Below are 288,358 nucleotides of genomic sequence, written 5' to 3'. Positions count from 1 at the left end.
TTCATTTTTCGATTGAAATTGCTGTAATTTGGCCAAATCATTTTGAAGCGAATCCACGCTCAACTGTATATTTTGAACGCTGTCGTAAGAAGGTACGTCGACATAATTTTTTATGAGCGTTTTCAGTTCGGAATCGATTTTCAGAATGGGGTCGAGACATTGCGTTTGGAGCGTAGCGATTTCCGACTCTAAACTTTTGTTTAAGGTCTCCTGCAAAGCGATCAAATCGGTCTTCAACTTCTTAACACGAACGTCCAACATGAGAATCTCTTCTGCATGGTCTACACGCTTGGTGTTGCCGAAAATGTCGTTAGGCATTTTGGGTTAACGGTTATTTATAATAGGATAGACGATTCGTAATTCTACGAAGAGAGGAATGAGTTTGTCGTAATCTTCCAGGAGTTCCACGTACAGGTAATCTCCAGCGGAAACATCGTACGTAATGTTAGAAAGCATCTTGTCGTGCTTGATTCGAAAAATGTTCTTGCCGGTAGAAATTTTGATTTCGCCTGCGTTCTCCGGATTCACGGTGATTTCAAGTTTCCCACCGATCGGAATTTCGTAAAAATGTAAATTGTTTTTGAAGACGTAAAACATCTTGCCCACGTCCTCGTCCAATTTCGTCCAAATGCTGTTGAGGTGAATGATCAACAGACCGTTGAGTTTAGGTAACACGTAAGGTAAGACTTCATGATCTGGTATGGACGGTGCAGTTTCCATGATGATCTGTTTTTTGAAACCGAACAAGTTCATAGGCATGCTGGTTATTTATTTTTTGCACGTGCAAGATTTTTTGTCATTTTCAAATTTTTTGGTTCGATGTTAGGTATACTTTTTTTTCAAATTTTTGGTTTGATGTTAGGTTTACTTTTTTTTTTGTCATTTTCAATTTTTTTTTTTTTTAGTTTGATGTTAGGTTCACTTTTTTTTATGGACATTTGTAACATTTTTTTCCATCTCTCAAACGGTTGTGTCCCCATGGGAGTGTGTGGATTCCACATTGGAGAACGCACCTCTTGTCGTCGTTGGGATCCAGGGCAATCTTCCTCACCTCGTTGGTGGTCAACACATGGTCGACGCTCTGGATGCGCTGTTCTGCTCTTAGAACCGACGACCTGGTCTTGAGGCAATCGACGAAGTCCTCGAATGTGAGATGCTCCCGAACCACCTGTCTGCCGACACCCTTGGCCTTCTTGGTAACGCTGCCCTCGGCTTTGATGGCATAGGCCTTGGCGCGAAGACCTGCAAACTCGAGAATTACATCACCGTCCTTCTCGTCTTTGAGTTTGCCAGGCACCTTCTTGTTGCGGGCCAGGATACCATACTTGTTTTGCTGGGGATAGCCCGAGGTGTCGAAGAGGTTAACCAAAGATGGAACTGTGGCTATATCCCCGTACGCGTCGTCCGTGCGAACGTGGTACACCAAGCTGTCCGTGTCCGTGTAGAGTAGGCTGATATTGTCGTTATAGTGCTGGCATAGTTTCCCATAATATATTTGAAACATGTGCAGCTTGCTCAGGTCTAATACTGAGGCACCAACATAAATTGGCTTGTTGAGCATCACCTCGCTCTTCCTCATATGCACCAGAGCAAGCTGTTCATTATAAATGGTCCTCGATTTGAATAACGGGTTTGCTACGAGCCTGCGACATTGTGCTTTGTTTGATATTAGCCTCACATCTACACGATTCCGTACATTCTCCATGGTTTTCCCGAACACCGCATTGTTCATGAGCTTGAAGAAATCCTTATCAAGCTCGGACGTGGCTGCGGTGCGGTGTTCGGTATTGACTTTAATATATGGACGCAACCACGGAGAATGCTCGAACTTGAGGATGCGGTGAACTGCGCGGACCGTGACCCCTCGCTGCATCAACCACCGGAGATTCTGGTAGTGCAGGACGTAATTCTTCTTGGGCTCGAAATCCATGACGAGCTTCGTCTGGTTGGAATCGGGTGGACACTTGAACTCGGGTGCAGGGGGAAGATCGCAGAACAAATCCTGCAGCTTCTCGGAGAATTGCAGATCAACCTCGGCGAAGAACCCATGTTCCGAATCGTCGAAACCTTCAACGTCAAAGTTGGAGGGGTCAGCCCACTCGAAGCCTCTAAAGGGGAGTGGCTGCATCATGGAGTGTCCGTAGAGGTTATTGACGTCCGTGTACATGATGTAGCTGGACGGTTGTGAGGGGTCGTAGCCGGTGGCCATGTGGTGATTGTTGGCGCGCGAGTGTCGCTGCGACACCTGGACCATTCCACCCCGCACGGCACGTTCTACAAACAGCATCATGTCATAATCGGAAAGAAGCTCCAACTCGATCTTCGTCACCAGAAACATGGCTGACCACGCCAGTCCGGGGAGACTATAGAAGTAGGCAGGATCCAGCTGGTAGATGGTCTTCGCAGTTGCACGGAACGTCTGGAACACGTCGGCAAGGAGCGTCACATCAAGTCTGAGGTAGGCGTCGTGGTAGTCCCCGAGAGTTCGACAGCCCAGCTCGCGCCACATGGACTGGGCATGGTGATATTCTTCGTCGGTGATGTTAGAGCCTCGCAGCTGACTGTAGAAGTTTGCTCGAGGAGGTAGCGACGTCTCCGCGAACTTGGTAGGGTCTGTGACGTATTCGTAGGGGTAGACCCCCTTACGCTTGAAGAGACCGGCGTCCAAGTTCGGAAAGTTCGCGGAGGTGATGAGCATTTGCTCGTCGCTAAGCTTCCCTGCGAGAGCATCGAGGCTTGCTGGGAGGAACCTCAGGGAGTCGAGGAAGCGAAGCTCGACGGTAGAGCGTGATCCTGGGATTCGAACCCACTTGCTCAAGCTAATGTAACGCTCCTCGTTCTGCGCCAGGACGTTGATTCGCATGTCGTCGTACCCAAAGTGAGGCACCAGATGGTGGAAGTCGTATCCCGAGCCATTGTGAAAAAACACAGGGATGAAGCGCGGGTCCCGGGCCATGAGGTTGCATCCGTTGCACCAAGGACCAACATACCTACCGTTAAAGTGATCGTGGTGTTGGACTTTACGGTTGTTGGCGGTGTACTCCTTGACGCAGACAGGGCAAGCGATGGCCTCGTCGTGTCTACGTTGATCGTCGGGGGACAGTGGGAGCATAGACTTGGGGGCCAACAGTACCTTCCCTATCTCGATGGCCTCGACAACCATCCTCTCGAGAAAGTGTTTGGCTGCGTCGGGACCACGGTACACGTAGGGCTCGGGGGCGATGTGCTGGTCACGTCGCACCACAACGTATGCGAAACTGGATGCCTCGTGGAGTTGGTAAGGGGTGGTAGAGGAAACTTCGGGATCTGGATCGCAAGTGGACAGGGGTTTGAGGAAGGCCTCGAAATCCGCGATGATGATAGCGGGGTGCTCCACCATGGCACCGTGCATGTGGAAACGCTCCACGGTGCCAGGTTTGGGCAAGACTGCCACAGCCGGCTCGTTGGCATTACAATAAAGTTTGTGGCGAGCGAGCTTCTCGACAGCGATGTTGGGACCTCTGATGCGCTGATAATCCTGCTGTTCTCGATTATGATATATAGACAAGCACCTGCGACAAACTTCTATGTGGGTTTTGTTTTTGCTCCGTTGGCTCGAAACAAGCCGAGAGAGGGAACGGATAAGGGTGTAGTGGTGATGGGTCTCGTCCTTGATGAGCAGAAGGTGAATTTCTCGAGCACCATCGTCGTCTACGTCGCTCACCCTGATGGGGTACACCACATTTTTGTCAGTGAGGCCATAAACGTTGATGGCCAACCGCGCACGAGCCTCAAACTTTCGAATGTCCGGGACCTCCACGGGATAGTCGATCCCGACCATCGCATCTTCCAGCTCTGGCTCGTAGGGTAGGTAGTGGTTAACTCGGTGTGGTTGGTTTTTCCAGTCGACGGGGTGCAACGCTGCCAGCACCGACCAGACGAAGCACTTGGCGTCACTGTTCTGAATGTTCAGGACGGCCTTCTTTGCCGCAATAGTAGGTGGTAAGGGGACGTAGCTGGAGGCAGAGAGAGGCACAAACTTGCAAAGTTTGACGCACAGTTCGTGAGGCTCACCGCACAGCGAACCCCCCGAGCCCTTAGCTTGATGTTCCTCTTGTTTAACCAGCAGCTCCTCGGCAAACTGGTTGTAGATGACCTCGAGGTTGTCGACATCCGCCAGATGCAGCGTCTTCGCCTTGGTGTTGTGGCAGAAGCTGTAAATTTCATCAGACGGCTTCTTGTACTGGCAACGTAGCGATGCGTAGAATTTGGTGGAGTGCGTTGCAAGCGCATCGCCGAGGATGGAAATAATTTCGGCTTGCACGTTCTCCAAAAAACTACGCACGTCGCATGAGCCCTCCGAAGTGATGACAAAGTCCTCTAACAAACGCTGGAAAGCAGACTGGTTCGCTTTCGCCACAGGCTTGACGCGTCTGGCGGATGGTGGTGAGTCGGCTACCGCTTTCCTCTTGGTCGAGCTGGTCGACGGTTGTGGAACAGGTGCTCCGACGACGACTTTGCATGATGTTATATGCCTCTTCAAATTATTAATGGTAATATGTTTACCGCACCTGGGACATGGTTCGGTGGCAGCCAAATGCTTGCCTGGCACGCAGGTACGACAATGTCTTGCAAAATTTTGGCTTCATATGCTTCTTTTGCACACAGGGCAACTTTTCTCAGATTGCATCTTATTGAAAATATTTGTGGGTATGTTTCTAATTCGCAATAGTGAAAATATTTGTGGGGTATGTTATTTTATATATATAGTGGAGGAGTGTCACAAAATAAATGCTTTACAATAAAAAAATCTTGGAAGGCTAATTCGCTATAATAAAATATTTGTGGGGTATGTTATATATATATAGTGGAGTGCCACAAAATAAATACTGTGCAATAATTCACGATGGTGCTGGGTTTGGTGGGAGTGTGCTATTTATGTATATGCTACTTCTTGCTTCTTAATGAATCCTGTAAATAATTGGAAAAAAAATTAAGCTTGTGTATAGAAAACACAAAAATATTATGTGTACATAATTCTACCAAACAATATTTTTTTTCTAACCCTCAGCCCTCCTGGCGTATGAAGTATCAATCATAATTTCAGAAAAAAAAAGCATGCAACTTTATTTGTAACACACACATATTCTCCATCTTCATCAAAAAAATATTATAATAAACATAATTAGTAGGAGCATTTAGAGATTTCTGAGTCCTCATTTGGCGCTCGAATCATCATGTGGCGCTCGATCGCCTTAATGGATTTTTCTCGTAAGGCGCAGTGTTGCCAACTCCTTACCCGAAAAAATCACCAAGGTTGTGGCGCTCGTCGTAGTTTTTTATGATGTATATTTTGAGGGGTAGAGTTGGCAAGACTGTGGGTTTACTGTAGCCTTTTATGAGGGGGGGGGTTTATTGTTTTCTGTTTACATCTGGCAACACTACCGTAGATTTTTTGACAGTGTTGTTAACCTACTGGGTTTTTTTTCACTGTAAATTTTCATCAAAGGGCCTGAGGGGGTCCATGTATTTTTTATGTCTGGCAATACTGTTGGGGGGGCCTAGTGTTGGCGACACTGTGGGTTTACTGTAGCCTTTTATGAGGGGGGTTTATTACCCCCCTTTTTATATTTGGCAATTTTATTGGATGTTTTTTTTGAGGCTCGAAATTATTATTTGAGGCTTGAAATCATTATTTGAGGTTCGTCGGTGTTGCGTACCCACTCTACAAAAATTCTACTATATGATCTTTCACTGGCTAAGCTAACCTACAAATAGGAATTGGCAGCACTGACTTATAAACCCACTGGGTCTTCTTGGCATGTTTTTTCATGATGTGTTGCCAGGCTATTGGGCATCTTGGCGTATACAATGTATATATTTTGAGAGGGGGGTTATAGCTTTTTATGCTGTACGAATACTAAAAACTTGACAGTGACAACCAACAGAGTAAATAAACCTACATGCAGAAACTAACAACACTAGTTTCTGACAGTGAATTTGAAATAAAATATTAAACAAAATACATGAGTAAGCACTGTAATTACAAATAATACCAGTGTTGTGCCCCCCCCCCAACTCCAACTGGACAACTGGGGAAAATAATTGTACAACAATTTGTACCTAATTGTACAATACTTGTACCTAATTGTACAACATATACACAGACATAAAAAAGAGAGCCTTCCCGTAACTTACTTCATGCACAATTTATATGATTTTACAACTGTGAAAAGAAAGCATATGTGTTCTGTATGCACACATTCATTCTTATTTTTCGAAGTTGAATGGAAGCACGTGTTTTTACGTTCTCGTAATACTGACCTTGCTCCACTGATTTTAAATTGCTTTCATCCGGTTTTTTTTTCTGTGTTATTTCCACATGCACGCAACATTCGCTTTCAATAGACAGAAGGAGTGTTAGTATAGCAGGCTCCGAGTTTACAATTTATTAAATTAAACAATAATTTATGTAAGAATATACTTGTACTTACCGAACACAAAATAATAAAAGCACATGTGAATTTTTGCGTGTGTTCATGTTATATGACGACTGAGTAAAAAAATAATGTTGACTCCCCGAAAGATAAAAGTTCCTGGTTCGACATCAGATGCATGCAAATTTTATGTTTTGCTCTCCAAAATCTTGATTTTTATGTTTGTGCTATTTGTCATACAGCAGAGGAGAAGAGGGGAGAGGGGAGGGGAGGGGGTACTATTAGCGCCATCTATTAGCAAACAATAGAAATAAAAAAGTAGGGTCAAACTTTTTCAACACCCAAAAATTTTAAACGTCCTCGTTTAGTAATACGATCAGCAAAAGACGTTTGAAAGAGTACTCTTAGTCGATAAAGCTAATTGCTAGGGCCCATATATTGCTAAAACGTTCTTTAATTTACATACTTCTCATACCGCCATATGTTGTTCTAGTTGACTTCTTCCAAAAAAATGCTAATTAGCGAGAGTTAATTAAGCAAGGCAAGTAAAAGAAGCAAATAGGACAATATGTGGTGGCGTGGAAATATGTAAAAATTCGAATTAAAATTGGGGGATATTTTGCATTTTTTTTCCTATAATGTACAAAACATTTACCGTACATAATTTTTTCTATTTACAACAGTATAAAATAAGAGGAATGTGTGACAATATCCATATTAATTAGGAAGGTATGTTGTATGCTAGGTTAGCTAATTGTGTCTTCTACAGCTTCACTGTATAGAGGAAAGATGGAAAAAGAGAGCTCTACAAAAACTAACGCTCTTAACAATATTGTACGCCCCGTGAAAATTATATATAAATAAGGCATAAACGTATTATCTGCTTTCATGTCAGATTTCCCCCAACCTGTGAACTGTAGTGTTTACGTGACAAGCGGCCTGTTCAAATATGATACTCTTGATAATATTGTACGCCCGTGAAAATTATATATAAATAAGGCATAAGCGTATTATCTGCTTTCATGTCAGATTTTCCCAACCTGTGAGCTGTAGTGTTTACGTGACAAGCGGCCTGTTCAAATATGATACTCTTGATAATATTGTACGCTCGTGAAAATTATATATAAATAAGGCATAAGCGTATTATCTGCTTTCATGTCAGATTTTCCCAACCTGTGAGCTGTAGTGTTTACGTGACAAGCGGCCTGTTCAAATATGATACTCTTGATAATATTGTACGCCCGTGAAAATTATATATAAATAAGGCATAAGCGTATTATCTGCTTTCATGTCAGATTTTCCCAACCTGTGAGCTGTAGTGTTTACGTGACAAGCGGCCTGTTCAAATATGATACTCTTGATAATATTGTACGCCCGTGAAAATTATATATAAATAAGGCATAAGCGTATTATCTGCTTTCATGTCAGATTTTCCCAACCTGTGAGCTGTAGTGTTTACGTGACAAGCGGCCTGTTCAAATATGATACTCTTGATAATATTGTACGCCCCGTGAAAATTACATATAAATAAGGCATAAGCGTATTATCTGCATTCATGTCAGATTTTCCCAACCTGTAAACTGTAGTGTTTAGGTGACAAACGACCCGTTCAAATATGATACTGTTGATAATATTGTACGCCCGTAAAAATTATATATAAATAAGGCATAAACGTATTATCTGCATTCATGTCAGATTTTCCCAACCTGTAAACTGTAGTGTTTACGTGACAAACGACCTGTTCAAATATGATACTCTTGACAATATTGTACGCCCGTAAAAATTATATATAAATAAGGCATAAGCGTATTATCTACTTTCATGTCAGATTTTCCCCAACCTGTGAACTGTAGTGTTTACGTGACAAGCGGCCTGTTCAAATATGATACTCTTGATAATATTGTACGCCCCGTGAAAATTACATATAAATAAGGCATAAGCGTATTATCTGCTTTCATGTCAGATTTTCCCAACCTGTGAGCTGTAGTGTTTACGTGACAAACGACCTGCTCAAATATGATACTCTTGATAATATTGTACACCCGTGAAAATTATATATAAATAAGGCATAAACGTATTATCTGCTTTCATGTCAGATTTTACCAACCTGTGAGCTGTAGTGTTTACGTGACAAACGACCTACTCAAATATGATACTGTTGACAATATTGTACGTATATTGTATTGTATAGGAGACTAGAAACATATAATTTGTTAGAAAAACCCAAATAAGGTCATAGAAAATAGTTAAAAAAAAAAAAAAGTGAACAATTATATTTTGCATTGCACAACATTGGATATTAAATAACATACCCCCAAAAAATCTCTGCATTATGCGTTCTGTAAAAAATTGCCCTACGTTGACAATATTGTACGTATATTGTATTGTATAGGAGACTAGAAGCATATAATTTGGTAGAAAAACCCAAATAAGGTCATAGAAAATAGTTAAAAAAAAAGTGAACAATTATATTTTGCATTGCACAGCATTAGATATTAAATAACATACCCCCAAAAAATCTCTGCATTATGCGTTCTGTAAAAAATTGCCCTACGTGCCAAATTGCTATGTCAAGTGAACATTTTCAAAGGCACTGTCGTACTTGTGTGCCGGGAAAGCGAATATCTGCAACCAAATTGTGCTCTAAGTGTGGAAAAAATAAATCTATTGCCAACTTCAAGCGACACCAGCTTACTTGCAAGAGCATTGGAACATCTCTACCGCAACCTTCCAAGCGAAAGGTAGAAGTAACCTCCCTCGATGCATCGCCACCTGCCAAACGCGTCAAGCTGGCGAAGAAAGCAGACCGATTTGCGTTTGAGCATTTATTAGAAGACTTTAACATAACATCAGACAGCTTCTGCGATGTGCGTAGTTTTCTGGAGAGCGAGCGAGCTAAGATAATATCCATCCTCAACTATGCATTGGCTACATACTCCACTAAATTCTATGCTGTGCTATGCTGCAAGTATAAGAAACCGTCTGATGAAATATATAAATTCTTCCATGCCACAAAAGCAAAAACACTGCATCAGGCAGATGTCACTGACCTCGACAGCATTTACGACAAGTTTGTCGAGGAGTTTGTGGCAAAGCACGAGGAGCATCAGGCTAAAGGCTCGGGCGGTTCGCTGTGTGGCGACCCCCACGAACTTTGTCTGAAACTTAGCAAGTCCCTGCCACTGGCAGGGTCTAGCTATATTGCCCTGCCACCCGAGGTTGAAGCAAGGAAAGCTGTTCTCAATATTCAGAACAAAGACACCAAATGCTTCCTCTGGTCGGTGCTGGCAGCATTACACCCTATACCTAGGGAAAACAGTCCACGCCGTGTTGCACACTACAAGCAGTATGAGTCGGAACTGGAGGATGCAATGGCCGGGATTGCCTACCCTGTAGAAGTCTCGCATATTCGCAAGTTTGAGGTTCGTGCTCGTGACTTGTTGGGCCTACAATTAGCCATCAATGTTTACGGTCTCACCGAGAACAAACATGAGGTCCACCCCATCCGGGTGAGCAACGTCAGCAACAACAACGAGGTACGAGAAATCAACCTCCTGCTCATCAAGGACGAAACCCATCACCATTACACCCTTATCCGTTCCCTCTCTCGGCTTGTTTCAAATCAGAAAAATAGACATAATGGTCACATCGTGGTGTGTCGCAGGTGCCTGTCCACTTTCGACAACCAAAACCATTATAAATTCAAACACTCTCGAGGACCCAACATTGCTGCTGAGAAGCTAGCTCGCCACATGTTCTACTGTGGTACCAACAAGCCTGCACGAATTATCCTGCCCGAACCTAGTGCAGTAGAGTGCTTTCGCATGCACAGTGCTATGGTGAAGCATCCTGCCTATATTGTAGCAGACTTCGAGGCTTTTCTTCAACCTCTGTCTAACTGCGAGCCCAACCCCGAAACATCCTCTACCACTCCTTTCCAAATCCACGAGGCCTCGAGTTACTCCTATGTTGTGGTGTGGCGAGACCAACATATTGCCTCCGAGCCCTATGTGTATCGCGGTCCCGACCCGGTCAAACACTTCCTGGAGAGAATGCAACAGGAAGCCATCAAGATAGGGAAGGTGCTGTTGGCCCCCAAGCCCATGCTGCCTCTGTCTCCGGAAGACAAGCATCAGCACGAAATGGCTCTAAATTGTCCCGTTTGCAAGTCGGTCTTCACTGACGATAACAAAAAGGTCCACCACCATGACCATTATGGGACCGGAAGCTACATTGGCCCGTGGTGCAACAGATGTAACTTGAGAGCCAGGGACCCGCGCTTCATACCGGTCTTTTTTCACAATGGCTCGGGATATGATTTCCATCACTTGGTCACACATCTAGGGTACGACAATGCGAGAATCAATGTCCTGGCACAGAACGAGGAGCGTTATATTAGCATCAGCAAGTGGGTGCCGATCCCCAACTCAAGCAGCAGCATCGAGCTTCGGTTCCTCGACTCTCTGAGGTTCCTCCAGGCAAGCCTCGATGCTCTTGCTGGGAAGCTCAGAGACGACCAACTAGCCATTACTACATCAAGTTTCCCGAACTTAGATGTCGCACTCATCAGACGTAAAGGGGTCTACCCCTACGAATACGTCACAGATCCTTCCAAGTTCGAAGAAGAGTTGCTGCCTCCCCAGGATAAGTTCTACAGCCAGCTGAGAGGTTCTGGTATTACCGACGAGGAGTACAAGCATGCTCAGTCTATGTGGGTCGAGTTGGGTTGCCGAACTTTCGGTGATTACCACGATGCATACCTGAAGCTTGATGTGACGCTTCTTGCCGATGTGTTCCAGGCGTTTCGGGCGACTGCGATAGACATTTACAACCTGGACCCTGTATATTTTTACAGCCTTCCTGGACTGGCATGGTCGGCCATGCTCCTGCTGACTAAAGTTAAACTTTCACTTATCTCCGATGTTGATATCATGCTTTTCATCGAGAGAGCTATCCGGGGCGGCATGGTCCAAGTGTCGCAACGCTTCGCACACGCCAACAATCACCACATGGCCACTGGTTACGACCCCTCCCAACCATCAAGCTACATCATGTACACTGATGTGAATAATCTTTACGGGCACTCCATGATGCAGCCACTCCCAACAGGACAGTTTAAGTGGGTTGATCCTTTATACCACGACATCGAAAAAGAGTGCGACGAGTTTGGGTTTTTTGCCGAGGTGGACCTTGACTTCCCCGAGAAGCTGCAGGATACATTCTGTGACCTTTCGCCTGCTCCGGAATTGAAGTGCCCACCTGGCTCGGATCAACCGAAGCTCGTCATGGACTTGGAGCCCAAAAAGCATTATGTGCTACACTACCGGAACCTCCAGTGGTTAATGCAGCAAGGGGTCTCGGTCAAAGCAGTTTACCGCGTGCTCTTGTTCAGGCAGTCTCCATGGTTGAAGCCGTACATCGAACTGAACACCAAACATCGCACTGATGCCACTTCGGAACTTGATCGCGATTTTTTCAAATTAATGAACAATGCGGTATTTGGGAAGACCATGGAGAATGTGCGAAATCGCGTTGATGTGAGGTTGGTGACGAAGAAAACACAGTGTCGTCGACTTGTTCCAAGCACGCTGTTCAGATCTCGAACAATTTACAACGAACAGATGTCTCTGATTCACATGAACCGGGGCAAGGTGCTACTCAACAAGCCCATCTATGTGGGAGCTGCAGTTTTGGATCTGAGCAAGTTGTGCATGTTCGAGACATATTACGGCATACTACGTGCACACTACAACCACAATATCTCGCTCCTCTACACAGACACAGACAGCTTGGTGTACCATGTTCGCACGGCCGATGCGTATGGTGATATAGCCAAAGTTCCAGCTCTTGTCAAGCTCTTCGACACATCGGGCTATCCCCAGCTAAACCGGTATGGAATTCTACCCCGGAACAAAAAAATACCCGGCAAACTCAAGGACGAGAAAGACGGGGATGTGATTGTGGAGTTTGCTGGACTTCGTGCCAAAGCCTATGCGATCCGGGCTGAGGGTTCTGTAACAAAAAAGGCAAAGGGTGTAAGCAGGCAAGTGGTTCGGGAGCACCTCAAGTTTGAGGATTACCTCGAGTGCCTCAGAACAAAATCGCCCATTCTACAAAAAGAACATCGTATCCAAAGCGTCGATCATGTGCTTACAACTAATATTGTCAGGAAAGTTGCTCTGGATGCACACGACGACAAGAGGTGTATTCTTGAATGTGGGGTCCATACACTTCCGTGGGGCCACTATCGCCTCCAAACTAGTAAGACCTGCCCAGAGTGTAACAAAAAGTAATAGGCAATGCGAAAAAAAAAACAATTTTAATTTACTTCCACTTCCTCGATTACATGCATGCATGGCACAGCAAAATTAAACTTCTGGAAACTGCTAATTGCAATTTGTACTTATATATATAAAATTCCACATTTCTTATTGTGTGCTATTTTTTTTTTTATTTATTTAAAACTGTTCAGTTACTCTTTCATTCTTGACGTCATACACAAATGTTTTCTCTGCAATAAGAATGACACTGCACAGAGTATCTGCAGGCAAGGCATCGTGGAACTCGCATACAATCTTGATGTTGGTACGATCGTTGACCACCACTTGCTTTCTTTTTGTGGTGTTGATGACGGTCATGGGTCTCCGTGCTTTGAATTCGCTGGGCGTGTAGTACATGTCCACGCTTCCCTCGGTCACGCGTTTGTAAGCCGTGTAAGCTTCGTAAAGTTTGAGGTAATCGTCTTTGGTCACGTCGAGGTTGTAATTCTCGCGCGGGAACACTTCGTTGCGTCCATTTTTGAGGTAAACGTTCTTGATCTTGCAGTCGTCGAACTTGCTGGAATCTTTCTCCTGGTTGTTATCGCGCCCGGTCTGAAAAAGCACTACGACGAAATCTGGCATGTCGAACTGTATGTTGTTGAACTGCGTCGTCACGTCGAATTCCATGTGACTTCCCGCCGCCACCTTCTGCACGCACTGGTAACCGTGAAAGTGAATCGGCACCTGCGGACTTTTCAAGATCTCCGCTTTGTACTTGAGGGCGTAGTTCGTTTCGTATTCCACCACCGGCATTCTCAATTCCATGCTCCGGATGACGCATTTCGCTGCTTCGGGTAAAGTGTTGGCTATCGGCGTGGTGCCGTCCGGACCCAAAGTAGCGTATCGCATCAGTGCGTCGTTGTCGTTGGCCGCTCTTCGAAACGTAACGCGCAGTCCTCCCTTCCACGTGATCTCCTTGTAGTCCGAGAAGAAACCAGGCAGCAGACGCATGGGAAAGAGCACCGTGTGACTTTTCGTCGAAATTTTGGTACCGGCTTCGAATCCCCCGGCCTGGTAGTACGCTGCGTCCGTTTTGGATAATTTCAACGTTCCCACTGCCGTCGACGTGATGCCTGGATAATCTATTCTGTCGATGACGGTGTTGTGTTTCCTCACCTCCACCTGCGAGAACAGGTGAGGCACGAAGTTGTCCACGAGTATCAAGTTTGCTGCTGCGGGAAACGCGTCTCCGCTTTCCTTCTTCACCACGTCGAATTGAAGGTAGAGGTCCGCTCTGTGAGGATGAACGAACCCGTCCCCTACGTCCACGTCGTATTCGATCTCCCTGTTCGCTTCGTTCAGATTGGCGAACGTGCGACGGTTGGGAGGGAAAGACTGCAATTCGTAACTTTCGATTTGCTTCATTTTGCATGTATGGTTATTTATTATACGTTGATCTCCACGATGGCAGTGGTAGTGGCACCTGCGAAATCCACCACGTCTCCTTTCTCGTTCGTCACCACCAACTCTATGTCGTCTATGCGGTTGCGACATACTGGAAAATAGATCGGCGAAGAGGGCGTGTAGATGATCGGTTCCATGAACTCGGAACTTGGTTTGAAAGTGGCTATGATTCCCGTCTGCTTGTGACTTCCTAATAATCCGTCCGAAGATTTCGTGATCATGCCTTCTGCCACGTTGCAGTGTACGTTCAGAGTCTCTATGGCCAAGAATTTAGGAATGTTGGTTGCTACGTGCTTGATGCCAGCTTCGAGTTTGGTGTCGTTCTCGAAACCTAAAAGTTCTCCCATGGTGCCCAGGTCCACGGTCTCCGTAGCGGATAGGATTTCCACTCTGTGCGTGACCGAATTTTGAGAAAGGTATGTGCCTTTGGGTAATTGAGCTTGCAAAGTGGAAAGATTGTATTGTCCTGGCGTGACGACGATGTGTTCGCTTCCGACGCTAATTTTGTTGTTGTCATGCGTAACGTTAGGTATGAGGTACATGCTGTAGAATGCACGCAGAGCCACGGATTTAGGATAGACGATGTCGTCGTGCAGCGTGAGTTTCAAGATTGAAGATTCGCTCGTGAGATGGAACACGCCCATCCTAGTGATGCTGTTTGAGGTTCCACAATGCTTTCTGGAAATCCTCGATCGTAGGGTTATTTATTTTAGAGAGAAACGCGAGCACGGAGAGGCAGAGATGGCCGCAGTTCACGTCTCCGAAATTTTGAATGCGTTCGTCGTTGTAGTATATAGAGGTTTTGTTCGTTTTCAGATAATAAATTAAATTTGTAGGTGGAACACCTCCGAAAGAATCGAAAACGAATGCTTTATCATCATTTTTGTGGTAACATATCCAATGCGTGCCTGGATTTTCTTGACCGTCCAAGTTGACTACTCCGCATTCTCTTTTTTTAACGCTTGAAGGTAACGAGTCGGACATGAAAACTCCTCTGAAGTGTTTGATTTGTAACGGTTCGATCAGAGATTCAATATCTCGGTTGGTGAGTGCTTCTGTTTCTTTTTTTTAAACTTCTTCATCACGCCCTTCCCCTTCTTCTCCATGGCCAGGTTGTGACGTTTCTGTTCTTCCAACTCGGCCTTGTTCTTCTTCGAGTCGATGACGGTTTTCGCGATGGCGGCACTTCCGCCGGCCAAACTTCCAACGGCCCCCAATGCTGCCAGTATGGCCGGGATGCTGAATATGAAACCTCCGATCTTTTGCTGTTTCCGCGAACGCTGCAATCTTTTCAATTGAGGTGTGCTGAGAAGTAATTTCATTCCGTGTCCTTTCGACAAGCAAGAACGTTTCTTCTCGCGTTGTTTCTTGGTGAGTAACCCATCGAGGGCACCTAGATTTTTTAGATTGGAGTATGGTATCTGGTACACGACACCTTTGGGCTTCATGTTGATGCTCTATGTGTTATTTTCACGGTATGTTATTTATATATATATTCTGAGATTTTTTCTTGTGTAGTTTTTTTACGGTATGTTATTTATATATTTTCAAGGCCTCGCAGTCGTTACACAAATTCTATTACGTGCTTCGTTTTCTTGCCAAGAAGTTCCTTTGTCCCCTTGTACACGATTCGAGTTTTGTTCTCGATTAAAATAGATAGCTTCTCGTCGGATAACATGTTAGCGTATCGATCTGGTAAAAATAGACTGTATTGTGCGTTGAGCAACAGGCGTACCTTGGGACCATACTGGGTAGAAACGATTGAACCGGAAGTTATCGTGTAAGGTTTGTCGACTTCCAATTCCTGAATTTTTACATACTCGACTGACAAATTTAGCATTTGTTTTAATGCTTGGAGATCGCTCATTTTTTCAGTTGTCAGAGTGTTAGAGAGAAATTTAATTGCTTTTTTTTCACGATGTGTGTTATTTATATATACCGAAGATTATTTTTTTACGATGTGTGTTATTTATATATCAAGTTTTTTTTTACGGTATGTTATTTATATACCCCACCCCAATTTTTGTTTCGTGTTCATGGCGATGGTGGTACCCAGTGCGGCGACCCGTTCACCCAGCGATGCGTCTCTGCTCACGAACCTTTCGAAAGCTGCATGTTCCAATTTTTTGTCTGCTTCGTGACGTGCGTCCAGATCCGTCTGCGTGGTGTTGTAGGCGATGTCGTGATCTTTGCATGCCGCGTCCAACGGATTCACACCCTTGTCTCCTCTCTCCAATCTTTTCTCGAGTTTGGTACCCGGTCCGCAGTACTGGTAGCCAGGTAAATGCATCTCGAAAGGTAACTTGTTGATGATGTCGTTCACGAGTCCTTTTCCTTCGGCCACGTTCCAAAATTTCGGAGGCAGTGTGTTGATGATTTTGATCAGGTAACCTATGCCCTTGTCGTCGTTCACGATGAAGTTGGAAAGTTTCGTGCTGATCATGTCCACGATGCCAACCTTCTCGTTGTAGAAATTACGGTTACCTGCATTCTCTTCGCCGGCTATCACCAACAATCGGTCCACGAGTTTCCTAACGTCGTCCACCCAAACGAATTCTTTGGGTAACGTGTTGTAGCGTTTGACGCCGCTGCCTGTTTTGACCTGGTTCCAAATCGGTTTGATGAGATTCCTGTACTTCTCGCCGCTGCTCGATTTCACCCTATTCTGCGAGGCGTCGTTGTTCTGGTACAAGGCATCCGTCATGATCAGAATTTCCTTGTAACTTTGGTAATCTTCGTCGGTGTAATCTTTCGGCTGCTTTTTGGCGACGAGTTCCCACAGTCCCACCGTACCCGGATACCTGTTCCAACTATCCTTGTCGCCTAAATTAACTTTAATGTCGTTGCCTTCGAAGGTCACCTTCGATTTCCCAATCTTCCACACCACACCGCCGCCTTCGCTGGTTTCCATGCTGGGATACAATCCGAACACTTCATCCTTATCGAATTTCCCCGTACTCAGGTAGTCTCGTGCCAAAGGTCCCAACTCGATTTTATCCGAAGACGACGTGCTGCCTATGGCTCGACGTCGTGCCGGTGCATCCTTCAGTTCGAACGGCGTCGAAGGAATGCTCGAAATAGGCGTGGGTACGGCGTAACTTTTAGCTGCGAGCGGTACGAGTTCATTAATCAAATTTTTATTTTGTTCCGTGACACTTTTAATTTCTTTACCTAGACTGCTGATGGCATCGATCACGGGTTGATCCTGACGTTTCTTCTCTTCGTAGAATCCGCGATTCTCGGATTTCCAACCTTTGAAGCGTTTCGCGAGGTAATCGCGAAGCTTGAGATTTTCGTCTTCGATTTTTCGTTTCGTCATGACGTTATTTATATACGTCGTTTCTCACAACGTTGCAACGTTTAGAAAGTCGTTGATTTTGTTTCTGTATTTTCCGTCGTTGGGTTTCCTCGTCATGTCGATCGTCACAAATCCGAAATCGTCACCGTTCCAGCAAGTAGAGCAGCAGCCTTCCGAAAATTGATTGTAGTTCATGTCTCCGCCTACGTAGTCATCGTACGCGTGCTTGAGGTTGGTGTGATCTTGACGAAACAAACATATGAAATTAGCGTTGTCGCGTACTAACTGTTTTGGAATTTTGGAAAACGTTTGAGCTAGGTAAAAACAATCCATTCCTTTGTGACGACCTTGCGTGAAAAAGTTGCGAATTTCATTTTGATTTTCCAGGATGGCGTCGTCGAACACAACAACTGAATTTTCACGACAATCGTCGAGTGGTTTTATTTCCGAGGCGAACGTTGCAATGTCCAGACCATCGTACAGTTTCATCAGTTGCTGGTATTTGGATTGCTCCAAACTTTTCGAGAACACGTACAGGTGCCTGTTCTTCCAATCTAACCAATTCGGTGCGAGGAGAAAATTGTCCACAAGCAGTGTCGTTTTCCCACACCCCGAAGGACCTACGATCAGACAGCGGATGCTGTCGGGAAGCAACTCACCGTTCTTTTTCTTCGTTTGACTTTCCGGATCCGGTAGACGCTTCACCACGTTCCACGTACTTACAAGATCACTTCGTCCGCGTCGATCCAACTCTTTTCCGGAAGTCCCAGCCATTTGACCAAAAGTTTGTCACCTTTCCTACGCAATACTTTCTCGATGAGGTACGTGTCGGGGTGTTTCGTTTTAGAGAGTTCCTCTTCGTAAAATCTTCCTTTCAAAATCTCGCCGCTCCTATCTTTTATTATATACGTGTGTCGGTTTCCGGGTAGAACTCGAACCACCGTAAAGAGTTCCGTGCTCCAATTTTTTGTGAATCCCTTCTCGAAGGTGCGTTTGAATTTGCTGATCCTCACCTGGTCTCCAATTTTGTATTTAGCTTTTTTTGTCGTGGGTGTGTATTTTGGACAGTAAACGGTAGAAATTAAACGTTGCTCGTCGGATTTCGTAACGTCAACTGGCTTCATGCCTATTGTTCTGTGTACCGTTTCATTATAAATATCGACGAGTTCCGGCAGGATGTCGACCCATTTGTAATTTCCCCGAAGCGTGAATCGTTTCCACATGTGTGTTTTCAAGGTTTGATTGAATCTTTCCACGATGCTGGCTTTGATGTGACTGAAGCTCGAATAATGTCGAATCTTGTGTTTTTGAATAAACTTTTGGAATACGGCGTTGTAAAATTCTTTACCGTTGTCCGTTTGCAGAAACCGTGGTCGTCTGCCGCCGCTTTCGCGAAAAATTAATTTGAATGCTTCCGTGACGCATGTTCCCGTTTTGGCTTTCAAAGGTAGAGCCCATGCGAATTTCGAAAACGTGTCTATGACGGTGAGGAGGTACTTGTTACCCTTGTTCAATTTATGTATGTTTTTCAAATTGCCGCTACTCATCTCCACGAGGTCGCTTTGCCAGAGGTCGTCGATGCCCTTGGTTACCACAGCCAAACGTTCGTAGTTGCGGCGTGCAGGTTTATGCAATTCTTCGACGATGGCTTGCCTAGACATTTTTTGTTTAGAGATTACGTTTCAAGAGAAGCACCAGCGTGATGGGATTCAAAGAGGGTGGCACTTCGCTCGTGTTTTGAATGATCAGCTTATCGCCGGCACTCACGTCGAAAACGGTGAGATCTTCGTCTTCGTGTATTTCATATATGTTGCGCGTTTCGTTCCAACGTGCCAGAGGAATGTTTCCCGCTTTCTGAACACCACGATTCGATATCAAGGTCATGGTGGGAACGCTAGCTTTTCTGCCGTGAGACCAGTACGAAAATTCGTTTATCTGAATCGTGCCATCGAGGAGAAACTTGTAGTACGGATGATAAGGATGCAACATGTACAGTTTGTTACCTTCGACGAACGTGGAGATTCTCTGTTGATTGGGTACGCTGTTGATTTCGATGGCTTGCAGAGAATGCAGTTTAGCGAATTTAGTGTCGACGCCGAGCAGATTACTGTGAACTTGTCCGAGTTTATTTTCGATGGGCAGCAAATGCTCGACTATGGTATCCGTTACGGCAGAAAACGACGGTTTGATTTTCACTTCCACGTTCAACTGCTTGTAGTTTTCGTTGAGTTCTTGCAACTTGGCACCGAAAGAGGCCAGCGTCGATTCCTGCGTGGATTCCAGCACTCCGACTTGATCTCTGATGTTGACGACAATGTTCTGAAGGTTCTCGACTTGATTCAATTTCGAGCTCTTCTCGGTAAGATCGTTCACGATCCTTCGCATCTCTGTAAACTGCGTGTGAAGGTCGGCGACGCTCTGCGAAGAGGGCAGCGTCGACACCAGCGAACTAATTTCGTCTCGAATCTGTTCCACGTTCGCCGTTTCCGTTTCCAGTCGTTTCAGCATTCGAGATATGTTCCTTTTCAAAGCGTGCAATTCTTTGGAGGTGGGGAGATTCGCCACTTTACTCTCGAGATCGCTCAATGAGCTTTTGATGTCGCTCGAATCGGATAGTGCCGTCACCGCCGTTTTCAATTTTTCCAAATCTTCGCTCGAAGGCACGCTCGTCCGTAACGATTCCAAGTCACCCTGTATGTTGTCCAGTACGTGATGAAAATGAGCGAGATTCGTTTCGACGTTCAAATTTTCTAAATATTCGATCTTCTGCTGAACCGTGCTCAACGTGTCTTGAATGCTCGTCAACGCTCTCGCTTCGGCGTGAATATTTTTAATTTCTTCGTTGATCAATTCCAAGGACGCCTGAAGCGTGGCGATGGTGGTTTGAATGTGTTCGAAATCTCGATAGGCCTCCAATTGAATTTTTATGTTCGCGACGCTTTTACCGATGACCTGCAGTTCGTCCGACGATGGTAGGTTCGTCATTGTATCTTCCAAAGTCTGCAACTTGGATTTAATTTCTTCCAACGTGCCGGTGAATTCTTCTTGTAATTTGGAAACGACGACGTGCAAGCGTTCTGCGTCTATATCGTTCACGACGGTTTGAAGTTCAGAGAAATTCTTTTCGATTGCGGAAGTTCGTTCTTCGATTTCGAGTTTCAATTTTTCCAAATCTTCATTTTTCGATTGAAATTGCTGTAATTTGGCCAAATCATTTTGAAGCGAATCCACGCTCAACTGTATATTTTGAACGCTGTCGTAAGAAGGTACGTCGACATAATTTTTTATGAGCGTTTTCAGTTCGGAATCGATTTTCAGAATGGGGTCGAGACATTGCGTTTGGAGCGTAGCGATTTCCGACTCTAAACTTTTGTTTAAGGTCTCCTGCAAAGCGATCAAATCGGTCCTCAACTTCTTAACTCGAATGTCCAACATGAGAATCTCTTCTGCGTGGTCTACACGCTTGGTGTTGCCGAAAATGTCGTTAGGCATTTTTGGTTAACGGTTATTTATAATAGGATAGACGATTCGTAATTCTACAAAAAGAGGAATGAGTTTGTCGTAATCTCCGAGGAGTTCCACGTACAGGTAATCTCCTGCAGACACATCGTACGTAATGTTAGAAAGCATCTTGTCGTGCTTGATTCGAAAAATATTCTTGCCGGTAGAAATTTTGATTTCGCCTGCGTTTTCCGGATTCACGGTGATTTGAAGTTTCCCGTCGATCGGAATTTCGTAGAAATGTAAATTGTTATTAAAAACATAAAACATCTTGCCCACATCGTCATTCAGTTTCGTCCAAATGCTGTTGAGATGAACAATCAGTAAACCATTGAGTTTAGATAATACGGAAGGTAAGAGGTTATTGGAATTTGGCGGTGCAGTCTCCATGTTGATCTGTTTGCGGAAGCCAAAAAGATTCATTGTCCTTGTTAGTTATTTAAGAATACGGTCAAAGTTTTTTTTGTAATGACACGCAAAGTTTTTTTTTGTTTGCTTGCGTCACAATACAGGCACGCGCGCGCACGTGTGTGTGTGCGACACATTGTTCCCGAAAGAGGTTTACAAAAATCACGATATATAAACATTTGGTCCCACAGTTGGAAAATTACGATAAGTTGCATTCAAAAGTTTCAAAATATCATATAGTAGAATTTTTGTAGAGTGGGTAGGCAACACCGACGAGTCTTGAATTATCATTTGAGGCTCGTCGGTGTTGCCAATTCCTATTTGTAGGTTAGCTTAGCCAGTGAAAGATCATATAGTGGAATTTTCTTCGGATGGGTTGGCAAAACCCAAGCCTCAAAAAAAACATCCAATAAAATTGCCAAATATAAAAAGGGGGGTAAAAAACCCCCCTCATAAAAGGCTACAGTAAACCCACAGTGTCGCCAACACTAGGCCCCCCCAACAGTATTGCCAGACATAAAAAATACATGGACCCCCTCAGGCCCTTTGATGAAAATTTACAGTGAAAAAAAACCCAGTAGGTTAACAACACTGTCAAAAAATCTACGGTAGTGTTGCCAGATGTAAACAGAAAACAATAAACCCCCCCCTCATAAAAGGCTACAGTAAACCCACAGTCTTGCCAACTCTACCCCTCAAAATATACATCATAAAAAACTACGACGAGCGCCACAACCTTGGTGATTTTTTCGGGTAAGGAGTTGGCAACACTGCGCCTTACGAGAAAAATCCATTAAGGCGATCGAGCGCCACATGATGATTCGAGCGCCAAATGAGGACTCAGAAATCTCTAAATGCTCCTACTATAATTATTTTTATCTATATCTCACAATAAAACTCTATATCCAAAAATATTACAACATCAAAATAACACTAGAGTCGTTAGTACACGTTGCATGCATTACGGAGGTCCTCTGTAGAGTTTCATGGAAGTTTGAGAAAAAAAAAACACATGAAACTCTACAGAGGTGCGGTTGTAGATAACCGCAGCCGTTAGAAAACCTTTACTTTTTTTTGGTTGGGCACCACGCACCCTGGCGAAGTTATAGGGGCCAGGTATCCTAAAAAACAACAATTATTATTTTGTTTGTTTGTTTGCGTCACAATACGGAAATAATAAAAAGCACGCGCGCGCATGTGGCACATCGTTCCCCCGAGAGAGGTTTACAAAGGTCACGATATACAAACATTGGCCCCCCCCCGGGACTTGGAAAAAATTTACGATAAGGTGCATTCGCTCACCACTGTTGCCAGCTATAGGTCTCTCTCTCTCTCTCTTCATCTTACAGCAACGTTGGCATCTCTATTTTTTTAGTTGCAGGTGGTTTGCCAACACTCTCTAGTTAATAATGCTACATATTATACACACACACGCACACACATACTGTGTTGCCATCCATCCATCCCTCTCTCTCTTTTACGGCAGTGCCGGCTATCCTTGCCCAGTGTGTGTAGGTTGGCAAAAATTGCTTTATGCACTGTAAGGCAAGCCTCAAGCAAAGTTGCCAGCTCCTTGCTTTAGGTTAGGTTAGACCAAGAAAAAAAGGCTGTGGGTAGGCTGTCGGTTGTTTAACTCTTCCCTCTCTCTCCTCTCTCTTTTTTGTAAAAGGCCATGGTAAAAGTACCAGTAGGTTGGCAACCTTGCTTTATGCACTGTAAGGCAAGCCTCAAGCAAGGTTGCCAGCTCCTTGCTTTAGGTTAGGTTAGACCAAGAAAAAAAAGCTGTAGGTGGGCTGTCGGTTGTTTAACTCTTCCCTCTCTCTCCTCTCTCTTTTTTGTAAAAGGCCATGGTAAAAGTACCAGTAGGTTGGCAACCTTGCTTTATGCACTGTAAGGCAAGCCTCAAGCAAAGTTGCCAGCTCCTTGCTTTAGGTTAGGTTAGACCAAGAAAAAAAGGCTGCAGGTGGGCTGTCGGTTGTTTAACTCTTCCCTTTCTCTCCTCTCTCTTTTTTGTAAAAGGCCATGGTAAAAGTACCAGTAGGTTGGCAACGTTGCTTTATGCACTGTAAGGCAAGCCTCAAGCAAAGTTGCCAGCTCCTTGCTTTAGGTTAGGTTAGACCAAGAAAAAAAGGCTGTAGGTGGGCTGTCGGTTGTTTAACTCTTCCCTCTCTCTCCTCTCTCTTTTTTGTAAAAGGCCATGGTAAAAGTACCAGTAGGTTGGCAACCTTGCTTTATGCACTGTAAGGCAAGCCTCAAGCAAGGTTGCCAGCTCCTTGCTTTAGGTTAGGTTAGACCAAAAACCTTGGTGATTTTTTCGAGTAAGGTGTTGGTAATACTGCGAGAAAATGGGGGGGGGCTTATGCCTTACAAGAGCAAACCATTAAGGCGAGCCCCACCGAGCCCCACTTTCGGGCGCAGTGTTGGCAACACTGCGAGAAAAAGGTTGCCAGCTCCTTGCTTTAGGTTAGGTTAGACCAAAAACCTTGGTGATTTTTTCGAGTGAGGAGTAGGCAACACTGCGAGAAAAAGGTTGCCAGCTCCTTGCTTTAGGTTAGGTTAGACCAAAAACCTTGGTGATTTTTTCGAGTAAGGAGTTGGCAACACTGCGCCATCAAGTGAAGATCATGCCTTACGAGAGAAATCCAGTAAGGAGATCCTCACTTGATGTTGGTGAACCGGGCACCTGCACTACGAACACCCTTCCCAATCAAAAACCGGAGATTCTTGTAGTGAACGACGTATCTCTGTTTAGGGTCCAATGTTAGCAAAAGCTTGTCTTGAACCGAGTCGGGTGGACATTTGATTTCGTTAGTCGGAGGCAAATCCGAAAACGTGTCGTGCAGGTGGTCGGAGAATTGGAGATCTACCTCTGCGAAGAAACCACACTCGCTATCGTCGAAATGAATAATGTCTATCGAAGTGGGATCTAACCATTCGAATACCCCGTAAGGAAGTTTCTGAACCATGGCATGTCCGTAGAGATTATTAACGTCGGCGTAGAAGATGTAATTCGATGCTCGATTTGAATCGTAATCTTCTTTCATGTGTACGTTATTAGCTTTTGCATGTCTCTGTACGCATTGCACCATTCCACCTCGTATCCCTCTTTCGATAAATAGCAACATGTCAACGTCCGATATCAGTTCCAGCTTGACCTTTGTCTGGAATAACATTGCCGACCACGCTAATCCCGGTAGACTGTAGAAATACGCTGGATCTAATTTATAAATATTCGTTGCCGTTTTCCTGAACGCTTGAAAAACATCCGCGAATTTCGTGACGTCTAATTTTAAGTAGGCGTCGTGGTAGTCTCCGAGTGTCCTACATTCTAATTTCTCCCACATGTGTTGCGCGTGTTGGTATTCTTCGTCCGTGATTCCTTTCTCTCTGAGTCTGCTGTAAAATTCTCTTGGAGGTGGGAGAGCGTCGTCGTTAAATTTAGAATTATCACTAACATATTCGTAAGGATAAATCCCTTTACGTCTAACGAGTTCTATGTCTACGTTGGGAAAACTAGCTCTAGTTATTTTAAATTGATCGTCGGTGAGTTTGTTCGCTAAAGCATCCAGACTTGCAGAGAGAAATCTATACGAATCCAGGAAGCGCATCTCGATTGTATTTTTCGTTACCGGAATCGACACTTGCTTGCTGAGACTAATGTAGCGTTCTTCATTCTCGGCCAAGACACCTATACGTTTCGAATCGTAGCCAAGATGTCTCACCAGGTGGTGAAAATCATATCCGCTTCCGTTGTGAAAGAATATGGGGATGAATTTAGGTTTCTGGATTTTTAGATTGCACGTGTTGCAAATTCCACCTATGTAGTTTCCGCTGAAATGATCGTGGTGGAATATTTTTTTGTTCTCATCAGTGAAACTTTGATCACATACCGGACACACCTCAGTAGAATTGTAATTTTGAAGTTCATTTTCAGTTAAAGATGCCATCGGTTTTGATGTAAGCAGTACGCTACCAATTACCTCAACCTCCTCCACCATTTTTTCCAGGAAGTGTTCGATTACATTTGGCCCGCGGTATATATATGCTTCATTTATTTTATCACGTCGCACAACAACATAGCCGAAACTATTAGGTTGATGAAGCTGGTACGGCGTTGTGGAGGAAAGTTCGGGATCCGGTTCGCAGTAGGAGAGTGGTTTGAGGAACGCCTCGAAATCTGCGACGATGATTGCGGGATGTTCTAACAATGCCTTGTGCATTTTGAATTCTTCGACTTCGTTCGTTTCGGGCATCAACATTCTAGCCGGTCTGTTGTCACCGTAATATATTTTATGTTCGACAAGTTTATCGATAGCAATTTGACGACTATGAAGATTTTGATGATCATGTCGGTCACGATCGTCGAACGTGGTTAGGCATCTCGGGCAAACTTCGATGTAATGTTCATACTTGGTAGTTTGACTTCTGACCAAGCGTGATAGAGAATGAATAAGACAGTAATGGTGAACACTGTCGTTTGAAATTAGAAGAAGATTAATCACACGAGCATCGTCATCGTCGATATCGCTTATCCTGACGGGATGCACGAGATATTTACCTGACGTGAAGGAATATACATTAATAGCGATGCGTTTTCCTGCACGATTTTCGAACTTTGTTATATCCGACAATGTCACCGGGTATTCAATGTCAGACATTACACTTTGAAAGTCGGTCTCGTATTGTTTGTAATGTCCAACCCACTGTGGATTATTTTTGCAATAAACAGGATGCAGTGCAGCCAATATACACCAAAGGAAACACTTGTTATCGCTGTTCTGTATATTTAACACAGCCCTCTTGTGTTGAATGTTCGGTGGAAGAGGAACGTAGCTGGAAGCGCGAAGAGGCGAGAATTGGTTCACGTAAACAGTTAACGTGTGAGGACTTCCACACAGAGACCATCCCGACCCTTTAGCCTCGAAATCGTCATGTTTCTTAACCAACTCGTTGGAAACTTTATAATAGAAGTTGTCCAAATTTTCGACGTCAGCAAAATAAAGTTTCTGGTTTTTTGTACGATGATAAAAAATACTCGTTGTGCCATCAACTTTCTCGTATTCAGAAAACAGAACAACGTATACATTTATAGAGTTGTTTTCAAGTTTATCTTTCAAAATATTTAGTACAGATGTTTTTGTTTCGTCCAAGAAACTTAGAATGTCACGGCCTGGTTCTGACTTAATTGAAAAATCCTGGAGTTGGTCGTTGAATGCAGATCTAATTGGTTTGCGTTCATTAGATAATTTACTTAGTTTGGAAGTGGAAGCTTCGGTTCCTGGATCATCGATTTTTCTTTTCAATGATCCTTGTTCGGTCGATGGTTTGCAAATTTTCAGGTGTTTACTTAAATTTGTAATGCTAATCATCTTTCCGCATCGAGCACAAGACTTAGAAGGTGACGAACGATTAATTCTCGAACCTGTTTCGCTACATCTTGCCCTGTGTACCGATAAATTGTTCCTTGAGATTAGCTTCCCACAAGTAACACATTCAGTTTTATCATTTTTACGATTGAAACTGGTGGTGGATGCCATTGCTTTCTCCAAAATCACAGAAATCAAAAAGTCTAGTATATAGCGATACAATTTTCAGGTATGTTATTTATATAGAATTTCTTGAGGTGAAATAGAAAATGCACGATCACGTCAAAATTCAATCTGGTCGAAATTACTATGAAAAACCACGTGAAACACTTTTGAACTTGAAATAATAGATGGCATGTAGCTGCAAAGAAAGTTAAATACCTATTTTTTTTACAAAAAAACGAGGAGCGCTGCAACAGGACGTCTGTACTCTTCGGCTGCTCTCACGAGACTGACTGATCTGCAGTGTATGCCGTCTTATATAATAAAAGCGCGGACCGTATTGAAAACACCTGTAATAATTAACCAATCAGAAGACGCCACGTTAGATATGACTCATCACATTACGTCATAACTTGTTGCAACATGTTGTGTAATAGTTTACTCCCTTATAGTTAATACAACGAAGGGCATTAGATATGAGTCATCACAATGTTACGTAATAACTTGTTGCAAAAACGTTGTGCAATGGTATACTCTTATAAGTAATACAATTAAGGGGTGCTTAATATGAGTCATCACAATGTTAGTTACATGGTTCTAGTTAGGATGATGATTTTTTTGGTTTGTTGGATAGGGGTTGAAGAAGACTATTTGTTGTAGTGACCACAGTGTTGTTTTTTTTTTTTTTTGTGTGTTTTCTGTTCTCTTACGAGAATTAATATATGTTGCCATAGAACCCTCCAATTAATGACTTAGGAAAAATCTGTTTGCGGATTCATCACGTACGCCTATACGTGAGTAAAATGTGAATAGAACCTATGTTCGGAAATCCAAAATGGCGACCGGAAGTGGGATTACCTTGGAAACGGTAAGACTTAGGAGAAATCTGTTTGCGGATTCATCACGTACATCTATATGTGAGAAAAAGTATGAATAGAACCTATGATCGGAAATCCAAAATGGCGACCGGAAGTGGGGTTATCTTGGAAACGGTAAGACTTAGGAGAAATCTGTTTGCGGATTCATCACGTACACCTATATGTGAGAAAAAGTATGAATAGAACCTATGATCGGAAATCCAAAATGGCGACCGGAAGTGGGGTTATCTTGGAAACGGTATGACTTAGCAAGAATCTGTTTGAGGATTCATCATGTACGCCTATACGTGAGAAAAAGTGTGAATAGAACCTATGCTCGGAAATCCAAAATGGCGACCGGAAGTGGGGTTATCTTGGAAACGGTAAGACTTAGGAAAAATCTGTTTGCGGATTCATCATGTACGCCTATATGTGAGTAAAGTATGAATAGAACCTATGTTCGGAAATCCAAAATGGCGACCGGAAGTGGGGTTATCTTGGAAACGGTAAGACTTAGGAAAAATCTGTTTTGGGATTCATCATGTACACCTATACGTAAGAAAAAGTATGAATAGAACCACTAGTGTCCGGAAGTCATGCGGGTTTGGACGTGACGACGCAGTTCAATAACATAGGTTAGACCAAGGAAAAAACCTTGGTGATTTTATTTCGAGTAAGGTGTTGGCAACACTGCGAGAAAATAAGGCTTGTGTCTTACAAGAGCAAACCATTAAGTCGAGCCCCACTTTCGGTTGGTGAACTCTCTCCATTTGGGTCTACTACAGTTCGGTGTGCAAATAAAAAAATAAATGATAGGTCTCTGAAGATCGTAAAAAAAATCGTAAGATAGGTTAAGTTATATCACGTAAGATCGAGATCGAGTGAGTTGTTGGCAACACTGCGAGAAAATGAGGCTTATGCCTTACAAGAAAAAACCATTAAGGCGAGCATTTCGGTCTACTAAAGAAAAAACAATTATTATTTTTGTTTGTTTGCTTGCATCACAATACAGGCACGCGCGCATATGTGTGTGTGCGACAGAGAGGTTTACAAAGGTCACGATATATAAACATGATCCCGGACTTGCAAAATTACGATAAGGTGCATTCATCCTTCAAAGATGAAAAAGTGCATTTACTCATCACGCTGTGTCAGCGCAATAAATGAGGCGCGGAACGTGGGAAAAAAATAAGTTTTTTTTAAAGTTTTTTTATGCTGTTTTCATCGCTGTGAAACATCGTCAGCGCAATAAATGAGGCGCGGAACGTGGAGAGAAGGTGAGTTTTTTTTTGAGGTTTTTGGTGATCCCCAAATGAGTAAAGTGAGTTTTTGATGTTTTGGTGCTGTTTTCTTCGCTGCGAAACATCGTCAGCGCAATAAATGAGGCGCGGAACGTGGAGAGAAAGTGAGTTTTTGAGGGTTTTTTGATCCCCACTTGATGATCTTGAACCGGATTGATTGCACTACTCTAAAGTAGGTCAAAGCATGTAGAGGCTCTCGTGTAGTTTAGTACGTAATAAAAAAAAGGATAGGTTAAGTTATATCACGTAAGATCGTGATATACCTACCAAGTGTGAGTGGGAAAAAAGGGAAATTTTACTAAAACATCGCTAAGCGCTAAAACATCGACAAAAAATTGTCAAAATATGTCAAAAACTGATATTCAATTGATAAAAAAAAAGCTACAAATGCATACCTACCAAGTACGAGGTGGGAAAAAAGGAAAAAAGGGAAATTTTGCTAAAACATCGCTAAGCGCAAAAACATCGACAAAAAATTGTCAAAATATGTCAAAAACTGATATTCGATTGATAAAAAAAGAGGCTAAAAAAGCATACCTACTAAGTACTATTTTGAACCGCTCCAATTACACTACTGTTGCGGTCGTCGGGGAAAGCAACAGCCCCCTTTCTATATCTTTTTAGCCGGCCGTCTTTATTATAGTCCACGCTTGGTAAAAAACAAACCACCGCGAAATGCTTCACAGAATAAAGCACACACTGGTAAACTCACTATCGGTAACTCGCTCACGGTACGCAAGAAAGACAATGTCCACGGAGACAAAACAGTAGTCACGCGGGAGTGTAGCGCGGAGATGCTCTCTCTACAAAATCAGGATAAAACTGAGTGGTGAACTCGAAGGCCTGCAGATTTATATCAGATTCATAATTGTCCGTTGCAAAAGCGTTAGGATGGCTTGACTTGGGTTTCCGAAGAGATTGTTTGGCTTATTGTCTGGAAACGCGGTCATGGGGCGTGTCTTTGGTCCTCGCTAGCGTGGGCTCTAGCTGAGTTTCCTGGTCATCCGTGAAGCTCCGATGAAAAGTAGTTTACCCTCCAACGGCGAATCCTCTGTTGGTTATGAAGAAAATATATCTATCCTTTCTCCGTGACAAGCCGCTTCGGTACAAATATGCCATGTACTTTGCCGTGTTGACAGTTCGGCTGTCACTCAGAAAAACCAGTCTCCCAACTCCCGATGTCTGGCTCGGATACAAATTTTACCACATATGCATTCCAGATATTCAGATAACATAAACCAAACTTCACACTTTACATTTAACCATAATAGGATTTAATAAACAAATTGATTAATATCGAACGGTGATTTTTGACATGTTACTGGATACCGTGACACTCTTTCCCCGCTATTTTAGAAAAAGGAGGCAAACTTTAGCCTTATTTTCAAACAATGGTCCTTCTCAACCGAATGAAAGTCATTTCATGTTCCTGGGTGCATTACAATATCGAATATGTGAAAAAACTCCACATTTTTATGATTTTTTTCATTGAAAGTTGGGGGCCACGGCCCACCCAACCCCTCTTATTAGGTTTGGCGTTTTGATTCCTGCACGGTTGCATGCCCTGATGTTCTAGCTGCAAAACAATAGTTACTCGAAGCATATTGCTCAAATAGTCTCCGAGATGTAAGGTTTTTCTGAAATAAGTAAAAATTTAAAAATCGCGCGCAAAAGCGATGGTCAGTGAGGACTTCTAAAGGTTAAGTGCTTCCGTTTTCCCGTTTGTTCAACAGCAGGACAAACTTCATTTTCTTTTTGGGCAATGACTGAATCAAAATAAATTTCACTATTGAGTTTGGAAGCGCAGTCCATACACTAGTAACTTGCATGATTTTTTTTTTCTGTTACCTATTTTCCTAATTAATATTATGTGACGCTCAAAATGTAGGACATTTATGACATTTTTCAAATCCCTCCCGGACGCCGGACATTAGGCTAAAATGTAGGACATGTCCGAGAAAAACCGGACGTCTGGTAACCCTAATCACAAATAAATTCATTCCAGCTCGACGGTCAATGATGTCAAACGCGTTACGTATTCCACTTTGGATCCCGTCAGTGAAGTTCCCGAATTCGAATCACGTCGTGGGCATGGATATTCTTTGCGACAGCCCTTTCATCAATTCCATGTGATCATCGCTCATCGCCGCGATTAACCAAAAGTGGTAGAAAACTGATGTCCAATAACAAATACATAAACAACAGACCTGGCCTCGGTCTTCGTTTAGCAATGTGATTTGTTAATCACTATACGGTGGAGGCTGCACATGCTTCCACACGCACACGCACACACACACACATACGCACACAATATGTGCACATCCTGTACTGCATTTTTGCATACTTGCGAGTAGCGAGGCTCTGGCGTCTGGACTCGTGGCCAGTATAATCTTTGGCTGAGCTCGTATTGTGATGTCTTTACATGTTTATGATTGTACCTTGAACCACCTCAGTAATAAATAATGCGTAAATGCAAATATTGAAACGAAGAAAACGTCAATGCAAACCAAAAAGAATATGCGTAATGTGAACAAGTACTACAACTATTTTTCTATTTTTCAGGTGCTTCTAATTTTGTATTTGTGACTGAAAGGGACCATTAGTAAAAGATGGCGTCTTCAACCTCCACAAACAAGGCTAACCACACTGCGGTGAGTACCTCGCAAGAGATTTTACCACTGGAATGTATATTTCTCCACTAGTTTTTGAAATATTATATAAATCCAGAAAACAAAGAAACGAAAAAAGTAAATACAGAAATGAATATGCGTAATATAAACAAGTACTACAACTATGTTTCTATTTTTCAGGTGTTCTTATTTGTGTACCTGTGAGTGGAAGGATCTATTACTGGAAATAACGCCAACAAAGTAACCAACAAGGACATGAGTCAAATAATTGCATCATGTCCATGTTTTTCCAATTATATCTATAAGGACTGTGTGTTGGAGACTTTGAAGAGGTATACACCTGGCAAGTATATTATATGCTGGGGATGTTATTCTAATCAAGGCAACCAATTAGCCCACGATTGTGTAGTTAACCATTTCTACGAGTGTGAGTGCGTATGCTGTAAAGATGAAGATTTACTCTCTGAACGTTATTTTATTTGCCAAGGAGAACGCTGTTTGAATCAATGCCAACGATGTTTTAAGTGGATGTGCGAGAGAATCCAGTATTATTTACAGGACTTGGATAACACAAAACATATTTTTGATTTTTATATTACTAACCATGATTATGTTGCGGATGCTTTGACGGCACACGAGGTACAGACAGAATACAAAGCTTTTTATAGTGTATTATGTGAAATTTCAAACAATATCGAACTAGTGAAAACTCTTATAGATCCTATACGCTCAGCAGAGCTTACTTATGGTAGCACAGGATTTTTGTGAGAGTTGAATAGAGACTGACTAATAACACCGAAAATGGTGCAATACATTATTGATGTACAAGGATTTATTTATAACAGAAAATTTATATTGCGTGAGATTTGTGTGAGTTCTACAAATTTGGACACTGTGTATTATGCGCTTGTGAGTGTTCCCGATTATTTCAAAGAGAACAAAGAATCGCGCTGGGTTAAAGACAATCTCCATGCATTAATGTATGATATTCCTTGTGGATGTGAAATATACTATGTCCGGAGGGCAGTTAGGAACTTGAACTGTCAAGGTGGTACATTTTTCTGCAAAGGAAAATCCCAAATTATCAAAGATTTGTTTAATATTGATAACATTGTTGATTTACAAACTGTAAACTGTCCATCCCTTAAGAATTTGTATATGTTTCAAGGAGGATTGTGCAAGTATCATTCTGATACTTCTCCCCCAGCTGAACAAGGTTGCGCATTCAGAAATGTTCAAAGACTTGTATGTTGGTACAATAATAAAAATATTAATGTGTAATGTATTTAGTGCAAATAATAAAGATTTGTGAAAAAGAAATGTTTTCTATGTTGTTATTTAGTTTTAAAGCCTTTATTCAAGGTATTTTCAAGTATTACTGTTTTTTTGGCTGCATCAATACATGGGTTATTTCTATTTGGTTTATTATACGAGGCCACAATCACTATATGTCTATGAGGACTAAAATCCACTGATTGAACCTTAAAGCTTAGGTTTACTATGTATATTGATTAAACACAGGACAACACGAATCTTACAGAGGATTGTAGGAGGCATAGGCCCACACGCCAGAGCCTTATTAGCCTGCAAGAACAACTTGTATGTTGAATTGTGACTGTTTAGCAATAATATTTATAAAGTTTAAATCATTTTCATTAGATTACATATATATTTTGGATTCAAATAAAACACTCAAGTTAAGTTTTTTAAGTTTATTTTTATTTAATATACAAATATAGAATATATCAAATTTACATATATGAAAAGTACTCTACCAAAGAGCAAAAGTCACATAGGGATTACGATTTAGCCGATGCTGAAATTCTTCCATGAGGGATTTGTAGTAAGAGAGAAATTTTTGCCACTGTTTAAAGTTGAGCGTGACTCCACCAGAGATGCTGGTGATTTCCACTTTTATATTTTCTCCACTGCCCTCGAAGGTGAAGTAAGGTTCTCCTATAATGTCTATAGATCTGAATCTGTCTTTTTGTGTGGGGAATCTGTTTTTGTAAGTGTCGAAGATCACATCTGATTTGTAGACGCATGATGGGTACTCTTTTTTATTTAGGACAATGTATTTTTTTCATGTTTCAAAATCAATTCAGTGTCTGCGAAAGTACCTCGAATAATGATATCCATGTTGGCATCGATGATGAATCTGGTTTCTGGTTTTATGTTGTTCATTTGGTGTGTGCCTCTGATAGACTGCATTTTGGTTTGGTATCAATAAAAAGTTTTAAAAATATGCAACTAGTGCTACAAAAGGAACGGAAATTATCGACAATTTCTGGATTATAACTAAAATTCAGTTTGCCTTTTACATATCCAATATTTACATACCAACACTAAGTAGACTTCGATTTATATAAATGTAGCAGGAACTATATTTCTGAGAATCAAACTATATTAGGATTATATGTTAAACTTATACAAAACCAGATTATTCTATGTAAGTATATTTATATTGACTGGATTATTTAACAGATCAAACAGAAAGAAGGCAAATTCCACTAAACGTAGGTGATTGCATGAAAATAACTAGGTCAAGGAGTGACCAACAGTGAGCTGAGGTTATATATAGAGGGTCGCTCTTCATAATTCTTCCCTTCGCTGGATCGGCGAAGGAACGCACTTGTGGGTGGTAGAACCTGAATGGGCTCCACCAAGACATCGGAGACTCGAAGCAGATGTCTTGGTGGATGAACCCAAGTAGGGTCATAGGCGCTAGGGTCAATTTGGTTATTTCTTCTTGTATGAGGAACCAATTTGGCCAACTCCCCACATTAACTTACATTGCTTATAACTAATTAAATTTGAAGAAAAATTATAATCTCTTAGACTGTAAACATATTTTATATTTAGGCTGCACATGATTCAATGATAAAATTAAAAAATGGTAACCACCTAGACAGGGACTCGAACCCTGGACAGATAGGTTAAAACCCATCTGAGCACAAGGTATTCTTTTTTTGAAAAGTTAGTTATGTTAAGAAATATCGTTTGAGAACTCTTTTGGTCTGGGTCGACAGAGAAGGAGACAGCATTTCCAAAATTTTAGACTGGATGTATTTTAACACCACTATAGAGGTCTTTACTATATGTAATTCGAAACGCTAGAGTTCAGTTAGCTTTCAAAATTGAAGTTACATAGTACAATATATTGAAGTTTTTGTGTTTGGCACGCATAACAAGTTACACTATATCAAATTACGGACATATAATACTAAAACGTTGCTAGTAGTTGATGAGATGACAGTAAATTTGTGAGTTTTAGCATTATTTGTCCTGAAATGGATATAAGTGTAACTTGTTAAGTGTGCCAAACACAAAAACTTCAACATATTGTACTATGTAACTTCAATTTGAAAGCTAACTGAACGCTAGCGTTTCGAATTACATATAGTAAAGACCTCTATAGTGGTGGTAAAATACATCCAGTCTGTAAAATTTTGGAAATGCTGTCTCCTTCTCTGTCGACCCAGACCAAAAGAGTTCTCAAACGATATTTCTTAACATAACTAACTTTTCAAAAAAAGAATACCTTGTGCTCAGATGGGTTTTAACCTATCTGTCCAGGGTTCGAGTCCCTGTCTAGGTGGTTACCATTTTTTAATTTTATCATTGAATCATGTGCAGCCTAAATATAAAATATGTTTACAGTCTAAGAGATTATAATTTTTCTTCAAATTTAATTAGTTATAAGCAATGTAAGTTAATGTGGGGAGTTGGCCAAATTGGTTCCTCATACAAGAAGAAATAACCAAATTGACCCTAGCGCCTATGACCCTACTTGGGTTCATCCACCAAGACATCTGCTTCGAGTCTCCGATGTCTTGGTGGAGCCCATTCAGGTTCTACCACCCACAAGTGCGTTCCTTCGCCGATCCAGCGAAGGGAAGAATTATGAAGAGCGACCCTCTATATATAACCTCAGCTCACTGTTGGTCACTCCTTGACCTAGTTATTTTCATGCAATCACCTACGTTTAGTGGAATTTGCCTTCTTTCTGTTTGATCTGTTAAATAATCCAGTCAATATAAATATACTTACATAGAATAATCTGGTTTTGTATAAGTTTAACATATAATCCTAATATAGTTTGATTCTCAGAAATATAGTTCCTGCTACATTTATATAAATCAAAGTCTACTTAGTGTTGGTATGTAAATATTGGATATGTAAAAGGCAAACTGAATTTTAGTTATAATCCAGAAATTGTCGATAATTTCCGTTCCTTTTGTAGCACTAGTTGCATATTTTTAAAACTTTTTATTGATACCAAACCAAAATGCAGTCTATCAGAGGCACACACCAAATGAACAACATAAAACCAGAAACCAGATTCATCATCGATGCCAACATGGATATCATTATTCGAGGTACTTTCGCAGACACTGAATTGATTTTGAAACATGAAAAAAATACATTGTCCTAAATAAAAAAGAGTACCCATCATGCGTCTACAAATCAGATGTGATCTTCGACACTTACAAAAACAGATTCCCCACACAAAAAGACAGATTCAGATCTATAGACATTATAGGAGAACCTTACTTCACCTTCGAGGGCAGTGGAGAAAATATAAAAGTGGAAATCACCAGCATCTCTGGTGGAGTCACGCTCAACTTTAAACAGTGGCAAAAATTTCTCTCTTACTACAAATCCCTCATGGAAGAATTTCAGCATCGGCTAAATCGTAATCCCTATGTGACTTTTGCTCTTTGGTAGAGTACTTTTCATATATGTAAATTTGATATATTCTATATTTGTATATTAAATAAAAATAAACTTAAAAAACTTAACTTGAGTGTTTTATTTGAATCCAAAATATATATGTAATCTAATGAAAATGATTTAAACTTTATAAATATTATTGCTAAACAGTCACAATTCAACATACAAGTTGTTCTTGCAGGCTAATAAGGCTCTGGCGTGTGGGCCTATGCCTCCTACAATCCTCTGTAAGATTCGTGTTGTCCTGTGTTTAATCAATATACATAGTAAACCTAAGCTTTAAGGTTCAATCAGTGGATTTTAGTCCTCATAGACATATAGTGATTGTGGCCTCGTATAATAAACCAAATAGAAATAACCCATGTGTTGATGCAGCCAAAAAACAGTAATACTTGAAAATACCTTGAATAAAGGCTTTAAAACTAAATAACAACATAGAAAACATTTCTTTTTCACAAATCTTTATTATTTGCACTAAATACATTACACATTAATATTTTTATTATTGTACCAACATACAAGTCTTTGAACATTTCTGAATGCGCAACCTTGTTCAGCTGGGGGAGAAGTATCAGAATGATACTTGCACAATCCTCCTTGAAACATATACAAATTCTTAAGGGATGGACAGTTTACAGTTTGTAAATCAACAATGTTATCAATATTAAACAAATCTTTGATAATTTGGGATTTTCCTTTGCAGAAAAATGTACCACCTTGACAGTTCAAGTTCCTAACTGCCCTCCGGACATAGTATATTTCACATCCACAAGGAATATCATACATTAATGCATGGAGATTGTCTTTAACCCAGCGCGATTCTTTGTTCTCTTTGAAATAATCGGGAACACTCACAAGCGCATAATACACAGTGTCCAAATTTGTAGAACTCACACAAATCTCACGCAATATAAATTTTCTGTTATAAATAAATCCTTGTACATCAATAATGTATTGCACCATTTTCGGTGTTATTAGTCAGTCTCTATTCAACTCTCACAAAAATCCTGTGCTACCATAAGTAAGCTCTGCTGAGCGTATAGGATCTATAAGAGTTTTCACTAGTTCGATATTGTTTGAAATTTCACATAATACACTATAAAAAGCTTTGTATTCTGTCTGTACCTCGTGTGCCGTCAAAGCATCCGCAACATAATCATGGTTAGTAATATAAAAATCAAAAATATGTTTTGTGTTATCCAAGTCCTGTAAATAATACTGGATTCTCTCGCACATCCACTTAAAACATCGTTGGCATTGATTCAAACAGCGTTCTCCTTGGCAAATAAAATAACGTTCAGAGAGTAAATCTTCATCTTTACAGCATACGCACTCACACTCGTAGAAATGGTTAACTACACAATCGTGGGCTAATTGGTTGCCTTGATTAGAATAACATCCCCAGCATATAATATACTTGCCAGGTGTATACCTCTTCAAAGTCTCCAACACACAGTCCTTATAGATATAATTGGAAAAACATGGACATGATGCAATTATTTGACTCATGTCCTTGTTGGTTACTTTGTTGGCGTTATTTCCAGTAATAGATCCTTCCACTCACAGGTACACAAATAAGAACACCTGAAAAATAGAAACATAGTTGTAGTACTTGTTTATATTACGCATATTCATTTCTGTATTTACTTTTTTCGTTTCTTTGTTTTCTGGATTTATATAATATTTCAAAAACTAGTGGAGAAATATACATTCCAGTGGTAAAATCTCTTGCGAGGTACTCACCGCAGTGTGGTTAGCCTTGTTTGTGGAGGTTGAAGACGCCATCTTTTACTAATGGTCCCTTTCAGTCACAAATACAAAATTAGAAGCACCTGAAAAATAGAAAAATAGTTGTAGTACTTGTTCACATTACGCATATTCTTTTTGGTTTGCATTGACGTTTTCTTCGTTTCAATATTTGCATTTACGCATTATTTAAAAGCACCATACATATATGTAACAATTCACTTACCTTAATTATAGCTTCTTTTGAGTTCTTTGTCTTCAAATCTCAGACAATAATCACAACTTGATGTCTTCTCTGACGCAATGCTTCAGAAATACTTCTCAAAATAGCTTCTGCTTGCTTTTACGCAGTTTTTATACCTCATAAGCAAACTGACGCCTTCTCTGGTTGGTTGAAATAAAACCGACGCGTTTTCTGATTGGTTGAAATATTCTTAACATTAGTTCGTCCAAAAACCTAATAGTTATCATCCAAATGCATTAACAAATACACCCTGAAAATACTTTGAAATATTATACACACCTTAGAACTGTAATATCCTAATATAGAAATACAGAACCAAAAATAGCATTGTGGAAATCAGTAAACCCTAATAATAATAATAATGATAATAATAATATATTGTGTGGCTTACATTTTAGTTAAAAATACTTTTTCTTTAGTTTTTAGATAAAAATAAAAAGTAAAACTTTAAAAATTAGTGAATGTGAAATACAAAACGTAATAAATAGAAAATTTAATACAAAAATTTAAAAAATCTCTTTGTAAATCCAAATCGCAATAAAAAATGTTGCCTGAATAGTTAAAATTGTGTTATTAGAATAAAAAATTACATAAACTTGTGAAATAATACATTAAAAATTGAAAAATGTCTTTGTGAGTAAAATATAAGAAACAAAATGTTGCCTAAATAGATGAAATTGTGTTATTTGAGTAAAAATAAGCCTAAACTTGTAAAATAAAAGGGTAGAACTTGCCAAAACATACTTTTGCATCCAAAATATAATTCAAAACACATCTAAATTGTGTTATTTGAGTAAACTAGAGAATAATCCTGTAAACTTGGAAAAAATCTCTCTCTCTCTCTCTCTCTCTCTCTCTCTCTCTCTCTCTCTGTGTGTGTGTGTGTGTGTGTGTGTGTGTGTGTGTGTCTTTGAGAGTCCAAAATGTAATACAAATGGTGCCTGAATAATATAAATAGTGTCATTTGAGTAAATATTAGGCTAAACTTGTAAAATAAACAAATAAAAGTTGAGAACACACATTTTGTGTGTCGAAAATGTAACTAAAAATCTTTCCTGAACAGATAGAATTGTGTTATTTGAGTAATAATAAGCCTAAACTTGTGAAATAAACAGATAGAAGTTGAGAACACACACTTTGTGTGTCGAAAATGTAACTAAAAATCTTTCCTGAACAGATAGAATTGTGTTATTTGAGTAATAATAAGCCTAAACTTGTGAAATAAACAGATAGAAATTGAGATCACACACTCTGTGTGTCGAAAATGCGACTAAAAGTCTTTCCTGAACAGATTGAATTGTATTATTTTGGTAATAATAAGCCTAAACTTGGGAAATAAACAGATAGAAATTGAGATCACACACTCTGTGTGTCGAAAATGCGACTAAAAGTCTTTCCTGAACAGATTGAATTGTGTTATTTTGGTAATAATAAGCCTAAACTTGTGAAATAAACAGATAGAAGTTGAGAACACACACTTTGTGTGTCGAAAATGTAACTAAAAGTCTTTCCTGAACAGATAGAATTGTGTTATTTGAGTAAAAAATAGGCACAAACTTGTAAATAATAAATTAAAAGTTGAAAAATCTCTTTGTAAATACAAATTTTAATAAAAAATGTTGCCTGAATAGTACAAATAGTGTTATTTTGGTAAAAATTAACATAAAGTTGTAAAATAATAAGTTAAAAGTTGAAAAAATGTCTTTGTGAGTCCAAAATTTAATAAAAAAAGTTGCTTGAATAGTACAAATAGTGTTATTTTGGTAAAAAATTAACTTAAAGTTGTAAAATAATAAGTTAAACGTTGAAAAAAATGTCTTTGTGAGTCCAAAATTTAATAAAAAATGTTGCTGATTAGTACAAATAGTGTTATTTTGGTAAAAAATTAATATAAAGTTGTAAAATAATAAGTTAAAAGTTGAAAAAATGTCTTTGTGAGTCCAAAATTTAATAAAAAATGTTGCTGATTAGTACAAATAGTGTTATTTTGGTAAAAAATTAATATAAAGTTGTAAAATAATAAGTTAAACGTTGAAAAATGTCTTTGTGAGTCCAAAATTTAATAAAAGTGTTGCCTGAATAGTACAAATAGTGTTATTTTGGTAAAAAATTAATATATAGTTGTAAAATAATAAGTTAAAAAGTTGTAAAAATATCTTTGCGAGTCTAAAATTTAATAAAAAATGTTGCCTGAATAGTACAATAAGTGTTATTTTTGTAAAAATAAGAATAAGCTGTGAAAATGTTTGACATAAAGTCAAAGTTTGGTAAAAAATAAACTCAAAATTAAGTTAAATAGCACACAGTAACATACATTTACTACCTAAATCAATAATCAAAGGGTCCTAGGTTCGTTACCCCGTGCAAATGTTGAAAACTGTAGGCCCCGTCCCTAATAGCTCTCCCTTCTTCATAGTACAGATAAAAAAACCCTGCGCTAAAGCGTCCTGTGCCTTGGAGGCAAACCTGAGCGGAATATTAATTGGCGGCGGAAACCGGTTCTACAAGCAACGCATAGCTTCAGAGATTTGGCCCTTGCTGTGCATTCCAGACATCCTTTGTTGTCTGGTTGAATCCCTCCCCTGCCCTACAGTATTGCATAGCTTTCCCCTGTTCTTGCGTACTGGTTAACCTTGAAAAAACCGGTTCTGAAAACCTACCGACGCGTTCTCTGATTGGTCAATCAGGTTCGTTCTTTGTTGTGACGTTCTGACGTCATTTGACCTTGAACGCACACTCCCCAAATTCCTTTCTCGTCTACCTTCACCGCCGAGTCGAGATTCTGAGACAGTATTCTGTCTACCGTCTGAAACCATCGTGTTTCATACAATAATAACATACATTATTACATAGTACTAATTAATAATATTACGTATCGCGTGTTCGAGTACCGGGACCGTCCCCAATCGTAATTGGACCTGTACCTACACCCATTACCACCGTTCATAGCGGTTCATAAACCATAGAAAACTTATTTTCAATACTATAAACATTAATTATTATAGTTTCATACATTACATACTTTGTAGTAATGAATATGAAAACATATGCATAGCGTTTAGTACCTCTAATTACCTTTTATATACATATTTTTCATAAAATAAATAAATATATATTCATAAAAAGTTATAAACATGCAAATACATAAATGTAAAGTATTCTAAGTAGCTGCAAATGAATTCTAAGTACGTGCAAATTAGTTCTAAGTACGTGCAAATGAATTGCGAATATTAAATAGCGACCGGCCTTATCTAATTCCGATACTACTCACCTCTTTTTATCACCATTCATCCTCATTTTCACGATTTGTCAGAAGTAGCAGAAAAACGAACTAATAATAAACCAATATGTGTGTATGTATGTGTCCTTTATTTAAAAGCGAATTTCTACTTGTTGGGTTGATCGCTACGATCAGGATGAAAGATAATAAAATGAGGTGGTTGAAGGGACATTCATAAACATGTAAACAACATTGCTATATAGCTTAATATGTTTCGAACTGGTGCATCTGGCTTCCTAAAGCGTTATGCTGTCATGGAGACCGGTTATATATATTTTGCGGGACTTACTTAATCCTTCCGTCCAATCTTACTCTCTCTCTCTCGACCCTGTTGCACTTATATCCATCCATGGTATAATTAATTAAGTTAGTCATCTTCTTGCACGAAAATATGCCCACGAAACTCTATCTCCCCCCCTCCAGCACACACACACACATGCCTTTAAAATTTGTTTACTTTACGATATTTCGGGTGTTCTTTCGATTGTGCTGGTCTCAAGATTAGACCCTCATCTACGTAATAATCATTTAACTGAATTGCACATATTGCACACTCCATGGTGATGTTGTTAGCAAAGATCGCTAAGGCGCCAGGTGTCTGGGGTTTAAATCCTGGCCTAGACATTGGTGTCATTTCTTATTTCATCAGATCATCCTCATCTTCGCGATTAGCCAAAGGTGGCAGAAAAGCAAATTAAAATAAATCAAATCAATCGATCAATTATGGAGATATTTTAGAATGAGTAAATAATCTTGAATTTCAGTCTGCCCATTATTTGTCTTGGTCAGTTTATAAATACTGTCAATGCTTTTTACAACATCGCAAGTATCATTAATGTTTTGGATTTTGCTCAGCCAAGACTCCAAAGTTGTTGTTTTCAAGTCGTCTCTCTTAACGAGGAACGCTAGTGGCAACCCTGCCACGCGCCCCTGGTAGTTATGTCAGAGCAAGTGTTTGCTGTGTTGGGTTGCATACGTACAGGATAGATTTTAAGCGCTTATTGCGCAGAAATTAAGCGCTTTCGAGGTAAACTTTATAGGGAAAATTTACTTGCTTTTATGATATCTACCAGCACCCAAGCCTTGTTGATAGAGTTTTGCGACACCCTGTATATATTATTATTTTTCAATAATAAAGAAAACAAGTAAATACATATTACACAATTACACACATACACACATACATATATTATATTATCTAAATATTATATATATATATATATATATATATATATATATATATATATATGTGTGTGTGTGGGGGGGGTGCAATATGTATTTACTTGCTTTCTTTATTACTGAAAAATAATAATATATATATGCCAGAGGCGTATATTCGGGGCTATCTAGGCTATACAGAAAAAAATATCTGTGAGAAAATGTGCATAAAATTGTTCATTCCAATAAGAAGATGAATCTGATTTCTTAGAAGTTGGAAACATTGTCCACTTTGTTTGATTTCGCGAGATATTATTGCAGAATACCACGAAAGAGGCCGTATGCAAATATGGTGAATCGCAGGAATAGACTTTCATTCGCGAAAGACCACATCCACTAGGACCAGGAATTTTGGGAAAGTGTCATATTTTCAGACGAGTCCAAGATTAATATATACGAGTCAGATGGGATAAATAGGGTCTGGAGAAAATCAAATAAAGACAATGATCACATTAACACAGTTCCAACAGTTAAACACGATGGTGGGTCATTAATGATTTGGGGCTGTATGTCGTCCAAAGGAGTTGGTACCTTCCAGTTTATTGATGGTATCATGGATGCATATGTCTATTTGGACATATTGAAGAACAATGTAAAGCAGAGTGCACAAAAAATGGACATGCCGCCTATCTACAGATTCCAACAAGGCAATGACAGTAAGCATAAGGTGCGAGTTAACATGAATTGGCTAACATGGAATGTACCCAAAGTACTACAAACACCAGCTCAAAGTCCAGACTCATTGAGCATTTTTGGGTAATTTTGAAGAGACGAGTTCATAAAGCAGGCGTCAAGTCCAAACAAGAGTTGAAAACTATTGTGCAAGCCGAGTGGAATAAAATAAGCTCTGAAACATGTCGGAAACTGGTTAATTCTATGAAGAACAGGTGTTAAGCCGTAATTGAAGCCAAGGGATACGCATCAAAGTATTAGAACTGTCAGTCAATTTGCTCTGAATATACTTTTTTCTTTTATATTATTAAGCGTACGAATAGAAAAGTTGTACAAAAAATGGCACGTTTCTCTTTCAGTTTCATTTAATTTATTATTGTCATTGGTTAATTTGGGTAAGATATTATGTTCCTAATGATATTAGTTATTGAATTGAAAAGAAACAATTTCAAAAGAGTGTTATTCCTTGCAGATATTACAGCATTTTCTTTGAAAATCCGTGTATACGAATAAGAATGTTACATATTGTATGTATGACTATGTCAACATGAAATCAAGAATTTCACACAGCCACTGTAACGAAACATAGGACGTCAGCCCATCGTCAGGCACGCGGCACACTGGCTCGGTCGCCTCGAAAGACCAAGACGCTGCCTACCATTTCTCTTTTTGCTATATGCCTCGACTAGGCTCAGTACCTGCGGGTCATGAGAGTCCGCATCACAGAATTCGGGTAAGGGTCTGCCTTTGAATAATAAAATAAAAAAAATAAGCTTACTTACCTAAGAACTTTAACTCTAATGCAAGGTAACCATTCTTATGCTTAAATTCTCAACGTGACTTCACCCGTATCCCACTGACCAGTAAGGATACGCACGCCGGTCGCGTGCGAAATGAACATTTTGAAACTGACATCTTGTGAATCGACAAAGCCTCCGCCCCACAGACCAATGACTGCGGGACACATCATCAAACCAAAAGGATGCCAGTTAATATGTACTTATAATCCTAATTTACCCTTATGTAAATACCCATTAACAATTACAGCAGAATTTATTTACTTCTCAAATTTCAAATAAACATTCCTAGATTGTCATGAGAGAAAGTTTTCTGTTTAACCTTAATCAAAGTTCTCACAGTTTTCAACATAGTTAGAACAAAAGAAAATATACAAACCTCTGATCAAAAAAAAAAACCTACGACAATGCCAAAATAATTTTAAATCATAACGACTTCCGTAACATAGACTGAAACTTGCTATAGAACAACCATAAAACCAAGAGCACTCATTTCTATTACATGTGCAAATCCCATCAAAGACCTAATACAGCGGTAACCTGATTGCAATAAAGAGGTGACAAATTGTTCACTTTCTAACGGTCGACAAAATTACTATTAACCAAACCCAAATAAAATTTTTATAACAACCATCGCAGATTCCTATTCATGCTTTCGTCATCTTTTCACATCTACATTATGTTCTATATAATTCATGAGGTATACCACCAACTTCAGGGTCAACCTCTAAGAACATTCATAATAAAATATCAGGGAAACCTTTCTCTACCCTTTATCAACACCATATCTCGGCCACAAATTACAAATGTCCATGTGAAATTCCTTTAACATAATAGGGGAATCTATTTCTACCCTTATCAACACCGCTGGCTACTCACATCACAAAAGCAATACAATAGAATATTACGTAAATGATTTCTAGAAAAAAACATATATTCCACCTGTCACCTATTATGGCTCTTTCAAAATTACATCTAACATCAACCCAAATAAAATAAACCGTAAACTTTCCTCAACGTTCCGGATACTCGGACTTTAAACGGACATGTAAACTATATAGGCTATGAGATTTCCTGACCAGGAGAATTCCGAATGATTAAAAAAAAAAAAAAACTCGACGAGAAGGTTGTATATCTTTGATGAACCTAATATATTTATCTTGAATTATTATCGGAGTCACACTGACCAGTGCTAACTCCAACAGAATTTACAATTTATGAATGATTTCAAATTTTCAATGATTAACATTAAATATTTATATAAGAATCAATTATTTATAAGCCCACTAAATCCCCTTTAAGGACCATGCTGACCAACACTAATCCTCAAAGGTGGCTTTCGGAAAACCTCGGACATTGCCCACACAAATCCCTTATTCTCCCAGCCTTGGACCTCGACAAGCGATTTAATCACCTAAAAATTCCGGAATATACTGTCTTCTGCCAGCGAAACGGCTGGTACAGTAGAGCGTCGATTATCTGAAGTAATTGGGGGACATGGGTGTTCGGAAAACTGGTTTGTTCGGATAATCGAACTGTACATGTTTATTTGCCAAAAAGAAGTACTGTACAGTAAATTTATTCATAAAAACAGGCATCTCTTTAAGTATTACAAAGTAACGTACAAAGGCAACTTTAGTAGGAATATATAGTATGTGGTACAGTTTATTAAACAAAAATATGTACATATTACATACGCATTTTGCATGAACAATACATACACCGACAGAAGTGTGCTGATTGTTGAAACACAGCGAGTGGCGGCTTGGCCGGTCAGCAGCGCCTTATGAAGGCCCCATTAGAAGCAATGTTCCGCCAGCGGTGGCTCAGTGCGGCGGCTACTGTGGGAAACTTGGTTTGGGAGTGAGGGGGATGATGGACGGTAGGGTGGGAGAGTAACAGGTACGAGCGAGTACACAGTTCGGTTAAGCGGTCGTTCGGTTGACCGACGTTCGGATAATCGACGCTCTACTGTATTTATAATGGTGGAATTACGAAGTTCTTTTCCCTGAACAAAAGATTTGGACATACGGAAAGTTATTTTTAAACAATTACTCCTTCTAAAAGGGCATAGCAAGAAACACAATGCAGCAAAATTTACTGATAAAACGCGCAGCGCCGACCGGAAAAGAAAACATTTGTTGATAAGAAAGAAAAGAATGCAAGCTTCAACTTGCTTTGCGTTCTTTTTCGCTTGGCAGAAACTGCGTTACAATTTTAACTAACCATAAAATATACATTCAAAAAGGATTAGAACTTCTAAAATACTTATACGAGTTCTGTCTAAAATTAAATAGAAAATCACGAAAATTTACCAAATTTCTCAATCGCAACACCACACACACATTGTCTTTGGGAATATTTTTCGGGGGCCCCAAGATTTGTAGATCCGGCACTGTGTCTTTGGATAAAGTTTAGTGTTTGTAAGGAAAAACTAAACCACTTATCATTTTAAATAAAAAAGTTGAATTCAAGATGGCAGAACCAAGATTGCGCCCGTCCCCGTGACATACTCCAAAAGGTGTCCCCCTAGGCCTATTTTGTATCTCCCTTATCAAATTCCATGAAAATATACATCACTGCGGATTTTTCAAGGGGTGGTAAGGGACTTCTGGTACACCCTGTAGATAAATTAACATAAACCATTTCCAAATTTTACTAGTTACCAAATTATACATGATGTGTTGTGAATTGATTATTAGATCTTAGCATTTAAGACAATTGTAATATTTATTACTGATTTTTCCATGTTTTTAACTTCGGGCCATCGATTATTTGCATATTCTAGGTTAATGAAGCAGGCATGCGGTGTAGCGAGGCGATTCCTAATTTCGACTGTTCTGGTGTTCCAGAGCAGTTTTTCGTTATACTTTAACAAGAGTTGTCTTGTGCATATCGTGAAATGACAGGCACCGCACCGACGACATTCAATAGCGAGTCATCCTTGGTAGAGGCAGATCGTTGCCTTCCTGTGCAGAGCTGCCTATCTGGCACGCTCCAAGATAAGAATGCTGCATCTGCATTCTTGGTGTCAGCAGAGATTGCGACCGTCGAAAGTGCAGCGTCCGTCGAGGAATGTTGCTACGTTATGTTTCGCAGCTGTCGAGAATCTGACAGCCGAGAGCAGTGTTTTCTGTTTCCTTTATGGATGAAAAAATAAGGTGCGGAAGTGAAGTAACATTCTATCACGCCTGCTTCACTTTTCTGAAGTTGTGTGGGATAATCACCATTGTTTATTCACGATGTTCGGTGAATATCTTTTTCATCTTCGTTTGGTGGGATTAGTGTGTTATGAAAAGATGTAACAAAGATAACTTAGTAATTACTACAATATTACGTGACCATGTTTAACAGTAAAGAGAAGAGTCCATATGATACCGACACCAATTACGTTTTGTACAGGAGTACATGTAATAGATAAATAGAGGGAAAAATGTAATAATTATTGTTAAAGTTCTTATATGGGCTTAAAATTCGTATAGTTAGTTAAATTAAAGTCAAATGATATATTTAAAAATTAAGAATGAACTAGATTTGATGAAAATGTTTAATAAATTTAAAACAAATATTAAAATTTAGTTAAATGTTGATACCAAATTGGCATGAGAATTTTAACCTTATTCAAGCTCAACCTGAAGGGAGGTCACTGGTACCAAGCGGATGTCAATCTGTGATCTTATTATATAATTTATTTCCAGTCATAATACTTAACGAATGTATTCTTGTCTTTGATATAGTTTACGTGCCTTTCTCATGGCTTGTTTTAAGGTAGTATTTTTTTCTTGGAGCACGGTTTCCCGGGTCGATTTCCAGGTAGTAATAATTTCGGGGTTGAATGTTCGATATCATTTTTCAATTCTTTTGTTACAACGGTTGCCATTCATGGATATTTTTTGTGAGATTCACTTATGGGGGAAGATTTATTGCTTCCAAAATGAGTTGTTGGTTAGTTCTCCTACAGTCATAAGCAGTTTTGGCGCTGGCTGCGGTGTCGGTTGCGTTATTAAAGGTGATGATTAGGGCTAGGATTTTGATGAAATTGCATCTTTTTTTCTGGTGAATAAGAAACCCAAATCTTTTAATATTTATATGTTTCATGTCGTGCTGAAACTTTTAAGCACTATTTGTTGGGGCATTTTTTTGCATTTTTTGCCATTATGGGTTGTATAAATCATTTTTTGGCATTTTAAGTCATTTTTTGGTCATTTTTTTTATTTTCTTAGTTTTCCAGAGCACTTGTACGCTGCGAGTGCATGGGCAGCATTAAATATCCTATTTTTTCATATCTTCCCTAGACAATTTAAAATATATGAAACCGCAGCTACCTTCCATCCGTCTCAGAAGAAAATAAACAACACGAATATAACGATTTTCTTACAATGAAATTCAATTGTTAGAAGTTCAAAACAGCTCGCAATTTTGCCCCAGGAGAAGAAAGTCGTTGCCCTGCCTAATCTTATATTCTAATCTGGTCAGACCAATTGTTGTGTTCCTTGAAAGTGAATGGATGGAACGTGTGATCTGGCCATTGTCGAAGTTCCTGTTTATTGCGAGAATTTACTTTGGTGCAGTGTTCAGTAGAGAAGATTTTCGAAGCATTGGACAAGATGCCAAAAACCAAGCAAAGTACACAGTACAAATTAAAACAGTTTGTGTACCAGTATGGTGAAAATACGTTCAGTACGGAAGGATCAGTATTATTCTGTCAGCTTTGTGGTGTAAGAGTTGCTGCGGAAAAGAAATTCACGGTGGAGAAACATGTCAACCGCAAGAAACACAAGGCAGCTCTGAAGCAAATTCAAGATCAGGAGAGGACGGTGCAATTGTTAATGGGTGAATGTTCCTCGAAATCCTCTGTTATTTCTGAAGAACTGTGCGACGCTTTTATTTCTGCTGACATTCCTCTAAGTAAACTAAATAATCCTAAACTTCGAGCATTTTTGGAAAAACATACTGGGAAATCGATACCAGATTCTTCCACGCTAAGGAAAAATTATGTCAACAAATGCTACAACCAAACAATGGATCAAATTCGGCAGAAAATTCATGGTAAAAAAAATATGGGTGTCAATTGACGAAAGTACCGACTCAATCGGACGGTACATTGCAAATGTAGTGATTGGTACGATGCAGGAATCCGAGTCTACTCAAGTGTTTGTAATAAGTTGTGAATGTCTAGAAGAAGTGAATTATTCAACGATCAGCAAAGTTTTCAATAACGCGATGCAGTTATTGTGGCCCGACGGCATTCAATATGACAAGGTGTTGCTTTTCGTAACAGATGCGGCACCGTGCATGGTTAAAGCAGGGAATTCTCTCAAAGGTCTGTACTCGAAAATGGTACATGTAACATGTCTTGCACATGCGTGTCACCGTATTGCTGAAGAACTGCGAAGTCACTTTCCTGATGTAGACCAACTGATTGGAAACATTAAGAAGATTTTCCTCAAGTCCCCATCACGAGTGTTAGCTTTTAGGTCTCATGCACCTGATGTGCCTTTGCCACCAGCTCCTATTCTTACTAGATGGGGTACATGGTTAGAGGCTTGCGGTTACTATTGTGAAAATTATAAAGTTGTGAAAGAAGTTGTAATCTCGTTCGACAGCAGTGAAGCATTGTGTATAAGACAAGCACAGGAACTCTTGGCTGATCCCGAAATGGAGGGAAAATTATGCTATATAAAGTCCAACTTTGGCTTCTTACCTTCTGCCATAACTTCACTCGAGACATCTGGAGCTACATTGGTTGATCAAGTTAATGTCCTTAACAAAGTTCAGGATAATTTGGAAGTAGTTCCAGGTACTGTTGGAATACAAGTGAGAGAAAAGATGCAGAAAGTGCTAGGGAAAAATGCAGGATACACAATAATATGTTCTATTCGTGACGTATTGTGTGGGAAAACGTTTTCATTGCCAGACTCTGAAACCGAATTAGAACAAAGTGACATTGTATGTTTTAATATGCCCCTATTACCTCTGTTGATGTTGAAAGGAGCTTTCTATGTATAAAAGTGTGCTAGCTGACAATCGTCATTCATTTCTTTTTGAAAATTTACAGAAAATATTCGTTACACACTGCAACTCAAAACTGAACAGTAACCTCTCATAATTTGTCAAAAGTGCATACTAGAGTTGCTGTAATTTGAAGTGCAAATAAAATTTTACTTTGGAATTTTTAACGGTTTTTAGGTCATTTTTAAAGTCATTTTTTGGCAATTTTTAGGTCATAAATGCATCTTTTTAAGGGCATTTTTTACGAATTTTTAGGTCATCAAAATCCTAGCCCTAGTGATGATGTTATGATGGCTTGTGGTTTCCATATCGTGAACCTTCCATTCCTGTATTTTACCTATAGGAGATTGCGGTTTGTCAATGTTATGTCTATGTTACTGGTGGTCCCCACTCTTTCCCTGTATGTTGATGGTTTACAGTTACATCACCGTACCACCAAGGGGAGGAAGATACAGGACACAGAAAATCTAGAAATATCTTTGAAATACATACAGTTTATTTTCAATATCTCGTACGCACCTTCTTCCCACTCATAGCTGAAGCAGAGAGACAATATTCTAATTAATTTCTGCTACTTTGACTTCAGCTTGCAAATAAGTTGAACGAATGTTATATGTATTTGTTATTATATCTGTTATTTGTATTCTGTAAATTTATATGCGGAGAAAATGTGTTCAAGGCACTTGCCCTCCCCCCCCCCCCCACCGAAATGTTGGCTAAGGACATCATATAATTCTAATGGTGATATTGTAGCACCGCCAGGACGAGGGGAGCCATGTCAGATAGCAGACAGCAGTAGTTTCTGATACGTGGTGCTTCATAAGAATTTTTCTAACTGGGGAAAGCATCACTCCACTCCATGTCCCCCACTTTGAGCACCCCCCCCCACCATTTGAGAAAAAATTCTGCGAGGGGTGTTTGATCCATCATCTTCATGTGTTTAAGAACCACAAGGCAGCTGAAAGGGTGACAATTAAAAAATGGATTGCTGCAGAATCTTGTTTTACCATTGGCAAAAAATTGAATTGTTATTTAGTGTCGCTTTTCTTTCACCATTTGTTAATCGCAGCGATGAGGATGATTAGTGATATGATGAAATCGATGTAGGGACACTCACAAACAGCACCCAGGCCCAGGCCCGGAGATTAGAACCCGGAAACCCTGGCGTCGTTGCGCGCTGTGCTAACCACTCCGCGCCGAAGGTCGGCCCCACTGACGGAAAAAAAAATTGTGAAGCTTGCATGAAGTAGTTAGGTTTAACTGTTAAATTACTTTACAAATAAATATTTCTTCCACACATGAGAAAAAAAAGTACAGTCACCGCCAATAAAAATGGTACACTCAGATCCTGAAATATTCGCTTCCCTGCAACGCGTTCAGTGTGTTGCCTAACTCTACGGGGATGGCAGAACTTCTTCATGTGTGAAGAAAATAAAGCCAGCCATGTGTTTTAAACGTTTATAGCACGTTGTTTTAAACACATTTTGTTTTAAACATGCCAACCCTGGACAAAAGAGCCTGACAGTTGATGTTTGGCCAGCTCCTCCTGAGTACCGTTACATGCCATTACAGCATAGTGAGAAGAAAGAGAAAGTGAGAGGGCAAAGGTGAACTTTCATTCGGACTGGACTGAACTTTCATTCGGCGTAGCTTCTCAAAATAAGTTGGAGTTGCCATATTTTCCAACTAGTAAAAAACGGCCAAGTAGGCCCGGGGGAGAGAGAGGAAAAAAAAGAAAGTGTATTGTTAGACCACAGAGAAATGTAGTAGGTGCATATTTCTCTTCTCTGTGGTTGTACTTACTAGTAGGGGAAGGCGGGGCAAGGCGGGTTGACTAATTTTTGATCACATGTTTGAATTACAAAATAAATAAGATATGATTTTTTTTTATTTTTTATTTTTAATTATTGCTTCTTTGTTAATGAAAGAAAAATGTGAAAACTGAAAACACACGCTTAATATTTGGAATAAATTGTGATTTTTCAAAGAAGAAAAAAAATAGTTTTTGCCCCATCTTGCTCGGTGTTTCCTCTACATACTACTTTATTGTAACATTATTAAGTTATAATAATAAAATAAAACACAGTGGACGTTGTAATTGTAGAATTGTGTAAACTTACTCAATCAATTAAGTTTCACACAAACCACAAACATGAAAAGCGTCTTCTGCACAAATACGACACCTGATCCAACCTTCATCAGAAATATCCTGACAGTAGAGGCACTGATCATCCTCTTCAACACTTTCACTGTCACTGGATCCCTTATGTTGTGCAGAGGAAGATGAAGAATGAATATTGGACGTTTTCTTAGCTGAATATTCGGTGTATTCTTTACTGCTTTATTTGTGTTTCTTCTTGTTTTGCTCTGCACGGTGATTCTGTTAAGATAGCTGTCTTTCCACGTTGTTTTGAAGATCTTTTGTTCTTTAGATCTACGTTTGGAATAGGCACAATTAATTGAGGACTTGCAGCTTTAAAGGAGGATGGCACTGGTTCTCTAGTAGGCGTGGGCACGTGCGATTTCGAATGCTGAGCATAAAGGGTTGAAGCATTTCTGTTGCAGCATCGGGAGGGAGCCGAATGCTGAATGTCGGTTGTTGCGAAGTCAAGAAGTCTGCTTCACTAAACACAATATTGGTGTAAATGTTTATCTCAAGTCATAGGACTTTTAAATAATTCAACCTTCAAAAGTAACAAGCTGCGCATTAAGTGAATTATTTAAAGATAACGAAATAAGGGAAAAATTAATTAATCTGAGGATTTTAGGAATGTTACGTGAAAGAATAAATGTTTAATTGCTAATGCTAGGTAAAGTCAAAATTGAAGGAAGTAAATGGAAACAAATTTACTTTAAAACATGATGACTTAGTTAGGAATGTAAAAATCATCAAGAAAGTTTAGGATGGATTAGAGAAGACCTATAAGTCACAAACTCCGATGTTCTGTTCCTTTTATCTAAGTCGCAGTGAATCTATTATAAGAAAATATTATAAATATAATTTTATATTGGACATGTGTGATGATTCAAAGCTGTGTGGAACCAACGTGTATGTCATGTCTATAATGTTTGCTATTAAAGTAATGAACATAAATAACTGCTGTTAAATTGTATTTCTTGATGAAAATACTCTTTCCCGAACAGCCTAGAATTAGTGCCTTGAATAAAGAAATTAATAAAGTTCCTGACCTGTGGCTTGGTCCATATCTTTTTAACGATATTCAAAGTAAGTATGTGGAATTAACGTCATTGTGTGGGAAAGAATACATTAAATGCATAAAATTTATCAAATGTTAAAAAGTTCAATTTCAGTATGGAGGAAAGGAAGGGACTCTTGAGTTTAATATGAAGAGTGTGATTGCAATTCATTGTTGATTTCTTTTAAATGTGACAAAATTTATATATTATATCAGTAGGACTTACAGATGTTAATTAATTATCATTGAACAAACACTAAGTTACGTATTTGGTCTCTGGAAATAAATGTAAGAAACATTTGTTTTTATTACACAGTGTAAGATAAAGCTAATGGTTATTATGTGTTATGACTAGGGCTCGGAAGTTGAGGAAAAATCCATTTTTAATTAGTTTCCAAAGGCGAGGCCCAACATAATATATGTTCATTTTGGGTCATTGTAGGCCAGAAAATTGTGGCTTTATTTGTCCTTTTTTGCCTCTTTCGGCGTTTTTAGGCTTATTGGTTCTTTTTTAGCCTATGTTTTAGTATTTAACGGCTTTTTTTGCAACTTCACCTTCTTTCCACTACGTTTTTACTGTCCATTTTCAATTCGAATCATCATCAGTTCATCACCTCTTAAACATCCTTTCTGTAGTAAAGATATAAAATAAATAAATAAATAAATATATTTTTGGACGGTACAAGGTCCTTTAAGCGTAACTTGTCTGGAAGGTCGTGCTATAAGTGGCAACTTTCTCTTTTTTTGAATCTTTCAGTTTTTTTGCATTGTGTGTTCCTTACCACAAGAACTTTGTATTTTTTTATTAATTAAATATGTAATTAAAACTGAAGTTATTAATTAATTTGGATGACATTTATACGTCCTTTTTTCCGTTTTTAAGTCATTTTTTGTTGATATTTTTAGGTATTTTAATAGGTCTTTTTTTGGAAATTTATAGGTCTTCAACTTCCGAGTTCTAGTTATGACTTGCAAGAGTTAAAATTAACGTATTTAAATATTTAATGTTTCGTCGAGATGGATCAATTCTCTGATTTTTCCCTGTGAATTGTCATCATTCTTTAGAAAGAGATCATTAAGAAACATTTTAAACTTTCCCCCATTTATTTACTTTTCTTTCAGGGAAAGTGGGGAATTATTGTCACTGTCCATAATTCACGTTCACAATTATTATGAATTTATTTATTTCTGTTGTTCAAAAAGTTATTGATAAAACTTGAATATCGAGGTGTAGCTGACAAAAAAATAGTGCTATCTTAGTGAATGTAGAATAACTTATATACTCCAAATTTTGATGTGTTATTGTTTTTATTTGTGCAATCTGTGAACTTAACTAAAAGGGCATGTGGGACTAGGCAGAAAAAATAGCCTGACAAGAAAAAAACGATATAAGGTCTTGAAAACAATTCAATAAATGTTAATGAATACTTTCTTACAATAGAGCTTCCCCAACTGCTCCTCTCTTACTGTCCCAAGTCCCTTTCATGTGAATTATTCTATGTTCGCAAAGGGAAAATTAATTTATTGTTTTTATGGCAGAAAAACATGTTTCTCTTTCCACTAAAAAGATTCAAATGTTTAATATGAATTTCATTAATTTTAAATTTTTGGGCCTCCCGGATGGCGTGGAGGTAACGTCGTTTCCTTGTAATCACGGGGTCTCGGGTTCGATACCCGGTGGAGGCACACGGCACTGTGGTTTGGATCCCACTTTAAAATGTAAGTCCAGTCCCGATTAGGCTTCCTGTGCATAAAGTGGGCTTAAAACAGAAAATCAATCAATCAAATTTTACGTTATTCACTGAATGTCTTCCCTATAGATTTTTCGGCAAGAAAATAAATTCCCAATTCCTGAGTAGAGATATTTTTTTTTAATTCTTCTGTTCAATGTAAAGAAGAACATAAATTGTGCACACTGCCAAATCTATGACAAAAGCCGGTTGTAAGAGCAGCCCTAAAGGCCAAAACGCACCTGTTATAAAGGGACGATATCTTCTCATCAATCTGCCTTTTTTTCTGAGAAGTCTGGTAGCATTTTTTGTGCGTATAAATAAATTGCATGCAACAAGATGCCCTGATATATTTTAACTTTACAAATTTGCATACTTTCCTTGTTCCCTTTTGTATTTAACGGTGTCACTTTCCTTTTCCACATTACCTGTGTATTCTAAAACCAAATCACAGACCTGTCTTTTTCTCTCCCTTTCACTTTTCGATCCAACACGAGAATGAAAGTGTGTAACTCCATAGTGGCCTCTCCTCATATTATTTGTTTTCGACATGCTTTCACTGCTGCCTCAGTCTTTGTTGTAGGTTTTCCATGACCGGGTTACACTACTCATTCGTAGCTCCCAAAATTCCTCACGATCAAACCGCACAATACCGATGCGGATCTTACGTAAAATATATAACATTTTCCTTTTCTTTATATATATATAAAAAAATCATTTGAAAAATATTTTGCCCCTATGCATCAATACCAGTCACTGGCAAGTATATGATCATACCTGAAATATTCTAAAACTGTGATTCGAATCACACATTAGCATACAAAAATTACTTAGCAAACTTATTCTAATTTAAGAAAAGGGATATTACCTTTGCTATTAATGCACTTATTTCCTATGCAAATGATACTACTTAACTCATTAATATTAGGGCGAGCCTACCGATGACGATTTATCGGCATCGGAAAGTATCGGTTTGAAATTAATCACCAATACCAGCCGATACTTTTCCGGCAGTTTGGTCTTTCGTGGGTTCCGCAAAAATGCCACTCGGCACTTTCGCTGTCCAATTATCCTGGAAGTAATGGAAGTTGAAAGTATAAATATAATTTTCACCAGCTTTATTTGATGAAACTGAATTTTGTGATAACATAGCATGTAATTTAATATTCTCATGTAACTTTTTAATATTTTAAAGCAAAATTCTTTATAAATTTAAGTATAAAAGTAGACTGGAGTACTTACACAGTAATATTAATCAATATTTTGAACACCTTTTAATTATGACAATTTTGAAGCATCGGTATCAGTATTATTGGGAATTGGTAAGGGTATCAGCGTTCGTATTGGTAACGGTTCAAAGTGGCATTGGTACCGGTTCAAAGTGGTATGGTACAGGTACAAAGTGGTGTTGGTACCTGTTCAAAGTGGCATTGGTATCGGTTCAAAGTGGTATTGGTACCGGTTTAAAGTGGTATAGGTACCGGTTTAAAGTGGTATCGGTACCGGTTCAAAGTGGTATCAGTACCGGTTCAATGTGGTGTTGGTAACGGTTCAAAGTGGTATCGGCTCATCCCAAATAATATAATCATAAAGTTACAACAATATTTTTTTCATTCGTACTTTTATATTGCAGAGCCAGATTCAGGTGCAGAATGTCTTCAGAAGCAACCACTATGATGGTTCTTGAGTAGCAACCAACTATCATGAACGTCAAATCTGTGATGTGATGCTAAATTCCATGTACCTAGATGCAATTTGCTTCTTTCTGGACAAGGAGAAATGGATGGGTTCAAAGAGATGGCCGGCGCATGTTCAAAGGACCAGGGAGCATGTGTTGAAGACCAAGAAGTGGACGCAACTTTACCTGGAACTGGAGGAACGATTTGCATAAATGAACAGCTACACACTACATACAACAAAAAGCAAGAAACTTCAGGTGCTACTGGTGAGATTTACAAAATAGAGCTCTTGATGTATTTTTTGCTGCAAGGAACAAGGATGTGGGAAGGAAATAAGATAAAACACTTCCAACTAGCAACCAATATGCGGGAATTGTGTGAATTCAATGATGTTATTTTCAAATCTTGTTATGTAGACCAGAATGGAGAAGAGAAATCGAAGATCATTTTTCTACTAGCAGAGCTAATAGAAAATCCTGAAAAGCATAGCATTAGTTTTGAGAAATTAATTTCGCCAGACATTAAAGGGGACTGTTATCTGAACACATACTTCACTGCCTATCGTAACATAAAGGAGTGCTTTGTTCAGTTAAAGACAAATAACATAATATTTGGAAGTAATTTTGAAAACACCGAGTTTGTTGTGTGTACAAACAGCGTACCGCCTACTATCAGTGACATTTATCAAAATGTTGAAAAGGTTGAAGTTGGGAAAGAAGATATATTTAATATCGGAAAGGATAAATGTTACTATAAACCCAGCATTTGTGGAAAGAACCATGGAAAAATAGTAGAAATTCTGAAGGGTTCATCAAAGTGCATCAAGTTAGCCAAAGAGTTAGCTGAATGTATATCTTCTGGCAAGTGTTTAGATGTAGATAGTGACGTTTTGAAATTGTATCACAACATTCTTGCAAAAGATGTAATTGAAAAGGTAACACCCGGTAAAGGTGTATTCAGAAAGAGTTTCCTGAACATTGAAAATGACAGTCCCTTCAAACTCACATTTTTGGAAGAAATTCAAAGTAACGAAGAATTTAAAGGAATTTCGGTGGATGATTTAATGTTCAAACTGGCTAGAAAGAAAATAAATATCCCAATGAATTTCGATATGGTTGAAGAGGAAGATCCGAAACTAGCATTACCTAATGACTTGGTTAATGAAGATGAAATTATAGATTTTCTTAGTAGATTAAAGATGTACTTCAATCAGCCAAGTGAAATTCAATTTGGTGAAATTTTAAAGAAGGAAATACAGACAGCTTTCTCTGTACAAGACACTGACATAAACAGTGTGTGTTTTGATATAAGAAGTAAAGTTGAAAAATGGTGGAAAGAAGGAAATTATTTCCTTACTGAAGAGGATATTTTCCTTCAAGAATCAGCTAGAGTTTCTATCTTGTTTGATGTAAGGGACCCAGTAGAACTATTCACTGGAAGAGAAAGTGAACTAGCAAAATTGCATGATACTTTACTTACAAACCAAGCCAATGACACTATGACTGTTTTGTCTCAAATCACTACTGTTCATGGGTTAGGTGGTATTGGAAAGAGTGAGTTAGCAAGGAAGTATATTCATGAGTATTCTAAGTTTTACAATGGCAATATTGTGTGGATCAATGCTAAAAATTATGACACATTTTGCGAATCATTTTACAGATTTGCAAAAACCAAGTTAAGAATTTGCACAGAAACTCAGGAAGGAAACCCCAGGGACGCACGGTCTATAGTGAATGAAGTATATCAGTTAATTTTCAGAAGGAAGTTTCTCATTGTATTTGATAATGATGAATTATATGGAAACAAGAATGAGAAACATGATGGTTGGTCTATTAGTGAATTCATGCCACTAATGTCAACAAATGCTATAATGCCATATACTCTCATAATTTCTCATAACCAGGAATGGGAAAACACAGATGATCTATCTTTGAGCACCTTCAGTGAAAGCGAAGCAGTACAGTTTGTCAAGAAAGCTTTGAAGTTAACAGAGGACTTAGACGAAATTGAAATCAAGAAATTTGTTGACACTTTGCAGAATTTCCCCCTAGCTCTGCGGCACGCTGTTGCATACATTAAGGGATCAAGTGAGAAATTGCAAAGAAAGGGTTTAAAGTTTGATATCAATGATTATGTAGAGAAATATAAGAAAGAAACTGAAAAATTACATAGTTGCAAATTTCTTGAGGACAGTACTGATTCTTACACTAGAACTACATTTACAACTTGGAGAATCATAATCGATAAGATACAAGAAAATGTAGAATGTGGACAACAAGCAGTTACTCTTCTAGATATTATGGCATATTTATCACACAATAGTATTCCTGTTGATATGTTCACAGAGGTCAGACTCTTAGGTGTTGATAGTGACGTATTCTGCAATTCACTACAAATACTTAAACAGTACTCAATGATAGATGTAGAAGAAGGTATAGTAAGCGTTAACAAATTAGCTCAAGAAGTGACTAGGCTAAATGCAAGGAAAGAAGGGAAGGAAGGCGAAATTGTGAATAAAGCATTTGAGCTGCTTAAATTTAATTGGAAGTCATGTGTAGACACAGCTGATAACATTGTTAGGAGAAGACAGTTGTTTCCACACATGGAAACATTCCTTGGCCACATTGATAAATTGATTCACATAGAATCCCAACATAGAGAAAGCTTGGAGAAACATTATCTTGAGTTCCTCCTGACAACGATGGGTGATTGGTGTTTGGTTACAGGTAACGCCAAAAGGCAAAAGGTGCTACTCAGTCGTGCCTTAGATATTCAGGAGAAGTATCATGGAGTTTATTTTATAGCAAATGCAGAAACTCTGATGAAACTAGCAAATGCTTGTGGAAGTTTAAAAGAACCACAGAAAGAAAAGATTTTACTTGAGAAGGCTTTAAAAATAAAAGAGAAATATTATGGAGCATATCATGTTGAAGTTGCTGAGTGCCTTGAAACACTAGGAAATGTGTACAGAAATTTAATGGAATGGGAAAAGAGGAAGACTGTGCTTGAACGAGCCTTACAAATAAAAGAAGAACATTATGGACGTCATCATGTTGAAGTTGGTCGATGCTTGCTAAGTCTAGGGTATGCCTGCCGCTTTTTATGCAAACCTGAAGAACACAAGATTTTAGTGGAAAGGGCTTTAGAAATATATGAGAGACATTATGGAATTCATCATCATGAAGTTGCTCTATGTCTTGTAAGTCTTGGCCTGGCATACAGAGAATTAATTAATTATGAAAAACAAAAGATTGTTCTTGAAAGGGCGTTACAAATACGCGAGGTACATTACGGACCTCATCACACTGAAGTTGCCCAATGCCTGCTGCGTCTCGGTACAGCTTATGATTTTTAAAATGACCCACAGAAAGCAAAGCAATTAGTTGAAAGGGCTTTAGCAATATACGAGAACCAATATGAAGAGGATTCTCATGAAGTTTATTCATGTCTTCTAACCTTGGGTGGAGCCTACGGAAAGTTAGGTGAAACAGAAAGACAAAGTACATCAATACTAATGGCTCTATCTCAACGTTCCTACAAATCTTTAGTCCGATCTAAAAAAAAATACTCAAGGAACAAAACAAATGAAAGAGGAATGACATGATCCTATTGTTTTCAAGTTGCATGATGAGTGAAATAGAGTCTACAGAAATGTAGGTAGAACTAAGATACAATAAAATTGTTTCAATGTGGTTTCACAGGTATACAAAATTAGTTTTAAAGTTTCTTCAAATTGTAGGTAATGTGTACTGAAATTTTGTTAAACCACTAAACGGAGAGATATATTTGAGTTTGAGATTACGTAAGAAACAAGGTTGTGTGTAGCTTGTTAAGCCGGCTAACATTTACTGAGGTGTAGATTAAATTAAGATAGAAAACAAACTTAATCATTTCTATCCCTTTCTTTGAAAAATGTTTTGGATCTGATTCTTTCAAAAATTTCTCTCTAATAGAGGAAAGATACTGAAGGTGTACTTGTAAACATTTGAATGGTCTACATAAGGAAACATGTGCAGTTGTTGTCATTAAAGAAAACTTCATTTTTAGATCTAGTTATACAGGGTGTCATTTTAATGGTGCCCACGGACCACGGAAACGTATAGAGGACATCAAAACAAACAACGTTTCTCAGTAACATTTTTCTTGTTGGTGCATCATTTCGGCGCTACAGTCGTTCAAAAAAGCCCGTTTTTGCTCCTGAATGCTGGCAGCCACACACAATATTTGGTTGCATTTGTGACGTCATATCCCGTTGTGAAGCGATGCGTTCCAGGGTTGCCAGGAACACACATATTCTGTGAAAAATGACATAGCTGCAATCAGCTACATTATGTACCGTAAAACAAAACGAGAAAACACGTTCTGTAACCTAACAGGAAGTAAACAAACGATACGAAAAGTGGTAGAAAAAAAAATATCAAGTGGAAGTGGGTATATCGAATTTTGTCTCAGCTTACATGTCAAATATTTGCAAATGTAGTTATCAAGTTGGCATCTACAATTTAGTCTATCCACTTCGTCCTTCTGATACTAGTTGTCTGTGACACACTGAACAGTTGGCAAAATAGAAATGGAAGAACTCAAAATTCCAAAGGTAAGCAACACATAATATAATGTATATTCAGGGCATTATGAGGTAAGTGACAAGAATTGTTGAAAATACAGGGATATAAGCAGGCACGTATCCATGAATTCCCTTCGGGTGGGGGGGGGGCTCAACGCCATTTTTTTAAGGGGTATAGTAAGAACCTCACAATTGTATGTTTAAGACCAGTGGTGGCAATTGGGTTCCAAAACAGGTAGGGGGGGGGGAGGGCGGTGCAAGGAAAGTTTACTTTCTCTTGGTAAACAAGGCTTAACATTAAGAAGCCATAATGTTGAGGCAAAAAAATGGGGAGCAACTATCCCTTAAATCGTCGCCACTGTAAGGCTGTCATTTTAATCAGAACGTGAAATCGGGATATTTTTTACCACTCGACTCCTCTGTTTCCATGCATTTACGTTGTGTACCGGAACCATCTGAGTATGTGTGTTTGTCCATTTCTTCTCATCAGGCATAAAAAACATCTATGGTGTCTTTCAGTGTTTTACGAAGCTGTTACACATGCACGGGATGGACAATCCTCTCGACAACGTGAGATTCAAATTGCAGGCTGCGAATTGGACACAGACAGCTCTCGAATATTTCTCTCTGATTCGAGCCTGAACACCACTAACGTGTCTTGTCCTCCCATGTTTGAAGCTCTTATAAAAGCCGAAACCCACCAAATTGTTCAGATTCAGGCCTTAGTACTCACAAGGGTTCAAAAATGCCTGTCACAGCTTCCGCTGTCTTGTCATATATCGGAACGAAACAAAGGAAGTCTTCTCGAATATAGCTGGATCACGAAACAGTTAATGCAAAGTAAAAACCCTTCCGTTCCCAACACATCTAATGTTTCATCTCCCAGTATGATCAAATGCTTATTCATTTATCTCCAGTGAAATACAGGAAAAAATGGCAAAATCAGGACTGACCACCAAAAATAGTATGCGTAACCCCTCTCCCTTCCGAAAATCCCGGGCACGCCACTCTTTATCTCGGACACATTCTTTTAAAATCAACTCACCAGACGTTTTTATCATTCCGTATTGGAGATTGAAGTAAGATGCGTACTTCCTACAGGTTTGGATATGATCCTTTAGGGTGCTGTCGTCTGCCTAACCTTAACAAGGTCCTAATTTTCCATCCTTGTGACTTGGATTTTAAAGACTTACTAGGAAGGTTTCAGACCGAAAGGAACACGCGATACATGTCGATTGGAATGGGCCAATCAACAGCAACGTTTCACACCGTAGCGACACAAAAGGCCGCACAAACCTAATTTCGACTTGTGAAATCCTCAGGCGACACGGTGTGAAATCTCCCTTATTAGGTCACTGTCATTGTCACCTCGAAGTAGTAGCTCTTGATAACCAAAGAAGAAAAAATTCTCGTCAATAGGTGGGAATGCTCCTCAGTTTTCTTCTTTCTCCTATATTTTCTGTTCTTGTTCACTATACAGGCAACACCTTACGATTTGATATACGCAGGACAAGTACTATGTAGACATTTGAACGAGAAATCGGTTGAAGTAAAGGATGGCTAGGTGGCTCAGTTGGTAGAGCCCTGATTCGGGTCCTGGTAGAGCCTACAATTTCCGCCTAAAATGTCTACATATGGAACATCTTCTTGCTTTCTCTTCTCGACATTCATAACATTTTTGGCTGTCTCTTTATGGTAGTTAAGTGTTTGAATGTGTTTTGAACCCAGTAGGCTTAAACAAAAGTATTTTTTTATACCATGAAATTCTCGGACTTCATATACGAAATTTAGTTCTGGCAAAACTAAATCATCACTCAAAACTTTGATTTTCAGTTGATCTCTGCAGCTTATTTCTGTTTTAATAAACCACTCCAATATCCGGTACTGCTGAAATATTCACTTTAGAGAGAGAGAGAGAGAGAGGCGCCTTGATCTCTTCGGCCCTCGACCCGAACTAGCATTAAGACCCCGGAAGTTCTAATGTCGTCAATGTCTTCATTTTCGAATCACTATCGTTAATCGATTCTTTGTAGAAATGAACCGAAAAATTGAATCCGCGTATTTATATCCTAATTATATTCTAGAACGTTCCGCAGATAAAACGATTCGTTAATATTGCCAGTAATTGACTCCTTCTCTCATTGAAGAACGTAGCCTCTCCCGCCTTCCAGAGATTAGAAATTACAACGAATCGCCCTACGTGTTGGCGCTACCTTTGTTGTGCAGCTTCCAAATGCTGACAAGTTTCTACATAGTGCTCAATTGCTGCGACAACACCGAATGCGCAAGAAAAGTTTACGTGCAATATTATCAACAACAGGGTTAAAGAACATTCTCCGTCTTGCCTCGATAATTGTCTATCTCCTTAAATCATCGTCACATTATTCAAATAGCCAAAAACCTAATTTTATCTAGTGAAAAATTTAAAAAAATCTTGGGGGGGGGGCCCTCGAGCCACCTCAACCCCACCTTGGATACCAACGAGAAAAATGTTACTAAGAAAAGTTGCTTGTTTTGATATCCTCTATACGAATCTGTGGTCCGTGGGCACCATTAAAATGACACCCTGTATAAACATTGGTAAACTCACTATACATTTTAAACAATGTTAAAAATAGAAAAACTGTTAAATCTCTTGGTCATAGCTTAGAACATTGGTGGCAATATTTGAATCATTATTTTATATTGTGTCTTATTGAAGAGAGATCAAAATAAAAACAACCTTATTTATAGCACGAGAGTACTTTTATATCTAGTGTAATACATTTCACTAATATAAGAGTAGAAGCATACATTCCTGACATGTATATCACTCTTAAATCTAGATTCAGTGTGTTCATGCGTTCAGTGAATATATTATATGATTACTTTGCAAGCTAATAAGTGAGAAAAGGAAATCATATTCCAGCTCTGTATGATCGCCTATAATTAGAGCCCTGATTATTGTACATATACATGAATTTATTTATTTGTTGTGGTGATAAACATGTTGGAAAGGTATTTGATCACCAGGGTAGTAATTATGAATCATTATAATGCTGACTTAACATAGAATGTATTTTTTAATATTATCCCAGAACACTAGAATATTAGAAGAATATTTGGGTTTGCATACTTACACAGAATAACCAATAAATATGCAAACTAATGTGAAAGATAAAGTAAGATGAAACGGATCGCATACCAGGAGAATCACATTCAGTTTTTATAGCTTCCAAAAACGAATTAATCATATTCGTAACGGAAGTTAACTTTCAAAGATAGAATACGCATTTGTATTTTTGGTATTTGATATTTTCTATTGACCTGGAAGGTAACACGATCTATTCAGCTTAGTGGTAAGGAGAGTCACATTATAGTTTTTGAACATGAAAGAAATCTGTCTACAAATACATGAAACGATCTTCATAGAAAGATACATTAAATCAAGACACTTACATGACTGCTTCTCAGAATTATAAACCTCCATCCAGAATATATGGGATTCCATACTAGGAGTTATTCTCATATGATTTATTTGTACAAACTAGGTATGGGATCATACGGGTACAGATTAATACTTTTTTGCATAATTCTACATTTGTGGCAAGCACACATCAAATGTTTATTTCTTTGCTATATTATGACTCAGATATGAAGAATAGGTTGTGGATTGGTTGAAAGTATGACAGAAAGGAATACCACAATTTCAATGGTGAGTATGCAACAGAACATGCCTTAGATATTAGATATTCGTAATGGGTGTGACGTGATGAGGAGAGATGTGATTTCTGTGAGAAACAAATAGCAAAATATGTGCTTGGTATCAACATCTTATTTGATATAATGTGTGGTTGATTAAAAAAATGTTTCACCATATTAATTAGCTTGTTAAATGTTTTAAATATAGTATACTCTCCAAGGGAAGTGCAAATTGGATGTAAATATGAATCTCCCAAAACTATGTGTTTATTTCCTGTTGTCTTATATATATATTAATATTCATGTAAAGCTTTTTGTGAAAAGGAAAAACAAAATGTTGGGTTCTCGCAGTGCTGGAGCATGCTATCAACATAAGAGGCACAATGTGAAGTTTGGTTCAGTGTTTGTCCAAACCACAGAGTTGGATTAGCTTCGATTGTTCCAAGGAAAATGGTAAATTCAACATTACATGTCAATTTAAAGAAAACCATTTTAATATCTGTAATAATTTGTTAAGTCAATATTTCGTTTATACTTATTTGCAGTGGGTAAATGCTAAATTGTATGCATGTATCAATTGATAGTTATGAAATACATTGTATATTACATCAAGATTCAAATGGTCATTGATAATTTTTGTGCTTCTGTATTTACATATATGTACATCATAAATCATTGAAGCATTTCTTCATTTTTCCTGTAGTATCAAGAAGTACTAACAATGAAGGCGTCTGAAAGATGGATATTTCAGTTACTTTTGCAATTATCCAACAAATTATACCCTTTGTTTTGGTTATTCCTAACTCATAATTTAAAAGAAGAAATAAGTAAGTGAACTTTTAAAGTAGCATTATACCCCTCCATCTGAAAGGAATGTACCTATCATATTATAAATTACAAATATCAGTTATTTTACTTCGATATCTGACCTCGAGCACATACGTTGCTCTCATCATCAGGGAATATAGAAATGGATTCGTCGTCGTCGTCATTGTGGGGACCTGCTATCAGCAACACAGGAGAACGTCCCACTACAACAGTTTTACCTTTTATTGGGCACACTTCTGGGAAATGAAGCAGAATTCTCGCAAGACACGGAGTAAAGACCATCCACTGACCACCACTCAAGACCAAGGCTCTTCTCCGCTCAGTCAAGGATAACCTGGAGCTCCGGATTTCAGGATTCCATGCGAGTGTGGGACACCATACGTACGCAAAACATGACGCACCATTGAACAGCGACGTACTGAACATCCGTGCAGCATCAGATTATTCCAACCAGAAAAGTCAGGACTTGCAGAACACAGCATCACAGAGAGACACAGGGATGTATTTGCTGATATGAAAATAATACCTAAATGTGCCCGTTACTGGGACCGACGAGTAAAAGAAGCCATAGCCATATCACGGGAACGAACCAATCTCAACAGGGACGTGGGACTCCAGCTCAGTCACGCCTGGAACCCACTCCTCCGTATAAAAACAAAGCCAATAAGAAGACAGAATCCAAAATCCAGCCCATAATAGTGATTTATTTAAATCTACACTGGTCTCCATTTTTATTCTGTTTGCCATGCCTTCGCGACCTCCGTGTCCCCCATCGGAAGCAAAACCACAACCAGGGGTTTATCCAGGATTTTTTCCTTGGGGGGGGGGGGTTGGAAACTTTTGGGGGCTGTAAGTTTGGGGATGTTAAGTGCATATTTTGGACTGTTTTTAAAATGTTCGCCCTAATTCAATTTGTACATAGATGTTTCCAGAGATTAACCCCCCCCCTCCCTTCCCTTCACGTAACATTTCAGAAGAAAAAAAGATGTCAAATGCTGGAAAAGATGGAAAATAGATTTTTGTGGTAATGTTAACATTTCAGTCTAACTTTTCAAGTATTGCTATCCAATAATGTTCAATAATGTACTTGATTTAATCAATCGTTAGACAAACACAAGTCATGACATTGACAAATACAACATTTAAACATATTATTACCAGGGATTATTTTATGCAATTGTTAAGCTGGTTATAAAGAAATTAGGAACACTTGCGCAATCTTTTTTTACTGTATTTGTATGGTTCTTATCGTAGGTGTAATTCAAATATTATCTTGTGTTTGCCCAATTCACTGATGAAATATCGGTGAGAATGCATTGCATGGGTGCGTGCGCTCTTGCCTGTCTGAAGTAGTAGTAATAAGTACATGTATCTACAGATATAATATGACTCTGAAATAAATCACCACACTGCGAGCGAAGCGTTCAAGAAAATTTTTAGAACTAATTATTTGCAAACTGATAATGCATATTATTACTTGGGTGACACTAAAAGTTTTTAGATGAGGCAACACTGATTGCAGCAATACATTGTCTCTAGGATATGTTGAAGTTAGTAGTCTGTGAAGTGTGATAATGCTGCAGAATTTATAGTTGTTAATTGTTGTGTGCCAGAAATTAGTCAATTATTGTCGTGTGTGTACAGTAAAATGGATTTAACACGGGAGCACTTCAGAGCAATAATTTTTTACGATTTTCGAGCAGGTTTAACGCAGCAGCAATGTTATGAAAGGCTCTGAAATGCATTTCAGGAGGAAGCCCCATGCCGTACGACTGTGTTTAATTGGTTTTTAGAATTTCGAGGTGGACGTCAGAAACTCAGTGATGAATTACGTGATGGTCGTCCTGTGATAGCAACTTCTCAAGAAAACGTCGACAGAGTGCGTCGCATGATAGAGGAGGATAACCGGGTGACATATGCAGTTATTAGTGCAACACTGGGTATTGGTATGAGTCAGGTTCAAACGATCCTGCATGACCGCCTTGGTGTCAGGAAGCTCTGTGCCAGATGGATCCCACACCATCTTACTCAGGAGCAAAAGCAGGCACGGGTCACATGGTGCATGAAAATGCTGGACAAATTTAACCAAGGACAATCAAATGCAGTGTATGACATCGTAACAGGTGACGAAACTTGGGTGTACTGTTATGAACCCGAGAGCAAACGACAGTCGACGCAGTGGATCTTCCCGGATGAAGACCCACCAACAAAAGTCAGGAAGGGACGAAGTGTTGGCAAACAAATGGTTGCCACTTTCTTCAGTCGGACGGGCCATATTGCAACAGTGCCGCTACAGGGACGTCGGACCGTTAATGCTGAATGGTACACTACGGTTTGTTTACCGGAGATCGTACGGAAAGTTCGTGAAAAACGCCCACCAAGTCGCATTATTGTGCATCAAGACAATGCGCGCAGCCATACAGCAGTACGAACAATTGAATTCTTCAAAGCCTCCAACATCGAAGAAATGACTCATCCTCCTTACAGTCCCGACCTCGCCTCTTGTGATTTCTTCCTGTTCCCTAAAATCAAGGATACATTACGAGGTTCTTCATTTCCTACTCCCGAGGAGGCAGTCACCGCCTTCGTTCAGTGCATTCAAGAGGTGCCTGCAGATGTGTGATCCCAGTGCTTTCACACTTGGTTTGAGCGGATGAACAAGTGTATCAACTGTCATGGAGAATACTTTGAAAAATTATAGCATTCATACTTTTGGTCTCCAGTGTTTTACTTGCGCTTGTCTAAAAACTTTTAGTGTGACCTATCGTAATTAAGCATAGCGACAATACTTTTATTTCACAGTATGTTTACTCTTTAGAATCTTACTTTGCTCGTTCGGTGTCCTCTTTACCACAGCACATGCCCCCTGCCCCCTCTTGTTCTAGCTTCAGTTAGATTGATTGAGTTGGTGTTTTAAGTCCACTTTATGCACAGTAAGGCTAATCGAGACTGGGCCTACAGTTTAAAGTGGGATTCGAACCACTATGTGCCTCCACAGGCACAGCTTCAGTTAAAAAATATGAATATATAATAAAGAAATAATAATAATTCTATGTTGCGAGTGTGTTCCAGATTCTGCTGGTGTGTTCAAATCTCTGTTTAAACAATGATTCACAAAACTAAAATAAAGTAATGAAACTCTAGCACGGCCATGAAGACTTTAAAATATAGTGGGAAGTTTGGATGCACGTTTGATAGATACCTGGTATTGCTTTTGAATGGAATCGGTCAAGAAATTTGATATTGAAGTCTTATACCCTTACAAAACTTTGGAAAATACGCTTGGCGCTGTTGAGAGTTTATCTTTCAAATACTAAACGAGAGACTCTAGGGAATTGTGCCTCTTTGCCTTAAAAGATAACGAAATAACATTTGCAAATAAACGCATGGCATGTTAGCTGCGAGGGGAAGACAAGGAATTTTCACTTCTAATTTGATGTAATGCTTGTATTTTCAATTATTTAAAAACTGAATAGCATTTATTTTACTTTGAAAACACAAAGAGCACAATGAAACAAGCTATTTTTTTCTCTCCACGTTTTCCAGCAGGCAGTGTCAAGCACAGTCGTGCCCCCACTGGTGCGCCTGTGGTCTAATACAAATTTGGGACTTAATGTAAATAATTTGTTTATATATTTAATTCTTTATACTTCCTTTGTTCTTCTGCAAATTTGGAAAAAATATAATATGTCATTGTGTCAGGGAACAGACTAGATAAAAAGAGGAAGACAATTTTTACAATATCCTTGTAAACTGACAATAACTTTAATTCAATAGCTAACTAACTAACTAACTCCCTAGCCTTCTTAAACCCGAAGGTTCATGGCTGCAGCAACACAGGCCTTCCATCTTTCCCTATCTTGAGCAAGTTCTATATACTCTTTTCCATCCCCACCGATTTCCCTTAGGTCCATCTCAACGTTGTCCCTCCATCTTCGTCTTGGCCTTCCTACAGGTCTCTTACCATCAGGTTTCCCAACAAGAATCCTGTAAACTCCTCTTTCCTCTCCCATTCGTGCCACATGGCCTGCCCACCTAAGTCTTCTTGATTTAATTATTCTAATAATATCTGGACATGAATACAAATTATGTACTTCTAAATTACGTAACCTTCTCCACTCACCTGTCTCCTCATCCCTTTTAGGTCCAAAGATTTTCCTAAGGATCTTATTTTCAAATACTCTCAATTTATGTTCTTCTTTCAATGTAAGGGACCAAGTTTCACATCCATATAATACTACAGGCAAAATTACTGTTTTGTATATTTTAACTTTTAGTTTCTTAGATATTAAACGAGAAGACAAAAGTTTATGAAGAGAGAAGTAACATGCATTTCCTGAATTAAGCCTACTTTTTATTTCCTCTTTAATATAATTTTCATTTGTTAATATTACTCCTAAGTATTTGAATTTGGGAACTAGTTCAAACGAGTTGTTATCAATAATTAGATTTTGATTATTACCTAACACTTGGTTCCGGCCTGTAAGCATATATTTAGTTTTCTCTTTGTTAACTTCCAAACCTATCTCTTTAGCAGTTTTGAAAAATATTTTAGCATTATTCTTAATTGTATTCACATCATCCCCCAGTAAGTCTACATCATCTGCATATGCTAACAACTGACTCACACCATTTAATTTTAGTCCTTCTTTAGTTTCTTTTACCTTCCTTACAGCATATTCTAAGGCAAAAGTAAAGAGCAATGGAGATAATGCATCTCCTTGTTTTAACCCATCATGAATTGTAAATTTGTGAGACATATTAATACCCACTCGAATTTTACTTTCTGTTTCACTGGTGCATACTTTTATCATACTAACAAGCTTCTTAGGTATTCCAAACTCTACTAATATATTATATAATTTCTCTCTTTTGACCGAATCATATGCTTTTTTTAGATCAATGAATAGCTGATGGACATTTTGATTATATTCCCACTTTTTTTCAAGTGTCTGTCTGATGTGAAAAATCTGATTTGTAGTTGATCTGTTATGTTTAAATCCACATTGATAATCACCTATAATTTCATTAGCATATAGGGTTAGTCTTGTTAAAATAATGTTAGATAAAATTTTATATGTTGTTGAGAGTAGAGAAATTCCACGGTAATTATTGCAGTTCATTTTATCACCTTTTTTAAACACAGGAACAATTATGGATTCTTTCTACTGTTGAGGGATTTCTTCTTTATTCCATATTAAACAAATCAATTTATGAATTTGACATATTAATGAATTTCCACCATATTTAATTAACTCAGCTGGTATTAAATCAATGCCAGGTGCTTTGTTATTCTTTAGCCTTTTAATAGCATCTTTAACTTCAGTCAAGTTAGGTTCTGGAACTAAAGGTTCTGCTGTGTGGACTTCATTTACTTCTGATTTATCTAATACATGAACATTTAAAAGGTCATTAAAGTAGTTCTTCCATCTATTTAGAATATCGCTTGGGTCAGCTAGAAAATCACCGTCTTTATCTTTTATCAAGTTTACTTTAGGTTGCCACCCCTTTCTAAACTCATTTACACCTTTATATAAATCTCTAATATTTTTATTTTTGCTGTTTGTTTCAATTTCGTTAATTTTGCTTTTCAAGTAATCTCTTTTTTTACTTCTAAACGTGCGGTTAACTTCTCGCTTTATTCTATTATAATTGTTTAGATTTGTATCATCAGAGTTATTTAACCACCTAAGTCTAGCCTGATTTCTTATTTCTATTAGATTATGACATTCATTATCTAACCATGGCTTACTTTTTCTCGGTTTATGGTATCCTATACTTTCTTTACCTGCTGATTCTATTGCATTACGTATGTGTTCCCAATTCTTATTTACGTCTGCTTCATTTATATTTTCATCATCATTTAAATCCTGCAAAACATCAAATCTATTTGACAGTTTAATTTGGTAATCTTTCTTAATTCTTTCATCAGTAAACTTTCCTGTATCAAATTTTAGAACTTTTAGATTTTGTTGCTTATGATTTATCACTGAGAGTCTTTCTCTTAATTTAGCAATTACTAAATAATGGTCACTGGCACAGTCAGCACCTCTATGTGTACGAACGTCAATTATACTAGTATGCCTTCTCTTATCAATGAGAATATGATCTATCTGATTATGAGTTTTACCATCTGGAGAAGACCAGGTATATTTATGGATATCTCTATGTTTAAAAGTGGTACTTTTCACAATTAAATTCTTTGAGGTTGCAAAAGTAATCAATCTTATACCATTATCATTACTTAATTCATGAAGACTTTCTTTACCAATCGTGGGTTTAAATGTGTCTTCTTTGCCAATCTGTGCATTACAGTCACCTAACAGAATTTTCGTATCATACTGAGAAAATTTGTCAAAGACCTGTTCTAACTCTGTATAAAAATCATCTTTAGTATTATCATCTTTATCTTCCGTTGGTGCATGTATGTTTATTAAAATAATTTTACACCACCTACCCTGTAAAACTGCATATGATATCCTATCATTAATAAATTCTACTGTTTTAAGAGCAGAGATAATTCTATTATTTATGAAAAAGCCTGTTCCAAAATTATGATTTTCAGTACCACCATAGAAAAAAGTATAATTTTTAGTTTTACAATTCCCTTCTCCTGGCCACCTAACTTCCTGGACAGCTACTACATCTAATTTATACTTAACTATCTCATTAATTGTACACTGAAATGCCCCAGGCCGGTAAAGGCTCAGAACATTCCACTTGCCTAATTTAATATCCTTATTCCTAACGTAGATCTTATCCTTAGTCCAGGGACCTCCCAAAGTAGTCCCCACCCGTAGATCCGAACGGGGGACTATTTTACCTCCGGAATATTTTACCTTGGGAACATCCATGGCCTTATATTGCTGTTTCTTGACATTTTTTTTACAGTGCAGAGTTGTCAGCTCTACGCCTACGCCGTTGATCTTATAGTAATAGTGAAGAAAATTTTGAAATTACAAACAACTCTTCAAAATGAAATTATGAGCTGGTATCCTTTCTTTGGGGGAGGGAGTAGTTATGAATTTAATTTAATTCAATAGGGTGCCATTAATTTCACAGGGCACTACGCTTTTCTATTTATATCTGTTTTGTTTGTTCGGCAGCCCATTTGTCCTTTGCAACCAGGCAAACCCCGCGCGACCAACCCCACCCCCTTTTTACAACTATCTTTCTAATATACATATAATTTCTTTTACAAAGGTAAGAACTCTTAGAGCCACAAAAATGGTTACATACATCAACTATAGACGTGAATCAATCACTTACAACGTAGGTTCTTCATGAAATACTTGCCGTTTTATATCGAATACTCGGTCAGTACATTTTATATTCGTACTTTATGAATATCCGTTGAAAGAAATTGTACCTACATATAAGTGTCACTGCTTTTCTACTCACCACTTTCGGTTTCTTTCTATCTGGTTTCATTTTCTCTACTTTCTTCAGCCAGTTTTGTAGTAAAGTTTCAGACATTGTTACACTAAGCAGGACGACAACACACGAACTGACATGCTACACTAAGACTGACCTGTTCTAAGGCATTTGACCGTTCTCTTCCTTACCACTCCAAAATCATCCATCTCGCCCAAGTTACAGAAAATAGTGTTGCTAACCATAGTAACACAATTCACTACAAGGAGTCAAACCTTTATCTTTCAATTTCTTCCCTTACTTTTAGCGTACATTTTTCACATGACGGAATCGAAATGAAAATGCAACGAAATCTAAATTTAATTGACTCCGTGGTTCGATTTACAACTCTGTAACGTATTTAAGAAATATTTATTTAGGTATTCAAACGCTGAACTGTCAACACTGTGTGCGGTATGTCTCCCTGGAAGGAGGGCGAGAGGTCAGTTTGACATTTTCCAGATGGCAATGTCCTTTCCCTAAAGCTGACCGAAGCCTTGTCAAGGGAGCCTGGTGTTTCCAGGAAATGACCATGCTGAACATTCCACCCTCCTTCTTTGAATTGGACTTCGCTTCTTGTAGCTCTACAAATGGTTCCTTTATGTAGAGGTATTGTCCTTCTATTGTTCATATAAAAATCCGTATTTACAACCCCCCCCCCTCTGCGGGGGGGTCCATTTTTCTGCATGGAGGGGGTTCTTCAAAATTTGGGAGAGTGTTGGGGGGGGGGGTGTTAGAGGGGTGCGGATAAATCACTGACCACAACCATAATATTGGGGTGTAGTACGCACCGACAAAGAAAGGCTAGTTCAGAGTTGCCAAGCGTCCGACCACCCACTCTCCCCCCACCTTAAACGTGAAGGGAGGAGGGAGGCGGGCGTTCTTTCCTCGTCCGTTTAACTGTTTATTTTTTTTTCAAGGGTAGCAAAATACCCAGTCCAGTCCCTTCCATCAATACCAATGCCAGTAACAACTCGAACAAAGAACAATTTGTCAAATCTGGATGTTTTCGGCTTTCATTACGTCTATTAATTATAGTCATTACTATTATTATACATATTCAAACTCACATGCAAAAAAATGTAAACCAATAAGTAGTGTAATTTATACTACGACTGGAGCGATAAATGAGGAGGTGTTTTGACTGAATAGAAATACTTAAAACTAAGGCAAAACGTCTATAAAATTTTATTGTTACTGTGTAAAACCTACGATTTTTTTAAAAAAAAGCTTCCGAGAAAAGAGGACCCCCTCAAATTGATGTGACAAAACCTGAATTTGCTAAAATTGCTGTTTATAAATATGTTAAAAATATGGCTTTTCTCGATATTGTTTTAACTACACTGAAAACTAATCCAAGATGGTCACACACTGCCACACCTACATACACCCACACATACCTACCTACACTTATACCTATACCTACATATATTTACCTACACAAATTTACTTCCGGTCTACTTCCGGTCCACTTCCGGTTTACTTCCGGTCCACTTCCGGTTTACTTCCGGTCCACTTCCGGTTTACTTTCGGTCCACTTCTGGTTTACTTCCGGTCTACTTCCGGTCTACTTCCGGTCCACTTCCGGTCCACTTCCGGTCAACCTCCGGTCCACCTCCGGTTTACTTCTGGTTTATTATATCAGATTTCTTGGGTTTCAAATCAAAATTTTATACTTAATAAAATTATTCCACCTTCGTGCATGTAAGTTATATTAGTATTACAATTTGTCATAATTTTATTAAGTATAAAATTTCGATTTGAAACCCAAGAAATCTGATATAATAAACCTAGGATAAAAATTAATAATATTAACATATTAAATATATACAATAATTATACAAAGTACACTGCTGAACCCAACCCATATTTTATATTAAACATAGAGTTTTAATTTAAACCCCAAGAAATTTTATAACTAATAACAAAATGCCAAATCAAAAATATTGTGATCAATGCAATACGAATATTTCTAGCAACAATTGGGCTAGGCACCAAAAGAATTGTGATCCAGGCAAATATAGAACTCCTACAAAAATATGCCCAAAATGTCATAAAAATATAGTCTGGAATATTTCTTATATAAACATAAAAATAATTGTTCTGCACAGTTTTCTACTTTATCACATCCATCTACATCTTCATCTGGTCTAAAAAGAAAACTTGAAACCCCTATTAATTATAAACCAGCAAAGCAGGCACGCTACGCACCTATTCATAGTAGTTTTAATGGTCAACTAAGTGATTACCGTTTTATATCAGACCCAAAATGTGATATTAAGATTTTTTTGAACAATATAAATCCTGATGTGCAGGATATTTAAATAAACAAAATAGTTCTTATAAACTGTCTTTCAAATTATTTGTACAATATAAGAAACCGAATGGATCAAAATTTACACACCCCCACATAACAGAAACTGTAGTTATATATTCAAATAGAAATTTAGACAAAATAATAAACAGTTTGATAGAGCAATTCATTATTAAGCATTCTGAGTTTGCTGAAAAAGAATCAGGATGGAGTTTATGTGAAAGTCCACACAAGTTATATATTAATATTTCTAAATTTAACCCATTACAAGGTTCGACATATCTGCCATTACCTACCAATATTAAAAACAAAAAAGCCGTGGTTAACATAGAACATATTGATGAGAAATGTTTTCTGTGGTGTATTTTAGCTGCTTTGTATCCAGTTTTAAGGGATCCACAAAGAATAAGTTATTATAAACAACATGAACACGATTTTGATGACGCAATGGAGGGCTTAGAATATCCAATGTATGTTCAGAATATTGATAAATTTGAAAAAAGGCCAGAGATATCAATGGTAAACCATTATCTATTAATGTATTTATTTGTTCTACTGGTGCTGGGAATTGCTTGATAGAACCTCTCAGAATTAGTACAGTTGATGATGATTTTGCTGTTCCGATTGATTTGCTTTTAATTGAGGGGGATGGCACATACCATTATACTTTAATACATAATCTTGAAGCTTTAGTAAGAAAACAACTAGACAAATCTAAAACAATATTTAAGTTGTGCCGAAGATGTTTAACTGTATTTGATGGTCGAAAAATGGTGAATGGTGTTTGTCAAGAGAATTCAGAAATTGCTAAAAACAAGTTAGTTGAACATTTAAAATATTGTGGGAACCATAAACCTGTTCATATGCTTATGCCTAATCCAAGTGAAAATGCCAAATTCAAAAAATTTGAAGCTTTGTTGGAACACCCAGCATATATAGTTTGTGATTTTGAATCAAAGCTCAAACCTATTGCATTCTGCAACCCAGATCCTGATGAATCTTCAATTACATCATACCAGTTACATGAACCTTCTAGTTTTTGTTATATAGTTATACGGGATGGTGTAGCTAGTGAACCACAATTATATATGGGACCAAATTCTATCAAAGAATTTGCACATAGAATAGAAAATGAGTGCCATAATATAGCATCTAATATCTTATTAAAATCAAGACCTGTGATGTCTTTAACAGAAGAACAAATTGAAAATTTTAAAAATGCAAAAAAATGTCTGGTATGTGATTGTGAATTTTCAGATACAAATATCAAGGTAAAACACCATTCCCATACAAATGGTAAATTCTTAATGGCTCTGTGTAATAGTTGTAATATTAAGATCCAGAGACCAAAATTTGTCCCAATATTTTGCCATAGTGCATCTAATTATGATTTTCATCATCTGATCAGGTACGAGGGGTTTGACAAGCAGAATTTAAATATTTTAGCAGAAAATGATGAGAAATATATATCTATTAGCAAGATAATTAAAGTTAATGGTGTTCCTATTTACTTAAGATTTCTTGATTCATACAGAATTTTGTCAGCTAGCTTGGCTACTCTGGCCAGTCAATTATCTGATGATCAATTTAAAATTACTTGTGATATGTTTCCAAATCAGGACTTGAAATTAATTAGGCAAAAAGTGTATATCCATATGACTATGTTACAGATTTTTCTAAATTTGATGAGTGTTCTCTGCCACCAAAAAAATCATTTTACAGTTAACTCAGGGCGTCCGAAATTACTGATGAAGATTATCACCATGCTCAGTTGATGTGGGACAACTTAAAATGCCAGACATTTGGTGATTATCATAAAGCATATTTAAAACTTGATGTAACTCTTTTAGCCGATATACTTCAGGCATTTAGAAAATCTTCAATAGAAAATTATAAGCTAGATCCAATTTATTTCTATAGTGCTCCAGGCCTAGCATGGTCTGCAATGTTTTTTAAAACTAAAATGCAATTAAATTTAATCCAAGATCAAGATATGTATCTATTTATGGAACAGTGTATAAGAGGAGGGATGTGCAATGTGCTCAGGGCTAATAACAAATATATTTCTAATTATGATCCAGAATTGCCATCAAATTATATACTTTATGTGGATGCCAATAATTTGTATGGTCATGCTATGATGGGTAAATTGCCATATGCAGGAATTGAGTGGGTTGAAAATGTTAGTATTGGGAATCTTCAGGATTTTGATGACAGTCACTATAGCCTGTTCTTAGAAGTTGATCTGATAATTCCTGAAGATTTACACAATAAGTTTTCTGATTTGCCCCCAATTTCTGAGGTTGAGTGTTCACCAAATTCTAAACAAAAAAAGTTAATGATGACTTTGGATCCAAAACAGAATTATATAATATATTACAAAAATCTCCAGTTCCTAATACATCATGGTGTTCAAGTAACTAAGATTGGCAAAGTTTTGAAATTTAGGCACTCAAAATGGTTAAAACCATATATTGATACCAATACCGAGCTTCGAACATCTGCAGTAAGCCAATTTGATAAAACTTTGTTTAAATTAATGGTAAATTCAGTATATGGCAAAACAATAGAAAATGTTAGAAAGCATAGTAATGTTAAATTAGTTACCGACCCCAGCCGGAGCAAAAAATTAGTGGCAAAGCCGAATTTTAATTATAGAAGAATTTATGATGACAATATGGCACTTTTTAATATGAAGAAAACAAAAATTAAGTTTGATAAACCTAATTATGTAGGGGCGGTGATATTAGAATTGGCAAAATTACATATGTTAAAACTTTATTATGATGTGTTAAAACATTTTTATGGTGATCATATAAAATTAATGTACATGGACACAGATAGTTTTATTCTTGATATTCAAACAGAAGATGTTTATAAAGATATATCACATCCTGAATTAATTTAATATTTTGATACCAGTGAACATTCAAAAATTCAACCCCACAACAAAAAGGTGCCTGGCAAGTTAAAAGGTGAGACACTTGGCGATGTTATTGTAGGATTTGCTGGGTTAAGGGCCAAGATGTATAGTTTTAAAACATGTAGTGCTGTTGCTAAAAAAGCAAAGGGTATTGGTAGAGATACAGTAGGCAAAGAGCTTGAATTTGAAGATTACAAAAATTGTCTCAAGTCACAGAAGTTAATTAAAACATCAGAAAATAGAATTCAGAGTGTGGATCACTTGTTAACTAGCAATATTGTAAGAAAAGTAGCTCTAGACCCACATGATGATAAGAGATGTATTTTATCATGTGGTGTACATACTCTACCATGGGGACATTGGGATTTGAGAAGTGGTAATCAATGCCCAATTACAGAGCATGATTTGAAATAAATAAAACATGCCAATGAATTTATTTGGATTTAAAAAAAAAGCTATTATGGACTTGCCGACACCAGCACCCTCTCCTGATATAAACTAAGTGGTTTCTTAATTATTCATCTAAATAGCATACTTACAGATGTTGATGATAAAACAGGTAAAACATTATACATATTTAACAATAATTTAAATCATTACCAATTACCTATAGGTGGTCAATTACAATTTATTACAACTCCCGAGGGTGATGTCAAAATTTCAGTAGGGAGAAATATTTATAGAATTAAGCACTCAAACATGATTTCTGGTACTGTATATACCGTTTCTGCCGGTGATTGTTTATATATTGAGATCCCGGGATATTATGACAAACTTATACCTTTTTTATAGAATTAAGAATTAGATATTCAATAATAAATAACCACTAAAACAAAAATGCCTAATGATATATTTGGCCATAAAATACATGAAGATCACAGTGATGAGATTCTGATGCTTGACGTCAGAGTGAAAAAATTAAGAAGTGATTTACAAGTTTTACAAACCACACTCAATGCCAGTCTTCAACTAGAAATTACCAATTTACAATCACAATGCATGTACCCTCTTCTTAAAATTGATTCAGAACTTAAATTATTGCTTGAAAAATATACTGATTTGGCAACATTGGATAATTTTCAAAGTTTAGAGGAAGCTGTAGCAACTCTGCAAGCCAAATTAAAAACCCAGGCTACCAACTCTGAACAATTAAAACAGCAACTAGAAGAGCAGATTAGTAGTGTCCAGGTGCAACTCCAAACAATTGTCAAAAGCATAAAATCACAAGAAGATTCTGATCTAGTAATTTCCACTCTAAAAGAACAAATTCAATCACTACAAATACCTAATCTCGACCCCTTGAACAATGCCATAGCCGATGTTAAAGAAAAAATTGAGATACTTGAAAATTTTATGAACAACTTACCATCTTCTGATGCTCTGAGTGCTATAACTCGTAATGTTGCCAACATCAAGCTGCAACTTGAGACATATGAAGATTTTGGAAAAATTCAGAGTACCATAACCCACCTTGAGGGTACCATAGCAGCAGTACAAAGTGATCTGACAAATGTACAAGAAACTCTGGAATCTCGCTTGCCTGGTATTGTAGACACTCTTGTTAGTGTCCAGCAACAAATCACCAAACTTGAAAACCTCAACACCGAATCTGAGCTATTTCATTTTCATCACTTGATCGATGATATCCAAACAAAACTTGAAATTTTACAACAATCGACACCTACTCAGGCAGACATAACCCTGCTCCAAGATGCTATGCGTAGTGTGGCTGATGCTAGTGAATTAAATAGTGTGAAATTTTCACTTGAATCTTGGCAGAATACTGTATCTAATTTGCCTACATCACAGGAACTTAAAAATTTTAAAGAGCAGTAAATCGCATACTGAAATCAGAAGATATCAAGAATATCCAGACAGAGATCAAACAACTTACTCATACAGTGGCCACTCTACCAACCAATCAACATATAATTGAACTGCATGCTTTATTTGAGGATATCAGAAGACAAGTCCATGATCTTACTGCCCAAAATTCTAAATTGGCAGTTGTTGAAAATTTACAGCAAATTGTAGCAAACATCAAGCAACAACTAGGGACCATGGAATCCAACCAAGCTGTTTTTGCCATCCAGCTTCAAGAAATTGTGCAACAATACAAAAAACTTGCTGTTGACATAAGAATTAAACCAGGTCACGATGAAATTGTTAGGACTATCAACGAGCATCTTGAATCTGTAATAAATAGATTGCTTACAGCAGAAAAAGAAATAACTGGCCTAATCGAGAATCCTAAGCATACAGTAATTCTTGAATTAAACAGTATCCCTAACAATGAATATAATTCACCATTTACACCAGGTGGGAAACTGTATAAGCTGTCCCCTGCACAATTTTATTACCAGTTTTTTGTTGGAGGTACACTTAGACCAATCAAGATTAAATATTGGCTACAACCACAAGCACACCACTACCCTACCTTATCAATAACAAATGCTGACAACAAACCAAAAGTCACCAATATAGAATTAGAAGATATTACAGATCCCAATACATTAGAAACATCTTATGCTGAAGATGATGGATATCTGGAATTTAAAATACAAATAGGAGACAAATTATATTTAGAAAATCCTGTAGTATCGGCTGCTGAACACCCTATAGTTGCAATATTCTTGTTTACATATTATGTCTAGACAAATTATTGTTGATGAATTACACAAACCAGCCAGACATAATTTTAAGAGACTGCCAGTAGTTACAAAAGGCATAGATGATTTATGGCAGTCTGACTTGGTGGAAATGGCCCCTCATGGGGGACAGTTGAAAAATTTAGACAAGGTCAACAAAGGATACTAATATATACTTACTGTCATAGATACATTTTCAAAATTTGCCTGGGCATTGCCGCTAAAATCTAAGACTGGAAAATGTGTTACAGAAGCTTTCAGGACAATTATTAATCAGAGTGGAAGATCACCCCGCTATCTACAAACAGATAATGGCAAAGAATTCTATAATTTGGTGTTCCAACAATTTATTAAAAACCATTCAATAAAACATTACTCGAGTTACAGTGATCTTAAGGCCTCTATTGTGGAAAGATTCAACAGAACTCTAAAAAATCATATGTATAAACAATTTACCCTTCAAGGTAATTATAAATGGCTTACTATCCTACCAGAACTTTTAGATAGATATAATAATTCAGTTCACACTACAATCAACATGAAACCCTCTGAGGTAACTTCATCTGATGAGCAAAAATTGATCAGTACTGTTTACTATTCTAGATACCAACCAACAACAAAAAAAGCTAAATACAAAGTTGGTGATCAAGTAAGAATTAGTAAATATAAGCACTTATTTAAAAGAGGTTTTAAAAGAAATTGGAGTACTGAATTATTTACAGTGGATCAAGTTAAACCTGGGGCTCGCAATACATATACAATAAAAGATCACCGAGGAGAAATTCTCAAAGGCAGGTTTTATGAAGAAGAACTTAACAAAACTAAGCAGAGAGACACATATCTTATAGAAAAAGTTATTCGCAAAAAAGGCAACAAAATACTTGTCAAATGGCTAGGTCTCCCAGAACACAATTGGATCGAGGCAGACAAAGTAATATTATGAACACCTGGGATGTTATATAAAGACTACCAGATCCTGAACAGGAGAATAAGAGAAATGGCAAACTGTTGCCTGATAATATTAGATGTCTTATTGTTGGACCATCGGCTTGTGGTAAAATTACACTAATGATTGATAATTTTTTATTGGCACCTAACTGGTTAGACTGGAAAAATAGACACTTGTATGTCTTTTCTAAGAGTTTAGAACAATTAAAATATCAGCAACTGATGAATCTATATGATGGACTGGATATAGCCACCTTTGAATCAGATGTTAAACCACTTCATGAATGTCTCAATAACTCTGTTGTTGTATTTGATGATATTATATTGGAAAACCAAAACAAGGTTAGAAATTTTTTTACACAGGGCCGACACAAAAATATAGATTGCTTCTACCTGGTACAAACTTTTTCTAAAATACCAAAACAACTGATAAGAGACAACAGCAATTTTATATGTGTGTTTCATCAAGACCATACTAACCTCAAACACATACATGATGAATATGTAGGTGGGGACTTGAGCTACAATAATTTTTCTAAGTTTTGCAGTAGGCGCTGGAACCAGGACAGTTATGGGTTTGTCACAATTGATATGACAAGAAAACCTAATAGTGGTAAATATAGAAATAAAATTAACAATTTTCTAGACATTGAAACACATATAAATAACCATGAAAAGACCAATTATTGATGATCTTAAATTAGGAGGCTATCTTGTAAAAAGATTTAAGGGATGGAAAGTAGAGAACCGAGGAATCTATGAACAACACAAGCGCACAGAACAGCCGATTATTGATGCTATTACTGAACTAGGTAAAAATATTAAAACTGTTACAGAGCAAAATCAAAATTTGATTACAGAGCTTGTACTTGTAGCTGCTAGGAACATATTAGATTATCCAATCACCCCACTTTCTAGTATTCACACACCTAGTCCTGTTGCTCCTCGAAGAATTGAAGCTACTCAGGATCCTATTGAATTGGGTCTTCTTGCTCAGAAATATTTAAGCACACCTAAAGACAACAAAGATGAGGTTTTTGGTTTATATGCCGACACAGAACATGATGGTAGCATCATACATAGAATTGGCAATTTTAGGGTAACATTTATGGGAGATGATCTAATAGTATATTCAGAATCTCATCTTGGAGAATGAGGTGCTTTTGTTAAGTATCCTGGAACACCTGGATTGTGGGAATTGATGACTAGGAAGAGACCTGGCAACTATACAGATCAAGATTATGAGCACTACAAAGAAATATTAATAAAATCAGATGCTCTATACCAGAACAATGATCCCACACAAAAAAGAGTCAAGTCTAGCAGTGGAGCAAAATACAACAAGTTAATCAAGCCCATATGGTCACAGATCAAGACAGGTAGTGGGATCAAACAATACAACACCCTGTCTAAAGAATTTGTCTGGGTTGACGATGTCAGGAAACTTGTAGATACATTGCTGGTGATAGCTGATGAAGAAAATGCCGGTAACCACAATTTTTACAATGAAAAGGTTGGAATTATGGACATGATAAGCACCAAATTGTCTAATTTTATAGTAAATGACACTAAGGGGATTGGATATCTTATAAAAATTATTAATACTCTACCTCCTAAATTTTGGAATATCTCCGAGGGTCGAGGGCTAGTTAATGACATCATAAACAAGTTGCCATTTGAGCTACATATACCAGGCTATCAGTATTGTGGTCCCGGTACCAAACTAGACCATCGACTAAAGAGAGGTGACCCTGGTGTTAATCCTCTAGATGCTGCTTGCAGAGACCATGACATAGCATACAACACACATACCGACCTTGACAAGCGACATGTGGCAGACAAAAAATTAGAAGAGGCTGCATTTGGTAGATTTGTAAGCAAAAATGCTTCTTTGGGTGAAAAAATAGCAGCGTTGGGGACCACCATAGCTATGAACACTAAACAAAAACTGGGGTGGGGGTTGTAATATATTAAGTAAATTAGTTACAATTTAATTGATCTAGTTAATCCCAGAATATGTATATAATGAACCAAAAAAATGAAGGCCAATGGTGTTATGTATCAGATACCTTATGCAGGTCTTAAATTTCTTAAAACTATTGATAGTCTTCTAACCAAAAAACAGCGCAAGAAGAAAAATTCTTGTCTTGCCAACGGACATGGTATGAAATTATTACTTAGTACCCCACAATTAAAAAAATTACAGCAATCTAGAAAAAAAAACACATATAGGTGGATTCATATTTAGTATCCCAGCTATTTTAGCTGCATTGGGGGCCGTGGGGAGCTTGGCTGGGGGATCGGCTGCCATAGCGAAAACAGTAATAGATGCGAAGAAGAATAAGGCAGAATTAGATGAACAAAAGCGCCATAATCTGGCCATAGAAAAACAAGGCAAAGGTGTTAAGAAAGTTATGAATAAGTTAAAAAAAAACAAGAGCCGCTTACCAACCAAGATATCGAAGCTTTAATCAAACCACTGGGCATCAAAAATTTTAGAGGAGTATACATGTCCGATTCTTTACCAGAACAACCACTCAAAAAAGAGTGTGGCATAGTTAATTTGGATAAGTACAAAAATCAGGGCACTCACTGGATTTGTTATCTTAAATATTTAAACAATGAGGCATTTGTGTTTGATTCATTTGGAGGTGTTCCACCTGAGAATTTAGTAAAATATCTAAAATCAACTAATCTTTATTGTAATAATACCCGTGTTCAAAATTTCAAAGATATTAATTGTGGACATCTGTGTTTATCTATTCTTAGATATCTGTCTCAAATAAATAAACCATCAATTAAAAATTTTCAAAAAGCCTTGTGGTATCTGAAACATCATGGGGGTATTCCATCTCACCAGCCAAAATTCAATATTGAAACTCAGATTACATGATGATATAGTTTATCCCAAAACAATAGCTCTCAGAGCATTTTATGGCATGTATTTGATCCCTAATAGTACACACCACAACAACAAAATTGCAGTTGGTGACCAAAAAATTGTGATCACTCCAGGGCAGTATAATTTGTCTACTTTAAATGCTCAGTTACCCAGAGGTATATTGTTAACTCAAAATTCTGTCACTCACAGAGTAGAAATTGTGTCTGCTACAGAAAAAGTAGATCTGGGTACTATAGGAGATCTATTGGGATTCGAAAACAACACAAAACTTGAACAAGCTATTAAATATACTGCTATTAATATACCTAAATTCTTAGCTATAGAAACTCTAAATATTCACTGTAATGTGGCCGAGGGTATGATCACCAAATCAAATGGCATAGGCACTCACAAACAAACTGGCATTATTGCAACATTTAAACCTAACTCTGAAATTATGGAACCGATCATCTATACTCCATCACCAACATTATATTTTCCTGTGTGCCATAATAGAATAGATTATATTGAGTTGATGGTCACTAATGAAAAATAAGAATTAGTTGACTTTGCTGGAGCTACAACAACTGCTATCATAGAAATTAATATTTAAATAAAAATACATACAAATATAAAAAATAAAATAAATAAATAAATAAATAAATAAAATGGAAAATATTGAGAGTTATGAGCTACAATCATTCCCTCCAAACCGGAGGACTTTTGCAAATTTAAATCAAGCCAACACAGAGATTGAGGTTGACCTTGATGTAGGAGATGGATTTATACACCCTCACAGAGCAGATCTGTATATTAAATTTGATGTTGTCAAGCTCGATGGTACAGATTATCCGGCTAACTCAAATATAAGACTGGTAGACAATTTTGTGCCACATCTGTTCTCTGAAATTGAGATCAGTAAACATGGTGTTGTTATAAACAGAGTAGACTATCCTGGTATTACATCTACTGCTTTGGCCACACTAAAATTATCCAAGACCGAGGCCTCGTACTACAAAATAGGTGGATTTGAGGCTGGTGATAAAATAATATCTAAGAGCCACACAGTATTATTTCCTATGCGCTTGTTGCCAGGATTCTTCTCAGATTACAAAGAAATTATGTGGAAGGGTGGTTTAAGAATTATATTTAGAAGATCTGCCAATGATAATAATGCTTTGATGAGGTATAGTTCATTAAATTCTACTGGGTAAGCTCTGCCTAATACCCTACCTGATGATGGCAAATGTCTTATTCAGACTATGGAGCTAAGAATTCCAGTAGTTGAATATGAAGCTAGTTATGCTCTTAAATACAAAGCAGATATCCTACAAAATCCACAGGTGCCTTTACAATTTTATACATATCAATGTGTGTAGAAGCCTGCCACTGGTAGCTATTATGAATTTGATACTACAAACTCATTCTCCAGTATACAATATGACATGCCAGATTTTGTGGTGGTACTGTTTCAGACTGGAAGACACAATAATCAGGAAAAAAATTCAAGTAAGTTTGATAGCTGCAACATCAAGAACATATATCTTAAAAATGGCAGAAATGAGGTGTTCCCTAGAGAAAATTATAATTTAAACATGTCCAAGGATGATTTCCTCAAATTATATGAGGCATTTACAGCATACAAAAGGGTTACAATTGGGAATACTGACATGTATTACTCACCAGATGAATTCAAAGCACAGAGACCCATGTTTGGCATCAACACCTCAAAGAGAAAACAAGTTGTGGTTAATGACAGGACAAACATTAAAATTATCTGTGAATTCCATGATACACTTCCTGCCGACACCATATGTAGTGTTATTCTTATAGGAGAAAAATCATATATTTATGATGTAAGAAATGAGAGAGTTACAGAGCAATTTTAGAAAACCTCTGCATATTACATTGTCTTAGTATTAGATATATCAGTTGTGCCTGGTCTTGAATTAAAATATTCCAGGTTAACATATTAACATAATAATACAAAAATATTTTGAATAAGTATTTAAAATTATATTACAGTGTACTACTGTATAATCAAAAAAATTTTAAGAGCATCTTGGATTAGTTTTTAGTGTAGTTAAAACAATATCGAGAAAAGCCATATTTTTAACATATTTATAAACAGCAATTTTAGCAAATTCAGGTTTTGTCACATCAATTTGAGGGGGTCCTCTTTTCTCGCAAGCTTTTTTTGAAAAAAAATCGTAGGTTTTACACAGTAACAATAAAATTTTATAGACATTTTGCCTTAGTTTTAAGTATTTCTATTCAGTCAAAACACCTCCTCATTTATCGCTCCAGTATTACCACAAATTACACTACTCCAATATCAAGTTCAACGAAAGAGTGATCTTATAAAGTTCACTTTATGCCCAAAAAGGCTAATCAGGGTTGAACCCACAGCTTAAAGTGGGATACGAACCACACTGTGTCTCCACCGGGTAAGAAAATCTGCACCCCTTGATATCGACGACGATATCACTACTTCCTGGAGGAATCCCAGTTCAATGAGAGAGATTCCAAAAAAGAAAACCTTGATTTCTCAGTGGTAATTGATTGATTTGCTTCATTTTACTTCGTTTTTTGTTCCACTTTTGTCTAATTTGCGAAGTTGGGGATCAGTGATCATGTCTTGAAATTGATGGGACACTCACAAACATACAAACTTCCATGGTCAGGACAGGATTCGATCCCGGGACCCCTCGTGTCGTAGCGCGATATGCTAACAACTTCGCCACTGAGGTCGACTAATTTCTCAGTGGGTTAACACTTGTAACTGTGAAGAGTACAGAATGTAATCCCCTTGTAAATTGGGTCCCTAATTCGATATGCAGTGGAGATGAACTAGACGCTGGTTCATATATTATATGGTTTGATTGATTTGGTGTTTTAAAGTCCACATTATTACCAGTAAGAATGGTAATCGGGACTGGAGCTACAGTTTAAAGTGGGATCCGAACCACTATGTGCCTCCATTATATATCATATGTAATACAGTGGTGGCCAAAAGTCTGGAAAATAATCAAAATTTTCAATTATTCATACTTTTTAATTCTCTCACACTTAATACAATTGATGAAATTTTACATTTTATTTTTAAAATGTATACTATAAGATTAATTGAACAAATATAGATACAAATTATCATAATTATAAATGTTCCTGAACATTCAAGATATCCACTGTTTCGCAACAACAATCACTGGTATTTATCAAGCAAAAATGTGCTCACAGTAACACCAAATAAAACCAAAAATGTTGGAACAGAAACTTCAACAATGCACTCAATAATACCCTTATTATATTGTTCGCTACATCAGAATAAGCTTTGAGTCATTGATACAATTATATATAGTTCAAATGAGAAACCAACCTTTGCATAAGAAGAAGAAGAAAAATATAATATTATTTACAGAAACCATTGATAATTATACAGGAAGAGAAAATGTTAACAAGAATGATCAACAGACTTTGACCAAGGAAGGAACTGAAGAAAGTATGCAAGAGCAACCAAAGGAACCTGTGTCAAATGTTCAACTTACGCAACAAAGTGAAAATATTTCCCTGGATACTATGGAGCCGAAGAAGGGTGGATCACTAAGATGACAAGAAGACATAACTAAAGTGCAAGAGGAATCGAGTGATAAAGTGCTACAGAGCACAACAATACCAAGCAAAAGGACTTCCGACAAGAAGCTGAACAGAAAAAAGATTCGGAAACTGATAGTGAAAGTGGAAGTGCCCAAAGTATTTATTTATTTATTTCGTCTTCTTTTACATGGCGAACTTAAGGCTGTGGAGCCTTTTCTTCCACTTGACCATGTTTTTAAAAAAATTGAATGTGAAATATTTAAAATATTGAAAAAAAGAAAGAAAAAATATATAAAAATTACACAGAAATACAAAATACAAAGAAAAATTACATATAAGGATGATAATCTAACCTATACATATGGGCACACACACTCACACATACATATTTTTGCCCTTACACATACTCACGTACAAGTAAATACTTAACACTACACTTACTTAAGCTCAGTCCAACATTACACATACTTAAACATAGTCCAAAACGGTATACTTTGACTATAAATAATTCATCATAACTATTACGTTAAATCATTTTTGTGCCTTACGTCCTTCTATCATTCTCTGCACCCGCCATATCATTAGGGAAATAAAACATTTAATTTTCATTGTAAAATATGTGTAACTCTAACAATTTTTTGAACGTCACAATTGAGGAAGAGACATGAATTTCAGGAGGCAACTTGTTCCAAAGGGCTGCTGGGGTAACAGTAAAAGAATTCGCATAAAAGTTGGATTTGTGGAGTGGAATGGAGAGCAGATACCTTTCGCGCGATCTGGTGTTGCGGCTGTGAAAGTCGGAAAGATGTTGAAATCGGTTATAGAGATATTGCGAGTCTTTTATTTTGAGGATTTTGTACAGTAAAATTAACTTATGAAAATTACGTTTATCGCTTAATTTAAGCCACTCGACCTTCGCAAAGTACGATGTCAAATGCTCTGAATATTTTAGATAAAAAACGAAACGAATCCAGGCATTTTGAATTCGCTGCAGTCGTTTAGCTTGCTTGTGATTGACATCCAAGAAAGCAATGTCGCAATAGTCAACAATGGTAAATACAAGAGACTGGACCAGTTTAATTTTCTTGCGTTCAGGGAGGAAGTTTTTGATCCGATAGAGTGAATGCAATGCACCGAAAGCTCTTCTAGATACAGAGTTAAGTTGCTCTGCCCAGGTGAGATGGTGGTTGAGTAGTACGGGTCGTTCGGTTTCCGGCTCACAAAAACGACCGAAGAGTATAAGGAAAGAGTCAGGCAGCAATCGGACGAAAATACAATCATTGAGAAATGTAAAAACAAATATACAAGAAATAGTTATTGATAAGAATCCGATAGGCCATGAAAGTTTGTAAATACTGGGTATAGGTAATCACTTTAAGATTATAAAATAGTATTATTTGGAATGAACACTTTTATATGGACTGCAGTAAGTTAATGATAGTGAATTGTGTGGTGGTAGTTATTTGTGGATTAAGGTATATAAAGAGGGGGGGTATTTCCCCCAACACTAAAATAATATTGTTAGTGTGTTTTTTTAATTTTTGGTGTATAACATTAGGGGTATATGAAAATAGTGTAAGAAGTATTACTCTTAGATGGGGCAAAGGTGTATATATAAATATTAGGAATACCCAATCCCAAAAATTTTGATCATAGTATTTATGATGACGACCTTCGCTTTTGGACGATAAATATAAACAAAATAAGATCCCTCACAAAACAGGCGGCGTTAGAGGACTTTATTATACAAGCATCATTAGATGTTGTATTTCTCCAAAAATATGGAAAAACGAAATGCAATTTTCCCCCAACGACAAGAGTTTATAATAATCCGAATTTTTAATCGACAGGAACAGCTTTGTTAACACGTAATACGGTTCCCCTCACAAAAGTGGTATGTCATCCTAATAATAGAATCATATCAGCGAAAGTTGCAAATGTATGGATATATAATATATATGTCCCATCTCGGACACAGTGTAGGAAACAAAGGGATGGGATTTTTGCGCAGGAAGTTGCGGTTGAAATGCAGGGTAGGAGGGAACACATAAAATGTGGGGGAGATTTCAATTGTGTATTGTATCCGCAGGATCAAGGACCTGGATTTAACATGTCGAATTCATTGCAAAAATTAGTAACTGGCTTTAACTTCCCAGATGTCTGGAGTGATAGATATTTTGGACAGAGAGGTTTCACGCATATACGTGACAATTGTGCATCCCGATTAGATAGATTGTATGTAACACCCAAATTACGTCAGTATATAAAGTACATCAGTATAACACCTACATGTTTTTCAGGTCACAGTGCTATCATTATGATGATAAATGTGGACATTCCAATAGTCCCTAGAGGGTACGGTCGTTGAAAATTAAATGCTTCAATTCTTAATGAGGAAAAGTTCCAACAAGAATTTAGTGACCAATGATCGAGATGGAAAACACACCACACCGTCTGAGGCAGATGGATATAATCCACTGGTGGGAGGAGATTCTCAAACCGGGTATAAAAAGATTCTGTATCAGTTATTGTAAGAAACGGTCGCGAGATTGGACAAATAAATATAATTTTTACTACAGGGTGTTGCGTGAACAAATTCAGCAAGCAACCGACGGGAAAAAAGTGCAAACTGAAGTCAAACGTATACAAGCTGTACTGTTGAAAATGACTGCAGAAAGGCGTCAAGGGGTTAAAATTCGTAGTAGACTTCCTCATTTTGACAACAATGAGGTTACCAGTAGATGGGATAACACTTACCGTCTGTCGGTGTTTAATATTCATAAATTGTTTGCATGTACAGGGTGGGGCAGAGCAAATTGCTTATTTGAATTTGGCGCCCTGAAGCGATGATTGCTCCGAGGAGGGTAGGAGTTTGAGGGGGCGGGGCGTAAAGTTGTAGCTCCGCTCGGTTTAGTTAGCAGCATGGAGTGGACGAAGGTGGAGCGCGCGTTCGCTGTGGAGGCATACTTTTCTAAAGGTCGCTCAATCATCGCCACACAACGTGCATTCAGTACCCATTTCAATATTGCGCCCTGTGGTCGTGTTCCTGGCCGGCAGTCGATTGTTTCATGGATAAACAACTTCAGGGAAACTGGTGACGTGAAGACAAAAAAACCTGGGCTTCCACGAACAGCAAGGTCACCCCAAAACATTGACATGGTAAGGCGTTCTGTTTTGCGATCCCCTCAGCGCTCTGCCCGCAAACCTGCAGCTGCTGTTGGGTTGTCTGCTCTTTCTGTAAGGCGAATCCTTCATGAAGAACTAAACTTTCATCCCTACAAATTGGCTGTGGTGCAGGAACTTAATCCACGAGATTTTGTTGCTCGAAAAAATGCATGTGAGGCGCTTCTTGGCATGCCTTACGACACATTTGTTTTCTTCAGTGATGGGGCTCCCTTCCATCTTTCGGGACCTGTAAATAAGCAGAACATGCGCTATTGGAGCCCTGATAACCCCAGACAACTTCATCAGCGTCCCCTACAATGGTGTGTACTATCGCAAGTTGGAATAATTGGTCCATGGTTTTTTGAAGAAAACGAACGAGTAGTTTCAGTGACTTCTGACCGTTATGTAAACATGATTCAGAAGTGTTTCCTGCCAACACTCAACGAGATGGATGTGCGAGATGTATGGTTCCAGCAGGACGGTGCCACGGCAAACACAGCGCGTGTGTCAATGACTATTTTGCGGCAACACTTCCCAGGACGCCTCATCTCCTTGGGGGACGATCTGCGCTGGCCAGGACGGTCGCCTGATTTGACCCCTGCGACTATTTTTATGGGGCTATCTAAAAACACTTGTTTACAACGATCGTCCTAGGACCCTGGCTTACCTGAAGAACAACATTCGTCAAGCTGTCGCCAACATACCCGTCGATATATGCTGGAAAGAGTTAAACGAAACTTCCGAGTTTGATTAACGCAGAGTATTGAGAATAATGGACGCCATCTGCCTGATATCATCTTTAAAACTGTGTAAACATAAAATTTGATTATTGTACTTGATGCTGTTCAAAGAATTAAATATATATATCTGCATTACTTTTTTTAATAGACTTTCTAAATAATCAAGTTGCTCTACCCCACCCTGCATTTAGAATTCATTTGCCTGTACTTAGAATTAATTAGCATGTATTTAGAATACATTTGCATATCATTAAAACTAATTAACATTGGTGTATTTGCATGTTTATAATTTTTATGAATTTTTAATGATTTATTTTATGAAAAATATGTAAATAGTAGGTAATTAGAGGTACTAAACACTATGCATATGATTTTATGTTTATTACTGTAAAGTATGTAATGTATGAAACGATAATATTAATGTTTATAATATTGAAAAAATATGGTTTATGAAACACTATGAATGTTGGTAATGCACTCTAGTACTCACCTTTAGGGTATACTTCTGACATGGTCTGTCAGGGCATATTTATACACGTAAATCAAGGACGGTTTAAATCCTTATCAATCCACGTTCTGCAAACGTTTATACACTGCTTCACAAAACTTAAGCAACTCTGTACAACGTGGGATAGGTGAGATGTTTTCCCCATTCAACACTTGTAAGAGAGATGTACAAACAAACAAGCACAGGCAGTGCAGCACCTTGTAAACCAAGATTAACAGCTTGTACCTGTCAGCGCAAACCACAGCCTAGTATTGTCCCAGTCCTCAAGCAGTGAAGTGGTGGTTCGTGTGTGGGATATCAAGTGTAGACAACTTGAAATGAATCGTAGAGATCATATGAGTGACGTTGACGGAGGTCGAATAATAGGACGACTGGAAGTGGGTCGGTCCCAAGTGGGAGTGGAACGTGAATTCAATGTGAATAAAAGTGTTGTGGTTTGACTTCCAAAATGTTCCTGCTGTGAGTAGACATCATGGAGGAGACCGTCCGAGGATGACATCAGCAGGTGATGACGGGTTTCTCACAGTCACTGCCAGAAGTAACCGCCAAGAGTCCTGCTCTCAATTGGCAAATTATTTGTTTCAAGCTACGGGACGGTGTTTTATTTGTGGAACTGTTCATAGGTGGCTGAATAAAGCAGGACTGTGTGCCAGAAACCCTGTGATGTGTGTGCCATTGAAACAGGGAAACAGGAGCACAAACGTGTGGGATACACATGGTGTCAGGAAAATGGCGAATGGAGAGAAAACCAGTGGACACGACTAATGTTCTCTGATGAGTCTCGATACAGCTTGTCGTCGTCTGATTCTGGTAGGATATTAATGTAGAGAGCCAGGAACACGATATCACCCTAACTTCATTTTTGAAGGCCGTCCTTTGGAGGTTGCTCCATCATGGTGTGGGGTGGTATCTTGCTGGATGGGAAGACGGACCTCCATATTGTGGAACATGGAACTTTGACGACACAACGTTATGGGGATGAAATTCTCCATTCACATGTTCGAATTTCCGTGGATCATTTGTTCCGGACTTTCTTTTTATGGATGACAATGCCTTACACACCGTGCACATCTAGTGTCCGATTATCTGGAGACAGAAGATATTACTGTATTGAATGGCCTGCATACTCGTCGGACCTTAATCCAATCAAGCATGGTTGGGATGCTCTTGGGCGAAGACCAGCGGAGTCTAATGCACCACAATGAACAATTCCTGAGCTGCGGTCAACCCTCTTAGAGGAAAAGCTCCGTCTTCCTCAAGACTTGATAACCACTCTGATTTGCAGCATGGAGGCCAGATGTCGTGCCTGTGTGTCTGTTCGAGGTGGTCACACACCGTATTGATAGCCTGTGTGTGCCCTCTCAGATTCCAGCTTTTCATGTAGAGTTATAGTAGTACCGAACTTTCTGGCCACCCTGTACACCACATCTGCATTTTTGATGTTCATTTGTGTTGCATTGTGCATCTGTACCTTGCTTATGTTTATTAAACTTGGTGAATTGACATTTTCTTTTCATTTAGTATTACTTCGTTCGAGTTGCTTAAGTTTTGTAGAGCAGTGTATTAGGGATGAGCCGATACCGATACCGATGTATTGGTATCGGCCGATACCGGCGGTATCGGCATCGATGAGTATCGGTTCATTTTTTTTTACCGATACCATCCGATACCAAAGATTTTCAGTGGCTCGAAGAGCGGGCAAAGGCAACAGCTCGTCTCAACATTTGTCCTTTTTAAAAGTTTGTTCATCCTTCCTTGTGGCAGATTGGGAGACCAGCACAGGAAGTTCTATAGATTTACTTAGAAACATTGGATAAAACCCCAAATTGTGGGAAGCAGTTGGCAAGATCAAAGGCATGTGTAAGTGAAAGATGAACCCAAACGTGACTATGAAGGCATGCAACTGCTGTGGGAAATAAACCATTAATTGCCAATTCTTGCTTCAAGATCGTGGTCGTACGGAGGTCACTATTTATATTTTGAGCCTATCAATGAAAAAACAGGAATTTGGCATTGAAAACTGCTTTATTGTTTTTCGAAGTATTCTCCTTTATGGTCAATACACTTTTGCATTCGTTCGAACCATTTGTCAAAGCAGTTTTTCCAATCTTCTTGAGACACCTCCATAATATGGTTTTTGAATGCATCAACGGCGTCTTTCGCCGACGAAAATCGTTGTCCACGCAATTTATTCTTGACATTCGGGAACAAGAAGAAGTCATTGGCTGCCAAATCAGGACTGTACGGCTGATGACCCATCAATTCGATTTTTTGATTGTTCATAAAGTCGGTTATTAGACGAGATGTGTGACAGCTGGCATTGTCTTGATGAAGAATGATCCGACGGCGTTTGTTTGTTTTCCGTATTTGACCGAAGACCTCTGGCAAACAAATTGTTGTGTACCATTCAGAGTTGACCGTTCTACGTTCCTCTAAAGGCACAGTTGCCACATGACCAGTTTTCCCGAAAAAACAGGCGACCATTTGTTTCGATGTGTTTCGAGCGCGAACAACTTTTGTTGGATTGGGTTCATCTTGAAACACCCATACAGTCGACTGCTGTTTACGTTCCGGCTCATATGCATATATCCATGATTCGTCACCTGTTACAATCTTATATACGTCTTTTGAAGCACCACGATTGTATTTATTGAGCATTTGTTTGCACCAATTGATGCTAGCGTCTTTTTGAGTTTTTGTCAAATTGTGTGGGATCCAAGGAGATCATACCTTTCTCACAGCTAAATGATCATGTAATATTTTATATATGCTGGTGGAACTAATGCCTATGGTTGCCTCCATCTCACAGTATGTCACATGACGATCTTGCAGTATTAGATTTTGCACAGCATCAATGTTTTCTTGAACAACAACTGATTTTGGACCACCTTCGCGAATCTCGCCGGTGAGCGAATGGCGGCCACGATTACATTCGTTATACCAGCATTTCACAGTGGCAAAGTATGAGGCTCCATCGCCAAATGTGGAAGTAAGTTGATCGATGCACTCTTGTCTTGATAATCCACGTCGAAAATCGTAAAAAAATCATCGCACGAAAATGTTCAAGAGTTAATTCCATTTTATTGTTGTCGCGCAATCTCCAAGGCAACATAAACAACACAAATGAAGCTATTGACAAAACATTTGAAGTACGTTATGGTCAATAATGCCAGACGATTCCGTGCAAACGTCAAATCGCGCCTAACTTCAATCAGTGTTGCCAAGGCTCAAAAAATAAATAAATACCCTCGTAAAAAAAGGTAAAGTGTTCCCCTGTGTATAGCACCACGCCATGAAGGCGTATAGGGGGTGTGGGGGTAACGCCCGACACTTTCTTGATCCGGTCGTAAGTGAATGTGATGTGATCAGCATCACGCCCCTAACCGCCTTTACCCCCCAGGGTTTCCCCCAGGTACCCATGTTATTCGACGCTGGGTGGGCGCCGGAGCCGCTTCCACCGTTAGAAAAGTTCCCGGATTTGAACCGGCCGGGGATCGAACCCGGGACCTTTAGCATGGTAGTCAGACGCATTACCGACTTTTTTTTTTTTTTTTTTAAAAAAAAAAAAGGAAATACCCCCTACACGGAGGTATCCCCCACCATTCACTCTTTTTCTCACTTTTACACTTTTCAATTCTTACATTTATCTTTGTCTCTTATCAACTGGACGAACACAAATACCCATGCCTTACCCGGGACTCGAACCCAGAACCCCTGGCGTTATAGCGCGCTCTGCTAACCACTTCGCCACGGAGGTCGACACTGAGCCACCGCTGGGTGGGTATTTGAAACCCCCTTCACCACTGATACCGGGCCTGGTAGTTGCGGAGTTCTTGGAAAAGATAGATGAAGGTCACTTTGAAATTAGTTTTGTTTTATCTACGTTCAAGCCCGAAGGGAATTAACAATTTATACTTATCCTCTTCACTTCTGTCTTTCGTGTGACTGCCTGTATCGGCCAATGATGGCTATTTATTTCCGCCGAAAGCCGGCCCCCGTGGCGGAGTGGTTAGCACATAGCACTACGATGCCAGGGTTCGAAACCCGACCTGGGCATGGATGTTTGGGAGTGTCCATTCATCAATTTCATCACATCATCACTCATCCCCATCTTCACAAATTAGCCAAAGGTGGCACAAAAAGCGAAGTAAAATAAAGCAAATCAATAATTTCCGCCGAGATTAGATTGAGAACGTACGGCTTTGAATGACAGTACTAAGAAAGATAAATTATACGGAACTGGACCTAAATTTTAAAGTGGGACCCGAACCACTATGTGCCTCCACTGAGTATCGAACCCGCGATCTATTGATTACATGGCGACAACGACAGCATCGGAGAGGCCTCTCTAAAGATTATGTACACCACTACTTACAACTATTGTACATAAAATATTTATCAGGAACTTTACTTTTCATCAAATGGAACGTACCATCATTTTTTTTGGTATTCAATAAATATTCAATTTTTTTACTTCTTTAACATAAATTTTCTTGCCATGACTGTTGTTGTTACACAAATTTTAGCCGTCTTAACTACATGTAAGCTACAAAATGAATATTTGCTGTTTTGATTTTATAGCGTATTTTTACTATTTATGTAATAACAATATATTTTAGTCAAGATAGAAAGAACAAAATAAGTATTGACGTTGTCTTTTCTCCGTTTCTTAGTCTGTGGTTACATACAGCAATACTCCATACGCATCGGAGAAATTAGGTACTAATTAATTCATTTTCATATTATTACCAATAATTATATTAACGTCTAAATTAAAAACTATTTTATTATTTCATTTCTGAGACACTTAGCTCGGACTGGTTCCCAAAATTATATATTTCTAAATACGTACCTATAGCCTGACAGGTTAAGTCCCGATATGCGCAGATCGCTGCGGAGCACTTCCTATTACATCATCCTCCCAGTAGGGGTAATAAGACAGTTCTGCGCCAGAAAGTGGCGCGTTTTTTGCAGCCTTAACGGAAAATATCGTAAGGCAATCGCGAAAGTGGCGCGCTCAAGGTTGCCAACCTACTGGGCTCTTGCCATAGCCTTTTACGATGGGGGTTCACCAACATCAAGAGTAGAGGGGGCTGACCAGTTCTGGAACATCAAGTGAGGTTGTGTTGCCAACCCTCCCTAAGAAAATTTCACCATGTGATCTTTTACGGGCGAAGCTAACCTACAAATAGGAGTTGGCAACACTAACTATCAGCGTCTTGGAAAACGTCTTAAGACAAATATCTTAATCTTTAAGAAAGTCGACTTCCGGTTTGTCAATTCCGGCCTGTCAAGAAAATTTTCTTGAGACAAACATCTTGAGACGTTTTTCCAAGATATTGATTTTCTTGTCTCCTAATTGAGCTAGGATGACGATTTTAGGTTTGCTGGATAGGATTCGACGAGAACTATTCGACTGGCAAATAAAATCGATTCTACACCCTCCCCCTCTATTTTTTTCTAGCATACTGCTGACCAAACCTCTTGGGAGGCAGGGGCTCTTGTAACGCCACGTATGTATGTATGTAATGCGATTTGTGAGGGGGCTAAAATTTTAACCTTACGGCTAGAAATGTTTCTGTAAAATAACAATGCCTATGAACCTGTTTGGCTTCAGGAAGCAAGCTATGGAAATGCCCGCCAGCCTACGTCGTCGTCAAGCTTCAACGAACTGCTGCCTTCCATGCTATCTAAACTTAACGGTCTGTTAATTATACACTTGATAAGCATCCTGACCCAGTACGACGAGGATTTGGGCAAAACTTTCTACGTATTCAACAACAACTTGAATTATTACCGGTTCCCCATCTCCGGCAAATTTAAGTTCGACATGAATCCCGAGAACGAAGGGGAGGCCAAGGTTTCCTCAGGCAAGAACATCTATCGCATCAAGCACGATAGGATGGATGCGACTACAACGTACGATGTATCTGCTGGCGATCGCCTGTACGTGGAGCTCTTGGACGACTACGATAAACTCATCCCTCTTTTCATAGATTTGAAAATCACCTACCCTATAATAAATAACCACAGTGGCAACAATACCTAACGACATTTTCGGTCACACCAAACGCGACGAGCTTCTCATGCTCGACGTCATTGTCAAGAAGCTGCGAAGCGACCTGCAGGCCCTGCAGTCGACGCTCAACTCCAGCCTCCAGTCGGAGATAGCCAGCCTGCAGTCTCAGTGCCTGGACCCCGTACTCAAGATCGATGCAGAGCTCAAATCGCTGCTGCAAAAGTACACCGACCTCGCGTCGATAGACAACTTCGACAACTTGGCACTGAGCGTAGGCAAGCTCCAGAACGAACTTGTGAAACTACAGCAAGCGCAGACCTCCGACGTGGAACAGCTGAAGCGACATTTGCAGGACCAAACGAGCACCATCCAGACTGAAGTGCAAAACATTATCCAGAGTATAAGAACTCAAGATGACTACGATCGTGTGAATGCCAGTATTGCCAAATTGCACGAACACTTTCAATCGTTCGAAATTCCTACGTTGGAAAGCATCGAGGCTGAGCTTCAAACGGACGCTTTGCATGCAGCCATCAACGAAGTCAAAACTAAACTCCAAACGCTACAGGACTTTATCGATAATCTACCTTCGTCCAGCGAGCTGAATGCTATTGCCCGTAGCGTGGCCAACATAAAACTCCAACTTGAGACCTACGAAGAAATACGGAAGCTGCAAGGTACCATAGCCCATATTGAGCATGCTCTCGCCGTCATCAAAAATGATCTGGCAAACGTACACGAAGCACTGGAATCCAAACTGCCTGGCATCAGGGATACTCTGGCCAGCGTCCAACAGCAGATTACCAAGTTGGAAAATCTAAACACCGAATCAGAGTTGTCACATTTTCATCACTTGATCGACGACATACAGGCAAAGTTGGAAAATTTGCAACAATCCACCCCCACCCAGGACGACATAACACAATTACAAGAAGGCATACGTGCTGCTGCTGCTGCCTCGGAGTTGGAGTCGCTCCAAAACACGGTGGCCACCCTGCCTACCTTTCAGGAACTGAAAAGCGTGAAGAGGGCTCTCAACCGAATATTCAAATCCGACGACATCAAAAACATCCAAACCGAAATTGAATTGCTTCGGGAGTCTGTTGCAACCTTACCCACCAACCAGAACATAAGCGAGCTACATGCCTTTTTTGCGGAAATTAGAACCCAGGTCCACGACCTCGCAACCCAGAGCTCCAAGTTGACACTCGTGGAGAGCCTGCAGCAGATTATCGCCAATGTGAAAGAGCAAATTGGCAGCATCGAGGCGAGCCAGGAATCGGCCATAGCCAATTTCAGTACCCAACAACATGACTTAAACGAAAAATTCAAGAGGCTAATTGTCGATGTGAAGATCAAGTCCGATTACGACACTGTTGTCCGTGCTATCGAGGAACACCTGGAATCGGTGAACGGTAGATTGGAGGATGTGGAGAGCGAGGTTCGAACCAATGTAACCACCCTGAACGCCAGCATCGACAATCTCAAGTCCACTGTTGTCATCAAACTGTACAGCATTCCAAACAGGGAATTTTCCTCGCTCTTCCATCCGGGTGCCAAACTCTACATGCTGACTCCTGCCAAAGCCTATCACCAGTTTTTTTTTTATCGCTGGCACACTTCAGTTCGTCAAGGTTTCATACTGGTCTTTGCCTCACGCAACCCACTATAACCATGACCGTGACGAACATCAGTGACGAGCCTAAAATAAGAGGAGTAGAGTTGGTAGATTTCACACACCCCGATACTCGCGAGACTGCCTATGCCGAAGATGCCACTCAAATTATCGACATAGAAATAGGTGATAAGCTGTACATAGAAAACCCGGCATTGTCTGCGGCCAGAAATCCCATCCAAGCTATATTCTTATTTTCGCGCAATGTCTAGGCAGGCTATCGTGAACGAACTGCACAAACCTTCACGGCGAAACTACAAACGACTGGCTGTAGTGACCAAAGGCATAGACGACTTGTGGGAAGCTGACCTTGTGGAAATGAGCAGTGGCAATCTAAAGAATTTACATAGAATCAACAAGGGGTTCAAGTATTTTCTTACCGTTATAGACACATTTGCAAAATTTGCGTGGGCTTTACCCCTCAAGGCAAAAACAGGAACCTGCGTGGTGGAAGCATTCAAAACTATTTTCGATGAAAGTGGCAGGCGACCTCGATTTCTTCACACGAACAACGGAAAAGAATTCTACAACTCTGTCTTTCGGCAATTTATTCGAAAACAAAATATTCAACATTACTCAACCTTTAGTCACATCAAAGCCAGCATAGAGGAACGTTTCAACCGAACTCTCAAAACACGTATGTGGAAACAGTTCACGGGAATTACAAGTGGCTCGACATGCTTCCGGAACTCGTTAACAGCTATAAACACAGTTTGCATCGCACGATAAACATGAAACCAGCTGACGTCAACAAATCTGACGAGCGACGTTTAATTTCTACGGTCTATTGTCCAAAGTACAAATTTACAAGCAACAAACCGAAATACAAAATAGGAGACCAGGTGAGGATCAGCAAATTTAAGCGTACGTTCGAGAAGAATTGGAGCACGGAACTTTTCACTGTGGTTCGAGTCATGCCGGGGGCGAGGTACACGTATCTAATAAAGGATTCACGCGACGAAATTTTGAAAGGAAGATTTTACGACGAGGAACTTTCTAAAACAAAATACCCCGACACGTATCTTATTGAAAAAGTATTACGTAGAAAAGGTGACAAACTGTTGGTGAAATGGCTGGGACTCGAGGAAAAAAGTTGGATCGATGCAAACGAGGTTATTGTGTAATGGGTGCTTGGGATGTGGTACGGCGACTGCCAGATTTTCCATCGGAACGTCAGGATAGGAAAAATGTCGAGCTTCTACCCGACAACATTCGCTGCCTTATTGTTGGACCTTCTGGATGTGGAAAAACAACGTTACTTATTGATAATTTTCTTCTTGCACCCAACTGGTTAAACAGGAAGAACAGGCACCTGTATGTTTTCTCCAAAAGTTTGGAGCAATCTAAGTATCGCCAGCTGTCGAAACTGTACGAGGGACTAGGCATAGCTATATTTGCTTCTGAAGTGTTACCACTAGACTGCTGTCTCGAAAATTCGGTGGTGGTTTTTGACGATGTGATCCTGGAAAACCAGAACGAAATTCGCAATTTTTTTACTCAGGGTCGGCACAGAGGCATGGACTGCTTCTACCTTGCTCAGACTTTTTCCAAAATCCCCAAGCAGCTACTCCGAGACAATGCTAATGTCATTTGTTTGTTTCGTCAAGACTACACCAATTTAAAACACGCTTTCGATGATTATGTGGGTGGGGACATGAACTACAATCAGTTTTCCAAATTTTGCTCTTCATGCCGGAACCAAGATGATTTTGGATTTGTGACAATAGACATGACGAGGAAACCCAATAACGGAAAATACAGAAACAAAATTAATAATTTTCTGAACGTTGCAACGTTACAAGAAACGTCTTGACCTATTATAAATAACTACATACGAAAAAAAATGAAACGCAAACTTGCAGACGACAACCTGAAGCTGCGTAGCTACCTGGCAAAACGGTATAAGGGTTGGAAATCCGAGAATCGCGGAATTTACGAAGAGAAAAAGCGTCAGGACCAACCTATCATCGATGCCATCAGTGGATTTGGTAAAGAAATCAAAGATGTGACTGAGCAAATCAAAGAGTTAATCAACGAGCTTGTGCCACTTACTGCTCAAAATTATACCATAGCCACACCGATATCCAGTATTCACACTACTCCGTTCGAACTTGCTCCGGCTCCGAGACGTCAGACCCTAGGCAGTACCTCTTCGGACAAGCTAGTTGAGCTGGGTCCGTTGGCGAGGGATTACCTAAGCACCGGGAAATTCGAAAACGACGATGTATTCGGATTCTACCCGACCATGGAACCCAACGAGAGTGTGGTTTGGAAGATTGGAAAGTCAAAAGTCACGTTCGAGGGTGACGACGTGAAAGTTAATTTGGGTGAGAAGAACGGGTGGACCAGGTATCCTGGCACCGTGGGACTGTGGGAATTCATCACCAAAAAGCAACTTAAAGATTATACAGACGAGGATTACCAAAGTTACACAGAAATTTTAATCATGACGGACGCCCTGTACCAAAACAACGATGCAACACAGAATCGCGTCAAATCCAGCAGTGGCGAGAAATACAGGAACCTCATCAAGCCAATATGGACCCAGCTAAAGACTGGCAGCGGTGTCAAACTCTACAATACCCTACCTAAAGAGTTTGTTTGGGTAGACGACGTAAGGAAGCTTGTAGATCGATAGCTGGATATCGTAGGCGAAGAAAATGCAGGCAATCGCAACTTCCACAACGAGAAGGTGGGCATCATGGACATGATTAGCACCAAGCTTAGCAACTTCATTGTCAACGACAGCAAAGGCACCTCATCAAAATCATCAACACCCTGCCTCCCAAATTCTGGAATGTAGCCGAGGGTCGAGGTTTGGTGAACGATATTATCAACAAGATACCCTTCGAGATGCACCTGCCGGGTTACCAGTACTGCGGTCCGGGTACCAAACTCGAACAGCGACTAGAGAAAGGAGACAAGGGAGTGAACCCACTGGATGCAGCATGCAAGGATCACGATATTGCCTACAATACTCACACAGATCTCGATGCACGTCATGATGCTGACAGGAAGTTGGAGCATGCGGCTTTCGGGAGACTCGTCAGCAGAGATGCCTCTCTAGGTGAACGGGTTGCAGTATTGGGTACGACCATCGCTATGAACACAAAACGAAAATTGGGGTGGGGGCTGTAAATAAATAACCCTTGTGAAAAAAAGCAACTTGTATAACCAACCTATTAGGGGGCAAATCCTTACCTTTCACGATATATATAAATAACATACTATCACCATGAAGCCCAAAGGTATTGTTTACCAAATACCCTACGCAAACCTCAAGTCTCTCGGAGCTCTTGATGGATTGCTCACCAAAAAGCAGCGCGAGAAGAAACATTCCTGCTTGGGAAAAGGTCATGGAATGAAATTGCTGCTTAGCATTCCTCAGTTGAGGAGGTTACAAGGTTCGCGAAAGCAGCAGAAGACTGGAGGTTTCATATTCAGCATCCCGGCTATCTTGGCAGCATTGGGAGCTGTTGGCAGCTTGGCAGGAGGCAGCGTCGCCATTGCCAAGACGCTCAACGATGCAAAAAACAACAAGGCCGAATTGGAAGAGCAGAATTCCACAACCTGGCTATGGAGAAAAAGGGGAAAGGTGTGAGCAAAAAGCGAAAGAACAACCTCGAAGCTTTGAAAAGTTTGAAAAAAAGAAGAGCCCCTGTCCAACCTCGATTTTGAATCTCTGATCGAATCGTTGGGGGTCAAGCACTCAGGGGCGTTTTCATGTCTGATTCTCTACCTTCTGTTGTGAAGAAAAAAGAGTGTGGCGTGGTTAACCTAGACAGTTACGAAAATCCAGGTATACATTGGATATGCTACCTCAAAGCCAACAACAACAACAACAACAAAGCATTTGTTTTCGATTCATTAGGAGGCACGCCACCTGCTGGGTTGGTAAAGTATCTCTGTGTTGCCAACCTCTACTACAATGACGAGCGCATTCAGGGTTTCAGCAAAGTGAACTGTGGCCATCTCTGCGTTTCCATACTTGTCTTCCTCTCGCGATTAAATAACCCAACAATCGAGGATTTCCAGAAAGCATTGTGGCACCTAAAGTACAATGGGAGTATTGCATCTCACAAGCGAGACTTCGCTTCTGAAACTCACATTGCATGACGATATCATCTATCCTAAATCTATTGCTCTTCGCGCATTCTACAGCATGTACCTGATACCTAACGTGACGGTACACAACAATACCATCAAAATTGGCAGCGAAAAAATCAGAATCACCCCTGGCCAGTACAACCTGTCTACCTTGCCGGCTCAATTACCAAGAAGTGTCCTGCTGTCGCAAAATTCTGTAACGCACAGGGTGGAACTGGTGTCTGCCACGGAAACCGTAGACCTGGGTACAATCGGAGAGCTCTTGGGATTCGAGAACAATACAAAGCTCGAACCTGGCATCAAGCACATCGGTGCTAACATTCCTAAGTTTCTAGCCATCGAGACTCTGAATATACATTGCAATGTGGCAGAAGGTATGATCACCAAATCCTCGCACGGCATCCCAGGGAGTCACAAGCAGACAGGTATTATCGCTACGTTCAAACCAAACTCTGAGTTCATGGAGCCAATTATCTACACACCCTCCCCACCGATATACTTTCCTGTATCTCGTAATCGCATAGACAACATAGAATTGGCAATTACCAACGAGAAGGGAGAGGTGGTTGATTTCGCTGGAGCCACGACCACTGCCGTCGTGGACATTAACGTATAATAAATAACCATCATGGAGCAAATCGAAAGTTAGAAGTTGCAGTCCTTCCCTCCCAATCGTCGCACGTTTGCCAATCTTAACGAAGCGAATAGAGAGATAGAATACGACGTGGACGTCGGGGATAGATTCATTCACCCTCACAGAGTTGATTTGTATATCAAGTTTGATGTTGTGAAGAGAGACAACGGCGAAGCATTCCTTGCCAATGCAAATTTAAGACTTGTAGATAATTTTGTGCCGTACCTGTTCTCGCAGGTGGAAGTTAGAAAGCATGGAACCGTCATCGATAGGGTTGACTACCCCGGGATTACCTCTACAGCTATGGGAACACTGAAACTCTCCAAGACCGATGCAGCATACTACCAGGCAGGGGGATTCGAAGCAGGTACAAAAATCAAAACTCAAAGTCACACAGTACTGTTTCCCATGCGCCTGCTTCCTGGTTTCTTCTCCGACTACACAGAGATTATGTGGAAGGGTGGTTTGCGCGTCACTTTTCGCAGAAGCGTCAACGACAACAATGCGCTGATGCGTTACAGCACCTTGACTGCAGACGGTTCGGCAATTCCCAATACACTACCCGATCCTGCCAAGTACATCATCCAGTCCATGGAGCTGCGCATGCCCGTAGTGGAATACGAAACTAACTGCGCTCTCAAGTACAAAGCAGACATTTTGAAGAATCCCCAAGTACCCATTCAATTTTACGGTTACCAGTGCGTGCAGAAACCTGCTTCCGGCAACCATTTTGAATTTGACGTGACCACACAGTTTAACAGCATCCGGTACGATATGCCAGAGTTTGTGGTCGTGCTCTTCCAAACGGGGGAGGACAACAACCAAGAAAAAGATTCGAGCCAGGTCGACAATTGCAAGATCAAAAACATCTACCTGAAGAATGGCAGGAACGAGATATTCCCGCGTGAGAACTACAACCTGAACATTGCAAACAACGACTACCTGAAACTGTACAAGGTATACACAGCTTACAAGAGAGTGACCTCCGGCAACGTGGACGTGTACTACAACCCGAATGAGTTCATAGCCCGCAGACCCATGTTCGTCATTAACACATCGAAGAGACAGCAGGTGGTTGTTAACGATCGCACCAATATCAAAATTGTCTGTGAGTTCCACGACGCCTTGCCTACCGATACTCTATGCAGCGTCATTCTTATTGCAGAGAAAACTTTTGTGTATGATGTCAAGCATGAAAGAGTGACCGAACAATTTTACATATGCGTAGGAAATAAAAAGAAATTAAAAAAGCCATGCTTCAGCGCGCAGAGGAACTTCCCCTTTTGGCCCTGCACATGCCCCAAATTTTCGTCCCGTAGGACACGGCGGGTGTTAGTTCCGTTAAAAAAATATACATACTATCTATTTGCAGACATTGCTAATATTTTGTATTCTTTTGTGTACTTCAACAAAAAATTCTGTTGATTATATATATAGAGCATGTATTACAAAATAAAAACTGTGAAATTAATATTTTGAAAAAATATCCCACTTCCACCCCCTCGTTTTTGCATTTGAGGGCAAATTTCTTTTTTTTATTTTGAGCACACAGAGCAAGTTTTACCTGTTTTCAGGCGATAGTGGCCCCACGGCAGGGTATGAATCCCACATTCGAGAACACATCTCTTGTCGTCTCGTGCATCCAGAGCAATTTCCCTGACGGTGTTGATTGTAAGTATATGTTTAACACTCTGGATGCGATACTCTTTTCGCAGAATCGGCTTTTTGGTTTCGAGGCACTCGACGTAGTCTTCAAACTTGAGTTTTCTCTGAACCACCTGCTTGCCTATGCCTTTAGCTTTTTTGGTCACAGAACTCTCAGCTTGAATTGCATATGCTTTGGCACGAAGACCAGCAAACTCTAATATAATATCCCCATCTTTTTCGTCCTTTAGTTTGCCAGGTACTTTTTTGTTTCGAGCCAGGATTCCATATCGATTTGGTTGGGGATAGCTCGACGTGTCGAACAAGTTAACGAGGGCTGGAATCGTGGCTATATGTTTATATGCGTTAGCAGTGTGGGCGTGATATACCAGACTGTCCGTATCTGTGTAGAGAAGGTTGATGTTGTTACCATAGTGCAAGCGTAGTATATCATAATATATCTCGAACATTTGCAGCTTGCTTAACTCTAACACTGTGGCACCAACATAGACTGGTTTGTTGAGCTTTACCTCACCACGATTCGTGTGTACCAACGCAAGCTGTTCGTTGTAGATTGTTCGAGATTTAAACAGTGGGCTTGCAACAAGTTTGCGACAACGGTCGACGCCTGTAAGCAAAATTATGTCTTCACGATTTCGCGTGTTTTCCATTGCTTTACCAAATATTATATTATTCATGTCCCTAAAAAATTTGCGATCAAGTTCCGAGGTAGCAGCAGTACGATGTTTAGTATTGAGGTCGATGTATGGCTTCAACCAATTTGTATGGTTGAAAGTGAGGACTCGGTGAATTGCTGTAATCGTGACCCCTCGTTGCATCAACCACCGAAGATTTCGGTAGTGCAACCCGTAACGCTTTTTGGGTTCGAAATCCGTAATAAGTTTTTTCTGCTTCGACGTAGGTGGACACTTAAATTCCGATGCTGGTGGGAGGTCGCAGAACACATCCTGCAGCTTCTCGGAAAACTCGAGGTCCACCTCGACAAAGAAGCCTCTGAGTCGTCGAAACCTTCTACGTCGAATTTGGAAGGATCAGCCCACCCAAATCCTCCAAATGGAAGTTTTTTGCACCATGGAGTGCCCGTAAAGATTACTAGCATCCGTGTACATGATGTACCTGGGTGGTTGAGAAGGGTCGTACCCGGTCGACATGTGTTGGTTGTTGGCGCGAGCGTACCGTTGTGACACCTGGACCATGCCACCCCGAACAAGCTTTTCCACAAAAAGCATCATGTCCACATTGGAAATAAGCTCCAGCTTGACTTTTGTTAGAAGGAGCATGGCCGACATGCCAGCCCGGGGAGACCGTAGAAGTATGCAGGGTCCAGCTTGTAGATTTGCATTGCATTTGCGCGAAACGCTTGAAAGACGTCTGCGAGGAGTGTTACATAAAGTTTTAAGTAGGCATCGTGGTATTCTCCAACATTTCGACAACCCAGCTTGAGCCACATGGACTGAGCATGTTGATATTCTTCATCGCTGATGCCCGAACCTCGCAGCCGGCTGTGAAACTTAGCCTGGGGAGGCAACGACTACTCCTGGAACTTGGAAGGGTCGCTGACATACTCGTAGGGGTAGACCCCCTTACACCTGAGGAGACTAGCATCCAAGTTCGGGAAATTGGCTGAGGTAATAATTAGTTGATTGTTGTTGAGCATCCCAGCAAGAGCATCGAGGCCTGCCTGGAGAAACCTCAGGGAATCGAGAAAGTTCTATGCCTTGCACCCATTTAGAGATGGCAATGTAGCGCTCCTCATTTTGTGCAACAATATTAATGCGCGCATCGTCGTATCCGAGATGCCTGATAAGGTGGTGAAAATCGTACCCGGAGCCGTTATGGAAGAATACGGGGACGAAGCGCGGGTCCTTAGCCTTCAGGTTGCACCCGTTACACCAAGAATCAATATAGTTTCCGGTGAAGTGATCGTGGTGTCGAACTTTCATTTTTTCCTACTATCAATAAATTTTTATTTACAAACTTGACAGTGTGTAGCCTCTTCGTGTTTACGCTTTTCTTCGGGAGTTAAGTCTCGCATAGCTATAGGATCTAACAATACTTGTCGTATCTCGTTCACTTCTACAATCATTCTCTCCAGAAAATGTTTGGCTGCATCGGGACCGCGATATACATTAAGCTCAGGGGTAATTATTTGATTTCGTCGCACCACAACATAGGCAAAACTGGAGACCTCGTGAATTTGACAAGGCGTGGTAGAAGATACTTCTGAGTTGGATATACAGGTGGAAAGCGGTTCAAGGAAGGCCTCTAAATCTGCGATGATAATAGCAGAGTGCTCTCTCATAGCACTATGCGCCCGAAATTGCTCCACAGTACCAGGCTCGGGTAAGACTGCAACTCCAGGCCTGTTGTCGTTACAACAGCGCATGTGGTGTGCAAGCTTCTGGGCAGCAATGTCAGGACCTTGAATATGTTGGTAATCTTGTGGTTTTTGATTATCAAACGTGGACAAGCACCTGCGACAGACTTCTATACAACCATCATGCTTGCTTTTTTGATCTGAAACTAACCGGGAGAGAGAGCGAATAAGCGTGTAATGATGGCAAGTCTCGTTCTTGATAAGTAACAAATTGATTTCTTGTACAGTTTCACCTTCCATGTTGCTCACTCGAATAGGGTGTACAATATTTGTGTTCTTAGTAAGACCGTAAACATTGATAGCTAGTTGCAGGTTTAGTAAGTTGTGTGCACGGGTCTCGAATTTGTTTATGTCCGACAACTGAACTGGGTAGGTAATCCCAGCCATCGCATTTTCTAATTTTGATTCGTAGGGTATGTAGTGGGTAACACGATGCGGATGATCTTTCCGGTGGATACGATGCAGCGCTGCCAGCACCGACCAAAGAGAACATTTTGAATCGCTATTCTGGATGTTTAGAACAGCCTTCTTGACTGTAATTATTGCCGGCAGTGGAACATAACTAGACCTAGTCAGTGGAACAAACTTGTTAAGACTCAATTTAAGTTTATGCAGAGTACCACACAACGAACCACCCGAGCCTTCAGCCTGATGTTCTTCCTGTTTGGCAACCAGCTCCTCCAAGAATTTGTCGTAGATACTCTCGAGGTTGGCAACATCTGCCAAGTGCATTATTGTTGCCTTGGTATTATGGTGAAAGCTGTATTCCTCATCAGATGGTTTTTTGTATTGGCATCCCAGCGATGCATAAAATTTAGTAGAGTTTAAAGCCAGTACATCACTTAAGATAGAAATTATCTTGGGTCGCACACTCTCTAGGAAGCTACGTACATCGCATAAGCTATCTGAGGTAAACTCAAAATCCTCTAATATATGATCAAAAGCAAACCGGCTTGCTTTCGTTTTCGACTTGACGCGTTTGACAGATGGTAATATGCTAAAAAAAACAGCTTCAACCTTCCTTTTGACCGAGGTCGATGGTTGCAGCACAGGGTCTCCAGTACCCTTGCAATTAGATATATGCTTTTTGACATGTGCAATTGTAAAGTGTTTGTTACACTTAGGACACAATTCGGTTGCTGTTAAATGCTTGCCAGGCACACAGGTACGACTATGTCGTGCATAATGATCACTGGAAATATTTTTCTTACATGTAATACGAATCTTCGTAGGACGCATATTTTTGGGGGGTGTTTATTTGTATATGTAGATATGCTGATGTATGATTTTTTTAGATGTCGAATCCACACGTACTGTTGTACAATTAGGTACAAAATGTTGTACAATTAGGTATAAAGTGCAGTACAATTAGGTATAGAGTATTGTACAATTAGGTACTGAGTGTTGCACAAATCGATACCCCAAAAGAAAGCACTACAAGAAAAATAACTACTCTTCAATCAGTCTCACAAAAACTCAACTACTGTGTATACAATTTTTAAAAATCAAACAGAAAATATCACCATGTAAGGGCAAATCTACGAGGAACACTGCGACAGGACGTCAGTACTCTTCAAGCTGCTCTCGCAGACTATGACTGACTGCTCTGGCCCCTCTTGTATAACCTCCGTTTATTTATGACGTATTTTTCCTCCAATCAGAAAAGACCACGTTAAGTATGACGTATTTTTCCACCAATCAGAAGAGACCACGTTAGATATGAGTCATCATATTACGTCATAATTTGTTGCGCAATCAGAAGATATGAGCCATCACATTACGTATTTTTTAACTAATTAGAAAACACAATATCAAAAGCATTCGCCTCTAGCTCTCTCCGACTGGAGGCTGGAGTTGAGCGTGGACTGCAGGGCCTGCAGGTCGCTTCGCAGCTTCTTGACCCTGACGTCGAGCATGAGAAGCTCGTCGCCGTGGTCGTCGCGTTTGGTGTGACCAAAATTGTCGTTAGGCATTGCTGTCACTGTGGTTATTTATTATAGGGTAGGTGATTTTCAAATCTATGAAAAGAGGGATGAGTTTATCGTAGTCGTCCAAGAGCTCCACGTACAGGCGATCGCCAGCAGATACATCGTACGTTGTAGTCGCATCCATCCTATCGTGCTTGATGCGATAGATGTTCTTGCCTGAGGAAACCTTGGCCTCCCCTTCGTTCTCGGGATTCATGTCGAACTTAAGTTTGCCGGAGATGGGGAACCGGTAATAATTCAAGTTGTTGTTGAATACGTAGAAAGTTTTGCCCACATCCTCGTCGTACTGGGTCAGGATGCTATTCAAGTGTATAATTAACAGACCGTTAAGTTTAGATAGCATGGAAGGCAGCAGCCAAACATTTTCATAGGCATGGTTATTTTACAGAAACATTTCTAGCCGTAAGGTTAAAATGTTAGCCCCCTCACAAATCGCATTACATACATACATACGTGGCGTTACAAGAGCCCCTGCCTCCCAAGAGGTTTGGTCAGCAGTATGCTAGAAAAAAATAGAGGGGGAGGGTGTAGAATCGATTTTATTTGCCAGTCAAATAGTTCTCGTCGAATCCTATCCAGTAAACCTAAAATCGTCATCCTAGCTCAATTAGGAGCCAAGAAAATCAATATCTTGGAAAAACGTCTCAAGATGTTTGTCGCAAGAAAATTTTCTTGACAGGCCGGAATTGACAAACCGGAAGTCGACTTTCTTAAAGATTAAGATATTTGTCTTCAGACGTTTACCAAGACGCTGATAGTTAGTGTTGCCAACTCCTATTTGTAGGTTAGCTTCGCCCGTAAAAGATCACGTGGTGAAATTTTCTTAGGGAGGGTTGTAACGACCCTGCCTGGTCGCCATTTAATTATTATTAGACCTTGCGTGGTCACTATATTCTTTTTAATCTGATGAAAGAGTTAAGCGGAATGTCCCTGCGAGGCGTACGCTTTTAGTTTAAATGTGTTAACGGATCCACCTCTACGATAATTAGTTTCGCTTATTATTTGACCCTGCGTGGTCGCTGTATTCTGTAAACTCTAACGGATCCACCTCTATGTTTATTAGTTTCGCTTATTATTACACCCTGCGTGGTTGCTGTATTCAGTAAATGTTATTAATTATTGTCATTTACACTGTTCAACTCGTTGTTTAGAATTGCAGAGTCCTGCGAGGCTCATTATTAATTGTATTGTCTGAATGCACACAGTTTTACTTTATATTAACGCGTGCATCTAGTGATTTTCCCACTAGTGTTTTCTTAATGTCACTTCTTGGAAGTTTCTCAGTACGAAGGTTGCTATATGTAAAAAAATGAGTTAGCAACGCGTACTTGTAGTTAAAAGTTTCACCACCCATGCGCCACCGCGAGTATAAAACCCAGCGCAGCGAGACCGGAGCTCAGTTGGCTCCCTGATGTCAACAGGCAAACATCCAGGGTTAACTGGCCTCCCAGCCTGAGAACTAGAAGCCATCCCAGAAGGAAGGACGGAGAAAGAAGAAGAAGAGCCTAGCAGCAACCTACCTACCTGGTCCGCTCGCTTAGGCTGATAGGTGCCCAGGTTCTACCTGCCCGGCTTGTCTGGGAGCACCCGGACCTTCCTTTTCTAACCTACCGTCCCTTCATAGGAGACACCGGTTGGCTTGCCAACTCCCAGCTAACGCCGGGGTGTCGCGGCATCCTTTAATCCTTTACCCTGCGCCCGTTATTCGGGAGTACAGATTGGTTTCGGCCAATTCCCGGCTGTCGTTGGGGTACTACGCACAACCTACTCTCTTTTACAGGGGAACCCGTGACGTCAGCGGCGACCAAGGCCCTAAATAAAATTAGGTCCCCATACTCCCCCTGGCGCCTCACAGCGAGGAATAAATTGGATGTTCCCTGCCCCCCTTATCTCTTCGAGACCAAAGGTGGTACATGTAAAAGAACGTGCGTTGTACAGGTAAAAGCACGTGTGTGGTACAAGTAAATTGCACGCGTGTGGTAAGGGTTTCAGGTAAAGACACGTGTGTAAGTGTGCAAACGGACACCCTTGTGTTGAGACTATAATAAACATATATATTAAGCTGGTATAGTCTTTCCTTACACCCAGCAAGCCCTGAGATATTTCTGAGTCCATGTTCTACGGCTGACAAAAAGTTAGCGCATATGGGTAGACTTTTGCCGTCCTCCTAAGTGAAGTGTTTAGAGTGTGGTAATTGTGTGTAGGTGGGACGTTGCATAAAGTTTTTGGCGCCCAACGTGGGGCCCGACAGAACTGTGCAATTAAGCGAAGTAAACCGAACTGTGCATTAAAAGGACTGTCCAGTGAAAGTGAAAGTGTGGGCTGTATTAAACATGGATCAAGAATTTACTGGTATGAACCTGAGAAGTAGAGGGAGGAAGACCATGGATTCAGAGTCTGGATATGGTTGCTGTGAAGAACTGGGAGAAGAAGCAGCACATTTCCAGTGTTGCCAGTGCCAGCGCCAAATTCACTGGAGCTGTGATGGAAAAGATGTGGCTACCTTCCCCGCTGTAGGAGTTAAATGCCAGACGTGTGAATCTGGTGCGCAGACTCAAGTAGCGGAGACCGCAATACAAGAACCAAGTCCGCTGACCAATCCTCCATCAGACCATTGGTTATTGGAATGGCTGACGAAAGATAGGGAAGACAGAAAGAGGGAGAGACTTGAAGAAGAAATACGCCGAGAGAAAGAGAGACTTGAAGACGAAGAGCGCAGAAAGAAAGAGAAACAGGAGGAAGAGAAAGTGCGCAAAAGAGAGGCAGTTCAGGCTGAAAAGCTGAGAAAAAAGGAACTGATGGAACTTAGATCCCTAATAGAGTTTCATGAAGAGAAAAGAGAGCTAGAAAAACGAGAGATTGAAGAGAAAAGAGAGCTAGAGAAACGAGAGAGAGAGCTAGAAAGAAGAGAAAATGAAGAGAAAAGGGAAAAGGACTTTGAAACTCTCCGAGCTTTAATTGAGAGCCTAGAGGAAATAAGAAAGACAGAAAAAGAGGAAGAAGAAGAGAAGCGTAGGAATGAACTGCAAGCCCTCTTTGCCCAGCAGAGGACTGACATAGAAGATCTTAAAGCCGGAGTAGAAAGTATCCAACTTACTTCTCAGCAAGAGATAGCAAAGGTTGAGGAGAGAGTAAAAGAGGTACTTCAGGAAAGACTGGAACCATTATCTCAGTGGCGCGGACAAGTAGAGATTACAGTGGAGTCCATTGAGAAAGCTGTCCAAAACTTGGGTGACAAGACCGAATCCATCGAGAAAGTCGTGCAGGAACAGAAGGAAGTGATGGAGTCAATGACCTCAACTCTGCGGAAGGACGTAGAGCAGGCAGCTGAAGAGAAGGTGAATTCTCTTAGGGTAGAGACAAGGAAGCTCGAAGTATCTCTGCGAAGAGAAATGCAAGATCAGACAGGAACATTTGTCCAGATGGTAAGTGAACTTCAGATTCAGTTCCAAAGATTGAATGTTCAGCCAGAACCCACTCCAGATGTTCATTCCAGCCCTTTTACTCCGGATAGAGATCTGAATCCGGATGCTACTCCTTATGAGCCGCCCAGGTTAGCTGAGGAACCTCTATTCGCTGCCAACAGAATGAAGGCTGACGGAAGAAAGAGGCCTCGATACGATGATACTTCAGATGGATCGCCACCTAGAAGAAGGCCTGATTTTAAGATGCCTAGAATGGCGGATATTGCTCACATTCCTAAATTTAAAGGCGACATTGAGGCTCAGTCAGCTGAAAAATATCTTCGGGAGCTCAACGTCAGCTTTGAACTTATGCAGGTACCCGAACATTATAGGCTAGAGTTGCTTCCTAGAGTCTTCACTGATAAAGCTGAACACTGGCTTGCAGGAAATATTGATAGTTTCGTGAATTATGCTGACTTTTGCGCCAGGTTCAAAGAAGAATTCGCTTCTGAGAAGGCTAGACAACGGCAGCTAACAGCTGTGAGAAACAGGAGATATTCCAGACTTGTCCACGAAAGTATGGAGAGCTTTGCCTGGAGCGTTTATGCGGCCTATAGAAACCTGAGTGATAACTTTAATGAGGGAGAAGTACTTAATTTGATCATCGGACAACTTCCTTATAGAATGCGAAACCTTTGTTTAGCACATGCGCCCAGAACGGTAGATGACCCAACCCATTTCCTGAAGGATTTTGAAATCTATGAGGAGCCAGATGCATGGAGGAACAAAGATGAACCGAAGGGAAAAGAACATAATCCCTCAAGGAACTATAAAGTCCGGAACATAGAAACGAGGTCAGAAGGTAATTATCAGCGCCCTCAACGTTTCACTAATGAAAGAGGAGGCAGGCGTGATTTTAGAAGAAACTCTTTTCGACCTTACCAAAACCAAAGACGTAGATCTCCTGACCCAAGAAGGATCCGTGAGGGTAGAAGTAGCCCTAGTCCTCCGAGACGACGATTTACGGGTGAGCAGAATGAGATTCGCGGACCTCCATCTCCTAGACAAAACATTACATCGGAGCAGGGGGAGGCCGTAGAAAGAGCGCGGGAGTTTCATCAAAATCAAAGGTCCCAGTCTAGCCAGACAAACTAGGACCTTGTCTAAATGCTTCGTTCCTGTTTAGGCAAGGGACTTCGATGGAGCGGCCCAAATTAATAGATAAAGATGTCCAGGAGTTACTAGTAAATTTCCAGCTAACAGAAACTGAAGATACCATTTTACAAAAGGAATTGAAGTCTGCAAGGGAATCTAAAATTAGATACAGATCTCCGGTAGTGCAAGCTAAATTAATGGACTTTACAGTGACCTGTGTGATTGATACTGGAAGTGAATGCTCGATCCTTAATTATTCAATCTGGACTAAGTTAGTTGATAAGATACCTGGCATACAGATCCAGAAAGTTCCAGAGGTGCGATTGGTAAATTTCTCTGGAAGTCATAACAAGCGTGTCATCGGAAGTAGACGTGTGGGACTGGAGATCGGAACTGTGAAATATATTGTTACAGATCTTCTTTTAGTCATGAAATTCATCGAGCAGCACGATGTAGAGATGCGATTCAGAAGAAGCTCAGTGAAGTTATTTTTCGGGAGAACTCCTGATCATGAGGAAGGGAATCCTCTGAATATTGAAGCAGTGCGGTACATCCACATGGCCCAGGAAGAGGATGTTGAGATGTATAAATCCGCGGACCTACGACGGAAAGTAGAGTCAGTAGATATTTTGACTGGTTCCCAAACACAGGAGTCGAGAAGTGTGCTGGACTGTACTCTAAAAAGAATCTCTGAGAAGCTTGTGACAGTGAAGGAAGATAAGTGTGAGATGTTGCAGTGTAGCGAAACAGTTCTTTACCCGCCGTATTCTGTGCCACTTTTCGTGATGGAAGTTATGGAGAATGAACTATATCTGTGGAAGACTTGGAACATCATCCGACCATCACGGTATCTATTTGTGAGTGTATTGGTTATCAGCTGGCTAGTTACTTTGTTCTACATTCTGTGTCAGATATTACAATGTATTATTCTTGGGTCACTAATCCATGTATTCATGTCTAACGAAGTCCTTGATCATTTCAACTGGCCTATCAACGAAGTAGACCCGCAAATCTCCAACTGGAATCAAAAGCTGTTTCTAGCCAAGTCCAAAGAGCGCTCTAGAAATATCAAACGAAAATTTAAGACTAAAGGCCATGCGCTCGAGCTGCACGAAGACGACTTGGTTCTTGTTCGAAATCATAAGCTTAGTTCGAAGAAGAATAAAACAATAGCTAAGCTCTTCGAAGTGTATATTGGACCTTATTTAGCCACTGATCTTCGGAACAACACAGCAATGTTAGTTCACCCCAGGACCAGGCAACCCGTCGACCGAGTCAACTTCGACAACCTTCGCCTCTACAGGTGTTCATCGGAGCGAAGAAGAGAAGTGGTAGGGGAACAAGATGACTTAGTGACTAATATGTAGGAGAAACAGACTCTTATTACTGTCATTTTTCTATTGAATTTGAAATCAATGTTTCATGAAAATTTTTCATAAATTGTAAGATTTAAATTTCTTCAAAATTTTCGCCCGAGGAAGGGGCATATGTAACGACCCTGCCTGGTCGCCATTTAATTATTATTAGACCTTGCGTGGTCACTATATTCTTTTTAATCTGATGAAAGAGTTAAGCGGAATGTCCCTGCGAGGCGTACGCTTTTAGTTTAAATGTGTTAACGGATCCACCTCTACGATAATTAGTTTCGCTTATTATTTGACCCTGCGTGGTCGCTGTATTCTGTAAACGCTAACGGATCCACCTCTATGTTTATTAGTTTCGCTTATTATTAGACCCTGCATGGTTGCTGTATTCAGTAAATGTTATTAATTATTGTCATTTACACTGTTCAACTCGTTGTTTAGAATTGCAGAGTCCTGCGAGGCTCATTATTAATTGTATTGTCTGAATGCACACAGTTTTACTTTATATTAACGCGTGCATCTAGTGATTTTCCCACTAGTGTTTTCTTAATGTCACTTCTTGGAAGTTTCTCAGTACGAAGGTTACTATATGTAAAAAAATGAGTTAGCAACGCGTACTTGTAGTTAAAATTTTCACCACCCATGCGCCACCGCGAGTATAAAACCCAGCGCAGCGAGCCCGGAGCTCAGTTGGCTCCCTGATGTCAACAGGCAAACATCCAGGGTTAACTGGCCTCCCAGCCTGAGAACTAGAAGCCATCCCAGAAGGAAGGACGGAGAAAGAAGAAGAAGTGCCTAGCAGCAACCTACCTACCTGGTCCGCTCGCTTAGGCTGATAGGTGCCCAGGTTCTACCTGCCCGGCTTGTCTGGGAGCACCCGGACCTTCCTTTTCTAACCTGCCGTCCCTTCATAGGAGACACCGGTTGGCTTGCCAACTCCCAGCTAACGCCGGGGTGTCGCGGCATCCTTTAATCCTTTACCCTGCGCCTGTTATTCGGGAGTACAGATTGGTTTCGGCCAATTCCCGGCTGTCGTTGGGGTACTACGCACAACCTACTCTCTTTTACAGGGGAACCCGTGACGTCAGCGGCGACCAAGGCCCTAAATAAAATTAGGTCCCCATACTCCCCCTGGCGCCTCACAGCGAGGAATAAATTGGATGTTCCCTGCCCCCCCTTATCTCTTCGAGACCAAAGGTGGTACATGTAAAAGAACGTGCGTTGTACAGGTAAAAGCACGTGTGTGGTACAAGTAAATTGCACGCGTGTGGTAAGGGTTTCAGGTAAAGACACGTGTGTAAGTGTGCAAACGGACACCCTTGTGTTGAGACTATAATAAACATATATATTAAGCTGGTATAGTCTTTCCTTACACCCAGCAAGCCCTGAGATATTTCTGAGTCCATGTTCTACGGCTGACAAAAAGTTAGCGCATATGGGTAGACTTTTGCCGTCCTCCTAAGTGAAGTGTTTAGAGTGTGGTAATTGTGTGTAGGTGGGACGTTGCAGGGTTGGCAACACTGAACCTCACTTGATGTTCCAGAACTGGTCAGCCCCCTCTACTCTTGATGTTGGTGAACCCCCATCGTAAAAGGCTATGGCAAGAGCCCAGTAGGTTGGCAACCTTGAGCGCGCCACTTTCGCGATTGCCTTACGATATTTTCCGTTAAGGCTGCAAAAAACGCGCCACTTTCTGGCGCAGAACTGTCTTTTACCCCTACTCCTCCCCACCACTCTTCTACTCACTGGTCTGGCATTGAGAGTACCAGTGGTACCAACTCAGCGCAATTAAACTAAAACAAATATGACAAACGATTTTCACTGTTTAGCGTGACGGTGCATGCAGGCTCTTATTATATCAGTGGTTCATTTTATTTAATCCGGCCTTTGAAAATGCGTGAGGTGCGCCGATCGTAAACTGTAGTATTAAGCACGTGCGTTAAGGTTTATAACGAAGAGAAACTACAGGACGATTGATTTCATTTTTTGAACGCGACATCGAGCAGTGGCCGGGTTTTTTTTGTTTTTTTTGTTGTTTTTTTTACCGAGTTGGGTGGTGGTTCGTTTGTTTTCAACAATCACTACGAGAAGGCAATCTGATAACACGCTTGCCTGTGTTCTTTTCTAAAGTATTGAAATGTTCTTGCTCTTCTCTTGGCTGCATATTTTTTAAATACAAACTCCTCTTTTATATCTTATCGATATCAGTATGCGAACAATATTTCACCGTTGTTTAACCCAATCTTTCCTTATCTGACGTCACAACTACAGGCACTATTTTCACCCCCGTCTGACCCCATCATTCGTGTGGAAGAGGTTTTAGTTTTCGGATGCGTTTCTCTGCTGTTGAACTGGTGTGTTTCTTGTGTGTGTTTGCGTGTGAGAACAATGGTGAGTGCGTGAGGCGAATTATGTGACTGTTGTCTCTGAAAATCAAATCATGCCGGGTCCAACGAAATCCACAATCTGCTCTGGAAAGTCCCTTAGAGGACAGGCCAGAGAAATTGTTTACAATGTTGCAACATATTTGCGAAATCAGAAGAACTGAAATAAACTTAAGTATAATGTTGTCGAGTCCACAAGTGCCGCCACGGGAGTATCTAAATGGATGGTTTCTCAAGTTTTAAAAGAAGGAAAAGAGTCATTGGCGAAAGGTGAGCTGAATTTCTGTACTCCGACAGGTAGAAAACAGCCCAGGAAAAAGCGCATACAAGCAGATGATTTTGCTAAAGGTGCAATTAGGCAAAAAATCCACGAATTTTACACACTAAAGAAGATAGTTCCAACATTACGAAAACTCACTACAGCTCTAAGACAAGACGACATATTAGATTGCAGCATAGAATATTTACGCTGTCTTTTAAGGTATATATGGTTTAGATGGAGAATATGTTAGTCAAGGAGAAAGATTCTGATTGAAAATCCCAACATTGCTGAGTGGCGTGCAGAACAAGGTAGCCCAATTGTGTATGTTGATGAGACCTACATTCACGCATCACATCCAGTATCAGCATATTGGCAAAGTGAGTGTGAAATAGGGGTAACTGAAGCTATTGGAAAGGGGCCACGTCTTATTGTCGTCCACGCAGGAGAAGAACTTGGGTTTGTTGATAATGCTCTATTAGTGTTCAAATCGAAGCAAGAGAATGGAGATTATCATGATGACATGAATAACAGAAATTTTTCAAAATGGGTCGATGAAAAACTGTTACCTAATCTTCCCGAAAACAGCGTTGTTGTCGTTGATAATGCTAGTTATCACAATAAAAAAACATCTATGTCTTCACTTAAAAGCGACATGGTACAGTGGCTTTCAACGACAGACAAACCTGCAAACGAAACTGAAATTGATGCGAAGAATAGAGTGAAAGCATTGTGAACAATGAACAAAAGGCAATTGTACTTAAAAATTCAAAGTGGACCTTACGCGAAACAGTATGCGATTGACAACAAAATTTAGAAACGCGGGGCACACCATAATACGACTTCCGCCTTACCACGCAGACTTAAATCCCATTGAACTTGTCTGAGGGGAAATCAAGGGTAAGGCAAGGGAATTCATTTCGGATTCACTAGACGCAAAGAAAGAATTGCTGCGAAAATTATTTAGTGAATATTCTGTACAGAAATGGATTAAATGTTGTGAACACGTGAAAAAAATTGAAGATTCTTACTTTGAAAGAGATGGACTTATGGACGAGCGTGTAAATGAACTGATAATTAGACTTGGTGAAGCCGATTCAGACACGGACACAGATTCATCGGTAGACACAGACTCGGATGAAGAAAACATTTAGAAGGTGAGCTCAGTTCTATCGTTTATATATTTTTCATTTTTCTATCGTTTTATTTTATACATTTCTTATGTTGGTAAGAAATATCCCTAATATAACTTAATTCATTGAAGGTTTAAAGGGAAAATATCAGAATGTATTTAGAATTTAGCGTAATCAATAGGTAGCGTAGGTGAGGGATACTAATTCATGCCTTTGACATTCAAATTTCGTTGAAAATTCTCAGACAAATCCGCTCCCTCCAGGTTGCAACACTGCGAACCAAAGTCGCCGCAGACAATGGAGTGGGGAAATGTGATGTGAGGTGCGCAAACAATGGATTGCAGCGTCTTGTTTTTAAACTTGTCAAGTTATAGTGATGTGATGAGTTGGTATGACTCAGTAACTAGCCATTGTTATTTTATACTGGAATTATACAAGTATCGGTATCGGTGGGTATCGGTCATGGTATAGGTATCGGCTCAGCTCTAGTTTATATACTATATTGTAGTAGATAAAAGCCACGAAAATTCTTATAAAAACTTCGTAAATAGCATGTATGCACGTGTATGAAGGTTTATTAGATTTGCGTAGGGGATTTCCAGTTTCTTTATGGTGCGACAATTGAACAATTGTCATTTCTGCAATTTCGAAACAACTGCCTTTAGTTGACTTGAGAAGTAAATCAGATAAATTACAGTAATAGACTTGAAAGGGTTACCGAGAACTGTTTATGATAAGTTCCTGGTGTCTATTCCTCAATGCCAAGGAGAACATGGATGCTTGTGTTTGTCGAATAGAGAATAGTGAGAATACAGCGGAAATTGACACGTGGAAAATTTTAGAAAAACAGGGAATAATTAGGGGTATTCCTTTTTTTAAAAAAAAGGTCAGAATTGATTAAACACCATAATCCCGGGTTCGAATGCCGACTTGGACATGGACGTTTTCTGATTGTCTGACATGAAATAAATGAAATAGAGATTTGAGTAAAAATTGATATGAATGAACGGTTTGGTTGAGTGGTCCTCCCAAACAGGTTTCACCTTCTCATCCGAGAAATCCGTGTGTGTTCACTTTTGTCGTCAGCGTACATGTCATTTAGATCCTGACCTGTACATGGGGAAATCACCCCTGTGCTTCGGGAATGAGGTCCGCTTCCTGGGCCTCATTTCCGATAAGAAATTAACATGGCTACCTCACCTTCGCCAGTTAAAGTTCTCTTGTCTTCGAGTTCTCAACCTTTTACGTGTTTTATCTCATACTTCCTGGGGTGCTGATAGGACGGTACTGCTTCGCCTGTACCGTGCACTCATCAGGTCGAAGCTTGATTATGGATGTGTTGTGTATTCTTCTGCCCGCCCATCTAGACTTCGCATCCTAGACACCGTCCACCATGCCTTTCGGACCAGTCCAGTCGCCAGTTTGTACGTAGAGGCATCTGAGCCGTCTCTGTCTCTGCGAAGACAGCGGCTGGTAGTGAACTACTTCCTCCATCTTCGCTCGATGCCTTCCATCCTTCATTTGACACCATCTCAGACGAGAGTAGGCTGGCAACGTATCGGCTTCACCCTAGTGTCACTAGACCATTTGGTGTTCGTGCAGACGAGATCCAGTCAGCACTTGGTGTCGACAGTGATCTTCCTGGCGTCTCTCCACTCATTCATCCTCTCACGACCTTTGAGTTTCCTGCACCTTCTATCGATTTCTCTCCGTTTGACCTTCCAAAGGCAGAAACACCAATGGTTGTATACCAGCAAAGGTTTTTAGAACTTCGTGCGAAGCATCCCAATTTTAATGTGTTTTGCACGGATGGGTCCAAGACAGTTGAATCAGTTGGTTGCGCATTCGTCTTAGACTTCCAAAGTTCCAGTTACTCGCTACATCCTGCCTGTTCCATCTATACGGCAGAGTTGTACGCCATTCTAAAGGCACTGGACTTTGCAGATGTCAATGGTCTGAAGAAAGTCCTTGTGTGCAGTGCTTCGACCACCGTGTTGCAGACTCTGGATTCGCCGTATTCCCGGCATCCGGTAGCGCAACGCATATTCAGACGGCTTGTGTCCTTATCTGCCAGTGCGGATGTACACTTCTGTTGGGTCCCTAGCCAGGTGAGCATCCAGGGGAACGAAGCAGCTGATGCTGCCGCCAAGTCTGCTGATGCAAATGGCGACGTTCTCGTCCACCTTTTGCCAGCTAGCGACCTGCAGAATGTGTTCCGTTGTTGCGTTCTTGACACTTGGCAGGCCGAGTGGGATGCGGAAACGGGGAACAAGCTTCACGCTGTTAAGCCATCCATAGGTGCTTGGCGTTCCTCCTCCCGTCCCTCTCGGCGAGAAGAAGTTATTCTTACCCGCATGTAGTGTTGCCCACGGGACGAGACGGGACAGGCTTTTAAAAATTCGAGACGAGACGAGATTGACCATGTGTCATAAGATAAACGAATATTTTCGAGACGAGACAGCATTTCCACGAGACGAGACAGGCCAAACTCTCGTCTCGTGGGCAACACTACCCGCATGCTTCTAGGACACAGCCGTCTAACACATAGTCACTTGCTACAAGGGCTGGACCCTCCGTTGTGTTGTGCTTGTAATGCTCTTTTAAGCATTCGACACATTCTCGTTCAATGTGTCGATGTTGCTTACCTAAGGCAGGCTTTTAACCTTTCCGGCTGTTTGTCATCCCTCCTGGGTGATGACAGCAGTATTTTATCAAACGTTTTTAATTTTTTGCGAAGAGCTGGACTCTTCCACCGTCTGTAAGGAGGTTTTTAGTTTGTTTCTTCTGACTTTTTAATGTGTTGTGTTTGTCTCGTGCAGGTCTTTTTACAACCTTGCACTTTTAGTTTTTTTCCCAAGGGGCTATTTACACCACTTTTTAAGATTTAAGTCAGAATTTTAGATAAGGGGTATTTCCCCGTATACATGAAAGGGTGCAAAATGGCCTCAAGTGCCGACGCACCCAGCAATTTTAAATCAATCAATCAATCAATCAATGAAGTGTTATGGGATAAGCTACCGCTTAGGGGCTTTTCTTAAAAAAAATTAAAAAGTAGTTAATACGTCTGACTGCCATACGAGAGACCCGGGTTCGATCCCCGGCGGGAGAGAACCGGGATTTTTTCTACCTCTTCAAGCGACTACGGCGGCCACTCAACGTCGCATAAAGTGAGTACCGGATGAAAATCTGGGGGATGTGGGTAAAGGCGACCAGGGGCTTGGTGCTGATCACATCCTCCCCACCTTTAGCCGCGATCCAGAACGTGTGAGGGCCTCCTCGATGGTGAAGTAGCAGCGTCTTCGCCTTGTAATCAAGGAGTCCCTGGTTCAATACCCAGTGGAGGCACATAGTGGTTCGGATCCCACTTTAAACTGTAGGTCCAGTCCCGATTAGCCTTACTGTGCATAAAGTGGACTTAAAACAACAAATCAACCAACTAACCAGAACGTGTTAACTTCACACCCCCTTGTGACGATACCCTGGTGGTGGGGTAAAACCCAAACCACCAGAAGTTACAAAAATCCCCTAAACCAACCAAACTTCAAGTTTCCCTTCCTTTCTTTAGTTTCGTGTACGTCTCCCTCAATAGCCCTAGGAGCACCAACTGGAGGGTTATAGTTCTAAAAGGACATGCTAACTTTCAATTAGACTATATTCTCCCTCGGATAACTAAACAAATTATTTTAGGTGGACTTTATAATTTCAAAGATGACCAACAATTTTGAGAACATCCTGTTTATCCCATAGATGCGATTGAATGGAGCGAGTACCTTTCTCCCACTTCCCAAAGTTAGGATATTCGAAAGTAATCCAGAGAAATTCCCTTAACTGCAATTTTTACAAATTTTGTGGAACTGCTCCTTGTAGGGAATGCAAATAGTGAAGCTTTACTGCCTTTATTCATTTATGACCATTAAAGCCCAGGATATTCATGAAGATTCCCTGCTGCAAAGAACTCACAAATTAGTATATAGAAATCATCAACTGGAAAACACCACAGGTTGTAACAAATGAATTATGCAGTCGAATGTACAGAATACTATTGTTTATTATTATCCAACATAAACAAAAAGGAACAAGTGAAAATATTATGCTGAAATAGTACACTGGTTTACTCAGAATATAGCACATAACCGGTTTTGTAACCCTGACATGTATCCCAGAATATTATGCTCTTGAGTGTACATTGTACCAACAGTCACGTGACATTATACCCAAGTGTTATTTTATTTCAAATTGAAAGAACTTGACTTAAGAAATTAATTGAAAAGCAATTGCATTTGTTTACCATAAAATTAACGTTATAATGCACCGCTGAATTTCTTACTTTAATTTTAATTCAACGTTAATTCAGCTATTACAACCAGGGACTGCAGTTAAAACCTACTTTCAGTTTCAGTTTCAGTTCGGCCCGGAATGAAACATTAAGGTTCACTTTCAGTTCTCGAAATGAAACTGGAATGAAACAGACGTATATATGTCCAAACCAGAACTGGAATGATGTGATGTTTTACATCCAGTTCGGCAATGGAACTGGAATATATATGTCCGAACCGTAACTGGAATAATCTGAGGTTATAGTTTCAGTTCGGCCCGGAATGAAACCTTTCGGTTTACTTTCAGTACTCGAACTGAAACTGGAATGAAACCGGAGCATATCTATCCGAACCGTAACTAGAATGATCTGAGGTTGTACTTCTAGTTCGGCCCGGAATGAAACCCTTCTGTTCATTTTCAGTTCTCGAACTAAAATTGGAACGAAACCGGAGTATATCTATCCGAACTGTAATTGGATGGTCTGAACTTTCACTTCCAGTTTGGCCCGGAATGAAAGTTTTCAGTTCAGTTCTCGAATTTAAACCGTTTCCAGACCCAAATGTTAAGGATATGGGCGCGTTTTGTAGATTCCAACTATAACCTGCAAACAGATGGAACTTGTTACAGAAGTTTGGACAATTTCTTGGATCTTTATAACTTACATTCTACAATATTAACAACATTAAAAATCACAATAGTAGACCCCTAGATTTAATTCTAACAAATGTACATAACAATATCATCGTAAATAGGGATGAGATGCCTCTTGTCAAGGAAGATCTTCACCATCCGGCTTTAATATTAAATGTGCATTTTAAAGTATCAACACATGTGTTGAAACGAAATCCAGTCGAAATATTAGATTTTAAGAGGGCAAACGTTTTAACATTATACGAAATGTTACGAGACATAAACTGGGCTCTCATTACTAGCATGGGTGAAGTGGAAGAAACTGTAAACTATTTTTATGAAAATGTGAACTCTGTATTTCATAACACTGTACCAAAGAAGAAGGTTCACAGAAAATACAAATACCCTCAGTGGTTTACTGGAGAAATTATTAAAACTTTAAAACTTAAGGAATATCATAGAAAACGCATGAAATACGCTGACGATAGTAAAACAAAATATAGAGAAACTCGCAAAAAGGCAAAGGCAATTATAAATAAAGCATATCGTATGCACATTAAAGAAACCGAGGAAAGCATTAACAATAATATAAAATCGTTTTGGAACTATGTACATAATAACAAAGGTAGAAACGCGTATTCAAATCAAACTATGATACATGACAGCAAAACTTTACAAACAAATCAAAGTATAGCTGACAGCTTTGCTTCATACTTTCAATCTGTTTATGTTGAATATCCTAGCACATACGAAATTACCGATGAAGTTGAATTAAAGGTATTTAGTTCACTCACTAATGATGGGATCACTGACAAGGAATATTGGCATGCAGTAAAAAAAATTAAAACCGAAATGGAATTCCTCCATATGTAATTAAGGCTTGCGCCGAAGTGCTTCAGAAACCATTTTTTTTATTTATAATTTAATAATGAAGACACAATTTTTCCCCAAGATTTGGAAATTAACTAAAGTCTGCCCGATCTTAAAATCAGGTTAAAGTACAAGAATTGAAAATTATGGACCAATTGCTGTAATATGTGCACCTGCTAAATTGTTAAAACAAATTTTATATACAAGAATATTCAAACATGTCAAAAACTACATAAGCGAATGACGGGTTTTTTCCAGGTAGATCTACTACAACCAATTTAACAAATTTTGTGCAAGATGTATATAATGCATTCTATTGTAGATATGCTGTACACACAATCTATATTGACTGTGCAAAAGCTTTTGATAAAATCAACCATGATATTCTTCTGCATAAACTATCAGGCATTGGTTTGACAAATAATATGTTGAATTTACTGAAATCATATCTTCAGGGTAGGAGAAAATATGTAACTTTCAAAGAATCAAAATCATGTGAATATGCTGTAGACTCCAGTGTCCCACAAGGATCTAATCTAGGACCTCTCTTATTTTTTTTGTATGTAAACGATCTACCAACTTGTGTTGAGAACTCACAAATTATTTTTTATGCTGATGATATTAAATTGTACAAAGTAATTAATGATCTAGACGATACAATAGATCTCAAAGATGATATAGAGAAACTATATGATTGGAACTGCTTAAATGATCTCACATTTAATACAAATAAATGCTTCTTTATGCAACTAACGAATAAAAGAAATAATTTGAGGTGTACATATTCAATTTGTGGTAAATTACTTCCAGAGGTGAACCTAATCAAAGATCTTGGTGTTTTCATTGATTCTGCTTTGACCTTCAAAGAACACATATCATATATGGTAAATAAAGCCTACAGATCATTAGGTTTTGTTATAAGGAATTCTAGAGATTTTAAGAGTATTCTTTATATTACAACTCTATGTAACAGCATAGTAAGAAGTAGACTTGAATGCGCATCCGTTATTTGGTCACCAATGTATAGATCGTACGAAAATAGCATAGAAAGAATTCAGAAAAGGTCCCTAAGGTATCTGTTTTACAAAGAAATATGATATGTCCTCACGACATATACTAATAGAAGGAAATAGGAATAGTAGGAGGAAAATATTAGAACAGTTGTACTTGTATAAATAATTAATGGTGTTTTAGACAACAGCTCCTTTCTCGGTCAAATACAATTCAATATAAGAAAAAATAATCTGCGTAATATGGTAGAAATATTCTAACTTCTATAATTTCAAAAACTCAGAAATATAGAAACTCACAAATAAATAGAATGTGTCACAGTTACAATATCCTTGTTGCAATGTAGATTTTTCACTTCCATTTGACAGATATAAAAGAATAATAGATTCAGTGCTATAGAAAACGAAACTCTGATAGAATATAGATTGTGTAATATAAATGTTACCATTTAGTAATAGAAGGAAATAGGAATAGTAGGAGGAAAATATTAGAACAGTTGTACTTGTATAAATAATTAATGGTGTTTTAGACAACAGCTCCTTTCTCGGTCAAATACAATTCAATATAAGAAAAAATAATCTGCGTAATATGGTAGAAATATTCTAACTTCTATAATTTCAAAAACTCAGAAATATAGAAACTCACAAATAAATAGAATGTGTCACAGTTACAATATCCTTGTTGCAATGTAGATTTTTCACTTCCATTTGACAGATATAAAAGAATAATAGATTCAGTGCTATAGAAAACGAAACTCTGATAGAATATAGATTGTGTAATATAAATGTTACCATTTACAGTGTGCAATACATGTGAATTACGTATAAACCTCTTTCCTAAATGTATGTAGGTAAGTGTATATATATCTCATGCGTTACGTATGTTGTATGTCATATGTATTGTACGTGAATGAATGAATATGTGTTTGTATATTTCCATGTAATTTCTATTGTATTAATCAAACACAGTGTACGCCTTCTGTAATTGGAGGTTCAATCCTCTGTAGAAGTGCAAAGCATAAATAAATAAATAAATAAATAAAATGCTAATAATGTGTGCGAATGTGTGTATACAAGCCGTACCACCTCTCAGAAATGTTCTGTTGATTACAACGCCACCTCTCGGATATGTTCTGTTTTGTGAACAAAGACCAAACCTCGGACCACGCAAGGAGTAAAGCACTCGGTGTTTACAAAATACAATCAATGACGGCTTGTAACCACACATTCGCACACATTATTAGCAAGAATCACCTGATATCCGGTCACACGTGTTATTGTGGTTTTTGCCTTAACTTATTTGCACGCTAACTACACGTATGAGATAGAAGATCACGAACACCCAGGAGCAATACTGTTACATGTCAAGTGCAACGTGCACGTTATAATATCAGAAGACATAAGAATCCACCCAGTTTTTCCCTGTGGATTTGACAACTCCATACTTCACCACAGAATCCATATCCTACCCGCTGCGTGGACAAAAAAAACTTCAATTTCAACTTAACGTTACTGATAAAACTTTCCCTTTATTCAATGCTATCATGTTATTCCACCACGATTGGTCACTTGAAATTCCCCACCTTAACATAACAAAATTCCGTGTCGTCACCATTCCGCCCAATCTTGTTTTTCAGCACAAAGATTTTCCAGCAATAATACTATTCATATGGCTCGCCTGTCTAACTACTTTCACATTATATCAGCATAAAATATTTAATTTAATTCCGTTATTTTTATGCCCCAAGAAAGTTAATGCTCTCTCACCCCACGTTCTCCTTCAATCCCCAAGTCATGATGCGTCTTATTTATCCATTGCCTTATTTGTTCTCATCAGTATAATTCTCGTTTACTTATATTCAAAATCAGAACTTGTAGAAAACCCATTCGAAAGGTTAACGATTAAGAAATTCCAGCAATAAGTGCACCTATGCCATCACTATCTCGCCCATTAGCAAAGCCACCTCCGACCCACACAGTCTCCATGGCAGTCCTCAAACATCAAGCTCCCCAAGTCCCATCAGTAATACCCCAAACTCACACCCTCAAAGTGAAATGCACCTCCCCTCACAGTCTATTTACTCACAAGAATACATGTCCAATACTCTCCTTCTATAATCACCTCAAATCTCGGCTAAGGGACAGATGTCATTCTATCCGGAAGAAAGCCACAGGAACTCCAGCATCGCCGACAGGATATAAAATACAGTCCGTGCAACTAACACAGCAACACTACCAGTGAAAGGACACCGCACAATAAGCAATAATTTATTTAGTATGTATGGGCTACAGTTTGTTTCTCTCTCAACAGGTGAATGTACAATCAATTATGAAAAACTAAATATGCTGACCAAGGTAGAAAATTATTTTATTATATTTAATAAAACATAAATTAAACGTAACGTTTCAACCTTCTAGCAAGGTCTTCTTCAGACTATGTACCAAGTACAAAATGTAACAAGGTACAAGAACAGGACGATATATATACACAAGCATCTTAAGAATAGCGAAGAATGCTAACAAGAAAAAGGAAAACAGAGAAAAGGAAGAGGAAGAGGAAGGGATTATTCTACGAAGTGAAATGTAAAGAATGTCAGAGTGTGTACATTGGAGAAACGAAAAAGAGGCTGAAAGACAGGTTGAAACAACATGGGGATGATGTACGACTTAAGAGAGAGAGAAATGCGATATTTAAACACACGAGAGAAACAGGACATGACATAGAGTATGATGAGCCTAAGCAGATAGGAAGGGAGAAGAGAATGCTAGTGAGAAAATGGAAAGAGGCCAAGGAAATAGAGAAGAAAGGTGAAGAAGAGACAATGAACTGGAATGGGGGACTGATGATAAACAAAGAATGGAAGAAGATGTTAGAAAGAGTGGAAAGGACAAGAGAGAAAGAGGAGAGAAGAAGGAAGAAGAATGAAGGAAATAGAGCGTGAGATAAAGAGTCCAACCACATTCACTTTCAGGTGAAAGTAAAGTTGACAAGAGAAAGCCACCTGCTAGAATGTTCCAGAACAACTTTCTAATAGTCTGGAGAGCAGTATTTTTGTGTATATATATCGTCCTGTTCTTGTAAAGGGGAAACTAATAGGAAGAGACGAGACGACCCACCATTGGCAACCCGAACGTCCCCAGAAGCGAGGAAAAGGCATGTAAGTACACAGAGCTGGTATATTTTTTCTTATTAAGTGAAGTGATTCTGGAGAGCCATACTGAGAGGGAGAACTACGCAAGAATTAGTTGTGGCCCTTACAAGGGCTACAAAAAAGGAAGACTTCCACAAAGATAAATAATACAGGAAATCGGATTATGAGAAAGGAGCCAACAAAGAAGAAAGAAGAAACCAATATAAGGAATGTTCAAAGGGAGCAGATAAAATTGTTCATCAACAGAGAGGAGGCTAATATGGACGTACTACACAGAAGCTTAAACGAATCTATGATACCAGAAAGAGGAAATAAGAAGAGGCACAGAACGGCGAGTGAATACAGTCAAGAAGAAGAAGATCCAGAAAGAAGAACAAGTACTCCAATATACGAGCAAAATAACAAGAGGAATAAGATGGCAAGACAAAGAAATAACAATGAAAATAGAATCCCAACTAGTAACAGATATCAAAACCTACAGGCGATGTGGCGATGGACAATCAACTCTTCCCGGACCCAGCAATGTTAAGGAAAGCAGCAGAAAGACCCAACAAACATACGATCAAGAGAGAAACCTGAGGAAACCTCAACCAATATTCATATACAGAATTACTGAAAGATACAACTTCGTTAAATCAATAGGAAGAACGCTGAAAGAAAAACCGCAAGTTTTCCAAACCAAAGAATACTTGAGACTACAAACGAACTGCAATGAAGACTTAGAAAAAATAAGAGCATTTTGTGACCAAAATAAGTACGAATATGCACTGGGATTGCAAAGAAACAACAGACCCTTAAAAATTGTTATACGATTTCTACCAATCGACGCAATAAAAGACGACATTGTAGAAGCCTTACAGGATAAGGGTTTTACCGTAGAAGCAGTAAATCAAATGTACAGGAAAAACAAAGAAACGCAAGATAAAATATACCATCCATTATTCCAAGTATGGCTGAAAAGAACGGAAAATGTGGCAAAAATATACGAGGTCAGAAACATTTACGAATTTCCATGCAAAATAGAACAATACCGATCTATTGGTGCAATGCAATGCAGGAATTGCCAGAGAATCGGACATAATCAGGACAACTGCAATGCAGCAACTAGATGTGTAAAATGTGGAGACTACCATATTGCCGCAAACTGCCAGCTAAAAGAGGATGAATCTCCAAAATGTGCCAATTGCAATGAGAAACACCCAGCCAACTACAGGTGATGTGTATACTTCCAAAACTATCAAAAGAAAGAAAATCAGAAGAGAGATGCCCGGATCATAACAAACAAAGTACAGGACAGATTATCAAATACTGTCACAACCACAGGAAGTAGCACTTGTACTAGTGAAGAAGAAGAGGAATTTGAAGAAAATCTTGCTAGCAAAAATAAACTCTCTGTAAAAAACAAGCAAATAAAAGATAAAGTAGAAAAACAAAAAAGTACGAGACCTTCATACGCCAATAAAATCAAGAAAAATGGAAACCCATCCAATAAAAATAAGAAGAATGAAGAGGAAGAGGAAGGAAACTTCATGGAAGATATAAAGTCAGTCGTCAACTTTCTCAAAAGTGAACAATTCAAAAAGATACTAAATCTTCTGAAGAGAGGAATGAAAAAACTTAAAGATAAAAAATACAATATTTCTAAAATAACTGCAGCAATAGAAGTAATTTCTGAAATGATAGATGATGGGTGCTTTTGAAAAAGTAATCAGAAGACAACTGACAATAACGGCATGGAACGCAGAAGGAATTAAGGAGCAGAAATGAATTTTTACCAAATTCTTAACAGAAAATAAGATAGACATTGCATTAGTCAACGAATTCCACTTAAAACCCAAAATACCTTTTAATATAAGGAACTACGCAACTTTCAGAGATGACAGAATAAGTAGTGCAAAAGGAGGCACAATGATATTAATCAAGATAGAATTAAAGGCTGCAAAATAGACCTCCCTACTTTCCAAACTTTAGAAGCAACAGCAATAACTTTAAAAACAAAAGATAGAGAAATTATCCTTATAGCTGGTTATAGATCGCCAAGTAGAACGATGGAAGAAGGAGACATTAAAAAGATATTCGAATTGGGGAAAAATATAATTTTAGCAGGAGATATTAACGCAAAACACAAATATTGGAATTCTAAGAACCCCAATGAAGCAGGCAGAAAGCTTTACAATACCATATCTGAATTACCGGTCATAGCAATTGCACCAAAAGAACCTACCTTATATCCAAAAAGTGGCGGAGAACCGGACGTGATAGATATAATAGTGTCCAAAAACGAATATCTATGCAACGAACCACGAGTACTGCACGAACTAGATTCTGACCACCTACCAATCATATTTCGAATACCAGCTAGCCTAGAAAATAATAGTACAAATCGCCCAAAAATAATCCATACGGATTGGAAACAATATCAAAAAAGAATCCATGAAAGAACAGATTTAAAGAAAAATCTAGAAACACCAGAAGATATTGAAATTGCTATTGAATCTTTAACAAAAGAAATGAATACAGCCTTCAAACTCAGTTCTAAAGAAGAAAAAAGTCAAAAATCCACAGAAAACGAAGATCAAGTCCTAAGTATGCTGATTAAAATAAAAAATGGTACAGGAAGAAATGGAATAACTCCAGAAATAAAATGTACAAAACCTTATGGAATATTCTTAAGAAGAAGGTGAAAGAGAGAATAATGGAATCAAATGAAAAGCAATGGGAAGAGAAATTCAAAAGAGTTACACCAGTAGACAGCAATTTCTGGAAAATCCTTAAAGATTACCAGAATACGGACGAACTGACTTACGCAATTAAAGACAAGAATGGTCAAATCATGGAAGAAGACGAAATTGCAGAAAAATCAACGAAAAAACTAGAAGAACAATTTAAAATAAATGAAGAACTGGATAATACGGAAACAACTAAGGAAGCAGAAGAAAATTTAAGGACAATAAAAACTGAACAGTATAAGGAAAAACCATCTCTCACAACCCCACAAGAAGTCGCAAGAATCTTAAAAAAATTAAAAAGTAACAAAGCAGCAGGACAAGACAAAATCAAACCAGACATGCTGAAGAATATACCAAGAAGAACAATAGTACTTCTAACAAAAATCTTTAACGCAATCATGCTCTTAAGCTACTTCCCCAAAAGCTGGAAAAAGGCAAGAGTAACTATGATCCCGAAAGGAAAGAAAAATTCCACAAACCTGGAAAATTATAGACCTATAAGCCTTCTATCCCAGATCAGCAAAATTTTCGAAAGAATATTAATGAAAAGACTGCAAGACCACTGCAATGAACAGAAGATTATACCTAACACCCAATTTGGATTTAGTGAAAAACATAGTACGGAAGACCTTTTACTGAAAACCACAGATATCATCACGACCAACTTTAATAGAAGACATTATGCCCTGGGAATATTCCTAGACATCGAAAAAGCATTCGATAGGGTTTGGCACCAAGGACTCCTCCTTAAGATGAAGTATTTTAAATTTAACGACGCCTACATAAAACTTGTGGCAGACTACCTGGACGACAGAACTTTTCAAGTTCATTATAAGAAAGTTTTATCATCCACTATGACAATTAAGGCAGGAGTTCCGCAAGGCGCAGTAATCTCACCTCTTTTATACTCCATATACACCAGCAATATTCCTTCTTCAGAGCACTGCACAATCGTTTTTTATGCAGACGACACGGCACTCTTTGCCTCAAGTAGAAATCAAAAATTTACCTATAAATATATGGAAAGACTTCTCTTAAAATATGATGAATGGACAAACAAGTGGAAAATTAGAGTCAATGCAAATAAAAGCAGCGCAATTCTGTTTACTAAAGACTCCCATAGAAAAGAAGAGACTCTAACAATCCAAGGAAAAAAGATCGAAAGGAGAAATGAAGCTAAATATTTAGGTCTTATTTTGGATCACAAACTAACTTTTGGGAGGCAAATAGCTGACGCTGCAATTAGATCAAAGACCAAACTTCACGCAATGTACAGGCTACTTAAGACGAATGCGATATCGCAAGAAACTAAACTACATTTATATAAAATGATAATCCGACCCACAATGACCTATGGATGCACATCCTGGAAGCACGCAGCCAAAGACCACATAAATAAACTACAGAAAGTACAAAATGAAGCAACGAGAATCATCACTGGAATGAGCAGAAAAACAAGAATAAAGACCCTACATACCCAACTAGGTCTCGAAATATTCGAAGAATATATAGACAGAATTGGAAAAAAGAGATGGGAGAGGAATAAAGAACACGAGAATGAAATAATAAGAAACATAGGGAAAACAGTGACACATAAAACGATGTATAATAGGCCCAGACCTAAAAAAAAGCGTAATCGACGCTTTTAAAAATAATACAATACAACATAGAAAAGAAAAACAATGAAATTTCATTATATATAAAGAGACAAGATCCAGACCCGACACTCATCTATAATCAGAGTTAACGCAGACGCAGACGCAGACCTTGTTACATTTGTACTTGTTGCAGAGTCTGAAGAAGACCTTGCTAGAAGGTTGAAACGTTATGTTTAGTTTATGTTTTGTAATAAAATTAATTTCTGCAATGGTCAGCATATTTAGTTTTTCATATCATGGAAACAAGGCTTAATGGTGTTATAATTGGACATTTTCCGAGGCTGATGAGGAAAATTAACAACTGGAAGGACTTGAAGAGGAAAGAAATACACAAAGACGAACAGGAGAAGTTTCTGCGAAAATGTTTGGAGAGAGGCATAGCGCCTAAAAGATTGAAAGTAAGTAAGGAGGGAGTGGTTTGCAACACCAGGAGATGGGATGTTGGTTCAGAAAATGGAAAAATAACTGATATGGAATTAAATAAGGGCAAAAAGAAAGTAGATAAAAATAATAAAGGAGGATCGGACAAGAATTGAAAATCTATTGAAGATGGTCTCACCATTTTTACGAGAGAATATACTTTTTACGAAATGAAAATCTGGCAGGAGAAGTTTAAAGAGAAAATAAAAATAAAGTTGAAGAAGAAAGGAGAGGGACTAGGATGGAAAGAAGATAGGAAAGAAGATAAAGAAGAGGAGGATGCCAGAAGAAGAGTTGTGGTAATTGGGAATGTAGACCTATCAAAAGAAGAGGAAGCTGTTTTAAAACTAGGAAGAGGTTTCAAAGTTAAAGAAAGAAATGTAGATTATGAATAAGTCATATATGACATTGAAGAAGCCGTGCTCCATATAAAAGAAGAACCAGAAAGAGACAAGGTTAGAAGTAGAACAGCAGCCATACTGAAGAAAGAAATGGCAAAACAAGGAAAAGTAGATAATGTAAGTCATTAAGAAAGGGAAGGGAGGAAGAAAATCAAGACAAGAAGTGATGTGGTGATAGAGCAGGCAGATATAGGAGGAGCAATTGTGGTGATGCAAAGAGAATGGTACGAGAGGACGTATGAAGACCTAAAAGAGAACGGATATGAGGAGATTTGTGGAATAGAAGAAGAACAAACTACAAGAGAAAGGGTCATACAAAACAGTACGACCCCCTAGCGTTCACAATCACGATCCCCGTAGTTTATGCTATTGAAACCAGTGATATATATATATATATATATATATATATATATATATATATATATATATATATATATATTACGTAATAATTCTCGTATATACGAGAATTATTTTTGGACGGTCATACAGTATAAACTTTATTACTAAAAGTTCCCCCTAAACTTGAAAAGCTTTTCCTGAACGTGTGTTGTAAAAGTGAATAAAAAAATATAGCTATGCAATTTGTTATATAACAATTATCTTGCAGGCAGTAAATGCAAGAGGAGGGGAGGAAGAGATAATAGCTCTAACTCGGCCTTGGGTGTTTGTATAAATACGACCATTGAAAGCTGATGAATGCATAAGCTGAAAAGGTAAGTAGTCTTTAATACTCTCAAACAATACTTTTGTACCTAGGTAGTTGATATTTTAGGAAACTGCATGGAAATGGCCGAATTCCAACTGAGAAGGTCACACGATTTTCTAGAGAACAATGAAGTTCTTCATTCTGAATATCACTTATACAAGGTGTGTAGTGAATAACCACATAAAGAGAGAGATAGAAATATATATTATTAACGCTGAAGCACTTCCTCTTCGTCAGCGATTTCAGAGCGCCAAAGTAATTAAATAAGCAGTCATTAAGAAATAAGTCCTGCAGACGAGCAACTTTGTAGGTCATAAAAGCGGACGGTCAGGAAGGTACGACATATCTTATGAGCGTGTGAGACAGGACGCCAGAAACAGTCCTGTTGAAGGAGGGTGCTTAATTTACTGTACTTGGAGGGATACGTATATCCTGGTTGTATGTGTCAGTGACAAGGGTATGTGCAGAAAGTAGGTGCACGGTGAGTCTCTCTCCGCCTCTCTCTCTCACTCTCTTTTCTCTCTATCTCTCTCTCTCTCTCTCTCTCTCTCTCCTCTCTCTTTCTGTCTCAACCAATTTGCATGTTTTATTTAAGACGTTATTTGTTCACTGCTACATTCCTAATTGTGGTCATGTGCCAAGTACAGGGTGTGTGATATGTCACGCATTATTTTTAATTTTTTTAAACTTCTTTATCTGATAACTGATTCTGTTGCGACTAGGGCCATTATACATTCCATTCACTGAGGTGGTGTTTTACATTTCGAAAGATGATCAACATTAAGGACAGCCAGCAATGTTGTCATCCTTATTGATATGTTCTCAAGGAGTCCAGAGAAACGAATGTCGAGTGTGTCATGAAAATGGCCTCTCACATTAAGCAACTGCAATAGTTCTCATGAAAGATATTACATACGACAATTCAGGTCCGTACCCAAGAGGGGGCCAAGGGAGCAATGCCTCAAGCCATGAAATATCTTAATGCGAACCTATAAAAACATACAAAAATAACATTAACGATTTTTAAGATTTTGCAAGAATTTCCATTTTCTTCTTTCATGAATGAATGTGTTGTTTCTGAAGAGAGAAGTCTGCAGTCTATTATATTTAGTAATTTAGTAATCATGGCTGTTCAGTGGTGCAGGTGTAAGAAAATTGAAAACATTGTTAATTTTGGAATACTTTATTATTCGAATACTTTTGAGACTGGAATGTAAACAATAAGCACCAAGTTGTACACCGTGTGACAGCCTTTCTCTGCAAGCGACTCTATTGTTGAGTGTCGGGTCAGGGAGAGAGAGAGAGAGTAGCGGGGAGGGGGCTATTGCTGAGTGGATTTTTTCCCGGTACTTTGGTCTATATTATTGCAACACTGCAACTTTACGTCCAGCTTCAATATTACCATAGCGTTGGTGGTCACATCCAGGGTACGAATGCCCATGGCAGAAGAGAGATCTTCCTCTCACCTTTCCACCAACGATCTTGTTCTATTAAAATTTTCCCAGCATCAAAATTTTCCGAGTGGAAGAAATTGTGTTATAACAACAAAGATAATGGCCTCCCAGATAGCGCAGTGATAGCTTTGTAATCAAGGGCTCCCGGGTTCGATACGCGGTGGAGGCACATAGTGGTTCGGATTCCACTTTAAACTGTAGATCCAGACCCGATTAGCCTTACTGTGCGTAAAGTGGACTTAAAACGCCAAATCAACCAACAAAGATAAACAATTAGTTTTGACTTCAAACATACTTTACTAAGAATAATATCATAAACACATACAAAGAAGGAAGAACAGCAACAGGCTGAACCTAGCCCATCAATAAAGAATATTTGAATTTGAACAAAGGATGATGTCTGCCTGTGTGTGAATGTTGCATACATTTCTTGTTCTCTGTCTATCTCTTTCTTTAGGGCTGGTAACAGCCTGTAATCATAGATAAGATTTTAAAATTATATCAAATTGGACTAGTAAAGAATAGAGCCATAGCTGCGGAAGGGGTTTTCATTGTCACCCTAGGTCACTGGAATACAGAAATTATACCGACTTGTTATTTCTCCTCCATTTCTCACCTCCTTTCGTCGGAAATAAAATATAATATGAAACTAATGTCTTCCTAAAGTCTCTTATCTTTTGTCCATCCACCTAGTTATCTTTAATTTGCAAGCAAATATACAGAATTGAACAATACCACACACTGTTTGAATGAAGCTGATGAGGGATACACAATGGAACGGACTGTCCTTTTATTAGCCACATTTCTCGAATGTTAAGTTTTCTTTCCATGGAATTCAATGGGAAATAGCTATATAATATTTCTTCAATATCTAAAAATTCCAGTTACAACTAGGCAGAAAGGGGGGGGGGTGCGATAATCTATTCTCGTCCTGGGCGCTGAAATCTCTAGCTGCAGCTCTGATAAAGAAATATTTTCTTTCGAGAAACCATTAACAGATCTACAACGTTATAGAGACTCACGACTGTGACTGGAGGAAGGCGTGTGGAGAAAATTTTCTGACGTGGCATGTTGAAAGGTGGGGATTGTGTGAGGGTTTTCTTAATAGATATAAACTATTATTATTATTATTATTTATTATCTAAATAGGGTTACAATTAAGCCATACAACATTTCATTTAGAACAATATTAATACAAATAATGACTTGATGCTCTATGTTGTAAAAATAAAAAAATAAAGATATATGTGCAAATGCTAATCTAAGGAAGATGAGATGAATTTACATGAGCATGTAGAGTGTTACATAGTAGCAATGAAATAAGGGAAGTTTGAGAGTTATTTTAAAAAAGGAAGGTGTATGGAGTTGGCTATAAGTGTGTATGGAATTACTGTTTGATAAGGATAGTGATGAAAATTTAAATCATATGTGCGTGCGGGGGGTAAACACTGAAAATAATATTATTGTGAATTATAATTTATAGGCATGTGAACGTAGAAGACGACAGAACTGCGCTTTGCTGGTACTGAGTTTGATCTTCGTCGGGAGTGAATTCCAGGTTACCGCTGCTAAGTACGAGAAAGACTTCTGACCAAATCTGCTTTTGTTGGGTTTGAGGATTACTAAGTCTCTATGTAAGGACGATCTGGTGCTGAACTCAGAGCGGAGCTTAAGCCTATTATGCAATGGAGATAATTTGTTATGAATACTATGGAATACCTTATTCAGGTAGATGTAATGTATTCTCCAAGTGACTGTGGGTGTGTTGTAAAACTTGAGCAATTGTTGGGAATTATTTTGTTGGGGGTGCATGTGAAAGGTTCTTAAGCAATTGTTTTGGATAGTTTCAAGATTCTTCAGATGAGTTAAGTTACCGCCAAAAATAAGACTAGCACTATACTGGAATACGGGACAAATAAGGGAAAGTTAGAAATGCCTACTAAGATTTTTATTGAGATATTTACGAATTTTTCGAAATATGTAAATATGGTAATAGATTTTACGAATATAGTTATTTATTTGGAGGTTAAAATTCAGCTTGGGGTCGATAATGATTCCAAGATACTTTAAATGATTGCTCAAAGGTACTCTGGCGTCATTAAGGGTAATATCAATAGTGTTAGCCGAGATTCCCTTACCGGTGTGAAGCACAATGACCATCGTCTTTGCAACATTAAGCTTCAGGTGGTTGATGTTATACCAGTTTAGTACTTTGGGGAATGAGTTTTCCATTTTCTCCTTTACATCCTGGTACTCTTCCCCAACATGGAACGGAAGGCAGTCATCTGAGTACAGAGTAATCGATAAATCTAAATTTATTAGTGAAATATAGTCAATAAATAGGTTGAATAATTTTGGGCCAAGTATAGAGCCTTGTGGAATGCCGGAGGACACTGACTGCTCGGTAGAAAGTTAACATCCTACTTTCGTTGAAATGTTTCTACTCGAGAGAAAACTTTCCATCCAGAGAATTGCTTTGCTATGGAACCCAAATCTATCATTTAATTTTTGTAGTAGCAACTTGTGGTCAACAGTATCAAATGCTTTGCATACGTCCAGGGAAATTAATTCAACCAGGGGATTGTATTTTCGGTCCAGTGTCTCGTGCCATTCATTAACTAAACTAGTAACAATAATTCCGAGGACACATCGTTTCTGAGTCCAAATTGTCAATCAGACAAAAGATTTATTTGTTTCCAGGAAGGTAGTCAATTGTCTGTCTATTACCCTCTCTAAAACCCTGCTCAAAGTAGGGGTTAGAGAAATAGGCCTATAGTTAGACCCTAAGGTAGGAGATCCAGATTTGTGGATTGGTGTTATTATGGAGTGCTTCCAGCTTGTTGGAAACTGGCCACTTTGGAAGGACGTGTTTATTATGTCGGCAAGGTGCTTCGCTAACAGTGGGGCCAACACTACCAGAACGCTGTTGGGAATGCCATCCGAACCTCCCGCTTTTCTTACATTTAACGTATTAACAATTTACAAAACATCATCGACAGTGACAGATTTTAATATGAATTCTTCAATTTGCTTGGAAATAGTTGAATTGGGGTCTTCTCTTAGTATATTTACGCCTGAATTGTTGGGATTAACGTGCGTCGATGATTTGCAGACATTAGAAAAATGACTATTCAGTAATGAGCTGTATAGGGCGGGCTTGTTAGGCGAACATTGTCTACTAATAAGTGATTAATTGTTGTTTTTGATTCTCTACACGTGATCTTATTGATAACCTTCCATTTGCAGATGTTATTGCTAGTGCTCTGGTTCACCATATCTCTGTAGTAATTTACTTTTGCCTGCCTACTAATTGTTGTGCAATGATTCCTGAAAGATTTGTACTGCTCCCACGTATAGTCACACAAAGGGTCCACCGCTTTCTTGAACAACCGGTTCTTCTGTGATATTAATTTATCAATCAATATTTGGTACGTGACAGTCTTCACATTTGTGTTGGAAAGGCACACGAACGTCTGAATATAACAGTATGATGCAGTGTCAGATCTTCTGCAACTGCTGTTTCGGTTATATATTGAAAAAGTGTCGAAACTGTTAGGGTATATGTGGAGTTTGGAGTTATATCGAACAATGCCTCAAGGAGGGTTTGTATAACAACACTACTTGGAACATAATTGGTTAGCAAATATAAAAGTTTTAATATTCAAAAATACGGAGTAACTTATGAGATACCCTGTATATTTAGCGACCTAGACGATGTGTTCCCCACACGTATTTTGCTTCTTTTTTGCAAGAATATGCAGGTTAACAATATTGAGAGAGTTTTCATTTTCGATTCATTTTAGAAAGTTTCAGTTCTTGGAGAAACTTAACGAATTTTATCAACATTCTTCAATTCAAATAATTTTTCTACATCAGTGAGAGAAACATGGAACAAGTTCAGAGACCGTGTTTTAAAAGTATGAATTAAATTATTAAGAAAGTAGAGAAAAAATATAATTTCCTGATCAACGACCTAACTCTAACTCCACTACTTTCAAATATACTAGTTCAAAATATTCGTATGTGTTTTTTTATATTGAATTGAATGTTTGCCTTAAGTCCACTTTATGCATGGAAAGGCTAATCTGGTTTAAGGTAGGATCCGAACCACTATGCCATGTGCCTCCACCGGGTATCGAATCCAGGACCCCTTGATTACAAGGCGGCGACAATGTTTTTTATAGTTCGAAGTTTGTTGGAACTTTTATATTGAAGATCACCTTGAACAGTTCGGTATGAAAGGATTGAAAAGAATTATACCACCCAAAATTCTGTTATCTCGTGATTATTATCATTATTAATGATCTTATGTTTAAAGTCAGACATCAGGGCTACTCACATTAATGTGAAGTTATACAGCTTCAATTAAAATAAATTATATTTCTCTGGTGCGTCAACTGCACTAAACATATCTTCCAAGGTTTGGCTATACTAATTCCGCTGCATCGAAACGCAAATATCTTTGGAAGGTTACAAAGTTTTCAACACCCACGAATCTGGTGAAACTTAAACAGAATTTAATTTGACTTCTCGTCTTCCACCTAGAAAATCTCCGACCCTAGTCCCCGTAAAATAAGTTTTTTTTCTTTTTTTTTTTCAGAAGTCACAACAGTATTGGCACAATAATACCTCACCTTCCTCAACAACATTTTAAAGGTTCTATTGCCATTCGTCATGTTATAAAATTCGTGTAAAGTTCGTTTCCTAATCTCTAGAAATGTGCTCTACGCACCATTAAGTGAATCTCAAGAAGAATAGAGAAGTTACTTGCACACTCAAAAAAGTCTCCTTCCTGATGCCTGGGAATGAAGTCGAAGAACTTATAGGAATATTAATTATAGTCAAGATGCCTAAATATTATGTTTTTATAAGTTCTACCTTCTCTATTTACAGAGCTCCACTTCCGGAAGACATGGCGAACAAGGCTCTTTTCCTCATTCTCCTCATGGCTTTTGTTCTGATGACGGTAAGTAACAATTGCGTGTACGGTTACAAAGAATTGTGGTCGGTCTACTGTACGCCAGGATATCTGAATGGAGACTGGACGAGAAGTATAAAGTGTGATCGAACCTGGAACACATTATTACAAAGCGAAAGCCTAATCATTACGTCATCGGGAAGGCCTAAGTAAGGTTTTGCGAACTAAAGTATTTTCCAGCAAACACATTTATTCAGAGGGTGTAAACAATTAAGCTTACCGTTATAATCAAGTCATGGGTCTTATCATCGATACAGCCATTCTGAGGAGATGATCGTTCATTTAATCCAGCTAGAAATGTTTGCACGGCTTCCTTACAGTTCTGACTTGACCCCGTAGTCTCTTTACTCTACTATAAGAGTATTGATGGAGGCAGAGACTCTATAAGCCCTTGTCCAACACCATTGCTTTGAAGCTCAAAGAAATACATGGAGAAACAGCGCTAGTTTGGTGATCGTAGCACTTAACATTTTCAGTATAGAAGAAAAAGTCCAGGTCACTCTCTTATATGTGAACAGACACACATGCATACATAAATACATACGTGCACAGAGAGACACGTTAAATACAGTTTAAAAGATTTCAGAACGTTATCTGAAACGGACACATCCAATTTTCGTTTTTTTTTTTTTTTAACATTTACAGTTCACGGACAGGGAAACTTTACTTTGATTTGCTTTCCTTTATTTCACTACGCTTCTTGTGTCACTTTCTGATTATGGAGATGATGAATGATTTGATTAAATTGATGAATGGAGACTCACAAACATCCATGCCCAAGCCAGGATTCAAACCCGGGTCCTCTGGTGTCGTAACGCGATGTGCTAACCACTCCGCCACGGAGCCCGGCTACTGAACTGTATTTTAACGTATTTTCATTGGCGCTTTGATCGTCTCCATCTACTCCGTGCTCCATACAAACAATTAATGAAAAATTGTGGGAATGAAACAATATTACCTACCCTTTGGAACAAGGAACAGACTGACTCTACGTATACACATACGAAGAGTGTACGTCAATTTGCCCCCTTCAAAAGAGAAAAAAGAAAAATGAAAACAGCCCATTGAATATTGCGTCCTCTTCTGTGAAATTTCTGTAGTGGTTCATTGAAAATGGAAATGGGTTTATAAATTGAAATATTTCATATTCGACCAATATTCATCCACGAGGTCCTGTGCTGAGAGTAATCTAAATTTCTTCGTCTTTTCCAGAACTGCATGGACTTCAAAAATGCCGAGATGGGAAACGAAGATCCATTTGATAGAAGACGACGACGAGCAGCTAAAAGCGGGGTATAACCTTGACGATGGGGTAGATAGAGGCTTCCATTCCTACTAGTTTCCAGCATACGCAGGAATCCAAGTATCCTGAGTATTCAAATAGAGCACCTAGAAACATCCCATCGGCACATATAAGTTGCCCGACACCTGCACGAGAACTAAGGAGACCTCACATTCTGTACACTCAAGGCACCTATGCACTGTGCGAAGATATTGATCATAATGTCGCTCCTATGAGGAGATTCTTCTCTTTCTCTCTTGATTACCTATAAAAGGAAATAAATAAAATAGTAAAATTTAATTTAGAGGATTTTCCTTTGTATTGCTCTATAATGCAGTAATTGCAACCTGGATGTGCAATGTCTAATCTTTCAACAAACAGAGTTCCTTTTATTTTTCTCATTCTGTGTTCCTTGCTTTTAAGTCACGTGACAGGGACACAAATTTACATTCCCCACGTTTCTAAGCATACGGAAATGTGAGTAGGTACATGAAAAGCCGTTCCGAAGAACAGAATTGATAGTCTTGACCCGAAACAAGCCTTGTATATGCGAGAACACAAATGTGATCGTCATTATGTTCGAATCGCACGGTGTGAGGAGCGTTATGCAGACTTATGTTAATCACACGATGCACACGTTGGCTAGCCTATGTAACTCATTTATGTCACGTTGCAGTAGTAGTATTGTGCACTTTCGTGGTAAATATTCCGGGAATCACTTAGAGAGGAAAACGATTCCTACTTAGGCTTGATTCACATCTAGGCTCAAGTAACGCTCAGGTCACGACCCGCTCACGGTTGGGTAAAATATTGTTGAACGATTCTTAAATAGAAGCATTCAAACCTTACGGTCAGGTCAAGGTTTGCTCCGACCACACTCCGCCCACGGTCTGGTTACGATCAACTGGAAAGAAAATTTCACCTGAGCGTTAGCGGAGCTGAGCTTGACCAGACCGAAGCTTTATCGCTGATGTGAACGTGTAACACTGCACCCCAGTAAAAGTCTTCCGCCTTGTTTCAAAGGACACGCAGCACAGTTTTGTGCTAAGAAGATGAGCGTCCTGTTGGAACACAGAAAAAGATGACCAGAGATAAAATTATTGATGGGGTCAAATGAGCAAAAAATACTAAAATATGTTGTACTCATTTCTGTTTATTTGTTTTCATCTCTCGAATGTTGCAACCTCCTCAATTAGGGTGTTCTCTGGAGCAATTTCATTCTGTGCCAGGTATTCTTGCTTCTTGTCACGTTTCTCTTCGGTGAGGATGACATCGAAAGCTCCCAGGTTTTTCAAATAGCTTTAAGGCACCTGATACACAATACCCTTGGGTTTCATGATTGTTAGTTGCATGTCTCATTGAGGTAATTGTCGCCGAGTAGTGTTCTAACAACCCCCATCCCAGTTAACGTTTTGTGTTCATGGCGATGGTCGTGCTTAGGTCTGCCACTCTTTCACCCAGCGATGCGTCCCTACTAACGAGTCTTTCGAAAGCAGGATGCTCTAAATTTCGGTCTACATCGTGACGAGGGTCGAAATTCACGCTCGCATTTAAGAGATGCGTGCGTGCTCCTTGCATGCAGCGTCGAAGTATTGACGCCCCTATCTCCTTTTTTTTAACCGCTGATGGAGTTTTCTGCCGGGCCGCAATACTGGTATCCTGGTGTGGTATGTATATTTCGAATGGCAGCTTGTTGATTGTGATTCATCAGGTTCAAAATTCCGGATGCAGTGTATTTATGAGATTGCCTATGCCATTGCTATCGTTGGCTTGATAGCGGAATTCTCTTTACTTGCGATTACCAGTAAGCGATCCCAGAATTTTCTGACATCATACACTCACACGAATTCTTAAGGCAAGGTGCCATAGCCTTTGACGCCGCTACCGGTTTTGGGATGGGCTTGATAAGGTTTCTGCATTTCTTGTCGATGCTGAATTTTGCTCTGTTCTGAGTAACATCGTTGTTTTGGTACAGTGCATATGACCATTTCAAAATTTCCATGTAATGTTCATTATCTCTGTCAGTGTAAACTTTGGAGCCCATCTTCCTAAGGAGTTCCCACAATCCAGCAGTGCTGGTTACCTAAGCCACCCATCTTTCTCTCCTATGTTAATTACAACATCGGCCACAAAGGTGACTCTAAATTTGACAACTTTCAATCATAGCTCTCGTCAAGTTCTGGGATCGAGTACAAATCAAACATCTGATCCTTGTCAAATTTTCCGGTGCTCAAGTATTTCCCTGCTATGTGACCTAATTCAATCGGCTTCGATGAGGTGCTGGTGATGGCTTGCATTTTGGTGGTTGCTTGAGAAATATTGGAGTGTGGATGCTAGAGAGTGATGCAATCTGGAATGTTTCGAGCATCAAGCGGTACAAACTCCCTGATCAGATCCTTATTTTGCTCTGTGACACCTTCGATTTCTTCAAACTGTAGGTCCAACACCCGATTAACCTAACTGAACATAATTTAGACTTAAAAGTAAAGTTAACCTTCCCCCTAGTATACACACACAGTATCGGCATCAACTAGTAATTAAATAACGTATAGCGCTTTGGTGTTTTATTTTCCTGAATAGTAGGTCCAACCTCGATTATCCTAACTGGAAATAATTTAGCTCAAACAAAGAACAACCGGAAACTGCGCTTGTCACTCTCTGAAAATCTCACTTCTCCTGGTGTTTGGTCATTCGGATGAGGTCAGAACCGTGAAGAGCACCTCTAAATGCTTTCCGACCCTCTTCAAGTTATCCATAGATTGCAAACGAAGAGATTCATGCTGAATTCAGCAAAAAAAGCATCCATGTCTTTGGTTCTTTAACACTATGTGTTGACACTTCTACACGCAGTAATAAAGTTAAGTGATTATTAGATGAGACAAACACAATAGAACACCCGAAAAATCGTAAAGTCAAAACATTTTAAAGGCCTGCTTGTGTGCGGGGGTGTAGTGTACGTGGGCAAGTACCTTACTAACTTCATTATTTGTAACATGGACGTAACTACAACAGGATTGAAAGAGAGTAGGATTGGACGGACATGTTTAAGTAAGTCCCTCTACGTGGATATAACCGACTCCATAACAGCGTAACACTCTAGACAGCCAGAGGTTCCACTTCGAACCAAAGTAAGTTATATAGCAATGTGTTTGTCTCATTCTCCATTTCATCAGTATATCATTCATTCTCATCGTACCGATCAACATAAGAGGTAGAAATTCACCTTAAAATAAACGACACACACACACATATACATATTGATTTGTTTTATTTTACTTCGACTATCTGCAACTTTTGGCTAATCGCGAAGATGAGGATGAATAGTGATAAGTTGAGACGGATGTATAGAGACAATCATAAACACATAAGGACAACACAACACTAACCCCACTAAAGATTATAAGCCACGAATCCAGACCCCAGAGTCTCGATAGCCTGCAAAATGCAGTCCAGTATGTACTACGTACAAGTGAATACATTTGGGTGTCCTCAGATTATATGTATATATTACATATTGTGGAAGAAACAAGGGAGACATCATAAAAACATAAGTTTTTCAAAGCATACACCGACACTCGGCCAGGAAGTCAGCAGATACAACAAAACTCTGTACAACATTCTCCAAGCGCTCCGGTTTTGCCCACATAACAAACTCATCAAAAACACACAAGACTCGGAACAATTCCTCAGCAAACAGAGACTGTGGAGGCAATTTTAAGATGCTAAGTAAATTTGGATCAGGGATCAGTTGCTAAGAATCATCAAAAAACCACGAGAGTCTGCGAATTCTCGCGGCCTCTGGGTCGCGACAGCAAAGCAGCGTCGTAGAGGAGACCCAGGGCAACCGGTACACGACTCAATCGCTACGACAATCGCTGAAAGCTAGCCAAAGGAGACCGAGAACCGCCAGAGGCTGCTAGCTCTTGACCACAGCTACGAACGTCGAAGCAGACCTACACACACGCCACCATCACCGCACGTCTGCCAGCCTTGCACCTATGAGCTGGTCCGGTTATCCGTCTCCTGTCCCACACTTCTAAGAGACCGACGGTCGTCATCTTCCTCGCCGCGAATCCTGAAGGGACCCAGACAAAGAGGTCTAGAAAGCCACCCGGGGAACTGCGCAACCATCCATTGCCAAAGCCGACATTCCGAAGACAAGGTGGAATTGGCGCCTGACGTCCTCTCCGGACAGCCTATCCGAGGGGTGAGTTGGCAATTATGGGAACTTCTCTTGTATCCTTCAACGCCTCGCCGATAGGTTGATAATGGAAATCGTATGAGGAACATTAAAACGAAACCTCCACCAACATATGTATCAGATAACGTTCACCTTTCGATCCCGCATAGATTCCTCAGAATCAGTGAACGGATCAATATACGATAGGTCACACTAAAAGTTTTTAGATACACGCAAGTAAAACACTGGAGACCAAAAGTATGAATGCTATAATTTTTCAAAGTATTCTCCATGACAGTTGATACACTTGTTCATCCGCTCAAACCAAGTGTGAAAGCACTGGGATCACACATCTGCAGGCACCTCTTGAATGCACTGAACGAAGGCGGTGACTGCCTCCTCGGGAGTAGGAAATGAAGAACCTCGTAATGTATCCTTGATTTTAGGGAACAGGAAGAAATCACAAGAGGCGAGGTCGGGACTGTAAGGAGGATGAGTCATTTCTTCGATGTTGGAGGCTTTGAAGAATTCAATTGTTCGTACTGCTGTATGGCTGCGCGCATTGTCTTGATGCACAATAATGCGACTTGGTGGGCGTTTTTCACGAACTTTCCGTACGATCTCCGGTAAACAAACCGTAGTGTACCATTCAGCATTAACGGTCCGACGTCCCTGTAGCGGCACTGTTGCAATATGGCCCGTCCGACTGAAGAAAGTGGCAACCATTTGTTTGCCAACACTTCGTCCCTTCCTGACTTTTGTTGGTGGGTCTTCATCCGGGAAGATCCACTGCGTCGACTGTCGTTTGCTCTCGGGTTCATAACAGTACACCCAAGTTTCGTCACCTGTTACGATGTCATACACTGCATTTGATTGTCCTTGGTTAAATTTGTCCAGCATTTTCATGCACCATGTGACCCGTGCCTGCTTTTGCTCCTGAGTAAGATGGTGTGGGATCCATCTGGCACAGAGCTTCCTGACACCAAGGCGGTCATGCAGGATCGTTTGAACCTGACTCATACCAATACCCAGTGTTGCACTAATAACTGCATATGTCACCCGGTTATCCTCCTCTATCATGCGACGCACTCTGTCGACGTTTTCTTGAGAAGTTGCTGTCACAGGACGACCATCACGTAATTCATCACTGAGTTTCTGACGTCCACTTCGAAATTCTAGAAACCAATTAAACACAGTCGCACGGCATGGGGCTTCCTCCTGAAATGCATTTCGGAGCCTTTCATAACATTGCTGCAGTGTTAAACCTGCTCGAAAATCGTAAAAAATCATTGCTCTGAAGTGCTCCCGTGTTAAATCCATTTTACTGTACACACACGACAATAATTGACTAATTTCTGGCACACAACAATTAACAACTATAAATTCTGCAGCATTATCACACTTCACAGACTACTAACTTCAACATATCCTAGAGACAATGTATTGCTGCAATCAGTGTTGCCGCATCTAAAAACTTTTAGTGTCACCCACGTATATATATGTGGTCCCTTATTATTTGCGAGTTGGTTCGATTCGTACGCACAGTATAGAGTGATAGCGGTTTTGTGAAGTGATTGTTTTGATGCATTCAAATGGCAAGACGTTACCATAATAGTAGTGCAAGCGTAATTAGGTCCAAGAGATGCTTAGACCAGATGAAACCATTGGGCTCAACCCAAGACATAAACTAATGTGTTAAGTACGACGTAGTGATTGGTTGTGTTCGTCAGCACAGTGAAAAGCTTATGTAAAGAATAGAGGAACATCAAGAAGTTGCATCGTCTAGAAGGAAAGAAAAGAAAACTCAATAATTTCTTGGGCGAATTTTTGCAAAGGGTGGTGAGAAGAAAGACATGTATAATTATTTTAATTATCGAGTTCAACAGAATCCATTATTAAGCAATTTATATTTTTACTATTACTTTTATTTTCTTAGTCCCGCTGTCTCTCTTAATCAAGGATTCTCCGATGTAGTAGTAACGTCGTCGCCTTGTATTCAAGGGATCACTGGCTCGATACACGGTGGACGCACTTCATAGTTCGAGTCCCACTATAAACTGCAAGTCCTGTCCATCTCGAGAACATGAGGAATAACATCTGAAATGTTCATTTTGTATTTCTTTTTGGTAAAACTGCTCAATTTTTTTTATGTATAGCCGTGATTGGTATACAAACCGAAGAATTGCAATGTATGTTGGGTTGTCTATACGCAAGGCGCCTTGGGCTCCGATATTGATTGTTTTCTTCAGGGCCCTTTCCATACGTTTGTTACAACACAGAAGTGTCCACGACTGTTTAATCAATCACAATCAAATTATAATATGAAAAAACAACTTAACTGGAAATGTTCTTCATTCCTGACAGTTCGTGGCAAAACATTATGCAAATAATGCCTTGCATTTAGTATGCAGTGGATCTCTGTGAAACAGTGCCGCCGCATGTGAAATCATATCGTACAAAATCTGCGGAAACTTGCATTCTAGACCTTCGAGAACAATGTTTCGGATGCATGAATATTTCTCCATCCAATGTATGTAAAAGGGTAAGTTTTTGCTTTCCCATCTACCTGGGTGTACCAAACACTGAGTGGACAAGACTTTTCAAGAAAATGTTTGTATTTTCCTAGAACTTGCTTTAGTTCAATAGTAGCAGCAGAAACTGGTTATGACAGTGAGACATTGCCCATTGTGAGTGAGTGAACAAACATAAAAAATAGAACATCCTAAGTGTATGGCGATAAACTGGTGACAAAAGCCATGTTAGTCCAGGGAAATTAAGGCAATTTTACCTCAAACTTGCTCAATAAGGTTTATAAACAATTTGTAGCTCAGAAATCATTGCTGAATAACACATCCAAAATCAGACAAAATTGGACCAAGAGAAATACCCCAAAAACGGATTCAAAATGGTAGTCTGGGTATTGTGAATTTCGTAACATTTTATGTTTATTTGTGAATATTTTCAAAATATTTTGGGTATTGTTACTTATAATAATTTACTGCTCGCGCTGCAAGCCGGATTCCGTTAGAAACACATCACCGCCACTGCTCTTACTCAAGTTGTGGATGATATTCTCTATACCATTGATAAACAGCAAGTCACTACATTAGTACTTCTGGATCTCAGTAAAGCTTTTGACACTGTACAGCATGATTTATTATTATCCAAACTTAAGTATTACAAGTTTTCTCCTTCAACATTAAACTGGTTTCAAACTATTTAGCAGACGTCAAAGGGTCGTATTACATAATTTACCATCTTATGTGTCTCAGTCTATAACGCTAAAAGCAGTCGTGCCACAAGAATCGATATTAAGCTCCCTCCTCTTCACCTTTTACACTGCAGATTTGCAGCAAGTCATAAAATTCCTCACTCCACATTTTTACGCAGACGATACCCAGTTATATTTCGCAGCTAGATGGCGGATGGTCGCTAGAGCGTAACGTTTGTGCTCCCGAAATAACGTAAACAACTGCAGTAAATTAACATTCTAATGGTCAAACTATTATTGTAAGTTGAGATTAATATCTGACAAGTGCATTTGCAAATAACTCGTGTTCGGTTTATTACTTTGTGCCTTGTATTGTACTATCTACTAATTCACCGTTCAATATGGCATCGAAAAAATCTGGAAAGAACCAGGGATCACCGAACAACGCAAGCAGTGTTTCCAACTGGAACATCGTAGAATTTGTTAAACGTGTTTGTGAGGAAGTGAAGATTTCTGTGCTAGCACCTGAAATGATGAAAATTATGGTGGATTTGTTAGTCGAGGCAGTGACAAAATCAGTACTTAAAAGTCTGGAGGAAACACTAAACATTAACTTTGAAGAAATACACAGCATGAAGGATGAACTGAAGAAGAAGGATGAGAAACTCCGAGGGCACAGGGACAAATTGGACCACTTAGAGCAGTACCAGAGGAGGAACTAACAATAGATATTCGAAACTTCCAACGAGAATACCGACAACAAATGAACCACCTTGTTTGAAGAGAAACTGGGCATCAACATCAAGCATGGTGATATTTGCATAAGCCACAGGGTAGGAGGACAGAAGAACGGGTGTAAGCCAAGAGCCATTCTTGTTAAATTTACTAATTACCGTGCGAGAGCAAGAGTGTTTCGAAATAAACGGAAAGTGAAGGATTCTAACATCACCATCACAGAAGATCTCTGCGGCGCACGTCTCGAGCTTCTGAAACTGGCGACGAGCAAATACAATTACAAGAACTGTTGGACCCAAGATGGGAATATCGTCATAAACATTGGAAACGTGAAGCACTTCATCACTGGATGGAGATTTACTCCTCTCCCTTGTAACTTCATATTCAATTGAAAAAGTAAGAATAACAGTTCAACTTATTTTCAACTATTTCCCACAAAAATCACGCTATAATTGAAGTAATACAAGATTTTTTATTCAATTAACACCCTTTAATTACGCAATTTACAATTAGTAATGGCTAGTGCAAACTAATTAGTATAACATACAATCTCAGGTATGTACAATGCAAGACTACCATACTTCGCAATCTACTTTCTATTACACCAACCATATGTTAACCAACCACATTCATTCAGCATTTAAAGCACGTGCATCGTTAGCGGAACAGAGGGGAGGACGCGTCCAGTCCAGAAAAAAATATTTTGTGTATGTAAGATATTTGGGTATTATATAGAATGCCCTCGCCTCGTCCGCAATAACTCGGTTGGGATGCTTATGATTAAAGTTTGGAAGTACTTACCTCTTGCACAAGGCAGAGGGCAGGCTGGTGAGGGCCCATCCTTTTTACTTTCGTTCGTTCTTCTTCGCTCATTCGCGAAAATGAAGTTTCTTTCAAACTCCTAACAGTATTCGTAGTGTACAAAACACAACACTACACTACACACACACACACACACGTACGTCTGAAAGTCAATCCACATAAATTCACCCAACCGCTTGCCAATAGATATCGCGCTCTCAACAGTCGACACCAAGGAATAAGTCGACAACACTCTAACTGCGTTTTGCCGGTTGGCGCCAAAGAGCATAAATTTTTTATTGCCCCGCAAAACGAACGGAACTTGACCTTTCCAAAAATAACGTGTCCCCTTGCAGTTCTTCTACTGCAACAGTGTTGCCAACAATTGAAACGCAGAAGTTGCTAAATCTCCAACACGCGCTAAAAGTTGCCGAATCAAATTTACATGTGAAAAAATGCAAAATATATTTTAAAAAGTGCTGTAAAGAACAACTTACATCAAGTTTATTCCAACCAATAAATTAAATTTCAATGTTTGTGCGTTTATATGTAGATTAAAAAATCACTTAATTTCAAATGAGATAATTTTATGCATATTTCATTTTAACTTTCGAACTTCAAAGAAGAAAATATTATGTGTAGCAAAAATGCATCTCTAGTATTCTGAAAGTACTATTTTGTTCCTCACAATAAGCATATTCTAATAACGTAGAGAATCGTAAAAATAATTTACTAACATCAATTGATAACTGCTTTCGGTAACAGCTATTTAAGCCTAGGACTCCATACTATTCTAAGTATAGTTACCCGAAAAATGCGCGTTCAGTTGATGTACTTATAGTTCCCACATTCCTTTGCAATTATGTTGGTGATTGTTTTTGTTTTTTTACATTAAAAACGTCGATTACTAAAAAAAAGTAGCGTAGTCTGAATAGCCCTTAGACGCACATGCGAAAATCATATAAACCTTGAAAGATATGTAACTTCTGCAGACTAGTTTCTAAAGAAAAGTCGCTCGTCACTATTCCGTGAACTTTAGCGTCCACTGGAATTTAAAATCCGCAGGTTTAGCGATTTCTCACTAAAGTTTGCAACTATGTAGCGCAGACCGTCTCGAGTCCCCCTAGACATGCCTTGTATGTGCTGCACTCTGGTGGCGAATGCAAGAAGTATTGCCGCTTGGATCAGGGCTCCCAGCACCATATGTTCGCACAGCCCAGTGGACGTTTTCGCGGTATAGTGGCCAACAGCCCCTTAGCTGTCAGTTTGATGCGAGACGCACAGCAATTATGTTCAACGCAATCCGTGAAACACCGTGGGAGTCAGTGTTACCAACCATCTAAACATTTATCAGACATGAAAGACGTCAACTCCGAGCAAATTGTGTGCATATATCGAACATGAAAATTATTTTTTCTATAAATATATGAGTGTGTGTGTGTGTGTGTGTGTGTGTGTGTGTGTGCATTTAATATGTACGTAATTTAAAACATATACATGAGTCTTCACTTGCTCATGCGAACATTATCACGCGACGCGCCTGCAGTTAATGACCATTGTTATATCTGGTAATTTCAACAATAATTTCTTATATTCAGACTGTGCTGACGTGGTTTACATTGAAAATTTATTTAATCAATTTCAATTAACGCAAATATTCAATACACCGATCAGAATAACCTCCACGACTAAGTCATTAATTGATGATTAATTAATTTTTCAGCAACATACAAAATGTAATCCAACATGGTGTCGGTGAGCCAGTCAGCAACAGCGATCATAGAATGACGCACGTTGTACTTGCGTATACCAAACTAGAAAGCGCGAATAGAATTATATACCACAGAAAATACGGTGATATTGATTATGATAAATTCGTGAAGGATGCAGACAAAAATTAACTGGGGAAAAATATATAACACCGATAACTTGGATATGAAACTAGAGTATTCCAATGACAACTTGATCTCTTTGACAAGCACGCGCCAGTCCGCAAAACACGAGTTCGTAACAAACGTATGCCGTGGATTATATCGAATGTGAAGCTTTTGATGAAAGTAGGGACAATGCATTTCGTAAATTCAAGCGAACCGGAAGTGAACCTGCATGGAAGGAATACAAGGAACTAAGAAATTTCACGACATCCGTTATTCGGCAAGAAAAAAGTGTTACTTTGAGCATAACATCAATAAAACAACAAGACAACCAAAGCATTTATGGAAGCAGCTGAAATCTGTAGGCATTGGCTCAAATAAAAATGATCTCCCCTCCACGTTCGACAAGGCAAACGAGATAAATGAACACTTTATTAGTTCAATTGATAGTCTAAATATCGACCAACGCCTGGTATGTGAAGAATGTTTAAAATTTAGTAACCAAAAGTTTAATAATACGCTTCCCGAATTTGCTATTAAAAAGTAGATGACTATACTGTAAGAAAATGTTTGTACGAAATCAAGTCTACTGCTATTGGTGCAGATGGAATATCAACAACAATGCTGAAGTTATCGCTACCTTTTACTTTGCCTATTATCACACATATTATTAACTTTTCGCTCGAGAAATCCGAATTTCCCAGGAAATGGAAAGAATCTTTGATAACACCACTCCCTAAGACGACCTGACCAACTAATGTAAACGACCTTCGACCTATTAGTGTTCTGCATGTGTGTTCAAAACTCCTAGAAAAAATAATCTATAAACAGACATTTAGCTTCGTTGCCCAAAACAATATTCTTCCACTTTCACAGTCAGGATTTCGGCCGGCACACTGCACTGCTACGGCTTTGCTGAAAGTCACAAATGACGTCCTCCAGGCTATGGATAAGAAATTCCTCACTGCATTAATATTATTGGACCTGTCCAAAGCATTTGATACGTACAACATAAATTACTTCTCAGTAAACTGAAATATTATAGTTTTTCAGAATCTACCCTTAACTGGTATTTTTCATATCTAAGTAACCGAAACAAACATGTAAAACTGTCGCCTACTTTGTTACCTAATAATTTATATATTTCATCTGGTGTTCCACATGGATCTATACCAGGTTCCTTATTGTTTACGATTTATATTGCAGACCTACCCTCAGTTGTCAAATACTGTAACGTACATTCATATGCTGATGACACCCAACTAACCAAATCATTCAATCCAACAGAAATTGCCATAACTATTGAATACATAATTAATGATTTGGGTGCGATAAAAACATGGTGTGATGATGTAAATGGCCTTAAACGTAATGCTAATAATCATGTTATACATTTATATGAACTCGAAATGCTATTGGTTCGGTCGAGCACACTAATACAACAATTAAAATAAATGATGATGTAATACCTAGAGCTCAAGTAGTTAAAGTTTTGGACTAATATTTGACACTCGTCTATCATAGGATGAGCATATTAGCCGCCAAATCAATAAATCATTTGGGACACTTAGATTCTTTTATAAATTTAACAAACTATTATCTTCAGAAATCAAGCAGCGATTAGTTGAATCACTTATATATCGATTTCTCGACTATTGTGACGTAGTGTACTCTGGTAGAATAAAAAAAAACTTTACAAGCAAAAATTCAAAAATGTCAGAATGCGTGCATGCGGTTCATATTTTGCATCCCGAGGCTTGAATATATTTTACCTTCCATAAATAATAAGAATATCCTCAATATGTACCGTAGGCGATTACTGCATACACATTGCCTTATACATAAAATTATTACATCTGGCAAGCCGTCGTATCTGGCAGACATGTTGATCCCTCGCACCAGTTTTCACAGCCACCATACAAGAAATAATTTCAAATTTAACCTTCCACTCTGCAACACACAGGCATATCAGTCGTCGTTTTCATATTTTGCTGCAAAAATATGGAGTGCCCTACCTAAGACCATGTCGAGCATATCTAAAATAGAATCTTTCCAAAATGAAGTAAATATATTTCTTTTGGCAGAACAGAGATTGTGTTCAAATAGTATGATGTAACTTGTATGTTTATGTTATGTATTTTGTCTACATCTTTTTTTATTTACTTTTTTATTCATTTTATTTTAATTTTATTTTGTTTTTTCACAATTTTTGTATAATTTTATTCATACAGTTATTACAATTACTAAATCAATATATTTCGTAACTAAATCATACAGTTTATTGTACACTGTATTAATACTGTAATAACGTATGTATAAGAAATGTAAATTTAAATGTAATCGATGACACGGGTTAGGTGGCAGAACAGACTCAGGCTGAACCTCGCCCACGCAAATAAAGAATTTGAAAGAAAGAATTTGAAAGAAAGAATTTGAAAGGTCATTACATTACGCTTCGTTGGAACATAAGCTTCAGTCACTTAATTCTGACTCAAACATCGTCCAGTAACTGAGGTGTATCCAACGGTCTTAATAAAATCATGAAAAAATTATTTTCGTGATCATTGGTACTAATTATTCAATGTCGATAATTAAAAATATTAAGATCGAACTCTCAAAATAAACAATTTGCCCATTGTCAGGAATAACACTGCTAAAAATCTTGGTCTGATTTTTGACAAAATTGAATGATTTGACAGAACATGTAAAGACACAATTTAAGAAAGCTTACGGAACACTCAGGAATCTTAATCGGTTCCGCGACTTCCTCCCTGCGGAATGAAAGCTACGACTCATCCAAGCATTAATCTACCCATTATTTGACTATTGTAATAATGTTTACGGCCCTCAACTCTCGCAAAAGCTCAGTAAAGAAATACAAATGGTGCGAAATGCGTGCTTCCGATACAATTTTTAAGCGAGAAGATCTGATCATATTCTTCCATTTTTAAATAATAATCATGTACTTACCATAGCAAACAGAAGGAAATTGAACTATCTCTGTTTCATCCGACGCATACAAACAGAAGTTAAAGTGCAGTACCAGTTCCACAAAATGCATTCCCGTAGGGAAATCTATAAGTATGTTACCCGCAAGCAGAACAATTTCGATTTACCCCATCATTCTACCACGTCCTACAAATCACGTTTCTCCTTTTCATCTCCCAAAGCATGGAATGCATTGCCTGCGAACATCCCAAGTATAAACAACCCACTAAACTTCAAAGGAAAAATAAAATATCTGCTGTTAATGGAACAATAGCTGACTCGGGGCACATTCTGAAGGTATCGAGTCACTCACTATATGGTATTGTGTTATTATTATTGCTATTGTCTTTTGTATTTGTAGATTCACTTTTTTTTTGTATGCAACTATATTATGTGTATTTCTTTCTTTTTTCATGTATTTTTGTATTATTTTACATTTAGCTTACTGCTCCATACGCAGTTTATCTCATCTTATACGTATTATCATACTGACAAGAGTTAGGTGGCCGAGCAGTCCTTGGCTGAACCTCGCCCGCTTAATAAGAAAAATTTATTATTATTAATATTATTATTATTATTATTATTAGAATTTGTTTTCTCTTGTTGTATCAAATTATACATTGCCTCTTAAGAATGTCAATCTCTACATTGTGCATGATTTGTGAAAAAGAATTGGACAATGGACAAAAGGTAGTAAAACTATAATCACCAAGAAAGACCAGAATTGCATGTAACTGGATAAATGCAGATAGAACCGGCTCGTGGACGATTTGCAGCTGCAATCAATTCTGAAGATTCTCTCCATCATTACAGCAGCCAGAACTCACAATCACCTCAAGCCGTTAGGAAACGCGAGGCCCTGTGCGAACCATACCTGGGAGGCCCTTATATTTTTAACACCTTTCTTTTCTAGTAAAATTTTACACTCAAATTCCCCTCCTCGCCAAATATCTTCAACACACATATCAATCACCGACGAAGTTTGGCAGTTTGTAGAGGGCATCAAGACAAACAACTTTTGTTAAATAAACTTAAATACATTTTGGTAGGCTATGTTTCGGCACTATACCTGCTCTATAATAAAAATATTTTTCCTTGTGTAGTTTTCGAAGTGGAAATTCCTTGATGGGGGATATATCAACATTGAGACAATGCTGAGGCAAATTATCCTAGCTGGCGGGATGCTTTATAAAACTTGTTTAACTTAAGGGATTATCATCCCGCTGTTCTTCACCCCTCCACACTTCAGGCGCTGATCTTGTGTGTATGTACGTAGGTGATATATTTTCTGTCAGATAACATATTGAAGACGTCAGTATTCTATGGAGACTGGATGATGCTAGTAGACAGGATCAAACTCCTGATTAATCCTTTCACTTTATTCATGCATTTCTGATTATCGTCAAAGGCGTAACTTGGCGTGGGAAAGTTTATTAAAAGGTATGCATACGCTTTGTAATGTATAGCCTTTTATATGTTTGAAAACATCATTTTATCTAGTGTAAAGCGAAATTTTTCGGGGAAGGTGGTTCGAAGCCACTTGGATGCGTGCCTGGTATGTGTGTTTTTACTATGAACCGACAGTTAAATTAAATCATGTTTATACCCATTAGAGGCGATTAGCGAACACGTGATAGTTCGAATTTACAATGAATTATGTATGCACCCTTAACAGGGAAAGATGGATAATACAACAAAAAAAATATTAGATTACTCATCATAACCCATGTCTATATTCCGGCACTACAATCTGTAAATTAGGTAGAAAAAAAGGTTTTAAAAAAATTGGTAGGGAATAGGCACTCAAATGCAATACTGGACACTGGAACCAAACAAAATTTGAGAAAACATGTTTAGTTTTAGAACTGCAAAATGAAAAATATCTGGACGACAATAGTTGCACTTTATTTCTTAATGTAAATCAAACAATGTGAAACTATTCATCAATAGAAATGACAAATATTAATTACACATCGAAACTTAAAAAACACGATTATTTAACAACTGAAACAGTACTACAGTTACAATGTAAGTTAACAATTCTTACACGTTAAGATGCAGTAATAATTTGTTTGTTTGATTGATTTGTTGTTTTAAGTCAACTTTATGCACAGGTGTTTCAATAATAATGTAATTCCAAGAGTGCGGGTTATTAACCCACAGTACCCGATCTTGGTGATGGAACTGCCACCTAAGCCTCCAAGCAGTCTAGTTTCCTGTCGAAGCCATACCATTCCGAAGGTGTCCTTTTCCGCCATTGTTGCCGTTGAAGTCTTCTCCATAACCCTGGCAAGAGGCCCCTACAATGTGCTACCAGCCGGTGCCAGCTGGACAAAGGAATTTTTCTTTAATGAGGTCTTACTCCTCCTGGTTCTTTCGCCTCCTTCGCCGTTGAGATAGTCATCCATTTTCTTCCGCCATCGGGGCCGTTGACCAGTAGGTTGTTTCTTAAGAAAGTTTCACACAGCAGTTAGGTACGTCCTCACTTCGCCATCCTTGCTTAACGATCGTGTGAGACCTTTCTCTTTATCAGTTCCCGACAGAATTAGGAACCGTCTCCAAATGCATCGTTAATACCATGGAACTACTAATCAGAATTGAAGAGCAAACTGGGCAGCTGAAGTAGGAAGTATAAGAGGAATAATGGCAATAGATCTTTGACTGTTTATTCAAGTCAGTTTAAACAAGAAAAATATTCGACCAATATATAAATGATTTGGGCGAATATTTATTTGTTGAGTGAAGAGTCTATTAGTTATTATTATTTTAAATAAATAGTTCGTTATAACACCATTAAGCCTTGTTTCCATTATTATGAAAAAATATAAATATGCTGACCAAGGCAGTTATTTATTTTATTAAAAACATAAACTAAACGTAACGTTTCAACCTTCTAGCAAGGTCTTCATCAGACTCTGTATCAAGTACAAAAGTAACAAGATACCAAAAACAGGGCATTATATACAAAAACATTACTCCCTCCAGACTAATAGAAAGTTGTTTTGGAACTTTCTCGCAGGTGGCTTTCACTATACTTTCACCTAAAAGGCGAAAAATATATACTTTCTTATAGAATGTGGATTGGGCTTTATATATCACGCTCTTTTTCCTTCATTTTCTTCCTTCTCCTCTCCTCTTTTTCTCTTGTCCTTTCCACTCTTTCTAACATTTTCTTCCATTCTTTGTTTAACTTCAGTCCCCCATTCCAGTTCATTGTGTTTTCTTCACCTTTCTTCTCTATTTCCTTGGCTTCCTTCCATTTTCTCACTAGCATTCTCTTCTCCCTTCCTATCTGCTTAGCCTCATCCCACTCTATGTCATGTCCTGTTTCTCTCGTGTGTTTAAATATCGCATTTCTCTCTCTCTTAAGTCGTACATCATCCCTATGTTGTTTCAACCTATCTTTCAGTCTCTTTTTCGTTTCTCCTATGTACACACTCTGACATTCTTTACATTTTACTTCGTAGATAATCCCTTCCTCTTCCTCTTCTCTGTTTTCCTTTTTCTTGTTTGCATTCTTCGCTATTCCTAAGATGCTTCTCCCTCCCTTCCTGTAAGTTTTAATGCCCGCTTTCCTAAGCACTTTGCATATCTTTTCTGTGGTCTCCCCCATACTCCTTATTCCAAACCACCTCTCTTTTTCTTTCTCTTCATCTTTTTCTTTCTCTTCCAATTCTCCCCTTCCTCTTTTCTTCCTTCTTCTGTTTATGTCCAGTCTATCCTGCTTCTCATAGCCATTCTTTTCCAGCTGTTTCCATAGGCTATTTATTTTGCCTTCTTTTTCACATTCCTTCGTGCATATTTTCGTTATTCTGTCCTCCATATTCTTTATGAAATTTCTTTTTGTCACCTCCCTTACATCACTTCTTTTGTGGCAGAATACCCCTGCTGCACACTTCTTCTGATGCCAAGCGGTTTCAATTTCTTCTCCTCTCTTCCTTTTCATCAATATATCAAGGTAGCTTAACTTGCCTTCTTCTTCTATTTCAAGTTCCAATAAAATCCCTCTTTCTTCATCTTGTATTTCTTTGGCAAAAATGTCAAGCTGCCTCTTTGTTCCCTTCCATATGACAAAACAATCGTCCACATATCTGCAAAACAAAATTATTTTGTCACCTCCTTTTTCTATCACTTTCTTTTCCCATTCATTCATAACCAATTCAGCCAATGCTGGGCTTAGGCTAGAACCTATATTCAGTCCTTCACTCATTAACATTATTTTATCTCCCATTATACTGTAACCGTCATTCCAAATGGTTTCCAGCGCCTTCACTACCCTTTCACTATCCCATTCTCCTATAATTTCCTTTCCCATTATCTTTTTAATAATGTCCAAAACGTGTTCCCTCTTGATGCTTGGGAACATACTTTTTACATCTAAGCTAAACATTGTCGTCTTCATCTCATTTAACTTAAGTCCTTTTATGAGGTCTACTACTTGCTCACTGTTCTTAACTGCTCTGCTTTCTTGCTGTGTTACTAACACTTCAATAACTTTCTTTAATTTCTTTTCCAAGGGTTCCAAAATATTGTTTCTGCAATTCATTACTGGTCTTAACTTTATCTCCTCTTTGTGTATCTTTGGAAAGCCCTTCAAACTTGGTAGTCTTCCTGTCTCCTTTATGCATTTCTTGAATCCACTCCTCCTACAGTTTTGTATGACCCTTTCTTTTATAGTTCGTTCTTCTTCTGTTCCACAAATCTCCTCATATCCATTTTCTTTTAGGTCTTCAAACTTCCTCTCGTACCATTCTCTTTCCATCACCACAATTGCTCCTCCTTTATCTGCCTGCTCTATCACCACATCATTTCTTTTCTTGATTTTCTTTATCCCTTCCCTTTCTTTCTGACTCAAATTATCTACTTTTCTTTGTTTTCCCATTTCTTTCATAAGTATGGCTGCTGTTCTTCTTCTAATCTTGTCTCTAGCTGGTTCTTCTTTTATATGGAGTACTGCTTCTTCAATGTCATATATAACTTCCTCATAATCTACATTTCTTTCTTTAACTTTGAAACCTCTTCCTAGTTTTAAAAAAGCTTCCTCTTCTTTTGATAGGTCAACGTTCCCTATTACCACAACTCTTCTTCTGGTATCCTCTTCTTCTTCCTCTTCTCTCCTTTCTTCTTTCCATCCTAGTCCCTCTACCTTCTTTTTCAACTTTATTTGTATTTTCTCTCTAAATTTCTCCTGCCAGCTTTTCATTTCGTAAAATGTATATTCTCTCGTAAAAATGGTGAGACCATCTTCAATAGCTTTTTCAATTCTTTTAAGGTTCTCTTTTATTATTTTTATCTCCTTTCTTCTTGCCCTTATTTCATTCCATATCAGTTCTTTTTCCATTTTCTGAACCAATATCTTCCATCTCCTGGTATTGCAAACCACTCCCTTCTTACTTATTTTTAATCCTTTAGGCGCTGTGCCTCTCTCCAAACATTTTCTCAGAAACTTCTCTTGTTTGTCTTTGTGTATTTCTTTCCTCTTCAAGTCCTTCCAGTTGTTAATTTTCCTCATCAGCCTTGGAAAATATCCAATTATAACACCATTAAGCCTTGTTTCCATTATTATGAAAAAATATAAATATGCTGACCAAGGCAGTAATTTATTTTATTAAAAACATAAACTAAACGTAACGTTTCAACCTTCTAGCAAGGTCTTCATCAGACTCTGTATCAAGTACAAAAGTAACAAGATACCAAAAACAGGGCATTATATACAAAAACATTACTCCCTCCAGACTAATAGAAAGTTGTTTTGGAACTTTCTCGCAGGTGGCTTTCACTATACTTTCACCTAAAAGGCGAAAAATATATACTTTCTTATAGAATGTGGATTGGGCTTTATATATCACGCTCTTTTTCCTTCATTTTCTTCCTTCTCCTCTCCTCTTTTTCTCTTGTCCTTTCCACTCTTTCTAACATTTTCTTCCATTCTTTGTTTAACTTCAGTCCCCCATTCCAGTTCATTGTGTCTTCTTCACCTTTCTTCTCTATTTCCTTGGCTTCCTTCCATTTTCTCACTAGCATTCTCTTCTCCCTTCCTATCTGCTTAGCCTCATCCCACTTTATGTCATGTCCTGTTTCTCTCGTGTGTTTAAATATCGCATTTCTCTCTCTCTTAAGTCGTACATCATCCCTATGTTGTTTCAACCTATCTTTCAGTCTCTTTTTCGTTTCTCCTATATACACACTCTGACATTCTTTACATTTTACTTCGTAGATAATCCCTTCCTCTTCCTCTTCTCTGTTTTCCTTTTTCTTGTTTGCATTCTTCGCTATTCCTAAGATGCTTCTCCCTCCCTTCCTGTAAGTTTTAATTCCCGCTTTCCTAAGCAATTTGCATATCTTTTCTGTGGTCTCCCCCATACTCCTTACTCCAAACCACCTCTCTTTTTCTTTCTCTTCATCTTTTTCTTTCTCTTCCAATTCTCCCCTTCCTCTTTTCTTCCTTCTTCTGTTTATGTCCAGTCTATCCTGCTTCTCATAGCCATTCTTTTCCAGCTGTTTCCATAGGCTATTTATTTTGCTTTCTTTTTCACATTCCTTCGTGCATATTTTCGTTATTCTGTCCTCCATATTCTTTATGAAATTTCTTTTTGTCACCTCACTTACATCACTTCTTTTGTGGCAGAATACCCCTGCTGCACACTTCGTCTGATGCCAAGCGGTTTCAATTTCTTCTCCTCTCTTCCTTTTCATCAATATATCAAGGTAGCTTAACTTGCCTTCTTCTTCTATTTCAAGTTCCAATAAAATCCCTCTTTCTTCATCTTGTATTTCTTTGGCAAAAATTTCAAGCTGCCTCTTTGTTCCCTTCCATATGACAAAACAATCGTCCACATATCTGCAAAACAAAATTATTTTGTCACCTCCTTTTTCTATCACTTTCTTTTCCCATTCATTCATAACCAATTCAGCCAATGCTGGGCTTAGGCTAGAACCTATATTCAGTCCTTCACTCATTAACATTATTTTATCTCCCATTATACTGTAACCGTTATTCCAAATGGTTTCCAGCGCCTTCACTACCCTTTCACTATCCCATTCTCCTATAATTTCCTTTCCCATTATCTTTTTAATAATGTCCAAAACGTGTTCCCTCTTGATGCTTGGGAACATACTTTTTACATCTAAGCTAAACATTGTCGTCTTCATCTCATTTAACTTAAGTCCTTTTATGAGGTCTACTACTTGCTCACTGTTCTTAACTGCTCTGCTTTCTTGCTGTGTTACTAACACTTCAATAACTTTCTTTAATTTCTTTTCCAAGGGTTCCAAAATATTGTTTCTGCAATTCATTACTGGTCTTAACTTTATCTCCTCTTTGTGTATCTTTGGAAAGCCCTTCAAACTTGGTAGTCTTCCTGTCTCCTTTATGCATTTCTTGAATCCACTCCTCCTACAGTTTTGTATGACCCTTTCTTTTATAGTTCGTTCTTCTTCTGTTCCACAAATCTCCTCATATCCATTTTCTTTTAGGTCTTCAAACTTCCTCTCGTACCATTCTCTTTCCATCACCACAATTGCTCCTCCTTTATCTGCCTGCTCTATCACCACATCATTTCTTTTCTTGATTTTCTTTATCCCTTCCCTTTCTTTCTGACTCAAATTATCTACTTTTCTTTGTTTTCCCATTTCTTTCTTAAGTATGGCTGCTGTTCTTCTAATCTTGTCTCTAGCTGGTTCTTCTTTTATATGGAGTACTGCTTCTTCAATGTCATATATAACTTCCTCATAATCTACATTTCTTTCTTTAACTTTGAAACCTCTTCCTAGTTTTAAAAAAGCTTCCTCTTCTTTTGATAGGTCAACGTTCCCTATTACCACAACTCTTCTTCTGGTATCCTCTTCTTCTTCCTCTTCTCCCCTTTCTTCTTTCCATCCTAGTCCCTCTACCTTCTTTTTCAACTTTATTTGTATTTTCTCTCTAAATTTCTCCTGCCAGCTTTTCATTTCGTAAAATGTATATTCTCTCGTAAAAATGGTGAGACCATCTTCAATAGCTTTTTCAATTCTTTTAAGGTTCTCTTTTATTATTTTTATCTCCTTTCTTCTTGCCCTTATTTCATTCCATATCAGTTCTTTTTCCATTTTCTGAACCAATATCTTCCATCTCCTGGTATTGCAAACCACTCCCTTCTTACTTATTTTTAATCCTTTAGGCGCTGTGCCTCTCTCCAAACATTTTCTCAGAAACTTCTCTTGTTTGTCTTTGTGTATTTCTTTCCTCTTCAAGTCCTTCCAGTTGTTAATTTTCCTCATCAGCCTTGGAAAATGTCCAATTATAACACCATTAAGCCTTGTTTCCATTATTATGAAAAAATATAAATATGCTGACCAAGGCAGTAATTTATTTTATTAAAAACATAAACTAAACGTAACGTTTCAACCTTCTAGCAAGGTCTTCATCAGACTCTGTATCAAGTACAAGAGTAACAAGATACCAAAAACAGGGCATTATATACAAAAACATTACTCCCTCCAGACTAATAGAAAGTTGTTTTGGAACTTTCTCGCAGGTGGCTTTCACTATACTTTCACCTAAAAGGCGAAAAATATATACTTTCTTATAGAATGTGGATTGGGCTTTATATATCACGCTCTTTTTCCTTCATTTTCTTCCTTCTCCTCTCCTCTTTTTCTCTTGTCCTTTCCACTCTTTCTAACACTTTCTTCCATTCTTTGTTTAATTTCAGTCCCCCATTCCAGTTCACTGTGTCTTCTTCACCTTTCTTCTCTATTTCCTTGGCTTCCTTCCATTTTCTCACTAGCATTCTCTTCTCCCTTCCTATCTGCTTAGCCTCATCCCACTCTATGTCATGTCCTGTTTCTCTCGTGTGTTTAAATATCGCATTTCTCTCTCTCTTAAGTCGTACATCATCCCTATGTTGTTTCAACCTATCTTTCAGTCTCTTTTTCGTTTCTCCTATGTACACACTCTGACATTCTTTACATTTTACTTCGTAGATAATCCCTTCCTCTTCCTCTTAGGAATAGCGAAGAATGCAAACAAGTAATGAATGAACTATGAACTATGAACTATAAAAGAAAGGGTCATACAAAACTGTAGGAGGAGTGGATTCAAGAAATGCATAAAGGAGACAGGAAGACTACCAAGTTTGAAGGGCTTTCCAAAGATACACAAAGAGGAGATAAAGTTAAGACCAGTAATGAATTGCAGAAACAATATTTTGGAACCCTTGGAAAAGAAATTAAAGAAAGTTATTGAAGTGTTAGTAACACAGCAAGAAAGCAGAGCAGTTAAGAACAGTGAGCAAGTAGTAGACCTCATAAAAGGACTTAAGTTAAATGAGATGAAGACGACAATGTTTAGCTTAGATGTAAAAAGTATGTTCCCAAGCATCAAGAGGGAACACGTTTTGGACATTATTAAAAAGAGAATGGGAAAGGAAATTATAGGAGAATGGGATAGTGAAAGGGTAGTGAAGGCGCTGGAAACCATTTGGAATGACGGTTACAGTATAATGGGAGATAAAATAATGTTAATGAGTGAAGGACTGAATATAGGTTCTAGCCTAAGCCCAGCATTGGCTGAATTGGTTATGAATGAATGGGAAAAGAAAGTGATAGAAAAAGGAGGTTACAAAATAATTTTGTTTTGCAGATATGTGGACGATTGTTTTGTCATATGGAAGGGAACAAAGAGGCAGCTTGACATTTTTGCCAAAGAAATACAAGATGAAGAAAGAGGGATTTTATTGGAACTTGAAATAGAAGAAGAAGGCAAGTTAAGCTACCTTGATATATTGATGAAAAGGAAGAGAGGAGAAGAAATTGAAACCGCTTGGCATCAGAAGAAGTGTGCAGCAGGGGTATTCTGCCACAAAAGAAGTGATGTAAGTGAGGTGACAAAAAGAAATTTCATAAAGAATATGGAGGACAGAATAACGAAAATATGCACGAAGGAATGTGAAAAAAAAGCAAAATAAATAGCCTATGGAAACAGCTGGAAAAGAATGGCTATGAGAAGCAGGATAGACTGGACATAAACAGAAGAAGGAAGAAAAGAGGAAGGGGAGAATTGGAAGAGAAAGAAAAGGATGAAGAGAAAGAAAAAGAGAGGTGGTTTGGAGTAAGGAGTATGGGGGAGACCACAGAAAAGATATGCAAAGTGCTTAGGAAAGCGGGCATTAAAACTTACAGGAAGGGAGGGAGAAGCATCTTAGGAATAGCGAAGAATGCAAACAAGAAAAAGGAAAACAGAGAAGAGGAAGAGGAAGGGATTATCTACGAAGTAAAATGTAAAGAATGTCAGAGTGTGTACATAGGAGAAACGAAAAAGAGACTGAAAGATAGGTTGAAACAACATAGGGATGATGTACGACTTAAGAGAGAGAGAAATGCGATATTTAAACACACGAGAGAAACAGGACATGACATAGAGTGGGATGAGGCTAAGCAGATAGGAAGGGAGAAGAGAATGCTAGTGAGAAAATGGAAGGAAGCCAAGGAAATAGAGAAGAAAGGTGAAGAAGACACAATGAACTGGAATGGGGGACTGAAGTTAAACAAAGAATGGAAGAAAGTGTTAGAAAGAGTGGAAAGGACAAGAGAAAAAGAGGAGAGGAGAAGGAAGAAAATGAAGGAAAAAGAGCGTGATATATAAAGCCCAATCCACATTCTATAAGAAAGTATATATTTTTCGCCTTTTAGGTGAAAGTATAGTGAAAGCCACCTGCGAGAAAGTTCCAAAACAACTTTCTATTAGTCTGGAGGGAGTAATGTTTTTGTATATAATGCCCTTTTTTTGGTATCTTGTTACTTTTGTACTTGATACAGAGTCTGATGAAGACCTTGCTAGAAGGTTGAAACGTTACGTTTAGTTTATGTTTTTAATAAAATAAATTACTGCCTTGGTCAGAATATTTATATTTTTTCAAAATAGTTCGTATGTCTAAATTTCCTACTGTGATACTGTTATTTACTTTCACAACCCACGCGAATAATATTTTGAAGTTAAACACTGAACAGCCACCACATACGTTTGTATGCACTCTCTGGTTTGTTGGCCATAACAAATGGACTGTGCTGTGTGTAGCACCGAAGTAATTTAATCTGCTAATGTTGTAATGATATATAAGTTATGAATTGTAATTAGTTCTTCATGTAGTTTAAAGTAAATTTCACAATAAGTATTTTAGGAGCAAGAAAGTGCCAATGAAATATAAATATAATTTGGTAACTTAATGCAAACACCACAATTTTCGCATATTGAATGTTATGAAGTTTATGTAATTTAATTGACTAGTTCTTTGTGGGGGATGTATTTCAAAACCGTACGAGAAGGATTTCATTAGAATATACAACTTCTATCCAGGCACGTAGCCAGGAAAGAGCTAAAGCCCTAACCCCGAAATCCTGCAATTATCCAATTTAAATGTTATATTTATTGTTAATACCTGAAAAAGTAATAAGTAGGGTAAAAACTGCATCACATTGAAAAAAAAATACTGTATAATAGAGCATTCAGGCTTTATTTTATATCTTACCATTTAATCCTGATAATAATTAGACCAACAGCTTCCAAAACTTACAGTTTTATTTGTAGGAGGTCACAGAATACAAACTTTATGAGTAAAATTTACCACTGACTATAAAAGCCTTTTTTTAAGAATTGTGTAAAAGTTAATAACAAAATACAATAACTATGATATTCAGTACACTAACTGTACAAAATATAAGAAAAATAATGGACAATAATTGAGTTACATATTCACTGATACGGTGGATCGAGTAGCAAAGTCTCTCCATTTATGTAATAACAATAAATTTGGATTGAAATTGGTATATTTTTAATAACTTATTGTTGTAAAATAACAATAATTATCATTGTCATTATTATTTATACTAATTAAGTGTTTTCCATGGCCTGACCTGCTCTACAAATATTTCTGGCGACGTCCTTGTTGGTAAAGGATGAGCCCCCCCCCCCCGAAATAATATTCTGTCTACGGGCCTGCTTCTATCGGAGTATATACGGGTAATGCAACTTTATGCCGTAAAGTGGTATATCAACTTGAAATAACATATCTTCAAAAGAGCCAATATTATTATCTTATTCTTTTAAGAGAAAACATTATCTTCCCAAATCTTCAGCAGTTATTAGCATCTAAACTTGCGAAGTGGTATACCGTGTTTGTGCTGTCGCCATTTTTAAAGATGCGATTTTAAGGATCGTGTGAGACGCCTTTTGCTGTCTTCGCGAACTGAAGACGTAAAAAGTTTTTTTGGTAGTTTCGAGTCGGAGGTGGGTCGGGAAGTGAGGACCTGATTAACTACCGTGTGAGACTTGCTTTAGCAATCGAGAGAGAGAGGCACTAGGCTGGAACCCTCAGGGAAGAAGGAAAGCAGACACATGTAGCGAAGATCTGTTCACGTTGAGGCATTGGAGGAAGGGAAGAGCTTGAATGCAATGAAGAGAATTGCCGTAAGTATGGCCAGGTGGAGATGCTTTGTTGATGCCCTATGTTCCACAGGGAACAACAGGAATTAAGTCAAGTAAGTCAAGTTTATGTACAGATAGGCTCATCGGGGCTAGACCTGCGGTTTAAAGTGGAATCCGAAACAATGTGCAATGTGGATCACCTTGTAATAAAGGAATCACGGGTTCGATACCCGTTGGAGGCACGTAGTGGTTAGGTTCCTTTATAAAATGTAGGTCTAGTTCCGATTAGCCTTTCCGTGCATAAAATAGACTTAAAGGATACTCAAAAGTTTTGTTAAAAACTCAAAGTACATTTGAAAGGTTAAGGGGACGAACAGGCAAGTCAATTTTTTTCTCGTAAGCCTGAAGTCATATGTTTTTGTACCTTTTCATTTACATGTTCAAAGATCATTTTTCTGGTGTTTTACACAACATCCATCAGCTATTATGGAATTTAAACCAACCAAAGATATATATGCAAACTCCAGATTTTACATTTCTTTGAAATGAACACATTTATTGTGAAGATCTTGGAATCACAAGTTGGAAATTACATAAATGTTAATTTTTCCAATGAGTCCAAGACAATGAAGAATATTCCTTACTGTGTTTATGTTCAACTTTGATCTTCTGGCTCTTTTCAAAGAGCCAGCAATAAAAAGTAGCATTTCCATGTTTCCAGATATAACTGAGGAACACGGGAAATCGAGATACATTCGCCTTCACGTTGACTTAGTCTCCATGATTGGTTCCTGTAGGTACAATCAACAGCAAATTAAATAGGATTTTCTCAACGAAAAATGAGTTGGCAATGCTACGAACACCAAGGCAATCTTGATAAGACGCTTGAGGAGCGTCGAGCAAACTTTCCTGAAAAAGCAAAAGTCCAGTATCGAAGGTCATGCTACACGTGGATTAGCAACTTTCGGGAGCATAGAGAGTGGTAGAACAGTGACGTGAAATAACAAAAATATCACCCTAAGTGTCGATTTCAAAGTTTGAAGTATTGCTGTTTCTGCATTTAATAGCGGCTCTAGATTGTGACATTGATGTGAAATGCTTCTTATTTTATAAGAAATAGTAAAACGAGAAGAGCGATAGATATTCCTCTATTTTCAATTTTATCTGAAACTAATTTCCCTGACTGTGGTGATAATGAATTCTAAGTAGTATGCAAACTATACTTTAAATAAATTTATAGTAATTTATGCATATGCAACTCATTAAAGAGAGCCTCCACGATGGCGCAAGGAAATCGTCGCCCCATTGTAATCAAGGAGTTCTCGGTTCGATGCCCGGTGGAGGTACATAGTGGTTCGGATTCTAGTTCAAACTGTAGATCTCGTCCCGGTTTGCCTATCTGTGCATAAAACTCAGACTCAGAATGATTAAGGACTTTTCGAAATATTCTGTCTGAATCGGAATGGTAACAATCTTCAGAACGAAAATGAATTCGTAAACAAGAATACGCACAGCACCTCTAATTACCCACTGCCGTTCAACACGCTACTATTCGTCAATTCAGAATTATTATTTTAGGATTCAAATCCTGGCATCTCAAAGAGGGACACTTGACCCCAACAGTTTCAGGTTTGTTAACATGTACTAGTTAAAGATATTTTTGTTAAGCTCCTGGGACCTGAGGAACAAAAATATAGATATTTTAAAATTATTTCTCAAATCAAATGTAGATATCATGCAGCACACTAGCCCAGGAACGCTATAGCTTATTCATGGGATGGAAAAATTGTCATTTCCGCCCCCCTCCCTCACCAAGCTGTATATTGGTAAGGTGATAAGGGGTTACATCATTCATTGAAACTTACGTAACTATGCATTGGTTATACAGTATAAACAATATTAATGACAATTATCGTGCCTAGCACTCTGATTACTTTACTGGGAAGATAATTTACACCTGTAAGTTTTCCGAAACAAATACACATTTCACCTCGTATGACAAGAATCAGCGATGAAATTTCGTAAGTAGAAATTCAGTAGCATTAGTTTACCTTAACTTTCGCAAGATATGAAAAATTCCGTTTTTCAATTATTGGATCGTAATGTTGTGACCATCGCCGATATTTTCCTTGCATATCAACGATATTTTTTTTGAAAATAGGGTTAGCAACCTCCCTCATCCTCCGAGATCTCAGTCGCCCTCACCTTCCACCACCCTCACCCTCACAATTCTTCCGGAGGGTGAGGGTGAGGTCTGCCCTCACGAGGGTGAACACCTCTGGTTGAAAGAATCACGATGATGAGGATGAGTCATGATATGATAAAAGCACTCAAGAAAACAATAACCAGGTCGGTATTTTTTTTTTAAAAAAATACACCTATTCGGTAGTATCCCCCGTCATTCACACATTTCTCAAACTTTCACACATGTCAATTTTTACTCTAATTGTTTCTCGGATATGAACGATATGTGCCTCTCCAAACGCCCCGTCAAACAAAAAGTGGATTTTCCCCGACGAACACATTTTGGATCTAATACCACTCATAAATTAAGTGTGCAGAAATAGATATTAGGCATGAATATACGATAAAATAAATACCCCTTAGCAATTACAAATAATTATAAGCTAACTCGTGGCCGAGAGTTAGAACGATTTGACTAAACTTCCCCGTTCTTGCTCCCGAGTTCGATGCCTGGTCTCGGCATGGAGTTCTATCTCTGCAGTTTTTCCTTATCAATTTAAACTAATTATCTTCCATCCTCATAGTTGCGATAAATTATAAATGTGTCATGGTAAAAACAAAGCAAATTAAGAACAAAAATATATTGTAAGATTACTGCAATGTCAGAACTAAGTTGGCAAAAATAAAGTGAACAACAGATCATTTTCAAACAGGGATTTGGGGAGAACTGTGTAGAGGTAGACAGACAACATACTCCCGAAAGTTTCCAATGGACATGACCTTCGGTCCTGAAGTTGTGCGCTGAGAAATCTTTGCTTGAGGCTCCTCAAGCGTCTTATCACGAATGCCTCGGTGTTCGCAGCATTGCCAACTCATTTTTCGTCGGGAAAATATTTTTCTCCTATTTAATTTGATGTTGATTGTACGTATCTAATTCTTTTTTCTTCTTCTCCTTTCGTTTGCTGGGAAACATTTTGTCGACAATTGAGAATTGATTGGTGAAAGGTGCAGAGGAAGAAAGAGAAGTGACTACATTCTAAGATTCTTCATCTGTCTCTTGGTGGTAAGAACCTGATGGCTCTCCATTCAGCATAGCAGTGTATTCATTTGTGACCTCCGAAGCAATTAAAGGATACCGAAAGTATCTTCAATTGCTTTTAAATTCGGCATAGTGACTAATTTTGACCTCGTAACCACGAATCTGCAGTTAAAATTTGGCGGTCGCGTCTAGAAATTGCAAAATAAGTCGAAAAAAGTGGGTCCTTGAAAGGAACTAAACACCATTGATTTATGAAGAAAACAACTATTGTTTGTAATGATTAGCGTTTACGATTAGTGTTTACGATCACTCTTAATTTTTACTATGCTTGCCTAACAGCAGTGTATACGTAGCGGTTTCACCACATACTTAGTAGGTATCCCCTATTCTATGGATTTAGCCTCAGTTGTAACATATTATGACGATTTATTTGTGGATTTTATGGCGTTCGACGACGTTCCAGTACAATTTTCACCACAACTCGGTTTATCTCCACCTCATACTTTGTAGGTATGCCATCATCTCACGTCATATAACTTAACCTATTCACTTTTTTACGACCTTTTACGGGCTAAGTTAACCTGCAAGTGTTATTTTTTTGGTTATGTTCTTTTTTTTCTTAAGATCTTACGTGATATAACTTAACCTACTATTATTATTTCTTTACGATCGTTCACAAGTAGTTGGAAACGGTATGAGCTTTTACCTACTTCTGATACGTACGTGGAAAAGAGCGGTTCAAAGTCATCATAAGTACGTACGAGGAAAAGGAGAGTTCTAACTCACCATAAGTACGAAGTGCCCTCAGAGTAATCTTCTACGATGTATATTTTTGGGGTCCACGACCTTTCACGATTCATGGGTGTTTTCTCGCTCTCGGCGTAGCGTATCACGAGGATATATATATATATATATATATATTTATTTACGATCTCTTACGTACTAAACTAACCTACGTATGAATCTCGAAAACAGATTTTTTTGACCAATTGTGTAACCGTTTGAGATCGGTCGCCATCTTGAAAATTTCGGAAAACGGGGTTGGGGGACAGACGATTTTAATGCAAGAAACCCCATGTCTCTTCGAAAGTTATGACTTATAAATAAAATTTTCGGCAGTTGACCTAGCCTTGACCTCAGGACCTCCAAATTTTGCACCGTCGTCGAAATCGACAGGAAAAGGGGAATTTCCGAGATCTGGTCGCCATTTTATGATTTTCGAGTTTAGTATTTTGAATTTATGACATTTTTTTAAAAGTGGTAGTAGAGTAATCAGGTACGTTCAAATCAGTACTTGGTACAACGCCTATTATTTTTATTAATTTAAGCACAATGGAAAACCTATTTCGAGAATGTTTTTGTCGATTTTATACTATTGCAACTCTGTGATTTTTCATCTCATACTTCGTACGAGTCTCATAATTTCTTTCGAGTTAAAGTACGTAAGACCTACACCTACACCCACCCACGCACACCCACGCCCACCTACGCACACCCACACCCACCCACACCCACCCACGCACACCCACGCCCACACACGCACACCCGCACCCACCTACAGCCACGCGCATCCACGCACACCTACACCCACGCATACCCACGCACACCCACACAAATTTACTTCCGGTCTACTTCCGGTCTACTTGACAGACACCTGTGGGTTTTTCTAGTTTTTTATAAGTACATATATTTTAGGAGTTCTAAGCCATACTTGGTACGAGGCCTATTGTTTCTATTAATTTAACTACAACGGAAAACCTATTTTGACGATGTTTTTGTCGATTTTATACTATTTCAAATCTGTGGTTTTTTTTTACCTCGCACTTGGTACGAGTGTCATAATTTCTTACGAGTTAAAGTACGGAACATTGCGATGACTCGTAAGATAAACTATTGTGCAATGTTTACGCAACAAGTTATTACGGAGACCCGTATCTAGCGTGTTGTTGGTTGATTGACTTACTGTTTCGAATGTTTTCATCCGCGCGTAGGTTACTTAAAATTTTTGGCATTACAGATCAGTCAGTATCGTGAGAGTGTTTGAAAAGTACGGATGTGTTGTTGCAGTGTTAAAAGTTAAGCATTTAATTTATTTTAAAGCTACATACTATTTATTATTTTTAAGTTTAAAAAATGTGTATCAAGTGATTTTTTTTCATAGTAATTCTGATCAGATTGAGATTTGATGTGATCAGATGTAACTTGTTGTCTCCGGAAATTCTGTATAAATAACATAGCTGAAAATTTTATCGTAATAGCTGCAATTATTTTATTTTGAAGGTGGTTAAGTTTTTTTTCAAACAGATTGAATTTGTATGAATTTGTATTTGTATGGAATTTTGTATTTTTTTCCCGAGAAAATTTATATATAAATACCAGAGCTGAAAAAACAATATTATAATTATAACTATTGTCCTTTAAGTTACATTCTATTAATTATCGTAAGTTTAACAGTTTTTTTGTAAATAGAATCTTATTGAATTTTGACTTGATAGTAGTGTAATTGGCTATATAACCAGTGCCGGAAATGATGAGCCCTCTCAGGCAGATTTGGCTACACTTAAAACAGGCTCAACATGCCCATATGAGCTTTTTGCTCAAGTGTGGAACCCTGCCTAATCCAAGATTTTTGTGAAAATGCCCTCGGGAAGTTCCCGTGAAATGATGACCCCCCCTCAGATTGATTTGCCTACACTTATAAAAGGCACTTCTGTGAGATTGTTATCCATAAATTTGTTAAAAATATGCCCCTCTTGATATTTTTTTTGCTACACCTAAAACTAGGCCAAACGTATTAACACACACCCACACCCACCCACACACACAACACTGACCTTGACCTTGAGATGAACTTGACTATTTTTTCGATTATTTTTTCGATTATTTTTTTCGATTATTTTTTCGATTATTTTTTTCGATTATTTTTTCGATTATTTTTCGATTATTTTTTCGATTATTTTTTCGATTATTTTTTCGATTATTTTTTCGATTATTTTTCGATTATTTTTTCGATTATTTTTTCGATTATTTTGACTTTGACCTTGACCTTGACCTTGACCACACCCACCCACATACACACCTACACCCACCCACACCTACACACACCCACACCCACCCACATACACACCTACACCCACCAACACCCACCCACATACACCCACACCCACCCACATACACACCTACACCCACCCACACCCACCCACATACACACCTACACACACCCACACCCACCCACATACACACCTACACCCACCCACACCCACCCACACATATTTACTTCCGGTCCACTTGTGGCCTATTTCTGGTTTATTTATATTGCATCATGTTTTGCAACAAATTATTACCCAATATTATGTATTAGACATGTGTTGTTTTCTGATTGGTTGGTTATGACATAATGTGATGATGTGTTATATTCTGATTGGCTTATTGTTTCAGATATTTTCAATGCGGTCCGTGCTTAGGGTATATAAAGAGATTTTGCATTGCATATCAGCCAGTATTGTGAGAGTTGTTAAAGAGTACAGATGTGTTGTTGCAGTGCTGCTCATATTTTTTAAACACAAAAATATTGCAGATTTGTAAAAATTGAATTACAAATCTATTTGATTTAATATATAGAATTTTTAACAACCTGTCATAGGTTTATTAAGTATAGAGTTTTGATTTGAACCCCAAGAAATTTTATATAAATACCAAAGCCAAAAATATTCACACACATACACACACACACACACAAATCACACTGCTGAACCCAACTGATATTTTTTATTAAGCATAGAATTTTGATTTGGACCCCAGGAAATCTTATATAATAAACAACAACAAAAATGCCAAATCAAAAATATTGTAATCAATGCAAAAAAAATATAACCAGCCCCAATTGGGCCAGGCATCAAAGGAATTGTAATCCAGACAAATGCAGAACTCCCACAAAAATATGCCCTAAATGCCATAGAGAATATAGCATGCAATACTTCACATATACACATAAAGGTACTTGCTCTGCACAGTTATCAACATTGCCCCCTCAACCATCTACATCTGGTCTGAAAAGGAAGCATGAAACACCTGTTAATGCTTCACCGGCAAAGCAGCCACGCTATGAACCCATCCATATCAGTTTTAATGGCCAATTAAGGGATTACCGGTTTGTATCAGAGCCAAGATGTGGTATTAAGATTTTTTGAACAGTGTAAATCCAGATGTGCAGGCAATTCTAAATGCACAAAATGGCTCTTATAAGCTGTCCCTCAAATTGTTTACACAATATAAGAAGCCAAATGGCACAAAATTTACACAGCCCCACATAACAGAAACTGTACCTGTATACTCAAATACAAATTCACACAAAATAATAAGCAGTTTGATAGATCAATTCAATATTAAACACTCTGAATTTGCAGCAAAAGAATCAGGATGGAGCCTATGCGGATCTCCACACAGGCTCTATGTTAATATTTCTGAATTCAACCCATTACAAGGTTCCACTTATGTGCCATTACCTGCCAATATCAAAAACAAAACAGCCGTGGTTAATATAAAAAATAATGATGAGAAATGCTTTTTGTGGTGTATTTTAGCTGCTTTGTATCCAGTTTCAAGGAATCCTGAGAGAATAACTTATTATAAACAACATGAAAATGATTTTGATGAGGCAATGGAGGGTTTAGAATATCCAATGTCTGTTCAGAATATTGATAAATTTGAAAAAAAGGCCAGGCACATCAATGGCAAACAATTATCTATTAATGTATTTATTTGTTCCACTGGCCGTGACAATTGCTTGATAGATCCTCTCAGAATCAGTACAATTGATGATGAATCTGCTATTCCGATTGATCTGCTCTTAATTAAAGGGGATGGCACAAATCATTACACTCTGATACATAATCTTGAAGCTTTAGTCAGAACACAACAAGGCAAATCCAATACAATATTCAAGTTGTGTAGAAGATGTTTAAGTGTATTTGATGGTAGAAAAATGGTGAATGGGGTTCGGGAAGTGAATGCAGAAATTGCTAAAAACAAGTTAATTGAGCATCTGAAATACTGTGGCAACCATAAACCTGTTCATATGGAGATGCCAATGCCAAGTGAAAATGCAAAATTCAAAAAGTTTGAAGCCTTGTTGGAACACCCAGCATATATAGTCTGTGATTTTGAATCAAATCTCAAACCTCTTGCATTCTGCAGCCCAGATTCTGAGGAATCTTCAATTACACCATACCAGTTACATGAACCTTCTAGTTTTTATTATGTGGTTGTACAGGATGGTGTTGTTAGTAAAGAATATTTATACATGGGAGCAGATGCCATCAAAGAATTTGCACATAGAATAGAAAATGAGTGCCATGACATAGCATCTAATGTCTTATTAAAATCAAAACCCATGTTGCCTTTAACAGAGAAACAGATTGAAGATTTCAACAATGCAGAAAAATGCCCGGTATGTGATTCTGAATTTTCAGATGCAAATATCAAGGTTCATCACCATTCTCATACAGATGGTAAATTCTTAATGGCCCTGTGTAATAGCTGTAATATTGAGATCCAGAGACCAAAATTTGTCCCTATATTTTGCCATGGAGCATCCAATTATGATTTTCATCATTTGATCAGGTACGAGGGGTTTGACAAGCAGAATTTAAATATTTTAGCAGAAAATGATGAGAAATATATTGCTATTAGCAAAATAATTAAAGTTAATGGTGTTTCTATTCACTTAAGATTTCTTGATTCATACAGAATTTTATCGGCTAGCCTGGCTACACTGGCCACTCAATTATCTGATGATCAATTCAAAATCACATGTGCTTTGTTTCCAAATCAGGACCTGAAATTAATTAGGCGGAAGGGTGTATATCCATATGATTATGTTACAGATTTTTCTAAATTTGATGAGTGTTCTCTGCCACCACAACAAGAGTTTTACAGCAAAATCAGAGCATCTGGAATCACTGATGATGATTATCACCATGCCCAGTTGATGTGGAACAATTTAAAATGCCAGACATTTGGTGATTATCACAAGGCTTATTTGAAACTTGATGTGACCCTCTTAGCTGACATACTGCAGGCATTCAGAAAATCTTCCATGCAAAATTATAAGCTGGATCCAATGTATTTTTACAGTGCTCCGGGCCTAGCATGGTCTGCAATGTTTTTAAACACTAAAATGCAATTGGATCTGATCCAAGATCAAGATATGTACTTGTTTATGGAGCAATGTATAAGAGGAGGCATGGTGCAATGTTCTCAGAGATATGCCAGAGCAAATAACAAATATATTCCTGATTATGATCCAGCACTGCCATCAAATTATATACTGTATGTAGATGCAAACAGCCTCTATGGTTATGCTATGATGGATAAATTGCCATATTCAGGGCTTGAATGGTTTGAAGATTTCAATATTGAAGATCTTAAGGATTTTGATGACAGTAACTATGGCCTCTTCTTAGAGGTTGATCTGACAATTCCAGATAATTTACACAACAAATTTTCTGATCTGCCCCCAATTCCCGAGGTTAAGTGTTCACCTGGCTCTAAACAGAAGAAATTGATGATGACTCTAGAGCCGAAACAGGATTATGTCATATATTACAAAAACCTCCAGTTCCTGATGAATCATGGTGTTCAAGTGACCAAAGTTGGAAAAGTTTTGAGGTTCAGGCACTCAAGATGGTTGAAACCATATATTGATACAAACACAGAGCTTCGAACATCTGCATTGAGCCAATTTGATAAGACCCTGTTTAAATTGATGGTCAATTCTGTGTATGGCAAAACAATTGAAAATGTCAGAAAACATATTGATGTTAAAATAATTACTGACCCCAGCCGGAGCAAAAAATTGATTGCAAAGCCCAACTTCAATTACAGAAGAATTTATGATGAAAATATGGCACTTTTCAACATGAAAAAAACAAATATTAAATTTGATAAGCCTATTTATGTAGGGGCTGTGATATTGGAATTGGCCAAATTACACATGTTAAAATTGTATTATGATGTGTTGAAACCTTTTTATGGTGATCGTGTAAAATTGATGTACATGGACACGGATAGTTTTGTTCTTGATATTCAAACAGAAGATGTTTATCAAGATATAGCACAGCCTGAATTGTTTAAATATTTTGATACCAGTGAACATTCAAAAATTCAACACCACAACAAAAAAGTGCCTGGCAAGTTAAAAGATGAGACACTTGGTGATGTTATTGTGGCATTTGCTGGGTTAAGGGCCAAGATGTACAGTTTTGAAACATGTAGTGGCGCTGTTGCCAAAAAGGCCAAGGGCATTGGTAGAGTAACTGTTGACAAAGAGCTTGAATTTGAGGATTACAAAAATTGTCTCAAATCATGTAGCACAATCAGAACATCAGAAAATAGAATTCAGAGTGTGGATCACTTATTGACTAGCAATATTGTAAGAAAAGTGGCTCTGGACCCACATGATGATAAGAGATGTATTTTATCATGTGGCATACATACTCTACCATGGGGGCATTGTGATTTGAAAAATGTCAATCAATGCCCAAATACAGAGCATGATTTGAAATAAATAAACATGCCTATGAACTTATTTGGGTTCAAAAAACAGGCTATTATGGACCTGCCAACACCACAAGCCTCTTCTGATATAATATCTAAACTAAGTGCTTTGTTAATTATTCATCTGAACAGCATACTTACAGATGTTGATGATGAAACAGGTAAAATATTGTACATATTTAACAATAATTTAAATCATTACCAATTACCTGTAGGTGGGCAATTACAATTTATTACAACCCCTGAGGGTAATGTCAAGATTTCAGTAGGGAGAAATATTTATAGAATTAAGCACTCAAACATGATTTCTGGCACTGTATATACTGTTTCTGCTGGTGACTGCTTATATATTGAGGTCCCTGGATCCTATGACAAGGTTATACCTTTTTTTATAGAATTAAGAATTAGATATTCAATAATAAATAACCACTAAAATAAAAATGCCTAATGATATATTTGGCCATACAAGGCATGAAGATCACAGTGATGAGATTCTGATGCTTGATGTCAGAGTCAAGAAATTAAGAAGTGATTTGCAAGCTTTACAAACCACACTCAATGCTAGTCTTCAACTAGAAATTACAAATTTACAATCACAATGCATGGACCCTCTTCTTAAAATTGACTCAGAACTTAAATTATTGCTTCAGAAATATACTGACCTGGCCACATTGGATAATTTTCAAAGTTAGAAGAAGCTGTAGCAGCTCTTCAAGCCAAATTTAAGACCCAGGCTAACAACTCTGAGCAATTGAAACAACAATTAGAAGAACAGATTAATAATGTCCAGGCACAGCTCCAAACAATTGTTAAAAGCATAAAATCACAAGAAGATTTTGATCTAGTGATTTCCACTCTAAAAGAACAGATTCAATCACTCCAAATACCTAATCTGGATCCCTTGAACAATGCCATAGCCGAGGTTAAAGAAAAAATTGAGACACTTGAAAATTTTATGAACAACTTGCCATCTTCTGATGCTTTGAGTGCAATAACTCGGAGTGTCGCAAATATCAAGTTGCAACTTGAAACATATGAAGATTTTGGAAAAATTCAAAGTACCATAACCCATCTTGAGGGTACAATAGCAGCAGTGCAAAATGATTTGACAAATGTACAAGAATCTCTAGAATCCCGCCTGCCCGGTATTGTAGATACCCTTGTTAGTGTCCAGCAACAGATCACAAAGCTTGAAAACCTCAACACTGAATCTGAACTATCTCATTTTCATCACTTGATCGATGATATCCAAACAAAACTTGAAATTTTACAGCAATCAACACCCACTCAGGCAGATATAGCCCTGCTCCAAAATGCTATGCAAAATGTGGCTGATGCTTCTGAATTAAATAATGTGAAATTGGCACTTGAATCTTTGCAAAATACTGTATCAAATCTCCCTACATCACAGGAACTTAAAAATATAAAGAGGGCAGTGAATCGCATATTGAAATCAGAAGATATCAAGAATATCCAGACAGAGATCAAACAACTCACTCAGACAGTGGCCACTCTACCAACTAATCAACATATTAATGAACTGCATGCCCTGTTTGAGGATATCAGAAGACAGGTCCATGATCTTACTGCTCAAAATTCAAAATTGGCAGTTATTGAAAATTTGCAACAAATTGTAGCTAATATCAAGCAACAGCTAGGGACCATGGAATCCAATCAAGCAAATTCTCTGTCTGTTTTTGCCACCCAGCTACAAGAGATTGTGCAACAATACAAGAAACTTGTTGTGGACATAAAGATCAAACCAGGCCATGATGATGTTGTTAGGACCATCAATGAGCACCTTGAATCTGTAACAAGCAGATTGCTCACAGCAGAAAAAGAAATAACAGGCATAATCGAGAATCCAAAACATACAGTAATTCTTGAATTGTACAGCATCCCCAACAAAGAATATGATTCACCATTTACACCAGGTGGCAAAATATATATGCTGTCCCCTGTACAATTTTATTACCAATTTTTTGTTGGGGGCACACTGAGACCAATCAAGATCAAATATTGGCTTCAACCACAGGCACACCACTACCCTACTTTATCAATAACAAATGCTGACAACAAACCAAAAATCACCAGTGTAGAGTTAGAGGATTTTACAGACCCCAATACATTAGAAACAGCCTATGTTGAAGATGATGGCTCTCTGGAATTTAAAATACAAATAGGGGACAAATTATATTTAGAAAATCCTGTAGTATCAGCTGCTGAACACCCCATAGTTGCAATATTCTTGTTTTCATATTATGTCTAGAGAAATTATTGTTGATGAATTACACAGACAAGCCAGACATAATTATAAGAGACTGCCAGTAGTCACAAAAGGCATAGATGATTTATGGCAGAGCGACTTGATTGAAATGGCAAGTGGACAGCTGAAAAACTTAGACAAAATCAACAAGGGCTACAAGTATCTACTCACTGTAATAGACACATTTTCAAAATTTGCCTGGGCTGTGCCACTCAAATCCAAGACTGGAAAATGTGTTACAGAAGCCATCAGGACAATCATCAATCAGAGTGGAAGATCACCGCGCTATTTGCAAACAGATAATGGCAAAGAATTTTATAATTCTGTGTTCCAACAATTTATTAAAAGCCAGTCAATACAACATTATTCGAGTTACAGTGATCTCAAAGCCTCAATTGTAGAGAGATTCAACAGAACCCTAAAAAATCTTATGTATAAACAATTTACACTTCAAGGTAATTATAAATGGATTAATATTCTTCCAGAACTTCTACATAAATATAGCAACTCGGTCCATTCCACAATCAACATGAAACCCTCTGAAGTAACTCCATCTGATGAGCAAAAATTGATCAGAACTGTTTATTATCCTAGATACCAGCCAACAACAAGAAAGGCCAAATACAAGGTGGGTGATCAAGTAAGAATCAGCAAATATAAGCACTTATTCAAAAGAGGCTTTACAAGAAACTGGAGCACTGAATTATTTACAGTGGTTCAAATTAAACCTGGGACCCTTAACACATATATAATAAAAGATCACCGAGGAGAAATTCTCAAAGGCAGATTCTATGAAGAAGAACTCAACAATACTAAACAGAGAGACACATATCTCATAGAAAAAATCATCCGCAGAAAAGGCAACAAGTTATTTGTCGAATGGCTAGGACTTCCAGAACACAGCTGGATCGATGCAGACAAACTGATAATATGAGCACCTGGGATGTTATAAAAAGGCTGCCAGAACCTGAACAGCAGATTAAGAGAAATGGCAAGTTGCTGCCTGAAAATATTAGATGTCTTATTGTTGGGCCATCAGCTTGTGGTAAAACTACACTAATGATTGATAATTTTTTATTGGCACCCAACTGGTTAGACTGGAAAAATAGGCACTTGTATGTCTTCTCTAAGAGCTTGGAACAATTAAAATATCAGCAGCTGATGAAGCTATATGATGGATTGGATATAGCCACTTTTGAACCAGATGTTAAGCCACTCCATGAATGTCTCGATAATTCTGTTGTTGTGTTTGATGACATTATACTAGATAATCAAAACAAGGTTAGAAATTTCTTTACACAGGGCCGGCACAAAAACATTGATTGCTTCTACCTGGCACAGACTTTTTCTAAAATTCCGAAGCAACTGATCCGAGACAACAGCAATTTTATATGTGTGTTTCATCAGGATCATACCAACCTCAAACACATACATGATGAATATGTAGGTGGGGACTTGAGCTACAATGATTTTTCCAAGTTTTGCAGTTGGTGCTAGAACCAGGACAGTTATGGGTTTGTCACAATTGATATGACTAGAAAACCCAATAGTGGCAAATACAGAAATAAAATCAACAATTTTCTAGACATTGAAACATAAATAAATAACCATGATGATCTTAAATTAAGAGATTATCTTGTAAAAAGATTTAAGGGATGGAAATCACAGAACCGAGGAATTTATGAACAACACAAACAAACAGAACAGCCTATTATTGATGCTATTAGTGAATTAGGTAAAAATATCAAAACTGTTACAGAGCAAAATCAAAATTTGATCACAGAGCTTGTACCTGTAGCTGCAAGGAACATATTAGATTATCCAATCACCCCACTTTCCAGTATTCATACACCTAGTCCTGTTGCTCCTCGAAGAATTGAAGCTACTCTGGATCCTATTGAATTGGGTCTTCTTGCTCAAAAATATTTAAGCACACCTAAAGACAACAAAGATGAGGTCTTTGGCTTATATGCTGACACAGAGCGTGATGGTAGCATCATACATAGAATTGGCAATTTCAGAGTAACATTTATGGGAGATGATATAATTGTATATTCAGAATCTCATCTTGGAGAAAGAGGTGCTTTTGTTAAGTATCTCGGCATACCTGGATTGTGGGAACTGATGACTAGGAAAAGGCCTGGCAGCTATACAGATCAAGATTATGAACATTACAAAGAAATATTAATAAAATCAGATGCTCTATACCAGAACAATGACCCCACACAAAAAAGAGTCAAGTCTAGCAGTGGAGCAAAATACAACAATATAATCAAGCCCATATGGTCACAAATTAAGACAGGCAGTGGAATCAAACAATACAACACCCTGCCTAAAGAATTTGTGTGGGTTGATGATGTCAGGAAACTTGTAGATAGGTTATTGGTGATAGCTGGGGAGGAAAATGCTGGCAACCACAATTTTTACAATGAAAAGGTTGGAATTATGGACATGATAAGCACCAAATTGTCTAATTTTATAGTGAATGACACTAAGGGGATTGGATATCTTATAAAAATTATTAATACTCTACCACCTAAATTTTGGAATATCTCTGAGGGTCGGGGGTTGGTTATTGACATTATAAACAAGCTGCCATTTGAACTACACATTCCAGGCTATCAGTATTGTGGTCCCGGTACAAAATTGGACCATAGATTAAACAGAGGTGATCCTGGTGTTAATCCCCTAGATGCTGCTTGTAGAGACCATGACATAGCATACAACACACATTCTGATCTTGACAAGAGACATGTTGCAGACAAGAAATTAGAAGAGGCTGCATTTGGTAGATTTGTAAGCAAAGATGCTTCTTTAAGTGAAAAAATAGCAGCATTGGGGACCACCATAGCTATGAACAACAAACAAAAACTGGGGTGGGGGTTGTGAATATGTATATAATAAACCTAGAATGAAGGCCAAGGGTGTTATGTATCAAATACCTTATGCAGGTCTTAAATCTCTTAAAACTATTGATAGTCTTTTAACCAAAAAGCAGCGCAAGAAAAAAAGCTCTTGTATTGCAAAGGGCCATGGTATGAAATTGTTGCTTAGTACCCCCCAATTAAAAAAATTACAACAATCCAGAAAAAAATCACATATGGGGGGTTTCATATTTACTATCCCGGCCATCTTAGCAGCACTTGGGGCTGTTGGGAGCTTGGCTGGGGGATCAGCTGCCATAGCAAAAACAGTAATAGATGCCAAAAAGAATAGGGCAGAATTAGATTAATTGAAGCGCCATAACCTGGCCATGGAGAAAAAAGGCAAAGGTGTTAAGAGAGCCATGAATAAGTTTTAAAAAAACAAGAGCCGCTTACAAACCAAGATATTGAAGCTTTAATCAAGCCACTGGGCATCAAAAATTTTAGAGGTGTGTACATGTCTGATTCTTTGCCAGAGCAACCACTCAACAAAGAGTGTGGCATTGTTAATTTGGATAAGTACAAAAATCAGGGCACTCACTGGATTTGTTATCTTAAATATTTAAACAATGAGGCATTTGTGTTTCATTCATTTGGAGGTGTTCCACCTGCAAATTTAATAAAATATCTAAAATCAGTTAATCTTTATTACAATAATGCCCGTGTTCAAAACTTCAAAGATGTTAATTGTGGACATTTGTGTTTATCTGTTCTTAGATATATGTCTCAAATAAATAAACCATCAATTGAAAATTTTCAAAAGGCCCTGTGGTATCTGAAACATCATGGGGGTATTCCATCTCACCAGCCAAAATTCAATATTGAAACTCAAATTACATGATGATATAGTGTATCCCAAAACAATAGCTCTCAGAGCATTTTATGGCATGTACTTGATCCCTAATATTACACACCACAACAACAAAATTGCAGTTGGGGATCAAAAAATTGTCATCACTCCAGGGCAGTATAATCTGTCCACTCTAAATGCTCAATTACCCAGAGGTATAGTATTAACTCAAAATTCTGTCACTCACAGAGTAGAGATTGTATCTGCTACAGAAACAGTGGATCTGGGTACTATAGGAGAGCTGTTAGGCTTTGAGAACAACACAAAACTTGAACCAGCCATCAAACACACTGCTATTAATATACCTAAATTCTTAGCCATAGAGACTCTAAATATTCACTGTAATGTGGCTGAGGGTATGATCACCAAATCAAATGGCATAGGCACTCACAAACAAACTGGCATCATTGCAACATTTAAACCTAATTCTGAATTTATGGAGCCAATCATCTACACTCCATCCCCAACATTATATTTTCCTGTGTGCCATAATAGAATAGATAATATTGAATTGATGGTCACTAATGAAAAAGAAGAATTAGTTGATTTTGCTGGAGCCACAACAACTGCCATCATAGAGATTAATATTTAAATAAAAATACATACAAAAAAAATGGAAAATATTGAGAGTTATGAGCTACAATCATTCCCCCCAAACAGGAGGACATTTGCAAATTTAAATCAACCCAACACAGAGATTGAGGTTGATCTTGATGTAGGGGATGGCTTTATACACCCCCACAGAGCAGATCTATACATCAAATTTGATGTTGTAAAGCTCGATGGAACAGATTATCCGGCAAATTCAAATATAAGATTGGTAGACAATTTGTGCCGCATCTGTTCTCTGAAATTGAGATCAGAAAACATGGTGTTGTTATAAACAGAGTGGATTATCCCGGCATTACCTCCACAGCTTTGGCCACACTAAAATTATCCAAAACCGAGGCTTCTTACTACAAAATAGGTGGATTTGAGGCTGGTGATAAAATATTATCCAAGAGCCACACAGTGCTGTTCCCCATGCGCCTGTTGCCAGGATTCTTCTCAGATTACAAAGATATTATGTGGAAGGGTGGTTTAAGAATTACATTTAGAAGAGCCGCCAATGATAATAATGCTTTGATGAGGTACAGCACATTAAACTCTACAGGGGAAGCTCTGCCCAATACCCTACCTGATGAAGGCAAATGCATTATTCAGACTATGGAGCTAAGAATCCCAGTTGTTGAATATGAAGCCAGTTATGCTCTTAAATACAAAGCAGATATAATAAAAAATCCACAAGTACCTTTACAATTTTATACATATCAATGTGTACAGAAGCCCGCAACTGGTACCTATTATGAGTTTGATGCTACAAATTCATTCTCCAGTATACAATATGACATGCCGGATTTTGTGGTGGTTCTGTTTCAGACTGGAAGACACAATAATCAGGAAAAAAATTCAAGTAGATTTGATAACTGCAACATCAAGAACATTTATCTTAAAAATGGCAGAAATGAGGTATTTCCTAGAGAAAATTATAATTTAGACATGTCCAAGGATGATTTCCTTAAATTATATGAAGCATTTACAGCATACAAAAGGGTTACTACTGGCAATACTGACATGTATTACACACCAGATGAATTCAAATCACAGAGACCTATGTTTGTCATCAACACTTCAAAAAGGAAACAAGTTGTGGTTAATGACAGGACAAACATTAAAATTATCTGTGAATTCCACGATACACTCCCCGATGACACCATATGTAGTGTTATTCTCATAGGTGAGAAATCATATGTTTATGATGTAAGAAATGAGAGAGTCACAGAGCAATTCTAGAAGAATTACATTATCTTAATACTAGATATACAAGTTGAGCCTGGTGCCCAATTGAACTTAAACCGGAAGTGGACCGGAAGTGGACCGGAAGTGGACCGGAAGTAAATATGTGTGTGTGTGGGTGAGGGGGGCCTAGTTTTAGGTGTGGCAAAAAAAATATCAAGAGGGGCATATTTTTAACAAATTTATGGACAACAACCTCACAGAAGTGCCTTTTATAAGTGTAGGCAAATCAATCTGAGGGGGGTCATCATTTCACGGGAACTTCCCGAGGGCATTTTCACAAAAATCTTGGATTAGGCAGGGTTCCACACTTGAGCAATAAGCTCATATGGGCATGTTGAGCCTGTTTTAAGTGTAGCCAAATCTTCCTGAGAGGGGCTCATCATTTCCGGCACTGGTTATATAGCCAATTACACTACTCTTGATTGTGCGTTTTGTATTATTCCCCGAGAAAATTTATATACAAATACCGAGAAACTTGTATTTAAATAACACCTTGTGAAAATGACAACTTGTATAACCGATTTACCACTCGAACTGCTGCACAAGATTTTTGCGTACACATTCGATGGAGGTGAGGATGTGCGAGGCTAGTCGACTTAAGCAAAATTGCGCCTGAATTTCGTCCACCGTGCGAGATGATTTTTATGGACAATCTTCGCAAAATAAGCGGTATGAAAAATTTGCAGAATCCCGATTCTCTTTTTCGGGCTGCAGGCAAAACGTTGGCCGATAGGATGGACGAGCTTCATGAGGCGAGGCAAGGAAGGAGACGATATACGGACGATTGGTATGAGTCAAACGCGAAAACAGACAGCATCATCACACAACTCATCACATTGGCTGAGGCGCGAACTTTCATCCTGTCACGTGAATTGTGTTGATTGGTTCGCTAAGGGGAATTTTTTCCCGATTAGTAAATTGAGGTTATAAATATTATATATTCTTACTACTTATGTGCGTCTAGTTTTTTACACCACAGATAAACGGTTACACAGTGCAACATTAACCCGTCTATTTTGTTGATTTGGTGTTAAGTAGTGTATTTGGTGCCTGCATGTGTAGTACTACGTTCTGGAGCGGTGTAGTGTGTGGTGTATGGTTACATGGTGCGAGCTAACTAAACAAATGAATGTTTAAAGCAGAGGCAATTGTTGAATTTTTTGAACTTGAATACAGCTATTCGTCTATTTGGTTGAACACAGTTCTACTGTACTTGCCTGGCGCTGTGATGCACCTGCACTCCACCATATGTCTAAAAATGTAGCGAACTAGACGGGGCTAATAATTTTTTAATTGCAATTATTTTTCCAAAGAAGGTGACTTGAGTTTATGGATGTTTTTAGAGTTTTAACACAAACGCACAGCGTAAATTTATTCTTGTAGTGTTTAATTGATTAAATTGCTTCATTTTACTTCGCTTTCTTGTCTCTTGCTGCGACTGTTGCACATTTAAAGAAGGTAGGGAACATGTTTCTAAGAGGTAGGGATATTATTGATCGAGATAGAGATTGTGTGAAAAGAGAAAATGTGTAAGCAGAGGATAAGGAAAATTTTACATTTTGAGTTTCTTATTGTGATAGAACAAGGAGATAAACGGATTAACTTTTGCAGGTGACCAAATCTCATGAAATATTGATAAAAGATACGCTTTCTATTAAAAATGTAATTACTTATAAACATGGAATGCGTGATATTCTCGAAAAATTTAACCCCCTCTTCCATCCCTTCAAGAATTCGAATCTTGTTAAAACAAACAAAAAAAACATCAACACGGACAACAAACATTTATCACAAGAAATAATATCATATTAACAAAGAACCTATTTTGTTTAATTTAAAAAATTCTAAATTTAATATCTAATGAAAGCACATGATAACAACTTATTTGAACTAGTTTCTCAATTCAAATATTTAGGAGTAATATTAAGAAAAAATGAAAATTATATTAAAGAGGAAATAAAATAAAAAGTAGGCTTAATTTAGGAAATGCATGTTACTTTTCTCTAAGAAACTAAAAGTTAAAATATACAAAACATTAATTTTGTCTGTAGTATTAAATGGATGTGAAACTTGGTCCATTATATTGAAAGAGGATCATAAATTGAGAGTATTTGAAAATAAAATTGTTAGGAAAATATTTGGACCTTAAAGAGATGAGAATACAAGTTAGTGGAGAAGGTTACATAATTTAAAACTACATAATTTATATTTATGTCCAGATATTATTAGAACAATTAAATAAAGGAGACTTAGGTGGGCAGGCTATGTGGTACAAATGAGAGAGGAAAGAGGAGTTTACAGGATTCTTGTTGGGAGACCTGATGGTAAGAGACCTTTAGGAAGGCTTAGACGAAGATGGAAGGACAATATTGAGATGGACCTAAAGGAAATTGCTAGGGATGGTTAAGATAAATCAGAAATAAAAGAAGCAGAACCTATAGTTCCAGAAACTAACTTGATTGAAGTTAAAGATGCTAAAAAGATAAATTATTCGAATTTGGAATACCTAAGAATCTTGTTATTATGTCTGACAAATCTACAATTCATGAAAGGTTATAAAACAAAGATGCATCATATCTATTGGTTTATAATTTTGCCTTAGAATATGCTGTTAAGAAGGTAAAAGTAACAAACGAAGTACTGTAACTCAACTGTTAGCATATGCAGATGATGTAAATACAATTAACAATAATGCTAAAATATTTTTTAAAGCGAGTAAGAAAGTTAGTAAAGAGAAAAGTAGGAGGTACGAGATGAAAAATCACAGAGTTGCAATAGTATAAAATCGACAAAATCATCGTCAAAATAGTTTTTCCATTGTGCTTAAATTAATAAAAATAATAGGCCTCGTACCAAGTACTGATTTGAATGTACCTGAATACTCTACTAGTGGTGATAATGGTGTTAGTTTTTAGAACTGTTCCGTGACTCGTTCATTCTTCACATCTTGGACCAGGATAACGCTGCAAACGGTGTCGTCGGGGATTGGATTCTGAAATTCGCAGACGATCTTGATGTTCGTTCTGTCGATGACCACAACTTGCTTTCTTTTCGACGTGTTGATGACCAATACGGGTCTGTGTGCCTTGAATTCGCTTGGAGTATAGTATACATCTACGTTTCCCTCGGTCACCCTTTTGTAAGCGGAGTTCGCTTCGTATAATTTGAGAAAATCATCTTGTGCTATGTCTAGGTTGTAATTTTCGGGCGGGATGACTTCGTTCCTTCCGTTTTTCAGGTATGCGTTCTTGATCTTGCAGTTATCGAATTTGATGGAATCTTTTTCATGGTGGTTGTCTCCTCCGGTTTGGAAGAGTACTATGACAAAATCTGGCATGTTGAACTGTATGTTGTTGAACTGCGTCGTGACGTCGAATTCGTAATGATTACCGGAAGCGAGTATCTGCACGCACTGCTAACTGTAAAATTGAATAGACACCTGCAGATTTTTCAAGATATCAGCTTTGTACTTGAGGGCGTGGTCGGTTTCATATTCCACAACTGGAATTTTCAGCTCCATGGTTCCAATGATGCATTTTGCTGCTTCGGGTCAAGTTGTTGGAAGTGGAGTGATCCCATCCGAACCCAAGTAACTGTATCGCATCTAAACATTGCTGTCGTTCGAGGATCTGCAAAAAGTGACTCTCAAACCTCCATTCCACATGATCTCCTTGTAGTCTGGGAAGAAATCTGGACGTAGATGCATGGGAAACAGTACCGTGTGGCTTGTCGTTGATATTTTCCTTCCAGCTTCGAATCCTCCTGCTTGACAGTAAGCGGCATCTGTTTTCGAAAGTTTCAACGATACCACTAACGTGGAAGTGATTCCTGGATAATCGACTCCATCGATGACCGTTCCGTGTTTTCTGACTTCAACCTGCGAGAACAGGTAGGGTACGAAGTTTTCCACGAGTTTCAAATTTGGATTGGGGGGTGGAATGCTTCTCAATTTTATTTTTTCACCACGTCGAATTTAAGATACAGGTCTGATCTGTGAGGATGAACGAATCCGTCCCCGACGTCCACGTCGAACTCGATTTCTTCGTTCAGTTCGTTGAGATTGGAGAACGTGCGACAGTTGGGAGGGAAAGATTGCAATTCGCAACTTTCGATTTCCTCCATGATGGTTAATTATTATATGTTGATCTCCAAGATGGCCGTGGAAGTTGCTTCTACGAAATTCACAACCTCACTTTTTTTCGTTTGTCACCACTAATTCAATTTGGTCGATTCGATTGCGGCATATGGGAAAGTAGATTGGCGAAGAGGGCGTGAAGATAATCGGGTCCATGAATTCCGAATTTGGTTTCAAACTTGCGATGATTCCCGTTTGTTTGAGACTGCCGATATTTTCTGCTTTTGTGATCATGCCTTCCGCCACTTGCAGTGAACGTTCAGGGTCTCGATAGCTAGAAATTTTGGAATGTTGGCGCCGAAGTGTTTGATGCCAGGTTCGAGTTTTGTGTTGTTCTCGAAACCCAAAAGTTCTCCGATCGTATCAAGGTCCACGGTTTCTGTTGTGGACAACAACTCCACTCTGTGGGTCACAGCATTTTGAGAGAGATGTACTCCTCTTGGTAATTCAGCTTTCAAAGTGGACAAATTGTACTGCCCGGCATGATGCTCATTTTTCTGTTTCCGACTTTGATGGTGTTGTTGTGATCTGTTACGTTAGGAATCTGGTAAATGCTGTAGAATGCACGAAGAGCTATGAATTTAGGATAGACGATATCGTCGTGCAACGTGAGTTTCAAGACCGAAGTTTCGCTTGTGAAATGGAACACTCCCATGATGTTTCAGGTTCCACAATGCTGTCTGGAAATCTTGAATTGATGCGTTATTTATTCAAGACAGAAAAGCGAGCATGGAAACGCAAAGATGACCGCAGTTCACTTCCTCGAAACCTTGGATTCTCTCGTCGTTGTAGTATAGGTTGGAAGCTTTGAGATATTTTATTATACCCGACGGTGGAACACCTCCGAAGAATCGAAAACGAAATCGTTATTGTTTGAATTTTTGAGATAACATATCCAATGCGTGCGTGGATTTCCGTAATTGTCCAAGTTGACGACACCACACTCTATTCTTTTGACTGTAGAGGGTAAAGAATCTGACATGAAAACTCCTCTGAAGAGTTTGATTCACAACGGTTCAATGGATTCAATGTCGCGGTTACTGAGTGGTTCTTCTTATTTTTAAACTTCCTCAAAGCGTTCTTCTTGAAACCTTTACCTTTTTCCTCCATTTCCAGGTTGTGACGTTTCTGTTCTTTCAATTCCGCTTTGTTGTTTTTCGATTCGATTACGGTTTTTGCTATGGCTGCGCTACCACCTGCTAAACTTCCCTCGACACCCAAATTGCTGGAATGCTGAATATGAAACCTCCCGTGTGAGTTTTATTCCTCTAACGTTATAATCTTTTCAATTGAGTAGTGCTGAGTAACAATTTCATTCCGTGACCTTTGGATAAGCAAGAACGTTTCATTTCTCGTTGTTTCTTAGTGATTAATCCATCGAGAGTACAAAGATTTTTGAGATTCGAGTAAAATACTTGGCAAACGACACTCTTGGGCTTCATGATGATGCTATGATATTTATATATATATTCTGGGAAAACTTCTCTTTTGTCTCACTCAGCGCGATGACGTGATCACCCTAGGTCTGTGAATAATTCAAGTGATAAGTTTTTTTCAATCGGTTATTTATATAACGTGGGAGTCGAAGAAAAGAGTTCGCGCTTGGGACAACGCATGTTGGACCTGTTCCAATCGTCGGTATATTGTCTCATTTTTTACCTCGCCTTGTGAAGCTCGTCCAACCTATCGGCCAATTTTTATCCTGCAGCTTGAAACATGACGTCGAGTGCAAACTCTTCGTGCCGCATATTTTTCGAAGGTGGTCCATGAGAACCATCTTGCACGGTGCACGAAATTCCTACGTTATTTTGATCAAGTCGATGTTGTGTTCCCGTCACCTTCTTCGAACGCGATTGTAAATATGTTATGCAGCAATTCGATAGTAAATTCTGTTATGTGAAGTTGCATCATTTTTTACGGGGTGTTATTTATAGACCCCATCCGAATTTTCATCTCGTGTTCATGGCGATGGTCGTGCCCAAAGCTGGGACCCGTTCTCCCAGAGAAGCGTCCCTGCTGATGAATCTCTCGAATGTTCCATGTTCCAATTTTCTATCTGCTTCGAGACGTGCATCTAGATTTGTTTGAGTGTTGTAAGCGATGTCGTGATCTTTGCATGCGGCGTCCAACGGATTCACACCCCTGTATCCTTTTTCCAATCTTTGTTAGAGTTTATTACCCGGTCCGCAGTACTGATAACCTGGGATGTGCATTTCAAACGGTAATTTGTTAATGATGTCGTTCACGAGTCCCTTGCCTTCGGCCACGTTCCAAAATTTCGGTGGAAGTGTGTTGATTATTTTGATCAGGTATCCTATTCCTTTACTATCGTTCACGTTGAAGTTGGAGAGTTTGGTGCTGATCATGTCCACGATTCCTACTTTATCGTTGTAAAAGTTACGATTACCTGCATTTTCTTCGCCTGCTATGACAAGTAAACGATCCACGATTTTCCTCACGTCGTCATCCCATACGAATTCCTTCGGTAACGTGTTGTAGCGTTTGACACAGCTTCCACTTTTTATATCGTTCCAAATGGGTTTGATGAGATTCCTGTATTTTTCAACGATGCTGGATTTGACACGATTCTGAGTGGCGTCGTTGTTTTGGTACAGAGCATCCGACAATATTAAAATGTCCGTGTAACTTTGATAATCTTCGTCCGTGTAATCTTTCGGATATTTTTTGGTGATGAGTTCCCAAAGCCCAACCATACCTGGTACCTGGACCAACTATCTTTTTCACCTAAATTAATTTTTACGTCGTCTCCTTCGAATGTGACTTTCGATTTTCCAATTTTCCAAATCACTCCTTTGTTAGTTTCCATGCTCGGGTACAATCCGAATACCTCATCCTTGTCAAATTACGCTGTGCTTAAATAATATCTTGCCAATGGACCCAACTCGATCTTATCCGAAGAAGATGAAGTGGTTCCTATGGCTTGACGTTTGGGCGGTTTCCTCAGTTCGAGCGGAGTGTGAATGCTAGAGAGAAGCGTTGGAGGATAAACTTCATAATTTCGAGCTGCAAGATGTACGACTTTCTTGTTCTGTTCTGAGACATTTTACCAAGACCGCTGATTGCGTCGATGATGGGTTGACCTTCGCGCTTGTTCTGTTTCTTAGAATCCACGATTCTCGGATTTCCAACCTTTGAAGAGTTTCGCAAGGTAAACGCGCAATTTCAAGTTATCTTCGATTTTTCGCTTTGTCATTTCTTTTTTTATATGATGTGATTTTAAACGTTGTGTGAAGTTACAACATTTACGAAGTCGTTGATTTTGTTTCTGTACTTTCTGTCGCTGGGTTTTCGAGTCGGTCGATCGTAGCAAATCCGAAATCGTCACTGTTCCAACAAGAAGAGCAGAATTTCGAAATTTCCTTGTAGTTTAAATCTCCTCCTACGTAGTCATCGTAGACATGCTTGAGATTAGTGTGATCTTGTAACAAACAAATAAAATGAGCGTTGTCGCAAAGTAACTGCTTTGGAATTTTGGAAAATGTTTGAGCTAGGTACAAGTAATTTATTCTTCTGTGACGACCTTGAGTGAAAAAGTTGCGAATTTCATTCTGATTTTCTAAAATTACATCGTCGAAGACCAAGACAGAATTTTCGTAACAACTGTCGAGTGGTTTTATTTCGAATGCGTAAGTTGCTATGTCCAGTTCCTCGTGCAAATTAATGGGTTGCTGGTATTTCGGATGTTCCAAAATTTTGGAGAACACGGACAGGTGTCTGTTCTTCCAATCTAACCAATTCGGTGCGAGGAGAAAATTGTCCACCAGTAACGTTGTTTTTCCACAATGAGAAGGACCTACGATTAGACAACGACTGTTATCGGGTAGCAACTCGCCGCTCTTTTTTTTAGTTTAAAATTTAAAATCTGGTGAACGTTCACCACGTTCCACGTACTCATAAAATCAGTTCTCTTGCATTGATCCAACTTTTTTCCGGAAGTCCCAGGCATTATACCAACAGTTTGTCATTTCTTCTGGGCGATATTTCCTCGATGAGATACGTGTCGGGGTATTTAGGTTTAGAGAGTTCCTCTTCGTAAAACCTTCCTTTCAAAATTTAATCGCGACTATCTTTTACTATATACGTGTGACAGTTTCCGGGTAGAACTCGAACTACGGTAATAAGTTTCCTGATTCAATTTTTTGCGAATATCTTCTCGAACCTACGTTTGAATTTCCTGATCCTCACCTAGTCTTCTTTCTTCGTATTAATGTTTCTTGTTCATTGGACGGTACTTTGGACAATAAACCGTAGAAATTAAATGCTGCTCTTCAGATTTAGTAACGTCAGTTGGTTTCATGCGTATCGTGCTGTGAACTATGTGATTGTAATCGTTTACGAGTTCCTGCAGCACGTCGACCCATTTGAAATTTTCCTGAAGTGTGAACCGTTTCCACATGGTCATTTTCAAAGTTCGATTGAAACGTTCCACTATGCTAGCTTTTATGTGACTGAAGGTCAAATAATAATGAATGTCGTGTTTTGGAATGAATTCGTATTGTATTCAAGGTATTTGGCAAGAAGTGTCAAGTCTTAACATAGCAAAGAATGAAATGCTGAATAAGTAATCAGGCAAAGGTCAAGTGATTGGCTTGAAAGGCGTATGTGGCATGGGAGTTGGAAGGGAGAGAAAATGGAGAGTTGGCGAGAATACGAGAGAGAGTAAGGTGTGCGGATTGTGAGAGAGAAGCAAAGTGGAGAACGATTATTGGACGATGGTGTGTGATTGGATCGATGTCTGACAGGGAGGTCCGAAAAGTGACACTTGAGAGGACAAGTTTATCAAAAATCTTCATCTATTTGTGAGGCAAGTAATATCCTTTTCTAAACCAATCCATATCGGTTCAGTCATGGAGAGTATAAAACCAATATCTAACCTAAGTTAATTTCTATCGCCATTCCTTTAAATGTAACCTCTTGCATTTATCACATTTAGGCCAAGCGAGTGATAACCATCTGAGAGATGAATGAGAAATAACTACATCACCCAATTCAATCTAGCGGTTCTTGGTTCGATCCCAAACGCAGCATGGGAGGTGCGTTCCGTGGTGGAGGTGCGGGGCACAGGGTACACAACATGGATACAAGATTCCCTTTCTCGGCTATGTTAAGACTTGACACTTCTTGCCCAATACCTTGGGTACAATATGAATTGCTAGAAGACGGAGTTGTAGAATTCTTTTCCGTTGTCCGTTTGAAGGAATCGAGGTTGTCTGCTACTTTCATTGAAAATTGTCTTGAATGTTTCGACTAGACATGTTCCCGTTTTGGTTTTAGAGGAAAGGCCCATGCGAAATTTGTAAATGTGTCTATGACGGTGAGGAGGTACTTGTTGCCCTTGTTGATTTTATGTAATTTTTTAAAATTACCACTGCTCATTTCGACGAGGTCACATTGCCACAAATCGTCTATGCCTTTTGTTACTACCGATAAACGTTTGTAATTGCGACGCGTTGGTTTGTGCAACTCGTCAACTATATCCTTCCTAGACATTGAGCGCAAAATTTCGCTTGAAGAGAATGACTAACGTGATTGGATGTTTCGAAGGTGGCACTTCACTGGTATTTTGAATAAAAATTTATCTCCAGTGACCACATCAAAAACCGTAAGATCTTCATCATTATGTATTTCATATACAGAATGTGTCTCGTCCCAGTACGTTAAAGGTATATTTCCTGCCATCTGGACTCCACGCTTGCACATTAATGTCATTGTAGGAATAGCGATCTGTTTTCCATGAGCCCAGTATGAAAATTCGTGTATTTGTATGGTACCGTCAATCAAGAATCTGTAATATGGCTTATGCGGGCTTAATACGTACAACTTGTTGTCATTGACGAACGTGGAAGTTCTTTGCTGGTTCGGTATGCTATTGATTTCAATAGCTTGCAAGGAAAACTGACAATTTTAGAATCGATAGTAAAGAGATTAATGTGAACATATCCAAGTTTATTTTCTATGGGTAACAATTGCTCGACGATATAATCCGTTATGGACGAAAATGATGGTTTAATTTTTATTTCAAAATTCAACTGTTCAGTTATTCCAACTTAGATCCGAAAGCGGCTAGCGTCGATTCCTGAAAGGCAGCATTGGTTTCCAGAACACCAAATTGTTTTCCGACGCTGACGACAATTTGCTTAAGATTTTCCAATAGATACAATTTGGAACTTTTCGCAGTAAGATCGTTTATTATGTTTCTCATCTTGGTATACTGCGTATGTATATCGGTCACACTCAGCGATGTTGGTAACGTGGACACGATGTCGCGAAGCGAAGAAATTTCCGAATCTGTTCCGTAATCATCACTTCCATTTCTATCTGTTTCAGTATGCGTGCAATATTTCTTTTAACGAAGTTCTTAGCGAAGTTCTTGCGAGGTGGGAAGACCCCTTTCCGTGTTATCGAGTACTTTGATACTTTCCACGTCACTATATTCGGACAATGTCGACACCGCTGTTTTCAACTTCTGTAAATTTGTAATGCCTTTACGTCTAATAAGTTCTATATCTACATTGGGAAAACTAGCTCTAATTATTTTGAATTGTTCGTCTGAAAGTTTACTCGCGAGAGCGTCCAAGCTGGCAGAAAGAAATCTGTACGAATCTAGAAACCTCATCTCTATGGTTTGTTTTGTTCCTGGAATCTTAACTTTCTTACTTATAGAGATGTAACGTTCTTCATTTTGAGCAAGAATATCTATATTTTTATATCATAGCCAAATACCTAATTAAAGAATGGAAGTCGTAATTGGATACATTGTGAAAAAAATTTTGGGACAAACATTGGTCTTTGGATTTTAAGGTTGCATGTGTTACAGATCCACTGATGAAACAACCGTCTGTATGTGAATGGTGAAATACTTTCCGGTTCTCATCTGTGAAGTGTTGATCACACATCAGACATACATCAGTGTTATTATAATTTTGAAGTTCATTAGTAGATAAAGGAAGCATTGATTTCGATATTTGCAAGTATTGGCAATTTTCTCAACTTCCTCAACCATTTTATCCAAAAAGCATTCGACGGCATCTACTCCGCGTTATGTGTATGCTTCATCTATTCTATCCTGCCATACGACAACGTAACCGAAACAATTTGCTTCATGAAGCTGGTAAGGTGTGGTGGAGGAAATTTCGGGAACTGGTTCGCAGTAGGAGAGTGGTTTGAGGAAAGCCCCGAAATCCGCTATGATAACAGCCGGATGTTAAAGCAAGGCCCTGTGCATCCTGAATTCTTCAGCGTCTTTCGGTTTCGGCATCAAGATTCGGACAGGTTTATTCTCACAGCAATATTTTTTGTGCTCTTCAAGTTTTTTTCAATAGTAATTTGACGTCTGGTGAATTTTCGGTAGTTGTTTTCAGTTGTTGTTTTTTTATCATCGAACGTGGTTAAACACCTTGGACAAACCTCGATGTGGTGTTCATCCTTAGTTGTTTGGCTTCTGACCAACCGGGAAAGTGAACGTACGAGGCAGTAGTGATGAACATCCTCGTTGGAAATGAGAAGGAGATTTATTACACGAGGATGTTCATCATCAATAATTGCTTATCCTGACGGGATGTACGACATGCTTAATTGATGTAAATGAATATACATTGATAGCTAGCCGATTGCCTTCTGCATCTCGTGTACGAGTTTCGAAATTTGATATATATTTAAGAGCAACTGAATATTCGGTGCTCTTAATATTCGATTCAAACTCATCTCCATATTGTGTGTAATGTCCAACCCGCTGTGGATTATTTGACGAATGATTCGAATGCATAGCCACCCATGCGCACCAGAGAAAGCATCTGTTGTCATTATTTTGGATATTCAACACAGCGTTTTTATTTTGAATGTCCGGAGGAAGGGGAATGTAACTAGATGCCGAAAGGTGATCGAATTAATTCAATTTCGCCTGTAATTCGTGAAGGGTTCTCGAAAGAGGCGTAAAATGACTCACTTTCAACTCTAAATCATGATAAACTCCGCACAACGTCCAACCTGAACCATTAGCCTCGAACTCTTCGTGCTTTTTAACCATTTCGTCGATTAGACGATCGTAAATGACGTTCAGATTACTAATATCGGACGAATATAGAGTTTGGGTTTTTGAACAATGATGGAATGTGTCTATCTCATCATCTGAATTCCGATATTCAGAAGATAGAATGACATGAAATCTAATCGGACCGTTTTCGAATTCGTTTTTCAGAAGGTCCATCCCAGAAGATTTCATTTCACCCAAGTCGCTACTAATGTCAGAGCATGCTTCTGATCTGAAAATATGGAAGTCTTTGAGTTGTGTACCGAAAGCAGTTCGACATAGTTTGACTTCAACCGGCAACTTCTTACTCTGTTTTGACTTGGACCCATCAGTCGAAGGATTTACAGTTTATCTTTTCAGAACTATTTAACTGGTCGTCGCTGCTTCTGGAATTGCAGAATTAGGTGACGCTTTGCAAAACGTGCTATTTTAGGTTGTTAATGCTAATTTTCGTTGAGGACAGGGTTTGGTGGGCAACAAACGATTTATTCTCGAACCCGTTTCGCTACACCTTGTCTCATGTACTGATAATTTGTGTCTTGAGATTAGCTTCCCACAAGTAACGCATTCGGTTTTACCATTTTTAGGAGTGAAACTGGTGGATGCCATTTTTTTTTTAAATACGATTTCACACAAATCAAAAGTTAAGTAAAAAACGATAGAATTTTTAGGTATGTTATTTATAGGGAATTTCTTGGGAACGACACGTAATGCCCGATCAAGTCAAAATTCAATCTGGTCGAAATCACCTGTAAACTTGAAATAATTTGTTGAAAAACAAGTTAAAGGACTATGATCGCAAATACGATAGAATTTGCATGTATGTTATTTATATAGAATTTCTTTGGGAGCATACAAAACACCAGTGGGAGCCGATATTCAGTCTGATCGGGAGAAAATGAATTCCCTATAAAAATGTCTAAACACCATCGAAAGAACTCTTTAAACTTGAAATAATTGGATGAGTATGGCTATTAATGTTAGGATTGAACAATGATTACAAGAACGGTGAAATTTGCAAGTATGTTATTTATAAAGATTATATTAGAGAAGGCACAAAACACCAGAGGAAGCTGATATTCGGTCAGGTCGAGACAACACACTAAACACCTAAACACCTTCGAAAAACGATCGGAAAAATGTTATTGCAGAACGGTAACAAGGAATGTGAAATTCGCAGGTATGTTATTTATATAGAATTTCTCGGGGACTACACGTAACGTCCGATCAATTCAAAATTCAATCTGGTTGAATTCTCTAGGAAAAACACATGACACACCTTCAAATGACACTTTTAAACTTGAAATGATTGGATGAGTATGACTATTAATGTTAGGATTGAACAATGGTCGTAAATACGATAGAATTTGCAGGTATGTTATTTATATAGAATTTCTCGGGGACAACAAGTAAACTGCGATCAAGTCAAAATTCAATGGGGTCGATAAAACTAGGAAAAACACGTGAAAAACCTTCAAACGACACTTTAAACTTCAAATAATTGTTCGAATGTAGCTTTAAAACAAGTTATTGCACAATGGTAACAAGGAAGGTGAAATTTGCAGGTGTGTTATTAATAGAATTTCTCGAGGACAACAAGTCTGGTCGAGACAATTCAATTTCTAACGTGTTTATATTTTTTTTAAAAAAAAATACAAAATACGTCTTAGAAATTTCAAACCCAACCCTTTCTAACTAGATTGGAGAAACCTGTACCTATTGTCATTTTCCGAACTTTTAATTACCACCTCCATTGTTATTTTTGGCCAATTTTCTTCGAAAAGAAAGCAGGTTGTCAACGACAGAACGAAAATCAAGATCGTCTGTGGATTTCACAACCGAATCCACGACGACACCGTTTGCAGCGTTATCCTTGTGGCAGAGAAGTCATTCGTCCAAGATGTGAAGAATAAACGAGTCACGGAACAGTTCTAAAAACTAACACAAGTATCACCATTTTCACAAAATTATCAAAAATTCAAAATACTAAATTCGAAAATCATAAAATGAAGACCGATCTCACACAGTTACACAATTGGTCAAAAAATTCTCTTTTCGATATTCATACGTAGGTTAGTTTAGTACGTAAAAGATCGTATATATATATATATAGGGAGAGAAGTTCGCATGTCATTGCACAAGATTTTAATCGGATACATCCATGAAGAGCTGCGCATTATGAATGGTTGTCGCGAACAATTACCAGTGTGACGCTTCCATTAAATGAAAAGTCCTTCACAGCGACAAGGCTAATGTTCATAAGGAAGTTCATAAACAGAATATTCGATGCTTTTTATCTGATAACCCATTTTCGACAGATCAAAGCTGAATGGTTAGTGCTGGTAAGTTAATTGTGTGGCGTGCTGTGTGGAACGCGATTGGTTAGTCAATTTTTCATCAACGGAACCTTAAATGCTTAGGGCTACTTGGATTTGTTAAATAAACAGGTTTTTTTATCCTTGCTTGTGGAAGAAGGTACTTTTTACAGTTTTTTATTCAATAGGGAGGAACACCAGAACACTATGGGTACGTTGTGAAGCAGTTGCTGTCTAAAGTTAGTTATCAGATGACAAGGGTCGCATATTCTGATTATGAACTTCCTTATGAACATAAACATCAGCCTTGTCACTGTGAAGGACTTTTGATTCAATGGAATCGTCACACTGCAATTTGTTCGCAACAACCATTCATAATGCGCATCTCTTCGTGGATGTATAAGATTAGAATCCTGTTCAATGGCATGCGAACTTCTTTCCCTAGACATCACTTTGATCTCGATGTATTACCAATGCGCTAAACAAATTTTAAGGCATTTTTCTAACACCTTGAAAATTGAGCAAATTGGTACAAGATTTTAAGTCATATCTTTTTACTGGTTAAAGATACGTTGAAAAAACCTTCATCAATGCATTTCTCGTGAACTTGTAGCCTGATTTGATATATCGTATCACCCTCTTCCATTTAATATTCTGAAGTTGAATTCAAGATGGCCGCCGACCACGCGGGTGGCGTCAATTTTGTTCCAGCTTAGCCTGATAATGATTGGTCATCACCATTTCCATGTTGCGCGCTGCAGTAGCCTTATACCGGGGGTGTTAAGTGACTTTTGAGCCAACCTGTATATATATATCCTCGTGAAACGCTACGCCGAGAGCGAGAAAGCACCCATGAATCGTGAAAGGTCGTGGACCCCAAAAATATACATCGTAGAAGATTACTCTGAGGGCACTTCGTACTTATGGTGAGTTAGAACTCTCCTTTTCCACGTACGTACTTATGATGACTTTGAACCGCTCTTTTCCACGTACGTATCAGAAGTAGGTGAAAGCTCATACTGTTTCCAACTACTTGTGAACGATCGTAAAACAAATAATAATAGTAGGTTAAGATATATCACGTAAGATCGTAAGAAAAAAAACATAACCAAAAAATAAAACTTGTAGGTTAACTTAGCCCGTAAAAGGTCGTAAAAAAGTGAATAGGTTAAGTTATATGACGTAAGATCGTGGCATACCTACAAATATGAGGTGGAGAAAAACCGAGTTGCGGTGAAAATTGTAATGGAAAATCGTCGAACGCCATAACATAAACAAATAAATCGTCATAATATGATTCAACTGAGGCTAAATGCTTAGAAATAGGGGATGCCTACTAAGTATGTGGTGGAACCGCTACGTTTACACTACACCTAATCTAAGCTAACCTAACCCAACCTTATGTGAATGTTTCGTGGGGGTAAACATATTATTTTAACTTTACGCAAGACGCCATTTTCTCACGTGCGAGAAACATGGTTTCCATGTTATTGCATAGCGGTAATTGACAAGCTTATTTCGCAATTTCTAGACCTGACCGCCAATTTTTAACTGCAGATTCGTGATTACGAGGCCAAAATTAGTGAGTATGCCGAATTTTAAAGTAATCGGAGATACTTCCGGTATTCTTAATGTATACCTTACCTCCTCATATTGAGCACAGCACCCTGAAACATAGAAGATATATTGTTATTCACCGTATGCTGAAAGTATGCATTACATGCAAGCACATCTAGTTATCGGAATGTCAGAAGAAAAATCTAGCTTGGTATCTCTTTCAATAAAGTAGTCTGGTTAACACCAAGCCATTGCATTAAGATGAAATAAAGATGGTAGGTTGGAATGATATGTTTGGAAACAGCATAACGCTTACAACCATACCCCACCCCTTCCCTCCAGTCAATGGGTTAGCCCTATGGATTTTAGACTCATCAATATTTCTTCTCTTTTGTGTCTCTCTGGAAATGATTTGAACTATATGGTTTCGGAATGGAGGTTCTTCTCCTTATCTATAAAGTGCCCCTTTATTCCTAACACAGATTGCTAGCATCTACTTGCCTACATGTCGAGTGACAGGGACAGAGAATTTTCCTGAATCCCCTGGAAGATACTGTGTATTGAGGAGACAATCTTCTCCTCCACAAATTTGATTAATTTCCTAGACAGAGATGTCTGGACGGAATATTCACTTCAATATTAATTAAGTAGACTCATTAAGTCTTGAAATGAAATTCCATGGGTTACATCGAGTGGAAGATCGTCTATTGCCACTAAATCTAGCAGCACATTTTTAACTTCGTTTTGTAGAGTAATTTTGGCCGGAATTTTAGCTGTTTGGACATGAGGTGAAAAACGAATATAAATAGTTGATTGTTCAGGTGAGTTTCCACGTGTGATCTTTTCAGGATGGTACCTCTGTAGAAGGGGAGAAATTATAAATCAATAAATAAAATATATTTTTGCAAGAGCAATGTCATACTAACAGCAAGTATTTGGGAAACAGTAAGAATATAACTATTTTCAAGTAAAACTATTTTTAGACCGCATGTTAAGACGATGTCAGGTTTATCTTTCCTTTCTCTTTCGTATTATAACTCAGAATTATTATCACTGTGGCATTTCTGGTGATATGTTAAGCACAATTTCATTTTAATCTTCTCCAATAACAAACGTGCTTTCTAGTTAAATATCAGTTTCATGCTTGATGCTTGTGCAAAAGGCCCTGTGTAGATTTTCGATCTGAGCATAAAAAGGCTTTCACAGGAAGAAAAAAAATATTAGCACCTTAAAAGTATCTTGCTTTTCATATTATTTATTGTCATAATTTGTTCAATGCTTAATCAATACTTTCAGTGAGTGTTATTGTAAAGGATATTTAAATCATGTCTACTTCTCAGTATTTTCAAGTTTCCATCCAGAATATATGGTATATCACACAGGACGTTATTCTTATACTTGGTACAAGGTGGTGTAGGATCATGCGGGTACACATTAATACATTTTTGTCTTTGCATAATGCTACATTTGTTGCAAGCTTCAGTCACATTTTTATTATTTTTACGAGATTATGACTCAGATCTATGAAGGAAACTGAAGAAGTGTCGATTGGTTGAAAGTATCACAGAAATGAATACGACAACTTCAATGGTGAGCATGCATCAGTCTTATTTAATGTAATTTGTGGATGAATAAAGAAATGTTACATCACATTAATTTGTCAAAATGTGTTTAATTTGCGCAACGAAAGTGTATGTATCTATTTGCTGTTGCCTTATCTTGTATATTAATATTGCTGTAATGCTTTTTGTGAAAAGGAGAAAAAAGTGTACAGTTCACTTTGAACTTTTAAAGGATGAATATACCCCTTCACCTAAATGGAATATACCTATCATATTGAATTACAAAATTATTTATTTTACTTCGATGGACTAATTGGGATTGGATCTATAGTTTACAGTGAACATAGTGGGTGGCCAGAATTAAAGTAGGACTACTCAGAGCCCTCTGGAGCCATTTTGAAGGAACATATTGCGGTGAAACTTGATGTACATTCTATGCAGACCAAAGGGACGCGAATGCTGATGAAGAGGAATAGCTCAAATCTACACCGCCAGGTGCAAATGTGGCGCTTAGAATGAAATTTCTCCTACTCTGGAGCTTGGTCAAAACGATGGATTGCGGTGAAACTTAGTACAGAGGCTATTGAATCCATATGGAAGCGAATTCTGCTGAAAGAAATGGTTCAAATTTTTACTACCAGGTTGAAATGTAGCGCTGAAGTACAAAACAACCAGTACCTAATTTGAGCTTGCGTCGGTACAGCAGTTCAATATCTTCCCCATGGTGTCCATAGACTCTATATCAAGTCTCAGCACAACCCATTGCTTCGAACAGGCTCGATCAGGACATGTGTGCTTTTTGTGAGTGTCCCTTCAACAAGTTCATCTAATCATCACTCATCCGTATCGTCACGATTAACCAAACGAAACCGAAAAGTCCACGCTAGGTAAATCTGACTGCCACACAGGAGGAGTGGTATAATGTCAGATACCAATTTCAAAAACCAATTTCCGTTGCATCGGCGGCTTTGAGGATCACCCAGCCTCCCACCAATGAGTGCCTGGGGGGTAACGATGGCCTTAGTACAGTGGTGATCACACTACTTCCAGTATGTAAATATTTATTTAAGATGTATGGATCCCTACTTGTGGCACCAAAATGCTGCATTGTAGATGCCTCTTTACTTTTTTTTAGCTAACAAGGAGGTCCATACTAGATTTTATGTCATGGAACTTTATGAAATAAATTTCTATGAGAAAAATATTACACTTTGAAAGTTCCTTTTTTCAGTATAAAGTTATTGAGCTATTTAATTGATTGCAATCAACAATTTTTTTCACAAATTTATAATGGCGGGATATTTGCTTCATTATGATCTGAATTGCCATTTCTTTTATGCAGTCCTCAATTAATTGTATTCATAGTTTTCATTATCCAAGGGATGTGTCATCTGTAATAAAATATTTTCCCCTAATTGTAATTACTGTCTTGCCTATTTGAATTGAACCTCAACAATCCTAGTTAGTTCAAAATATGCTTCAAATTGTATATGTTGATAAAAATAATCGTTGCTGCATACATTTCTCCAAAGTAAGCTGTGTATTTTCCTTTAATCCTCAATGTTACTTGCAAAACACATGCAACTCAAGAATAATTCTAGTTTTCCCGATATTGTCAAATTACAAACTGAATGTTTAGCAGTGTAAATCAGTCACTCCTTTTTCCTGTGATAATATTTTGTGAAATTAAAATAAAAGAATCCCAACCATGCAATCTAAATAGTACCACCATTCAGTGTACTGTGTTACATGTTTTATATTAAGTTGCTGTGCCATACCAAAGACTTTTAAAAAATCTGTGGTTTGAAAAAATTAATATTCGCATAAATATTTCAATTTCTAAAAGAAGAAACAGATAAATTTTGAATTCGTTCTAAAGCATTGGAGGGAAGTGATTTATTTTTACTGTTATCTGCACATTTGCAATACTTTCTTGATACAAAAACCTATAAGCCTCAATTAAATGATGTCAACATCCCTCCAATAAATCTATAACCACTTAAATTCAAATATGGAAGCAAAAAGTGTGGGAATTTAAATTGATATTTCGAAAAATATGCAGGTTGGTCAGTTTGGCGTCGCTCAAAATGAGTTCAATATTACATTAAATGTAACATGAAATTTATGAAACAAACACGAAAAATCAGCCATCAAGCAGTGGCTTGTAAACAGGGCGGATTTTCTACTAAATGCACCACTACCACATCGTTCGCATTCTCGTCCTTGCCTAAAATTGAACTTATTGTGGCATTTTTTAGGGAGGTCAGATAAAAAATGTTCAAGTATTTGATGTAATCTGGTTGCGAAATCATTCAAACAAGGACATACAAACACTCACCCCCCACATTAACTAACTAACTAAATAACTCTCTAGCCTTCTTAAACACGAAAGTTTATGGCTGCAACAACACAGGCCTTCCATCTGTCCCTATCCTGAGCAAGATCTATATACTCCTTCCATCTCTACCGATATCCTTCTCAACGTTGTCCCTTCATCTTCATCTTGGCCTTCCTACAGGTCTTTTACCATCAGGTTTCCCAACAAGAATCCTGTAAACTCCTCTCTCCTCTCCTATTTGTGCCACATGGAATGCCCATCTAAGTCTTCTTCATTTAATTAATCTAATAATATCTGGACATGAATACAAATTATTTAGCTCTAAATTATGTAACCTTCTCCACTCACCTGTCTCCTCATCCCTTTTAGGTCCAAATAGTTTCCTAAGAATCTTATTTTCAAATACTCTCAATTTATGTTCTTCTTTCAATGTAAGGAACCAAGTTTCAGACCCATATAATACTACAGGCAAAATTACTGTTTCGTATTTTTTAACTTTTAGTTTCTTAGATATTAAACGAGATGAAAAAGATTATGAATAGAAAAGTAACAAGCATTTCTTAAATAAAGCCTACTTTTTATTTTCTCTTTAACATAATTTTCATTTGTAAATATTACTCCTAAGTATTTGAATTTGGAAACTGGTTCAAATAAGTTGTTTCCAATAATTAGATTTTGATTATTACCTGTCACTTGGTTTCGGCCTGTAAGCATATATTTAGTTTTCTCTTTGCTAACTTCCAAACCTATCTCTTTAGCAGTTTTGAAAAATATTTTAGCATTATTCTTAATTGTATTTATATCATCCCCTAATAAGTCTACATCATCTGCATATGCAGTAACAACTGAGTCACACCGTTTAATTTTAATTCTTCGTTAGTTTCTTTTACCTTCCTAAGGCAAATTAAAGAGCAATGGAGATAATGCATCTCCTTGTTTTAACCCATCATGAATTGTAAATTTGTCAGACACATTAATACCCACACGAATTTTATTTTCTGTTTCACTGGTGCATACTTTTATCATATCTTATCATATTAAAAAGCTTCTTATGTATTCCAAACTCGACTATTATATTATATAATTTATCTCTTTTGACCGAATCATATGCTTTCTTAAATCAATTAATAGCTGATGGACATTTTGATTATATTCCCACTTTTTCTCAAGTGTCTGTCTGATGAGAAAAATTTGATCCTTAGTTGATCTGTTACACTTAAATCCACATTGATAATTACCTATCATTTCATTAACATATGGGGTTAATCTTTTTAAGAGAATGTTATATAATATTTTAAACACAGGTACAATTATGGATTATTTCCACTGTTGAGGTATTTCTTCTTTATTCCATATTATACAAATTAATTTATCAATTTGACATATTATCGAATTTGCACCATATTTAATTAAATCAGCTGGTATTAAATCAATGAAAGGTGCTTTGTTATTCTTTAGCCTTTTAATAGCATATTTAACTTCAGTCAAGTTAGGTTCTGAAACTAAAGGTTCTCCTGTGTGTACTTCATTTAGTTCTGATTTATCTCCTACATAAACATTTAAAATGTCATTAAAGTAGCTCTTCCATCTATTGAAATATCACTTGGGTCAGCCAAAAAAATCACCGTCTTTATATTTTATCAAGTTTACATTAGGTTGAAACCCCTTTCTAAATTAATTTACACCTTTATATAAATCTCTGATATTTTTGTTTTCCTGTTTGTGTCAATTTCGTTAATTTTGCTTTTCCAGTAATCTCTCTTTTTACTTCTAAACCTGCGGTTGACTTCTCGTTTTATTCTATTATAATTGCTTAGATTTGTATCATTAGAGTTATTTAACCACCTAAGTCTTGCCTGATTTCTTATTTCTATTAGATTAAGACATTCATTATCAAACCAAAGCTTACTTTTTCTTGGTTTATGGTATCCTATACTTTCTTTAGCTGCTGGTTCCATTGCATTACGTATGTGCTCCCAATTCTTATTTACGTCTGTTTCATTTATATTTTCATCATCATTCAAATCCTGCAAAGCATCAAATATATTTGACAATTTCATTTGGTGATCTTTCTTAATTCTTTCATCAGCAAATTTTCCTGTATTAAATTGTATAACTTTTAGATTTTGTTGCTTATGATTTATCACTGAGAGTCTTTCTCTTAATTTAGCAATTACTAAATAATGGTCACTGGCACAGTCAGCACCTCTAAGTGAACGAACATCAATTATACTAGTATGCCTTCTCTTATCAATGAGAATATGATGTATTTGATTATGAGTTTTACCATCTGGAGAAGACCAGGTATATTTATGGATATCTTTATGTTTAAATGTGGTACTTTTCACAATAAAATTCTTTGAGGTTGCAAAAGTAATCAATCTTATACCATTATCATTACTTAATTCATGAAGACTTTCTTTACCAACGTGGTTTAAATGTGTCTTCTTTGCCAATCTGTGCATTACAGTCACCTAACAGAATTTTCATATCATACTGAGAAAATTTATCAAAGACCTGTACTAACTCTGCATGAAAATCATCTCTAGTACTATCATCTTTATCTTCCGTTGGTGCATGTATGTTTATTAAAATAATTTTACACCACCTACCCTGTAAAACTGCATATAATATCCTATCATTAATAAATTCTACTGTTTTAAGGGCTGAAATAATTCTATTATTTATGAAAAAGCCTGTTCCAAAATTATGATTTTCAGTACCACCATAGAAAAAAGTATAATTTTTAGTTTATCAATTCCCTTCCCCTGGCAACCTAACTTCCTGGACAGCTACTACATCTAATTTATACTTAACTATCTCATTAACTTAACCCAAAATGCCCCAGGCCGGTAAAGGCTAAGAACATTCCAGGTGCCTAATATAATATCCTTATTAGTAATGTAGACCCCCCCCACCACACACACATATATATATCGTTGGTCGGATGACATAACGAAGTATCTCAGTTTTTCAAACTTTTGAGGAGAAGCAAAATAAGTTTTCGCAAACATTTTAGTAGATAGTTGTGAGAATACTATTTGCCTCCTAAGAAATTTTATTTTGTCACAAAAGTGACTTATGTTTCTGAAATGAAATAGCGTGGTTGAATGTTCGAGGTAATACTTTACTTGCTTGAAATTTCATAATTTGTTGAGATACACCATTCAAATGAGTATCAAGTTGCAGCTGCACGATTTGACAAATCTTTCTTTTAATCAAAATGTGAACAAAGAGATATATATATAATTTTCATGCTGTTATTTTCTGTGAAAATTATTTGTTTTGCTTTTTTTTTATTTCTTTTCAAAGTGAATGGTTATTTTTAGTTTTGTCTACATTAAATTACGTAGCATCAAAGAAATTTTTTTGTGAAATACAGTGACCTGAAACACGTTGTTCTGTAACAGATCAATCCAGTGGTTCAAATTTGCGTTATTTTGTTTGTTTCTCCGTCACTATCGAACCACGGGAAAAGGACCAGTATACATTGGAAATAACTCCACATACTTCTCCTGCGCTATTTTTACAGGTTCTTTGTTCAATTGAGGTGGTATACTTGCAACTATCTCTTCACTACGATTTTTGCGGAATCCTCTTGCAGTAAACTTGTTTTCATGTAGATAGTGTTCGGCTTGCTTCTCTGAAATTGTAGTTCAGGATTATATTTCCAACTAAACATAAAACCATCATCAGCGACAGATAGCTCTTCATAAAGTGCCTTCAAATCTACAAAAAATTTAATCTACATTGTGTGCACGATGTAAGGTTGGTTTCTTTGTGACAGTTTGATGATGGGTACGAGCTGAGATGAGTCAAAGATTTCTCTAACTTACTTTAGCGATCTGGAGATGACACTGTCGATAGATTCTCACTCGTTTTGCTCATGATGTGGACCAAAAAATCTCAGCTAACTAACTCTCAAGCCATCTTAAACCCGAAGGTTAATAGCTGAAAAAGCACAAGTCTTCCATCTGTCCCTATCAAGAAACAGACACAAAAGGCCGAAAAATCTCAGCAAAAGTTATTTTACGTATATTCTCGACTGTTAATGTTACAAATCAATGCAGACACTACAATCCTAGTTTTGGTTTGGCCAATACAACTGTAACTGAACTGATATATTCATAGACTGCATTACGTAACTTCTTACTCAGTTTTCTTCCTTCCTTTTCGAGAAGCCGTTCACTTTCTTTTTGTGGACCATTGACATCAACATTTTCAGGATTTGTTGCAATGTGGTCTGAAAAGTGAAGGCAGTGGTATCAGGCATTAAAGAATTGTCATGCTGCACTTCGTTTACCTAACATTTTGAATTGTCAATAAGCACCCGTTTCTTGTGAAATGTCCAGCCACTATGTTGAACGATTCACTGATTAATTTGTTGTTTTAAGTCCACTTTATGCACAGATAGGTTAATCGGGACTGGACCTACAGTTTAAAGTTGGAGAAATGTGTGCAATGTGCTTCCACTGGGTATCGAACCCGGGACTCCTTGATTACAATCGCTACCACTGCGCCATCGGAAAGGCATCATATTGATCGAAATGATCCCAGCAAAGCAGGATGTAACTCGTAGGACAAGAGGAGAAGGCGGCATCTCTACAACCTCTTGAATCACAATGTTGCGATTTCCCTGGCAAATAATCGGGATCACTGACATTTTCAAATCATTCACTGTCCATAACAAAGTCACTCTCGGCCTGTTCTTGCGTAGGAGATGATATACCTTCCTTTTGTACAGCAGCTGAGACAGAGGTATATCTTCATCAGATGATACAACAGATTCTTCATTAACTGTTTCTGTAACAGTCCTTTTGCACCACCAGTAAAATTTTACATATATCCCGGCTTCGATGTTCTTTTTCTTTACAAGCACATAAGTTCTATAGATGAAACAATACTTTTTGATTAATCTTGCCAGAGTACTAAGACGTCCATCCTCATCCTAAGATGCCTGAACGCAAATTGATCGGGGGCAAGTTGAAAGCTTTGAGAAATTTTGACTGTCGGACAGGCCCGAACACAAGAAAGTAGCCATGGGAGCCGTGGCACTATCCCTCGAGCCATGAAATATTTTAATGGGAACCTATTAAAAAACTATACAAAAACGGACGGTTTTTCCAATTTTGCAAGAACATAAATTTTCTTCTTGCATAAATGAATGGGTTGTTTCTTGAGAGAGGCAGACTCCAGAAGTCTGCACTGTAGTATATTTAGCAATTTTAGTTTTATAACCATTTATGGAAAGTTACCAAACATCCCAATTTGGTCGGGACAGTTCACTATTTTTAATTCCTGTCCTGATTTTTTCTAACTGCAGACTTGAGAAAATTTCCTTTTATTTTTTTTTGTTCATTCACATTCAGACATGTTCTTCAATCTAAGAATCATTCCTCATACAAGTCACCATTTAACTTCTTATAAATATATATCTTTGAAATCATAGATTACCTTTATTACAAATAAAATCAAATCATGGCTGTTCAATGGTGGTGGTATAAGAGAAATGAAAACATTGTTAATTTGTGACTATTGTATTATTCAAATACTTTTGAGCATTGAATGTAAGCAATAAGCAACGAGCTGTTCTCTGTAAGCAAGCGAATTTTTGATTGTAGGGTCAGGGAGAGAGGGGGAGGCTATCACTGAGTTGATTTTTCCCCGTTACTCTCGTACTTAACATTGCAACACTACAATTGTACGTACATCCAGCTCCAATACTACCATAGCGATGGTGGTCACATCCAGGGTACGAATTCGCATGGCGGAGGGGGATCACACACCTTCCCACCAACGATCCTGTTCTATTAAAATTCACTAGCCCATCAAATTTTTCCGAGGTGAAGAGTTTGATATAACAATAAAAATAAGGAATTAGTTTTGACTTCATTTATACTTCACTAAGAATAATATCAGAAACACTTACAAAAGTGGAAGAACAACGAGTAATGTCTGTGTGTGAGTGAATCTTTCATACATATATCTCTCTCTGTCTTTAGGGCTGGTAACAGCATGCGGTTAAAAGGAACTTCTATAGTCATAGAGAGTGGCAGATATTAGGGGAGCAAGGGATGTAGTTGGCCCCCAACCTTTTGCCACTTTTGCTCTCTCACTATGCTAAACGTTATCTACCAAGATAAACTGAACTGATAAACTGTCCTTTGCAACTGAATTTGCAGATGTGAACAATACCACACACTGCTTGAATGAAGGTGAGGTAGCATGCACAACCGACTGTCCTTTTATTAGCCACATTTCTTAAATGCTAAGTTGTATTTTTATCGGATTCAACGGAAAAGATTACGTACATAAAATTTCTTCATTGTCTAAGTATGAGAGCCTCATCTAGGCAGCGAAAAGGGTGTGCAAATTCGGTGCAGGAGGTGCAAAAATCTATTCTCGTCCTGGGCCCTGGAATCTCTAGCTACAGCTCCGATAAGGAAATATTTCCTTTCGAGAGACCATTAACAGATTTACACCATTATAGAAACATACCACAATAAAAGTTTGAAATGTTATTGATCACTTTTTATAGAAAGAAATTATTAAATAAAATCTAACACTTACTAAAAGCATTTCACCTATTGTCTAATTTCTCTACATTTTGAAGAAGTTGTTATAGAAAATAATTTGCTAGTTTGTAAATGTACCAAACTTAATTATTGATACATGTTTAATTATATTAATTAATTATTTAATAATTGACATATATTTCATTATATATATATATATATCCACGGTTTCTGGCTTGCTACCCCTAGAGAAAAACCTGGGTACGGGCCTGCTGTCGGACATTGCCTAACAAAGCTTTCAAACAAGCTTATTTAACATATAGCTTTGATACTTTTTCGGAAAACTGTGCCGTTATTGTTGAATTTCCGACTTATGAATAGTCCAAAATATTTCCTGTGATATTTCTGTATTAGGAAACATCTGACTTTCCTTCATCAAGAGATGTCAATGTTCATTTTACCTCTTGCTTTTATTATCCTTTCTCAGACTCTGCTGCTACTGTTAGATTGTGACTTCGCCGAATTTGTAAACATTGAAATAAACATTTCTGTATTACTTTCTTTTTCTCTTTTTGTGCACAGTTTCTCCTATTGTTACATTTTGCTACCGTGAAGTAGCTAGATTGTGGAACATCTATGATGTTATTATATCTTTGAATATAGATGTTCAATTGTTTTGTTGTTTTGGATTGTCAAGCATGGAGTTAGCCATGTTGTATATTCTTAGTTATGGATTAAATTATAATTTTGTATAAAATCGAACCGACATGATTTATTATATCATATTACCGTGGTTGGTAATACAACAATTTGGCGACTATGTATGGGATTCAAGGAGAAATTGTGGAACCTTTCGATGTGGATAAAGGTAACATTGATTCTTATTTGGAGCGGTTTGAACAGATTTGTGTTGCTAATGGCATTCCAAAGGAAAAGCAAATTAGTCATTTTATTGCATTCTGTGGAGGAAATTTATATGATGTTTTAAGGGAATTAGTTACTCCAGATTCTGTTGCTAGCAAAACATACGAAGTAATAAAATAATTATTGTTGAATCATTTTCAACCGAAGCATAATGTAGTCGCAGAAAGATGCCGTTTTCATCTTCTGAAGCAAGAGTTAGGTCAACCTGTGTCTGAATATATAGTTTCTCTTAAACATGCAGCTACTAAGTGTAACTTTGGAGCATTCTTAAATGATATGCTAAGAGATCAGCTGGTGTTTGGAGTTAACAGTGAAGTTACAAGAAAGAAATTGTTATCAGATTGCGAAGCTTCCTTTCTTAAAGCTTGCGACAGTGACGTGAATATGGAAATGGTTGAGAAAGATGTACGGCTATTCCATCAAAAAGAAGGTTTTGCTACTGATTATAATGTACATAAGCTTCATGAAAGCAAGTCTAAACCTTTCCAAGCTTTGTCCAATAGGAAAACTAACTATAATAATCAAACTGAAAAGAGCAGAATTAATGAGAAACCTGGAACTGCAAGACAATGGATTTGTTATAAATGTTGAAAGACGCATGAAAAAGGTAAATGTTATTTAAAGCAAGTTAGATGTAATTATCTTGGATTCTTAGGACATATTCAGAAATTTTGTAGATTTCGTAATAAAACGACAGATAAAAACTTATCAAGTTTACAATTTAAATCCACTGAATCTAACAGTTGCTTAAGTAATGTGTCTCTAGATGTAATTTCGAAAGAATGTAAAGATTCTATTGAGTCTAATACAAAAAAGGAACATCAAGAGTAGTACAATAAACCCGGTTCACAAACATCAAGTGAGGAGCAGTGTTGCCAACTCCTCACCCGAAAAAATCACCAAGGTTTTTGGTCTAACCTAACCTAAGGCAAGGAGCTGGCAACCTTTTTCTCGCAGTGTTGCCAACTCCTCACTCGAAAAAATTACCAAGGTTTTTGGTCTAACCTAACCTAAAGCAAGGAGCTGGCAACTTTTTTCTCGCAGTGTTGCCAACACTACGCCCGAAAGTGGGGCTCGATGGGGCTTGCCTTAATGGTTTGCTCTTGTAAGGCATAAACCCCCCCCTATTTTCTCGCAGTATTACCAACATCTTACTCGAAAAAAATCACCAAGGTTTTTGGTCTAACCTAACCTAAAGCAAGGAGCTGGCAACCTTGCTTGAGGCTTGCCTTACAGTGCATAAAGCAAGGTTGCCAACCTACTGGTACTTTTACCATGGCCTTTTACAAAAAAGAGAGAGGAGAGAGAGGGAAGAGTTAAACAACCGACAGCCCACCTACAGCTTTTTTTTCTTGGTCTAACCTAGCCTAAAGCAAGGAGCTGGCAACCTTGCTTGAGGCTTGCCTTACAGTGCATAAAGCAAGGTTGCCAACCTACTGGTATTTTTACCATGGCCTTTTACAAAAAAGAGAGAGGAGAGAGAGGGAAGAGTTAAACAACCGACAGCCTACCCACAGCCTTTTTTTTCTTGGTCTAACCTAACCTAAAGCAAGGAGCTGGCAACTTTGCTTGAGGCTTGCCTTACAGTGCATAAAGCAATTTTTGCCAACCTACACACACTGGGCAAGGATAGCCGGCACTACCGTAAAAGAAAGAGATGGATGGATGGATGGCAACACAGTATGTGTGTGCGTGTGTGTGTATAATATGTAGCATTATTAACTAGAGAGTGTTGGCAAACCACCTGCAACTAAAAAAAATAGAGATGCCAACGTTGCTGTAAGATGAAGAGAGAGAGAGAGACCTATAGCTGGCAACAGTGGTGAGCGAATGCACCTTATCGTAAATTTTTTCCAAATCCCGGGGGGGCCAATGTTTGTATATTGTGACTTTTGTAAACCTCTCTCGGGGGAACGATGTGCCACACGCGCGTGCGTGCCTTTTATTATTTCCGTATTGTGATGCAAAACAAACAAATAATAATTGTTGTTTTTTAGGATACCTGGCCCCTATAACCTCGCCAGGGTGCGTGGTGCCCAGCCAAAAAAGTAAAGGTTTTCTAACGGCTGCGGTTCTAGATAACCGCACCTCTGTAGAGTTTCACGTGTTTTTTTTTTTTCTCAAACTTCCATGAAACTCTACAGAGGACCTCCGTAATGCATGCAACGTGTACTAACGACTCTAGTGTTATTTGATGTTAGTAGACCTAGTGCCCCGGTTCTAAAACCTCAATTGCGGCTCGAATCATCATTTGTGGCTCGCAGTGTTGCCAACTTCTCACTCGAAAAAATCACCAAGATTTTTTTGGTCTAACCTAACCTAAAGCAAGGAGTTGGCAACACTGCTTGAGAGTTCTGCAACCGAAAGTGGGGCTCGCAGTGTTGCTAATACCTACTCGAAAAAAAATCGCCAAGGTTTTTGTCTTGGTCTAACCTAACCTAAAGCAAGGAGCTGGCAACACTGCTTGAGGCTTGCCTTACAGTGCATAAAGCAAGGTTGCCAACCTACTGGTACTTTTGCCATAGCTTTTTACAAAAGAGAGAGGAGAGAGAGAGGGGGGGAATTAAACAACCGACAGCTGCCAACACCTACCTACAACTTTTTTTTTATTTAGCAAAAGCTACTATTTTTTTTTTAGGCTTAGCCAATTTATATACTGGCGTAACATACACACACTAAACAAGGAGAGCCAGCAACAAACACGCACTGCCGTAAAAGAGAGAGATGGGCGGATGGCAACACAGTATGTGTGTGCGTGTGTGTGTGTATAATATGTAGCATTATTAACTAGAGTGTGTTGGCAACCCACTTACAACTAAAAAAAAATAGAGATGTCAATGTTGCTGTAAGATGAAGAGAGAGAGAGACCTACGGCTGGCAACAGTGGTGAGCGAATGCGCCATATCGTAATTTTCCAACTCCGGCAATGTTTGTATATCGTGACTTTTGTAAACCTCTCTCGGGGGAACGATGTGCCACACACACACACACACACACACACATGCGTGTGTGCCTGGCCCCTATAACTCTGCCAGGAGTGCGTGGTGCCCAACCAAAAAAGTAAAGGTTTTCCCGTACGGCCTTCGAACGTAAAATTGATTGACGTGGGGGCGAATTTCTTCGGGGATGTTTTTTAATTTGTATATTTGCCTGTACATGCTATTTATTATTAATTTAGCTGTGTTCTGTTTGGCGTCTATTTCGAGCAGTTTGCCCGGCGGTAAAGTTTTATTGTTTTTAAATTTTTTGACTTTTTATGCAAGGCTATGATTTTGCAGATGCACGTGGCATTTAGCATGTTCTGTGAGAAATATACGTGAAGATCAGCTTCCGTGCAGCCGGTGTGGGATTCGTGACGCCGCGATAAACATCAACTTCCGTGCCGGGTGGGAAACACAAACATCGCTTGTTCTGCAACGCTTTGCTGAAATAATAATGCGAGAAATGCAAATTGAATTTGTGCCCTCGAACCTGGTCCGCGCGCAACACGCTCTGGCAGCACGTTGAGACGATTGTTTGCACGAGTCTGTTTTTCAGAAACACACGTCTCTCACAAGCATCGAATTCTGGATGTTGTACTGCAACAGATCGTCTATCTTGTTTTTCTCGTAGAGCGTCTGCACGGTTTCGCCCTCGGGTATTATCTTCTCTCCCAGGTTGAAGTAGACCCAAATAGAGAGTTCACAAACCGAAAGTGGGGCTCGGTGGGGCTTGCCTTAATGGTTTGTTTTTGTAAGGCATAAGCCCTATTTTCTTGCAGTGTTGCCAATACTTTACTCGAAAAAATCACCAAGGTTTTTTCTTGGTCTAACCTAGCCTAAAGCAAGGAGCTGGCAATTTTGCTTGAGGCTTGCCTTACAGTGCATAAAGCAAGGTTGCCAACCTACTGGTACTTTTGCCATAGCTTTTTACAAAAGAGAGAGGAGAAAGAGAAAGGGAAGAGTTAAACAACCGACAGCCTACCTACAGCTTTTTTTTCTTGGTCTAACCTAACCTAAAGCAGGGAGCTGGCAACCTTGCTTGAGGCTTACCTTACAGTGCATAAAGCAATTTTTGCCAACCTACACATACTGGGCAAGGAGAGCCGGCAACAAACACGCACTGCCGTAAAAGAGAGAGATGGGTGGATGGCAACACAGTATGTGTGTGCGTGTGTGTGTATAATATGTAGCATTATTAACTAGAGAGTGTTGGCAAACCACCTGCAACTAAAAAATAGAGATGCCAACGTTGCTGTAAGATGAAGAGAGAGAGAGACCTATAGCTGGCAACAATGGTGAGCGAATGCACCTTATTGTAATTTTCTAAGTCCCCGGGGGACCAAATGTTTATATATCGTGACTTTTGTAAACCTCTCTCGGGGGAATGATGTGCCACACGCGCGCGCGTGCTTTTTATTATTTCTGTATTGTGACGCAAACAAACAAATAATAATTGTTGTTTTTTAGGATACCTGGCCTCTATAACCTCGCCAGGAGTGCGTGGTGCCCAACCAAAAAAAGTAAAGGTTCTAACGGCCGCGGTTAGATAACCACATACCTCTGTAGAGTTTCACGTGTTTTTTTTTTTCTCAAAAAATCCTATGGGACACCTCTGTTTATCAAAAATTCGAGATATATTTGCAATTTAACGCTGTGGACTTGGAAAATTTTCGATTGACGAAAAAAATTGGTTCTATGACGACCTATGTTTATTTTGGTATGGGAGGACAGAGGACACCGAGATTCGACCGACACACTAAACCCGACTTCTCTACGCGTACTCTACGTCACCAATAAAAATATCTCCTCTTGTCGATAAGTCGTCACGTTGTAATCAAAGGGTCCCGGGTTCGATACCTACTGGATTCCGATTTTATTTTAAACTGTATGCCTAGTCCCCCTGATTAACTTATCTGTGCATAGAGTAAACTTAAAAAGTCGGTCAATTATTGTCGCGATTAAGGATTAAAAAAAAAAGGGGTGGGTGAAGTCAGATTCAAAGAGAATGCCACGTGATTACTTTGATTCAATAGCTCCGCCTAGTTCGCTGCACTTTTTGACTGCACTCATGCGTCTAGTTGGTTACACGGTGCAACCTACCTTGTTGATTTTAAGTGTCATGTAGTGTATTTGGTGTCTGCACCACGTCTTGGAGAGGTGTAATATGTGGTGTGGTGTATGACCACGTGGTGAGTGGTTAACTAATCAAATGAACGTTTAAAGCAGCAGACAGGCATTTGTTGAATCTTCTGAACTTGAACACCGCTATTCGTCTATTTGGTTGAATGTTATTTTTTTACACCAGCCTGACACCGGGATACACCTGTACTGCATCTAATGTCAAAGAAGTGCAGCGTACTAGACGAGGATATTAAATTGCTCTGTTGTAAATGAGATGCATGATGTTCTCTCGTAAGTTGTTAATATGAATTGATGTTACTGTGAAGAAACTGAAGGTAGAATAATGCCAACGCTATCTGGACTCGCTTAGTTAATTCAAAATAGTTGCGACAAACGTAAACGGGCTGTGCAGGACTTGGAAAATTTTTTCGATTGATGAAAATTTGGTTTTATGATGATGACCTATACTAAATTTTTGGTATGGGAGGACAGAGAATACCGAGACTCGACCAACACACTAAACCCCAGACTTTTTTTATGGCTACATGTTTGGAAGTTACGAGTGATTAAAAGTTTTGGGAGGGTGTGTGCAAACATCTCTTACTCTTGAACTCAGGACCACCAAACTTTGGCATACATACGCTACATCCCCAAATCGACAAGGGGTGGTGTTTGGGGGGATTTTTCGATTTATTTTCGCGCAATATCTCACTGTTTTCGAGTTATTTGCAATTTTTAACGCTGGACTTGGAAAATTTTCGACAGAGGGGGGGGGGGGTTCAACCATGATAACCTATGTTTATTTTGTTAGGAGCCAATGCTAGCGCATGTCTCTACGATGATCCTATCGAAAAGAAATTGACAATTGGCCCACCCTTGACCTCCAAATTTCGTACACGTACTCTACATCACCAAAATCGACAAGGGGGTAGACCCTATTTTCTGCACAACTCTGACGTGTACGTCCTGTTTCGCGAAGAGTCGACAACCTTCCACAGCTGTTTGTATTATATTACATCAGATATTATATTGCATGAGTGAGTTGGCTGTGTGTATAAAGACTAGTTTCAGACATGGACGCGAATATAATGCCATGATAATTAGCTGCTGTCCAAAGTTATTGCATAACTTAAAATATTTATATATAAAAAAGGATATTTATTGTACTGTGCTTTCTAGCGAAGGTATTATTGTAAACGATATTGTTTGTAAATGTGGAAAGTTAGAAGCTCAGTCCCCGGCCTATCAATGATAAAAAATTTCATCACGGACAACAACCAAAAAAAAGGGTGTGCACGTCACAAAAGCATTGTCATATGGACTGACGATTATTATTTTTTAAAAAAAAAAACAGACCTAGTTACGATGGGTTATAACCTGTGCTGTCTTGCAATTGTTTTTGCTTATTTCAATGTCAGCGAGCGTGATATGAAACATGCATGCGAAGAAGGGAGGGAGATCATAACAAAATAATTCACACTTCGATTTCATTACTTTCGCTAGTCATGTTGCACCTCCTATCTAGAAGGATTCTGGACGCTATTTTATTTGAAGATGGCTAAAAGCGAGGAAAGGAGAGAAATGTTATTTTTTACTTTTTTGCCTGTGTGTGACGAAAATAGTTTTACATGCATACGGCTGTATCGTGATCTGCTTGAATCATCATCACGTCTGTGAGTTTTCAGTATTGCTGAATATACTTACATATCAACCAACGGTTATGAATTGCGTAGAAATTGGCTTTTGTTAACGGTCCAGTGGCGAAGTTGGAAACAGAGAGCGGTCACATCAGACAGGTGCTCCTGGTATCTAAAGAAATGCCCCCTCTTACAGAAAAAAAATGGAGTGTTAGAAAGGAAAGATGTTATACCCGAATGAACGGGGAGTCTCGAGCATCTTCCAATCCTCATCTTCGCGTTCAGCTAACGAGGAAAAAAAGAAACTTTACATATGGTGGGCTCAACAGCTGCTGTACGGTATTGTCCACGGATGTTAAAACTTTTGTTTTTTTTTCTGAATAGACGGACATATCAGTGTTGCAATCTCCAGATGAGACCGGAACTTATTATTATTATTATTATTTTGGACAAGGGGGATCAGATCAATGTATGGACTAAAACTTTTCTTTACATCAAAATAAAACAGAGGATTTTTTACGCCACTGCTTACTTATTATTGTAAAGAATGAGGTGCTGCGTCTTATTGTATAGTCTTCCAACAGCACACCTCGGGGCGTAAATTTCTGCTTCTTCATGTATGCAAAATGCACTTAACTTCTGTTGTGAAGCGAATGGAGAGTTTGTTTTGTTGCTGTGATTAAATACTAAACCAAAATCTTATTACATAACTTTGAAGTATATTTGTTAATACGATCTATATTATATTATTGCTATAGGTGGTCCATATTATGCGCAGGAGAATTTTTAAAAAATGTCTTGTTTCTCGAACCTGTGACCTGCAGATTTGCTTTTGCTGGCAACAGAAACAGAAAATGGCACTATGTTATTCTATACTGATACAGGTGTACTGTAATCATAACAATTTTCTAGTAACAAAACAACAACTATGTCGGAAAGAAATGGTGGGAGGCTTGTCTGTGTGGGGTCTTATTAACTACTTCACATCTGTACCCGCACAACTCATCGACTACAAAGCAACAATGTTAGGAAGTGTGTGCATGATCCCAAAAATACAAATTTAAAATCATTAATGAGACATGAACTCCCTTCACTGGTGTGTATTTGAATATGCGAAAATGAGGTATTTTGAATAACCACAAAAAAGCTTGCAACGGTATAGAGAAGGGTCACAACTTCAAACTTTAGACGATTTTTTGTTAATCTGCAAAGGGCCAGGGCGTACGGTAAATTGATTTTATTGAAAAGTATGCAGAAGCAGTGTTGGAAGCAGTTTGAAGACTGAAACGGCTATGGAAGGACACTTATTATAATGTTAATATTTCAGTATAATGTTTTCAGAATTACTTTTTGATAATGTTCGGTACTTAATTTAATCAATTGTTAGACAAAACACACATTCGAATTCAAGGACGGAAAATATAAACAGCGAATGAATGCTTTAGAGTAGATGTGATATTTAAAGGAGGTGATTATTTTTGTACTTTCTCAATTCAAAACAAAAATTCATGAATATTATTATCATTGAATGGTTGGTTAGGTACTCGGTTTACCTTGTCCCTCCGAACGAAAGATGGAATGTATACAAGCCTGTGCCTCCTAAGTTTATCGCGGCTATGAGGATGAATCGCGAAATGAAACGAACTGGAAACTTTCAATATATATATATTTTTTATAACATGCTTCACTAAGGAGGTCAAATGACAAGTTGGATTGCTATTTTTTTATAATTTGTTAAATTTTATTACGAACGAGGAAAGAATGCATGGCACTTAATGCTGTAATGTTATTGATTAGATCATCGTTTATCTTGTCCGCATCGATTAATCTCCTTATGTTTTTTTTTGTCTTCTCGTTGCGTCCATCTCTTCTGTTATCACAATCGAGACTTCTAGATTATCATTTCTTCTCCCTGCAATTTTAGAAATGTAATTTTTCATGATCATCCAGCGAACGCCTGAGACATTTCAGCAAAATGTCGATTATTCAATGGATGTTGTAAGGTTCCATGTTTTTTTTTTTTTCACTATCTCTTGTTTGGTCGATTTTGAATTTGGGAGTTATTTTTTTTATTTTGCCTTTCGCGACATGTTCGACTAATCGTGACAATACGTTTCAACCTTTCTGCATAAACGTTGAAACGTTTCAACGAACGTTCGTTGGCTGCATCATGGAGTGCCCGTAAAGATTATTCACGTCAGTGTACATGATGTAGCTTGATGGTTGGGAGGGGTCGTAACCAGTGGCCATGTGGTGATTGTTGGCGTGTGCGAAGCGTTGCGACACTTGGACCATGCCGCCCCGGATAGCTCTCTCGATGAAAAGCATGATATCAACATCGAAGATAAGTGAAAGTTTAACTTTAGTCAGCAGGAGCATGGCCGACCATGCCAGTCCAGGAAGGCTGTAAAAATATACAGGGTCCAGGTTGTAAATTTTTATCGCAGTCGCCCGAAACGCCTGGAACACATCGGCAAGAAGCGTCACATCAAGCTTCAGGTATGCATCGTGGTAATCACCGAAAGTTCGGCAACCCAACTCGACCCACATAGACTGAGCATGCTTGTACTCCTCGTCGGTAATACCTGAACCTCTCAGCTGGCTGTAGAACTTATCCTGGGGAGGCAGCAACTCTTCTTCGAACTTGGAAGGGTCTGTGACGTATTCGTAGGGGTAGACCCCTTTACGTCTGATGAGTGCGACATCTAAGTTCGGGAAACTTGATGTGGTAATGGCTAGTTGGTCGTCTCTGAGCTTCCCAGCAAGAGCATCGAGGCTTGCCTGGAGGAACCTCAGAGAGTCGAGGAACCGAAGCTCGATGCTGCTGCTTGAGTCGGGGATCGGCACCCACTTGCTGATGCTAATATAACGCTCCTCGTTCTGTGCCAGGACATTGATTCTCGCATTGTCGTACCCTAGATGTGTGACCAAGTGATGGAAATCATATCCCGAGCCATTGTGAAAAAAGACCGGTATGAAGCGCGGGTCCCTGGCTCTCAAGTTACACCTGTTGCACCACGGGCCAATGTAGCTTCCGGTCCCATAATGGTCATGGTGGTGGACCTTTTTGTTATCGTCGGTGAAGACCGAGTTGCAAACAGGACAATTTAGAGCCATTTCGTGCTGATGCTTGTCTTTGGGAGACAGAGGCAGCATGGGCTTGGGGGCCAACAGCACCTTCCCTATCTTGATGGCTTCCTGTTGCATTCTCTCCAGGAAGTGTTTGACCGGGTCGGGACCGCGATACACATAGGGCTCGGAGGCAATATGTTGGTCTCGCCACACCACAACATAGGAGTAACTCGAGGCCTCGTGGATTTGGAAAGGAATGGTAGAGGATGTTTCGGGGTTGGGCTCGCAGTTAGACAGAGGTTGAAGAAAGGCCTCGAAGTCTGCTACAATATAGGCAGGATGCTTCACCATAGCACTGTGCATGCGAAAGCACTCTACTGCACCAGGTTCGGGCAGGATAGTTCGTGCAGGCTTGTTGGTACCACAGTAGAGCATGTGGCGAGCTAGCTTCTCAGCAGCAATGTTGGGTCCTCTGATGCGCCGGTAATTCTGCTGTTCTCGATTATGAAATGTAGACAAGCACCTGCGACACACCTCGACGTGGTGACTATCACTGCTCCGTTGGCTCGAAACAAGCCGAGAGAGGGAACGGATAAGGGTGTAATGGTGATGGGTCTCGTCCTTGATGAGCAGGAGGTTGATTTCTCGTACCTCGTTGTTGTTGCTCACGTTGCTCACCCGGATGGGGTGGACCTCATGTTTGTTCTCGGTGAGACCGTAAACATTGATGGCTAATTGCAGGCCCAACAAGTCACGAGCACAAACCTCAAACTTGCGAATATGCGAGACTTCTACAGGGTAGGCAATCCCGGCCATTGCATCCTCCAGTTCCGACTCATACTGCTTGTAGTGTGCAACACGGCGTGGACCGTTTTCCCAAGGTATAGGGTGCAATGCTGCCAGCACCGACCAGAGGAAGCATTTGGTGTCTTTGTTTTGAATATTGAGAACAGCTTTCCGTGATTCAACCTCGGGTGGCAGGGCAATATAGCTAGACCCTGCCAGTGGCAGGGACTTGCTAAGTTTCAGACGAAGTTTGTGGGGGTCGCCACACAGCGAACCGCCCGAGCCTTTAGCCTGATGCTCCTCGTGCTTTGCCACAAACTCCTCGACAAACTTGTCGTAGATGCTGTCGAGGTCAGTGACATCTGCCTGATGCAGTGTTTTTGCTTTTGTGGCATGGAAGAATTTATATATTTCATCAGACGGTTTCTTATACTTGCAGCATAGCACAGCATAGAATTTAGTGGAGTGTGTAGCCAATGCATCGTTGAGGATGGATATTATCTTAGCTCGCTCGCTCTCCAGAAAACTACGCACATCGCAGAAGCTGTCTGATGTTATGTTAAAGTCTTCTAATAAATGCTCAAACGCAAATCGGTCTGCTTTCTTCGCCAGCTTGACGCGTTTGGCAGGTGGCGATGCATCGAGGGAGGTTACTTCTACCTTTCGCTTGGAAGGTTGCGGTAGAGATGTTCCAGTGCTCTTGCAAGTAAGCTGGTGTCGCTTGAAGTTGGCAATAGAAAAAATTTTTCCACACTTAGAGCACAGTTTGGTTGCACATATTCGCTTTCCCGGCACACAAATACGACAGTGCCTTTGAAAAGTTTTACTTGACACACCAATTTGGCACGTAGGGCAAATTTTTACAGAACGCATAATGCAGAGATTTTTTGGGGTATGTTATTTAATACCTAATGCTGTGCAATGCAAAATATAATTGTTCACTTTTTTTTAAACTATTTTCTATGACCTTATTTGGGTTTTTTTTTCGCCAAATTATATGCTTCTAGTCTCCTATACAATACAATATACGTACAATATTGTCAACAGTATCATATTTGAGCAGGTCGCTTGTCACCTAAACACTACAGCTCACAGGTTGGTAAAATCTGACATGAAAGCAGATAATATGCTTAAGTCATATTTATATGTAATTTTCACGGGCGTACAATATTGTCAACAGTATCATATTTGAGCAGGTCGCTTGTCACCTAAACACTACAGCTTACAGGTTGGCAAAATCTGACATGAAAGCAGATAATACGCTTAAGTCTTATTTATATGTAATTTTCACGGGCGTACAATATTGTCAACAGTATCATATTTGAGCAGGTCGCTTGTCACCTAAACACTACAGCTCACAGGTTGGTAAAATCTGACATGAAAGCAGATAATACGCTTAAGTCTTATTTATATGTAATTTTCACGGGCGTACAATATTGTCAACAGTATCATATTTGAGCAGGTCGCTTGTCACCTAAACACTACAGCTTACAGGTTGGCAAAATCTGACATGAAAGCAGATAATACGCTTAAGTCTTATTTATATGTAATTTTCACGGGCGTACAATATTGTCAACAGTATCATATTTGAGCAGGTCGCTTGTCACCTAAACACTACAGCTCACAGGTTGGTAAAATCTGACATGAAAGCAGATAATACGCTTAAGTCTTATTTATATGTAATTTTCACGAGTAGTCCAATTAAGCCGGTTCTGCGCCCTCTTGTGAGGAGCTGAAGTGAGGAGCAGTGTTGCCAACTTCTTACCCGAAAAAATCACCAAGGTTTTTGTTTTTGGGTATAACCTAACCTAAGGCAAGGAACTGGCAACCTTTCTCGCAGTGTTGCCAACTCCTCACTCGAAAAAATCACCAAGGTTTTTGGTCTAACCTAACCTAAAGCAAGGAGCTGGCAACTTTTTTCTCGCAGTGTTGCCAACACTACGCCCGAAATTAAAGCTCGATGGGGCTGGCCTTAATGGTTTACTCTTGTAAGGCATAACCCCCCCCTATTTTCGGACACAGTATTACCAACATCTTACTCGAAAAAATCACCAAGGTTTTTTGTCTAACGTAACCTAAAGCAAGGAGCTGGCAACCTTGCTTGAGGCTTGCCTTACAGTGCATAAAGCAAGGTTGCCAACCTACTGGTATTTTTGCCATAGCCTTTTACAAAAAAAAGAGAGAGGAGAGAGAGAGAGAGGGAAGAGTTAAACAACCGACAACCTACCTACAGCCTTTTTCTTCTTGGTCTAACCTAGCCTCAAGCAAGGAGCTGGCAACTTTGCTTGAGGCTTGCCTTACAGTGCATAAAGCAAGGTTGCCAACCTACTGGTATTTTTACCATAGTTTTTTACAAAAGAGAGAGAGGAGAGAGAGGGAAGAGTTAAACAACCGACAACCTACCTACAGCCTTTTTCTTCTTGGTCTAACCTAGCCTAAAGCAAGGAGCTGGCAACTTTGCTTGAGGCTTGCCTTACAGTGCATAAAGCAAGGTTGCCAACCTGCTGGTACTTTTACCATGACTTTTTACAAAAGAGAGAGGAGAGAAAGAGAAGAGTTAAACAGCCGACAGCCTACCTACAGCTTTTTTTGTCTAACCTAGCCTAAAACAAGGAGCTGGCAACCTTGCTTGAGGCTTGCCTTACAGTGCATAAAGCAAGGTTGCCAACCTACTGGTATTTTTACCATGGCCTTTTACAAAAGAGAGAGGAGAGGAGGAAGAGTTAAACAACCGACAACCTACCTACAGCTTTTTTTTTACTTAGCAAAAGCTACTATTTTTTTTTGAGGCTTAGCCATTTTATATACTGGCGTAATATACACACACTAAACAAGGAGAGCCCGGGCACTGCCGTAAAAGAGAGAGAGAAAAACCTATAGCTGACAACAGTAACGAGCGAATGCGCCATATCGTAATTTCCCAACTCCGTATATCGTGACTTTTGTAAACCTCTCTCTCTCGGGGGAACGATGTGCCGCGCACACACACACACACACACGCACACGCACACGCGCACGCGCACGCGCACGCGCGTATTGTAACACAAACAAACAAACAAAATAATAATTGTTGTTTTTAGGATGCCTGGCCCCTATAACCTCGCCAGGGTGCGTGGTGCCCAACCAAAAATGTAAAAGTTTTCTAATGGCTGCGGTTATAGATTACCGCACCTCTGTAGAGTTTCACGTGTTTTTTTTTTCCCCAAACTTCCATGAAACCCTACAGAGGACCTCCGTAATGCATGCAACGTGTACTAACGACTCTAGTGTTATTTGATGTTGTGATATTTTTGGATATAGAGTTTTATTGTGAGATAGATAAAAATGATTATGTTTATTATAATATTTTCTTGATGAAGATGGAGAATGTATGTGTGTGTTACAAATAAAGTTGCATGCTTTTTTTCTAGTGTGTGTATGTGTTTTTGATGTTTCGACAGCATCTGAAACGATAAAAAAAGAAATTTTATTGTTAATTTTCACGTGTAAAAACAACAACAATTTTTTTTTGTGCAAATTTTCTGATTGTCTCGTGCTATAGTGCAAAAAAGATATTGTAACTGATAACTAATGAAATTGACATTTGTAACTGATCTGAACTAGTGAAATTCGTATTGTGCCATTGTAACTGATTGTGCTAGTGCAGAAAATTTCTTATTGTGCAAGAAAAGATGTTAAAAACTTGTTAAAACTGCTCTGTGACCCTCTCGTTCTTCACGTCGTAGGCGAAGGACTTCTCTGCAATCAGGATGACACTGCATAGGGTATCCTCGGGCAAGGCATCGTGGAACTCGCAGACGACCTTGATGTTGGTTCGATCGTTGACCACAACCTTCTTCCTCTTAGATGTATTGATGACGAAAATCGGCCTGCGGATTTTGAATTGGCTGGGTGTGTAGTACATGTCCACGCTTCCCTCGGTCACGCGTTTGTAAGCTGTGTAAGCTTCGTAAAGTTTAAGATAACCGTTTTTGGTCATGTCCAGGTTGTAATTCTCGCGCGGGAACACTTCGTTGCGTCCATTCTTGAGATAAACGTTCTTGATCTTGCAGTCGTCGAATTTGCTGGAATCTTTCTCCTGGTTGTTATCGCGCCCGGTCTGAAAGAGCACCACGACGAAATCTGGCATGTCGAACTGTATGTTGTTGAACTGCGTCGTCACGTCGAATTCCATGTGACTTCCCGACGCCATTTTCTGCACGCACTGGTAACCGTGAAAGTGAATCGGCACCTGCGGATTTTTCAAGATCTCCGCTTTGTACTTGAGGGCGTAGTTCGTTTCGTATTCCACCACCGGCATTCTCAATTCCATGCTCCGGATGACGCATTTCGCTGCTTCGGGTAAAGTGTTGGCTATCGGCGTGGTGCCGTCCGGACCCAAAGTAGCATATCGCATCAGTGCGTCGTTGTCGTTGGCCGCTCTTCGAAACGTAACGCGCAGTCCTCCCTTCCACATGATCTCCTTGTAGTCGGAGAAGAAACCAGGCAGCAGACGCATGGGAAAGAGCACCGTGTGACTTGTCGTCGATATTTTGGTCCCGGCTTCGAATCCCTAGGCCTGATAGTACGTTGCGTCCGTTTTGGATAATTTCAACGTTCCCACTGCCGTCGACGTGATGCCTGGATAATCTATTCTGTCGATGACGGTGTTGTGTTTCCTCACCTCCACCTGCGAGAACAGGTGAGGCACGAAGTTGTCCACGAGTATCAAGTTTGCTGCTGCAGGAAACGCTTCTCCGCTTTCTTTCTTCACCACGTCGAATTGAAGGTAGAGGTCCGCTCTGTGAGGATGAACGAACCCATCCCCTACGTCCACGTCGTATTCGATCTCCCTGTTCGCCTCGTTGAGATTGGCGAACGTGCGACGGTTGGGAGGGAAAGATTGCAATTCGTAACTTTCGATTTGCTCCATTTTACATGTATGGTTATTTATTATATGTTGATCTCTACGATGGCCGTCGTAGTGGCACCTGCGAAATCCACCACGTCTCCTTTCTCGTTCGTCACCACCAACTCTATGTCGTCTATGCGGTTGCGACATACTGGAAAATAGATCGGCGAAGAGGGCGTGTAGATGATCGGTTCCATGAACTCGGAACTTGGTTTGAACGTGGCGATGATTCCCGTCTGCTTGTGACTTCCCAGTAATCCGTCCGAAGATTTCGTGATCATGCCTTCGGCTACGTTACAGTGTACGTTCAGAGTCTCTATGGCCAAGAATTTAGGAATGTTGGTTGCTACGTGCTTGATGCCAGCTTCGAGTTTGGTGTCGTTCTCGAAACCTAAAAGTTCTCCCATGGTGCCCAGGTCCACGGTCTCCGTCGCGGATAGGATTTCCACTCTGTGCAAGACCGAATTTTGAGAAAGGTATGTGCCTTTGGGTAATTGAGCTTGCAAAGTGGAAAGATTGTATTGTCCTGGCGTGACGACGATGTGTTCGCTTCCGACGCTAATTTTGTTGTTGTGCTGCGTGACGTTAGGTATGAGGTACATGCTGTAGAATGCACGCAGAGCCACGGATTTAGGATAGACGATGTCGTCGTGCAGCGTGAGTTTCAAGATTGAAGATTCGCTCGTGAGATGGAACACGCCCATCCTAGTGATGCTGTTTGAAGTTCCACAATGCTTTCTGGAAATCCTCGATCGTAGGGTTATTTATTTTAGAGAGAAACGCGAGCACGGAGAGGCAGAGATGACCGCAGTTCACGTCTCCGAAATTTTGAATGCGTTCGTCGTTGTAGTATATAGAGGTTTTGTTCGTTTTCAGATAATGAATTAAATTTGTAGGTGGAACACCTCCGAAAGAATCGAAAACGAATGCTTTATCATCATTTTTGTGGTAACATATCCAATGCGTGCCTGGATTTTCTTGACCGTCCAAGTTGACTACTCCGCATTCTCTTCTTTTAACGCTTGAAGGTAACGAGTCGAACATGAAAACTCCTCTGAAGTGTTTGATTTGTAACGGTTCGATCAGAGATTCAATATCTCGGTTGGTGAGTGCTGTTTCTTTTTTTTAAACTTTTTCATCACGCCCTTCCCCTTCTTCTCCATGGCCAGGTTGTGACGTTTCTGTTCTTCCAATTCCGCCTTGTTCTTCTTCGAGTCGATGACGGTTTTCGCGATGGCGGCACTTCCGCCAGCCAAACTTCCAACGGCCCCCAATGCTGCTAGGATGGCCGGGATGCTGAATATGAAACCTCCGATCTTTTGCTGTTTCCGCGAACGCTGCAATCTTTTCAATTGAGGTGTGCTGAGCAGCAATTTCATTCCGTGTCCTTTCGACAAGCAAGAACGTTTCTTCTCGCGTTGTTTCTTGGTGAGTAACCCATCGAGGGCACCTAGATTTTTTAGATTGGAGTATGGTATCTGGTACACGACACCCTTGGGCTTCATGTTGATGCTCTATGTGTTATTTTCACGGTATGTTATTTATATATATATTCTGAGATTTTCTCGTGTAGTTTTTTTTTACGGTATGTTATTTATATACCCCACCCCAATTTTTGTTTCGTGTTCATGGCGATGGTGGTACCCAGTGCGGCGACCCGTTCACCCAGCGATGCGTCTCTGCTCACGAACCTTTCGAAAGCCGCATGTTCCAATTTCTTGTCTGCTTCGTGACGTGCGTCCAGATCCGTCTGCGTGGTGTTGTAGGCGATGTCGTGATCTTTGCATGCCGCGTCCAACGGATTCACACCCTTGTCTCCTCTCTCCAATCTTTTCTCGAGTTTGGTACCCGGTCCGCAGTACTGGTAGCCAGGTAAATGCATCTCGAAAGGTAACTTGTTGATGATGTCGTTCACGAGTCCCTTTCCTTCGGCCACGTTCCAAAATTTCGGAGGCAGCGTGTTGATGATTTTGATCAGGTAACCTATGCCCTTGTCGTCGTTCACGATGAAGTTTGAAAGTTTCGTGCTGATCATGTCCACGATGCCACCTTCTCGTTGTAGAAATTACGGTTGCCTGCATTCTCTTCGCCGGCTATCACCAACAATCGGTCCACGAGTTTCCTAACGTCGTCCACCCAAACGAATTCTTTGGGTAACGTGTTGTAGCGTTTGACGCCGCTGCCTGTTTTGACCTGGTTCCAAATCGGTTTGATGAGATTCCTGTACTTCTCGCCGCTGCTCGATTTCACCCTATTCTGCGAGGCGTCGTTGTTCTGGTACAAGGCATCCGTCATGATCAGAATTTCCTTGTAACTTTGGTAATCTTCGTCGGTGTAATCTTTCGGCTGCTTTTTGGCGACGAGTTCCCACAGTCCCACCGTACCCGGATACCTGTTCCAACTATCCTTGTCGCCTAAATTGACTTTAATGTCGTTGCCTTCGAAGGTCACCTTCGATTTCCCAATCTTCCACACCACACCGCCGCCTTCGCTGGTTTCCATGCTGGGATACAATCCGAACACTTCATCCTTGTCGAATTTCCCCGTGCTCAGGTAGTCTCGTGCCAAAGGTCCCAACTCGATTTTATCCGAAGACGTGCTGCCTATGGCTCGACGTCGTGCCGGTGCATCCTTCAGTTCGAACGGTGTCGAAGGAATGCTCGAAATGGGCGTGGGTACGGCGTAAATTTTAGCTGCGAGCGGTACGAGTTCGTTGATCAAATTTTTATTTTGTTCCGTGACACTTTTAATTTCTTTACCTAGACCGCTGATGGCATCGATCACAGGTTGATCCTGACGTTTCTTCTCTTCGTAGAATCCGCGATTCTCGGATTTCCAACCTTTGAAGCGTTTTGCGAGGTAATCCCGAAGCTTGAGATTTTCGTCTTCGATTTTTCGTTTCGTCATGACGTTATTTATACAAGTCGTTTCTCACAACGTTGCAACGTTTAGAAAGTCGTTGATTTTGTTTCTGTATTTTCCGTCGTTGGGTTTCCTCGTCATGTCGATCGTCACGAATCCGAAATCGTCACCGTTCCAGCAAGTAGAGCAGCAGCCTTCCGAAAATTGATTGTAGTTCATGTCTCCGCCTACGTAGTCATCGTACGCGTGCTTGAGGTTGGTGTGATCTTGGCGAAACAAACATATGAAATTAGCGTTGTCGCGCACTAACTGTTTTGGAATTTTGGAAAACGTTTGAGCTAGGTAAAAACAATCCATTCCTTTGTGACGACCTTGCGTGAAAAAGTTGCGAATTTCATTTTGATTTTCCAGGATGGCGTCGTCGAACACAACAACTGAATTTTCACGACAATCGTCGAGTGGTTTTATTTCCGAAGCGAACGTTGCAATGTCCAGACCATCGTACAGTTTCATCAGTTGCTGGTATTTGGTTTGCTCCAAACTTTTCGAGAACACGTACAGGTGTCTGTTCTTCCAATCTAACCAATTCGGTGCGAGGAGAAAATTGTCCACGAGCAATGTCGTTTTCCCACACCCCGAAGGACCTACGATCAGACAGCGGATGCTGTCGGGAAGCAACTTGCCGTTCTTTTTCTTCGTTTGACTTTCCGGATCCGGTAGACGCTTCACCACGTTCCACGTACTCACAAGATCACTTCGTTCGCGTCGATCCAACTTTTTTCCTGAAGTCCCAGCCATTTGACAAACAGTTTGTCACCTTTCCTACGCAATACTTTCTCGATAAGGTACGTGTCGGGGTGTTTCGTTTTAGAGAGTTCCTCTTCGTAAAATCTTCCTTTCAAAATCTCGCCGCTACTATCTTTTATTATATACGTGTGTCGGTTTCCAGGTAGAACTCGAACCACCGTAAAGAGTTCCGTGCTCCAATTTTTTGTGAATCCCTTCTCGAAGGTGCGTTTGAATTTGCTGATCCTCACCCGGTCTCCAATTTTGTATTTAGCTTTTTTTGTCGTGGGTGTGTACTTTGGACAGTAAACGGTGGAAATTAAACGCTGCTCGTCAGATTTCGTAACGTCAACTGGCTTCATGCCTATCGTTCTGTGTACCGTATCATTATAGGTGTTGACGAGTTCCGGCAGGATGTCGACCCATTTGTAATTTCCCCGAAGCGTGAATCGTTTCCACATGTGTGTTTTCAAGGTTCGATTGAATCTTTCCACGATGCTGGCTTTGATGTGAGTGAAGGTCGAATAATGTCGAATCTTGTGTTTTTGAATAAACTTTTGGAATACGGCGTTGTAAAATTCTTTACCGTTGTCCGTGTGCAGAAACCGAAGTCGTCTGCCGCTTTCGCGAAAAATTAATTTGAATGCTTCCGTGTCGCACGTTCCTGTTTTCGCCTTCAAAGGTAGAGCCCATGCGAATTTTGAAAACGTGTCTATGACGGTGAGGAGGTACTTGTTGCCCTTGTTCAATTTATGTACGTTTTTCAAATTGCCGCTGCTCATCTCCACGAGATCGCTTTGCCAGAGGTCGTCGATGCCCTTGGTTACCACAGCCAAACGTTCGTAGTTGCGGCGTGCAGGTTTATGCAATTCTTCGACGATGGCTTGCCTAGACATTTTTATTATTTTTAGAGATTACGTTTCAAGAGAAGCACCAGCGTGATGGGATTCAAAGAGGGTGGCACTTCGCTTGTGTTTTGAATGATCAGCTTATCGCCGGCACTCACGTCGAAAACGGTGAGATCTTCGTCTTCGTGTATTTCATATATGTTGCGCGTTTCGTTCCAACGTGCCAGAGGAATGTTTCCCGCTTTCTGGACACCACGATTCGATATCAAAGTCATGGTGGGAACACTAGCTTTTCTACCGTGAGACCAGTACGAAAATTCGTTTATCTGAATCGTGCCATCGAGGAGAAACTTGTAGTACGGATGATAAGGATGTAACATGTACAGTTTGTTACCTTCGACGAACTTGGAGATTCTCTGTTGATTGGGTACGCTGTTAATTTCGATGGCTTGCAGAGAATGGAGTTTAGCGAATTTAGTGTCGACGCCGAGCAGATTACTGTGAACGTGTCCGAGTTTATTTTCGATGGGCAGCAAATGCTCGACTATGGTATCCGTTACGGCAGACAACGACGGTTTGATTTTCACTTCCACGTTCAACTGCTTATAGTTTTCGTTGAGTTCTTGCAACTTGGCACCGAAAGAGGCCAGCGTCGATTCCTGCGTGGATTCCAGCACTCCGACTTGATCTCTGGTGTTGACGACGATGTTCTGAAGGTTCTCGACTTGATTCAATTTCGAGCTCTTCTCGGTAAGATCGTTCACGATGCTTCGCATCTCTGTAAACTGCGTGTGAAGATCGGCGACGCTCTGCGAAGTGGGCAGCGTCGACACCAGCAAAGCAAGTTCGTCTCGAATCTGTTCCACGTTCGCCGTTTCCGTTTCTAGTCGTTTCAGCATTCGAGATATGTTTCTTTTCAAAGCGTGCAATTCTTTGGAGGTGGGGAGATTGGCCACTTTACTCTCGAGATCGCTCAATGAACTTTTGATGTCGCTCGAATCGGATAGTGCCGTCACCGCCGTTTTCAATTTTTCCAAATCTTCGCTCGAAGGCACGCTCGTCCGTAACGATTCCAAGTCACCCTGTATGTTGTCCAGTACGTGATGAAAATGAGCGAGATTCGTTTCGACGTTCAAATTTTCTAAATATTCGATCTTCTGCTGAACCGTGCTCAACGTGTCTTGAATGCTCGTCAACGCTCTCGCTTCAGCGTGAATATTTTTAATTTCCTCGTTGATCAATTCCAAGGATGCCTGAAGCGTAGCGATGGTGGTTTGAATGTGTTCGAAATCTCGATAGGCCTCCAATTGAATTTTTATGTTCGCGACGCTTTTACCGATGACCTGCAGTTCGTCCGACAATGGTAGGTTCGTCATTGTATCTTCCAAAGTCTGCAACTTGGATTTAATTTCTTCCAACGTGCTGGTGAATTCTTCTTGTAATTTGGAAACGACGACGTGTAAGCGTTCTGCGTCTATATCGTTCACGACGGTTTGAAGTTCAGAGAAATTCTTTTCTATTGCGGAAGTTCGTTCTTCGATTTCGAGTTTCAATTTTTCCAAATCTTCATTTTTCGATTGAAATTGCTGTAATTTGGCCAAATCATTTTGAAGCGAATCCACGCTCAACTGTATATTTTGAACGCTGTCGTAAGAAGGTACGTCGACATAATTTTTTATGAGCGTTTTTAGTTCGGAATCGATTTTCAGAATAGGGTCGAGACATTGCGTTTGGAGCGTAGCGATCTCAGACTCTAAACTTTTGTTTAAGGTCTCCTGCAAAGCGATCAAATCGGTCCTCAACTTCTTAACACGAACGTCCAACATGAGAATCTCTTCTGCGTGGTCTACACGCTTGGTGTTGCCGAAAATGTCGTTAGGCATTTTTGGTTAACGGTTATTTATAATAGGATAGACGATTCGTAATTCTACGAAGAGAGGAATAATCTCCGAGGAGTTCCATGTAAAGATAATCTCCTGCAGACACATCGTACGTAATGTTAGAAAGCATCTTGTCGTGCTTAATTCGAAAAATGTTCTTGCCGGTAGAAATTTTGATTTCGCCTGCGTTTTCCGGATTCACGGTGATTTGAAGTTTCCCGTCGATCGGAATTTCGTAGAAATGTAAATTGTTATTAAAAACATAAAACATTTTGCCCACATCGTCATTCAGTTTCGTCCAAATGCTGTTGAGGTGAATAATCAACAGACCGTTGAGTTTAGGTAACACGGAAGGTAAGACTTCATGATCTGGTATGGTTTCCATAATGATCTGTTTTTTGAAACCGAACAAATTCATAGGCATGCTGGTTATTTAAGAATACGGTCAAAGTTTTTTTTTGTAATGACAGTCAAAGTGTTTTTTTTTGTTTTGTTTTGTTTTTATGAATCTTCTGTTGAAGATGGACATATGTTGCAGGTTTTGCTTTCTGCTAAGCGATAGTGCCCCCACGACAATGTGTGAATACCACACTCGAGGACGCACTTCTTATTGTCATTGGGATCCAGCGCAATTTTTCTAATTTTGTTTGTGGTCAACACATGGTCGACGCTCTGGATGCGCTGTTCTGCTCTTAGAACCGACGACCTGGTCTTGAGGCAATCGACGAAGTCCTCGAATGTGAGATGCTCCCGAACCACCTGTCTGCCGACACCCTTGGCCTTCTTGGTAACGCTGCCCTCGGCTTTGATGGCATAGGCCTTGGCGCGAGGACCTGCAAACTTGAGACTTAAATCACTTTTCTTCTCGTCTTTGAGTTTGCCGACCACCATCTTGTTGTGAGCCGGGATGCCGAATCGGTTCGGCTGGGGATAGTTTGAGGTGTCGAAGAGGTCAACCAAAGATGGAACCGTGGCCATATCCTTGTACGCGTCGGCTGTGCGAACGTGGTACACCAAGCTGTCCGTGTCCGTGTAGAGTAGGCTAATATTGTCGTTATAGTGCTGGCGTAGTATCCCATAATATATTTGAAACATGTGCAGCTTGCTCAGGTCTAATACTGAGGCGCCAACATAAATTGGCTTGTTGAGCTTCACCTCGCTCTTCCTCATATGCACCAGAGCAAGCTGTTCGTTATAAATGGTCCTCGATTTGAATAACGGGTTTGCTACGAGCCTGCGACATTGTGCTTTGTTTGATATTAGCCTCACATCTACACGATTCCGTACATTCTCCATGGTTTTCCCGAACACCGCATTGTTCATAAGCTTGAAGAAATCCTTATCAAGCTCGGACGTGGCTGCGGTGCGGTGTTTGGTGTTGACTTCAATATATGGACGCAACCATGGAGAATGCTCGAACTTGAGGATGCGGTGAACTGCGTGGACCGCGACCCCTTGCTGCATCAACCACCGGAGATTCTGGTAGTGTAGGACATAATTCTTCTTGGGCTCGAAATCCATAACGAGCTTCTTCTGGTTGGAATTGGGTGGACACTTGAACTCGGGTGCAGGGGAGAGATCGTTGAACAAATCCTGCAGCTTCTCGGAGAATTGCAGATCAACCTCGGCGAAGAACCCATGTTTTGAATCGTCGAAGCTTTCGATGTTGAAGTTGGAGGGGTCGGCCCACTCCAACCCTCTAAAGGGGAGTGGCTGCATCATGGAGTGTCCGTACAAGTTATTCACGTCCGTGTGCATGATGTAGCTGGACGGTTGTGAGGGGTCGTAGCCAGTAGCCATGTGATGGTTGTTGGCGCGCGCGTACCGTTGCGACACCTGGACCATGCCACCCCGGATGCCGCGTTCCACAAACAGCACCATGTCATAATCGGAAAGAAGCTCCAGCTCGATCTTCGTCACCAGAAACATGGCTGACCACGCCAGTCCGGGGAGACTATAGAAGTAGGCGGGGTCCAGCTGGTAGATCTTCATTGCGGTCGCACGGAACGTCTGGAACACGTCGGCGAGGAGCGTCACATCAAGTCTGAGGTAGGCGTCGTGGTAGTCCCCGAGAGTTCGACAGCCCAGCTCGCGCCACATGGACTGGGCGTGGTGATATTCCTCGTCGGTGATGTTCGAGCCGCGTAGCTGACTGTAGAACTTCGCCTGGGGAGGTAGCGACGTCTCTGCGAACTTGGTAGGGTCTGTGACGTATTCGTAGGGGTAGACACCCTTACGCCTGAAGAGACCTGCGTCCAAGTTCGGAAAGTTTCCGGAGGTAATAAGCATTTGCTCGTCGCTAAGCTTCCCTGCGAGAGCATCGAGGCTGGCCGGGAGGAACCTCAGAGAGTCGAGGAAGCGAAGCTCGACGGTAGAGTGTGATCCTGAGATTCGCACCCACTTGCTCAAGCTAATGTAACGCTCCTCGTTCTGCGCCAGGACGTTGATTCGCATGTCGTCGTACCCAAAGTGAGGCACCAGATGGTGGAAGTCGTATCCCGAGCCATTATGAAAAAACACAGGGATGAAGCGCGGGTCCCGGGCCATGAGGTTGCATCCGTTGTACCATGGACCAACATACCTACCGTTAAAGTGATCGTGGTGTTGGACTTTACGGTTGTTGGCGGTGTACTCCTTGACGCAGACAGGGCAAGCAATGGCCTCGTCGTGTCTACGTTGATCATCGGGGGACAGTGGGAGCATAGACTTGGGGGCCAACAGTACCTTCCCTATCTCGCTGGCTTCCACAACCATCCTCTCGAGGAAGTGTTCGGCTGCGTCGGGACCGCGATACACGTAGGGCTCGGGGGCGATGTGCTGGTCACGTCGCACCACAACGTATGCGAAGCTGGATGCCTCGTGGAGTTGGTAAGGGGTGGTGGAGGAAACTTCGGGATCTGGATCGCAAGTGGACAGGGGTTTGAGGAAGGCCTCGAAATCCGCGATGATGATAGCGGGGTGCTCCACCATGGCACCGTGCATGTGGAAACGCTCCACGGTGCCAGGTTTGGGCAAGACTGCCACACCCGGCTCGTTGTTACTACAGTAGATCTTGTGGCGAGCGAGCTTCTCGACAGCGATGTTGGAACCTTTGATGTGCTGATAATCCTGCTGTTTTTGATTGTCAAAAGTTGACAAGCACCTGCGACAAACTTCTATGTGGTGTTCGTGTTTGCTTGTTTGGCTCGACACCAACCGAGAGATGGAACGGATGAGGGTGTAGTGGTGATGGGTCTCGTCCTTGATGAGCAGAAGGTGAATTTCCTGATCACCATCAACGTTTACGTCGCTCACGCGAATAGGGTACACCGCATTTTCGTCAGTGAGACCGTAAACGTTGATAGCCAACCGCGCACGAACCTCAAACTTTCGAATGTCCGAAAGCGCCACCGGGTAGTTGATCCCAGCCATCGCAACTTCCAGCTCTGCCTCGTAGGGTCGGTAGTGGTTAACTCGGTGTGGATGATTTTTCCTGTCGACAGGGTGCAACGCTGCCAGAACACACCATACGAAGCACTTGGCGTCACTGTTCTGAATGTTCAGGACAGCCTTTTTTGCCACAATGGTAGGTGGTAAGGGGACGTAGCTGGAGGCGGAGAGAGGCACGAACTTACAAAGTTTGACGCACAGTTCGTGAGGCTCGCCACACAGCGAACCCCCCGAGCCTTTAGCTTGATGTTCTTCTTGTTTTGCCACCAGCTCATCGGTAAACTGGTTGTAGATGACCTCGAGGTTGTCGACATCCGCCAGATGCAGCGTCTTCGCCTTGGTGTTGTGGCAGAAGCTGTAAATTTCATCGGACGGCTTCTTGTACTGGCAACGTAGCGATGCGTAGAATTTGGTAGAGTGCGTTGCAAGCGCATCGCCGAGGATGGAAATGATTTTGGCTTGCACGTTCTCCAAAAAGCTACGTACGTCGCATGAGCCCTCCGAAGTGATGACAAAGTCCTCTAACAACCGCTCGAAAGCAGTCTGGTTCGCTTTCGCCACAGGCTTGACGCGTTTCGTGGGTGGTGCATTGATGGAGGCTGCTTCTGCCTTCCTCTTGGTCGAGCTGGTCGACGGTTGGGGAACAGGTGCTCCGACGACAACTTTGCAGTCGAAAGCAGTCCGGTTCGCTTTCGCCACAGGCTTGACGCGTTTCGTGGGTGGTGCATTGATGGAGGCTGCTTCTGCCTTCCTCTTGGTCGAGCTGGTCGACGGTTGGGGAACAGGTGCTCCGACGACAACTTTGCATGATGTTATATGCCTCTTCAAATTATTAATGGTAATAGGTATACCGCACCTGGGACATGATTTTTTAGCGGTTACACGCTTACCAGGTGCGCAGGTACGACAATGTCTTGCAAAATTTTGGCTTGATATGGTTATCTTGCACACAGGGCAACTTTTCTCAGATTGCATTTTGTTGAAAACATTATATATATATATATAGTGGAGTGCCACAAAATAAATACTGTGCAATAATTCACAATAGTGTTGGGTTTGGTGGGAGTGTGCTATTTATGCTACTTCTTGCTTCTTAATGAATACTGTAAATAATTGAAAAAAAATAATTAAGCTTGTGTATAGAAAACACAAAAATATTATGTGTGCATAATTCTACCAAACAATCTTTTTTTTTTTCTAACCCTCAGCCCTCTTGGCGTATGAAGTATAAATCATAATTTCAGAAAACATGGTTATTTTCCGCTCGCCATTTTAAAAATCAAACCATAAGCATTATTTATGTTTATAGTATTCGTCGAGCGATAGCAGATAGAGCAAGAATCGTTTTCCTACAACCCATAGTTGATGAATTACAAAACATCTTAGAAATTGCATCTTGAAATTTTAATCCAAAATAACTCGAAAACAGCAGGCAGTAGTCATCATCCCTCCAATAAGTTGTAGAGTACTTCTAATTTTGTATCGAATGCTATTAAAATTTTCGAATTAGGGCAAAAACTAAGCCGGCAAATCAAGTTTCTCAAAAAAAATAAAAAATTGTCTGTATTTCCGAAACTTGAGGGGGTAGAAACGATTTTATTTGTTAGTCGAATAGTTCTCGTCGAATCCTATCCAACAAACCTAAAATCACTAGAACATTCTCCCCCTCTCTTTCCCCTCCTCCTACATTTCAGCCACATCATTTTGCGAGTTCGAAAATTCACAAGTTAATGCATCGCATCGCATCATTGTTACCTATGCTGTTAACTGGCATCACTAAAAACAGGAAGTATAACTTCCGTCGTCCCAAGGCAATCTGTGACGCACGCGATGACTATCAGGGCTATGAAATAAATAACCGGAAAATTCATTGTATTTTTTTTCTGCCACCAAGCATACGTATTTGTTGAATTTGTGTCATTGTGTCAACGTTGATAGCATATGCAGAGAGAGGGAACGAAATTGTCGTTTTTTCTAGATATCCACAGGCAAAAGCGTAATATTTTTTTCAAATACAATATGACAGTCGCTTTTCGATACCGAAAAACTAAATACAATAAGTATATATATATATTTACAATATTAATATTTATTTAACAATATCTACCTACGAATTTGCCTCGAACGAAAACATGTCATAGAAAAACATTTTTCCAGCCGTAAATTCAAACATTTTGGCCCCCGCGCGTGCGCGTGCGCGTGTGCGTGTGCGTGTGTGTGTGTGTGCGCGCGGCACATCGTTCCCCCGAGAGAGAGAGGTTTACAAAAGTCACGATATACGGAGTTGGGAAATTACGATATGGCGCATTCGCTCGTTACTGTTGTCAGCTATAGGTTTTTCTCTCTCTCTTTTACGGCAGTGCCCGGGCTCTCCTTGTTAAGTGTGTGTATATTACGCCAGTATATAAAATGGCTAAGCCTCAAAAAAAATAGTAGCTTTTGCTAAGTAAAAAAAAAGCTGTAGGTAGGTTGTCGGTTGTTTAACTCTTCCTCCTCTCCTCTCTCTTTTGTAAAAGGCCATGGTAAAAATACCAGTAGGTTGGCAACCTTGCTTTATGCACTGTAAGGCAAGCCTCAAGCAAGGTTGCCAGCTCCTTGTTTTAGGCTAGGTTAGACAAAAAAAGCTGTAGGTAGGCTGTCGGCTGTTTAACTCTTCTCTTTCTCTCCTCTCTCTTTTGTAAAAAGTCATGGTAAAAGTACCAGCAGGTTGGCAACCTTGCTTTATGCACTGTAAGGCAAGCCTCAAGCAAAGTTGCCAGCTCCTTGCTTTAGGCTAGGTTAGACCAAGAAGAAAAAGGCTGTAGGTAGGTTGTCGGTTGTTTAACTCTTCCCTCTCTCTCCTCTCTCTCTTTTGTAAAAAACTATGGTAAAAATACCAGTAGGTTGGCAACCTTGCTTTATGCACTGTAAGGCAAGCCTCAAGCAAAGTTGCCAGCTCCTTGCTTGAGGCTAGGTTAGACCAAGAAGAAAAAGGCTGTAGGTAGGTTGTCGGTTGTTTAACTCTTCCCTCTCTCTCTCTCTCCTCTCTCCTTTTTTTGTAAAAGGCTATGGCAAAAATACCAGTAGGTTGGCAACCTTGCTTTATGCACTGTAAGGCAAGCCTCAAGCAAGGTTTCCAGCTCCTTGCTTTAGGTTACGTTAGACAAAAAACCTTGGTGATTTTTTCGAGTAAGATGTTGGTAATACTGTGTCCGAAAATAGGGGGGGTTATGCCTTACAAGAGTAAACCATTAAGGCAAGCCCCATCGAGCTTTACTTTCGGGCGTAGTGTTGGCAACACTGCGAGAAAAAAGTTGCCAGCTCCTTGCTTTAGGTTAGGTTAGACCAAAAACCTTGGTGATTTTTTCGAGTGAGGAGTTGGCAACACTGCGAGAAAGGTTGCCAGTTCCTTGCCTTAGGTTAGGTTATACCCAAAAACAAAAACCTTGGTGATTTTTTCGGGTAAGAAGTTGGCAACACTGCTCCTCACTTCAGCTCCTCACAAGAGGGCGCAGAACCGGCTTAATTGGACTACTTTCACGGGCGTACAATATTGTCAACAGTATCATATTTGAGCAGGTCGTTTGTCACCTAAACACTACAGCTCACAGGTTGGTAAAATCTGACATGAAAGCAGATAATACGCTTAAGTCTTATTTATATGTAATTTTCACGGGCGTACAATATTGTCAACAGTATCATATTTGAGCAGGTCGTTTGTCACCTAAACACTACAGCTTACAGGTTGGCAAAATCTGACATGAAAGCAGATAATACGCTTAAGTCTTATTTATATATAATTTTCACGGGCGTACAATATTGTCAACAGTATCATATTTGAGCAGGTCGTTTGTCACCTAAACACTACAGCTCACAGGTTGGTAAAATCTGACATGAAAGCAGATAATACGCTTAAGTCTTATTTATATGTAATTTTCACGGGCGTACAATATTGTCAACAGTATCATATTTGAGCAGGTCGCTTGTCACCTAAACACTACAGCTCACAGGTTGGTAAAATCTGACATGAAAGCAGATAATACGCTTAAGTCTTATTTATATGTAATTTTCACGGACGTACAATATTGTCAACAGTATTATATTTGAGCAGGTCGCTTGTCACCTAAACACTACAGCTCACAGGTTGGTAAAATCTGACATGAAAGCAGATAATACGCTTAAGTCTTATTTATATGTAATTTTCACGAACGTACAATATTGTTAAGAGCACCAGTTTTTGTAGAGCTCTCTTTTTCCATCTTTCCTCTATACAGTGAAGCTGTAGAAGACACAATTAGCTAACCTAGCATACAACATACCTTCCTAATTAATATGGATATTGTCACACATTCCTCTTATTTTATACTGTTGTAAATGGAAAAGATTATGTACGGTAAATGTTTTGTACATTATAGGGAAAAAATGCAAAATATCCCCCAACTTTAATTCGATCCACCTCTGAATCGAATTTTTTACATATTTTCACGCCGCCATATGTTGTTCTATTTTGCTTCTTTTACTTGCCTTGCTTAATTAACTCTCGCTAATTAGCATTTTTTTGGAAGAAGTCAAATAGAACAACATATGGCGGTATGAGAAATATGCAAATTAAAGAATATTTTAGTAATATAAGGGCCCTAGCAATTAGCTTCGTCGACTAAGAGTACTCTTTTAAACGTCTTCAGCTAGATCGTATTACTACGCGAGGACGTTTAAAATGTTTGGGTGTTGAAAAAGTTTGACCCTACTTTTTATTTCTATTGTTTGCTAATAGATGGCGCTAATAGTACCCCCTCCCCTCCCTCTCCCCTCTTCTCCTCTGCTGTATGACAAATAGCACAAACATAAAATCAAGATTTTGGAGAGCAAAACATAAAATTTGCATGCATCTGATGTCGAACTAGGAACTTTTATCTTTCGGGGAGTCAACATTATTTTTTTACTCAGTCGTCATATAACATGAACACACGTAAACATTCACATGTGCTTTTATTATTTTGTGTTCGGTAAGTACAAGTATATTCTTACATAAATTATTGTTTAATTTAATAAATTGTAAACTCGAAGCCTGCTATACTAACACTCCTTCTGTGTTTCATTATACTATTGAAAGCGAATGTTGCGTGCATACGGAAATAACACAGAAAAAAAGCGGATGGAAGCAATTTAAAATCAGTGGAGCAAGGTTAGTATTACGAGAACGTAAAAACATGTGCTTTCATTCAACTTCGAAAAATAAGAATGAATATGTGCATACAGAACACATATGCTATCTTTTCACAGTTGTAAAATCATATAAATTGTACATGAAGTAAGTTACAAAAAGACTCTTTCTTTTATGTCTGTGTATATGTTGTACAATTAGGTACAAGTATTGTACAATTAGGTACAAATTGTTGTACAATTATTTTCCCCAGTTGTCCAGTTGGAGTTGGGGGCATAACACTGGTACTATTTGTAATCACAGTGCTTACTCATGTATTTTGTTTAATATTTTATTTCAAATTCACTGTCAGAAACTAGTGTTGCCAGTTCCTGGATATAGGTTTACCTACTCTGCTGGTTGTCACTGTCAAGCTTCCAGTATTCGTACAGCATAAAAAGCCATAACCCCCCTCTCAAAATATATACATTGTATATGCCAAGATGCTCAATAGCCTAGCAACACATCATGAAAAAACATGCCAAGAGGACCCAATGGGTTTATAAGTCAGTGCTGCCAACTCCTATTTGTAGGTTAGCTTAGCCAGTGAAAAATCATATAGTAGAATTTTTGTAGAGTAGGTAGGCAACACCGACGAGGCTCGAATCATCATTTGAGGCTCGAAATCATTATTTAATGCTCGTCAGTGTTGCCAACTCCTATTTGTAGGTTAGCTTAGCCAGTGAAAGATCATATAGTGGAATTTTCTTCGGATGGGTTGGCAAAACCCAAGCCTCAAAAAAAACATCCAATAAAATTGCCAAATATAAAAAGAGGACAATGGGTCCCCCTCATAAAAAACTACAGTAAGAGCCCACAGGTCGCCAACACTAGGCCCCCAACAGTATTGCCAGACATAAAAAGTACATGGACCCCTCAGGCCCTTTGATAAAAATTTACAGTGAAAAACCCAGTAGGTTAACAACACTGTCAAAAAATCTACGGTAGTGTTGCCAGATGTAAACAGAGAGCAATAGACCCCCCTCATAAAAAGCTACAGTAAGAGCCCACAGTACCAGTACCAGTAGGTTGGCAACCTTGCTTTATGCACTGTAAGGCAAGCCTCAAGCAAAGTTGCCAGCTCCTTGCTTTAGGCTAGGTTAGACCAAGACAAAAAAGCTGTAGGTAGGTGTTGGCAGCTGTCGGTTGTTTAATTCCCCCTCTCTCTCCTCTCTCTTTTGTAAAAGGCTATGGCAAAAGTACCAGTAGGTTGGCAACCTTGCTTTATGCACTGTAAGGCAAGCCTCAAGCAGTGTTGCCAGCTCCTTGCTTTAGGCTAGGTTAGACCAAGACAAAAACCTTGGTGATTTTTTTTCGAGTAGGTATTAGCAACACTGCGAGCCCCACTTTCGGTTGCAGAACTCTCAAGCAGTGTTGCCAACTCCTTGCTTTAGGTTAGGTTAGACCAAAAAAATCTTGGTGATTTTTTCGAGTGAGAAGTTGGCAACACTGCGAGCCACAAATGATGATTCGAGCCGCAATTGAGGTTTTAGAACCGGGGCACTAGGTCTACTGATGTTGTGATATTTTTGGATATGGAGTTTTATTGTGAGATATAGATAAAAATAATTATGTTTATTATAATATTTTCTTGATGAAGATGGAGAATATGTGTGTGTTACAAATAAAGTTGCATGCTTTTTTTTTTCTAGTGTGTGTATGTGTTTTTGATGTTTCGACAGCATCTGAAACGATAAAAAAGAAAGAATTTTATTGTTAATTTTCACGTGTAAAAACAACAACAAATTTTGTGCAAATTCTGATTGTCTCGTGCTATAGTAATGAAAAAAAGATATTGTAACTGATAACTGATGAAATTGACATTTGTAACTGATCTGAACTAGTGAAATTTGTATTGTGCTATTGTAACTGATTGTGCTATTGTAACTGATTGTGCTAGTACAAAAAATTCCTTATTGTGCAAGAAAAGATGTAAAAAAGCCTGTTAAAACTGCTCTGTGACCCTTTCGTTCTTCACGTCGTGGACGAAGGACTTCTCTGCGACCAGGATGACGCTGCACACGGTGTCCTCGGGCAATGGACTGTTGAACTCGCAGACGACCTTGATGTTGGTGCGATCGTTGACCACCACCTGCTTCCTCTTAGATGTGTTGATGACGAACATCGGCCTGCGGGTTTTGAATTCGCTGGGCGTGTAGTACATGTCCACGCTTCCCTCGGTCACGCGTTTGAAAGAGGTGTAAGCTTCGTAAAGTTTGAGGTAATCGTCTTTGGTCATGTCGAGGTTGTAATTTTCGCGCGGGAAGACTTCGTTGCGTCCATTCTTGAGATAAACATTCTTGATCTTGCAGTCGTCGAACTTGCTGGAATCTTTTTCCTGATTCTTATCGCGCCCGGTCTGAAAGAACACCACGACGAAATCTGGCATGTCGAACTGTATGTTGTTGAACTGAGTCGTCACGTCGAATTCCATGTGACTTCCCGTCGCCAACTTCTGCACGCACTGGTAACCGTGAAAGTGAATCGGCACCTGCGGACTTTTCAAGATCTCCGCTTTGTACTTGAGGGCGTAGTTCGTCTCGTATTCCACCACAGGCATTCTCAATTCCATGCTCCGGATGACGCATTTCGCTGCTTCGGGTAAAGTGTTGGCTATCGGCGTGCCGTCGGCGTTCAAGTTGGTGTATCGCATCAGTGCGTCGTTGTCGTTGGCCGCTCTTCGAAACGTGACCCTCAGTCCTCCCTTCCACATGATCTCCTTGTAGTCGGAGAAGAAACCAGGTAGCAGACGCATGGGAAAGAGCACCGTGTGACTTGTCGTCGATATTTTGGTTCCTGCTTCGAATCCTCCCGCTTGATAGTATGCGGCGTCCGTTTTGGATAATTTCAATGTTCCCACTGCCGTCGACGTGATGCCTGGATAATCGATTCTGTCGATGACGGTACCGTGTTTCCTCACCTCCACCTGCGAGAACAGGTGAGGCACGAAGTTGTCCACGAGTATCAAATTTGCATTGGGCGGAAACGCTTCTCCGCTTTCTTTCTTCACCACGTCGAATTGAAGGTAGAGGTCCGCTCTGTGAGAATGAACGAACCCATCGCCTACGTCCACGTCGTATTCGATCTCCCTGTTCGCTTCGTTGAGATTGGCGAACGTGCGACGGTTGGGAGGGAAAGATTGCAATTCGTAACTTTCGATTTGCTCCATTTTACATGTATGGTTATTTATTATACGTTGATCTCCACGATGGCCGTCGTAGTGGCACCTGCGAAATCCACCACCTCTCCTTTCTCGTTCGTCACCACCAACTCTATGTCGTCTATGCGGTTGCGACATACTGGAAAATAGATCGGCGAAGAGGGCGTGTAGATGATCGGTTCCATGAACTCGGAACTTGGTTTGAACGTGGCTATGATTCCCGTCTGCTTGTGACTTCCTAACAATCCGTCCGAAGATTTCGTGATCATGCCTTCGGCCACGTTACAGTGTACGTTCAGAGTCTCTATGGCCAAGAATTTAGGAATGTTGGTTGCCACGTGCTTGATGCCAGCTTCGAGTTTGGTGTCGTTCTCGAAACCTAAAAGTTCTCCCATGGTGCCCAGGTCCACGGTCTCCGTCGCGGATAGGATTTCCACTCTGTGCGTGACCGAATTTTGAGAAAGGTACGTGCCTTTGGGTAACTGAGCTTGCAAAGTGGAAAGATTGTATTGGCCTGGCGTGACGACGATGTGTTCGCTTCCGACGCTAATTTTGTTGTTGTGATGCGTGACGTTAGGTATGAGGTACATGCTGTAGAATGCACGCAGAGCCATGGATTTAGGATAGACGATGTCGTCGTGCAGCGTGAGTTTCAAGATCGAAGATTCGCTCGTGAGATGGAACACGCCCATTGTCGTGATGCTGTTTCAGGTTCCACAGTGCTTTCTGGAAATCTTCGACCGTGGGGTTATTTATTTTAGAGAGAAACGCGAGCACGGAGAGGCAGAGATGACCGCAGTTCACGTCTCCGAAATCTTGAATGCGTTCGTCGTTGTAGTATATAGAGGTTTTGTTCGTTTTCAGGTAATGGGCTAAATTTGTAGGTGGAACACCTCCGAAAGAATCGAAAACGAATGCTTCGTTATTGTCATCGTTTTTGTGGTAACATATCCAATGCGTGCCTGGATTTTTTTGATTGTCCAAGTTGACTACTCCACATTCTCTTCTTTTGACGGTTGAAGGTAACGAGTCGGACATGAAAACTCCTCTGAAGTGTTTGATTCGTAACGGTTCGATCAGAGATTCAATGTCTCGGTTGGTGAGTGCTGCTGTTTCTTTTCTTTAAACTTTCTCATCACGCCCTTTCCTCCTTTCTTCTCCATGGCCAGGTTGTGACGTTTCTGTTCTTCCAACTCGGCCTTGTTCTTCTTCGAGTCGATGACGGTTTTCGCGATGGCGGCACTTCCGCCGGCCAAACTTCCAACGGCCCCCAATGCTGCCAGGATGGCCGGGATGCTGAATATGAAACCTCCGATCTTTTGCTGTTTCCGCGAACGCTGCAATCTTTTCAATTGAGGTGTGCTGAGCAGCAATTTCATTCCGTGTCCTTTCGACAAGCAAGAACGTTTCTTCTCGCGTTGTTTCTTGGTGAGTAACCCATCGAAGGCACCTAGATTTTTTAGATTCGAATATGGTATCTGGTACACGACACCCTTGGGCTTCATGTTGATGCTCTATGTGTTATTTTTTCACGGTATGTTATTTATATATAAATGTTCTGAGATTTTTTTTCAATAGATGTTATTTTATATATACTCCGCGTAGCCCTGTTACACAAATTCTATTACATGTTTTGTTTTCTTACCAAGAAGTTCTTTTGTCCTCTTGTACACGATTCGAGTTTTGTTCTCGATTAAGATAGCTAGCTTCTCGTCGGATAACATGATAGCGTATCGATCTGGTAAAAATAGACTGTATTGTCCGTTGAGCAACAGACACACCTTGGGACCATACTGGGTAGAAACGATTGAACCGGAAGTTATCGTGTAAGGTTTGTCGACTTCCAATTCCTGAATTTTTACATACTCGACTGACAAATTTAGCATTTGTTTTAATGCTTGGAGGTCACTCATTTTTTCAGTTGTCATATCGAAGAAGAGAAATTTTCAGTGTGCGTGTTAGAGAAATTTAATTTTTTTTTCACGATGTGTGTTATTTATATATACCGAAGATTATTTTTTTTCACGATGTGTGTTATTTATATATATTTTTTTTTCACGATTTGTATCGAAGATTTTTTTAACAGAGGAAGAAAGTTCGTGCTTCGGAGAACGCGATGATGTGCGTGATGATTTCTTCAGTTTCCTGTTTGGACTTACGCCAATCATCAGTATACCGTCTTCTCCCCCGCCTCGCCTCGTGCAGTTCGTCCAACCTCTTGTTTAATTTCTCCCCCGCGGCCGACAGAAGAGTGTCGAGATCACCGCACCTCATTCCACTGATCTCCCGAAGACGGTTCTTGAGAACTATTTCGCATCCCATGTGAAATGCCGGCGTCGTTTTAGCTATGATCACAAGTTTATTAACATCTCCGTTAACTACCTTTTTGAATATTTTAGATAGTAGTTCGTGCGGCAAATCAGTTATGCAAGCCATGTTGTTGTTTTTTTACTGTATGTTATTTATATACCCCACCCCAATTTTTGTTTTGTGTTCATGGCGATGGTGGTACCCAGTGCGGCGACCCGTTCACCCAACGATGCGTCTCTGCTCACGAACCTTTCGAAAGCTGCATGTTCCAATTTCTTGTCTGCTTCGTGACGTGCGTCCAGATCCGTCTGCGTGGTGTTGTAGGCGATGTCGTGATCTTTGCATGCCGCGTCCAACGGATTCACACCCTTGTCTCCTCTCTCCAATCTTTTCTCGAGTTTGGTACCCGGTCCGCAGTACTGGTAGCCAGGTAAATGCATCTCGAAAGGTAACTTGTTGATGATGTCGTTTACGAGTCCCTTTCCTTCGGCCACGTTCCAGAATCTCGGAGGCAGCGTGTTGATGATTTTGATCAGGTAACCTATGCCCTTGTCGTCGTTCACGATGAAGTTGGAAAGTTTCGTGCTGATCATGTCCACGATGCCAACCTTCTCGTTGTAGAAATTACGATTGCCTGCATTCTCTTCGCCGGCTATCACCAACAATCGGTCCACGAGTTTCCTAACGTCGTCCACCCAAACGAATTCTTTGGGTAACGTGTTGTAGCGTTTGACGCCGCTGCCTGTTTTGACCTGGTTCCAAATTGGTTTGATGGGATTCCTGTACTTCTCGCCGCTGCTCGATTTCACCCTATTCTGCGAGGCGTCGTTGTTCTGGTACAAGGCATCCGTCATGATCAGAATTTCCTTGTAACTTTGGTAATCTTCGTCGGTGTAATCTTTCGGCTGCTTTTTGGCGACGAGTTCCCACAGTCCCACCGTACCCGGATACCTGTTCCAACTATCCTTGTCGCCTAAATTGACTTTAATGTCGTTGCCTTCGAAGGTCACCTTCGATTTCCCAATCTTCCACACCACACCGCCGCCTTCGTTGGTTTCCATGCTGGGATACAATCCGAACACTTCATCCTTGTCGAATTTCCCCGTACTCAGGTAGTCTCGTGCCAAAGGTCCCAACTCGATCTTATCCGAAGACGTGCTACCAATGGCTCGGCGTCGTGTCGGTACGTCCTTCAGTTCGAACGGCGTCGAAGGAATGCTCGAAATGGGCGTGGGTACAGCGTAACTTTTAGCTGCGAGTGGTACGAGTTCGTTGATCAAATTTTTATTTTGTTCCGTGACACTTTTAATTTCTTTACCTAGACCGCTGATGGCATCGATCACGGGTTGATCCTGACGTTTCTTCTCTTCGTAGAATCCGCGATTCTCGGATTTCCAACCTTTGAAGCGTTTCGCGAGGTAATCGCGAAGCTTGAGATTTTCGTCTTCGATTTTTCGTTTCGTCATGACGTTATTTACACGTCGTTTCTCACAACGTTGCAACGTTTAGAAAGTCGTTGATTTTGTTTCTGTATTTTCCGTCGATGGGTTTCCTCGTCATGTCGATCGTAGCGAATCCGAAATCGTCACTGTTCCAGCAAGAAGAGCAGTATTCCGAAAATTGATTGTAGTTCATGTCTCCGCCCACGTAGTCATCGTACGCATGCTTGAGGTTGGTGTGATCTTGACGAAACAAACATATGAAATTAGCGTTGTCGCGTAGTAACTGTTTTGGAATTTTGGAAAACGTTTGAGCTAGGTAAAAGCAATCCATTTCTTTGTGACGACCTTGCGTAAAAAAGTTGCGAATTTCATTTTGATTTTCCAGGATGGCGTCGTCGAACACGACGACTGAAATTTCACGACAATCGTCGAGTGGTTTTATTTCCGAAGCGAACGTTGCAATGTCCAGACCATCGTACACTTTCATCAGTTGCTGGTATTTGGATTGCTCCAAACTTTTCGAGAACACGTACAGGTGCCTGTTCTTCCAATCTAACCAATTCGGTGCGAGGAGAAAATTGTCCACGAGCAGTGTCGTTTTCCCACACCCCGAAGGACCTACGATCAGACAGCGGATGCTGTCGGGAAGCAACTCGCCGTTCTTTTTCTTTGTTTGACTTTCCGGATCCGGTAGACGCTTCACCACGTTCCACGTACTCACAAGATCACTTCGTCCGCGTCGATCCAACTTTTTTCCGGAAGTCCCAGCCATTTGACAAACAGTTTGTCACCTTTCCTACGCAATACTTTCTCGATGAGGTACGTGTCGGGGTGTTTCGTTTTAGAGAGTTCCTCTTCGTAAAATCTTCCTTTCAAAATCTCGCCGCTACTATCTTTTATTATATACGTGTATCGGTTTCCGGGTAAAACTCGAACCACGGTAAAAAGTTCCGTGCTCCAATTTTTTGTGAATCCCTTCTCGAAGGTGCGTTTGAATTTGCTGATCCTCACCCGGTCTCCAATTTTGTATTTAGCTTTTTTTGTTGTGGGTGTGTATTTTGGACAGTAAACGGTAGAAATTAAACGCTGCTCGTCGGATTTCGTAACGTCGGCTGGCTTCATGCCTATCGTTCTGTGTACCGTATCATTATAGGTGTCGACGAGTTCCGGCAGGATGTCGACCCATTTGTAATTTCCCCGAAGCGTGAATCGTTTCCACATGTGTGTTTTCAAGGTTCGATTGAATCTTTCCACGATGCTGGCTTTGATGTGACTGAAGGTCGAATAATGTTGAATGTCATGTTTTTGAATAAACTTTTGGAATACAGCGTTGTAAAATTCCTTCCCCTTGTCTGTTTGCAGAAACCGTGGTCGTCTGCCACCGCTTTCGCGAAAAATTGTCTTGAATGCTTCCGTGACGCATGTTCCCGTTTTCGCCTTCAAAGGTAGAGCCCATGCGAATTTCGAAAACGTGTCTATGACGGTGAGAAGGTACTTGTTGCCCTTGTTCAATTTATGTACGTTTTTCAAATTGCCGCTACTCATCTCCACGAGGTCACTTTGCCAGAGGTCGTCGATGCCCTTGGTTACCACAGCCAAACGTTCGTAGTTACGGCGTGCAGGTTTATGCAATTCTTCGACGATGGCTTGCCTAGACATTTTTTAGAGATTACGTTTCAAGAGAAGCACAAGCGTGATGGGATTCAAAGAGGGTGGTACCTCGCTCGTGTTTTGAATGATCAGCTTATCGCCGGCACTCACGTCGAAAACGGTAAGATCTTCGTCTTCGTGTATTTCATATATGTTGCGCGTTTCGTTCCAACGTGCCAGAGGAATGTTTCCTGCTTTCTGGACACCACGATTCGATATCAAAGTCATGGTGGGAACGCTAGCTTTTCTACCGTGAGACCAGTACGAAAATTCGTTTATCTGAATCGTGCCATCGAGGAGAAACTTGTAGTACGGATGATAAGGATGTAACATGTACAGTTTGTTACCTTCGACGAACGTGGAGATTCTCTGTTGATTGGGTACGCTGTTGATTTCGATGGCTTGCAGAGAATGCAGTTTAGCGAATTTAGTGTCGACGCCGAGCAGATTACTGTGAACGTGTCCGAGTTTATTTTCGATGGGCAGCAAATGCTCGACTATGGTATCCGTTACGGCAGACAACGACGGTTTGATTTTCACTTCCACGTTCAACTGCTTATAGTTTTCGTTGAGTTCTTGCAACTTGGCACCGAAAGAAGCCAGCGTCGATTCCTGCGTGGACTCCAGCACTCCAACTTGATCTCTGATGTTGATGACGATGTTCTGAAGGTTCTCGACTTGATTCAATTTCGAGCTCTTCTCGGTAAGATCATTCACGATGCTTCGCATCTCTGTAAACTGCGTGTGAAGATCGGCGACGCTCTGCGAAGTGGGCAGCGTCGACACCAGCGAACTGATTTCGTCCCGAATCTGTTCCACGTTCGCCGTTTCCGTTTCCAGTCGTTTCAGCATACGTGATATGTTCCTTTTCAAAGCGTGCAATTCTTTGGAGGTGGAGAGATTGGCCACCCTACTCTCGAGATCGCTCAAAGAACTTTTGACGTCGCTCGATTCGGATAGTGCCGTCACCGCTGTTTTCAATTTTTCCAAATCTTCGCTCGAAGGTACGCTCGTCCGTAACGATTCCAAGTCACCCTGTATGTTGTCCAGTACGTGATGAAAATGAGCGAGATTGGATTCGACGTTCAAATTTTCTAAATATTCGATCTTCTGCTGAACCGTGCTCAACGTGTCTTGAATGCTCGTCAACGCTCTTGCTTCAACGTGAATATTTTTAATTTCTTCGTTGATCAATTCCAAGGATGCCTGAAGCGTAGCGATGGTGGTTTGAATGTGTTCGAAATCTTGATAGGCCTCCAATTGAATTTTTATGTTCGCGACGCTTTTACCGATGACCTGCAGTTCGTCCGACGATGGTAGGTGCGTCATGGTATCTTCCAAAGTCTGTAACTTGGATTTAATTTCTTCCAACGTGCCGGCGAATTCTTCTTGTAATTTGGAAACGACGACGTGCAAGCGTTCTACATCAATATCGTTCACCACGGTTTGAAGTTCGGAGAAATTCTTTTCGATTGCGGAAGTTCGTTCTTCGATTTCGAGTTTCAATTTTTCCAAATCTTCATTTTTCGATTGAAATTGCTGTAATTTGGCCAAATCATTTTGAAGCGAATCCACGCTCAACTGTATATTTTGAACGCTGTCGTAAGAAGGTACGTCGACATAATTTTTTATGAGCGTTTTCAGTTCGGAATCGATTTTCAGAATGGGGTCGAGACATTGCGTTTGGAGCGTAGCGATTTCCGACTCTAAACTTTTGTTTAAGGTCTCCTGCAAAGCGATCAAATCGGTCCTCAACTTCTTAACACGAACGTCCAACATGAGAATCTCTTCTGCATGGTCCACACTCTTGGTGTTGCCGAAAATATCGTTAGGCATTTTTGGTTAACGGTTATTTATAATAGGATAGACGATTCGTAATTCTACGAAGAGAGGAATGAGTTTGTCGTAATCTCCGAGGAGTTCCATGTAAAGGTAATCTCCTGCAGAAACATCGTATGCCATGTTAGAAAGCATCTTGTCGTGCTTGATTCGAAAAATGTTCTTGCCGGTAGAAATTTTGATTTCGCCTACGTTCTCCGGATTCACGGTGATCCGAAGTTTCCCGTCGATCGGAATTTCGTAAAAATGTAAATTGTTGTTGAAGACGTAAAACATCTTGCCCACGTCCTCATCCAATTTCGTCCAAATGCTGTTCAGGTGAATGATCAACAGACCGTTGAGTTTAGGTAACACGTAAGGTAAGACTTCATGATCTGGTATGGACGGTGCAGTTTCCATGATGATCTGTTTTTTGAAACCGAACAAGTTCATAGGCATGCTGGTTATTTATTTTTTGTACGTGCAAGATTTTTTGTCATTTTCAAATTTTTTGGTTCGATGTTAGGTATACTTTTTTCAAATTTTTGGTTTGATGTTAGGTTTACTTTTTTTGTCATTTTCAATGATGATGTTAGGTTCACTTTTTTTTATGGACATTTGTAACATTTTTTTCCATCTCTCAAACGGTTGTGTCCCCATGGGAGTGTGTGGATTCCACATTGGAGAACGCACCTCTTGTCGTCGTTGGGATCCAGGGCAATCTTCCTCACCTCGTTGGTGGTCAACACATGGTCGACGCTCTGGATGCGCTGTTCTGCTCTTAGAACCGACGACCTGGTCTTGAGGCAATCGACGAAGTCCTCGAATGTGAGATGCTCCCGAACCACCTGTCTGCCGACACCCTTGGCCTTCTTGGTAACGCTGTCCTCGTCTTTGATGGCATAGGCCTTGGCGCGAAGACCTGCAAACTCAAGAATTACATCACCATCCTTCTCGTCTTTGAGTTTGCCAGGCACATTCTTGTTGCGGGCCAGGATACTGTACTTGTTTTGCTGGGGATAGCCCGAGGTGTCGAAGAGGTTAACCAAAGATGGAACTGTGGCTATATCCTCGTACGCGTCGTCCGTGCGAACGTGGTACACCAAGCTGTCCGTGTCCGTGTAGAGTAGTCTGATATTGTCGTTATAGTGCTGGCGTAGTTTCCCATAATATATTTGAAACATGTGCAGCTTGCTCAGGTCTAATACTGAGGCGCCAACGTAAATTGGCTTGTTGAGCATCACCTCGCTCTTCCTCATATGCACCAGAGCAAGCTGTTCATTATAAATGGTCCTCGATTTGAATAACGGGTTTGCTACGAGCCTGCGACATTGTGTTTTGTTTGATATTAGCCTCACATCTACACGATTCCGTACATTCTCCATGGTTTTCCCGAACACCGCATTATTCATGAGCTTGAAGAAATCCTTATCAAGCTCGGACGTGGCTGCGGTACGGTGTTTGGTGTTGACTTCAATATATGGACGCAACCACGGAGAATGCTCGAACTTGAGGATGCGGTGAACTGCGCGGACCGTGACCCCTCGCTGCATCAACCACCGGAGATTCTGGTAGTGTAGGACGTAATTCTTCTTGGGCTCGAAATCCATGACGAGCTTCTTCTGGTTGGAATCGGGTGGACACTTGAACTCGGGTGCAGGGGAAAGATCGCAGAACAAATCCTGCAGCTTCTCGGAGAACTCAAGGTCAACCTCGGCGAAGAACCCATGTTCTGAATCGTCGAAACCTTCAACGTCAAAGTTGGAGGGGTCAGCCCACTCGAAGCCTCTAAAGGGGAGTGGCTGCATCATGGAGTGTCCGTAGAGGTTATTGACGTCCGTGTACATGATGTAGCTGGACGGTTGTGACGAGTCGTAGCCGGTGGCCATGTGGTGATTGTTGGCGCGCGAGTGTCGCTGCGACACCTGGACCATTCCACCCCGCACGGCACGTTCTACAAACAGCATCATGTCCACGTCCGAAAGAAGCTCCAGCTCGATCTTCGTCACCAGAAACATGGCTGACCGCGCCAGTCCGGGGAGACTATAGAAGTAGGCGGGGTCCAGCTGGTAGATCTTCATTGCGGTCGCACGGAACGTCTGGAACACGTCGGCGAGGAGCGTCACATCAAGTCTGAGGTAGGCGTCGTGGTAGTCCCCGAGAGTTCGACAGCCCAGCTCGCGCCACATGGACTGGGCATGGTGATATTCTTCGTCGGTGATGTTCGAGCCTCGTAGCTGACTGTAGAACTTCGCCTGGGGAGGTAGCGACGTCTCCGCGAACTTGGAAGGGTCTGTGATGTATTCGTAGGGATAGACCCCCTTACGCTTGAAGAGACCGGCGTCCAAGTTCGGAAAGTTCGCGGAGGTGATGAGCATTTGCTCGTCGCTAAGCTTCCCTGCGAGAGCATCGAGGCTTGCTGGGAGGAACCTCAGGGAGTCGAGGAAGCGAAGCTCGACGGTAGAGCGTGATCCTGGGATTCGAACCCACTTGCTCAAGCTAATGTAACGCTCCTCGTTCTGGGCGAGAACGTTGATTCGCATGTCGTCGTACCCAAAGTGAGGCACCAGATGGTGGAAGTCGTATCCCGAGCCATAGTGAAAAAACACAGGGATGAAGCGTGGGTCCCGGGCCATGAGGTTGCATTCGTTGCACCAAGGACCAACGTACCTACCGTCAAAGTGATCGTGGTGTTGGACTTTACGGCTGTTGGCGGTGTACTCCTTGTCGCAGACAGGGCAAGCTCCTCTGCAAACTTGTTGTAGATGGCCTCGAGGTTGTCGACATCCGCCAGATGCAGCGTCTTCGCCTTGGTGTTGTGGCAGAAGCTGTAAATTTCATCAGACGGCTTCTTGTACTGGCAACGTAGCGATGCGTGGAATTTGGTAGAGTGCGTTGCAAGCGCATCGCCGAGGATGGAAATAATTTTGGCTTGCACGTTCTCCAAAAAACTACGCACGTCGCATGAGCCCTCCGAAGTGATGACAAAGTCCTCTAACAAACGCTGGAAAGCAGACTGGTTCGCTTTCGCCACAGGCTTGACGCGTTTGGCGGATGGTGGCGAGTCGGCTACCGCTTTCCTCTTGGTCGAGCTGGTCGACGGTTGTGGAACAGGTGCTCCGACGACGACTTTGCATGATGTTATATGCCTCTTCAAATTATTAATGGTAATATGTTTACCGCACCTGGGACATGGTTCGGTGGCAGCCAAATGCTTGCCTGGCACGCAGGTGCGACAATATCTTGCAAAATTTTGGCTTGATATGCTTCTTTTGCACACAGGGCAACTTTTCTCAGATTGCATCTTGTTGAAAATATTTGTGGGTATGTTTCTAATTCGCAATAGTGAAAATATTTGTGGGGTATGTTATTTTATATATATAGTGGAGGAGTGTCACAAAATAAATCCTTTACAATAAAAAAAATCTTGGAAGGCTAATTCGCTATAATAAAATATTTGTGGGGTATGTTATTTTATATATATATATAGTGGAGTGCCACAAAATAAATACTGTGCAATAATTCACAATGGTGCTGGGTTTGGTGGGAGTGTGCTATTTATGTATATGCTACTTTTTGCTTCTTAATGAATCCTGTAAATAATTGGAAAAAAAAATAATTAAGCTTGTGTATAGAAAACACAAAAATATTATGTGTGCATAATTCTACCAAACAATCTTTTTTTTCTAACCCTCAGCCCTCTCGGCATATGAAGTATCAATCATAATTTCAGAAAAAAAAAGCATGCAACTTTATTTGTAACACACACATATTCTCCATCTTCATCAAGAAAATATTATAATAAACATAATTATTTTTATCTATATCTCACAATAAAACTCCATATCCAAAAATATCACAACATCAAATAACACTAGAGTCGTTAGTACACGTTGCATGCATTACGGAGGTCCTCTGTAGAGTTTCATGGAAGTTTGAGAAAAAAAAACACATGAAACTCTACAGAGATGCGGTTATCTAGAACCGCAGCCGTTAGAAAACCTTTACTTTTTTGGCTGGGCACCACGCACCCTGGCGAGGTTATAGGGGCCAGGTATCCTAAAAAACAACAATTATTATTTGTTTGTTTTGCATCACAATACGGAAATAATAAAAGGCACGCACGCGCGTGTGGCACATCGTTCCCCCGAGAGAGGTTTACAAAAGTCACAATATACAAACATTGGCCCCCCGGGACTTGGAAAAAATTTACGATAAGATGCATTCGCTCACCACTGTTGCCAGCTATAGGTCTCTCTCTCTCTCTTCATCTTACAGCAACGTTGGCATCTCTATTTTTTTTAGTTGCAGGTGGTTTGCCAACACTCTCTAGTTAATAATGCTACATATTATACACACACACGCACACTCATACTGTGTTGCCATCCATCCATCCATCTCTTTCTTTTACGGTAGTGCCGGCTATCCTTGCCCAGTGTGTGTAGGTTGGCAAAAATTGCTTTATGCACTGTAAGGCAAGCCTCAAGCAAAGTTGCCAGCTCCTTGCTTTAGGCTAGGTTAGACCAAGAAAAAAAAGCTGTAAGTGGGCTGTCGGTTGTTTAACTCTTCCCTCTCTCTCCTCTCTCTTTTTTGTAAAAGGCCATGGTAAAAGTACCAGTAGGTTGGCAACCTTGCTTTATGCACTGTAAGGCAAGCCTCAAGCAAAGTTGCCAGCTCCTTACTTTAGGTTAGGTTAGACCAAGAAAAAAAGGCTGTAGGTAGGCTATCGGTTGTTTAACTCTTCCCTCTCTCTCCTCTCTTTTTTTTTGTAAAAAGCCATGGTAAAAGTACCAGTAGGTTGGCAACCTTGCTTTATGCACTGTAAGGCAAGCCTCAAGCAAAGTTGCCAGCTCCTTGCTTTAGGCTAGGTTAGACCAAGAAGAAAAAGGCTGTAGGTGGGCTGTCGGTTGTTTAACTCTTCCCTCTCTCTCTTTTCTCTTTTTTTTGTGAAAGGCCATGGTAAAAATACCAGTAGGTTGGCAACCTTGCTTTATGCACTGTAAGGCAAGCCTCAAGCAAAGTTGCCAGCTTCTTGCTTTAGGCTAGGTTAGACCAAGAAAAAAAAGCTGTAGGTGGACTGTCGGTTGTTTAACTCTTCCCTCTCTCTCCTCTCTATTTTGTAAATGGCCATGGTAAAAATACCAGTAGGTTGGCAACCTTGCTTTATGCACTATAAGGCAAGCCTCAAGCAAGGTTGCCAGCTCCTTGCTTTAGGTTAGGTTAGACCAAAAACCTTGGTGATTTTTTTCGAGTAAGATGTTGGTAATACTGCGAGAAAATAGGGGGGGTTTATGCCTTACAAGAGCAAACCATTAAGGCAAGCCCCATCGAGCCCCACTTTCGGGCGTAGTGTTGGCAACACTGCGAGAAAAAAGTTGCCAGCTCCTTGCTTTAGGTTAGGTTAGACCAAAAACCTTGGTGATTTTTTCGAGTGAGGAGTTGGCAACACTGCGAGAAAAAGGTTGCCAGCTCCTTGCCTTAGGTTAGGTTAGACCAAAAACCTTGGTGATTTTTTCGGGTGAGGAGTTGGCAACACTGCTCCTCACTTGATGTTTGTGAACCGGGTTTATTGTACTACTATCAAGAATTGTTAATTTCACGCGAGCCCTTACATACTTTCCACTTACCGTTGTACAAGAATGGTTCTACTAAAGCACGGAAATTTGATTTTAACTCTGTAGTTGGAACTTTGCATAATGCTGACAAATGTACAATTGATTTGAATTGTGATGGTAAATTAGTTAATTTTGAGATCGATACCGGACCTTCTGTAAGTGTGTTTGATAAAAGATTTATCTATCAATCTTTTCCGTATTTAAAGATTCAAACTGCAAATATCAATCTGAAAAATGCTGATGGAAGACCATTAGCATTAGAAGGTCAGGTTATGTTGGATATATTGTGGAAAGATAAGAAATATAATATGAATGTTTTTGTTTGTAAGCAAAATCTGCCACAACCGATTGTAGGAAGAACTTGGCTGGACATTTTATGGCCTAACTGGAGGCAAAATTTTATGTTACAGCAGATAGAAGTTCAGAGTTGTTATAATAAGGAAGTACTGATAAATAATTTGTTGTCTAAGTACAAGGCAGTATTTTCAGATGATCTTAGGGAGCCTATTAAATGTTTTAAAGCTGTGATTCCGGTGAAACCAAACAGTACACCAACTTTTAGGAAAGCTTATAGTTTAAGTGAACAGGTTAAAACTGATATAAGTAAATTGGTTTCCGATGGTATACTGTCAGAAGTAACTTATTCTAACTGGACATCACCACTGGTAGTCGTTGTCAAGAAGTCAAATGATCTTAGATTATGTGCTGATTTTAAGACAGGACTGAATACTTTCCTTGAGAAAGTAACTTATCCATTACCAAAAATAGATGATATTTTGAACACATTAGGTGATTCTGATACATATGTGGTTCTTGACATGAAGAATGCATTTCTACAGTTGGAAGTAGATGAAGATTCGAAGAAATATTTGGTAATAAATACTAATTTTGGTTTATTTGGTTACAACAGATTACCTTTTGTTTTGCAGTGTAGTCCTTTGATACTTTAACATGTAATGGATCAGATATTAACAGGAATTCCATTTGCTTAATGTTACTTAGATGGCATAATTATCTGTGGTAATGGACTAGAACAGTGTTATAATAACGTGAGGAATGTTCTAGATCGTCTTCAAAATATTATGTGAAGGTAAATGCTAAGAAGTGTCAATTTTTTGCTACGGAAGTTGAGTATTTAGGATTTTGCATTTCTGGTGAAGGAATTAGACCATCTGTGAAGAACTTAGAAGCAATATTAAAATGTGCTGTACCTAGTAATGTCAGTCAATTAAGGTCATTTTTTGGAGGTATTTCATTTTACCATAGGCATATACCCAACTTGTCAATGCATATACCTCATTTGCATGAATTGCTGAAGAAAGGACTTAAATGGGAATGGACTGATACTCATCAACAGGAATATGAATTAATAAAGGATATGGTGAAGAAAGCAGATGTCATTTTTCCTTTCGATCAGAATTTGGAAGTTGTACTAATTACAGATGCAAGTCCTGTAGGCATAGGTTGTCAATTGTGTAATGTGTACAAAAGTAATTTACGCACAGTAGCTTGTTCATCAGCAACGTTAACTGACGCTCAGAAGAACTATTGTCAGTTTGAACGGGAAGCTTTAGCTCTTATAGATGGCGTGAAGAAATTTCATAAATATTTGTATGGAAGAACTTTCACTGTACATAGCGATTCTCTTCCTGTGAAATATATTTTTGGAGAAAAAGCTAAAATTCCTTCTACGGGTAACAGTAGACTTCAAAGATGGGCTTTGCTTTTATCAACATATGATTTTAAAATTGAGTACACTAAGCATGTTGTAGGAGCAGATCTATTATCAAGATTATCCTTAATGGAAGTACCTGAAGATGATGTTCCTAGCGATGAGTATGTATTTCACTTAGAATGTGAACCAGTCTTGTTACAATGTATTAAGTAAGAAACAGCCAAAGACTTGTTATTGCAGCAGATAAAGTTGTATGTTACTAAAGAATGGCCAGCAAAGCTAAATAAAGATCAACAAGCTTCACCATTTGCACATTTTTTTCGGAGAAGACATGAAATAGTGATTGTAAAGGAATGTTTGATATGGGGCAACAGGTTAATTATTCCACGATCGTTGCATGATACAGTCTTGAAAAAACTGCACGCAAATCATCTAGGTTTGTGGACATTACAACAATTAGCAAGATCTATGTATTGGTAGCCACAAATTGATATTGACTTAGAAAGAGAAGTTATTAACTGTCCACAGTGTCAAGCACTTCATAACAATGCTCCACAAAAGAAATATGTACCTTGGGAGCAAACGATAAATTGTCTCAAAGAATGTTTTGAAAGATATGAACCTGTGACTCCTAGAGCCTAGCGTCGTGGCGTGCTGTGCTAACTACTCCACCAAGATCGGGACGGCCCCCTTGGCAGAGTAGTTAGCACATAACGCCACGACGCTAAGCTTTAGGAGCCACAGCTTCAAATCCATTCCTGGCCATGAATGTTTGCGAGTGTTCATTCATCATTTCATCCCCATCTTTGCAAATTAGATTAAAGTGACACAACGCTTAGCGCAGTAAGTAAAATAAAGCAAATCTATTTTTCAATCAATGAATCAATCCACCCTGTCGGCGACCTGGTTTACCTTCACAATTCCTATTTATATTTATTATATATTAATTAAATATAATAGAAATAAAACAGAAATGCGGGCATGCAAATTAAACGAGGCAATTTTTATATATGTGTGCCTTCATTGCACGGGACTATGTGCAAGTGAAGCTTTACCTTTACCTACCTATCTACAGATTATGTGTGTGTTTGTGTGTGTGTATATATCGGTCGGATGAGATAACGACGTATCTAAATTTGTTTCGAAATTGTTGACATATTTTGGGTCGTACGTGTGCCTTGCATCACCTGACGAAGCGGCGTAGCCAACTAATAAGGAAGTTGTGGATGTTTTTTTGATTTGGTGTATCTCAATTTATTAAATGGTAGGACATAGCGTCTTCACGCCAGACAAAGTAAATCCTAAACTATATCACAAGTTGGCGTATATCGTTTTGTTTACGGTATGTTATATTACCAACCACCGTAAAATGATATAATAAATCATGTGGGTTCGATTTTATACAGAATTATAATTTAATCCATAACTAAGAATATACAACATGGCTAACTCCATGCTTGACAATCCAAAACAATAAAACAATTGAACATCTATATTCAAAGATTTAATAACATCATAGACGTTTCACAATCTAGCTACTTCAACTTTCCCCTTCTTCCATATGACAACTGCAGCCTGTCAGGTGGTTTCCTCCATCTAAAAGATCGTCGTGGACTGTTCACTGCGGAGGCGGTAACAGCTTCCTCTCGCCCAGTATGCGGTCTCTCCTCACACACACCCTTTCCTGCGCTGACACGGAACCATCAAAGATCCAAAAGTTATCTTTTCCACTGTCTGTATACGACCTGTTAGATTTAAACTTCACTTGATGCAGGTGTGCTATTCTCGTTGTGAATACCAAGCGTCTTCCTAAATGACCCGTAACTCTAGCTCGTACGAATTTTGGAAATCTGGATGTTTAATTTCTTGCCCACACAGTACTTCCGATTGATGGTAATTCTTAGTTCTTATTGGTCTCACTTCTCACCACTTCCTTCTCCATTATTTGCGACCAGGACCAATTATAGATATTTCAAGGTTGATATGACAACAACAACTCTGCAGGAGTCTTCCCCGTAGCATGGCAAGATGTAAACCTGGCTACTCTTAACGAATCTTACACCGCTTCTATGAAATCGAAACTTCTTCCTAGATGGCAATCTTCTAACCACCTCTTCTTCAGAGTACTTTTTACGTTTTGGACCCACTTTTCTTCTAAACCATTACTGGGTGGATGATATGGTGGGGAATGAATAATTCGTACTCCTAACTTAGTGCAAAATTCTTCAAGCTTCCTTCCCGAAAATCATGTCAAATGTTCAGAAATTATCAATATGAAAATCGGTAGTCCAAGTCCAGCGTTGAGAATGGTCGAAATGCAGCGCTGAATTCCAAAATCATAAAAAAATATCAGAGTAAATCGATGAGAACAGGCTCTGTGTTTGATGCGCGACGTACTGGTCGACCGTCAACGTCACGATCGGAAGACAATGTTGCACACGTGCCGGAAATGTTTGAAAGAAGCCTTAATAGTCCATCCGCCAGACAAGCAGAGAGAGTGGGCTAACACGCAATAGAATTCAGACTGTCTTGAAAAATAATTAAATCTCCGTTTCAGGAAGCCTCATTACATCCAAAAAAAATTCCCGAAGACTGTGACCACCACCAGAAATTTGGAAAAATTCTGTTCCGATGGAAAGAAGATAATCCTCTACCGATTTCCATACCTAGTACCTTACAACAAATCTTGCTCACTCCTCTGTGCTAAGCGTTGGTCACATGTTCAGTTACTTGCAACATAATGCCACAGAATTTTTCATTCACTGTGAGAGTAAGCATGTATTACCAATTTAAAAATAGGTATTGACTTAACACACACCTTGTATATTCGCTATGCATGCATAAGTCCCAGAATCTTGTCAAGTACAGACTGAAACTTTATGTCCAATGACAAATGCCATTTACGTTTATGCATATTGCCTTAAATGTGTTTGGAGGCACATAGTGGTTAGGATCCCACTTTAAACTGTAGGTCCAGTCCCGATTAGCCTTACTGTGCATAAAGTGGACTTAAAACAACAAATCAATCCAATCCAATCCTTAAATGTGTTAAATTATCGTGACAAGAGATCATCACTTACTGCTGATACTCTCGGAGAAATATACTTTCTACTATAATTTTCTAATGTTTTGGGTGTGAAATTTGTCCCTCCCTTCAAATATTAGCCAGAATCAAATTATTGTTCCGCAATTGCCAATAAAATACATGTAGGCACATGTAGCATTCAAAAATGTATCTGTGAATATTATCTAAATCACAGTATGCTCCAAAAGTCGAAAACGCTCCATGTGGCACTTCCGTCACATCCCAGCGTTAACGACCTCACCAAAATGTGAAATAGACTTATGTGTCACTTTCGGCTTTTTAGGGTTTGATTTAGTACTCACCTTTAGGGTAGTTTACCTGTGACATGGGTTGTCAGGCCATATTTATACACGTTAATCAAGGAATGTTAAAATCCTTATCAATCCACCTTCCGCAAACGTTCATATACTATATTGTAGTAGATAAAAGCCTCGAAACTTTATAACTTTGCGTTGGGTATTTCCAGTTTCTTTATGGTGCGACAATTGAACAATTGCCATTTCTACAATTTCGAATCACTGCCTTTTGTTTGATTTGAGTAGTAAATCAGATAAATTACAGTACTAACCTTTCTAATAGACTTGAAAGGGTTACCGAGAACTGTTAATGATAAGTTCCTGGTGTCTGCTCCTCAATGTCAAGGAGAAAGCTTTTTCCCTCAGAGGGTAGACAAACTTGTTCCTGGATGGTCACTTAAGACTACAGATTTTATATTAAGTTAATAATATGTTCCGTCAGTCGTTGTCGATTTCCCTGGCGGAGTGGTTATAACAGCTCGCTGCAATACCAAGGGTCCCAGGTTCGAATCCCAGTTCAGACATGGATGTTTGTGTTTGTCGAAATGAAAATAGTGAGAATACAGCGGAAATTGACAATTGGAAAATTTTAGAGAAACAGGGAATACTACCGATTAGGGGTATTCCTTAAAAGAAACAAAAAAGAAAACAAGTGGTCAGCGCAGCGCACTTCAACGCCAGGGTTCACGGGTTCGAATCACGGCTCGGACGTGGACGTTTCTGAATGTCTGCCCTGAAAGAAATGAAATTGAGATTTGAGTAAAAATTGATATGAATGAATGAAGTGTGATGGGATAAGCTGCCGCTTAGGGGCTTTTCTATTTTTAACAAAAAAAAGTCGTTAATACGTCTGACTGCAATGCGAGAGAGCCGGGGGGAAGGGGGGGTGTAAAAGCGGCCAGTGGCGTGGTGCTAAGTGCATCACTCCGGCTCCCCCTATACGCCTTCATGCCGTGGTGCAGTACCGTATTTCTCATCCTTTCTACGTAAAGTAGGTAGACTCACATATGGCAATGTGGTAACGCAGTCAGTTTTCTAATCAATGAGACCCTAGGTCGATAAACTGTGGAGGACACCACTTCAAAAGTCTGGATTAGTCTAGCTAACCATGATGTCGACTTAAGCAAATGAACTCACAGCTAATGCTGTGTAGCAAAAGTGTGTCTATTAATTTCGATTGTAACAGAAATAAAACTCTAAGGAAGTATAAATAATTTTTATTTCTAAAATACATACCAACTGTGGAAGTTTTACATAAAATGGTCAGTATATCTTCACGCGGGATTCAGGAGGATGGTTTCACTCATGTACGCTACTCCTGCGTTGTAGCTATACTGTGTCCTTGATGACGCCTCAAAGAAAGAAATTGCTTGGTAATATTAGAGGAACTGGGTGGCCATTCAAATCGATCCACAGCGTCCAATACAACCTCCCTGGAAAGGTTGGCTTACCCATAGCAAACCCGTGCAGTTTTTTTAATTTTTTAAATTTACCTAAGGGGTGCTCACATGCGCACACTTTTCTTAATCACTAAAATTTAAGAAACCATATAGTTTAATTGAATTGCTTCTTGCTTGAGTGTCCCAACCATATTTTAACATTCGAAAAAACTCACAAAATCCATAATATTTTTAAGTTACTTATTAATTACAAAACATGCCATCATAACCAACCAATTGTACACTCACACTACCATGAGTGTCACGAATATCAGACTTTTAAAGATGCACTTGATACACCTTCCAAGTGCATTTTGCCTCCTATTTACATTACATTTATGTCATTTTATGAGCAAAACTAATACAGAATATTCATTATACCTGACAGTCCAATCCTCCTCCCTCCATCGGGTATGCTAGGGTTAAACCAGTTCGAAACTTTCGAGACCAGTGGAGATGTTAAAGATGTTGGGAATATTCTGGATTTGTGGAATTACAAAGAGTTGCACGGTTGTATCATGTTTATACATACCTTACCAGAAAATGTCTGCCACTCGTCTTACACATTAGCTAACTTTCTGTCTCCTTGAACATCTTAATAACTGACCGATGCATTTTCTTGTTGGCAGTTGTCTGTTGTACAATCTTCTGAAATTTTGCAGCAATTGAGTTAAAGCATTGTTCCTTAACCCTCCAGCGGACGTGTTATTTCTTTTTTTTACAATAGCGTGTGCGTGAGAGACCTTGTTACCTCAGCCGTTTGTCGTCTAAAATATGGCTGTTTTATATTATTTATAATTTAATACCTTTATTTAGACATGTCCGACTGCGTAACGGCAAGGGTTCGAGTCCGCCTGGGTTCAGTCACTGGGTTCTCGGCCTGTGTATAGGGCCTGTGGCAACCCACCATCGTAAGGAAATTGGGGAGTTACGAGTGAACAGTGTAACTCAGTCTCGGAAATCTCCTACCACGGCTGGGGGTTCCACGTGAGACCCTTTCCAGGGCTGTCGAGCCATGGGTTATTGTTACTATTAGACATGTTCTTGCAATTTTCCTTGTGTCTTTGAATATACAAATTTTCATTTTTATTTATTTTTATTTATTTTCACTTATACAATGATAAGTTGGTGATTCTTATAAGATATATACTTGATTTTTATCATATTTATAATTTTCATTAATTTTCGTTTGTAAAATACTAATAAGGTTTTTGCATACTTATTTATCTCTTTGAGTTTACAAATGTTTGGAAATGTTTATTATTTCTTTTCACTCATACAATAAAAGTTGTTGTTGCTACGTAATATATTTGTATCCTTTAGTTTAAACGTTTTTTTTATATATATTTATTTTCTCTTATACAATAATACGGTTCTGACATATTTTGTTTCTGTCTATAAGTTTTCAAACGTTTACAAATATTTATTCTTTATTTATTTTCACTCATACAACAATAAGTTGTTTATCCTCTAAATGGCATTCAATAGAAGTCAAACTTCATTGCTCTAATAGTGATCGGTGAAGAAAATAATAATATTTACAAAAGTAACCAAAAAAAAATAATATCAAAAATTGAAATTTTACTTACACGAGAAGGTGCGTGGGGAAACTCAGTAACCCCAAGAATGCAAAAAACTATGGAAACGCCGCTCTGGTGTGTGGACAAAGGTGGACAGAAGAACGGCGCCTTCCTCCGTCGGCAGCAGAAACTTCAATGGAACAATAGCAGGGCTTTCGGTAGGGTGGCGACAGAAACCTCTAAACACCACAAAATACAAAGTCCCCCAACGCTCCCGCCGGAGGGTTAAACAACAAAACACACGATGTTTTTTTTTACTGTGGAGACATCACTTCTATTAACCCGGCGCTACTCGCGGTCGGATATGTCACGGCGTTAGTCGCGGCTGAGCGTGGCGCCCACCACAAGTGTTTTCGTATTTGTATTGATTTTGTTTGCAAAATATGACTCAGATCAGGAAATTTATGAAATATATGTATATTTTGTTTATGAATAATACACACTTTAATACATCGCTTACTATATTTAAGAATCAAATAAAATCTATTGTATTTAATTGCCACGCGAAAATACATTTGCTTACGGGTGAACACCCTACTCATTCTTTTCTTGCCTCCGACATATCTGAAAGCGTTGTCCCAAAATGAGAATTATTTGTGGAGGGTCATACAGTATAAATTTTATTACTGAATATCCCCCTGGTCAAGGAATGTTCTCCTGACCGTGTGTTGTAAAAATGAATAAAAAAAATATAGCTATGCAATTTGTTATATAACTATTATCTTGCAGGCAGTAAATGCAAGAGGATGGGAGGAAGAGATAATAGCTCTAAGTCGGCCTTGGGTGTTTGTATAAATACGACCATTGAAAGCTGATGAATGCATAAGCTGAAAAGGTAAGTAGTCTTTGATACTCACAAACCCAAGTTTTGTAGTTTTGTAGTTAATATTTTAGGTAACTTCATGGCAATGTTCGAATGCCAACTGAGAACGTCGCATGATTTTCTAGAGAACAATGCACTTCTTCATTCTGAATATCACTTATGCAATGATTGCGGTGAATAACCAGATAGAGAGAGAGAGAGAGAGAGAGAGACAGAAATACATTATTAACGCTGAAGTACTTCCTCTAAGTCAGCGATTTCAGGGCGCCATAGTAATTAAGTAGGCCGTCGTTGAGAAGGAAGTCCTGCAGACGAGCAACTTTCCAGGCCATAAAAGCGGACGGTCAGGAGGGTACGTACGACACGTCTTATGAGCTTGGGAGACAGGGCGCCAGGAACAGTTCTGTTGAAGGAGGTGCGGAATTTACTGTACTTGGAGCAATACGTGTATCTTGGTTGAAGGGTATGTGAAGAAAGTAAGCCCCGCTACACGTTAAGGTTGCAGCAGATTTTATGTATTAATCCACGTGAGTACGACGCTCAGCGTCTCCCGTCCCTGTCTTGCCTCAACCCCCGAGCTGTTCATATGGCAGACAAGAGAAAATCGGCAGTACGTGTTGCAGCGGAATTACATTGTACGCGTATATTTGGGTCTATGTGAGAAAAGTTGCTGCAAACTTAACCTGTCGCGGGGCTTAGGTGCATTGTTGACCTCCTTCGACCCCTTTCTCTCTCTCTCTCTCTTTCTCTCTCTCTCTCTTTTCTTCCCTCGCCTTCTCTCTCAAGAAATTTTCATGTTTTAAGAAGTTATTTGTTTACTGCCACATCTCTAATCGGGATCATTTGTCAAGAACAGGGTGTTTGATAGGTCACGCCTTATTTTTAAATATTTTAAACTTTTTTTCTGATAACAGATTCTGTTGCCACTAGTGCCATTATACAGAGCATTCCCTGGAATTCGCTACGAGACTCGGCTGCAAGCTGCACGGCAAAAGCGCTTGTCTTTCCCGGTGAACGGGTCAGCGACAGTCGCTAGAGTCGGCTATTAATGTTACAGTTTTCATATTGTGTACTAACCTTGACTACAGAAGGTGTTGAAAATGATGTCCCTCTGCTGCAACACATTCCTCACATCTCCGAAGAAAATTGGCATTTACACCTGCAAGTTCGTCTACTGTAATTCTCCAGATTTTTCGTACAATACTCTCTTTTAACTCACGGATGGTGTGCGGATTGTCTTTGTATATTTTTTTTTTATATTTCCCTATTTTTATTTACACTTTTATTCAGAACTGACTCTGTTACTCTAAAAGTTTTTTATATAATAAAATAATAATAAAATATATTATAATATATAATATAATATATAATAATAAAAGTTTTAATATAAGCGACTGTCGCGGACCCGTTCACCGGGAAAGACAAGCGCTGATGCCGACCCGCTTGCCGCCGAGTATCGTAGCGAATGTCAGGGAATGCTCTGTACATTCCATTCATTTAGGTGGTGTTTGACATTTCGAAAGATGAACAACATTAAGGACAGCCAGCAATGTTGTCATACTTATTGATATGTTCTCAAGGAGTCCAGAGAAACGTGTGTCGAGTGTCTCATGAACATTACCTCTCACATTACGCAACTGCAACAGTTCTCAACGGCAATTGCTTCCTGACGACTGAGACAGAAGCATGGCACGTGGAGAAATATTTCTGACGTGGCATGTTGAATGGTGGGGATTGTGTGAGGGTTTTCTTAATAGTTACAACTATCAATATTGGATACGTGACAGTCTTCACATTTGTGTTGGGATGGCACAGGGACGTCTGAATATAACAGTATGGTGCAGTGTCACATCTTCTGCAACTGCTGTTTCGGTTACATTTTGAAAAAGTGTCGAAAATATTAGGGTTTATGCGGAGTCTGGAGTTATGTGGAATGCCACAAGGAGGGGATTGTATAACAACACTATCTGGAACAGAATTGATCAGCAAATATAGAATTTTAAATATTTAAAAACACGGAGTAACTTATAGTATACCCTGTATATTTAGCGACCTAGACGTTGTGTTCTGCACACGTTTTTTTTTTCCTAGAACATGCATGTTAACGATATCAAGAAAGCTTTAATTTTCGATGCTATTTTAGCAAGTTGCAGTTCTTGGAGAAACGAATATTTGCAACATTCTCCAAATCAAATAATTTTCTACAACATAGAGAGAAACATAGAACACGTTCAGAGAGCGTGTTTTAAAATTAAGAATTAAATTATTTTGAAAGTAGAAAAAATAATATTTATTGATCAACTAACTCTAACTTCACTACTTTCAAATACAGGTATACTCTTTCCAAATACTCGTATGTGTTTCTTGTAGTTTGAAGTTTCCTGGAACTTTCATATTTAAGGTCACATTGAAGAGTTTGGTATGAAAGGATTGAAAATATTATGCCACTCAAAATTCTGTTATCTCGTTATTATTATTACTAATAATCTTACTTTTAAAGTCAGTCGTCACGGCTGGATTGTGAAGTTATACAGCTTCCATTAAAATAAATTATATCTCTCTGACGCGTCTACTGCACAAAACGTATCTTCCAAGATTTGGCTATGCTAATTCCGCTATATCGAAACGCAGATATCTTCGGAAGGTTTATAAAATTCCAACTTACACGAATCTGTTGAAACTTAAAGAGAACTTCATTTTACTTTTCGTCTACCATCTAGAAAATCTTCGACCCTAGTCCCTGTAAAATATTGCGGGAAGAAACATTTTATTTACGGAAGTTAACTCGGTCAAAATATTGGCCTAATAATCCCTCACCTTCCTAAACTACATTTTATAGGTTCTATTGCATTCGTCTAGGCACCGTTAAGTGAATTTCAAGAAGAATGGAGAAGTTACTTGCACACTCAAGAAAGTTTCCTTCCTGATGCCTGGGAATGAAGTCGAAGAACTTTATAGGAATATTAATTATCGTCAAGATGCCTAAATATTATGTGTTTATAAGTTCTACCTTCTCTATTTACAGCGCTCCACTTCCGCAAGACATGGCGAACAAGGCTCTTTTCCTCATTCTCCTCATGGCTTTTGTTCTGATGGCGGTAAGTAACAATTGCGTGTACGGTTACAAAGAATTGTTGTCATGCGTTGTTTTGAGTCTACTGTACTCCAATATACCTGAATGGAGACTGGACGAGCAGTATAAAGTGTGATCGAACCTGGGACACATTATTATAAAGCGAAAGCCTAATCATTACGTTATCGGGAAGGCCTACATAAGGTTCTGTGAACTAAAGTATTTTCCACCAAACATGTATTTATTCAGAGGGTGTAAACAATTAAGCTTACCGTTATAATCAAGTCATGGGTCTTATCATCGATACAGCCATTCTGACGATATCCTTCATTTAATCTAGCTAGAAATTTTTATACGTCCTTTTTCCAGTTCTGACTTGACCCCGTAGTTTGTTTACTCCACTATAAGAGTCAGGGGCGGTCCGTGAATTTTACAGAAAGGGAGGCACAAGCCGTAAGAAATTGAAACAAGCATTATTATTAATATTAATAATAATAGTATTATTATCTGTCCTTTATAAATTCTTCTATGACTAGAATGTAGAATCCATCTTCATTTTCATTTTAGTTTTCAACTTCTTCTCAATTGTTGCCCTTGTTTATTTCTGCAGTAACTGTATAATTCGGCGAAGAGCTGAAAATGACACTACACAGATAGCACATAAGCTTGTGGCAAGCTTAAGATAGCTTTCTTATAGCTTGTCAAGCTGGACGTAAGCTTGATGTGTGTGATACGAAGCGTGATTGGATGCATTCTTTTTTTAAAAAAAAATACACAATAGACACACCCATTTAATATAACAATAGAGATACTTATTGAACATAAACAATAGTGACAAAATGAAATAAAACCGAAATACAGTGGAATGAATTTCAATGTGAATAAAACACCAAAGGTTATATTTCCTACAGTGTACACTAGATGGCAGTGCGACTCAAATGTAAAACAAACATAAGTTTTAGTAACACAAATAAGGATAACTTTGATTGTAGTTAGTGAAAAAAATGTGTTTTATTATCCTTCGAGAGATGTGTGAATATTGAAGTTGCAAGGAAAATCAGAAAATTAAATTTGGTGGTTTAGTTCATTGAACTCTCCATCCTAATTATTGCCTATTTTTGTGGGAGCAGGAAAAGGTTTATTATCCAGATGAGGCCTTGCTAGGTTTATTATCCAGAAGACGCCTTGCTAGGTTTTTTCTTATCAACTAGTTCTGATCTCTAGTTTCCGCTGTTGACCTTCTTGCAAGCCTATTTTCATAGTTTCAAATGCTGCTATCAGATTTATGTAAATTGTTCATGTCATCGAAACCTGAACTGCTCCACACACCCTCTTTATTTGAAGAACGGCCCTCTCGGATGGCATAGTCACCTTGTAATGAAGTTCGAAACCCGTTGGAGATACACAATGATTCGGTTCCCACTTTCAACCGTAGTTCCGATTAGTCTATCTGTGTATAAAGTGGACTTCAAAGAAAATGCATTGGAAAATAGGACGCAAAATCAACAGTAAAGTTTTAATGCTCTTCAGCAACCACACTATTATTCCACATTGGTATGGATTGAAATGAACACGTTGTTTTCTATATTACACTCTGTAGAGTTTAAATCAGGCATTCAAAACTTCTCTATATCAGGCACTGGACGAAGAGTGTATCCAGCAAACACCTACGCTTTTTGCAGCACCATCAGCTGGCTGCCGCAAGACGCGGAATGAGTTCTTCGTATTCATTCCTTTCGAGTCCATTGAAGTGTAGTGATTTGGCTAACTGTTAAACGCGATTTTTATATACAGATTCCAGGAATAGACATGGATTTCCCTGGGACAACTGACAACACAAAATTCGCTGTAACTGAAGAGAAAATATTACAACTTAAATATTTTAAGCACATTTAACTCGTAAGAAACTGTGAGGCTAGAATGAGTCGCGGTCATGCGTTCCCTATGCCGAAGATCTACGAAGAATGCCGAGGCACGGAGCATACAGCCGAAGGCTCCTTTTCCCCCAAAGTGTCTTTACTTAGATTTGCTTTGCTTTATTTCACTTCGCTTCTGGTGTCACTTTTTGAAGATGGAGATGAGTGATGATTTGATTGAAATGATGAATGGACACTAACAAACATCCATGCTCAAGCCAGGATTCGAACCCGGGTCCTCTGGCGTCGAAACGCGATGTGATAACCACTAAGCCACTGAGCCCGGCTACTGAACTGTATTTTAACGTCTTTTCATTGGCGCCTTGATCGTCACCATCTACTCCATGCTCCATACAAACTCTTAATGAAAAATTGTGGGAATGAAACAATATTACCTACCCTTGGAACCAGGTACAAACTGAGTCTACGTATACAAATACGAAGAGTGTACTTCAATTTGCTCCTCTTAATAAGAATGAAAACAGCCATTGAATAGTGCGTCCTCTTCTGTGAAACTTCTGTAATCGTTTATTGAAAATGGAAAGTGGTTTATAAATTGAAAATGACCAATATACATCAACGAAGTCCTGTGCTTACAGTAATCTAAATTTCTTCGTCTTTTCCAGAACTGCATGGAGCTCAAACGTACCGAGATGGGAAACGAAGATCCATTTGATTGAAGACGACGACGAGCAGCTATAAACGGGGGATAACCTCGACGATGGGGTAGATAGAGGCTTCCCTTCCTAGTAGTCTCCAGCATACACAGGAATCCAAATATCCTGAGGATTCAAATAGAGCACCTAGAAACATCCCATCGGCACATATGAGTTGCTCGATACCTGCACGAGAACTAAGGAGACCTCACATTCTGTACATTCAAGGCACCTATGCACTGTGCGAAGATATTGATCATAACGTCGCTCCTATGAGGAGATTCTTCTCTTTCTCTCTTGGTTACCTACAAAAGGAAATAAATAAAATAGTAAAATTTAATTCAGAGGATTTTCCTTTTTCTTTTTTTTCCCCTTGCTTTTAAGTCACGTGACAGGGACACAAATTTACATTCCCACGTTTCTAAGCATACGGAAATGTGAGTAGGTACATGAAGAACCGTTCCGAAGAACAGAATTGATAGTCTTGACCCGAACCAAGCCTTATATATGTATAGGTAAAAAAAAAGTGCTCCCCTGTGCATAGCACCACGCCATGGAGGCGTATAGGGGGTGTGGGGGTAACGCCCTACACTTTCTTGATCCGGTCATGAGTGGGGGTGATGTGATCAGCATCACGCCCATGACCGCCATTACCCCCCAGGGTTTCCCCCAGGTACCCATGTTATTCGACGCTGGGTGGGCGCCGGGGCCGCTTCCAACCTTAGAAAAGTTCCCGGATTTGAAACGGCCGGGGATCGAACCCGGGACCTTGAGCATGGTAGTCAGACGCGTTACCGACTTTTTTTTTTATTGTCTCATTCTGATATACAGGTTATGGAATTACATTGTTTTTGACATAAGTGTATTACTGCTATTACAATTTGTATTTCTATCTGGTTGAAACCTTTACATTTTTGTTTGACCTAAATTTAGTATAAAGCACTATTAAGAAATTTGCATACCATTTCTTCCTTGCTTGGAGAGGAACTTTTCCGTATTATTCTTGCAAGAAGATACTGAATTGTTTCTGAAAACTGCGCTCGTCATTGTGAAATATATATAATAAGTATTCTGTTATCAACCATTGTACTGCTCGTTGTTTTGTTGGTGAAAATAAATTGAAATCAGGAAAAACTATATCTGTATACGTAAACTTTGTTAATGAGGTGCGGCATATACGACTGAGCATTGTTCGCAATTTGTTCCACGCCGTGGAGGAGTTGCGACACTTCGTTATCCTGTGGGCTAAAGAGTCTGGCACGTTGCATGATATACAGTTGGGAGAGTCACTGATTCCATATTGGTATGTCTTACCTCTTGTCACTATAACACGATGAACCACTTTGTACCATATTGATTGGCCAGCTTTTGAAAGGTGTTTGGCGGAGACATTTTCCCATATTTGTGGCCAATTATGTGTATTGAAATCCCTGACTATTCATGGTACTGTGTGCTTGAAACTATTGATTTCAGTATATAACTTTTTAACAGATGGTGTAATTGTCTCATGTCGTAATAACTGGTAGCATACCTGTAAAGCGATGTCCTTATGAAACGAAAACCTTTTGGGGATACTTTGGATATCGATGGGAGCTTCTAATGGAATGTTCCGTATTATCGTCTGTATACATGCATGGGTCGTTGACTCGTGCAGTGAGAAAGCTGTTTGAAGGCCAGTCTGTACAAACAATGCTCTTGCCTGTGTGTTCCCGTGTATTAGTGCCAACCCACCTGTCTTCTCTGATAACGTGACCTCATTTATTGCCACCCGGAAAATTGTATCGTGCCACAAAAAGCAGCCAACAGCTTTGTTGACCTTGGCTAAGTGCTGTGTTTTGAAGGGCAGGATTTTTGCTACATACCAAAGTTTAGAGAGAGCAAAAACGTTGATAAATCTTACTCGTGCTTTTAAACTCAGAGAGCGCATCTTGTTCACTCTGAGGAAAATTTTTGAACTTACGGGTGGAAAATGTTTTCTATAACATGTTTTCGTTCGAGGCAAATTCATAGATAGATATTGTTAATAAATATTAATATTTTGTTATTAATTGTAAATATATATATACTTATTGTATTTAGTTTTTTGGTATCGAAAAGCGACTGTCATCGTATTTGAAAAATTACGCTTCACCTGTGGACATCTAGAAACGACATTTTCGTTCCCTCTGCGTGCTAACAATCTTGACAGAATACTGAAATTTAACAATAGGTAGGGCTTGGGACGACGGAAGTTATACTTCCTGGTTTTTCAGTAGCTGAACAATAAATATGGCATTCCTCACTGGCGTATAAAATTTGTTTTGTTCATGTTTCAATACAAACGATGCTATGTGGCTACAGGGTTACAGCAGTAACCCTGGCAATTGTTGAGAAATAGTGACGTCAGTTAATAGCATTGGAAATCGTGGCTGAAATGTAGGGGGAAAGGGGGGAAACGGATAAAACTAAATGCTCTAGTGTGGAAAAGTTCTGTTTCATTTTGAATTTCGGTGAAGAAGAACAGTTTAGCAGGATTTCCAAAAAAGTGAGTAACTTTGCTTCTTAGCTTGCATGACTTGGCTTTGATTTATAAATATGGCGTCGCTTTTGTGAGATGATTCTGAAAAGCCTAACAGACGTAAGGGATTGTGGATGGAGGGTAACTTCCTGAAAAGCCAAACAGCCCTTATGTATTGTGGAGCAAAATATACTCACAAAACGTACAAAGAGAGAGAATATAGAAGGTGTTTCATGTCTCTCTCTCTGCTTTATATATTTGGAGGCATGCTGAAAAAAAGCAATATACAACTAGTTATTTAAGAATTTGGGAGCAATATGTTATTCGCGAATTCTTAAAACAGCTAGTTGTATATTGCTTTTTTCAGTATGTGGGTAGCTGGAATATTTCTTTCTTCTGTGTGCCGCTGTTGGTAGGAAATATGTGTGCGGGGCATATTTCAAAAAAATAATAATAAAAAAGTCGAAAATATGTTAAATTGTTAGAGGAAGGCAAGGCAAGAAAATGGAGGGGCGTAATCGAAGAGTTGTGTGTTTGATATCTAGTGGAAGTACTGATTGATTGATTGATTTGATGTTTTAAGTCCACTTTATGTACAGTAAGGCTAATCGGGACTGGACCTACAGTTTAAAGTGGGATACGAACCACTTGTGCCTCCACCGGGTATCGAACCCGGGACCCCTTTATTACAAGACAACGATGCTACCGCTGCGCCATCGCAGAGGCTAGTGGAAGTACATAGTTATTCGAATCTTATTTATTTAAAATATTTAGTTTTTTATACACGCTTATTGATATTAAACCTAATATTAAATAAAATCCGACAACTATATCAATTATGCTTGTGGTCACAGCAAGCATTCGCAAAAAAATAGCTTGAGATTTTGCTACATAAACAAAATGGCCGACTCGCAATGACTGTGCCAAATATGAACAGGCTATATAGATTGAGAGAAAGATTGATAGAAAAGTTAATTACAATTTAATTTCATGATTGCAACACGGAACTTAAATATACATACATATAAATTAAATGTTTGGTGCTGATCACATCACACATTGCCAACTATGTATTGGACTTCCCATTTGCACAGATATGAAATTTATTTTTGTTTGTTGTAGTGCAAAATATGTTGTCTGGCTCGAGACCTGGACCTACAGCCTAAAATATTATGGTAATATTCCTTCAATTATTTGCAATCTTGGCCAGAGAGAAGGATATTTTTTTTTAATCTCCAGCCTATATTTAAATTTATACATGTGCGCATGCGCGCAGGGGGTGAATTTTATTTTTTGATCGGGTGGGTTGTAAGGTGAGTGAACATGTAGGAAAAGTAACGTTACTAGCATATACATAGAACAAAGTTACATGGTTCTAGGTCCCATAAGAGCCAAGGAAATCAATGTATTGGAAAACGTCTTAAGACAAATGTCTTAACCTTTAAGAAAGTCGACTTCCGGCATCTCAAGATGTTACTTCCGGTCTGTCCAGAAAATTTTCTTAAGACATTTGTCTTAAGACGTTTTCCAAGACATTGATTCTCTTGGCTCCTAATTGAGCTAGGATGATGATTTTAGGTTTGTTGGATAGGATTCGACAAGAACTATTTGACTAGCAAATAAAATCGATTCTACCCCCTCAAGTTTCGGAAATACAGACATTTTTTTTATTTTTTGAGAAACTTGATTTGCCGGCTTAGTATTTACCCTAATTCGAAAATTTTAATAGCATTCGATAAAAAATTAGAAGTACTCTACAATCTATTGGAGGGATGATGACTAGTGCTTGCTGTTTTCGAGTTATTTTAGATTAAAATTTCAAGATGTAATTTCTAAGATGTTTTGTAATTCATAAACTAGGGGTTGTAGAAAACCCATTTTTGTTTTACCTGCTATTGCTCGACGAATAGTATAAACATACATAATGCTTAGGGTTTGATTTTCAAAAATGGCGACCGGAAATAACTCTGTTTTTTTTTCTGAAATTATGATTTATACTTCATACGCCAAGAGGGCTGAGGGTTAGAAAAAGAGATTGTTTGGTAGAAAAAACTTAAATAGAATTATGTACACATAATATTTTTGTGTTTTCTATGCACAAACATAATTATTTTTTTCATTTATTTACAGGATTGGTTAAGGAGCAAGAATAGCATGTGCATAAAATAACACACACCAAACCCAGCACCATCGTGAATTAGCCTTCCAAGGTTTTTTTGCAAAGTATTTATTTTGTGGCACTCCACTAAATATATATAAAATAACATACCCCACAAATATTTTTTTTCAACAAGATGCAATCGGTAAAATTTGCCCTACGAGTGAAGCTGGTGTTTCAAGTAAAAATTTCGAAAGACATCGCCGTACCTGTGTACCTGGTAAGCATGTGACCGCTACAAAACCATGTCCCAGGTGCGATAAACTAATAACTATTGGTAATCTAAAAAAGCATATAACAACATGCAAAGTCGTCGGAGCACCTGCCCCACAACCGTCGACAAAGAGGAAAGCGAAAGCCGACTTGCCGCCATCCGCCAAACGCGTCAAGCCTGTGGCGAAAGCGAACCAGTCTGCTTTCGAGGGTTTGTTAGAGGACTTTGTCCTCACTTCGGAGTGCTCATGTGACGTGCGTAGCTTTTTGGAGCCAAAATTATTTCCATCCTCAGCGATGCGCTTGCAACGGACTCCACCAAATTCTACGCATCGCTATGTTGCCAGTACAAGAAGCCGTCTGATGAAATGTATACCTTCTACCACAATACAAAGGCGAAGACGCTGCATCTGGCGGATGTCGACAACCTAAAGGCCATCTACAACGAGTTTGCCGAGGAGCTGGTGGCCAAGCAGGTGGAACATCAAGCTGTGGGCTCAGGAGGTTCGCTGTGTGGCGAGCCTCACGAATTGTGTATCAAACTTAACATGTGTGTGCCTCTCTCCGCGTCCAGCTACGCCCCCTTACCACCTAGCATTGCGGCAAGGAAGGCTGTCCTGGATATTCAGAACAGTGACGCCAAGTGCTTTCTCTGGTCGGTGCTTGCAGCGTTGCACCTTGTCCGCTGGAAAAAACATTCATACCGAGTTAACCACTACAAGCAGTACTAGCCAGAGCTGGATGATGCGATGGTTGGGATCGACTACCCGGTGGAGGTCTCGGATATTCGCAAGTTCGAGGCCCGTACACACAACCCGCAGTTGGCTATCAATGTTTATGACCTCACTGAGAAAAATATGGTGTACCCTATTCGGGTGAGCGACGTAGACAACGATGATGCTCGAGAAATCCATCTCCTACTCATCAAGAACGAGACCCATCACCATTACACCCTCATCCGTTCCCTCTCTAGACTTGTTTCGAGAAAACAGAGCAGTGATAGTCACCACGTCGAGGTGTGTTGCAGGTGCTTGTCAATGTTCGACGGACAGGATCAACGCAATTGCCAACATGTTCGAGGCTCCAACATTGCTGTCGAGAAGCTTGCTCGCCACAAACTCTATTGCAATGCCAACGAGATAGGGGTGGCAGTCTTACCCAAACCAGGTACTGTAGAAACATTTCACATGCACAGTGCCATGGTTGAGCACCCTGCTATCATAATTGCTGATTTCGAGGCCTTCCTCAAACCTATCTCCACATGCGATCCCAATCCCAAAATTTCCTCTACTACCCCCTACCAACTCCACGAGGCCTCAGGTTTTGCTTATGTTGTGGTGTGGCCAGACCGACTTGTTGACCCCGAGCCCTATGTGTATCGCGGTCCCGACGCAGTCCAATATTTTCTAGAAAGGATGGTTGTGGAAGCCAACAAGATAGGGGAGTTCGTGTTGACCCCCAAGTCTATGAAACTGCTGTCTCGTGACGACGAAATCAAGCACAAGGAGGCTACTACCTGTCCTGTGTGCACCCGGGAGTTTAGCACCAACAACCGTAAAGTTCAACACCATGATCATTTCAACGGTAGATACATTGGTCCATGGTGCAACCGGTGTAATTTGTTGGCCTGGGTCCCGCGCTTCATCCCTGTGTTTTTCCACAATGGCTCGGGGTACGACTTCCACCATCTGGTGCCACATCTTGTGTACGACGACATGCGAATCAACGTCCTGGCGCAGAACGAGGAGCGTTACATTAGCTTGAGCAAGTGGGTGCGAATCCCAGAATTAGGCTCTCTCATCCAACTTCGTTTCCTCGACTCCCTGAGGTTCCTCCCGGCCAGCCTCGATGCCCTGGCGAAAAAGCTCAGCGACGAGCAAATGCTCATCACCTCTGCCAACTTTGCAAACTTGGATGCCGGTCTTTTCAGGCGTAAGGGGGTCTACCCCTACGAAAACATCACCGACTCTACCAAGTTTGCGGAGAAGTCTCTGCCTCCTCGAGCAAAGTTCTACAAAAAGCTCCGAGGCTCAGGCATCTCTGAGGACGACTACAACCATGTTCAGTCCATGTGGCGCGAGCTGGATTGCCAAAATCTTGGGGACAACCACGATGCCTACCTGAAACTCGATGTGACGCTACTCGCTGATGTGATCCAGGCGTTTCGTGCAACTGCGAAAACCATCTACAAGCTGGACCCTGCATACTTCTACAGTCTTGCTGGACTGCCATGGTCAGCCGTGCTTCTTGTTACAAAAGTCAGGCTTGAGCTTGTTTCAGACGTGGACATGATGCTGTTTGTAGAACGTGCCGTCCGGGGTGGAATGGTCCAGGTGTCGCAGCGACACTCGCACGCCAACAATAGCCACATAGCCACCGGTTACGACCCCTCCCAACCGCCCAGCTACATCATGTACACAGACGTCAACAACCTCTACGGACACTCCATGATGCAGCCACTCCCCTCAGGAGGGTTCAGGTGGGCTCATCCCTCCAAATTTAAGGTTGAAGGTTTCAGCGATGTGCAATGCGGTTTTTTTGCCGAGGTGGACCTTGAGTTCTCCGAGAAGCTGCAGAATTTTTTCTGCGACCTTCCGCCAGCCTCGGAATTTAAATGCTCGTCGGGTTCGAACAAACCAAAGCTCGTCATGGACTTCAAGCCCAAAGAGCGTTATGTTCTGCACTACCAAACCCTCTGGTTGATGATGAAGCAAGGGGTTAACGTTCGCACAGTACATCGAGTTCTCATGTTCGAGCATTGTCTATGGTTGAAACCATACATCGAGCTCAACACCAAACACCGCACAGTCGCTACTTCTGATTTCGATCGCGATTTCTTCAAGTTAATGAACAACACATTGTTTGGGAAAACCATGGAGAATATGAGAAATCGTGTGGATGTGAGGCTAATATCAAACAAAGCACAATGTCGCAGGCTTGTAGCAAGCCCGTTATTCAAGTCACGTACTATTTACAATGAGCAGCTTGCTCTGGTGCATATGAGGAAGAGCGAGGTGATGCTCAACAAGCCAATCTATGTTGGTGCCTCAGTATTAGACCTACTAAAGCTGCGCATGTTTCAAATATATTATGGGATACTACGCCAGCACTATAACGACAATATCAGCCTACTCTACACAGACACAGATAGTTTGGTGTACCACGTTCGCACGGACGACGCATATAGGGATATAGCCACGGTACCAGCTCTTGTGAACCTTTTTGACACGTCAGGCTATTTGCAGCCGAACCGATACAAAATCCTGGCTCGCAACAAGAAGGTGCCTGTCAAACTCAAAGACGAGAAGGACGGAGATGTAAGACTTGAGTTTGCCGGTCTTCGCGCCAAAGCCTATGCTATTCGGGCAGAAGATTCCATCACAAAAAAAGCTAAGGGTGTGGGCAGACAGGTCGTCCAAGAGCACCTCAAGTTCCAGGATTATGCCAAGACGACTCTTCAAACTAGGACGCCAATTCTAGGAGTGGAGCAGCGCATCCAGAGTGTCGAGCATGTGTTGACAACCAACGAGGTGAGAAAGGTTGCCCTGGACGCACGCGACGACAAGAGGTGTGTTCTGAAATGTGGGATTCACACGCTCCCGTGGGGGCACCATCGTCTAGAAACTAGTAAGACATGCCTCAAATGTAGTAAATAGTATATATGAAAAAAAACTCATGTAACAGAAGTGCCAATTTAATATAGCCAAGATACTAGAACAATAGTGTTTATCTTCAAAATGCAAACAGGTGGAGGTTTGGGATTCTTTTATGGAACTAACTCCCTGCCATGCCCTACGGAGTGAAAATGGGGCACACGGAGGGCCAAAAGAGGCAGTTTCTTTTGTGCGCTCAAGTGTGGTTACTTCTAAAATGCATCAAAATTAAATTTTATTATTTTTTTTCAGATTATCCTCAAAAAATCTTTTCCACAAATTTAAGAAGATGAAGTAGGTTCTTCGCAGTATATACTGGACACGGCGTTGCATGTTAACAAAAAATCTAATGTTTGAACCTACGGTCAGTATAATTTTTATAGAATTATGCAATTGTTTTTGTTCTTGTACTTAAAACTGTTGGGTCACTCTTTCATTCTTGACACCATACACAAACGTTTTCCCTGCAATAAGAATGACGCTGCATAGAGTATCGGCAGGCAAGGCGTCATGGAACTCACAGACAATCTTGATGTTGGTGCGATCGTTAACAACCACCTGCTTTCTCTTAGATGTGTTAATAACGAACATGGGTCTGCGAGCTATGAACTCATTGGGGTTGTAGTACACGTCCACATTGCCGGAGGTCACCCTCTTGTAAGCTGTGTATGCCTCGTACAGTTTCAGGTAGTCGTTGTTTGCAATGTTCAGGTTGTAGTTCTCACGCGGGAATATCTCGTTCCTGCCATTTTTGAGGTAGATGTTCTTGATCTTGCAATTGTCGAACTGGCTCGAATCTTTTTCTTGGTTGTTGTCCTCCCCCTCCCACGACCACAAATCCTGGCATATCGTACCGGATGCTGTTAAACTGTGTGGTCACGTCAAATTCAAAATGGTTGCCGGAAGCAGGTTTCTGCACGCACTGGTAACCGTAAAATTGGATGGGTACTTGGGGATTCTTCAAAATGTCTGCTTTGTACTTGAGAGCTTAGTTAGTTTCGTATTCCACTACGGGCATGCGCAGCTCCATGGACTGGATGATGCACTTGGCAGGATCGGGTAGTGTGTTGGGAAGTGCTGAACCGTCTGCACTTAAGGTGCTGTAACGCATCAGCGCATTGTTGTCATTGGCGCTTCTGCGAAAAGTGACGCGCAAACCACCCTTCCACATAATCTCTGTGTAGTCGGAGAAGAAGCCAGGAAGCAGGCGCATGGGAAACAGTACTGTGTGAGTTTGAGTTTTGATTTTTGTACCTGCTTCGAATCCCCCTGCCTGGTAGTATGCTGCATCGGTCTTGGAGAGTTTCAGTGTTCCCACAGCTGTAGAGGTAATCCCGGGGTAGTCAACCCTATCGATGACGGTGCCATGCTTTCTAACTTCCACCTCCGAGAATAGGTACGGCACAAAATTATCTACAAGTCTTAAATTTGCATTGGCAAGAAATGATTCGCCGTTGTCTCTCTTCACAACATCAAACTTGATATACAAATCAGCTCTGTGAGGGTGAATGAATCCATCCCCGACGCCACGTCGTATTCATCTCTCGATTCGCTTCATTGAGGTTGGCAAACGTGCGACGATTGGGTGGGAAGGACTGCAACTCGTAACTTTCGACTTGCTCCA

The sequence above is a fragment of the Lepisma saccharinum genome, chromosome 25, assembly GCF_977018435.1.
Source record: "Lepisma saccharinum chromosome 25, izLepSacc3.1, whole genome shotgun sequence".
In the NCBI taxonomy this organism is placed as follows: Eukaryota; Metazoa; Arthropoda; class Insecta; order Zygentoma; family Lepismatidae; genus Lepisma; species Lepisma saccharinum.
The sequence above is the reverse complement of the archived record's forward strand: the minus strand, read 5'-3'. Positions refer to the sequence as shown.